The sequence below is a fragment of the Haemorhous mexicanus genome, chromosome 7 (assembly GCF_027477595.1).
Source record: "Haemorhous mexicanus isolate bHaeMex1 chromosome 7, bHaeMex1.pri, whole genome shotgun sequence".
Lineage (NCBI taxonomy): Eukaryota > Metazoa > Chordata > Aves > Passeriformes > Fringillidae > Haemorhous > Haemorhous mexicanus.
The window spans coordinates 14,303,638-14,591,995 of NC_082347.1; the positions used below are offsets into that span (position 1 = coordinate 14,303,638).

The following is a 288,358-nucleotide window of genomic DNA, read 5'->3' on the forward strand; positions in this document are numbered from 1 at the left end:
ATGGTCCATCACCTCCTTCCCACACCAGCTTTACGCTCCACTGACTAAAGCTGGTAGAAGGAACATGCCCAAATAAATGGTCCACAAAGGAAACTACCTTGCTTCAGACCCTCGTAGCTCGCTATAGGTCAGAGAACAGAAACCCTGTGCAAACTGCAAGCCCATCTGCCTGTAAATTTCCATGTAATTTATGTAAATGCCCGGTAAATTGGTGCTCAGCACCACACCCTTCAGTCGTCCTCAGCAGAACAGTTTGTTGATCTATTTCCTTCAGAGACTTGTTCCCACACCTGCACTTCTCAGAAGATACTCAGAAAAACAACTCTGAGTTTTGCAAGGTCAGTGAGCCAGGAAGAGCCATTGGAGAGCTGTGTCTATAAAACAGGAGAGCACGTCAGGCAGGGATAACGAGATGCCTGAGAGCACATGGAGAGGTAGAGCAATACTGAACCTGTACCAGCAGCTGTGGAGCAAACAACAGGACTGACTGTGCCTGCTGTGTGCATGTCACCTCAAAGTCACAGCTGTGCCTCTGGCCAGGCTGACTGGTCATGTCCCAGCAGCCTGAAGAAAAAATTCCCTTCCCCCTCCCCACCACTTACTGGAAGTGACAGTAGAATGACCATTGTGAAAACACACAACTCTCTGCTAACCTGACCAAAACAGTCATTAAAATGGGAGGACCAAAGGAAGAACAGAATTCATGAGCCAAACCACTAAAACCTGCTCAGAATTGAACCTGTCATAATTTAACTCCCCTTAGATTAAGGAGAGGCACCCCAAAAAAGCATTCTCACTTAAAAGCCAGACAAAGACACTATGTGATACAAAAAGAACAGTAAAACACATAAAGCATTAACATGTGAAAGAAACATGTTGCCGTTATGTCAAATAGTGCTTTTTATATTTTATTAACAAGCAAGCATCCCTGGAACTGGGTCTATATAAAATACTTAATGAACCAATCAGAAATACAAGGGAGTTATATAAATTTATTTTATGCAACACTGATTAGTTTTGAAAATCTCCATTTTTAATGTTTTAATTTCAACTTTCATTTTCTTAAAAAAATTACTAAAAGGACACAACCCACAAAAATACAATCTGTATCTGCTCTATATTTACAGATAACTGGTCACTGTTAAGGCACAGATTTAAAACTAACATTTTATGTAGCAAGTCAAATATTTGTGCACAATGTAACACTAACAATACGATACACTGTACTGTTTTATTCCCTTTGTGGAATCAAAGTAAGTGAGAATTTTCTTTACTTCCAGTGTGGTTTTTTTTTTTTTTTTTAATGTGAAGCCCTACTGAAAAATAATGTTGTGCATGGGAAATTCTTCACTTTGGTGTAGAGGAAATAAGCACTGCTCAGCAAAAGACCACATCAACTTAATACTGTAAGAAAATCAGTTTCTGAGTATAGTACCGTCTGGATAGATAGCATGTACCTACAAAAGGCTAAAAATCTGAGTGCAAAGCTTTAGGATGCTTTTAATTTTAGGCAAAATAAGCAAGAAGGGGTTGCAGAAAATTCTGTACAAAGTGTTGCTGAATCTTTAGTTCATTAAAAACATTTTATGAAATAAGGAGTCTGAATACAATTTGATTTGCAAGCACTGGGCTTGCAAATGCAAACATTTAAACAACAGCTTATCTGAAAGCACATAAATAGTCTGTGTGAATGGAACTATCTGCGGTGCTTAGAAGTAAGCACAAGTGTAAATAGCTTTAGAATGAGAAGTGGTGGCTTCCAAGAGGGTTTCCATGAAGTTGCTCTTGCCTGTGCAGCATACACACAGACACACACACAAATCTCTCCTAGACACGTGGATATTGACCCTTGGCATTGAGCAGAGGAAGTTGCTGTGAACAACTGTGTGAGTACCAGAAACAGCTTTAGCCAGTCACATCTGCAGTGCCATTTTAAAACCAGACAAAGCTGCTACTTGATCTACAGGGAAAGTCACCCAGGTATACACCATTAAGTAGATATGGCTGAAATGAGCACTGAGCAGCAATTTTTAGCTAACAAGACTTTATATTATTGCTTGATCATCTATGCCCTCAAGTAATAGTCTCTTAAAATTCCCTTTGTGTGTGCAATTTTTGCCATACATCATTTTGCATTCTCACCTTAAAAGAAAGAATTACCCATGGAAAGTGTCAAAACTCTCTCAACCCATTTTTTCATAAACCCCAACTACTGTAAATGTTATTCTAATGCCTTCTGTTAAGAGCACTTGACAGTGGTTTATGTCCATCTCAAAAGGCTTATACATTGAACATAAATAATACATTACAGTAGAGGTAAGGTAATTCACAATATTTCTCATGGGAATGCTTTTCAATTAATGCTTGGAAACTAGACATAGCATAAAGAGGCACTTTATGGATTCCTTCATTACATTGAAACCCTTCATAAACCCATAACACAACATCTGTAAAGACAGAGGAATAACATTGCCAAATCTTTCGGACTTTCACAGTATAAGAATGCGAAATTTAGCTCTAGCCACTTATAACATGGACTCTTTCTGTTGAACATAACTTGTTTCAGAAATAGTTCATCTCCAGAGTTTCAAGCACTTCTGCAGCTGACAATTACAAATCTAGATTGAACAAAACAGATGCTATTACACCTATTTTTTGTAGGTCGCTTCATTGCTGCATGCATAGTCATGTAAGTAATATGTGTCATTTATTAAATGGCAACAGTGCTGTCTTGTCAAATTAGATTAGTTGTCTGTTTAATCAAACTGACAGCCCAGAGCTCTAGTTTGATGAATGCCTTTTGGTCTCTACCATAAACCTGCAGTAGATCAGTTTAATCTGTTATGTATTGTAGGTGTATAGAATCTAAAAATAAAAGTCTGATATAAATAAGTGTCCTTTAGTGGCAGGGTACTAAAAATAGCCCTTTGCTTTGAGACAACCATTAAAAACAGTTCTAGCATAAAGGCAGCAGTTAAATATGTTGACTGAAAAGGGTTAATATTGCAAGGTCCATTTTGGTCTTTCATTGCATTTGTTACAGTGAGTATTATTGCAGGCAGCATTAGACTGCTTTATAAGAGCATAATAGGACTGGTCCACTACCAAGTGACTTGATTTTGGAACAATCTCTTCAGATAACTACCTGGGAGACAGAGAGAGAAAAATCAAAAATCTGCATAAGAACCAGTTTCTAGTACCATTATAGTGAGATGTGACTTAATGCAGGAACACCTGAAAAAATTTGATTAGTGCCAATATAAAAATTGATATGGAAATGAAAGAGAAATAAATTTCCACAGGACAAGAAATCAGAACATGTAAAGTGCAGAAAGACCTCAATAATTATTTTAAGCAGTACCAGAAAAATCCATCTTGATAAAGCCAAATCTATGCTCTCTGGCATCCCAGCTCTTCATTCTTCCTTCATTCAACAAAGTACAAAATTCAGTGCATACATTATAGTTATAGGTAATAAAATACTAAACAAAGAACCCTATATTATTATTATTATTGCAAATTCTGTCCAATCTACATGAGTAAAACGTAACCCACATTTGGTGTTTCGAAAGACAACTGACAATATGTGTTCTCTCTGATTTTTTGGCACAGTATTGTGCAGACAAAATGCTTTGGTCCTTGACACCCAAACTCCCAAAGTGCAGAGGGTGGCGTGCAGTGAAGGCTGTCCACAGGATTGCCATGTCCATCTTTCCAGCTGCTTTCTGAGCCCAGCCTCCTGCTACCAGCGCCCGCTGACACTGGCAATGTCCGAGTGATACTGGCGCGGCAGTCTCCCACTGGCTCCACCTTCCAGGAACGAGGCACGGATGTTGGATGGGTCAAAGAGCTTCCTTCGGTTTTTGTTCAGTTCTGGAGGGGGCAAGCACACCCACAGAAATCTCCCATCAGAAATTCATTTTAATGCTTCATGTCAACCAAATGCACAACTTCTCTTTGAACAAACAAAGTATTTCAGACAGATATGGTATGCACTGAAAATATCTGTGAGGTATTCATTGAATTAACAAACAGCCCAACAGGATAATTAAGAGCATCAGCTTAAGACTCAGGGGCTCTACTTGGGATAATTCTTATTTGGTACTGATACAGTGTGAAGTAGATAATTTTTTGCAATATTGATTTAGATCAAATTGACATAGCTGAAACTTTAAAAAGTTTCTCTTATAATACTCAAACACTGCAATCTTCCTGGAAGCCCAACCATGAAGTGCAGACTGAGATTGACAGAAAAGCTTGTTACCAACTTGATAATTTCTCAATTCACAATTCCTTATTTTAAACATAAAACTGAAGCAGTATTTTAACAAGGACTTTCAGAAAAAAACAGATGCTAATCTCTCATTTAAACATGAACCCTAATCTCATATTAGTAATAGCTCATCTAAAATATTTTTCTTTTTCCCTCTTTCCTGTTCCCTGTAAACAAACTCTCTGCTAGATACAAATTGCTGAGAGATTACACAGATTTTCAAGACTGCTACTGAGCTAAGCACATTTGCAAACCTAAAAAACAAAACAAACCGCAAAGTCCACTAAAAGTAGGCACTTTTCCCCAGTAGGATGACTGCTCAGCTAATCAATAAAATGGAGGACAGGGAACCAAAAGGCTGAAATGCCAGTTGTAACTGGTATGTAGTGCTGTTCAGATCCTGCAGTGCCTGTAATCCCAGAAATTCCTGGACCCACAATTCTGGGGCATCAAACTCAATGTGAGATGAACTTTCTACCAAGCTGCAGCTTCACAGAACTACTGCAAGTGAGCTCTTATTAGGTAAGGGGAAAGCTCTATAAAGCCTGGGTTTAAGCACCTCTGGTGAGGGGCAAGCTAATATTACCTCTGTAGACTATAGTCTTTTCAGTCTTTCCAAGATTTTTTTTTTTTCCTTTGGTGGCTATGAACACACAATTTGAGTAAGAAGAATACAAACAATGCTTAAAATCAATAAATGGTATTCTGTGTTTTTTACCTGAGATTGCAAGCAGCATTTTTCTTCTGGCACCAAAAGTGGTAATTCCCAACTCTTTCAAATCTTGATCAGTAAGAGTGAGGAATGTCTGCAGATCAATCTAGAATAAAAAAAATAGGAAAAGTATGCAAAACAAGTCTTTCTACAAAAGTATTAAGTAATAAATGTGGTTCAGAATAGCTTCATTTTTTTCCCTGCTCCTTTTTCCAGTTACTCATGTAAACAGCAATCATGGCTTTTCAATGGCTGCTTCACACAGTTGCTCAATTTGCTACGTTTGTGACAGAAAACGAGGAATTTAAAAGTAACCAGTTCAGGAAAAGCAGAGAAAATCAGTTGGTCTTATTTATGAGTCTTGAGGTTTTGAGTATTTACCACAATTGTAAGATGTATGACCCAGCTTTGAAAGAACAGCTCATGAAAATCCTGTCACAAAGTGAGCTCTAAGTGGTTTTTGGTGAAGAGACAGCACAGCTACTGCTGGAAAACATCCTACCAACACAAAGGTGCCTCTCAAAGGAACACCAACCTCTTGCTGCTGGAATACATCTGTGTATTTGCCCAAACCAAGCTTGCTGAAGAGCTCAGGCAGATCAGATCCCTTGAACAAACTGTTGAGGCTACAGCCATTGCTTCCTGTCAGCGAGGAAATGCAGTCCATGTAGTTACTGCTACTGAGATAGTGTTCAGCTGGAAGGGAACAAGTGCACTTTTCAGACACAATCACAGAAGGGCATGGTTTTCCACCAACATTGTATTCAGCTAGATCATTACATTTACAAAGCATTTAAATCTTTATTTTTCAGGAAGAAAAAGCCTCCCAATGGTCTGAGAGAATGAGCAACATAAAGCAATTTTTTTATTAATTAAGTACCGGTGTTTGTTTTCTATACACCTACTTTTGTCCATCCAACTCATCACTGTTTCTTTTACCCTTTATCCACACATTTTATTTTCTGGGAAATCTACAGCTGCCACAGAACACTGTCCTTCATTGCCAATGTATTTGTGTTTCTAATTTTCTTCTAACATACATGTAAACACATTTTTAATCCTTAATTATTTTAATTAACCTAGAACTTCCATTTTTGTCCAATTAGGTTGAAAACATCAATAGATTGATTTCAAATAAACTTGTCATCTCTTTAGTTCTTCAAGTACTTAGAATACGATGTGCAGCCATTCACAGCTCAACTAATGTGCTTTTTAAAACTGTTAATATTTTTTCTAATTGGAGCTATCCCTTCTTACCATATCCAAATTGTATTATGCGTGTACTTTGAGTTTGGGATTTAGGCTTATTCACTTTTAAAAGAAAAAGCAACAACAAAAAGTATAAACAGCCACAGTACTTATTTCCCCATAAAGCAGATAGGTAGTATGGACTTAGTATTCTCTGCCTCCAGTTTTCACTCTTTCAGAAAGGCATCTATTAACTTATGTAAAAAATAAAACTTTGAAGAGTTCAACTAAAGTAAAATTTCAATTTTTAAACTTCAAACAAATTTTAAAAAGTAATTGCAAAACATACAGCCTGTATCCACAGAAACCAGTATTTAAAATCATGCTAGGCCATGCCAAACACATAGGCAAGCTTCTTTTCATAGCATTGCCTGGGTTGGAAGGGACCTGAAAGATCATCTCTTTCCAACTCCCTGCCATGGGCAGGGATATCTACCACTATCCCAGGTTGATCCAAGTCCCATTCAGCCTGGCCTTGGACACTTCCAGGGATGCAGGGGCAGCCACAGCTTCTCTGGGCACCCTGTGCCAGGGTTTCAGCACCCTCACAGTGAAAATTTTTTCATAATATCTGACCTAAACCTACTCTCTTTGCAGCCACTCCCCCTTGTCCTGTCACTACACAGTGTCCTTGTAAATTTTATCCCCATGAGGAGACTCATGCTTTAAAATCCAGTTTCAGCAAGGATTATGACTTCACTAGTGAGCAAATAGCCCAATAAGGCCCTGGCTGCTGCTGCATCAGCAACAGAGCAGAATGAGAGTAGTCTAGAAATAAGCCTTTTTACAGGTTTGCTTTCAGTACACCTTGAAAAACCCACTCCCATGACAGCAAAGAGTTTTCAGCAAGGATGTCTGGCATTTAACAAATATCCTTAAAAGTTTTCCTTTTGGACCATTATTTGTATTATGTTACATAAGCTTACACTTCTCAATTTGTAAAAAAAAAGTAATTACAAGGTGTCAGTAATTTAAATCTGTAATGAAGTCAGGATACATTCATATCAAAATAAATACTGGCATCCAAATGATGATTTTCTTTTAAGCAGATAATAAGAGCTTATTAACCTGATTTGTTTTGTTTCCTTTTGGGGCTGCCAATTGAGGAGACAAAATCGTGAGCACTGGGTCCAAGCCCGTTCCGGTCTCTCCAGTTATCAGATTCACTGCCACTTCCCAAGTGCTCCCGACTGCTGGACCGGGAGAGAGACATGGATGAGCCCTGCAAACCACAGAAAGAAAATCTGGGCTGAAAACAGAGCTTTCATTGTGACTCAGATGTTTTCTTTGAAGCAGCTCGCTTAGAAAGCGGCTTTTAACACTCACAAACATTCTTCTGGCAGTTGATCAATAGGCAAGTAATTGCAAACCGGACACGAAAACAGCAGGTGTGCTTCAAACACATGCAGTTTACAGTTTTTAAGCAAAAGTTATTTAAAGAACATGATTCAAAATAAATTGCTTGGTATTTCCAAGTTTGTTTCCAAAACATTCCATGGTATCAAATTCCCACACAAATTCTAGACAAAGCAGTCTATTGACTACATCCCTTCACAGGGAAGAGAACATAACAGAACATTTATCTGAAGATAAGTGGATCAAGTACAGACTACTTGACCACAGTCTTGCACACTATACTACAATAACAATTCTGCAATGCCGTGTGAATTTGTAGTTGTTTTGTCTGGGGTCTTTTTAAATAGATTTTTGTATACACCTGTGAAATACTTATTATCAACTCTCATCACTGTGAGTCAGAATGTAGCAATACAAGTGAGCAATATTCCATAGAAACATACTCAAAAGAAATTGACCTTATCACATACTTACATGACCTAAAAACTATGGAAATTAACAATTTAATTCTATAAACTTGTACCAAATTGCAGTTGAAAAGTATTACTTAGGAGACAATCTTTTACACTATTTAGTAAAACTGGCATCCCTGAAGAAACACTGCTCTAGGTTAGACTCACAGACCTATCCAGAGATTTTAGACATCAAGGCCTGGGGGAAAACCCCACCCCAGCTCAACCAAGACAGGAAAGCATGCAAAAGTAAACTGGAGATTTTGGTTGCAGTTTTTTCTTTCCCCTAGTTACTACTGCATCTTGTGTAGCCAAGCCTACTACCTGTAGCTGAATGGCTCAGGAAGTTGATATGCCAAGTGCAGAACACCAAGGCACATTTTTATCCCAGCTGAATATTTCTTTTGCATTAACAGACAGTTATATCCTAGAGAACTATGAAGTCCCCTTCTTCAAGAAGCATACAAGCAGGAGAGAAAAAGGTGTCTTCATGGAAGCTGGGAAGGATTACAGCAAGGAAGCACAGTAAAAAACAACTTCAGCATGCCTTTGAGAAGAAAGGAACAAATTCCCTGCAAGATTTCCATGCTGGGACTCCGAAGAGAATTGCTGGACTCTGTCTGCCTTTGCCTGGGAAAATTCTGAGCCCAGTGAATAGTGCAAGTAGAGACAGCTGTTCCAGTTCTGTCCACAGAAGGAAAGATGAGCTGCTTATTCTGCTGTTCTCCTCCACCATGCAGTGATACACATTATATAGTTTATCTGTCATATATACTCTGTTTTCATTAGGTTACAAATTCCCTATTGCTGGTTTGCAACTGTAAGTTGTTTGGTCCTGCAAGTTGTTCAAAGCTCCTTTAAACAAATATATTTTAAGAAGCAGACATCTATGCTCTGTGACTTATCTGTGAAACAGATGTAACTTCGTGTGTTGGGCTGAATGTATTCCATATGCCTTAATATTTATGTAAGAAATATTTTTCACCATAAAAAATATTTAGAACAGTTATCTGCAAGGCTTTGTTTTTACAGAAGTTAGACATTTCTCAAGAGAAACAACTGTATCATTCACTAAAAGTAAACTTTCATTACAGTATACTTTTATATACCTCATATGTAGTTGTCATGGAAGGCTTGTATGATACATGATTTGCTCTCCTTAGTTCCTTGATAGTTTCTGCAGGCATTGATTTCGAGAACCCCAAACCACTCCATGTATTTGTTGGAGTTCTCACTTCTGTTACAACTGGCTTCTTTAACATAGCTGAAAATACAGAGACAAATCAGTAAATCTCAGCCTTAGTCAAGGTACTGGGAAGATAATTCTGAAATGATGTTTGCTAACAGCAAACCCTAAACATCTCCATTCAAGCTTGCTGCACAGCTTGAATCCTACCCTTCCTTAAAGCAATCTACTCTGCCAGAAGATAGCTAAATCCCAGAGGACTGCATTGAAGCCAAAAAAAATCATATCTGTTTCAAAGAGAGGACCTTCTGGTTTTCTTTTGGTGAACAGGTAATTTGGTTTATTTGATTAAAGGGTCAAAGATATGGTTAAGTCCCTTACCAATTCTACAACTTAATTTATCCCTGAAATAAGAGGACATTAAGCTGATATGGCAAACACCTTAAAGTTGAACTTGCATCCAAATAAAGTGACGTGTTAGAGCAATAAGCTCTCTAAAAACCATATTGATCACTTGCACGTGGATGTACTTACACATCCCATCTGCAAGTGGCTTATATTGTATTTTATACTAGGTCGGTATTAAGAAATTTTTTGGAACATAAAGCTAATATACAAATATTTCACTACCACTTTCAGATTTTATTAAAAATCACATTACAAAACTGAAACTTCAGGAAATCATTTCATCCATGTGCTAACAAACTTTTCAGAAGTCACTGTTCATCCACATACCTTTGGTTGCTAGTAGTTTCTTCTGTTCATAGTCAAATGCCTAAAAATTAAACATGCAGAAGATAATTTAATTGCAATTCTAACTAAATGTCACTCCAGTACTTATCTCTGTGAAAACAAATGTTTTCAAAGTGGCCAGAGAATATATCTAGGAGAAATCTGAAATACTGCACAATATTTTCATGGTAGCCCAGTTAGAGGCTTAGTTACTTAAAGTATTCACTCAAACATAGATAAAGATTTTTAATAACTATCTGATTTCCATATGTGTGAGGCTGCAGCAGTATTTACAAACTGCTTAGGAAGAATTTTTTCTTCATTTTTTAAATAAGGTATCTTTCAAGCATAGTTTCTCTTCCTTAACTATCTGTTCTTAGCATTTAAAACATTTCTTAGCAGTACAAAAAAGATAATATATTTTTGCAAATCTAGACACCACAGTTATTTTCAATAATCTTTCAGGTTTGGTTCTCCTCCATGCACTCATCTTGTGAAAGGAAAAGAAAGTAAATTTTGAGAGAATTTAAAGAACTTTTGCTTGTAGTCTACCTAGTGAAGAGGTAAAGTTTAAATACCCCTGGATTAAACAAGCTACACTTTGCTGAATTACAAATTAGGAAATCTAAACACAAAACTATGAAAACGTTATATTAGCCTGAAGTATTGCATTCTCTACTGAAAGTAACTAGAGGAATAACTGAAGAAAAGGGCTGCCAAGCACTAGTCTGCCTCTTGTTCCACTACTCCATAGAGTCTGGTTATGCCCACACTTCAACAGATCTCCTCTGAAAATAGCCCTGTTACTGCTTCCTGACAAACAGTCAAAGGGGTCTCCTCCCTCTTTGGGAAGATTTGCAGTAACATGGCAGTAGTTTATATTTGTAGGCTGTAATTAACCAAGCTGTCACTGCATATGAAAAGTTGTAATATGTATTTTGTAGCTATAATTTTCTCCAAGTGACAATGTAAGATTTCTAACAGGCAAATGATGCTTGTGGAGACAAATACAGCCACACAATTTTATGTACTTAAATTTTTCTTACTCAACAGAAGCATAAGAGCAGTCCTGTTTTCAAGACTTTTCATTGACAACCCACTCCTCAGCTGAAACATCTGATGTCTTGGCTGTAAATGCTTGTACTGAACTGGTAATGACAATTCAGTCTCCAGGGATAGCCACCTCTGCATTTTACAGTAACTTCACTCTGCAATTAGCAAGATTTGCAGAGTGAAGTTACTGTAATTTGCAGCAAGATTTTCTTGGCTTCATTCAGGGGACCTACCTGCATATTTACAAAGGAGGGCTGCGGAGCCAGACGTGCTCTCTCGGAGTTCTGCTGGGCGGCTGCCGCTCGCTCGGCCGCCCGCTCGCTGCCCGGCGCCTTCTTATCAGCCACGGGGCTCTCGGGGGCGCCCAGCTCGGCCTCGGCTAGCAGCCTGTCCGCGGCGCTGCGGGACAAAGGCACAGAGCTCGGGTTACCTCACTGCAGCTCTGCTAACTCAGCTTCACCCAGAGAAGCCTGGCAGCCAAGTTTGAGACATGTCTGTACACAGAGAACTCAGCATTTTTAGCAGTATTTCCAAATGTGTCAGCTCTCCTGTACCTTTTTCTGTCAGTGAAGGAAAACAAGTGTTTCTCCTTCCTGTATTACCAAACACAAGGTATAGCTTATAGATTCTGTTTTGAGCTGTCTGGTATCTGGGATTATTGCATGCAATCCCACACAGTGTGATTTCCTGTTTAGCCTTGCTCAGGCCAGCAGTTCTAACAGGTTCGTTGTTGTAAGATAAAAAAAGATTGCATAATAGGGACTAAGAAAGTTGACACAGGCTCTGCTTGCTTTCACAGCTTCAATAACTGCAGTCTTTCATGCCTACATTAACTCTTGGTGCAAATCTTTTTTTTTCCCCTAAACTCAGCCACATTTTAGGGCTACTCAAGAACAGTATAAACTCTTATTTAAAAAGTGTGGCATTCACATTTTCTGGAAAAATCCCTTTGCCCAGGATTTTTCTCTTGGGAAGCTGAGAAGCCTCAGAGAAAAAGGAAAACAATAATTATCTGATTTGCCTCTCCTGTGTTTTGCTTCTTTGGAATGTGTTTGGAGATTGGTTACCAACAGGTGATTGTTTCATTGGTTTCTGCTGTGAGTTGTTTTCACTCATTGGCCAACTGGGGCCAAGCTGTGTGAGGACTCTGGAAAGAGTCACAAGTTTTCATTATTATCTTTTTAGCTTTCTGTAAATATCCTTTTTGTATTCTTTAGTATAGTTTAGTATAGCATTCTTTAATATAATATAGTATCATAAAATAATAAATTAACCTTCTGAGAACATGGAGTCAAATTCATCATTCCTCCCTACCACAGGGGCACCCCGCAAATACAATAAAGTGATAATGTTTTAGAAGCTGTAAACTACTGTCCCCAAGGAAACTGTGAGCACTATGTCCTCAACAAAAAGAACAAGACACACAAACAACCAAATTTGGTTAGCAGGATTCCTTGGATTTTTAAACCGTGAAAGCAGAATGAAATACATATCATAGCCCTGACAGTGTAAATAAATGAAGCAAAAGAAAATATGTGTCTCAAAAGAGTGGTGATAAACAGTTCCCAAACAAACAGTGAGAACATGAGTACACTGGACAAAAACACAGCATTAAGAACAAAACCTGTGTTGCCAAGATGTATTATGACTCAAACAAGCCTTTCCCACTGCTGGGTCGTTAAAGAGCCAACCCAACCAAAATCAGCACTCAGACAAGTGTTTGAGAACAGGCTGCTATGCCCTGAACACAGCTTTCCTAAGAAGAAAACAGCCTCAGGTAGACACAAAAGGAAAAAGCTGTCATAAATTATTCTCTAAGCAATCAATAAAGAAGCAAAAGCATATACTTTAGAAACAGGTAATGAAAGTTCCTCTGACAAGGATCCTTCATTCTTTTGTGGAAGAGGAAAGACATTTTTGAACTCAAAGTCAAATAGGATGAACAAAAAGCACTCAAAGTCTGCAGTTACCAGACAGATGGGGGGCTATATGAATGCCTAAAGTGATGGAAAATCAAGGCCAAATTAAATCAGTTCTTTGAGTCTTATGACTGACTGAACCACCTCGTCTGTGTACAAAAACATGTGAAGTAATCTTATGTTGTGGAAGCTCTCCTAATCTGTGTTTATACACTCAGCTTACTGTAAGTGGGAGTTTTTGGTGCCTTGCAGTAATTCCACCGTTTGTCTCTTGGCACAGGCCTGCTTGGAAGAGCTCATCATCTGCTTCAGGTCACTGGTGTTCGCTGAGTGCGACGGACTCCGAGGCATGCCCACCTCCACAAAAGCATCATTGCAACCTACCAGGCCAATAAAGGAGATTTCAACAACCACCCTGCTGTGTTCTAGGGAGCTCTGTGAGGGAATGAATTATGGGAGAAAAACTCCTCTTCCTCCTTACAGGACTGTATTCAGGTCAAGGTTAAGAAGTCAAGATGTACAAGTTCAAATGCACAAAAAAGGGGTCAGTATTCACATAAACAGTAGTCACACTAAGTATTTTCTTTCTTAAAATATTTATTTTAAGTAATATTCATTAACAATGAATGTGAAGACTGACAATTCAAAGTGACTAAGTATTCTGAAGAAATTTGATTTTATACGAAGTTTTAATAGACTTTTCCAGGTGCTCAGGTAACTTCTGCTGAAATAAGAGCTCCCCCCACTTTATGTTCAAATGTCCTCTTCTGAAGACATTTGAATGTTTTTAGAAATATTTATCACCCTAAATTGGCAATGTACCTTTTATTCAAATTAGCATTTCAAACAACCACAACCCTAAATAAGAGATGATCTTTTTGATCAGCATTGACAAGAGAAACAAGGTCTTTACATGTATTTGCTCAAGTTGAAGTGCGGCTGGCTTTCCCCCCTCCAAGAATGATGGGGACAGTTAAGTACTTAAGCTTCTAAAGGGCAGCATAACTGAAATGCTGCTGCAAAACACACAAAATTGTTTCCCAGTGTCATCTAGGTTAGAGCTACACAATTTTCTGCAAAAAAACCTTTTTAGTAACATTATTTCCTCTTGTTAAAAAGCAAGAAATCAAACATCATTTAAATCAGCAGAGTTTAGTTAAGGCGCTGTAAAAAACCCTCATTGGTTATCTGCCTCTGCTCCTAGGGAATAAGTAAAATGCTGCAAGTGCATTCATGTTGATTTAAGGTGTTTCTATCAACAGTGCAGCTCAGTTACCACAGGCTCTATTTACTTTCCTTGACAATGAATCTGGGACATCCAGCAATATTTTCCTTAAACATGGTTGCAAAACCAATTCAGAGAGAATATCATTCCATTTTTGTATCATGAACTGTACACAGACTGTACAAACACTACCAGACAAAAGAATGCAATGTCAAAATCTCACCTTCTTCACTATTTGCCTTGGCAGTCACTGGTTCTGAGGCACCATGAGCACTTGTTTGCCTTACTCCATCACTGTGGTTTGTGCTCAACACGTTTTCTCCCAGCGATGTGGCAGACAGTGCAGCATACTTGATATTTGAGGCCTGAAAAGATTGTCACAAATCACTGAAGTGATTTTTATGCTTAAGGAAATATTGAAGCAATTTCTCCTTTCTATCTGTACAGGAGAATGAGAAATTCATTCCTGGTACAGCAGAACAGCATGTTTGAATGTTCTATTTCTCAATCTTTAAGTCACATTCAAGAACACTGTTGTGTATTTTTAAACTTAGAAGCTTTATAAATCTACTAATATAGCTAGTTTTCTCTCTCAGCTTTTCTTAGTAGGGGTCTAGCATAAAGAAATCGGATTCTCCAGTGTAGTATCACTTACCTTAATGTGACCATTTAAAGAAGGTGAACCTTTTTTACTTTCTGATTGCATGCCATTAACGTGGACTTCAACAGGAGTCAAGCCTGGTGGTGGAGATGGAGTGTTTTGACCATAATTAGGCACTCCAGAGAGCAGAATACTAGTTAAGGTTGCTTGGGCAGTAGATGGTATCATTAGGTGTGGAATAGCAGAAAAACCTGTAAAAACGTTTAGTTATGTTCTGATTAAGTGTCTCATTTAACTTCCTCAGGCATTACACTTTTTAATCTAAATTTTTATGTAGCTATGATACTTTACTAAAAAGTTTCCATTAGAATTGCATGCCAAAACCATAATGCTTTAACTGGGTAGGTTAACTTTGTTTTCTACATAAAACAGATGAAAATTCTGCCTGTGACAGCATATTAGGTTACAACCTTAAATTTGCATATTTATTCATCCGTGCTAAGGTAAAAGTGTAGGAATTAAGGATCCAAATAATTAATTAATCTCGACTTGTCAACTGCAATTCTAATAACTTGGTGTTGCACAGTTCATTTAATTCCCATTAAACTTCCACTGACCTGTGGTGTTTGTGTTAGCGAGAGATGTTGCCCACAGTGTGGGACTGGGCGTGCCTGAACTTGGACTCTGCAGAGGGCTCACAGAGCTATTAAGGGCATTCAACAGAGAGTTTGGAGTAGTTGAGGTGTTGACTGACAGGGCTGTTGGACCTAAAAGGCCTGCAAAACATTATGCAAGACAAATATTTAGTTTAGACTTACAGGAAAATATTTTTTACAGAAGTACCAATTGAAAAGAAACAAACAAGCCCCCTGGTAATTTGCATCAGCCTGTATTTCACAAACTAATTTTAACATTAAACCTGCTGCTCATTTGGTGCACATTAAGAGCACATTAAGAATTCTTGTTCTTAAACTGGGCAAGAAGAATTGGAGCATCTTTTATGTCCTTCTACTGGATTCTAACTCTTGTCATAACAGAGTCTGCACTGGCTGCTTCTCAGCCCCAGCATCCCTTTGCATCTCCTCCGCTGCTTCTGATGGCTTGTTTCAAAGCAGCATCACAGAGACAAGAAAGCAACTGTACTGCCCCACATCACTGCCACCTCACCTTTCTCTCAGAGCTCCTGTGAATCAACCACTTCTTGCACACTAACAACAATTCAATTTCTTTTTGCAGCTTCAATACAGGCTGCAAATGAGCCCCCAAATGCATTGATCAGTCCCAAAACTTTCCCCCAAACCAGCTCTTCATGCAAAAGCATTCACAAAGCAGTTCAGCATTACACACTGAAAAGGTAAAACCCCAAACCTACAAAGTGCATCATGACAAGAACAGTCACAGAAGCAGCATTAAAAATCACAGTCAAATGGCACAAACACTTTCTCCTGTGTGACCTGAGGGAAGCATGTGAGATGGAACTGCACAGCACTCCTGCATGGCAGGTCACAAGGGACAGTGCTGGTTACATGAGAACACAGACAATCCAAGTATTCCCAGAAGAATCTAGTGATAAATCTTGACACAGGTCCTAGAAACTCCATCTATACATCTCTGATACAAACGTATTTGCAGAGCTTGAAAAAAAAAATGGTAATTTCAGTCTGGACTATGAGCTGCTTCTTTAAAATTAAGCTAAGTAGTTTAGTCATTTTTGTCCTAAATTTCCTACTGGTAAGGTCTAAACTAGAAGCACATGGATCCCTCAATTACAGTGAGATACTGACCTGAAATGTGGTGTTTGCTATGTTACCTTTCCAGTACTGTTGCTAAGCTTAAGCACCCACCCAAATTCAGGACAGCCTGGGACATCACACAGCCAAAGAAGCTGTAAAAGCCATGCCCCACCTCACCTGTATTTCCCTCCCTTTCAGCTGACTGGTTTGTACAACTCCAGAGATTTTTCTACAGGGATGAGTCTCACACCTGATTACAAAAGCCTTGGAAAAGTTGTATAACAACAAGCCCTTGAGAGGCCATAGGCTGCTTTAATTCTCTGACACTTGAACACAATTCCTTACACAAAACACACCTCTGGTAATTTTTTCTAGTACGAGTGAATTAAGTTTAAAACAAAACTATATTAAAGAAAATATAAATATAAGGAATGCATACCAAGCCCAGTGAGTCCTAGTCCTGTTGAGGACAAAATATCCAAACCAGGACAAGACAGACCAACAGGGCAGGAGACAGTAGAGGGATTTGATACTACGGTGACTCCGCTGCTTTCAAGTCCCAAGAGACATTTCCGTGCCTCGTACATATTTAAGGCATTTCGTTCAACACTTTTTACAATCACAGACTGCAGGGAAAGAAAACAATGACAAAAAAAGGAAAACCAGTGAGTAACACTGCTCATAACACAGATCTGCAACACAGATAATTCTTCCTCATACCCTTGCATGGCTACCACAATCACAGCAGTGTGAGACAGCATGAGACAGCATCCATTAACAACTATTTAAATTCAGGGGTGTGAAGTTCAGGAGAGCAAGACTAGGGATTCACATGGATTTGCAAGGAGAATGATGGAACACCTCTCTAAGAAAATTAATTACTATAGTACATTGGTGCTACTTGGTAGACCAAATGTTAAGCACCTCAAGAGCTAGAAAACTGAATCAATAATTAATATCTTCTCTTTTACCTTTTACTTTTTGTCCACCTTGAAGTGGACAAAACCCCAATTATTTATTTAAATTTACCCATTAAATTCATAGCTGTCTGAGAATAAGGTAATAAGTTTCTGGAAAATTAAATTACAAAACCCAATTGCTTCTTGTACATTTTCTACAGGATGTTTCTTTGTATTGATTGAATATATCCCTACACAGGGAAGCTCACATACTGACACAATGGAATGAAAATTTGAAATTTTAACACTATTGCCTGCTTTGGCATTTTATACAACACAGAGTCCCCTATCTACACTGGCCTAATATTTTACAATGAACACCTCCTACTTTATCAATGTATTCTATACAAAAGCTAATTTCGTTATTATTAAGCATTTAATGACAGTCAAATCACCCCAAAGCAGAGCTACTGGATCATTTAAACTGGTATTTCAAGTAGAAAATACATATGGCTTTCACAAGTTTATGATCCATTAACTTGGGGGGGGGGGGGGGGGGAAGAGCACACATCAACTCATCTTGACTCATCATTTCACTTAAGCTTGAAAACTTTGTTATGAAAGCCTAAAAGGAAAATATTGGCTTTGCACGAACCTTGCTTGGTTGTTTTGGCTTAGGCTTAATGCTTATGAAGACATCTAACTGCTCCATTAGCTGAGTTATAAACTGTGGTTCTACTTCAATTTCTTCCTTCATATCAAACATGAGCACAAGGGGAAGGCAACCCTGAAAAGGAAGGCACAAAAAATTGCTAGCACTTGTAACTGGCCATTTTCCCATAAAAATGGTAGCAATAAACTGAACTACAGACATTGTAACATTTACACACCATGATGTATGGAAATTTCTGTAAGTTCAGAAAAACCAGGAAGAATGGCATTTTAGGGAAAGCCATTTCTTTGTATGCAAGAATACATGTGTATCTTCCTGTCCCAGGACTCTGAACAAAGAGATTGGGTGAAATGATTCACTGAATATTTGACATTCCAATCAGCACAGTCTTGTCAGGAAATGATGTCAGGACTGCCATACTAAAAGTCTCACGTTAAACTGTTTCAAATAAGGAAAAACACTTGTAAAAAAACTCTCTAATTCACCACTGTCTAAGTCTTAACTTTTACCTTTCTCTTCCCCATTCTAGATCAGCTATGCAGATATTTCCTAGAGATACAGACAACATCTGTAACACACATTTAAAATTCAAAAGCTTTAGAGTAAAAACCCCAAAAGGGAATGGTCCAGTGCTCACACGTTTTGTCCCTCAATAGTCACGTATATGAAAAATGTGTACATATGTTAGTACTAAAATGATGGCTAAAGGCTGTTGTGAAGTTTAAAGGCCAATATAACAAAAATCTCCAACAAATAATGATATTCACCACCAGAGCTCCGTTTATAAAAGGCCTTATAGAATTGTGGCTGTGGTACTATGTAGAATGTAAGACATCAAAATAAGTAATTATTTCCCATGGTTTCCCAATTTCATTGAACACTCGCCTACATGAGAACTAAGGAATTCCTGACATTTCCCTCAAAAGAAATCTAATTACCTGACAAACACAGAAAAGACAGGTTGGCAAAATAAAACACAACCCATCAACCAACACCCACAGAATATTTCAGAAAACTGCCTCTACTCAGATACTGTTGTAAATTTAAATTACTTATGTTGTATTTAAATTAAAAAGTTTATTTTTCAAGTCATGTTACCAGAGATTAAAAATATTTTCAGTAACTACAAACCCTGACAAAAACTGAATCAGCTGTTGGCAGTGTGAATAGCAATCTTTCCTCTCTAAAGCTAATTTACATGTGACCTGTAAATACAAGCAGAGCAAGCATATTTTCTATGATCTGGCAATTTTTTCACACAAGCTTCACTGAAAAGTATTTACCATGAGATATTGCCTGGCAAGACAGACAGACTCAATTGTGCCCTGGAGGTAGACAGTGGATTTCTTCTGTGGGTTACTGGGGTCAGGGAAGTGGATCTGAGCACCAGTCCTCTGCATGATATGTTTGATGTTGGTGCCGTTCCGGCCCATCATAAAGAGATGATGCTGCGCTGCGATGTCGAGCTGGGTGCTCACAGGGATTGCAGAGGCCAGGCTCCCAGCCAGGTGTTCCAAGAGCATGGCTGTTCCTTCCTGGGGGGAAATGGGAGAAACCAGTGAAACAGGGCCCACAGGCACACAAAAGGAGAACTCAGATGGCTTGCTTTCTTGTCATGCACTCCACAGGCAAAATACGAAAACGCTGTTGGTTTTAAAACCACGATCAATTTGTTAAAGGTAAAAAATTACACCTAACCCTGCCCACCAGTCCCATTTTATGGCCAAATGCAGCATTTAATTGCCACTCTGTAACAGGCAGTAAGATAATACCACATGGATTGGTCCCAACAGACATTTTGTGGCCACAACGGCAGTCAGAAAGTCAACAGAGATTTCTCTGGGTAGGTACACTTGCAAAACTTTCCTCTCGGTGTTGGGCTCAGATGTTCTTACTGGCTTGAGATCCACCCATCTGGGACTCTTATCAATCTCTCCTACTGCCAGCTCCTAACAAGAACACTTTTTTACTTTATTAAGATGAACAGGCTCCTGGCAGCTCCTTGCCTTGGCTGTTAAATTCACACCTCCAAGCACTGGATTCAGTTTTATAGAGTGATTGGGCAACTTTCAAGGTTATATATTTGTGTGCATGTTGAGAAGAGAGCAGCATGAATAATTCGAGATGGGAGGTGTATTTTGTGGTTTTTGTTTGCACTGTTTTTGAATTAAAAGATGGCTAAGACCAGCAAGTATTCCAGAATTGCTGAAAACCTGAGCAAGTGTGCAGGAGGCGAACACTGGATTAAAACCTCACCACCTACAATGCTAAATCCTAAACTTAAAACTATTTTCTATGCATTTTTACACTTCATCTGTAAAAGTGAAGTATACAAAAAAATTCAAACCCTCAGGGTTTACAAGTGATTACACAGCAACATGTGCTGACGAGGAAAGATATACCATCTTAGACATATCAATTATAAATATATGACATTCATTCAGAAACCTTCTTAGGAGCAGAATCACCTTCACAGCACTAGTGTTGTTTTGTGACCCTCTGACAATGACTGTAGCACCATACATTCGAGAGCGTTGTTTGAAGGAAACTGAAATGTTGTATGTCTGACACACGTGCTGAATGGTTGGAGAATTAGGATCTGGGATGGGTTGGAGAATTCCAGCAATAGGCAATTCAAACATGAGTACCAATGGAAGCAGCTCCTACAACAGCAATGAAGAAAAGATATTGAAAACCAGACCCATACTCAAACTACAGCAATGTTGTTCCTCAATCATAATGTACTGGTCAGTGATGATTTAACTGACAAAACACATCCTCTGCCCAGAGTTCATGGATGAAGATATACTGTCACTTGGAAAAAGGCATCTCTTTTTTCTAGGAATACTAGAGCAGGTTTTTTTTTTTTTTGAAGAAGCTTTTTGTTTAGTTGATTTTTTTTTTCTCCAAAATAGTGGGAGCATGTGGAATAAGGTTGTGTGACATGTCTGGCTCAAAAATTGCTGTAAGCTTCTGGTAATTTATTTGATTTTTCATTATCTATTCCAAAATACACATAAGAGTTGAAACTAAAAGGAAAAGATAGAAAATAGCTACAAGTGGAGAAAGACACTGAATTATTTACACAAATTATACATGAAAATGGTTAAAATGTGAGAAGCAGAAATTGCTTTTCCCAAGTCATAGATTCACACAGGATGCCTGAGCTTCCACAGGCCATCTGTGGTAGGTAAGTTAAGATATAATTTTCTACAGTATGGAATTAATTTACATCTTGCTTAGAGTGTAGACTTCATGTTCAAGACCCACTTTGGGCCAATTAAAAATTCAGCCAGAATGTGAATCACTGTTACAATATCCTTGGCATATTTCTCATCTGGATACTCACATTTGTTCCTACATTTCTGCTGTTACCAGACAGAGGCAGACAACCCTAGGGTTCTCCAAACTATGCATTTTTTCCCCTGACAAGTGTTTTTAGGGGTACACTACACTGAGCTAGAGCATTACCCGAATTCTGACTCTTGCAGACTCCACTCCAGCTGGCTGTCCTGCAATAGACACCTGGAAGAGCAAGAATGTGAAAAACATTGGATCATATTTTCAAGTGAGGCATGAAGAAGTTATTCAGATACCTGTGGTCTCCTTAAAATAAAAATAAAAAAAATCTAAGGAAAAAAATCAACACATTTCAAATTTGCTGACATCCTAATTGTTCTCTAAACACTAGCTGAGAACTATAGCCAATATTAACAAAATGTTTCAGCATCTTAGGTTATATATATTTAAGCAACTAAAAAAAAAATACATCAAAAAATACGGTGCTTTAGGTTAAATAATGGAATTATTACTGTATACATGTGCTCAATGCTAATATTCAGACAACAGTAGATTTTCTTGAATGTTTTGGAATTACTGCATTTTGCTCAGCAGCCATTAGGATGCACAAGTGGGAAATCTAAGTTCAAGGATGAGGAACTTGAAAGTAAACATTCCACCAATACTAGCACTAGAAAAGATGAACAAGCCAGGCTCAATGATTTATTCTAATGAATTTGAACTTTACAATAGGACATTCATTTCTGCTGGCTATTTGCTAAGTTTAGTCTTCAACAAAGTTACACCATAAGCAAAAAGCACCAAAAAAATCAATCAACATGCTGAATAAGTCATTGTGTTGAACAGGAAAAAAAAAATTACAAAAGCAGATTTTTTCATACCACTTCTCTACCATTCACACTAAGTTGCTGACTTCTGTAGGCGCAAAGTAATTTTAGCTTAAAAAAATTAAAATGATTCATGAGCCATCACAAATTGTTTCCATCTGTTTTTAAAGATTTGCTCACTTAGGAAGCTCTGTACTTTCCACACAGTGTAAAAACCAAAAATCTATTTCCCTGAATATGAACACACCATCCCCAAAAAACCCATACTGATGAGAGAAATTTAGAAATGTTTTATACTCTCAGGGATTACAGCACAAACGAGCTCAGTATTAAACAACACTTACTTGGTTGCTTTTCTCTGCTTGATTGTTCCTATTTGAGTCTGGAAAATGGATATGGCATCCCGTTTCCTCCATCACTTTTTTAATATTATTGCCACCTTTACCTATCACATGAGAATGTTCTGTATGTGAAACATCCATCTTCAAGGTTACTCGATTGCTCTGGAAATCAAGCAGCCACAGTTTGACTTGGTCACAGCAGAGTCCCAGTATCTGAGTTTTTAAGAATAATGTAACTTCAAGAATGACATCAAAATTGTATTCCTAAAGTATTTTTGCTATTACTTAACTTCTACTCAAGGATGATGTTTTTTATAGGAATCAGTTGGATGTTAATTTGGTCTTGTTTTCTTTCTAGTGAAGGAAGAAATAAATAGTGGAGATAAATACCCCAAAGATGCATCTTCAAAAACAACTAATGCTTTTAAAATACCCTTGAACTTTCATCAACTGTGACTTAAGTGTCCTTTTGCAATTGATGCTGATTTCTTTTAATTCCATGTTCTTTCAATTGAAATCACACACCCTTGTTTGATCTGAAAGGAATACATTATGAAGACTTTGCAAATCAAAGCCATGGGACCAAGTAACTGTTTTTTCTTCCTTAAACAGTTTGGGTTTTTTTTGGTACATAAATTTTTAAAACACACAAACACTGCCTACAGCTATTCTTAAAAGCTCTGTTGTTAACAGCTCACAATGTTGTTAATAGTTGTTAAAAAAGTGGTGCTTATCACTCGCGTGAGTGCTCCTCTTGGCCATCTGCTCAGAGAGCCAGGAAGGTGCCATACAAGTACACAGGAGCCATACACACTGCCCCAAAAGAGCTGCTGCTGAATTGAAATAATCTCTGATGAACAGAAGAGACCCCAGTCAAAATCTAGATGTTTTAGAAATTCTGGTCCTGATGTTTCAGAGTGTAAGAATAGAGTAACTGTTAAACATAAAACAGCATAAATATTCCTAAAATCAAATTTCAAACAGAAACAAAATTTTAGGTTCTCTGAAGTGGTTACATAATCTATTGCTTGCAGTAAAGCTGTATTTCACATTTTGAAGTAAAACCCCAATTCAATGAACAAATCACTTATGCTTGTAGAGCCATATGGCTGGAAATATTATTTCTATGTAATTCAGATCTGGAAAAGCTGCTTCAAGCAAGTATTTTTCTCTCAAAATGTTTAAATATGTGGGTATGCACCAATATCAACATATGCAAGGCATTTATTGAAGACTTTGCCTCAGAGCTTCCATAAATACCTTCTCTTGAAATGTGCCTATTAAAGAGATCAATGTCACCACAAAATTAGGGGCTAAGGTGTCATTCTAAGAAAGTTTTCTTACTTTTGTGTCCAAGACAGACATGATTTTCTCTTTTGCTTCCTTAACGTTCTCTTTTTTTCCAGAAACTTTAATATGGGGATCTATAAAAGAAATAAGCTTGTAAGAAAAATACAGTACAATATCTATAAAAAATTTCCTCACAGCTCAAATAAATTTGAGCCCATTATTTATAATTCACTGATAAACCATACCACCAGCCTTTAGGATTCAGCTGAAGGCCAAAATGTCTAATTCCATCCATTCTGCCCCACAATTCGGATTATCAGATGAATTTATTAAACATGAGAACCAATTTAAAATAAATAGAAATCAAATTCCAAATGTATATCACAGTATCATAGACATTGTCTGAAATGCAATTACATAGCTAAGCCACCATATCTCCTCAAACCAAAAGCAACAACAGACAACTCAAAGCTTTTTGGCAGCCCACCAAACTCAAACCGTCCCTCATCATCACTTTGATATATTTAAATGGTCTCTACAAATATTCTATGCAGTTTTAACCTGACACTAAAGGTGTCCCCACCCAAAGTTTTCTGACTGCAGTTATCAAATGATATTTAAATGACACTTTATTATAGCAAATTGCTAAAATTCAAGTACATAAATTAGCAGGAACACCAGCTGATGGTGGGTTTTGCCCGGTGAGATCTAAAATACTGCTTCTACAGCCCACTTGGTTTACATGACAATTTTCAGACCACTGCCCTTAAACAACACAAGGTGTCGGGCTGAGCTAGCAGGGGCAGTTCTGCACCCCATAATATACACCTGGCCAGAGAGTACAGCCCCGACTTTGGAACTAAATCAAGTACCAATTACTGCAAGTGTGAAAATGACACATCAGCCAGTTTAGCAGCACCATCTGGTGTCCAGGAGCACAAAGTGCCACAGTGCAAAATTACCACCAAAATATTAAATGTAAGGTCAGCTACAGCAAGCAGAGAAATGCCCAACTACCACCCACATTTCTGTGTGCTAGAAACAAGGGTATGATAGTGCACATGATGCCTCTTGCCCCTGTTCTTGAGCTCTCTGCCCTTCTGCAGAGCCTTTTTCTCCTGTAATACAATGAACTGCTCTTAAAACAAAAATTCTCCATCCTCTTCTGACTCTTGAATTAATGTAATTCATTATGCTAGGCAAATAGATACATCTTAGGGAATATAAAAATAAATATATTCTCAATGGCAGGAGAAAACAGCTGTAACACAACAGATCTGCCTTTTGCATCATCTGGATGATTGAAATCACTTCCCTGCTAAAGAAATGTGAAATAATAAAACTTTAGGCTGTAAACCTGTTCTATTCAATTGAAAATTGAAACTCTTTAAGTCATGCCTAGGTACTCTTTTCATTCCAACAGTAAAAATAAGCCTCTAGTCTTTACCACTGAGAACTTCTGAGCACATTCAGCTGGGGATACAAAAACACTGAAGGAACACAGGATTCACTGCCAAGTTTCATGAAAGTCAAGAAAAATGCAGCATTTTGAGTTCTGAGAAACAGATACATTTTATTTTTTAAAATGGAAAAACCGTAGTCACAAAAACATGGTACACACATAGAACCTACAGAGGCTTCAAAAATCTGCTGCTTCAACCTTTCACAATGGAGCAAACTCAAACAAAAACCCAACAAAATAGTCTTAAGGGCAAATTTTCTTTTCTTTTTAAAGTTGACAAGAAGCCATGTGGTTCTAATGCATTTAAGCTGTGAATGATATTTGAAGTGGATGTTGCAGTCAGAAATTCCCAGAAGCAGATTCTAGCACAACTGTGTGTGCTCCAAGTGCTCTTCATATGCAACCAGGAAAAACACAAGCCCAGACCATCACCACCACTGTGGAGCTGATTTACACATATTTGTAAACATTGTATTCAAATACACATTTGATTATATGTAGGAAAATCACCTGAAATCAAGCCTGGCATCCTATTACTACCAAAGGAGGTTACTATCATTTCATAATATTATTTGCTCACTCATTATGAGTGAAAATACAGTTTAGAATACCTATTTTTTCCATTTCTCATCTCAGCTGGACACCTCTTTTCTGTTGATACTGACAGCTTCAGCCAAACATCCTGTATTTCTATGCTTATTTGTTCTTTTAAGATGAAAAAATGCTCAATTGCTCAGTTTAAAAACAAAACCAAAGAAAACCCACAAAGCAAAAAAGAATCCACTGATGCCAGTGACAATTCCTAAAATATGCTACCAAGTCTTTTAAAGTTTGTCTTAAGTACCCTCTCCTTCTTCCCAAGGCCACAGTGGTTGGAAATGGACATGAAGCAGGTCAGTTTAAGTCAAAGAAGTTCTTTCTTTGAGAGTTGTTCACTCTTTCCTTCAGTGAAACACTATTTAAATACAACATCCTCATCAAATTGTGCCTGAAAAGAGTTACTTGCAATTGAAAGATTTTGAAGTGTTTGAATTGGCCTTGCATGAGTTGAAAGCACATTGAAACTAGGTATGATCTGCAGGAAAACTCACAGGTACCCAAATAACAATCAACAAACAGATTATTTCAGCAAACAATTAAGAATTTACATCATAATAACCCTATTTTCTATGTATTACAGAAACAAAATTTCTTAATACAGTATGGAATCAAACAGCTTGTTTGCTTTGCAGCTGATTCCATGGATTAAGTTACATTTAATTTAGAAAAAAAAAATCCTACCATGTCTTAGGCACTAAGATAATCTTGTCTGGATAAAACTCCATATTAATATTTGAGTTACCTACAGCAGCAACACACTGTTAAAGCCCCCCAAAATCTCCATGTCACTCTCAGAAGTGTGGGGAGGATTGTCAGGCACAAAACTGTGCCAAGTGTGATGATGTCTGGAAGTGACAATGCAGATCAGCACACAGCAGCCCTCCAGTCATTACTGCCACTGATCCACGTGGCCACGGCACCCAGCCCTGGCTGGAGGGAAAGCACCCACCCCCTGAACCAGCCCAAAAAACTGCCCTGGCTGGGGCCACAACCATGAACTTCTGTCCAGGTGATGCCAAGTCATCCCTCATGCCTAACGAACACAGGGCTTGATGTCTGTTTTTACTAGGGGAAAAAAATTCACCTTGTTTGTTAAGCTCCTTAATATAACTGGGAGTATGCTCCATATAAAACTAGAGAGAGCAAAGAGCAGGTGCCTACCATAAATAAAGACATGAGACACCAAAGCTTTGCAAGCTTTTTGCAGACACAGAACAAAGGTCCGTGCACTAGAAGCATATAAGGCTTTAACACTTTATTTAAAGTGTAGTATTGGACCCTGGCAAAGGTTTTAACTCATAAGAAACAACATGAGTAGTGTCATGCAAACTATTAAAAATGCCATTCTATAGTAATCCATCTTTCCCATCAATTTTGAGGGGCAGTATATTTTTCTTCAGGAATGGAAAAGAAAAAATTCATTTTAAGAGGCCTTCCCCCCCTCACTAAGAATGGAGGAATATTTACATAGAATAGAAAGCTGAAGTTACACAACAGACACTGCTGGAAATTTTTCTCAAGCCTTCATTTTGCCAGACTCCTGCCTTCAAGTGGTCTTTTATTGCTCCTATCCTCAAATTCCCCACTCCACACTTTGGCAGAGTTTCCTCTCCCCAGTCTTTGTCCACAGCTGTACCAGCAAGCCTCCAGCTTTATTGCTACTATTGTGTGTGACACTTCAGCAAACAAAACAAAATTCCTCCAAGCAAAAGTATATTTGGGCCAGTGCAAATGCATGTACACCAACTTCTCCCAGGCAAGAAATATTTCTAATAATGAAGCCATTTAACTGTGTAGGCCTCTCCTGAAATTCAAGTGTTACATTTAATGTCTGGGGCAGCTCTTCAGACTACAGCTATGCATTCAGCTTGTTTACAGGATGAACAGCCTTAAGTAACACAAATACCAAAATACCACTACTCTAAAAATAGCCAGACAACTGGGCAACACCAGGGCAGATGACAGTCATTCTTAACGAGTGCCTGATTAAGATCTGAATAGCCCAAGAGTATTACAGAACTTGAGCTATTCAAACAAAGAGACAAAAGAGACCCAGCATTTTTAGGGGACAAGTTATGAGAGTGTATGTCCCAAAAGTACCAACAAAAACACACTAAGCTATGTGAGAAGTTAAAAAGAAAAAAAAAAACCCAAAACCAAATTAACACGTAGAAATTGGTATGTTCTCATCTGAAAGGGCAAATACACTGATCACCCTACAATAATGTGAAAAAAATAACCTATAAAACAAGCAAATTAGGCAAAAAGGTCAAATAAGGCTTCCTATTAATACGGAACAAAGGGTAATTAAATTGAAACTATTTACTTAACGCCCATAAATTAGGAAATACTGTGTGTAAAGTTTTAGGAGTGGACATTCCCTTATCAAAGTAGATGATTGGTAATAGCCAAGAGAGACTTGAAAGAGGCTCAAACTATTGCCATGGAAAAGCAACATGAAGGCTAAAAGCATGGAGCAAATGCTCAGGAGTAAGGGCACAAGCAAAGGAGTTTGAATAATAAAGTAAATTCAGCACTTGGGCACTTGGTGCTGTTGGCTTACCAGTTTAAAGGAGTTCTTATCCCCTCTCCAATACAAATCAGGGCACTCACTTCTCCTCCCAGTGTCTAAACCACAGAAGGAAAAAGCTACTCATGTACTAAGGCAGAAAGCAATGAGCCACTTCCTACTGCAGGCTCCTGAGTACTCTCAGAGGTATCACTCAACAACAACATGTAGTATTTTTCATTTGGGGCTTGTCTTTTTTCTTGCTTTCTAGTTGAAGTTAGACTGCAGCATCATTTTGTCTGAACGAGATTTCACCCAGCTAACTTGGGCACGATCAAAAGCCTACTCAGAGCATCATAAACCTCAACATGGGCTGCAAGCAATTAATAGTGTCTTCAGAGGAGACATATCCTGAGGCTTTGGGCATTCTGGGGGATCTGTTTATTGTGGACAAACAACTGATTATGAAATGTCCCAGGGAGGAGCTAGAGCCACTGCCTATATGTGAGCACACATTGGAAAGACTTTTTGTCTTCTCAGCATTTTTTCACTCTCAACTTTCCCCATTACTGGCACCTACCTCCAAACCATCTTTAGAAGAATTTCTGTTCAACTCAGGACATGAGAAGGAAGCTGAGAAAGAGCAAACCCTTGTTGCACTGTTCTGCACACTGTTCCCTCCAGGGAAGGCAGTTTACTCACAGCCCTTCACTCGTGTCACAGTTTGGTTGCTGCCATGCTGTCACCTGAGGAGCATTAACCACCAGAGCACTGCTTTTCAACCCTGCCCTGTAACAGCTGCGTGATGGGCAGCCAGCAGTCCCCTCCTCACTTCTCTCCACCATTTATAGTGCCACACTTACACACACACATACACAGGCAGACATACAGATATTCACAAAGCAGAGACTGAGTAACACACCAACCTTCCACACACAGAAACCTGGAGAAATGCAGCACAGCATCTGGTAGAGCAAAGAACCTTATTTCTCAAAGATTTTAGTGTAGCTCAAAAGAAAACACCAATATCTGCAACAGGCTACTTAAAATGGCTCTTAGAGTGAAGTATCTATTTGATGCAAGCCTCACAAGTTAAAAGAAATGAGATGCACTTGTACATGAATCATAGCTGCATCCCACATTTGGATCTCCTAGCAGCTTTGAAACATTCCAGCAGAACACTGAAAATCCATGTTCAGAATGCCCAGAATTAAATGAAAATTACCAGAAACATCAGATAAGCTTTAAAAAATAGATTACCTGTACAACATTACGTTTGGAGAAATAAACTATTGATGACTGGATTTCGGACCACTGACAGAGGAAATGAAGTTGAAAAGACTTCTCTTAAAGCATAAGCAAAGAGGGAAGACAAGGAAGAGGTAACAGATCATATGGCAATTTAAACAGAAAAGTGACCAGATTTCAAGAGAGAAGGGAAAGGCCAAGTTGGAGAAGAAAACCTGAAAAGAAGAAATGAGAATGAATTAATTGTAATCACCAAGACACTCCATTTCAGTTACACAACTTTAGTTACCACCATGATCAGCTTAAATTCCTTCTTTTACTTCTAAAAAGAGCCTTCAGGGACATTTTGCAAATACAGTCAGCTACAAAAAAGCACATGCCATGCAGCCCTTCTGCTGCCTCTTGGGCAGCTGCTCCTCAGCCTTTAGCCCAAGCAGCCACCCAAAGCAAGGCAAATGTCTCAGCAGGACACAAAGCCTGTTATGGCTTATTTTTCTTTCAGCACGGACGCAACAAATTCACAGTTCATGACTTAAATGTCTGTTGCCTTTGTATCTCAAAGCACAAACACAGAATCACAATGCCTAGGAAAGAAAATGAGAAATAAAGAGAAGAAAAAAGCTATAGTATTCTAAGATCAGCTTAATAGAGGATCTAGAAAACAGCCACAACACTCCTATCAGAAATAACACCACCGTATCTTCACTGCACACAGACTCATACTCAGGGTTGCAATTCTGATGCAGAAGTCATGAGATAATTTTAGTTTCTCACACACACATTCTCAAACACGTCCTTGTGACTGCGTTTTTCTAAATAAAAAACATCATCTGACTCGTGAGCTGAAGTTCATGCCTGAGGCTCAGCCTTCCTTGCAGTGCTCCCACATCCAATCCTTGGCACTGCTGCACCTTTGAATGGCTGCTCTGACAGACTGCACCCACTGTGTGAGCTGGTCTGGACACAGCCACTGCAAGGAGGAATTCTGTGGCTGGACCACCAGTATAACAGGCAGTTTGCAGCTGATTTGGGAAGAGACCTTCATCTTCTGAAGAGCAGTGACTTAAAAACTTCAGCTCTTCTTTTCATGGAGGGGTTCAGAGCAAGCAAACACTGCCCACACTGTTCCTCTGCAAGGGCAATTTCTTTATGATATACTGAGAAATGAAAACACCAAACACCTGAATGATGCCCAGTGTTGCCTTTCAAATCAAGAAGTCATTCCTGAGCTGTTCGCAGATGAATTTTCTCTGCATCACTTCTGTCCATCTATCTCTCCCAGTATTACATTAATAGCAAAACTCACCTCTGGGAAATTAATCACCTGTTGAGCATCTCTGCAATGTCAATTTCAGCAGTCACTGATAAACTGCATTTGGTGTCCCAAAAATTGAGCTTAAATAGAAAGATGGACATCAGAGTGGAACATTCTCAGTCTCCAGTTTACCTGCAAATGCAGTGCAGAGCACATTGCAAGGTATCTGCTTGCTAGAAGCTCCTAAAAATCCAAAACTAACTAATTCCAATTTTCACTGAAAGATTGTGACAAATTTGTACTCTCAAGTAATTTAATTACAGCAATAAGTTTATGTAACTACATTCCAGGGCTTGAAATTTCAGTTTTACTACACTTACTGCCAAGCACACTCACTGGATGTTAAGTCCCTTGATAATTCCCTTCATATTACAACTGTGTTTGTATTCTACCCCTCCCTTGTCTGGCCAAATGTAAGCAAATCACTGCTCTTCACAAAATAACACAGCAAACCCTGATCAAAACCAGAAAAGCCCAAAATCTTCCTGCTTTTACAGGAATGACTAAAGTTCAAATCAGTCTTGTGTAAGTGTAGTTACAATACAATGGCCACCTGCTGGCTCCTTTGCTACCTAGTTTCCTTAAAACATTCACCAATGTGACCATAAATACATTTTACCTTCCTCTGAGCCAGTACAAATCCATGAGTTTAAGTTCTGGTGGCTGCAGGCACACAGAAATGAGATAAAGGGCTCAAGCAAATGTGACTTTCTTTAAAAGCCTCCATGCCTGTCACCTACCCTGCAGAATTGATGGCTGGGGCTGCTTTCTGAAGTGGCAGCAGTCTGGGATAAGTGACTCCAGCAAATGAGGGATTTGCTGCCAGCTGCTGGCACAAGGGATGCTGTGGGTCTGTGCGTGTCTAACTGCTCGGATCAGAGAGAACCAACACCAGCTCCTGTGGCTGAGTTTCAAATGGCCTGGGATGGTCTTTCTGTCCATTTATTTATTGCAAAACAGGGAGGAGTCATCTGTGCTTGAGTCAGCTGCTCCAGAAACAAAAGAAATAAACAAACTTGTGATCTAAACACAACAGTTCTTTAATTTTTAAAGTACACAGTTGGGGGGTTTGGGGGAATTTTTCTTCAGAATGTAAGAAACAGTCTGCACTGACAGTTTCTCATTTACAGAGAAAGTTAATAAAAAGCAGATGGAGGTCATAATACAGCAACTACAATACATGCTGTAATTAATCTGGCACTCCAAACAATCAACACAATGTCAGCAAGAGACTCACTTTAAGTCTCAAAGTCAATTACAGATTGATTACAGCAATGCATTACAGAAATTACTGACCATTTACAAAGTTGCACTGAGGTAAGAAATCCTTCAGCTGCAACAGGTACTCTGCAGGTTAATTAGGAAGCTCCACACTGAATACTTAAAGTGAATACTTGGGAGAAGTACTTAAACTAAAAAGACTTTTCCCCTCAAAATATTCACAAGCCAAACATCATAAACACAGAAAACAGTGGCATTTTTCCACCTTTACATCTCACCCTGAGGAGAGCAACCACCAGCCAAAGAAAAACTGGACAATTCACATGAAATTCACTCATTTCAAATAGCAAAATATGCAAACACTGTCACTCTTGGCAAGCTATAAAAAAACTACACTAGAAGAAAGTGAGGCATAGGAAGTTTGGGCCTCCAGACAGAGAGTATGTCTGCTCAGAAAAACGGTGGCAATGCTATTCCATTTGAAATGCTGTGTTCACCTGAAATGCTGTGAAAAATCAAAGAAAATCAGCCTTGTTTCAAGTTCTACATTCACACCTGGAAGAAAAAAAAAATTAAAAATCCCTGTGTTACTTTTCCAGTAACTGTTTCTCTAAAGAAAAAAATAATTACAGTCCCTTCCAGCCATCTTCTACAAATATTTAATGTCCCACCAATTTGCATCAGGAAAATGTAGTGACAGCTGTGGATGACCAACATAAGTCATCTGAAAACTGTCCCCACAGTTTAGCTGTCTAAATACTTGTGGGAGAACACAAGTTTTCTATTAATTGTAGAAAAATCAAATTCTAGCTCACAAGTATAGCAAAAACATCCCTAAAAACTGGTAATTCCATCAACAACAAACTTATGTTATATTCATAAAGTTGCCTGTAACTGATTTTATTTGGGTAAATTTCAACCAGCATTAAAACAAAGGAGTTCTGTAAACACTTGTGTATTGTGCCAGGCATGAGAGTTACTTCAAAAATTACCAGCAAACACAACACCTAAAAACCAGAGAATTGCTTGAGAGAAACCACAAAATAGGACCCAGCACTCCCCATACTCCACCATGAAGTCTAACTCCTGAATGGCAATGCTGGACATAGGTTTATGCCAATATTTTAGTTGGCAGCTAAGGCCTCATATACCTCACTCTCTGGATAACCTTTAGCCTGCCCATGAAAAAAAGAAAAAAAAAAAAAAAAGAAAAAAAAAAAAAAAAGAAAAAAAAAAAAAAAAAAAGCTTGTGTCATTAGGGTGATTAAGGCACAGGCAACTGAAAGAAGTCAGCAAGACAAAAATTCATACTATTATCAAGAGTAGAGAGCACCACCTCCCCCCACAGCTCTTGCCCACATCTTTTCCCTGCCAGCAGATGAGAGCAGAACAGCATAGGAAACCGCTTGCAGACACAGGTTTAGAAACTGCACTGTAGGCACTCAGGTCTGAGTTACCAGATGTTCATTTTCAGTTGCTGCTGATGCTGGCAATGAGTGAGGTTAAAGTTTTAGTTGTAAAAATAACAGAAGATGGAGCAGAAAATATGCAAAAAAAAAAAAAATCTGAATCTGTTAATGTATGTTAGGAAGAAAAGGAAGAACGAGTTAGCAGCCAAGAGTGTCTTACTTCTTGATAATTTCTTCTTTTGGGCTGATATGCTGCTTACACTGCTAAGAAGTAATTTTCAATATAATGAGTCAGCTGATTAAAAGCATAACCCATTTTGTAGTAGCTTTCTTATCTTTTTCTGGCATTCCATCAGTAATTCATGCTATAAAAGACCTTCGCTATAGTAGTTTATTTTGGTTTATTATTTTTCCAATCCCATCACTCTGGAACTAACTCCATCTTACTTCTGGAATCCAAAATCTGCTCCCCTCCCAAATGCACTCGTGTGCACTGTCATGGCATTCCTACAGGGAGTCCTTCTTGCAGCATCCTTCAGTAAGCAAATCCACAAGAAGAAAATTAAAAAAATTATGCACCCAAATAACCACTTCCAGTATTCCTTCCCCTCACAGAAAGCACACATTCAATCTGACAATTCAGATTTTTTGATGTTACCAAATGGGCGTCTATGAGCAAAGTCAATTCCCCTTTATAACTGCTCACTGCACTCAGGGCAGCAGGAACAGCAGAGGGGAGCTACACACAGGAATTTGCACACATATAGCTACAAATTTACTGCTGGAAATCTCAGCAGGAGCTGTTTGGCATTAGAGGATTTTAAGCCAACTCCACAAAAAAAGCTTGCATTTTCCTGAAGCCCAGTATTTTCACAGCTTACTTTCTTGGCTATTTTCTCCTCCAGCACTGCAAAAATAAGTTTACATTATTTGACATGGCACTGGACACAAATCCAATCAGCTGGATGAAAGCTGCACTCAAAATTAATCCTTTTTATTGCCATCTTGGTTTACTTGCACACATTCTAACTCTGTTTTGTGATTTTTTTTTTTAGTAGAAATTGCCAATATCCTCAGCTCCCATGGACTAGAAATTCATATTTTGCATTCCTGGTATTTTAAGTCATCCATATGTTTTGATGTAAGACAAGACATCTGGTAAATGTTTAACAAATTTAAAATGCAGCCATCAAAACTGCAACTTTATGGAAGTTGCACGAAGACATCAAATGGGAATAGTGACATGTTAGACACTGAATCACTGGTTTAGGACAGTAATTAAAGTACACATCAATACAGCAGCATTAAGCAGCTTTTCCCTAGAATATTAACTAAATAAGAACCTCAGAATTGTGTCTAATTTAATTTCCAAGACAAGGATATGTAATGGAAATCCATGCCAGACACCTAGGAACAGAAAGCTGTAATCCTCCCCTCCACCTTTTGGAATATGCATTTTCACCATCTTCCTCCTTTGCACCTCCCATCTGTATTCCCATTTACACCATCTTTGGCACTAACTCTTTATCATTCTATTCTTTCAAAACCTTCATTTCTTTAAGGCTCCCGCTCCAACCTCACATTTCCTGCCATCCCACCTACCTCTTTCCAACTGGCTTCAGTCTCCTCATCAGCCTCTCATTTCCTCTCCGTGTCTCTCTCCATTCCACTTCATTCCCAACTTTGTCCTTTCCCACAGCTTTGTTCTCACTAACAAGAGTTCATTTGCCTTTCCCTTTCACAGGAGTTAATACAAGGAGAAGATGTTGCCAACAGCCCTCTGAGATTGGCCATGGCTGGTGAACACTGCCAGATGGTTTTGGTTTCCCCAGCTAAATGAACCCAATTCCAAAGCCAAACCTACCAGGGTGCTTAACAAGCATTTACCATAAAACCACAATTTTTTTTTTTTTTAACATTAAAAATTTGGACAAAATAATCACCAGAACACTAGCTATGCCCGGGATTTTGTTCTCTTTAGATTTGACTTCCTTTACAGACAAAATAATCTTGCCAAGTAATCATGGAATTAAATGACCAACACAGTTTTATGCAAGGTTAAGTGTGTACAGATGAAAAGTCTAAAATTCTGAAAACTGCATTCCAGCTATTTTTCAGATAATTCCTCCTACTGCTACTTCAGAAAAATTGTATGATTCAAATTACAGTTTCCAGAGGAAGTCATTAAAGAGACTAGAATTTCTATCAATGATGGATTTGTAAGTTTGCACTTTGCCTTTGGCACAGACTCTGCCTATATTTAGAACGCACAGTATAAAGAATGCTTGAAATCAAAGCACACAAAAATAACAGAATTTTACTAGTAATACACCAAATTTGCAGGGAGAGGATGATACTCTTGTACCCTGTAATTTCAGAAGGTTTGTAGGACTTGATCAGGGTTTGAGCAGGGAATACAGCAGCCAGCCATACCTGCAAGTGCTCTGGTCCCCAGGAAAGCCTCTTTGGGGAAGGCACTGACAGAAACACTCTATCAAAACCTGGAAAGACTATAATTTTTTTGGTCAGCTACAGAATATCACACATTAGGTATAATTGCTTCAAAGTATCAAAATGTAGCATTCTCCGCATTAATATTCAAGGGCATATGATCTTTTTTTCCTTCAAACTGTGACAAGACTTTTAAGTAGATTTCTGTCACGCATCTTTGTTTCTCTAAGCTTTTGAGAGCTGGAGGGTTCTAGCCTCCTTCACTCAAGGCATTTTTTGTTCCAAATCAAAACAAGAATTCAAATCCTGTTTACTAACCTGACATATCATTGCCACTCACTGAATAATGCTAAATTGTGCTTAATGCAAAATTGGGATGTTGAAATTAGCACCTTCAGTTACTCATATTAGTGTCGGATATTTTCATTCAGTAATGCATTATTTTGGTAGCAAGAACTCAGCATCCCTTTATGCCTTCTCAACCATCAGGATTGAAACACATGGCAGCAGGAGTTATGTCATACATTAAAAAAATGAAACATGACACTTGGCCTTTTTTAACACTTCCCCAACCAAACCCAAGAAAAAGTACATGATGAAAAAAACCCAAAAATGTACTATGGACACACACTTAACACCAAGAGTTCATCTTCCATGAAAAATACTCGAGGATTAATAATCCCTTCTCTAAAGCAAAAAGTATTAGAGTAATACAAATAGCATTAGTTTTGCTGCAACAAGGTCAAACAAAAACAAGTTTAATGCCACTCTAAGGAACAGAAAAAACTTGTAATTTCCCAGACCCTTTACCAGATCTGACTGAAATTTTATTTTATGAAGCAACTGAATAGATAAGAAACCATGTTACTCCCCCCTCCCCAAACACTGCCTGCATTCTCAAGAAACATTGCAGAGCACCCTTTTTCTCCTGGCACGAGCAATTCCATTGCAGAATCGTATGTGCAATTCACCTACTTTGAGCAGAATTTTTTATTTTAAGAAATCTACTTATATACACAATTAATTGTGTATAATTGTCCTTAGCTGAACAATTGCATAACAGGGTGAATCTTTTTTCCTGTTCTTAGTGAGGTCAAAGAAGAGCTGCAAAGGAATTTTGCTGCACACAGAAAGAGCTGACGCAGAATACCCAAACCAACAGTTCTGTTGTCATAGGCACCGACAAGGAAAAGGCATTTAAATGCCAAGATTTTTGAGAAAACCTTTAATGAACTGGTATAAAGTTAGACCCAAAACTTTACACCTTGGGAACCAAAACTAAGCAGCTTTAGGAAAAATTCTGCTGACAAAAGAGCACTGGCCCCCATAACCCAGCGGCCCTGAATGCCCCCTGCGTCAGTGGGACTGGCACCAGGGCATGCCAGGCTGCAGGGCTGAGCTGCCTAGCAGGGAGCTATGGAGGCAGGGGACAGCCTGGAAGCATGCAGCAAGGCAGGAGAGAGAGGGAAGACCACAATTGTGCTGTTTGCCAGCTGTGAAAACAGTCATGTCTCCCCTGATTTTGTTTCTAGCAGAAGAGGTTACCAGTCTTGCCTTTCCAAGTGCTTGGAAAAGGCACAGGTGAGTGCACCTTTGTCATTATTCACAACACGTGGAATAAGGCTGTCCTGGGGTCTGGTGATCAAAAACCATTGTGCCTTCTGCTGTTATATGAAGGTGTCTCACACTGGTGCACTGGGATCCCCTTTCCAATTGCAGCTGGGAAAGATTCATGAAGTGAATTCCAAAGCCCATCCTGCAGCACCTTTCTGTTGCCCATTGTGTAACCAGGTGAAAAGCTCCTCTCCTGAGGGAACAGGTGCCCACAGCAGCCATCAAACCACCACCTCCCTCACCTCACTGCATCAGGTAGGGACAGGGGACTGGTTCCTTGACTTTGAGGGTGGGGAGCCACATGAGCAAAGGAAGGCACCAGAGCAGCAGCAGGTTTAAGAGGCTGGCAGAGCTCCAGCTGGGATCAAGTACATGACTTTCTCTGTAAGCTGTAGGATGACTTGGGGCAAGCTGAGCCAACACCTCAATTGATGTGCACACTGAAATCAGTGCTGAGACTAAATAAATTATATCTTGATAATAGACCAATACAAAAGTTACCCTTTTTTGCTTAAGCATCCAGGCACTTCAGAGGTTTAGATACTCTCTTCTCTCCATCTGTCTACATGCCTCCATCCCCAGCTAAAGACCAGGACCAGGAAGAGTCATCACCTCCATACATGTTTGGTTCCCAGCAAGAGTTAGGGTTACAGCCTTTCAGTTGGCACAGTTTTCAAAACTATCTTAGTGGGTGAGAAGCTCAAGTTTGTCAGAAAAACTCCACATATCACTGCAGGTCTCCAAGGGCGTGATTAATTCCCAGACCCCTTTTTTTTTAATTGGAGCCCAAGGCTCTAAACCAATTAAGTGGCTATTCATAGCACAGAATTTAAGGTAGGAAAATTAGTTGATTATATCCCACATTCACTTGATCAGGTTTGGTTTTGGGGTTTTATTGTAACTAGAAACAGCACACAGAGATATGAAAGTAGGTCAAGAGAAGGAGTTGACCCAACCTATGCAAAGCCACTGTTAGAGTCCTTGGTTCTTTAACAGGTCTGAAGCACTTGGTAGCCCTGGGTTGCCCTCCCAGGTGGGGCTGATTGACAATTTAAGACTCAGGTGCAAAGTAAAACTCAGTGCCTTGTTGCATTTAAAGAAACACAAAACATCAATTTCTTCTACAGTAAATTAAAGAGTGTTTAAAAAAATTAAAATTAAAAAATTAAAAGTGTTTTCCTTTAAGATTGATAAATCAGCAACAGAGGTAAGTAGTGGCAGGCAGACAAGCAATTCCGGCACATGAAGTTCTGTTTCATATTATTCACAACATTGTAATGCACTTTTAGAGGTTATAAATGGCTACAAATGAAAAAATTGCAATTTTAGAAGTGAATGAAAGTACAGGAGGGCTTTTAATCCTATTAAAATGAGTAGTTTTACCCCACAATTTACTTGGTCATAGTCTTAAAAAAAGTAGCAGTATTCACTTCTATATTGAAAGAATTAAGAACAAATCAACTGTAACTAAGAAAAGTAGCTACTGTAAGAAAATGTTTTCATGCAACTTAAACAATCTCTGAAATCCCCAATCTTTAATTTCTGTGGTTTTTCCACAATACAGCTACTTGCAAATCACTTTTTAACAAAATTAAAATCAGTCATAATATATATACACAATGTGAAAAAGGAAAAAAAATAACTAATGCCTCTTTGGCCCAGAAAAAGGAAGCCATTTACCACTAAAATCCTCTGTTATGGTTGCAACTATATTAAGAAAGAGTAACATGTATGTAAAGCCTTAAAGAAAAGGAAAACACCAAAGACCTAAAAAATAAGGCTATCCTAACAGTCATTATTTTATATGGAATCACAGGATCTTTAAGGTTGGAAAAGACCTCCAAGATCACGAAGTCCAGCTTTTGGCTGAAAACCACCTTGTCAGTTAAGCCATGGCAGTGAGTTCCATGACTGCTCGGGGATTTTTTGAACACTTGCAAGGATGGTAACTCCACCACTTCCCTGTTCCAATTTCCCAGTTCTTCACCACTCCTTCAGGGAAGATATGCATGCAACCATACAGAGAACAACATTATCTGCTTAGGAGTTGCATAAGACAAAGAAGCAAATAGCCTAAACTATTAGGCATTTTGTAGTTGCTTCTATGTTTATTTGACTGAACTAGGACTTGGCTAATTTCTTGGGGAAATTTCAGGTTATATAACTGCCCTTTGCAGACATGCCAGCATCTGAAGAACACCAAGACACCTGGTATTTAGAAAAGATGAGATATGTAATGTAAATCTAGCAGCCTAGACCAAAATCCTTTCAGTGTTTCAGCAATCCCAGTGATAACTGAAAGCAGAGAAATCTATTAATTCCACCAAACTTTGCCTTTCTACAAAACACATCAATGCAATGGGAATCTCCTGAAGCAAGGGTCCAAACCTCATTGATACCACACAAGTACTTTTCCCTCTACTCAAAGTTTCTCAACATCTGCCTCATTGAGCTCTCTGGTTTGCTTAGGGGTGTTTTGGTTTGGCGGAGGTTTTGGGGTTGTGGTTTTTGGTTGGCTGGGTGTTTCCTGGGGGGAAGGAAACTCTAGGGACTTCGAGACATGCCACAAGAGGTTACAGTGATGTTGAAAGTTCACAAGACTCCTAGATAATGATGCTGTGGAGGGTTATTAACTCTTCCATTGTCACTGATACTTAATAATAAAACACTGGGTTTGGACACAAGCGCTGACAAAGTCCTACTCACATCCATTAATCTGAGGTGGGTTTTTTGCAGTGAGGAATTCCTGCATGGCAGTCTCTCCTTTGTACAAATGTGGCATTCAGCTCAGCTGCAGCACAAAGAGCAATATTGCATAACTTATGATGCACTTGTGTTTTAAGCAGTGATGTAATCCCTCCATGGAACATGTGTGTAAATGATGAAGTGCTTGCAATGGGATGCTGAACTGGCAGGCACAACTCTGAACTACTCATAGATTAACCACTCCTGGGATATTTCACTGCTACAGGTTTAGCTTTAAAAGCAGTTCACATTCTTTTCAAAAAAGATTGTATTGACAAACTGAATTGAGAAAATTAGATATTTTTGAAAAGAAAAATAAATTATCTAAAAAGCTTAAAATCAGATTTATCAGAAAGCCTATGGCAAAAGAAGAAATAACCTGGCATTTTATCTGTACACTTTCCTAAGGCTGCACAGCCCCTGACACCGCAGTACTTTGTTCTCTCCCTCCCTGTTTCCTCTGAAAATATAAACTTCATCTTCCATCACAGTCCTGGGAAACAACTGAAGGTTGATTTAAAGGTCTGAAACGACAAACATTTTAGCTTACTCTAGATATCTAAGGCAGTAACTCAAAAGTTTGGCCTTGAGTTCACTAAGCAGTGACATTTGTTTTAACAAAAGAGGAGGCTTTACCTTTTATCACAATGCCTCCTGAAACAGGCAGAATGCTTCCCTTGCACCTAAACAACATTCCAATAAACCAGAGTGAGGTTTTACTGATTTGGCTGAAGTCTCTCTGGTTATTTGCCTCAAGTGTGGTATTACAGTTATTAATTTCACTGCGCATGTTACCTTCTCAGCTCAAGATGAAGAGAGGGAAACAGTTGCACTTGGCTTGCAAGATAATTTGCAAAAAGCAAAGTTTAATGAAAAATAATGAAACCAAACTGTCAGGCAATGAATGCCAGCAGTGTCCAATGCCAGTTATTGCTGCCTTCCTTCCAGTGCCTTCAGTACCACTATGTTTCTTGCTATTCTCCTTGGATATGAATTTAACACTCTCTGTGTTGGAAACCAGTGATGGAAATATGCTAATGAAAACCAGCATGTAGCAAATGCTTTGATTACAGAAGCTAGTTTAAATTTTTTGAAGTTATTAAAAAAGATGAAAGAATTGGTAAAAAGTAAAATCAAATGGAAAAAGTACAAACAGAACATGGACTAGATTTTTATCGACCAACTTAAAATGCATCACTGATAAGAGAGGAAAAACAGGAAAAAAGGCAAAACAAAAAGTCACAAAGCCAGAAACTGCAAATAAGAGAAGAAGTAAAATAAAGTAAAAGCAGCTCAAGAGAGAAAGATAAGAAACTGGTAATTTCAAGATATGCTACAGATAAAAAAAGAGCTGGAGACTACAGAAAATAGAAGAGGAATGAAAATATGGGAGTAAGAAGAAGAAAAAAGAGCAAGAGAAGTCCTTTTTAAAGTGAATGGTGGAAGAGACCCCAGAATTCTACCTGCTGCACAACTTCAATTTATCTTGCATTTCCCCTTACCATCTTTTTTAACATCCTAAAATATTCCCTGCTCCAACTCTCTGATCATCCTGCTGCTTAGAGCCACTAAGTTTCCAAGAGCTGAAGGGATTCTTATGGCGGCTGTTCCCCAAAAGCTATTCCAAGCTGCATTCTGAACACACACATCCCAGAACCTCTTTATGGCTGCTGGAATGCAAAGGGACACAGGGGTATGGAGGAGGGAGACTTCAGAAATAAAAAGGAGTAAGGAATATAGGTGAAATCTGAACTCCCATATATCCATTTCCTAAAGAACACCTTCAGTACCCATCCACAAGCACTGCTGCTGGTTAACATGACATTCACCTGCTTCCAAGGCATTAAGAATTCCAGTTCCATACAAACAGATGGGGAAACATATGAGCACGTATAGTTAGGGTTCAGACACCTAGCAAATGAACAAGAACTCCCTCTCTCCAAAAGTAAAAATTATCCATGGCTAGATTTTAGGAACAGCCACACTGGTCCCCCATGTGAGCACCAATGACAGCACAGCAGAAAGGGCTGGACAACAGGAACAAGACAGGTCAGGATTTCAGAAAGGGAGAGGGAAAATCCCATTATCTTATGCCTGCTTGGAAAGCGTTTGTGGAACTACAGCATCTCACCATTTAGGATCTGGCAATCTAGTCATGCTTTCATACCACTGAATAAATCTTTAAAAGACAATTAACAGCATTCTGAAGGAACAGTAACTACAACAGAGTGAAAAAGCATGTTGAGAGCCAAAGTTACTGTCTCTCAATTTGGTCTTTAATTCACCAGACTAGAGAAGATCCCAGACCCCCAGAACATGAGGCTTTGATACACCCTGAGCTCTACAGCACTATTGCAAAGCAGAGCAAACCGTGCCAGTGCCAATTCTTTCATTACTGGTGGAATCAGTCATGAAGAGCTTTAAATTGTTCACTTCCCTCCCTAAATCCCTAATGTTATGGGATCTCTTTGGCAACCTGAACAAATGGCTTGCTTTAAGATGCTGTGGAAGATTTATATGTTTGTGTGTTTTCTAAACATGTATTTCAAAATACTTTAACCCTCCTCATCACTAGAGTAAAGCTACAGCATCTGGTGTTCATTAAAACCAGGAAATTCCTGTTTTGCCCTTATGAAACCGTTGAGAGTTGATAATAGTTTTTTTAATTTAGCTTTGTGATGAGGTGTTTTAGAAAACACTTTAAATAATGAATTTGAATTAGCAAAAATTTATAATCTGCTTATGCTAAATGCAAACATTAGTCTTTTGCAATTCAAAAAAACCCATCAGAAAACATTTATCAAGTGAAAGTTAATGAATTACCATTATGATACTTAAAATATAGAATTTTGCGCTCATCAATTTAAAAGTTGTAATCCATGTAACAGAAATGATACAGAGGTTCACCCATCTACTCTTGGTGCTTCAGCTTCACTATAGCACATTTTTTTCTAAAAGATCACAAAAGGGTTCTGGATCTTGTAGAGAACTTAATCTTCATATCCTGGCTGAATCTTACTAAGCACACCTTGGCTGTAAATTTCAATACCTTTGCATTTCAATTCAAAACAAAACATGGTCTGCCCTTATTGATTTAGTATCAGTAGTGTCTAATCAAAACTATCACCAGCAGTGAGAAGAACGATACCATTGAGCCCTGAGTGCTTCATGACAGACTGACCAATACCACAGAAAGAAAAGCAATCTTTTCCTAATGACCTTTTCCCCCCATATTGGGAGGAAAGCTGTGAATTACCTAAGGCCACAACACACAGGATGTGAAGCTGCTGAAACCACAGGCAGATTATGTTGCAGAACTATACCAAAAATCTGGGAAGTCTGGGTGATGCCTGGGTCCAGCATGGGGCTGGGGTAAAGCTCTGTCCATCCATAGTTGCTGCTCCCTCATGAATCACTCAGACACTCAGCTCCAGCCAAGGAGGCAGGCAGAGAGAGCATGTTCTGAGTTCAAGTCCCTGGAGAGCCAGCCAGTTATTTGTTGCAGACTCTCCTCTCAATCACAAAAGTCATTAAGTGAAGCTAAGAGTATGTTAAACACTTGGAATATTTACCCCTATATAAACAGCTGCTGTAGCTGCAAATGGGAAGTTACAGAATTGCAAACAATTGGTATTAAGTGTAAACAGAACATATAAACTACACCTTATTTCACAAGAAATAGGAACCTCAGGGTTAAGGGGCTCTTTGTACCAAGGCTGTAATTTACTACCTTAGGTGTATATACACACAACCCAGCACACAGAGCTGGCCAGAGAGTACAAGTCTTAGCTCTAGAGCCACCCTGAAATCCACAGGCATTTGAAACACTTTTTTTTAATAGCTTAGCATATTGCTAAAATGTCTTGTTTACAGCCCATTACTATCTCACTATCTAAAGTTTCTTTTGGCACAAGAACTTCCCAGAATAATCATTCCCACTGCAGATACACTCAGTATGCCCAGCTGGAATATGTGTTCCCTTTCCTCAATTTTTACTTTTATCAGCCCATAACTCTTAGCTGTTCCATTTCCCATGGTACTCAAATTCATTCCATGTATTGATAGAGCTTCTCCACATTATCTTCTACATGAAGTCACTAACAAAGAGGTTAAATTAATTCAATTTAAAACTGCATCTCCAAATACCAATGCAGAAACCCAACCAACCACCTCTCTTACCCCTCTTTTTTTGCCTTTCATTAATGCTTTTCATCTTCAGAACTAAGCTCACTTAAATTAGGGGGGAAAAGTTACAGGCACCAATTTATTTCTTCTTTTCTGTCCTCAGAAGAAAAACAAACTCTTGTGCCTCAGCTTGCTGAGGAGCATTGGGTGTGCATCAATTCCCAGCAGCCCAAGGAGAGGGTACACAGAACTCCCCAGTTTTGCACAGAGACCTTGTCACTCTTGCAGTACAGTAAATGTTAGTTCCACCTACTAATGCCTACATACAGAACACCTGCATTTTTCCCAGTTTTAATTTCTTCCCCATTTTAGCAAGATTCTTTTTCCATGCAAGATTCTTTTTCTTTTTTCAAGTGGGGAAAAGAAAAAATGAAATCAATTTGGACTTTAACACCATGTGGGAAAGTACCTCAGAAACAGGCTCACTTTACACCATAAAAATTTTATTAATCCTGCACCTTTCTAAAAAGATCCTTTTTCTTCCCAAGAGATGTTATTCATTTACTAAGGTTAGTCCACACCTCCACCTATATCTTCTATATATAACATGGAGAGGAATGATCTGAAATTCATTTTCTTGGTTTTTAAATATGTATCAGCCTGACAGAAATGCATGAAGTGCTCCCAATTTCATTTTTATGCAAAAGAGAAATTAAGTGTTGCTTTCAATCAGTCACAGCTATGACTCCTTAAGAACAGAGCAAGAAGGTTTATTTCAAAGAGATGGCCAGACTGTATACTTAGTTCATGCTAATAGGCTGGACTTCCAAAAGCAACATAATTTAAAACATAATACTGGTCATTCCTAAGAAACAGCTCCACTTAGGTTTCTCAGAGAACCCAAAAAAGCATGCAGGCTGTCCCTGACAGGGACACAATGAGTATTTACTGTTCTGCTGGGCTTGGCCAGCACTCATCTTTGTACTCTACAGAAACAAACACAAAACCCCACAAAACACCCACTCGTGTAAAATGTTCCCAGAAACACTGGCTTTGGCTGCTGTAAAATAAAGAAACTGTTCTGATTAGATACAGAATCATACAGCAGAAGGCACACATGCTTAATACAACAGTTTCGATTAAATAAATACTCACAGAATTGCAAGCTCCTTAAAATGGCTTGGTGCATCAAATACCTATATAAAGCCAAGATAACTTCAACAAGGAATTTCTATAAGAAACAGCAGCCTGAAATGGAAATACTTCAGGTGACCAGTATTGATGTGTGACTCTAAAAATCCAATTCTTTATTCTGTGGTTTTTACTATGCTAACAAAGAATCCCACCCCATAATAAGATCAAAATAAAATACCTTTTTTCGATTTTGCTCCAATCTTCAACTTTGATGGCCAAGCAATCTGTGTATTTGTTTCTTCCATAATCTATTCAAAAAGAAAGCATTTTCAAAGAATTAAGTTTTTATTTTTCTCCTGCAAAAGCATACGTTCATTTTCTGAAAATATGATGTTTATCATTTTTAAAACAGTTAAATATTATTACTTTTAAATAGCACAAGCCATTATCTGCTTCTCTGGTTTTCTTGAGAACTTTTGCTTGTTAATAAGCATGGCTGAGTTCTGATCATTCAAGAGAATTCCACAGAGCAAAACCAAAATGCTCAACAGCTTCCAAGAAGTTCAAATGACCACTAATAGCTACAGCAGGAGCAAATTTGCATCCATCTCTGAGGGAATTTCAAACCTTTACAATTCAGCACAAATATTTCTTCAGTTACCTTAAAATGGTTTTTAAGTAAAGCCTATCAAATTGAAATGGAGCCTTTTTGAGTCTCCATAAGTCAAAATATATTGGTTTGCCTCACTTTTACCCAAAAGCAGCTTATAAACTTATCCAGACTCCAGAATTTTTACTTCTAAGTTTAGCAGATCAGAGCAGACATTTGACAGCATTTATTTATTATGACACAGTGTGTAACCTATCTGTACATCTCCAACCAGCCAAGAGGGAAAAACTACGCACACACTCTTACGCTGTGAAAACCATGCAGTCATTTAGCTCAGTGTCAGTTCTCATTCTGCTGCTGCCTTTGGCTCAGTGAAAATTCCATCAGCTTTATTACAGGCAGATTATACTGAAATTTCTTCCTGGCACAGAGCTACAGAGCTTCACCAACCCATTTAGTTGTAACACAGGAGAAGGAACTGCTTGACACCAAAGACTTGAGATAGATGAATGGAAATCCAGCTCCTAGAAATGCTGGGCATGTCTACTGAGACTAAAGGACTTCTTTATACCAAGGTTTCATCAACAAGCATGGTGAGCTCATACCTCTCATCATACTCATGATGGAATGAAAACAATTAAAGTGTCAAAATAACTAGCAAAGTCACTTCCAAGAAGAAGAGTAATGCATTAAGAAAACAGCTACAATACCAGTATATTTTCCATAACAATATAATTTGGAATTAAGGCAGATTTCTCTAACAGTTCCTAATTCTTATCTTCTACATCCAAATCCCAAGGCCACCACAACAACTTCCAGATTAGCATGCCATGTGGAAAAACAAAGCGTCAGCCAGACTTCATTATACTATATTTTTGGTTTCAGCACTATTGGATAATAAGTTACAGCTGAAATAAAACATTTCCAGGAGGGTGAAATTCTACCAGCAACATACATATACTTTTCACCATTTTCCAATCCAGATGTGAAAAAAGCTGTTTCAAAGAATTCACTTGTCTCTGATAAAAGGCTTTGGGTGAGGATTTTTTTTTTAATTGTGCTACAGGCAGTGAAATACACAGAAAATTGGAAGGCACTGGCTAAAGGAAAAGGGAGATGCTAAAACAAAGAACAGTGCAGGACTGAGTTATAGAAGATCCAACATGAAAGGAACCACAAGAGAGGAGACAGAAGAAGAATGCTCGTCATTCAAGGCAAGTGTTACATCCCATCAGTCCTTTACCCTCTCAATAAAGGTTGGAGACTTCAGTCTTGAAGAAATTAAATCCTCCCCTTTTCTTATGCTAAACTAAAATAAAAGGAAAGCCCACAACTTCACAGCTGCACATTCTAGGGACATATGAGAAAGATGCATGTAAGATCTTCAAAGGAAAAGCAGTCTGACTGCCAGCCACTGAGATTTGGCCAACTACTATCCTTAAGCTCTTTGTAATGTTAAAACTTGCCACATTAGACCAAAAAAGATAACTCAGTTTGATCCCTACAAAGACAAGTTTATCTCCTACCCTAGACAGTTAAGAAAAAAAAAAAAAAAAAAAAAGGATGCATTTAAATGAAGTACATTTACTAAAGTAACAAAATGCTCAGTCTGTGCTGGCTTTCAACTCCAGGATGTAATGTTACAATAAATCAGGACTTTGCTAAGAACACTTAAAAACATTAAGCTACACTGCTTACTTCTTAAACTATCACAGTATATAAGTAACTACTTATGTATTTTATTTTTTATAATAGCAGAGAGTTGCAAAGCTCTGGAAAATTTGGAACTGAGTTTTTATGAGAGCAGTTAAACTTGAAAGTAAAGATGATATTGAAGACTGCATAGATCACTGTTGCATCAACTTTTTGTTTCATCTTTACCATTCAAACCCAGGGAATTGAATGGTAAGTGCCAAGATTTTATTTTTTTTTCCCCAAAAAATCTGGAATAATTCCATGACAACCTCAAGTGCATGTTGCCATGGAACTGCTTCATTAGTGAAAACAGTATTAATCCCTGAGAACAGGGGTTCTGCTCTCACATGAAAAAGAGAACTCACAATTGCTCCAGCTATAACACATGCATTCCAATTGTATAAATACTTGAGTTACATAACATTCAGAGGAAATTCAGCCTAGGGATGACTCAGAGTTCATGATCTCTGCAGAACAGCACCTCTGCAGAGCTTCCCTTATGTCCATAAAAAATAAGAGAGAGTGAATACTAATCAGTGCTCTCCTTGCCTTGAGGGATCAACTGACCAAAGGGATCAGGCATATCTGTCAGCAAGGTTTAATCCCCAACAAATAACCTCATTCTTCTTCTCAAAATGAAGGAAAACCTAAGAAATTGTCTTTCTACAACTTTCCTTCCTCCCCTCTGTCCAAGTGTAATTGTAGTGTTTACAAGCCAAAATATGTAAGCTATTCTCAGTGGAGAAAAAACAGAAGAGGACAAGACACTGGAAGACACCAACAAAACAAATAAGACTGTACTCTGACCCTGAAAAAATTGGCTCTAGCTGCATATCATTGGGCCTTCAAGAAAAAAAAAAAAGTCTACTTGTAAGGCAGCTGGAAGACAAGCTTTTGGCTTCCTTGTATTCCAGCTTGAAAAGTTTATAGTTTAAGCACTTTGGGGAGTTTTTACATTAAGACAGTAGGAAATTATTTTTTCTTATGCTGTATTTTTTGTTTAGCTGATTTTGGATGGAAACTGGAATGTCCTGAATGCAAAAAAACCAACCAAACAAAACTCCCCCAAAGCCCACAAGTATTTCAGAATTCAAAGGAAGTATTTTACACACAGTGGATGAACAAGAACAACATATATAACAGACTTTCTTCATTTAAATCAGGCAGGCACATTAAATCAAAGTATTAGTCTTTATAGTTAGAGTTGGTAAGATACCTATATCTGACCTTCCCACCTTTGGGATTTGGGCATCTTGGCCTTTTCTGCTTCAGGTATTAATCACAGTGAAATGAAAAATGGGTCAGACAGGAATCTGCATCTACTAGTGGGTTTCTGTAGTTACCCAGTATGAATTCCTTCCCCACTTAAGTGAAATTCTTTTTCCAGGCAAGTGAGGAAAAGAACAAAATTAAATCAGTTTGGACTTCAACACCATGTGGAAAAGTAACTCTGAGACAATCTTACTTTACACCATGAAGATGTTATGCCTCGTCTTGGAATACTTGGGTTTCACAGACTTTCTTTCAGTGTTCATCTTGCATCTTCAGCTTTCAGAAAAGTTGTCTTAGTCCCCTAAGTTTGAATGCATTTACAGCTGTACAAACAAGTTCATTTTACGGTTTATTTGAATCATGGAATATAACTTAGATGAAAATTAAGGAAAATATATTTCCATAGGACAAGACCTGAAGAGTCACAGCAGACATGTGAAATTCTGCATGGGGTGATCCTTAGTTCTTCCTCTTGCAGTGCATAAGAGGTGATGCAGCACAATCTGAGAGGATGACTAAACCCTGAACATGACTTCTGGCAGCAAGAACACAGCAATGGGTGTAGCTGGAAGCAGAATTATTTTATTTAATGGTTTGTTGTTTTTTTGGTTCAGGGGGAGGAGAAAGCAAGGCAAGAACAAGGATGGGAAGGAAGAACGTGACTCAAAAGAGGGTTGTGTGATGTTACCCATTGGGAATTCAAACTCCAAAACTGGTGAGGTCAGAGAAAGCACTTGCATTGCCAGAGCACATCAGCAGGGCAGCATGAAGGGCTACTGACTTGGTGAGGAAATTTGAGGAATGTAAGGAGTTAAAGAAGAGATTACAAAACTTAGCCCAAAGCCTGGTGCAAGTACAGAGCTCTTGTGGAAGCCTGGCCAACATTTTGGGTACAGCAATGGATTTGCATCCCAAGCCCTGTTTTGGTTTCTTTCCCCCTGAGGTCATCGACATAAGCAATTCCAATCAAGAATTCACAGTTTGTCACAGCCACTACGCAAAGCTGGACAGTACAGCCTGACCCCCCCGTGTAAGCCCTAATTCTGCAGGTAAGGAGGAGGGGCTGTTCCTGAGAAGCAGCAATGGCACCCCACATCCCAGACTACACTGTCCAGAGCTTCCAGTTTGTGCTCCTGTGTGGCAAAAAAACCCATCTCTCCTATGCAGAGAACCAGAATTAAAACCATAAAATACAGAAAATGCTTTAGTAAGTTTGCTGTGACTGCAGTCTCTCAGACTGACAGCACACATGGTAAGTGCAATCTGTTTAAAATACACAACCAAAGGATACACAGGGAGGACAAGGATCAAGCTCCACTTGTGTGGCTGTACAGAAAAGAGCAGTGGGACAACAGAGCCTTCCCACACACAAGGACATGAATGCCTGTGTGTCATCAAAGGCAGGGCTCCTCATTTTCCCATTTTATAGACCTCTCAGAAACCCAGACATTTTCAGAAAAGGTGACTGCTTGGCTAGTAAAATTAGTCTTCCCTAATTTTACTTGTCTTGGAAAAAGGTAATATGTAAATTATTTTAGACATTACTCTCTGGAATAAGCAGCATGGATAAGGATCAGTACTCCCATATGGTTTTGTTCATGCTTCCACTGCAAGTCATTTGCTTCAATACTGCAGGAAATTGATCTTCACCTACTCACTTGTCCATCTCTGTTAAACTGATTTTTATTTCAGTTTTTATTAAATGCTAAAATAACTATCAAAAAACATTGATGTGTTTTCTGATTGATATATAAAAAGGGAACAGAAGGAAAACTCACCTGCATACTGCTATACAGTGTCATGCAAGCTAAGCAGTACACCAACCCTTCCCCTACAACTTCTCAGGGCCAATACTTGTGTGCAGAGTTTAAGGCTTCCCCAGAGCAGCACACAGGCTGTTTGCTATCAAGGACTAACCCTAGCCCATATTGATTCTAACAAATTTGCCATCTTCACAAAGTTTTCACAGCTATTCCTAAAGAACTTACCAAGAATTAAGGCAAGCATGTGCAGGATGAAGAGGTCCTGAGGCTAAAATTAGAGGTCAAAGTTAACATCATGGCCAATGTATTTATTCATAGTTTTGATCAATGTGTATCACAACTTTTATACTAAATACTAAAACTAATGAACAGGTTATGTATAAAAGCAATAAAGGCAGCAGAGTAAAATACATCAGTTTTACAAATGAAACTTTCAGACTACATAAAAGCTCTAAATCACTAAAGATGGAATTGGGAAAGCTGCCTATATGGATATGGCTTTGGAATTTTTATTGTTTCCATTTCCAGTAAGGGATTTTTAGCCTAGAAAGGATGAGAATAAATGCATGTATGCACATTCACACTGCATCTTTTTTTAACCTTTACTTCACCTGAAAAGAACAAAGATGATTCTTAAAACAAGGGTCTTGTTTAAGCAAATATTGCAGTATTGTTTCTGTATTCAAAAACTACATTAAGTGAATATCCTGCAACAAAAATGTTTCCACAACTTTTTACCTAATTTACAAATACAGCAAAAAAAGTTGAGAGTAAAAATCAATCAAATACCCTTACCTATGGAGAAACACAAAAGTCCTTCACTTGATGGAAAAGTTTATTTTACCCTCAATGGAAATACTAGTCAAGGGTCACAGGTAACACTTTTGTTTTAAAGACATGACAAAGCATAGTTGAAAAGAAAAGAAATATTTAAGCATGCAAAAAAAATTATCTATAGAACTATCTGTCTCTACAGCATTAATGAATTACACAAGTAATATTAAAAAAATCCTAAGAAAAGTATCACTGAAAAAGGAAGCCCCACAGAACACTGTTCAAAACACCAGTATGCATCCAGATCTCCTCTCTGAAACCAAAATCAGCAATTCTCCTCCTTACAAGCCAAAACCCTGAGTATATTCTTGAGTTGTATCATTCTCATACTTGTCTCCTTTATAATATTTTTTCCCTCTGAGGTAAAAGTACAAACATTCCTGAGAAGGAAATCCCTCCTCTATTCTGAGGAAGGGTTTAACTCTCAGAATGAAAGGCACTGAGCACCTCAGTTGAGATGGTGGTGACAAACCACTCCTCCTCTACTGCTTTACAATGCAAGAGATCTTGCACAAAGTGTTAAGTACAGCAATAAAGTGACATAAAGCTGAACTTTATCAACTAAGACTTCATATTACAGGTAAAGTCTCAAGATAGTACCCATTGTATCAGAAGCAACACAGGAGAAACTGGAGATGAAATGAAAAAAACCAAAAATCCTTGGAATTATTCCACTGCCTGAGCAGAATGGTCACTATACTACAGATGGGATGAGTGCCATTTTCCACAAAAATGAAGCCTTCCCACCACTCAGCTCTGCCTGAACTAAGCAAGAAGTTAAGTAAGCATTCTTGATTTACCTTTTTAGAGAAACTGATCCAACCTAAATAGCCTCCTTTCCACTGGGTGGGGTTTTGCCAAAAAGGAGACAAATGTCTCAATCCCAAGACTTCCTGCAAATGTTACCTTGCACTGACATTCTTTCAGCCCCCTAAATCCATGCTGCCCTCTCCAAGCAGTCACTTCCTCTTCCCAGGAAGCTAAATGAGAGGAAGCTCAGGGTAAACTGGATGCCAGCATTCCCATCCCAGCCAGGCACTTGAAGCAAGCTGTAGAAACGTATGGCCTTAATAAATCCTTGTCACATGCTATGAGCCAAGCTCTACATCAAGAGGTTATTTTAATGCTAGTGCAGATCCTGATTTCTACCCAGAAAAACTGAAATGTGTGGAACCAGCTCCTGCAGCTCCAAGCTGCTGTTGTGGTTGAACCAGAGACAAGACCCATGATAATGTCTGATCACAAGGTCTCACCACCAGATAAATAACACTGCAAGAAATGGAGAGCTCAGTGGTTGCCATCAGAAATGGAAACACAGCCCTGGGGGAAACAGAGCTATTAATAGGCAGCTGGGGAATAGCCATGGCTGAAGACACATGAAAAGCCCTTCAGAAGTTAGTCCTGAATGTGGATAATAATTAGCTTGAGACATCTTATTCTCAGGTCAATGATTAATATTTTTAATGCCTGAAAATGCCCCAAGGCACTTGCATTTGAAGCTCTAGATATGCTTCACATTCAGAGATTAAAAAGTCAGACTAATCCACTTCCAGCCTGACCTACTGCAAAGAGAAAATTAAATTTATTTTGTATCAGAATATACTGCCTATACTTACAAAAGGCATACATCAACACTACATTAATATACTCACAAGTAAGAATATTGCAACAGTTAGAAGGTCTGTCCCAGAATAACATAAAAGACATTTTTCAAAGATACAAGAGAAAATACAGGATGTTGCAAACCAAGCTCTTTTACTGTCTTAGATAAGCAAACAGGGCTTGAGGAAGACTCCTTGCTGCCTTTGCTGCCAGAACCTCCTAAACAAATAAAAATGCACAGTCATTAATAACTACTGCATAGAGGATTTTAACAGAAATATGATTAAAGATGCAGTTAGATATAGCCATTTTTCACATTTTCAAATAATCACAGGGGTTTTTTTTTTGGTTTTGGCTGGGCATTTGTTTGTTTGTTTTCTTTTTTAGTCTCTTGCTACTACTGTTTCCAAATACCTGGACTGAAAGATCACCTGTTTTTAAAGGATGGTTTCACCACATCAGGCTTCCAAAATGGCCTCAGTAATTTCTATAGCGCTAATTATTTAATAAAATTAGAAGCTACAGTTTAAACATGCTACATGTAAGCACAGGAAGGAAAATTAAAAGAAACCACTAGTATTCTTTACACTCCTAAACCCCTAATAATTAACAGAAGAGATTTTGGTACACACGTGAAACTTTTGCCCAGTTGCAACTTCACAACTCCAAGCACACTTATGCCTCCCTCAGGGAATAAATACACTTAAATACACTTTTTGCCTAAATCCAGAGAATTCTTAAAACCCCTAAGTACCTGCAACTGGGCAAATGCATGCAAACACCACTTCTGTTTACTTAAAAAAGGTACAGAAGAAACCCTAAACACAAAACATAAAAGAAGGTCAAACACTCAGGAGCAGTAAAACACACAAGTTACTGCACAAATACTGGTAGTATTTCATGCTTCCTAAAAAACCAAGCTCTGCAAATGAACTCTAAAAGGCAGCAAAGCCAGAGCTGAGGAGTCCCTTCAGGCATCCCCCCAAAGCCCACACTAACACATGCACACTGGATAATACTGAAATAAAGAGCTTGGATGTGACCTGTGCAGGCAGAGCACCATGAGTGCATCATTCCAGTCACCACCTTCTGCACGTGCAGTCAAAAGAACTCCACCCAAATTCCACTAAAGCCACAGTCTTCACCTATCACCCACCCTACTGCTCACAGGCCCTTGAGAAGGCTACAGATACACTCCTGTCCAAAGAAATTTCAGAATGAAAGATTACCATCAGCACTAAGATTCCCAAGTGTTTAAAAAGAAAAGAAACCAAGTTGATGATGACAGAGCTAAAAGCAAACCAAAATGATGCATGAAATTCCTCTTGGTCCACAGGGCCAACCCTCACCTGTTTTGGATTACGAACTCTTCAGGACAGAGAACCACCACCTTCTTACATTTTATATAAGAGTGCCACACACCTCTATAGGGTTACATAAATTATCTGTTCCCTGGAACAATGTCCTGGAGGCTTTGCTGGGGAAAGGGCCTTGCTTCCTATGAGGCATGAACCAGATGTTGTGGAACTTGGTGGAAAAAAATCTACTGAAAAGGGGCTCTGGATCATGGACATGTAATAACTTCATATTATGTATTCCCCTCAGAGAATAAATAAGAAAAACCATTTAGAGAGCAAGGATCTTTTACATAAACAGTATGTAACACAACAGCAGAGCAATCCATGTTTATTTAGGATTACCTGTTACTGAACTGCAGATCCAAGAGCTCTACAGAGAAAACTATCCCATTATTTACTTATTTCTTGCTAAATTATTAGTAGCTCCCAGTGGTTTTGAAAAATCCTCATTAGATAATGTTAGATTTTCCCTCTACAATTTAGAAATATTAGAAGAAAGTATGATAAAGTCTTCAGACTTTTAAAAGTGATACTACCAAAAGACTTTTAACTACTTTTCACTTGAATTCAGGACCAGAGGAAGGGGCACTTCTTCCTGCCACAGCAGGACAGAAAAATTACCTGAATTTCACCAAGAATTGGGGCTCATTCTGTAACTCCACAAGCAGCTGCATTGCATGTGCTTGTTTCTGCTAAAATGCTGAGGGAAATTATGCCACTTAAATTGTTATGAAACTCTGGAACTTGAAAGTTGGTAGGAACAGTTCACATCCATTGAGATCCTGTTTCATTATGAAAATCCAAGAAATTCTGCTTTCTCACATGTTTGAAGACTGCTTATCACCAAACCCTTGTATTAACTTTCTTTGAAAGCCACTCTGCAGCTTAACAATGCAGGTTGAGTCTCTGCCAAACCCCCAGGCACAGCCTCCTCTCCCCTCCCTCTTGGTCTGCATGCCTTGACATACAGAATCACCTTCCTGAATATTTGCCTTGTCATTTGCCATTTCAGCATCCCTATGAAAACTTCTTCCATCTCACAAGCCACTTCCAGCCAACCTCAGCAAAATTGAGGGCAGTTCATCAGAACACACCAAACAAGGCATTAGTTATGCAAATAAAGCCCTCATGTTCTAGATGTGGCCTTTCAAGGATGCACTTCTCCCTCCCTGTTCTACTCAAAATCCTGCCAACAATGTCCTGAAGTCTCATTATCTGAATTGCTTTACAAAAACGCCTTTGCTGCAGCTTTGAGTTCATACTGAGTTTCTGGAAGTGCCCTGCTGCCTCAGTTTGCAATGTCTTTCTAATGCCACAAATCACTTTTTTCCTCACTGCACCAACCTGAAACACATGAAATGAGTCTTCATTTTACCTCCACATACTCTGCCTTATTCATTTCACATGAGAGAGGAAAAATTTAACTCTGATTAAAGGAAATTGCACAGACAGAGACGGTGAGTAAGCTATGAGCAACTGTCCAGAGATTTCTTCCAACAAAAGAGAACTCAAAGGAGATAGTTTCCATCTGGTTTTATTAGCTGTAGCATTGTGTGTATGTGCTCAGAAACTTCAGAAATCTACACTGTGGAGTAGATGATATTTTAAGAAGAATGCCAGTTGTAATGAAGCAGCTTTAACCTCCTGCAGCACCCACACTGTGCCTAGATAATAATTTTGCACAAATATGACAAGATCTAAATGCCAGGATAGCCACTGTATCATCAGTGTAAGTAAGGAGTGCACTCATTGACATACTTGAAGTTTAGCATATTTTGCTTTCCTCTTAAATTTAACACAGAATTTTCTGCTATTACACTACTGACTACATAACTGTAAGGTACATCATATCTACAGTAAATAATCAAGCAACCAAATACACATGTTAAACAGATAAGCCACTCAAGAAGAAATACTTTAGCCACATTTTTAAGAATTATGAGCAGATTTATCTAAAAGAGAGAAAACACTGTGGTAAAATTAATAATGTATAGAATAAAGCACAGGCTTCTATGGCTTAGCTTTGTTTCAGCAAGCAAAAAAAAAGCATTTTGATAAAATCCTAAGGAGGCACTATTGACACATTCTCCTCTGTGCACAATAATATCAGACTGTTAAGCACCACATTTGGAAAAATAACTCTCACTGTCAGTTAAGAGCAACATAAATCTGAAAATCCAAACATTTTGGCAGCATATATACTCCTCCTCACCAGCCTTTATCAAGGCATCCCACAGTCACATGCAGGGTAAAGCAACCTTTCACATCTTCCTTTCTGGAACAACCACTTAAAATTATAGCAAAATACAGCAAATTACTTCAATGGAGAATGAGTCAAAAAGGAGTGTCAAGGCATTTCAGCATACAGCAAAGTTTGTACTGTCTTCTCTGTACTAAAGAAATAACAGCTCATTTTTATTAGCCTGCAACATGCAGATTTTCATTAAAAATAACTCATAAATAATGTTCTTCACACTATTCTTGAAAAAAAAACCCCAAAAACAAAAAGACAAAAAAAACCTCAATACTATGCTGCTTTGTAAAAATAATTTCCAAGTCATTACTCTTGACCATGTTTCACTTTGTAGTTCAGTTGCTGCAGGACTCCTTTTCCCAGTCCTTCCGTGCCTCTGTCCAACCACAAACTTTGTTGAATCATTTTGTGGATTGTGCATTTCTTTCTTAAAAGCCCACTGCATTTCTCAACCAAATATTTATGCTTTCAACAATATCACAGTAAGTTGCAAGGCAGTATTTTAATAACAGGATGCAGCATTTATCCACAGACAACATCCTTAAGACTACCTTACAACATCTTCTGGGTTAACAACTAAGCATAACAAATGTTCATCATGCATATTTTAACATTTTCAGTGAAAGAACTGGTAAAACTGTTAAACTGGTTTTGTGCAGGTATGACAGGAGCATACACCAAAGAACCTGTTTCTCATCTCATTCCATGCATGGCTGTTAGCAAGGAGACACTTCAAATGACAAAATTTTTTAAAATTTGATCAATATGGTGGGAACTGTGCATAAAGTTTAATTAGTTGATCACATGCATGAATAATTGGTATCCTTTTTTCCTCTAGTCAGGTGCTGTTATAGAATTGAAATATCTTTCTTACCTTTTGAAAAAAGTCTTCCCCACTTTTCCCTTTGCCCTCTGCAGCAGCTGTAAAACAAAAGTGGGATCTGGTTACTAAATACACAGGAGACAATTTGCAGGCTTACATATAGAAACTCTCAGTGAGTACATGCTGCTGTAAAATAACAACTCTGGGTGTTTTTTCTCATGCAATAAACATTTGTCAACAGCTGAGTAATGCCCAGATTAACCTTTCACAAGTCACTTGCCGAGGAGAGAGTCTGAGGTCTTAGTATTTGGGTACTTGAGCTGAAACACACTGATAGTTACAAAACACACATGGTCTAAGTGTAACAATTTAGTCACACTCCATACTTTGCCCTGCAATTCTACCAACAGCAGGATCAAAAGAAAGCTAGGAGAGCCCAAGATTTTCTGCATCAAATATCACATTATTCAGTGATCTCAAGACCACGACGTGGATTATCTCCCACTTGTATTTAAACTCATAACTGCAAGTTTAGTTAATGCAAATTATTGTACTTAAAATGATAGCACTCTTTACACATAGCTTATGCTGTAGTTCATCTGTGTTGAACTAGTAACCAGTTCAAAACACAGTACCTCAAACTGATTACAAAGAGGGTAATTTCCTTTTCTCTGGAGAAAGGGATGCCTTCAAAAGGAACTCCAAGGGTGGAAAAGAGTTTCCTGAATGGTACAGGATTACTGAAGCAACTTTGTATTTCTCATGCACAAAACAGACCCCTTGAGCTCACCCCACCACCCTGGCTTCAAAGCTATGTTTCAACTACTTGGTTCTGCCCTCCTCCTCCAATTACACAACCAATTCCAAACTTTTAAGGACCTCTAACTCAGCTAATGCAATGTGATAGCAAAATGCAAGTGAGCAGATACAGGCTGGAGGCATGAGATGACTTCTACCCCAGAGGAAGAAGTGCCCCTGCATTTGAAATAAGCTTCTCAAAATCTCAATAACAACACTTAAATACCACACAGAAGAGCTCACTAGCAAGTTTTATCTAATACAGTTTAGAAGTTCATGATTCAACTCCAGTGCAGCCAGAACAGAGGCAGCAAATGAAGCCTGTCAAGCATTCATCTTGCTGCAGAGCAATTCCAGACTCCTCAGTTCCACAAGTCTGAGAAAAAAAAAGCCCTCCCCACCTTCAAAACCCACAGGTGTCTTTATAAGAAGAGCAAACTGGTTCATATTTCACCAGAACAAGGTTTTCTGGAAGCAGAGAAAACAACTGGGGAAGGTTTATTTCCCAGATTTACAAGCTACTGATACAAGCAGAAAAAGACAACTTCCTTGAAGCAGCCCCTTGATAGGTGCACATTGCTTGACATGTTTTCCATTAACTCAGGAATAGATAGGAAATGCTTTTGGGAAGGAAGGAGCACCACTACTCTATTTCAAGTGAAACATGGGACCAACATGCTTTTAATCAGAGGGTACATGAGATAAATTGGAGATGAGAATGTGACAGATGTGTGGCTGAAGCTGCAGTTTTGAGAAGAGACAGATTTTGTTCCAGCTGCAAATGCATAATTTCCAAACTGAATACAAACAAGAGATGGCTTAAGATAATAGCAGTGATGCTCTGCAGGGCATTAAGTAGAATGCTGACAAAGAGGATTCCAAGCTTTTTATTGTAGGTTTATTTTTAATATGAATCATTCTGGTGACCTGATTTACAGCTTGGCCCCACCAACAACTGATGGCACAACAGACAGAATTCAGCAAGCACGAAAAAAGTGGGAAAGAAGAGGGAATGAAAACATCCCAAAATGTGTTCACAGGAAAAAAAACACAACTGTAGAGACAATGGGAAAGTTGGAGCAAATGGCACTTTATAAAAACCTTTAGTTAGTAACTAGTAGGTTTAGTTATTCCAACATATTATAAAGATAGGATCTTTCATTAGAGCTTTTCAGCACATAAGATGCTGTATGATAACCCATTTGTCAGGTCTCTTGATAGCTGTGAAAAGGCAGGGCAGACTGAAGCATCTCTTAACATGTGTTTTAAGGTACCAGAAATTTAACTTCAGTGTCTTTAAAAACCCACCCTACAGTCTGCTGAAATTTTGTCACTTCATGTCCAAGATGCAGCACTATTTAACCCAGGAACAGGTAATGCCTCTGATCATACCTCTTTTCTATATTAAGGTGATCTACCAACTCCATTATGCATTGAATTAATAAGGGAAAGATGCTCAGAATTGTGGCTTAAAGTATTTTGTTACACTTAGAAAGATATATTTCACTATAAAAGCAAAAAAAAAAAAAAAAAGCTTAAAAACTTGAAGACAAACTACATGAATAAATGTATTATGCTACTTTTGAGGTCAGCTATTTTCCAGCTATTGTCTCCCTTTTCCCTCCTTCCTCAAATCATTTAACTCTTTGTACCAATTACGTACTCTTTCATTTTACTTCCTAAATTTCCTCTGTTTTTTATGAGGAGCAATTGCAGTTAAAGAAATTTAAGTTCTATCAGTAGTTTATGAAATTTGTGATGTTACCCACAATTACCTACGTTGGTATGTATATTTATTCCCAAACTAAGCACCTATGTTTAAGAAAGCTTTCAACACGTGTCTGAAATGTTTATGATTCATGTGAAATTATCTTGAAGCCTTTCTGCTCTCTAAAGTAGGTAAAGGCAGTATTGAAAATTCTGAAAAGAGTAGGAATAGCCAAAACCAAGGGCAAATTTATCCACTTCTCTTATAATTGAAAAGTTAAACAGATTTTGTTACAGCAAGACAAACCCAGAATCTTTTGCAGGGAAATGAGCAAGAGAAACATTCCAGAGTTATGAAATTTATGCAGAAGCCATTAAAATGCAAATCATTTACAGTGTTCTCCACAAGCAGATGCAATTTAGTAAGGCATTGAGGTTTACCTCAAATCAGATAAACTGAGATAAAAGCAAACTTGAATTCATGTTTAGGAAAAAAATCTCCTAGGTCATCACATGCCAAGACCATATTTTCTAAACAAATCTTGAGAGTATTAACCCTGACTCTCAAAATAAACTTCAGCTTTGAAATATCATATTAAGAAGCTCACAATATTTACATCTTACAATGCACTCTGGCAAATTATTTTTGTAATTTTAATAATAATAATAATAATTAGATTTTCAAACCAAGCTTTATCCAGAAAAGCAGGAAGTTTTCAAGTTACCAAACACAACAGACAACAAGCCTTTTGTGGGAGGCTGAGGGGGGACAGCAATGCTGTACCTGAGCTGCATGGAAGGTACAATAGAGCCCATCTCTACTAAATTTGAAATAAGCTTTCAGATTTTAATGAACAAAGTTTCACATTTTCTGAAATTATGGAATTCAAAATACCACACCAGTAACAAACAACATAAAGAAGTGACATTATTGCCTGGCATGTGCCATAGGAGACCACTCCACCCTTCTGCCAGTGGTCCCTGTCCCCAAAGCAGGCTTGAGAGAAATCACAAACCAGATGCTAATTAATCCAGCTGTACCTGACTTCTCACTGACAAACTGCTTCATTTCTGCCAACTCAGGAAATACTGTTTTCTTAGAAAACAGTATTTACTTTATGGTATTGAATAATCACTTAAACTTAACCAACCCTCCAAAAACTAGGATTACTTTTACACAAGGTGGCTACATTGGTTTCAGAAATACAGATGAAACCTATGTAAATGTGCATAACAAGCATTTTATATTTTAGGCTGTACTCTGTTTATTGTAATTTCTTCCATACCATGAAATATTTTATATTAGATTTTTGCTTTTCAAGACATATTGGATTGCTGAGGTTCCATCCAATACAAATATGAAACAGTTGAAACAGGTGTTAACTGTTATGGTACCCAAGAAGTGCACCATTTGTCTACTCAATCACCAAATCATAAAAAGGCCCAATTGTAATTTCTAGGTTCACATGGAAAAAATGAATTTGAGCTTTCACTTCACATGTTATTTCAGTTATTAAAAAAGTTATTACAATACAGGTTATATTTTACAGGAAGGGAACCCAAGAAACACTGATTAAGTCAAATGAATTACCGTAACTTTGCTGATCTCACACATCAGTTTTGTGTCTTTCTTTCCCAACTCTTGAAGTTATCAAAAACCCAGGGTAACTGAGTGTGACTGAGTTGGTGACTTTGCCTTTACATTGATTAGTGTCCAAACTTTCTCCTCTTTCTGCACTCAAAGATTACATTTTTAAGAGAACAAAAAAGCATGTTCTGCTCTTCAGCTCTCAAGTATGCTGAAAAAAAAAAAAAATCATTCCTTGCATCAAAATACTCTTTAACCCGAGAGATAACCAGGTATTATTTTCATTGTATCAAGACAAATCAACCTAACAGGATTTCAAGAAGCTGTAGAATAATATAGGTAAGAAGGTAAGTGCTCAATTCTCCTTTACCTTTCCTATCCATTGCATGAGAAAGATTTCATAACATTTATGCCAAGAGTATCCTCATGTTATTTAGATTTGAGTTTTTTCCTCAAACTGCCATGGAAACATGCTAGCTATATAAGAACGTTGATTTTTATTTACTCCTAACTTTTTAAATGGAATGGACAGTTATTTATTGAAAGCCTGAGCTACTTCTCCAAAGTTAAGCTGCTATCATACACAAAGAAACCCAACCAAAAACTTCTTTCATTGAACCAGAAACCACCTGATAAAGAGATTGTGTTTTCCTGTGCACCAAGTCAGACACTAACCCACACATGCTCTGAAAGCTTGCTTATATCAAGCCAAGATAAAGAATTCCACCCCCATGACCACAGAGTTAAGCCAAATTGCTGAAAATATGCCTTTAGGAATAAAAAGATAGAGCGTACATTGTTAAAGAAAAAAATCTGACCTTAAATTGAATTTACTGAAATCCAAACAAAACAATTTTCCATTTTTCTTGTAATTGCAAAGCCAGTCTCACTTCCAGTTTTCAGCTTAGGAATGAAGAAGTCTCAGAGACAACTCAACTAAAATATACAGTCTGGCAAGAGAAGTAACAAGGCTTAAACAAGCAAGAAATCTGCTTGTTTCTGAAAAACTTACATAATTGAGACTGTTAACTGGCTTTTCAATAAGATTATGTATTCTTTTTACTTTCTTAATAATAATAAACTTCATAAAATAACCTGTTACACATAGCAATTCCACTATTTTGGAGTCTTAGTTGGCTTCATGGAGTCTTCCAGAGTTGGTGAATGAAAATCAGACATTCAAATGTTTTTAAACTTATACACAGAGCAATCTTCAGGTTTTGAGGATGCTCACCATAGACAGATCAGAGCAGATGGTACCAGCAAAGAAGACTGAGCAAAGGGAGAAAAGCTCTAAAATTCTTGAGAAATTACTGGAACATTCAACAAAAGAGAAAAAAGCAAACTATACCTCTCCATAGAGCATGATGACAAAAAAGTAATGACAAAGTCAGGACCCACAAAGTATCTGTAATATTACAGAGACTATCCAGAATCTACATATTTTGTGACAAAAGGACTCTTGGAATGAGGGTGAAAGTGTCACCTTTTATTAAGAAGTCGGACAAAAAAATTTTAGAAGTCCAAACAAAACCATCCATGCTACAAACTTATAATGTTTATAAGGGAGCATTCTTCCTCTGTTAGAACAGCCAAAGAAGAACTGGAAGAATTTCAGCATGTTCAGTAAATGACAATAAGTAGCCTGTCAAATATCTGGACAATTTTGGGTGGGTTGCAGTGTATCTCCTCCTGTTAGCAGGAACTCAATACACAACTGCTGAGCTATCCACAGAGAGGCCAGCTGTGCTCCAGCATCTGACAGACCAAAGCAGTGCTGGGAACTAAGCAGGCTGAGTCTGGGGTGCTTTTTCCCTGCTGCTCTAGTACAGGGTCAATGAGCCCCCTTGGCCATCCAAGGTCCACGGGCTCTTTCTGGACCCTCTGCCAGCTGGAGGAGGCTCACTGGATCAAGGCTGGCATCATCAGAATGTGACTGTAAACACAGACAGGTGACACATCCAACATCTTCATTCTCCCCTTAATACTAGTCATATTCACTTAGAAGAATATTAACTTTTCAATTCCCCTGAATACTATATTAAAATTAAATTGTTGATACTAAAATTAAGATTGTTGGCAAATAACTGAAACCAGCTCTACAATCAAAAGTCAGGAAGCTTCACCCATCATTTGTGATGAATAAAGGGAACAACAACACAGAGAAAAAGAAAAAGCTTAAAATACACTACACTTGCTTCCACTAGCTCTGCATGCATTGCCAAGAAAGAATGCAAGAAAAAAAACCCCAACACACATACTCCGAGGACCAAAAGGACATTGATTTTCCACAAATATTCCTAGAGATTTCCTCATAGTATTTGTAGGGAACTGACAGATTTAGTGACTGAAAGCTAAGGGGAAAAACAAATAGAAAGGGGGAAAAAAGGAAAAAATAATTGGGTTATACAGAAAGCAACTTGCCTAGTCTATTCCACCATCAATATTTTTGGAGTTGCATAACTACAAAACTCTATCTAAAACCAATAATTTAATACACAACAACTGTAAATTTAAGATATCTAACAGATTTTTCTAATTTTGCAAAACAAATTTATCCCTAGGGAAAAAGCCGTCTTGCCAAGACTCTGCATAAAAATAAGTCAGCTTGTTTATTTATTTTTAGAGACAAGTCACAGCTTGAAGGCAGGCAGTGAAGCTGGGGTTGCTCTTTTTCCTTGGTGGATTTCTTTTTCCAGAGGCACACATGGGTGCAGCTCACACCCAGTGCCTGGTGGGATGTGGAGCACAGCGAGTGGTGGCACGGCATTGAGGAGTTAATGAGGATAATGAAGTGACTGCTCTGCCCCCTGCCAGCCACTCCGGAACAAAGCCAGGGAAACTGAGGAGCTGTCAGCACTGTATTACCTGATTAAAACTGCTCTACTGGCTGCCACTTGTTCACTGTTAGAGCCACAAATGCTCCATCATCTCTCTAACCGGGTAAAGTATTCCTGGAGGTCTCCTACATCACCCTTCAGATGCACTCAAGGACTTCTGCTGTTTCCTACAGAAGACAGGCCAGCTAAGGCTTCCAAACAGATTTTCAAAGCTCTGCTGAAGTCTTCATTCCAATGACTGACAGAGAGTAAATCAATGCCCCTGCTTCCGGGATCAGCAGAGGGCTTCTTGGAAATTGCTAAACTAATAAAATTCAACTGAAGTTAACAAGAAAACAACTTCACAACAACTTTGTAACAACTACACTTAGGATTTCCTGAAAGTGTAAGGAGTCTGAAAATGAACACAAGTTTTCCATTTCAAGTTTGTAACCACTTTATTGGTACTGTGAAAGGAGAATATCCACGCAAACAGTCTACCTAGTTGCCAGGTTGTGGGAAAGAAGATGAGAATTCCAAGGAAGAAAGACTTACTGATTTTTCATCAAATAATTCCGCTATAATCCTCAGATTTTAAATTACAAGCTACATTTTTCTTCCATTTTAATCAATGGATGAAGATGGTTTTTGACACCTAAATAACAGCCAAGTTGAACACCCTATTATTAGGTCCTGCTAAGAGAGAAAACTTCCATCTGTGCTACTGATAATCACTTTTTTACAAGTGAGCCTATCAAAAAGTGAATTATGAGACAGCTTTGTTAAGATCCATTGCTATGAGCAAGAGTGCAACCTGATTGAAATCTTACATTTAGTACATTCAAGCATTATAGCTCCTCAAGTTCTGTGAAAAACATCCTTGAAATACTACTGGAGGCAGTAATAAAAAGGGAATAGAACAATTCTATGACTTTCATGTTTATAAAGCATTTTTGCTGCCTACATATACAAAAATAAAGCATCTGTGACCTCAGTCTTCCTTTGCTCTTTGCCAAGCAGCTCCCTGAGAGATGCAAAGTGGAATCAGTCACATCCAAAAAGCAGCACCTATACTGAGATGTAAAGGAAAGGTGATGTGGTTTAGCTTCTATTATTTTCATCAAGGAGTTAGTTAATTGCCTCTCTACCTTCAAACAGGCCTTTCAGCATTTCAATTTTCCAGGAAATTTGGAACTTTGTAGCCAAAATGATAGACTGGCCAGAAAAAAAATTCACATTGTATTAAATTGTTCCAAATCCTTTGTAGTGAAAAACTGACAGCAGCATGTGCAGCCAGCCTTGAGAGCACTCTCCCACTTCAAACACAGCTTAGATGTTATCAGTTCTCTCGACCTGTTACCCAAGGAAAGGCAGTTTGGGAGGAGACAGCTGGAGATGGGCAGCTCTAGCAGCTGCAGGAAAAAGTCACCAACTCACCATATCATACCATGCTGCTGTTATAAAATATTTCTCTGCACAGCGATAAAAATTATGAATATTTATGCCAGTAACTCACTTGTCCATTACTCCAGGCTTCCTGTCTAACCCAAGGGAAGAGACCACAACACTGTGACAGGATGAAGCCATTCCAGCCCTTCTCCCACCTTGCCTGCCTCAGTTGGCACCCCCATTATTATTAGTGCATGAGCTGCCATGCACATAACCTGCTCTAAATATGGGGGCTGTGGTTCCCTAGGAATGTATTCAAAATAAAAATATGGAAGACAAGGACCAAGGGTGTAGCATTTTGCCCTTTCCCTCCAGTGTGGCCACTGTAAACACTGCAGAAGGGACAGGACAGCGGAGTGAGCCGCCCCTGTGCTGTCACACATCTGGAAATGGGCCAAAGCATTCATGGCAGGGCAGGAGAAACAAGACACAAAGTTTGACATTTTTCTAAAAAGTTCTGCAGTGGGACTGCCTAGAGTCTCTGGATGAGACAGCTCAGAAAAAAAAAAAGCCTTTGAGTGCCTCAGGAGGCAGAACCTCCCTTGCTGCCAGTGCCTGACAGATCCAACTCTGCCCCAAGCCACATTATCCATTTAACAGGGCTCGCTGTTTACAGGAGGAAAGAAAATCATAATATCAGCAGTGCCCCGGGGGCTGACTGAGGATACCTGCCAAATACAAAAGCTCTGCTCTCAGCAGATTGATGGCTGGGGCTATTCTTTCTATTTGTCTAGCATTCAACTTTCCCTCAATGCACATGCACTTTTCTTGTCAGGTATGAGTACAGATACTGCATGATTCATTGCATGGGAGGGGAGAACGCAGCAAGGCTGTAAAAAAAATTAGAAACAAAAACCCTACAGAATTGGATAAAAATGTACACAATATTTTTCTGATGGTCCTGCTTGTTATGAGTCATTCACAGATGTGGAGTTGAAGGAGAGAAGCCAAGATTAAGTCAAAGACAAAGTTTTATACAGGAAACCAGTTTGAGTCTGTTGCAATGCAGGTTAAACACTGAGCTCCAAGGCCTTTTCCAACAGTAAGGAGACACTGCCTGTATCTGGACCCATTATGCTGAACAAGATTCTGGAATACATTTGACAGGAACAAAAAACTCCCATTATTTGGAATTACAAAGTCTCCTGCTTTCCTAAAATTCAACCAGCCCCACAATTCCCAGCTTCCTGGATGAAACTGGAATATTTAGAGAACAAAACAAGAGTTTAATTTTCCTGTCCAAACCCAATTTGCTCTTAATTTCTGTCTCTATCAGAAGAAAAAAACCCAACAGCCTCAGTTTTTAAATGACACATGTTGTGAACCCACTTCTAGGTATCCCTTCTCCTGCTCCTGCACATCCATACAGCTAGTAACACTTGCAAATCCACACACCAGGCTGCCTGGCATCTCCTTTTCCCTTAATGCGAGAATTTTGAATGCCTGCTGTCTTCTATTTTGCATTCATCAGTTTCAAAATATACTGACCACCTTGGATGTAAATTCTTTCCCAGACAAAAATCCAATTCAGGTTTCTTGCTATATTTTAATTCCAGATTCTAAGGCATGTGGCGATAGAGGAATTCTAACAGAGGGCTGTTCAGTTTAGAACAGTCAATTTCCCCTTCAGGGTAAAATTGAGAGTCACTCCTGTACACTAAATTTGTAATATGTTAGACTACTGACAGTACTACTGAAGCAGTGCCCACTTGATATCAACTGTTGACTTGAGTATTTGCAAAAAGTGAATTGGATCTTTTTTCCATCTCTTACTCCCTTTAAATGAAAAACACCAGTTTAAATATACATACAGAAAAATGTAAACCCACTTAAACGCTTCATGAGAAGGATAATTGAGCTATAAAACAACATTAAGTAGCAAAGGACAAAAAGTTTAAAAAGCCAAGAAGAAAAGCATAAAATAAACAAATGTAAGTAAGTGCAGGCATAAGCTCTGGGGCAAGGCATTGATGCATTCAGTTACTTAAAAATAAAAGAAGACAAAGGTAAAAATCACACACAACCCCACTTTCAGGAATACACCCTATGTCTCAATTCATAGCTTTAAAGACGGGAAGAAAGGGTGCCAGCCTAATCTTGGATACCATCATAATCCACGTAACATTTGAAGAAGGCAAGCACATCAGTTTGACACAAGAACCAAAACAATTTGTTCAAGTGACATCACTGAGGAAATTGCAAAGCAGATTTGTAGAGAGAGTGGGATGGATCCCCCCAAAGGGTGGAAGCAGACAAAGTAAATTCACCCATCCATCCAGTCTAGAGCTGTTTATCACCACAACAAAATGTGCACCAACTTGTCACCCGTTTTTCCATGTACTTGCAGGGCATGAAATCTAAATTAAGTATCAGCACAAAAATACAGTGATAAAACTTGCCAAACTCAAGTTTACTCACAACACCAAGATCTTTCTGCTTTTAAGAAACTAAGGAAATGAAGTAATTGTTTAGGTAAGAAGATCAAAGCACAACAGAAGTCTAGACCCTTCTGGTAAAGGTGAACAAGTCTTATTTTCACAGCTGGTTTTATGTCCACATTTTCATCATCTACATGAATTTTTCTTATGAACAGTTCTCATATTAAAAAACAGAACTGCTATATACAGCTGCCAAAGCATTAAACTATTCCATTTATGTGCATGCATGTAAACAAAAACATACACATTCATAGTGAATCAAGAAGGTCAAGCTGTATAACTAGGATTTCTAGACCCAGTTTACAGTAAGATAAAAGCCTGCACTGTTTTACATTACACTGGTAAAATTTGGCCAGAAGTTTGGCATCCATACCAGCTCCAGTCATGCCACATTAGATGTGGACTGCATAAGGTGTTAAGAATAATTCATTGGTTTTTAATTTAGAATTGTGGACTGTTTAGCAAAAAAGAGGATAGCTACCTTAAGAAAAGCAAAAGCATTCTGATTTTAGGGTGTTAAACAAAAAGAAATTAAACAAATTATGTTAGTTTTAATCTCCTAAGTGAAATTAATCCACCTGGGAAACCCTACCTGTTTTTTCACTGAGGCAGCACTACAGATATAAACAGTTCAGGACTGAGACTTAGCAGATGAATGTATCCAGAAAAACACTTCTCTAAGCTGGCTCCAGGAGAAAGCCCCTTTTGGGCAAAAAGATTCAACTCCACAAGAAATTCTGCACTTCTACTGGTCTCCTTTCTTTTTATTACCAATAAGTTTTTCAAACTAAATCATCTTCTAGGAAAAGTTTGCTGAATGGTAGCAAATCCTTGTGAAATTCAGATAGACAATAATTACATTCTTTCACCATCTATTTTTCCTTAATTTTCATTGACAACTACAGAATACGTATAACAATTTTCACTACAGTGGAAGAAGCTGAACCACAAGGAGATAAATCATGCTAACACTGTATTTAGTTTGCCATATACTCCTTCAGAAAACCTGAGCATTCTTGCCAAACCACAGGTTAGGTGGCATAGACAAGTGGAATTTCAAGCTACACAAGCAAGCAGCCAAGTCACAGATTCATTACTGTTTCATGGAGAAGTGCTCTACACTCCAAAGAATGCACCATGGCTCAAGTATTACAAAATTGAGCTCAGGCTGTGTATGAGAGTAAAGGAAAGAGACCACAAGTCAGTCATCTAAAGGTTAAAATAAACCCAAACCAAAATCTTATCTGGCAGAACACACAGTGATATTTATTCAAATACCTCAATGCTACTGAGATTTGTCCCTCAAAGATCCCAAAGCTCTTTCTGAAATTGAACACAGACATGCTGGAAGCACACATCACTAGAGGCTACACACACAGAGAAGTTTTAACTGCCCCTTCACCTTAAAGCACTGATCTAGGCTGTTAGCCCTCTTCACATGGTGACTCCTTCCAAATATGGGCTTATCTTAAGAAAACAAAGTTAGACAAGGATGCAAATTTTGCAGTACTTTAATAAAAATAAATTAACGTCTTATAGACAAACTTTATAGCTCAGCTGTCAAAACCTGTATGTATTTTTGGGCCATGCTTTCATATAAATTAACATGCTCAAGTTATTTTTTCTTGGTTTCCAAGCTGTGTCTTCTGGCTACAGGGGAGATGCATAGAAATGCAAAGCTCCCTCCACCCAAAGGCTCTAAAGAGATGAGTCTTTAGAAATCCAGCTGCATTAACCACTGGATTGCTTGTGATTGCCACCTCCTGGAGGCAAGGTCCTGCCATAGGGGAGCTGAAACTCTCCCAAGGGACTGCAAAGTCCTGGCAACACCTTTTTGCTGCTACCCTTGTGAGTCTTCATCTGCACTTTTCAGTCCTCAGGAAGCAACCCCACAGAGGAGTGAAACCCCCAGCAGAGACCTGGACTGCTCAAACCTACCCCAACACTGCTGTGGGCATCAGACTAACCCTAAATAAACATCACTGGGGAGTGTGTGCCCCAAGACTTGAAAGCCAGCCTTTGTGGGCTGCTGAACCCTTTATTCAAACCTTATGAAACCGAGCGAGGCATTTAAGGACCGGGCAGGAAGTGGAGAGCTGAAGTTATGTTGCCTACACAAACAGGCCCCAAATATGTTCCTCAAATCCTAAGATTCCTTTCTTCTCAAGCACAAGCAAATCACTGACTGCAGTGTACAATCTCAAAGACCTGCATCTGGCCCCCTGCTATCTAATTTGTATTTTTATGGACTCAAAGCTATTTCTACAACTGCTGTTTACAAGAAATATATAAGTCAGGAAAACTCTACAAAGCTGCATTTACACAACCTTGTGATACAGTGCAGGAAATGCTTAAGCTAAATTAATGACCATAAGTAAACAAGAAAGCATTGTTTTGTGGTTAGACAACTGTAATTCCGAGTTACACAACTCATTTATCTAGAAACCTTGACTATTTCTGATATTAAATTCCCCTTTTTTATGTTCAAGAATCAGGAAAGTCCTGCTTAGAAGAGCTGATACAATACAAAACCCTTTAAGTCCATGCAAAATAAACTGGAAAGAAACTTGTAAACTTAAAGGATATAAAATGTCAAGTGTGGGGAAGTGAAAAATTAAAACAAAGAATGTGCAATTTCTGCCAAAATCTAGAAAAACAAACAATAACAAGTAAGGAACTATGATTTGGCCCACTTCTGCCTCCAGTTCCTGCGTGGGGGCTTTAGCTGAAGAAATATCATATTTTTGCAAACAAAAAGAGGCTTAAGTAGCAAGATGTTAGTAAAGCTGATTTAATGCAATGCTGCTTTCAGGACTAACTGTTTTACCATTTTTGCTCAGCATTACTCAATTTCAATCTTTTCCGTAAAAGTTTTTGTCAATTTTTTTTCCCCTGCATTACATCAAAAATCGGCTCCTTTTCCAGTAGCAAATACAAACCCAATTCTTTATCAGCAAACACAGAATGCCATTACCACCTATTCATAAAAACCACTATGGGCTGGGCATTGTGTAACATCCCTCAACATGGCACACTTGCAAAATATCCCAGTTTTTATAAATATTGCCCATGTGTTTCATGCTTTCATAAAGCTTTTGCCAAAACACTCACTTTTTAAGTGACATGGAAAGCTTAGTAATGTGGAAGGAATGTCAGTGAACCAAAGAGAAAAATCAAGTCTACTTTCAAACCTTGCTATTTGCCCTGTTACCTGGCAATTGGTGTTCTTTAGAGAAGCCATAATTAACCAACATAATTAATGCACACATCCAGATCTGCTGAGGCTGAGCTGACATGGTACACTTAGCAATTTTATACTGCCTTTTATAAGAAAGGTATGTCACTCTCAGGACTTGATAGTGAATAAAACCAAAACCACAGCCAGTTTTTGGACAAAAAAACCTAGCAGAGTGTCATCTGATAATTAGATAGCTATGGTAGCAGATTAGTTAGACTGGAAACCACAGGAAAGCAAGCTTTTATTGGAGAGGTACAAAAGTACTGATGAGGTTCTTTTCAAAAAGACCAGGAAATAAGTAGCATAAAACATCAACTTACATATCAAGGAAGCCTGGCAAAAGGAAAAATACTATCCAAAGGTCTTTAAAATAATCTCAGGCAAGACCCATACACAGGGAACTCTAGAAGGGATTGCTCTTGAGAATAATTCTAGCTAGGAATGACAAAGACAGCCAATATAGGAAAAAGGGCTCTTTTATTTATTTATGGAGCCACGTTTGCTCCTGAGAAATCCCTGTGTGTGACTCACATGATGTAAAGCACAAGCAGGCACATACATTAAGGTACTTCCAATTCAGCTCTACAAACAGGGTATTTTTAATTTACAATAACCACATCTGTATGCTGGCATGTGAGAAAACAAGGACGCCGTGCAAACGCGTGATTTCTAACTCAAACAACAGCTTTGTTTCCAACAGGCAAGGGGGCTCTGAACTGCAAACCTTCCTAAGGAAATACAGTCCACTTGAGAGCAGGGGGAAGTAGCTCAAAGTCAGCATTCCCAGACATAAATAAGCACGTCCTGGGGTCAGCTTTCTGTGAAACAAACTTATTACCCATCAACGAAAAAATGAATATTTGTGTGCTTGCAATAGCCATCAGTAGTTTCTGCAACCAAAATCGAACCACGTGAGTGCTTTATGTTCAACAGAATTAACAATAAAGCAAGCCTCAAGCACTCAGTTTTGCTGCAGAGTAAAAATATAATGGCACTGCTGCCACTTGACAGCCAAGGGGATCTTAGCTTTGTATTTCAGTGAAAACAATCACCATCCTGGAGCACAGACTGGCCAATGGCCCTTATGTGCCCACATTTGGCTACTGCTTCCAGTAAACACCAGCTAGTAGTTCATTTAAAAACAAAAATAAAGCATCCAACAAAGTCCTAAAAAGTCCCAGTTACGAAATATTAAAAAGATTGCTTTAGGTTTTCATTCTCTATCAAAATGTGTAATAGGAGTAGATGATGGACAATGAACAGCAGCAACAAAACAGCCTCAATAAAAATCACACAGTTTATGTAAGAGGTGAACACTCTGTAACTCAGCCTCACTTTCTCTCTGATGACTATTTCAAGTCATGTAATTTTACAACACCAAATTGCAAAGCATGCAGGCAAGTATCACAATCACAGAAAAACCTATCATTTCCCAAGTCCTCCATTACCTAAAGCTTTATCAAGCCCTTAGGAATGAAGTCTTTCACATACTGGGTGAGATTTAGACGTCTTGGAAATTCTCCAAGTTAACTCGTAAGTTTTACAAAAAGTAAACATAAAATATATAACAAACACAAAATAACATCTAATGCTTCTTCCTCTTGTAATTTAACAAAAAACCTCTCCACAGAACAACCTCTTTAACTGTGTTGTTCTCAGTGTATTGAGCCTCTGACATTAATTTCAGCTTTTTTTTTATCACACAGAGCAACTCAGGATCCAAAAAGCCAGGTCAGCAGTCCCACAGGTTTTCAAGAACTATGCAAAGCCTGGAATAATGCTGAATAAGCCAAAAAGCCATCCAGGAGAAAAATAAAAACAAAGCTGTACCACCAGCTGAAAACTGAAAATTTAAGGCTAAGTATTCTACTCAAAATTGACAACCCCACAATTATTTTCCTGAGAAAAGAGGGAGAAGATATATCATGGAGCCCTTGAACATGAAAATGCCTGCTACTGAGGAACAGAAAAGTTAAAAAAGCCATGACAACCTTTGCTCTTTGCCATGCAGAAAGCTCTGCTTTAAAAAAAAAAAAAAGTCCACAAAAGATTCCAAACATTCTTCTTCCATTACAATTATATAGATTTCAAGATGTTCCGCAATGTGAACCAAAGCTTTGTGCAGTGCAAAGCAGCCAACAGAAAAATTACATTTTTCCTGCAGTTAAAATGGATTAGCTTTAAAACCAAGCAGAAAAGGAAAAAATGGAGGACTTGCTGCTCTAGTTCCCCTGCTGAATGTTTGGAAAGTTCATGTTTCAGGAGTTTTCAAGCAGAGTAAACTGCACTGGAAGAGGAAGGAGGTTAAACACTATGCTATACTGGTAGAGTTGGGGATCTTAAATCACAAATGCATTGAGAAAGGGTAAGAATTAATCCCCACAGAGGGATCTGCAGCCGTGCTCAGCCCTGCTGTCACACACAGCACACACAAACACCACCAGGGAAAATGGGCATTTCCAGGTCAGGAAAATCCTCCCCACAGTGCAAGTGCCCACTCAGAATAAACTGCATTATGCCTCCTGCAGAAAAATGGCAAACACAGCCCTACCCACACATGATAAGTATTAAGCAAAGCCTCCTACTATTGACTTTATTTAACTGGGTCTTCCTAGAGTTGCAATTAATCCCTAGGAATTTTCCAAGTTCCTAAGTTTGCAGAGACTGTGGGTCATTTTTATAACAAGCCTGTTTTTGCAGTTGAAAAAAGTCCATATACTCAGAGAAATGCAAGCCCAAGATTCAAACGCCACCTCCCGATACTGAAATCGAGATACTCTAAAAAACCATAAAAATATAAATACACAGACCTTATTTACTCTAAAGACAGTACATACCATCAATAGCACTTAATCATGAGCTCAAAAATAATACAGAATTATCAACTGCATGTAGTTTATTGCATAGATTCCATAGCAAAAGCATGACCCATCAGATGTGGCTCCAATCTTCACAATTCATGCTGTTCTTGAAATAAACATGACAGTATTGTGCTTCCTACTGTGCCAACTGTGACTTTATCCCTTAATTTATGCTTCTTCCTTCATGCTGTTTTTTACCAGTGCTATTTCAACTATTTGAGCTGCTCCTTTAAAACAAATTTGGCTATTGTTTGCTTTTTTTGGCACATTACTAGAAACAATGAGGCATTGCATAAAATTAGCACTAATTAAAAGGTATGGAGACCACTAGATTGTTCTGTAAGGACAAGCAGGTAAGTTTATAAACTACTCTTGTGGAGGAAAGGACATTTTAACAGCCAGAAGTTACAGTCAAAGAAGCTCACTAGACTCTGAAAGTCACTGCCTATCACAACCATACATAATTTAGAAAAAAAAAACCAAACCCAAACTACCTAGGATTAACAGAGGTGAAAGTCTGGAGGGTGTACGCCATCTCTGGAGTTCATAAGCCATTATTATTAAGACTGCCAAAAAAAGCAACGTTTCCTGTTTGCATTTTTTTCTTCTGTTTTGATTTTGGTTGAATTTAGGTATTCTGTTACAGCTCAACTGGATTTCACCATAAAATACTTTTCAGCTCTAAGTTTCTCCCTTGAAATCATGAGACACTGCTTGGCTACCACAAACCCACAGCTTTGGCAAAACCCATTTGCAGAAACTGATACAAATCCTCTCTGAAACGTAATGAAAAATAATCACCAAATTTAAGATCAGAGAGGTTTGTCCAGAAAAGAAAACTATTCTTCCATTGCTGAAGAAACAGCACCAGGGAGCTGAGACAGCTCAAGCACCAGTCCCCCAAGGCGTTCAGCTCACTTCAATCTCCATATTGCAGTAATTAACCAGCTCCTGCCAGAAACATCCCAAACCAGTCTGTATTTGAGCAAAAGGAGCTGACCTGGGCTCCACCTGCAGCAGTAACCACCACTTACAGAAGAACAAACAAGTGTCATTAGAGCACATTAAAAAAATTGAATTAAGAGTTATTTAACTTACCAGAAAAGGTGCTTTCCTCCTAAACACCTTCTTCACCTCTACTTAGGTCCTTAAAAATGTTGAGATATTCTCCCTTCAAATTCAGTAAGATTTAAATCATGGACTACCTCAAAAGAGAAATTGACTTTGTATTTCTGAAGAAAAAGAAATACAGCCCAAGAGCAGAATGTTTGAGAAGACAACATCACTTGGGACTCACAAGAGACCACAAAGATAATTATATTTTATAATTAGAGAACCATGTTTTCACTTGGGCTGATGTTAAACCCTTTTATGGATATAAAATTACTCAGGCATTACTAAGAGCACATTCTTACTCCTTTGATTGTTTAAATGGTGGAAGAAAGGTTAAATGACAACAAAATGCTAAACACTAAAGACTTTCAAGTGTTTCAGAATGAGAAGCTCCATTATAAGTTTACCATTATCTTCACACTACCAGGTAAAATCATCTACTTTACAAATATGTATATTCCCCCAATTATTTTTGAATCATTTGCAAGTAATTAAGATGAGTAAAACAGCACAACACCAATCCCTTACAAAGTGACTACACTCCTAAAGTCTCTACTGTTATCCAGAAGATTGAAAAATTCTTTTATGGCTGTGGCTCTTCTCTTCAGAAAAATGCAAATCCATGCAGACCAGCAACTCCACACCACGGTCCTCCAGATCACATCTTTAATGTGGAAGTCAACATGCACTGCAGCATCTAACTTTGCCTTAGTGCGGCAAACAAAATGTACCCAAATGCCAAACATCCCACCCATTCTGACACTGCCTCCATTCCAGTGAAGCAGGCCTGATGAGCAGGAGCAGCTGTTTGGGACACATATCACACAGAAAGAACCCATCCTGGGTAGGGACATAGCAAAACATCTACACCAAAGCCTACACTCAAATGTAATGCTCACCAACCATCTGTACTCTATCAGAAGGGGCAGTTAGCAGAGGATGGAAAAAGGCTGTGTTCAACCACCCCTGCAGGCTCCGAGCTCTCCCTGCCTGCCCCTGGCCTGCTCTCCCTCACATGAAGAGGAGCAGCCCAGAGTCTGGGCACCAGGTGCAGAAATGCTGAACGTGCTCCAAGTGATCTCGATCCATCACGCTGCTGGGAGAGGGGAGAACAGAGCTGGTGAGTGGTTCCTCCTCCTCTCCTCCCAAAAAACACTACAAACAGAAGGAGAGCAGGAGAGAGGCTGAACAGAAGCACTGAGCAGCTCCTCTCCCAAAAGCATGCCTGGCTGCTGTGCAATGTATGGGGAGATCCTTCCTGTGTACATCCAAAGCTACTGGACTTTAAAAATCCTCTCAGTCACGTCTCCCTTTGTCTCTTGGGTCCTGAGACTTCCCACTCTGAAATTTCCTATCTGTCTGAAAGACTTGGCTGTGCTGCCCTGCTCTACCCTCTGCTCTGGCCAGCCTGCAGGGGCAGTTGTGTCACTCTTTCCTTGAACTCAGCCACTGGCTGCTCCCACGCCTCACTCAGTCCTGAACTGGCCAGACCCTGCCACTGCTTGGGCAGGGAGGATGAACATTCCTTTAACTCACGCAATGCAGAAAGCAGGAGCAGGGGAGAGAGACACCACAAGCAGCCTCAGGCAGCACAGAGCTGTAGCATGAAGCTGACAGCACTTAATTCTTTTAACACATTATTAAAACCAGTCTTAAATTCTCTGCTGGCTACTCAAGCCTGGAGGGAAGGCAGTGCCAACAGAAGCTCTGCAGTAATACTGGAGAGACACCCAATGAAAAGATTCCTGTAAATATGCAGCTGATATCCTCTAAGAAAAAAAAAGTGTACTAGCATTTTACATTTTAATTGATTTGTATTATATTCTCAAGTCAAAACACCACTAATCCTCAGCTCTCTACATAAACACGGAAAAAATAATTCCAATGACATGTAAGCCAATTTAAAAAAACTTCAGTTGAAGGAACATGAGACTTGGTATCCCTTTTTCAGGATGAGTAGGCATATCCATGGGTGAGAAGTGCTATAGAGTGATGAAATATTAAATTAAATTAAATTAGATGGCCTTTGTAAAGGTAAAATTCATCTGTTGTCTAAGTTTGCATCTTTCAGGTGATAAATACCTAAAACTATACTTAAAATCCAGCAGAATAATCTTCTAACACTCACTTGCCCCAAACATTTACAGGAACACAGAATATAAAGTTTTGTAAATGTTTAAATACATACAAAACTTTGCAATACCCTACACTCTTTTTTTTTTCCACAGCTTAAATGATTCCTCATGTCTCAAACACTGGAATGACTTTTTTCATTTCTGCCAAGTCTCTGAACAATCTAAAGATGTCACTGAAGACCACTTAAAGTAAAAAACCTGAGTGCTGCTAAGCAACCCAGAAAACATCATTACATGTTCAATTGTTTAGTGCATTGAATAATTTTACACATATTGAGAGTCCATGTATTCTGCACTCTAATGATGGTAATGTCTTTCACACAGAGGAAGAAAAGACAATTCTGTAAAATATGTTCTTATTTCAAAAAGAAACTGCTTATAAAGAACTAAAGATTTGATCAAATTTATTCACTGTTTCTGCACATGGAACAGATTAGAAACAGATTCTCTCTTATCCACTATTTTATACACACTCCGGAAGCAAATTTACTAAGCAAAAACAGCACTTGTGTTTGTTTAACTAAAAAACTAAAGACATACCAGGATTCTTTTCCACTATATAAAACAGTATTTTAAAAGTGTATTCCACATCCAGACTCTTTAAATCACTGCTATTTTAACTGCTCCAGCAGCATATAAACAAAGGCCATCTAATGTAATTTAATATTTCACAACTCTATAGCACTTCTCACCCATGGAAGTGCTCACACATCCTGAAACAGGGACACCAAGTCTCATATTCCTTCAATGAAAAGGATTTCCATATCCCAGCAAGGGTGACATGCACGTTGTGTCATTGAAAAAAAAAAAAATCCACGTGTGTTTTTTCATTTAAATCTAAGTATTACATACACAGAAACATAGTTTTGAATACAGGTGATCTTAACCCCTTTCTGATCAGCACATGGCTCATCGTTCACTCATCATGGCTCTGCTCCACAGTGTAATGCTCTGCTCAAGAACTCCTTTACAACAAAGCTCCTGGTTTAATTACACTGCATTTTATACACCCTCATGGAACACAATCTCACCATAAAGAACATGGGGAAGATCCTAAGAAGACATCAATGTAACTAAACATAAAAATGTTTCACTGCATCACTGATAATAGACTTAATATTTATTTTGGAATTATGAATTTCAGTTTTCCATCTCTCAAGATACTTGGTTGTAAGTTAACAATCTTGCATATTCAACTGCCATAAATTTATTGCAGGCACCAACTGAACAGAACAGAGCCAATCAAAACAGACATAATCAAAGCCCTCCATTCACACAAAGTGATTTGCAGTAAGGTAAAAGGCATACTTGAAGGTTAAACCACTAATTCAGAGTGGTAACACAGATTCCCCAAACCAAAGTTTGCTTAAAATATATATAAAAAAAAAAAAATCACCTCTACATAGAATTAAAATATGTTTTATAAACAAAAAAGAAAGAGATGAAAATCTATTTAAAAATTTATTATATGTGGCAACCTTACCATGGAAATTTAGACTATCAAAACAATAAAAAAATTTAAAGGTTTGTATAGCAAGGTAGAACTAGAGACAATGTCAGAAGCTGATGCCCAGGACGTTCCATCTGCACACAAGGCAAAACTTCCTTACAGCGCAGTGACGGAGCACTGGGACAGCCTGCCCAGAGAGGGTGTGGAGCCTCCCTCCCTGGAGATGTTCCAGACCCAGCTGGACACAGTTCTGTGCCATGTGCTCCAGGATGAACAGGGAGGCAGGACCAGTGACCCCCTGTGCTCCTTTCCTGACCCACTCTGTGATGTGTGAGCTAAGAACAGCACAGAGACGTGTACATGTTCCAGAAAACAAAAGCAGAACTTCAAAACAACAGGATAAATCATTAGTGTTACTAACTTCCCTCTCCAGTTATCTTTTAACATTGCTTCCTTCAGACCAGATTTACTTGGTTTAATACTGATTTTCAGATATGTTGTACTGGAGACCATTTAGCTCAGCTTGATTATAAAAATGTTGCAAGTTAACCTCACAAGGAAATCTAGCCTAATTCCTTTTCAAGAACCTAGTTTAAACAGATGAAGCCCATGATCTGAGCTGTTCCACAAGCAGCAGAATGGTATTTTGGGTTTGTTCTGCTTGTCATCTCATCACTAGCATGGACAATCATTCAAGCTTTTACACAGACTTTCTGCCAAGTAAGTGAGAAAACACACAGCTCAATATTTTTAAGTACATAACTTGAACTTGCAGATATATTTCACTTGAATGATCTGGAATGAGGCTTTTTTCTTTCCTTGGCACTCTTTTTTTATAGTTTTTTGCTTTCAAAACCTCTGTAATATCTCAGCAGCCAAATCAAAATCCTGTGCCATTATAACTCTAACAAATAGAAGTTACTTTTGCAAGATAAAAAGCTGTAGAGAAGGGTTGAAAGTCGTAAGAGAATTATCAACCCATAGCTTCTTAACATGTTGGGCAGGCACACAGGAAAACAAACCAACCAACCAGAAAAACTCTTCTATGAGATGAGGGAGAATCATCTATAAAACCCCAGTATAATAAACATTCCTCAGCATCTACATACTGCAAGCCTGACCATCACCACAAAAGCACAATGATTGCTGCTTATATTTCCTCTAAAACCATTCTTACAGACTTGATTCATATCACATTGTTTTAGGGGAAAATGGAACCAAGATTTTGCAAAGCCTCCCAGACCTGGCTTGCAGAGAAGTTTAGTAAATGGAAAATGGATGGCTCATGCCTCACTTGCAGCTAGACATGTTCCCAACAAGTAAAAAACCAAAAGAGGAATAGGAAATCACTGTTTTCACACATTAATATTTGAGAAAAGGCTTCTCCATACAAGTTTATCAAGTTTTATACATAAGGAGTATTTTTCACAAGTTTCATTGCAACCTTTACACACCAGGCAAGGCCTGGAATTGCAACTGAATAGGGAATGCAGCTGCCTTGTGGCTGGCACCAGCTACACTGACCAGCTTCCTACCTCTGGGAAAAGGCTCAGCAGTCAAATCAGATGGGGCAAAGGAAAGCAAATTTTTAAAAGTCTCAAAGCAGTAAACCAGAGGATATTCCTTCCAGTCCAGTAAAATTTTTACCAGGTTACATTGGAGCCCTTCTAGAAACGGCAACAGCTAAAACACTTCGCTGCACACAAAACCATCACTTATCAAGGGCTAACTACATCTTCAGATGGCAGATTGTGTGGGTGTCCTGGAAAGCACCTCCTCAAGCCACCAGTGTGCCCCAGAAGTTCCCAGCCCTATAGGAATGGGACAAAATCTAATCTTTAAAGGTCTAGGATACATCAACCTGGGCAATTATTTAAAAAAAAAAAAAAAAATCTAAGCAATAAAAAAGGAGCTTTACTCTACAGCATTTATAAACTGTTGATTTCAAGATGCCAAATTCAAGACACAGCTCCTGGCAGCTGGCCATTTGGGAGGTAGTCAGAATGACTGGAAGTCTCATGCCTTTTAAATGCATCATCTATTATTGTCTTTCTCACCACAAGTGATACATTTATAAATACATTTTGTTAAAAACCTTTCACCCTTGAAGGAAAAGAAACTTAAAGAAAAAGTTATTTCCTGTTTGTTGTCACTCACATGTGCAAGGAAGACACTTCCAGGAAGGATAAATTGAGCAACATGTCCTTCTGTGGTTTACACAACAGAATCCAAGCAGTAGAGATAACAGGACTCTGCTCCAACCCCAGCTGCACTCCCAGGTCCTGTTTTCACAGCTTGCTCACATACCACCAGTAAGAACACAAAGCTCAGGAGGATGTGGTGTAACCCAAGGCACAGCATCCCTGAACTGCACCCTTGGGGCCAGCCAGGCCATGCAGCCCACGGGCAGCTCCCACTGCTCAGCCCTTGAGCACCCCATTAGTTTATCCCATCCACAGAGCAAACACTGAGAGAGCCCCAGCAAACCCCCCAGCAGGTGGGAGGCTCACAGAGACAACCACAGCTACATCCTTGTAGGACTATCATCTCAAAAGCTGCCTGAAGGCAGCAAAGCAGCAGCACTCACACGCTGCCACAGCAGATCTATGTCCTGGCCAGGCTGCAGGGACCCTCCAGCTGTGCTCCTGTGGGCCAGAGCACCCCAACACCACGATGTGCAGCCAGACACAGCCCCCAGCACCCCTCGTGTGCATGAGAATCAAGAGCTGCCCTGGCAGCTGCTGCCTGACCCAGCCATCATCTCGCCTTACTGCAGGGATCTTCTTGGGGGCCAGCACAACCAAATCCTACCAGGACTGCCAAAGGTGGGGTCTACAGACCAGTTTTCCCAGCAGATGTTTCTCAATGCCCTGAGGGAGGTGAACTGACCCCTAACTCAAACACAATTTTATCAACTATGGAGAATGCTTCAGGCTGCAAACTGCTACTTTTAATACTGGTATCTGATCAAGGATTTACCTAAAAATGTATTTTTAGTTATCTCCAATATCTAACATTAATAAACACTGTGCTTTAATGTTACAGTCCAATCTCAGATTTAGTATTTTTACTCAACTGAAATTGTAGTTAAGAATTCTTTAACTCCTTTGCTGTCCAAAAAAAGACAGCAGTGACCTCACTTTAGCACTGAACACTGCAAAAACTGGAAAGCCTCCAGATTTTATGGATTATTTCCTTTTCAGAAAAAGAAGAAAAGTCATAAGATGACATTTTTTTTCTGCTTGTCCCATCATTAGGCACCACTGAGAAGACTCTGGCTCCATCTGCTTATATCCTCTGACACACACAATTCATACGGTGTTCCCTGTGCCTTCTCAAGATTAAAGCTAAACAATCCCAGATGTCTCCGCCTCCCCTCCTGTGTCAGCTCTCCAGTCCCTCAGTAGCACTGTGGCCCTTTGCTGGATTTGTTCCAGAATGCTCATGCCTCTCTGCCTCTGGGGAACCAGGGCTGGACCCTGCACTCCTGATGTGTCTCACCAGGGCTGCACAGCGTGTCTGGCCTCAACCTCTGACAGTCTTCTCCCCTGGTCCAGCACTTTATGTTCCCTTTTGCTGAACTTCATGGAATTCCTTGGGCCACTTCTTCAGCTTGCCAGGGTCCCTCTCAATGGCTGTCCTCCATCTTCACATTCATGATTAATTTCTCCTTGCAAGCAAGGAAAAAGCCCAGCAAACCTGCTGTCAGTTCCTTGATCACCTGTCTGGAAGCTGTCACAAAAGCATTCCAGAAACCTCCTACATGGCTTGCGTGCTGCCAGGCTCTTGTCCCAGCAGAGAACAGAGGGGTTAAACTCCTCCATGGGGATCAACTGCGAACAGGAACCTCCCTCCAGCTGTTTGAAGGCCTCATGTGCTACTTCTTCCCACCCAGATGGTCTGTAGCAGCCTGTAAAACCACCCAGCACTCCTGAGCCTGCACTCTCAAATGGCTGGTGGTGTGCTCCAAGGCAGAGCTCCCTGCAATCCTGCCACTCCCACACATAAAAGGGCAACACCTCCTCCTCAGCATGCCACTGTGAGCACCCTACAGACCCTGTTGCTGAAGGACTCCAGTCCCCAGAGCTATCCCATCACACCTCTCCAGCCTCAGGGAGATTGCAGCCCTGCAGCTCCACCTGTCTGCTACCCACGCATCACCAGCAGGAGTTTCAGGGATGTACCACGCTCATGGGTTCCCAGTAAAGGTTCTCCTGGAACAGTCCTGCAGGCACACACCTATGGTGTGCCCTCCCAATTCCTGTGCCCTGATGTCTGTTACTTCATCAGAGCTGCACAGCAGGAAAAGAGCTAGGACAGAACAGTGTTGCTACATGCCCATCAACCTCTCCATGAAACTTGGCTTGCAGCAGAAAAATTACATGGAGTTATGCTACCAGGCAAGTGACTTATCCAGACACAGTATTATGGATAGATTCAGATTTGTTTTCAATCCCCTATCCATCACACCCATCTTTTTCTGTAGAGACATCATGAGTTTTTCCACCCAATATCCAAACCCTGCTCTCACACATGAGAGAACTCATTGATTACTCAGATTCCTTAGACTGTACTATCCAGTGAGATAACACTCTCACTCCGGAATGGTACTTCAAAGCATCAATAGAACTCCAACATGAAACTATTTATTCCAGTAAAGAGGATATCTCTGCAGATATCTTTACATAAATCAGCTATAAAAGTCACCGAAACATGAAGAGCTCCTTTGCCTCATGCAATACACTCATACTGCTCTGAGCCAGAGGCAAGAAACAAAAACAAAGACTGAACAGGAGCTAAGGTTATGTTCAAAGAATTGTATAAATTGCTAAAGTCAAAATTATTTTAGAAATTACCAGTGACTAATAGGTAGCATCTTAAAGAATAAAACCTTAAATCAAGTGCTTGTTCCTTCAGATAGCTTATTTGGTGTGGGCATTTTCTGCAGCTGAACTCCAGCTTGCGTAGTCGTACCAGTTTTTAAGCTCAAAGTTCATGGAAGTCACCAAAGAGTCTTCACAGCAAAAGTCACTACTGTAAAAATATTTTTTAAAAAGCTATTAGTTCTTGGACACAGAGGTTTGAAATTAAAGAAAACTAGCATGTTTCATTGTTTGAGAGGCATAAAGCCAAGAGCCTGAAATGAGTACTCAAAATAGGACATATTTTCCAGTGGAGGTAAAGATTACAATATAACCAACAGGAATGTGCAAGCCAGCAATACTTAACTCAGCAGCTCATGCCAAACCATGATAGTCCCTTGTACTACTTGAACACTGAAACTTGAGAAAGTGGTATTATTACAATTGTTAATAGTGGAATGCAAGAACTACAAGTCACACAAATTCATTTCATGTATTTATTTTTTGTAGAAATAGACTATTCAGCACTTTGGGGATTTGAAAACCTGACAAAGAACTTGGATTCTTTTTTCCTGCTACATATAAGTTAAAAACCAAATGTAAATGCTATTAGGAAGGTTCCAATTTCCCCACAACTATGTCCTTGTATAGGTTATGCTGACACATTACAAGGAACAAAATATAATAAAAACCACCAACAGAAATCTCACAATTTACTAAGAAAACCCAACATTTTCTTCCTCTAGGAAAAGCAACTGTGGTTAGGACCTACTAAAATAAAGAGTAAGATATTTCAGTACAAATCTGGTCATAGATAAGACATAGTTCACAACCCTTGGAGCTCCAAGAGGGACATGGGAACTGTAAACAGGAGTATAAATCACCAGCACTGAGTATTTTTAACTTCAGCTGCAAGCAAGGTGCACTAATTATTTGAAGCACCACAGTACACTAAATTTTGTTGTGCAGATTTCTACCACCATCACAAACACACAAAAAAATCCAGGGGAATATTAGTAATTGCTGCTTAGCCATTTAAACATAAAACCCCAAAAGAAGTTTAACATGGAACTTGCCCTCCCTGCACAGGCACCATCACAAGAACATTACAATTGCCTGTTAAGCAGCCAACTTGCTCAAAATTTCTATCTTCAGGATCCAGCCTCTAATAAAACCATTGTTTGTAGCACTCAGCAGAAGCCTGGGTTTCTTAGAATATCTGTCTTCTTTAGCACATTCCAATAAAAGTGCTTTTCCTTCCCCCCCACTCCACTTCCCCCAAACTTTGCCTGCCACACGTATCGATTTCTCATTCTCTGTAGATGAAACAAACCAGTGCAGAAGACTATGAAAAGTACTGAAGTAAAGTTTCCAACAGTTATGCATTAAGCAAGGAAAATATACTTGTTTAAACACAAGTTTCACCTGATGGATCAGCAAACAAAAGCTGGTTATCATTCAGACATCAGAAAGAGGCATTGCATAAGTACAATCAAGATCTGACAATGGTCTCTGGCTGACCTTTGGGCAAAGGAATGAACAATTTACAGTAAGTTTCATGTGGATTAAACCATGCAAAAAATGTCTGCTAAGTATTCGTGTCACCTCCCCCTAAGAAAATGAGGGGTTGTTTTGGGGAGAAAATGACTAGCTGAGCATTTTTCTAGCTCCCCATGACAGGCAAAGAGCACCAAAACAGGGAGTAGGATGGGGGAGAGCTCTCTCAATGCTGCAATGGCAGGACAGAGCTACACAAGAGCACCTCAGTGAGCAGCTTGCACTGACTGCTCATGCTGAATTACTGACAGCATTTTTGTCCTTCCTGCCTAGAAAGGAACCAGTGAGCCACCAGTGTCGTTAGAATTTACATGATTCCTCTAATTCTGGCCTACTCCAGCTGACCTGTGACACAACCAATACAGACAGCACCACACCACACAGTGCTATTTTCCAAGGTGCCCACCTGGTCTCAACACAACCTGCTCTGTGGATGAGCTTGAGAGCAAACTGGGTGCTTTTCAGGGTTTGCTGGACATGCAGGTCTGTGCTTTTCTTCATGTGTTTATCAATAAATAGGCAAATACTGAATTACCTCATATAGGAAAAAAAATCCCAAAAAACCAATAAAAACACAGAACAAAAAAAACCACCACCCATAAAGTTTTAGATCCCTGATTAAAATTACCCTGAGGAGTTCTCAAAATGAAAGATGATGTACTAAAAAATACAAAACAAAGTGAATAAATACAGAATTTTAACTAGCTCAGGTTTGTACTTTAATGAAAGAACCATATATAATATGGGCCCACACACCATTGCTAGATTTAGATTCTTATTAAAAACATCATGGATTTGTTTTTTTAGCAAACTACTATCGTGTGATAGTACATTATAAAGTCAAAAAGTATTTAACTGTGAGTGATTAAACCACACATACCACATAAAAAACCCTACATCTGCTAAAGAACATGACACAGAAAAAGGATTATTTGAAATGTAAGATTGGCATAACATTTTGTAACCAAGAATGAGACACACCACGTAAGCAAAAAAAGGTGATGCTTTCTTTGGTTTGGGGTTTTTTTAATGTTCATGGCCAACTTGTCTAAGCCTACTGATTGCTGCAACATCAGCTGATAGATTATACTTTTTAGACAGCTTTTCTAAGTTTACTGTTCTGCCTCTTTACAATAATATTCAGCTCCTATGGTAACAGGTACTCACACGCTAAGTAAACCATCCCACAATATGAAGTCACCTGAGCATTAATCAGAATTTGTGCAGAGCAGCTGTAATTAATTGGGCTACTAGGAAATACCATCTTCTGTCACTGCTGAAAAGTTGATCTGTTCTACTCATATTGGCCTCCTAGAAAAAAAAAAAATTATTCTAGAAGTATCTGTTCACCAAGAAACTGATGAAGACATAAGGCATAAGAGAACTTACACCCCACTGTAAAGACTGAGATTTGTTTATGGGACACAATTCCAGTCATCTAGGTTCAAGTAATGAAACAGTCAAACAAAGAAGATGGACACAAGGAAAAAACTGTTCTTATTTGCAAGGGGTTTATCACAGCTTTTGCAGTTTCTGATATTCCAAACAGAACCATTCAGGAAATACCAATACAATTATTTTAAAGTGGGGAGAGGAAAAACAACAACAACAAAAAAAAGGTAGCAGAAGCATCCTCAAATCTATCAAAAATTTTTGACACCAAGTCAGATTTGATTTCTGCTTCAGATACAACTGGTAGCAAACTACCTGCACCTCCTCTTTTTTTAAGGACAGCTATGGAATTCTTGCTACAACACTTACTGCAGTTACTCTGTATCTCACAGGGAGGTGCCCCAGTCCCCCCAGGAGCTGCAGAGGCTGATATTCCCAGGTGAGCCTTGCTGGGATCAGCCCTGGCCCTCAGGAAACTGCCCACAAACTGTGGGAAAGATGAAAATAACCACAGCACATCTAAAACTCAGCAATGCAAGAAGTAACAGAAGCACTGAGCTGAACATAGAGCTGCTGTATATTCTTTCTCCCAGGTAGTTTTTCTTACATTTCACAATTAGTACAGTAAACAGCAGATGTTGATGAGCAAAAAAAAAACCACCAAGGCACCCCCAAGCAAGAATGAGAACATTTCCTGATAAGTTCCTTCAACAGATGCTCCTCCAAACTTGGCTGTAAAGATAACTGAACTGAAGATGATACATTTTCACTCTTCCATAATATAAGAAAGGTGTGATGATTACTAGACAATATTCTAAGTTTTTTAATAATTTAAAAAGTAACTTTCCCAAATGTAAACAAGCTATCTAGTAAAAGGAAAAGAGGAGCCTTTAAGCATCTAATATGAACAAAATGCTGTATTTATACCAGCCTGAAATTTTAAAAAAGGCGTCAAAATTGGCTAACTTTTGGAAACAAGAAATCTGCTCATCATCACTTGGATTGAAAATATGTTTCTTTTCCATGATGCAATTTCTGCATATTTTAAGAACTTCCAGTAAAGGATCTTGTATTAGAAACCACAGGGAACACAATCCTATGAATTATCTAACTGGAGTTTGTTCCTGGAGATGATTCACACTGCTTCCTTTCAATTGTCCCTTTCTTAATAGGGCAAGTCAAAGCTTCACTCCCAAAAGATAGACACAAACAAAAGGTGAGGAGGGTAGGAGAAGTCAAAAAATGAAATCAAGTTTGGCTTGTAACCAGCAGCATAGCTGACTGAATTTCTGGGTACCAGGTACAGATCTGGCTTCACAATGCTTTCCCTGGCAAAGCTGCTTGGTGCTTGAGGTTCTTGTAAGTCAAGAGATGAGACAAACACTTGTAAAGCACAGAGAGGAAACTGAGAGGGCAGGGATAGAAACCGACAAAATGTTTACCAAACAGTTTGGTTTTCTCGCAGAAATAACTATGTTTGCTTCTTGCTTCCTAATAAACAGTTTTTCATTAACAGTAAGCCAGACAGCTCAGATTTTCACATAAAGCCACTTATTTCCAAGTCCAATATAAGCTTTCTATCAGAAAAAGGATAACTTTCCTTTCTGTGGATAGTTATACCCACAAAGGATATACCTCTCCACAAAGGAAAGGCTAACAAATCCTCCTCAAACCATCACCTGAATGTTCTAGACAAGGCACAACAGCAACCCCACATCAAAAACCAGGTAGTATTCTGCTTGTATTTACTCACTGTGCTCTATCATTCATATACTTTTTACTACTTTATTCTTCTTACAAAGGTAAGAAGAAATAAATAAAAATAGAAAAAGGAGCAAAGAAAAATCTTACATATTGACACTGTCTACTACTGGGTCACACAACCTATAGAGTATTTGTTTTCTGCTTGGGAGCTTTGTTTACCCCTTCATGCTTACTACCTCAAGCAGCAGAGGAAAGGACTGTGTGAGAGATGAGAAAATGAAAGTTTATTTGGCTACTAGAGGAAAAAGGTAAGGCAATCTTCATCCTCTTACAGAACCCGAATTTCTGACCCTTCTCTACCACTTCTTACACAGAAATACCCATGTGGTTTTGGTTTTCAGACACTTTTGATGAGCACATCTTTAAAAATAGTTGTTGCTGCTCTGTTTCTCCAAATTCCTTTCTCTTTACTGCATTACATAATGAGATTTTTCTACTAGCTCTAAAGTATTAACTGATTAAAGATTAACTCACCCCCAGGAGAGACCATCTCAATTAAAAAAATTCCAATCATTGTAGTCACCAAGTCAAACCGCAGCTCTTCAGTGACCAACCCAACTCACCAGCTGCTGCTCTCCTGCTTGCTCCCACAGCCTCCCACTGCTGCAAGGAGGAAGGCAGGTGCCCTGACAAGGGATGCTCATGTAGGGAGCACCTAAATCTTCCAGTAAGTGACCAAAACGCCTTCTTTGTGACATGTCAGGTAAAACATTTGTCAAGGGTTTGTTCTGAAAATGTACACAAATAAGTGAGTTACCATGTTAGTGTAACATTAAATGTTTACAAAACAGTAGATCCAAAGGAAAAAGAGCCCTCTTGACACCAGCACCGTCTCTTCTTGTTGATCCAGACACACCCTTAGATTTGACACTGTAAGGCCTGAAACTCACCTCGGTTCTCACGGGCTCCTCAGACCAGACAGCTGGGAACACCCCGGGGGAATGATATCCCGCTCAGCAGCATCCTCAACTGGTTCAAACCCACTCATGTGCTCTTTAGCAACAAAACCAGCAATTACTACTCCTGTTTGGTCAAAAGCTGCCTATGTAACTTCCACTGAGAGCAGATAATTCAAAACATACTGGATAAAATATGTAGCCTCAAGGAAAGAAGAAACCTTAAAAAAAAAAACCAAAAAAAAAACCCCAGACAGCGGAGCCAAGGGCCGAGCGGGTCCCACGGCAGCGGCGGCCGCTGTCAGCCCTGCGGAGCCATCCCCGCTCCTCCGGCCGGGACGCCCGGCTCCGGCGGCTCCCTGAGAGCTGGGCTGTTCCTCGAAAGCCGAGAGCCCGCAGCGCCCTGCCCGGGCGGGATGTCACCTTCTCACCGACGGAGGGAACTCCGAGGGACAGGGACCCTCCGAACCACAGAGCGCGGGACGAGCCCCGGCGGGGCCGGGCAGCGGCACCACCCGGCCCGGCCCCAAGCGGCATCTGGCCGCCCGGGCTGGGGGCCGGGGAGCTCAGCTCCGCTCCGGGGACACAGGGAGCCGCTTCCCCGGCAGAGAGGGAGCAGCGCCGGCCCGAGAGGCCACGACAGCGCCCGGAGCAGGGACCGGCCCACGGGGCTCCCGCCGACCCGGGCCCGCGTCCAGCGCCCGGGAAAGGGACTGACAGGACGGGGCTCCCGTTCCGGCGGGGAAGGGGGAGCCAGGACACGGCACGGCGGGGACCGGGGCCCCTCTCGCGCCTCCCGGCCGCCGCCACCGCCCCGCGCCCCCCGGGCACCGCCGCCGCTCCCGCCCTCACCTTGGAGCATGGCCTCCAGTTTCTTCCTGTCCACCCGGAATCGCTCTTCGCCCCACTCGGGGCTGTGCAAGGGCCGCGGCGGCCCGGCCGAGTCCTCCTCGGAGCCGGGCGCGGGCGAGTCGGCGCTGCGCTCGCTGTTGGAGCCCGGGTCGGAGAGCGGCTGGGGCAGGTACCCGCTCAGCGGGTCGCACTGCGCCGCCATGGCGCTGCCCGGCGGCCGCCGCCCCGCGCCCCACTCGGCCGCCTCCCCGCGGGACGCTATCTGCCCCCAGAGCCGCCCGGCCGGCGCATCCCAGCCGCCGCCGCACCGAGCCCCGGCGCCGCCCGCCTCTGCCCGCGGCTCCCCGCCGAGTGAGCGCGGCCCCGGCCCGGCGGCGTCCGCGGCTCGGCGGCGCCCCCAGCCCGCCCGCAGCCCGCACAGCATCCCCACCTCCATTGGGCCGCCGCCCGCCGGGGAGGGGCCGGGGATATCCCCGGCGGGAGGGGGCAGCGCCGCGGCCCCGGAGGAGGGCGGGGAGGCACGGGGGGAGGGCAGGGGAGGAGAGGGGAGATGCCACCGCCCCCAGCGGCACCGCCCTCTCCTCCGGGTGCTGGGCCGGGGTCTGTGCCAGCCGGGGTCCCCTGCCAACCGGGATGACCCTGCCAGCCGGGATCCCGCCGCATCCGGCGACCCCCGTTCCTGAGAGCGGGTCGGCAGCGACCGTGCGGTGCTGGGCGACACACAGGACAGGCGGGTGGCGGTCCTGAGCCGCGCCGTGCCCGGAGCCGATCCCGAATCGCGCCGGTGAAGGCGGCAGGGACCAGCTGGCCGAAAGTCCTGCAGTCCCTGCGTGGTGCCACGGCTGGCACATCCCCTCCCGCCGGGCAGGGCCCCGAATCCCCGCTCGGACGTTTCGCTGCACGAAGCCTCGGGACGGAGAAGTGCCTTGTGCTGCTGTACCTCAAGAGACTGGGTTACGCATCCCTCACCTTCCAGCAGAACTGCATTTACCCACACCCAGAATCCCAGCTGGATGTACCCCGGCACAGTTCACACCACTTTGCACACAGTTGGAGCCCAGAAGCACGCAGTGGTGTAGAGGAAACATCAGCATGAGCTGCCTGGTGGCCGTGGTGGCATTTTGCTGTTCCCTCAGCCGGACACTGCCCGGGAGGCCCATCACTGCCCAAGTGTGACTGTCCAAATCACCTGGACAAAGAGTGAAGCACGAACACCCCACTCTCTTTGGGTCTGTCTTGTTTCTTCTGAATCAGAGAAATCATTTCTGACACAAAATGTTACATACCACACACTCCAACAAAAGCTTTCTGCTTCAACTGATCAGTTTTCTGCTGTTTTCCAGTCTGCTAGATAGAAGATGATCCAGCAGCACTGGGTCTGGAATCCCACAAGATATCCTACGCTGCAGAGCTGCAGCATCCATGCATTTCTGGTGGCCAAACCAGGTTACTGGATGCACTCTGGATGCCAATACAAAAATTACAGCTGATGTGACAGTGACCTCACCTCATTGATAACATCAGCCTGAAGGACCATGCTAACATTTGTGAGGAGATTTGCTGGTACTCCAGGTAGATCCAGGGACCTGCACTGTGCCCAGTCTCAACATGCGCTCGGTTTTACAAAGTTCCAGTTTGGGATTACTGAGTCTTCATATATTTCCCATGTAGTTCCATGACAGTATGAATTCTACAACACCCAGGATTCCAGTTGTGCCTTATGTGCATGGAGTGAGGCCTCTGTGAAGGCTAGCCAGCAGCTTGCAGGTAACAACATACTGCTCACAAGGTCCTCTAATACTTCCCATGGCCCCAAGAAATAAAGAGTCTAAAGTCAAAAACACTAGAACAAGATATGAATGTAGGTCTTGAAAACAGTGCAATCTCCCTTTCTCTTAATATTTTCTTGTAGTGTGATCTCGCTACAGTTATGTGGGGCAGTCTCAGGAAAGACTGAAAGTTTTTTCCTTCCCAGTTGAGAAGCTTGCAGTCATCAAACACTTTTTTTTTTCTTTTTTTTGGTAGATGGGAACCTGAAATTCAGCGAAGTGTGCTTGTGCTGCCTCTCCCCAGAGCAACACCAGCTGGAGTTGTGTGTCTTCTAGATGCCTGTGTGTCTTCTAGATGCCAGGACCTGTCAGTTGCACAATCCAAATGTTCACAAGTGATGAGTGTTGACAGCACCAGTTACAATCCACCACGGCTACGGGTGCTTAGCTCCCCTAAGCAAAACAATTATTTGGGTATTTTCCACTCATAAATTAGTGAGATTTACAGTCAGAGATTCTCAGTGTAGGAAGTCCAGGAGGTGCCTTTCCTTGTGCTTTATCCATTCCTGCAATACAGCACAGAACAGAAACCTTCTTTCTCATCAGTTAGTTGAACCCAAAAGCAATCCTTTTTTCAGTAGCCATAAAAATAATATAATCAATCAAAGACCTCTTAAAAATAATTTTGTCCGCAGTTTAGTTTTTATTCGCTGAAAAGAACCCTTTCTTAATGTGCTTTTAGATTAAAAAAATAAGAAGTAAAATCTTTGATTTCCTACTGAAATCCATATAAATGCTTTTAAAAGGATACAGTCATTAGGCATTATTATTGGTAGTTAAATTCATACTCTACCACTTCAATTGAACAAATGACATTTTATTTTCCTAGTATATTGCAGGGGAAGAATAAAATTCCTGTTACACAGAAAACTTGAACTAAGTAGAAAAACACATTTTTAATGGCTACATACTATTACATGTGGATAAAATTGGGGAAATGGGTGGAAGTTGGCAGATACAAGATCAAGTGGCTAGAAAGAACATCAGCTGAAGTTGACTTTGGCATATATAATTTATGTTGGACATTTTTTCTGGGCCCAATAGCTTGATCAAAGAAAAGAATAACAGGATCTTTCTCATTCTGGTGTACCATGTCTATTTTGCTACATTCTCTGCCTTCTTTTTTCATCCTGGTCTCTTTCCCTCACCTCACACTCACACACACACACACACACACACACTCACACACACATATAATATCTGCAAATCTCAGAAAAAGCATGACTGAATAGGAGAAAGTTTCACTGACACACTCAGCCTCTGCACAGAGTCCACCTTCACTGGGGTGAAATAGATCCTGGAATTTAAAGGAACTTCATGAACTGGGTGATCCACTGTAATAAGTCTCACATGTTAGGGGCTGCACAAAGTCCCCAGACCAAGAGCAGTGCAGGATCTCTCCTGGGAAGGGTGTGGATCTGCCCTTGGCTGGGGGATGAGAAATTAGAGTCACCATGCAGAGAGCATCACTGGATGTGCTCAGGTCTGCTTTGGGGCTGCTCCTGGTGCATGGGGCTGATGGCTGGGTGTGTCTGCACTGCACGGGCCCAGGAGGGAGAAATTAAATATAAACAAAGAGTCAGACAGTGTAACTTACCCTGAATACAGCCCAGTCTGTATTGCAGAGCTTGCATTTATTTATTGTTCTTGATCTCAAATTTCTCTACCTCACAGTACCAGGATGAAGGAAATTGCTCTTTTCTGTAGTTCCCTGAGGTGGGTGCAAAAAGAGTGGTTTGGAAAGCTGCAAAGTGAGGGTGGGGAAAGAGAAGGTGGCACACAGATTCTTTCATCATCTGTATCTAGAAATGCTTTTCTAGAAGGAGTGCTAAAGCTGGGGTTTGTTATTTGGGATAGTTTTGTTGCTGGTGGAAATTAATGCTGGTGGTGTTTTGAAAGGACTTATTGCATTCACTTACAGAAGCAAGAGCCTATAATATTTTGTCTTTCATAATGTTATGCCATATTCCCCATTTGAGTCCAAATAACTTAAATTTATCAGAATAATATAATGTGGCCTACTGTGTTCTAAAGTATTGTGCAGCCACCAGCAAATAAATAAAACATCTTCCATTACAAAAATGTTTCTACCCCTAGAAATTCCACAGATAAATTATTTTTCTTAAAAAGGGCAGAGAGATTCTGACGCATCTTTTTAGTGATACAGATTTATGGAACCATAACACAAAAAGATTGAAAGAGATAACAAAAAAGGTTATCTCGTTCATCTCCTAACTATGCTGAGTTCATTTCTGATAGATATTTGTTTATTCACTCCTTTACAATTTCTAACGATGAGGTCTTGATGACCTATCCAGGAAATTCCTGTGTTTCACTTACCATCAAGAAGTATTTTCTCCCTTTAATAAGTAACTTGGATTTTTCTGCCTGCAACTTAAAGCTTTTGTTTTTTTTATAAAGTTTTTAGCTATTCATTCAATGTGTCCACCGTGGACACATTGAATGAATAATTTCTTCTTTCTATCAGACTTTGGTGCTTATAAATACATTTATCAAGCATTGATTAATCTTTAATAGTTACCTTCATTAAGCAAGATACTCCTAAGTCTTTCAGCTCCTTCTCAGAGATCGTATTTTGTGTTGGTCTGCAACAAAATCTTTCCATTGTGAGCTACATCCTTCTTGAAATACAATCACAAAACTGGAGGGAGTACCCCAGCTGAAGCCTGACAAGTGCTGGGCAGGACTGCATGATCTTACCAGCTGCCTCACAACTTGTACTCCTGAATATTCATTTTTATGTACTGCTTATCCTGTCTGCGTGGCTTGTGTTGATGTACTGTAACCCCCAGGTCCTTTTCTGAAAATACCATCATCCAGCTAATAGTTCTTTGGTGCATTTTGCTCTTGAGTACTGCTGCTCAGAATGTTCTCCTGGTCTTGTCCCAAATGAGTTTGATCCTGGTTTTTCTTAAAGATTGTGTTCCCCGGTTTTTTGACATCTATTTACACTAATGCTGTACTTCTGCAGCTTCAGTTTTTTCACCCCTCAGAGCATACTTTCAGTTTTCTCATAGATGAAACACAGAACAGATGTGGGCCCAGGATAGAATATCTGTCTGTTTTGATACATCCTTCCATCCTAATGGTCACAACTGTCCTGTGTGGGGATGCTTATTGCGCATTTTTATGTCATTGACAACTTTTGCTGGTTTTTATGGGAATGTTACAGGAAATGAGATTTAACTCTGCTGAAGTCCTGAGTTATGGAAGCAGCTGCAGACATTCCTGGTTTGTTACAGTAGCACATTAGTCTAGTAGGATTTATTCTTGTCACAGCTATACTTGCTGTGCGTGACTCTTGTTATTAGGTTACCTATTCCAGTTACCTGTTCCAATTACTTCTTTTACTCTAGAGTATTTCTGGGAGAAGAAGTTAAACTGACTAGTCTAGAATTTATTGGTTCCTTTCCTGCCTTTTTTTACAGACAGTCACTATATTTGACCTTTTTCTGTTTTCTGGTACCTCACCCATCACCAAAGAGAGTCATTAATGGTTGTGAGAATGAGCAGAGAAATAAATATAGCCTTGGTGAACCTTGCAGAAAACCACTGGATCTCAGCTTAAAAGTCTCAGTGATCACATATGAGGTGTTAACATTTGGTAACATCCAATGTGCTGTATAACCTTATATATACACAGTTATTTATTAGAACCATGCAGTTTTAAACATCTTAATCTCTGGAAGATTTTTCAACAGATGGATTATGTGGACCTTGTCTTTTCGGAAATGTTAGGAGAATTGGAAACAAATGTACAAGGCTCAGAAGCCCAGGAATTTTCACTCTTGGAAATGGCATGGGTGCTTCCTGGCAAGAGCAAAACCTGTCTCTTTTGGCTCTCAGAAGCAAAGCCATAGTTCACATTCTAAATCTAATTAGAAAACACTATAATGAGAGATTTAAATATTACCAATTAGAAAAAGAACACTGATATTGCCTAATTTGTAAGAAGAGTAATTGATGAATAAGAACAGGAATTAGAATTGAATATGGCACTCTAAAGAACCAAAAAGGATGGGAGCAATGATCCTGCACTGGGAATCTCCTTGTCATGTCAGATGTCAACATCATACATTGCTGTCAAAGGAACTGCATTACTAATCTATAAATAAGGAAAAATTGGTTTCTAATCTAAATCCTGAACTTGTTAACCATGTTCTTTCCTTTATTAAGAACAAGAAAGGCTCTCTCGTCTTTAGAAGCCCCTGAAAAAAAGCTTTCCTGGATTAAGAAAAAATATTCCTGTTTTGAAAGTTGCCTCTTTAGACTGTAATATTCACAGGTGATTTTAAAGTGTTTTACACAGTTTCTATTCCACTCACATCAAATGTCAAACAGGAAAAAGTGGTTTCATTGAAGGAGAGGGTATCTGAACTAAATTCTGATAAAAGTTTAGAAATGGAATAAATACTTTGATTTAAAATAAATATATACTGAATTAGTTTTTCTCTGTTTCTTCCAAAACTAATGGAAATAAAATTACAGAGAGGTAAAAGTGTTTTCTGGATTCATATTCCAAATGGATCAACTTTCTTTATTAGAAATATTCTGGTTATTTTTCTTTCCTATTACTGGGGTATGATGTAGTGTACATCTTTCTTAGCATCCTGCATAGCTAAAATGCTGCATTTAACAATGATGCATTTCAAAAAAATCTATTCTTCTTTTTGTCTCAATAGATAAGATTTACTCAATTATTGTAGCAGTCCCTCAACTAAGAAAAATCTCCTTTACACTGCAGAGGTTCCTTCAGTTTCTCAAGACTTTCATATTGTATATAATGGCTGAAGTTATTAATGTACTTCCCCTTCAGCAGTGAAGGCTGATAACTGCTGAGATTAGCTCTGGGGTCTCTATCAGAAACTGAACGAAAAATGGGATGGAGGATTTCTTGTTTTGCTTTGTTTCTTTCATGCAGGTTTAATATGTGGCTTCATTATTATAAAATTGCTTGCTCTTGGTAAGTCACTAGTCTGTAAAAAGCACCTGGATTTATTTAGTACTTAGAACATGGTTGTTTTTATTTCTCACAACTATTCATCCTTGAGCCCCGGGAAGCCCCTCTCCTGCAGCTCCAGGGCTCTGGGTGTAACAGGCTTTAATTGCCCTGATCAGCCCCACCTGGGCTGGGTCCCACCCACACCCTCTACCCATGGCCACAGAGCTCCATTTAAGCTTGGCCCTGAGCTCCTATCCTGGTTTGAGTTTCCCTGGTTCTTAGCCTCTTGCTCTGTCTTGGTTGGATGTTGGTTCTGGGTTGTAGGTAGGTGGTTCCCTGTCCTGCCTTATGTTGTTATCACAGGGGCTCCCTGGATGGGTCTTTCACTTATTGAGTTTTCTTCTTCCTTTTTGTGTGTGTGTGTGCTTTCCTCTGCCCAAGGCCCAAGAATACACTGGGGAGTATTTGAGCCATTAGAATGCATTGGTAGGTTTTATATAATTGGGTGTAGAGACTTCTTTCCATTTGCTCTGTTTAAATGAAGGCATGAAAGGCTACAGTGGTACAGCCATGTTCCTAAAGGCTTGCTGCTCATCTGTAGGGGTTTTATCAGAATAGCCACAAAACATTGGGCTCACACCTGGAGCCTTATATGGCTTTGAAGAACTTAGGATGACAACTGAACTTCAATGGTTTCTGTTAGGCAAAAATGTAGTTGTTTCAATGAAACAGATAAATCTACTCTAATAGAGCCATGGTTTCTTCACACAGCACAATTAAAACCAGGAGTAGAAGAGGAGCACTGGCAGTTCCTACTATCCTGAAGACTGCAGCCAAACCAGCAAAGATTTAAGGAAATGACTCACAGTACTCACAAGAAAGAAAAATATCATAGTAATGGCAAGGAAAGCTAGGTTAATGTAACCAAACTGTTCAAGTCAAGTTTACTAGCCCACAGAGGCAGAGGCAGGAAGCACTGAAAGGAGTGAATAACATTCCTAAAACAAGTCTGTAATAGTGTTTTGTCAGGTCAGTGACTGTAAATGTCCAAGAACTCCAGTGGACATGTAGGAATACATTTTGCTCTTGGATGCTTTTACACCAATATGTTGTAGTAAATGATTTTGGACATGAAACAGATAAAGATTTGATCCAAAGATCTCAGAATGCCTTTTGATAATGCCATCAAGCATGTGCTTCAGTTTGCCTAATTAATAGCTGAGTCTCAAAATACTGGTATGCTAATTCTTAAAGAGTTGCTGTCAAAAAAAAAAAATCCTGTGCTTTAGGGGTTTTTTTTGGGCAAATGTTTATACTGCCCTTAAAAAAAAAAGGGTTCCTCTAAATGTGCTTATTAGCAAGATGAATCATGTAGGAATGCTCTCTATCCTATGCATGAATAGGCTACAAAGAGTAAAGAAAAGCCTGAGATTCCAGAAGATTCTGTGACATTTCAGAATCATCTGAAATGCTATATTGTAGTGTTTATGTCTAAAGTTAAGCACTTATTTTAATGATGCTCTTCTGGAATAATTGTTCTTGCCTTCAGCAGGCTCTCCAGTGTGCCAAGATAGCAGGGCTGCCTGACTGAGAGCCTTTTTTTTTTTTCCTAAAAAGGCAGTCAGCTGATGACAGGATGATGGTAATGGGCACAGGATAGCACACAGTCCTGAATGGAGTTTATTCACAACATGATCCCTTAAGGGTGGTCATTTACTGTAGCACTTATACAGGTAGAGTGTTACCTTTTCCTATGGTTTAGTCTTCCTGCAAAGCTGGGACAAACACTAGGATTAAAGTAAATTGGCTTTTTTAAAAGCATTGTTTGGAAAAGTGTCTGGCTGGAACTGTCAGTCACAAGTCCCATAGGTGTAAGGTATAAAGGTGTCTCTACAGCAGGTGTGAAGTGGAAGTAATGCTGTAAATTCATTATTGAATGTACAGCTTGCCTACATTCTGTGTGAATGCCATGCTGTTTAAGCTGGGGCAGTCACCAGAGCAGTTTCAGGTATGTTTTCTATAGCAGTCTGAGAGGCTTGGATGGCTTCAAGGTATGTGGCTTGCTGCACTGTCACAAATGCCAAAGTATGGAGCAATATTGTGCTTTTCTGGAAGCATATTGTACTTCTGTATGTGGTTTTAATGCACAGCTCTGCATGGACGAAATGCAAATCCAACAGTCTTCATTTTGGTCCTAGTACATGCACTTTAAATGAGAAGAATAACTAACTTGACTTGGTTAACCCTAGGGGAAGGCCTTTTAATTATTAACTTGAGTAGTTGTGGGAGTTTTGCACATTTTGCTCTAAGAATGTTTTGCTGAAATGGGCCGAGTGTGTCTTATCTGACTCTGTTGGGATATTTAAAATAAATCTTTTGAATCTAGTAGAAAAGCACTGGCTGAGAACATTGAGGTAAATCAATCCAAACAGGTGCAGCAGGGATTTCAACTGACAAGAGCAATGCTCTTCCACACAGCCCTCGTGCCTGAGAAGGAGCTGCTGGAGTTAGGGAAGAGCATTGTGATTTTTGCAGAGTGATGTAAGAGCAGGGAGCTGAGGGATCTCAGTTATGAGGTGTAACTAAGAATATTGCAGCCCAAGGGATTCTGCACAGGTGCTGTGTTCCAAATGATGCTCCCTTAACTAATCTGTACCTTTCCTGAACCCATTTTCTGTAACCAGCTGCACAGTGCTGGAGTGGCAAAGGGCATACAGGGCTTGAGGTGAGGGAAGATGAAAGGTACTTGATCATGGTGTAGGGAAACAAAATCAAAAAATACTATACAACAGACAATCCTCCCCCAGTGGTTGAACAGCTAATGCAGTGATGCTGAGCACTGATGTAGAGAGGAGACTTCCTGAACCTCCTTGCAGAGTGTAGTGGTCAAGAGACAAACCTGTCCTGTCCTGTGCCTCAGGAGGTGAGGGAGGGCAGGGTTCAGACACCTAAGGATACCACAGCACCAATTTTTGGCCAATACCACCAAGCCATGGACACATATATTTATTGGTATTTTATATATATTATATAAATATATTATATTTGTATATTTTTATATTTATATATCATTATAAAAATATTTTTATTCGTATTTTTCTATGGACAAAACTGTTGTGAAGTAGCTCAGGCTGGCTGATTGTGTATGCATACCTTGATGTTAGGATAGCTGGATGGTTGTGGACAGTGTGTGGGATGATAAAGAAAGGCTTTGTTCACTGGGGTGCTTAAGCCTGGCTTCATGTGTACAAACAAAATCACCAGAATCAATGGGCTTAATTGACTGAATTCATGTGTCTGCTTGATTCCTGCTGGAAGGGAGTGCTCCTTCCAGCTGTGGCATGTGCAAAATGCACTTCAGGAGGAGAAAGCAGGTTCCCCTACAGCATGGCATGAGAAGGAGATTAAAACTTGTATTTGTCTGTTATACACAAGCCTGAAAGAGACAAAGCATGACAAGTGGAACATAACATGCAGTGAGGAATAGGGTTTTGGAAGGTGGATTGTTTCCCAGTTAAAAATAGGTGTTTTAATTGGGGTACAGTCATTTCAACACTTTTCCCACACTTTAGCAGGAAAAAGCTGTATAAGGATACTTAGGAAAATCTGTTGGCTACTAATACTATTAATCAGTATTTTTCCCTGTATTAATTAGTATTTTTCTCTGTATTAATTAGTATTTTTCCCTACTTTTATTAGTATTTTTTCCTATATTTATTATGGTTTTGAGGCAGCTTTGTCAGTTAGATATCATTACCATCCTGGTGAAAACTCATTTTTCTCTCATGGAGCTGATAAAACAATAGCTAATCATTGAAAAGCTTCCATGTGCTCACACCAGGTTAAGTTTCACAAGCAGCATTCCTAGGCCTTAGAAATGAGCTGCTGTGGCACTGTGATTCCTGAGCTATGAGAAAATGTTTTCTTTGGTTTACAGGTGGGTTAATATTGGAAATGCCAATGAATAGTGCCAGGTATTATTTGCTATGATAAGGAACAACAGTTTAGTTTTTATCTTGTGTTTGGGGGTAATACATCAGTCATGGACACTCAGATAGCATGGACAGAACAAATTTTCAGAATTACGTTTTGGATTTTTTGGGATCTTTCTACTATAGTAATAGAAATTTAGGCAGGTCCAAAATGTGATTTTTCACTTGTTTTCTTTCTTACAGTGCATTAACTAGATTGGGTTTGTGTTTTGTAAAAAATGCCTATTTTTACACTTGTAGCTCAGATACTACTCTTAAAAGCAGTATAATAGAGGAAGGATTAGTTAAATTGGTGATTTCTTTCAGTTTCATGCAAGTGAAACTTGAGCCATAAGGAAAAGATTGCATTTCTAGACTCTTACACATCTTTTGCCCGTGCAGTTACTTTAATGTTTAGTCTGTTCTAAGTATTTGGGGATCACTTTCCATAGATTTTGCTTACTTTTGTTGGAATGGACCAGTCTCCCTCGCAATCATTGTCTGGCTGGAAATCCTGAGGAAGAGGAGGTGGTTCTGGGGCTTTGTAGGGTTTTTACTCTCCCTTCACCAGTGTCGTGGTTTCTTTCAGGTTTTTTTTGCTCAGCCAGTGGCCTGTTAGGGATTCTCCAGCAGCCTCTACTCAGGCTCTACTCCCCCTAGAGCAAGCCAGAGCTCTGCAGTGTAGTGAATGGAATCTGCTCTGGCTTGAGCAACTCAACCCAAGAGGACCCAGGTCTGAGAAGTGCCTGCAGGGCTGTAAAGAGGAAAGCATCCCAGTCATTGGCTTGTCTATGCATAATTGGCATTTTGTATGTTTATTACCATAAACCTTGAACAGTCAGTCACTAGAAGCTAAATATAAAAGGACCTAAGCAGTGACTTTCAACATGCTGAATTCAAACATAAACACAGCATGAAATGACCTGTGGACCTTCACCTTCCTTGCAAGATGTGTGATTAAAACAAAAATTAACCCAGTAACATTCTTAACTTAGTGAGGAATATGCTGTTGTTGGCCTGGATTGACACACTGACCCAGTACAGTGAGAATAATCCCTGACAGTTTATATGGCTCTTAAGATGATGTCATAAATTTTAGTATGAATATGAAATATTGTTTAGTGTACAAATGGGTTCCTCATGTTTTTCCCTTAGAGGTTTTATGAATTCTGGTCCACTGTTGTGAATATATCATTGCTTTTCCATCTTGCTGTCAAGTAGAATGGCTGGAGATTCTATGATGCAGGCCTGGTATGAAAACACATTGTGTCCAGGGGTTTGGGGCTAAGGATTCCTGTGAGTAAGAGCATGGCACTGGACTCAGTTGCTTAGTCAGATGCATCAGCAATATGCATAATGTACCAGTGTCCTGGTGTTTATCCAGCTGGATCAGGATGTTGTCCTAAAAAGCAATCTGCATTTAATAGTTTAAGAAATTTCAACTGTTTGGTATATTTTTGTTTTGTTATATAAGAAAGATACATTTCTTTTCCTCTCTGACAAACGAAATAAGCTGTTGCTGGAGTTTTCTGTAGAGCTGGAAAGTAAATGTACCTCTAATAGTTTATGGTGGCTCGAAATCAGCGTTGGTAGAATGCCTAAAAATTCCTGCTTCCTGTTGAAAGTACATTCAGCACACTGGGACACATTTGTCTGGATGTGATCTCTGGGTCTAGTTTTTTTTATTTACACTAAATTTGCAGTGATTCCTGTTATTTCAAACCACATACACCCACACAGCTATGGTTACTTGGAATCTGTCTTTGACTGGAATATATCAGGAGTAATTAGGTTGGTATGCCATCTTTTGTTGATAATTAGAAACTCTTGGATCTGACACAAGAAGTTAACAAATTCCCTGTACTTAGCCATATGCTTTAGAAGTTCTTGCAACAGCAATTTTCAGGTCATTTGTCTGGCTAGAACTTGAGAAGAAACATATGGCTACTGCTTATGTCCTGCCTTATTATTCTTAAGAGTATTATTTCATAAACAGAAAAGAGCTCATTAGCTAGTAAATTATTCATAGACCTTGCTGGATTTGTACCAGATATGCACAGGGACTCTTGAAAGGGTCTTTTTTAACAGCCCACATTTGGAATTGTCTGGGCAGAGATATATTTTTCTTTTCAGTAAGACAAATAAAACCCCACAAAGCCATTCATCTCCGTTAAATCCAACTGTATGGCAATTTCATGTTAAATACTTCTCATGTAAGATTAAAAAACACTTGCAAAATCACGGCTGTAGCTGCAACTTGCATTCTGATGAATTGTGTATCACTTCTAGTAAGTAATTAAAGAGCTCATATGCATAGCAAAGAGGACTATATTTAATTAAGACTATCCCAGATCCGAGTTCCAATGGTCCTTCCTGGTAATGTTCAAATATTCTCTGGTGCCACCTAATGGTAAAATTTTCCACTTACTCTGGAGTGAGAATAAACAATGAGTGCCCACCACATTTATTGCTGCACTTAGGCCCATTGGGATCAGTGTTGTGGCCTGAATAAGCATGTCATAAAAAAGAGGCTCCTGACCCTAATTGCTTCCAGTCAAAACATTTCACTGCTAAAGGAAAAAGTGCAGTAAACCCTATAGTACTTCCTCTAACTGTTATAACTGAACTGGTTTTTAAAAGGTTTGGACACAAGCCTGAACCAAACCAACTAGAGCTTAAATCAAAGCTGTGTTCTGACAGTAACCCATAATTTCCTAAAAGCCAAATGCTGTTCACCCTTATTTTACTGGGAATCCAACGTTCAGGTTTGTGATATAGCTTTGTGTTTTGTATTTTTTTTCCCTGCATTTTTGCCAAAATGCTGCAGTTTCCAGGAAAGGGAGAGATGCCTCTCTGACTGTGGGAAATGCAGTAAGGATAGCAGTGAACAGTGCCCCTCACTTTCACCCTTTCCATAGCCCCTGGGTGTTGTGGATGGCTGCAGTGAGCACACCCCCAAGGGAAGGCAGGGTGCAGAAGGCCAGTCTCTTTACCTGCCCAAAGTAACCTTTAAGGCAGGTGGATCTGGCTCCTTTCTGTCTGCTGTAGGTAGATTTCTAGTTTCCCTTTTCAAATTTAATCTTTCTATTATTTTTTTTTTTTTCCATTTGCCTACCTTTAAATATGCTCTAGCAGTGGGAAGTGAGCATGCTTACAGTTCTACCTGGGGCCTTGCTATGACAGTTTACTTTCTTGTCTTGGAGTGGGTGAGGAACAGTTCTGTAAGGGAAGAAGTAGTAGCTTCCTGCTCCAAATAAAGTAAAAATGCACGTGAATAGTTAGCTCAGTTGGTTTGAGCCTGCTGCTAATGATGGCAAGGCTGTGTGTTCAATCTCTGTATGGGCCATTCACTTAAGGGTTGGACTCAATGATCCTTGTGGGTGTTTTCAGAATACTCTGTGGTAATTTATCTCAAGTCAGTAGGGAAAGAAACTGTAGTGAGGCAATAATAGATGTAATTCTATGATTCTTATAAGAAGCTGGTGGGAGGGACAGTGTACCCAAAAGATGTTGCAAAAGAACTACTTAAATGAGCTATTTCACAATCCTCTGGAAAAGAATGTTCGGTATGTTTTGACTGATCAATTCTGCTATCACACATATTCTGAATACCTGGTTTAGATGGAATTAATAGAGTTGAGGCAAATAAACAGCAATACCCTAGAGACAAGGAACATTTTTCTCCAAATAGCTGAAATATTAGGTTTGCTGCCAATTTCTGAGACTCAAAAGGCTATTGAATAACATAATTGTCAGTTATTCTAGTCAGAACTGTCTGTGCCCAACACAATGTGAGCTGCAGATTTCTACTCTCATGTCCTTTCTAGCACCAGACTTACAGTTCTGAATCACCTTTCCATTCCAATGTGGAGTCCTTTCTTCAAGAACAACCACCCTTGCAAATGAAAACCACTTAGTGGCTGGTAGTTGTGGTACTGCTTTTGGAGAAGTTTCATTTCCAAGTGAGCTGTTCTGCTTCTTAGCTATAGAATAGCTGTATTTTGGAGTTAGAATTGACTGTTTCTTTGTGGAAATTCCCTTTTGGGAGGAATAAAATAAAACACCTTTCTGCTTTCTCCTGGGTACTCTAGAAAACAATGCTATTGGGAATAAGTACATGTGAATAACATGGATGAAGTAGTCACTATGAAAGTGGCATTTTTTTCCCTTTGCATAAGCATGACTAGAGAGGAAAATATTGTGGGCCAAATTGTTTGCAGATGTAACTGTTGTGGTTTCATTGAGTTACAGGCAGATTTGAAAAGATTTTGTCCCAATAGGAGATAATATGTGCAAAACACTGCTGATGGTCTGGCCAATTTGTGGGTTCTCAGTCTGAGCTGAGAAACTGGCACACTGTTTTTGAAAATCTGGCTTTGAGGACTGTGCCATGTTACAAAAGCAGAGGGTTTGGCCCACATATGAAACTAACTGCCTGAATAGAAGTACTTTCTTTTTATTTTTTAGGCCAACCCAATAATAAAATTGTGTTTCCTTCCTTGAGTTGTAGATAAAGAAAAGAATCCTTTTCTGTGGGTGGATGGCTCTTGTCCTCAAAGGCACTTGTCACTGACTGTAGTGCTTAATATTGGCTCCCACTTTGGCTGGGATTCTTCTAGAGGGAAAAAAGGCCAAAGAATTCAAGTTAAAGCTTTCCACCATGTACAAAAAACATCTTAATCCTTCCTGTTTGTCATTGTAAGCAAACTGCTCTTGCTTTCAGGGTCTCTCATGATCTGCAGCTCCTAAGCCCCAGTCATGGGCAACTGTCAACTCCAAATGCTTTAAAGTCATGAACCTGGCCCCAAGTCATGACACTGAGGTACTGTTAAGCCAAGTAGCTCATGCTTAGGATCACTTTCTGTGTGTCAGGAATGGAGAAAGAAAAGAAAGAATTAACTCCCTAGTTGTGGGAGTTCAGTGGGTAGAAGCCTCAGGAGATGAGGCTTGTCAGCACTGCAGTCAATAGCAACAGTTCTGCTCTAACTCTCTGGTTGTGTTTGCAGCCTTGGGTGAGACAGATCATGCCCTAAGCTCAGAGTGGAGCTGCATTTAATCTCTTTAAAACTATCACCTGCCTTGACAAAAGGTGTGGGACCCTGCACTGGTATTTGCTATCTTTAAAACTGAAGTTTTTCTTATCCCTAGTACCACCTCAGCATTGCTGGCTAGTACCACTTTGGGTGTTGCTGGGCTGATTTTTGAACTATATTTCACAGAGGAAAATGAAAAGCAGGGAAGCTAGATTTTGACTATTTGCTTTGAGGCCATGTTTGGGTTTTGTGGTATTTTTCATGTAGCAGATATGTCAGATGTGAGATCCAGGTCTAACAGCACATTACCTTGACAGTGGACTCTGTGTGGTTATTTTCAGAGGCCTCTAAAGGAGACTCAGATTGAGTATTTCCTTAGGATCATAGTCTTGGGGCAGAAAACACACTGCATGCTGGGCTCTCCTATGAGTCACAGGCTAAAGGAATACTAGGGGCTTAGTGGGTTTATGTGCTGGCAGAGAACCCTGGAGACAGAAATTAATCAGTAGTGAAGCTCAATCAAATGTAATCTTCTTGCTGCTGGAAGGAGAATGAAAAAATTGCTGGTATCAGTTACCACCATGGTGCTGGTGCCTGGAAAATGCTGTGGGAAGAGCCAGGACTGATGTATCTCACTGGCAGCCCTTATCAAGGCTCCTGCAGAGTCCTTCTGAAAATGAAAGTCATTCCAGACAAATCTGTCCAGGCAAATAGGCTTCCTGTCCATAGTAGGCAACTTATAAAAATATGAGCTGGATGTAAAATGTGGAGCCAGGTTTGGCCCTTTGCTTCATTAGAAGCTTCTAACAAATTCAAATTTTACCTCGTTGCTCTCCGATTCTTTATGGTTTTCTTCTGCTTTCACCCTGACTCCTGGAGGTCTCCCTTCCTACTGAGTTCTGCTTTCAGAGCCAAATTCCATGGGAGAAACAATCTTTTTGAACCTGAGCTTCTGGGCCACCTTCTCAAAGCCCCTGTTGTGTCACTGATAGCAACATCTGCAAAAAGAAACAGCATCTCTGGCTCTTTGACTTGGTCCCTTCTGCTGTCAGCCCTGTCCTTGTTCACATGCTTTTGTAAACTGGAGGTGGAGAAGTAGAATTTCAGAGAGTTTTCCTCAATGCAAAAGCAGTATAGATCAGGGTCTGCAGGTTTTTTGAGGATGACTCCTGGCCCCTGTAAGCAAATCCTTAGTCTCTTATAGAAGCTACAAGGCTAGTGACCTAATTCCTCCCCCCAAAAAGGGCCCTGACAAACTGCAGTCTGTTTCCTGTGTGATGGGACATCCAGCTCCAGTGGGAGGTCAAGTCTCTAAATTTTGATGAGTCAGGGAAGTAATATTCCAGAGAAAGTCCCTCAGTACGAGGGCACTACAGGAGAAGAGATGGGGTGCCTGGGATGGGAACTTGCTGAGCAGATTGCACTTGAACTAAGGCTCCCCACCTGAATATGATGAAATCTGACTGTCCTCAGTACCACAGTGTTTGTTTTATATGAGCTTTAGCCCGTTAGTGATTGGTTTGACATCTCAGAAGCAGTGGGAGTACTGGTGTTTCGGTCCTTTTAGCAAGTGCTTGTCTCTTACTGTTCCTCGTCTGTTAGATTTTACACACTTTATTTTAACAAAAATCCCTCAAGCTTAGATGTAAAAGTCTAAAAGAAAATAAACTGTGAGCTCTTTGGATTTTTTTATTCTATCTGTTCCTCTTAGTAATCTTACCAGAAAGATGCTTGACTTGTTAAATTTGCTGAAATATTTGTTGCCGATAAGCCTTATCGAGCACACTCTGTGCTCCTTCTGCAGCCGGGGAGTGCCCTCTGGTGTTTGCAGTTCTGGTGGCAGCGCGGTGCTCCGTGCGCTGCCCGGGATGCGCTGCCCGGGATGCCCCGGGCCCATCCTCGACTTACATCACGTTTCTGGGGAGAGGAATGCATTGCAGCATTGAGACACATTCGTTGTTTGCCTCTTCTGGTAAATTGATCTACTTTTTTACAATGCTGTTGTTTAATATCCCTTGGCAGGCTTGTCCAGGAAATCCCTGTTGCTGTGCAAGGGAAGAACACTGGCCTGGCTTTGTTACACTGTTGGTGTCTCAGTCCTGCATGGGCAGAAGAGAGAACACTGATGAGCAGCCACACATTGTTTGTTCCCCTTCTGCCCCCAAACCCACCATCTATTTTGTTTTGCCTGGCTGGTTGTTTTGCTGAATGACTACTCAGCTGCCAAGCCATCCATTTTTCTCTAAATGCCAGAGAGCTTCAGCTGCTCTAACAGCACCTGAAAGCCTTTGGCATTTTGAGGTCACTGGTCTGTACTTGCTGTCAATGCTAATACTGTTTGATTTTCAATATTAGATTTTATGCCTTGTGCAAAGCTGCATGTGGCCAGGATGTTTAACTGCAGTGTCCATGGCTCATAAATTCTTAACCCACAAAACCCAACAGGGAATAGTAAGGAAGCCCAAAATGAGGGTGGTGTGTGTGCATGTAAACCAACACTTCAGCTCTGTGTCTTTCAAAGCAAATAGTGAGCAGAATTTTGCCTCTGCACCATACGCCAAAGCAGGAAGAATGTTTTAACATGTTGTTTAAGTTAGAAGGCTTCCAACTGGGAAAGCATCAGCCAGAAAAAGAAATTGCGAGAGACAAAGTTGAAATTAAGCTATTTTTATTTTTCTTTTAAAGCTGTGAATGCATCCCTGAATGTGAGCAGATAGGGAATAATTTATTAAACTACCAGGTCCAAATTTATTGGCAAACTCAAAGTAACATGGAATGAATAAATGGGCTGTTACATACAGGAAAGAAGAAAGGAATGAACAATATAGATGATTTTTGCTGTCAGTTAAATATTAACTCATAAATGTCATTAGTCCATGAACCCAGTGTCTAAACCTCTACACTGCTTTTGGACAGCAGTATCTTGCCAAGTGTATAAATTAAACAAGCAGTTGTTGCTGACTTGGGTCACATTTCTAAGTCCCTATCAGTAGCAGTTCTGTGAAGCACTGAAAGGTGATGCTGAAGAGCCCCTCATTGTTCTGGTTTGTGCCCAGCAGCAACACATAGTGGTAAACTTAGTGCTTAAATGTTTAAACTTAAATGCTCTGTTATTTCACTGTTTCACATACCAGCACTTCATTTTGCCAGTTCTAGTTTTCATTTGTGAGACTGAGCCCACTGGAAAAGTGGATGTGGAGTTAAACCTGTTTTCTCTTATTTTCCTGCTCTGCTTTTGGTACCCTGACCCTCACTTCCCATGTGCAGGGGATGTCATGGCAGTGGGAGCAATTCTGTAAAAATTGGGAGGAGAAGCATGGCCTTTGGTCTCAGCTGTGACAGGACTTGACATACATTATCCAGGGAAAATACTTTGGCCTGATAATCATGTTGATAACTTACTTTAAATGATACACAAGACCAAGACATTGCTCTAAAATCTTTTCCATTAAGAGATCTGTCTGCACTTCTGGCATGACTCAGATTGAGCAGGGATGGGAAGCACATGGGAAGAGCTGATGGCTGCTTAGGACAGGCTGAGCTGAAGGCATTGAGCCTCTCTAAAAAATTGAGCAGAAAGGACTGCAGAAAGCGTGGAGAAAGGAGAAAAGGATTGGGAAATGCTTTTGGTCAGACATGGCCTAGCAGGCCAGGACTAGTCAAAATGGAAGGAGGGGAAAAGGAAAGATGGAAGATGAAAGTTGGAAGTAAAAGGACTTGTGGGTGCTGAAGAAGGGGAGCTGTGCACATAAGCAGCTGCCTGTGTAGGGGAGGAAAGGGCACCAAGTGTGTAATGCAGCACCTTTGGTTTTGCCTTTGAAAATTTCAGGGCAGCACTGAGCCCCAGCTCAAACCTCAGGAGCAGGGTCAGGGCATGAGTGAGTTGAGTACAGGTTTGCAGCCTGGTGCACACAGGCACAATCACAGTGGAAAGATCAGTGGAGAGGAATATTCCCTGCTGCTCCTGGGCTCTGTTACAGAGCATGGCTGGCTGCCCACATGAGCAAAGTGGGCTGCTGCCTGGAGGGCAGGTACCTGCTCTGCTTGTGTCAGAGGTGATGGGGTTTGACAGGACAGCATGTTCCTCTCTACAGCCGAGCTCTCTGCTGAGTGCATGGTCCTTGGCTGATGGAGGGCCTGGTGTGTGTGGGGGAGAGCTCCTCCTGTGGGTGAGGGACTGGCATCAGCCCCCCCAGCAGCACCAGTGGTCCCTGGGCTGCAGGACCAGTGAGTTGTGCTCTTCAGAGCTCCCACTGGGCTCTGCCTCAGCCAGTCCTCTGCATGGGGAAATGGCCAGGGGAGTAAAGAGCAGCTGGTGAATCTGGGAAGAAGAGACTCTCCTGGCTCTTTTCCAAGTCCCTCTGAAATAGCTGCTGTCCTCCAAACCTGGACTCCTTCCTTACAGGTTCTTAACTGTCAGTTATCTTGGTGCAACACTGAGCCTTTACCTCTGTGCCACCTTTGACTGCTCAGCTCTCTGCCCTCTTTCAGACACTCTTTCTACCCCTTCCTCACCTCTCTTAACTACAACCTTAAACCAGGATGCTACTGAGAAGCCCAAGGCCAGTTCCATTGTAAAAAACCTACTTTAGTAGAAACACTGGTGCTGGTCAAGGTGCCAATGTATCTTCTTCCAAAAGAATTTTTTTGTGGCATTTCTGCATAGAGGGCAAAAGCAAGGGTTCATGCTCTGCCAGACTGAGGGCAGGGATTAAGAATATATTGTATCTGCAGTTAGACAGATCTTCCTGTTCCTCTATTATAGTTATGGTTGTTATTACAGTCAGTTGTAGGGCATTTGAGTGAAATTCATCCACAATATAAGTGCCTGAAATTGAGAAGGAAGGCAGAAAACATTGAGATTTCCAAGCAGAGATGACCTCTGTTGCTCTCTGAGCTCAGACTATTTTTGGCAGGAGGCAGATGAAGCGAGGGCCTGCCTTGGAATGAAGGCAGAGCAGCTGCCAGCCCCTGTAATTAGCCAAAAGGCTGTGGAGTGTGGACAGGAGGCTGCAGAGCACGTGGCTCCTGCTGTGGCACTGCTCAGTCCGGAGCAGTGCCTGCAGGAATGCAAAGCCCAGCCAAGCCCAGCCACTGCAGCTGATCCCTGGGGAGGCCTGAGCCCCTCATCTGGGGCTGAGCAGTCACAGAGTGCCTTGGACAGCGAGCACAGGGCTGAGAGTCTTTGGAGCAGGAAGCACAACCCCCATCCAGCACACAGGACTGATTCTGTCCTTACCAAGGGCCTCCAAACATGCTTGGATGGAATAATTGCTCAGAGTAAACTGGGACTTTGATGACCCTGAATTGCAAGAGAATGACTCAAATACACAATAATGGATTTATTAATTTATGTGTTTAGTGTAATTGTAGAAGAAAAAGAATTACTACAGGCAAGATTTCTCTGGCACCCTCTTGCTTAGTGAAGCTATTGTGTCTCTTTATCTGTAAATTCCAGGCCTGCCAAGAGCCTACACACAAAATATTTTCTACTGATAATTGAAAATGAACCTAGGGGAGTTTATGAAGATTTAATTTTCTTTTTTTTTTTTTTACACTGTCTCGTATCATGTATGGAAGGTAATCAAGGAAACAAGACAACTGAAATATGTTTGTCAGATTTTTTTACTACAAATATTTTCCTTCCATAATATTTAGTAGGAAAGCCACATTTAATTTTTCTCAAAGCAATGCAGTAATTGATATAGGCTGGCTTAAGGATGCAAAGAATGGATATATTACAGTCAGAAATCACAGACTCATAGACATGTGCTCGATATCAGGGGCTATAGATGATAAATTTTTCCATGGCAAGATTCCTCAATTGCTGCTTTCCTCCGTGGGCAGTAGCACAGCAGTGTATTTATACCCTGCTGAGAAAAGCCAGATCCAGGGCCAGTTCCTGGCTTGAATTTTGTCTGTTTCTAACCAAGCACAGTATCTCTGTAGGAATGAAACCAAGCAAGCATGCAGGTAATAGGGGAAGATGTAGTTGAGCCTGCTCTACTCAATGTGTGGAGCTATATATCAGTTCCACTGCTTTTTCAATTTCTTTTTGTTTCCTTTCTTGTTCAAGCAGTGAGGAATCTGTTTCTCAAGAGCAGTCTGATTTGTGAGGTCTCTCAGTTCCTCGTTAGCTGTACGAGTTACAGAAAGTGGAAAACTCTCCAGGACTTGGGAATTGATGTGTGCTTCGTGTGAGGCATTTCCCCACCACTTCTGTGCTGGATTTCAGCAACATTTTAGGTAACCAGTCTATTTCCCATGGGTGCTCTTGGGCTATTTTATTTCCATGTGTATGAGTGCTTCACAACTCTATTTTTCATGTTTGAATGAGACAAGGAAAGAAAAAACACACCCACCTTACACAGGAGAGAAGATGTGTAATCATCTAAGATGTGTTTTGCTGTAGAATCATATAGTTTTACATTTTTTGTCAGCACAGTTCAAACTGCAGGGGCTCTGACTTGGATTGGGGTAGATTTCGATACTACCTGCATTCACTCACTTCAAAACTTTCATTCAAAACTTTCAACATTTTTTCCTGGTCTTCACAACTTTGCTGTGATATCTGACAGGGATGCCAGATGGCCCAAAGAGATAAACATCAAACAAGTAGAGTGTCCCTGCCTCCAGCCCTTTGATGGTCTCTGTGGTGACGGCTCGCTGGAGGTTTAGGTCATAGAAGTACTTGCACAGCACTTTCTCTGATTTGTGCCGAGATTCAGGCCCAGAGCACCTGTCTGCACTCTGCAGCTCCCTCCAGATCTGATCCTCCTCAATCCTTTTTCTGTACACACAGTACTTGCTCTCCTCTTGTGTTCCCAGCCAGGCAATGGTCACAGACCTGCATGTTCTCAGTTTACTGAAGGATTTGATTTTTAAGCTCTCTGGAAGAAGTGGGAATAAGGGCTTGTGGAAATGGGGGGATGCCAGTACCTTCACAGAAGAGTTAGATTCCTCTGTGGACCTCAGCTGCACCGAATAGGTGTCCAGCAGCTTTCCCTTCAGGGAGAAATACCTCAGCCCAGAGAGGTTTTCTGATGCCACTGTTTTGCCGTTCCTTGTTATGTGAACCCGTATTTGACCCCGACACAACTGAAAGGTGAAGTGGATTTTCTTATGCCTTGCCTGGTACTGCAGACTGTAGAATTTCTGCTTTTTCCCATCCAGGACCACATGAATCACTTTGCCATCTTTCAGCTCTGTCACCTTGGGCTCAGGTTCTTCCAGGGTCCGGGCGAATGTCCCGGTGTATGCGGCGCTGGCGTTTGTGAGGAGGTTGACAATAAAAACATCAAAGTAATACTGAGTGCTGGGGCTGAGGTTGGGCACTGTGTAGGTGTTCTTGGTGCCCATGCACACCTGCCTGACTTCCCCACTGCTCACTTTGTTGATGATGCTCAGTTCACTATTGGACAATATCATCACCTGCTGTGGCTCCAGAAGGTATGGGGAGAGGGACAGAGCTACCGTGGCTGGCAGCTTCATTCCAGAAGATCTGATGGCTGTCTCAGCAGCACACAAGCTCTTGTAGTTGTGCTTTTCATTAACTAGGAGGCAGTACTGGATGCCCTCCCTGTGCTGCAGGACAGAAGGGCTGTGCTTCCAGGCCAGAGTCACCGTTGTGTGGCCGATGCCAATGACATCGATGCGTGGATCCCCCGGGAGCTCCGGGTAGAGGTGCCCAGACGTGGTGTCAGTTGTGAGGTACACGGTGATGTGTGTGTCCCTCTCCGTGGACAGGAACTCCAGCAGGTAAAGGGCAGAATGGGAAGACATTCCCATGTAAGTCTCTACAGAATTTCCCTTGTAGTTGAAGATAGTGGACACCATGCTTGAAGCCTTGTGAGATTTGGAGACCTCTTGTGCATCATGGTCTCCTGCAGGCAAAAGGCAGACTTGTGAAATAAAGCACATCATGCAAGTTTTACTGTTAGTGAACATTATATTTTCTTCTTGAAAGCAGCAATTATAACTAAAAATATGTTTTAGTAAAAATATGTTGTTACTGGCAATTTATTAAATTAAAATTTGAGGAGCTTTTATTTTAGCCGTGCAGCTGTAGAATTATGTTTTCAAAAATACTGTAATTATGAAACCACAACTTGCAAAAGCTTGGCTTGTATCGTGCCTGATGCCCTTACAATTTTCTTCTTTTATTTGCTCTCTCTAAGGGTACTTTAAGGAGACTCATTATTTCTATGAGAGGTTTTTTCCTTTGGATTAGTTTTAGCCCATTGTCTCATGAAGAGGCAAAACTTATCAATTCAAAGGTGTGTTATTTAAACTCCTCAGTCAGGTGTACCTGCTTGACAGGTCAGAACTTGTTAATGGCAGCTTTTAGATTTTTACTTTGAAAAATGATTTTAAAAAATCATGCAAGAGAAAGGAATTGTCTTTAAGGCAATACAGTAGCCACTGCCATGGTAGATGTGGCAAGAATAAATGGCTAAATCTTCTCTGCTTCATGTGGGGAACAAATAGTTGTCTCAAGTGACCTAAGCCACAGAAAAATAACTGAGGCAGCAGAGGGAAATTTGGCCCAGTCAAAGAGTTTATGAAGTTGGTCTGTTTGTGCAGCCTGGAAGACCTGCTGTTGTTCACAAATATCAACCTTAGATAGAGATATTTTAGTATCTAATCCTTAATTTACTTGTGTTGAGGGCAAGATCTGATGGGTTTCCATGTTTTACCCATGGAGGCAGGTTCAGTCCGTGGCAGTGTTGTTCCCTCCTTTAAAAAAGGAGGGAACCACAAAATGTTTAGGCTTGTGGGAAATCTCCTGTAACACAGTTATCCATGAGTAACTTGTGCTTTCTTTGCCTCTGCTTAGGCAGCCTGAAGGCCTTACCTGGTGCTGCTTTTCCAGGTGGAGACTTGTACACAAGTATGCTCCACTCAATGGGAACATCACAGGGAGTCACTGTTAGTGAGAAAGGGGCAAGGGCCCTGCCCTCTTCCAAAACAAAGTAGTACCTGCAAATGTGAATAGAAATAGAGGCAATGCATCAGGGAATTCAGGTTTGCCCAAAACTCCCTGTAATCAGCCATTCTGGCATGGGTCACTTTGCTCTGGGTAGAAATGACTGTTCTCTGAGGTGCAGCCACACAAAGGGATGATGAGTGTCTGCAGTTTTCAGCTGTGGGAAGAAAACAGGCTGTGGGGTATTTTTTTTTTTTTTTGATCCACATGTATTTGCTGAAAGATTTGTCCACTTAAGGCAATATTTTTCCCTCTGAATTTTTTTTCCACGCTTTAGGTGAACATTGTATCTCACCCTTAGCTGGTTGTTTTGGATGATGGATGTGATTTAGCTGACTGCCTTCTCCATAACCACCTGCTGCTAGTTCTGCCTTGATTGCCTTTGTGTCAGAGGCTGCTATGCATGAGCACCACAAAGTGAAATCAGTCTCTTTGGTCAGGTTTTGATTCCTGTCTTGGAAAAGCCCAACCTGCTGTCTTGCTCTGTTTTATTTCTGTTGGTTTTATACAGGCTGTATAACGTTTGGACTTGGTCATACAAATGTTTGGATTTGGGTGCCTCTCTCTGCACTTCAATGAAGGCAATTGGCAATCCAAGGGTTGGTTTGTTGTTCACCACTGAGACAAGCAGTCACTATGGATAGACCCTGTCAGCCTGGAGGTGTGGCTTACTTTCAGGGTATGGCTCCTAGGCCAAAGTGGAGCTTCCCCGGAATCAGTTCCACATTCTTGAGTCTTTTACTCTCAGCCAAAACTTGTCCTCGCTTGTCTTCCTCTTTGGATGACTGTGGTTCAGAAGAACCTTCCTGACCATGCTAAACTACTTCCTAATTGCAGTTTTAGTGTTGTGCCACAAGAGCATAGAAAACTCCCTTTTCAGTGCTTCAATACCCCTGCTCTTTCTTGTGAGCATGGCCACATTATGTAACATGTGCCATGTTCCAGTTTTTCTGTGCCATGCACATCAAGGCTGAGCAGTCTGGCTCACCCTCTGCTCCATGACCACTCGAGTATGTGTCAAAATCTGTATTTGCTGGGCTCTGTCCAAAGTGCATCTCTTCCCAAACAAGCAGATTGATCTTTGCTACCCACATGCAGTGCCAGTTGTAATATCTAGATCACCTACATACCTGGGTATGGCAGAAGGCTTTGCAGATATTTTGGGAAGGTGAAGAATGTGGTATTTTCACATGCAAAGCACTTCTGATCTTAGCAATTTGTAGTGCCATTCAGCAAAACCACTTTTAGTGTGCAAGACAGTGGCAGATTTCCTGATAAGATGTCTGTGCAGCTATTCTATTGATTTTTGGGGTAGTGAATTTGCTAGGTAAAATGTTTGTATCTCACCATGAATGTAGGATAGCTGCTGTCTGCAGAGTTGAAGCTGGGCTGTTTGTGACAGAGCTGTTTGCTGCTGGAGCCCACCCATCCTGTATCAGTTCTGCTGCTCCTCTGGCAGCACAGAAAGCTGCTGAAATGTGTACAGGAATCTAAATTTCATCTCAGGGGTTCATTCCAGATTCTGGCCCGTGTAATGACCCTTGAGGAATGGGGCATTTTTCTGGCATTTCAGTGTGCACTGATAGAGCCCTGCAGGTGCACAGGGATTCTTGGCTTATCCTGGTAGTGTGCAATTCCCTGTGACACGGGGATGTATCTGAGAATAGGATTTGCTCTTACCTTTTGGGTATATCCTTCAGCAGGTGAATGGTAGTTTCCTTACCATCTGCAAGTATCAGGGAGTGGTAGAAGTTGAAGAGATGGCTCTTGAAGCTCTGTTGGGAGGTGGTGGTGGGTGCTTTCATAGAATAGCACAAGCAAGTTGCCGTGAAAAGATGGAGAGGAAGATAAAACCAGAACGAGGACATCCTCAGTCCTGCAAAGTGGGGTGACAAAAGTGAACAGAAATGGCTGTCATAGGGAAGAAAGTAATGTGACTCCTTCTGTCCCTTTCCTGGTATTTGTTAAAATCCCAGCCAGCCAGGCATTCAAATAGTGCAAGTCTCCATTTTGCTGGATTCTTTAAAGTTCACAGAAATATTCCTCTGAAAATCCCTCAGCAAAGATTTAATTGCAGAAACTGCTATGAAGTCTTTGATTAGAGGAAAAAAAAAAGTAGCCAATGCAGCACAAGTGTGACATTACAATTATGCAAAAAATCTTTTTACTGCTATCAGAATGAGTGGAAAATTACATTTAAAAGACTTTTTCTAGTTTGTGAAGTTCACTTAGTAAATTACAGGGCTGAGTTATTTGTAATGGAACTGTCCCTTTAAAACTTTCAGGAGGTCTTTGTGTCCCAAACTGTGCTTCTGCTGCTCTGTCAGAGATCACTGAATTTTTATTTTGTCCACTGGGACAGTAGGCATGTGTAGATAAGAGGATCATTGTAACTCATCCAGAGCTGTGTAAGATACTGTTTGGTCAAAGGTGGAGAATCTTGGATAAGAATCCCTGAACTGGTGCTTCGATTTTAAGCTCTGTGGATCTCATTTGGAAGAAGGCTTTATCACTGTAGGGCAGTAATCTTGTTCTTAGATTTTTGTGTTGCTTATCATTCTCACACATGCATCACTTCCAGCCTGTCTCAGCATTTGCTGCTCACTGGAACTGTAACAACTGTCGTGTATTCACTCTGGCAAGAGATTTTTAAAAAAAATCACTTATGTCCTATTTTTCAGCAGGCCTTATTATCAGCTTGGAATCTATGAAAGAAAAGTACAAAACCAGTCCCCAGCAAATACTGATATTACTTAAACTGCTGTGTGCATTGCCCAGAGCTACACAGAGAAGGAGGCTCCAGTAAGGACAGGAAACTTTGGCAGTGCACTTTGTGCAGTTATTGATTATAACTTATGGCTCCTTTGTCTGCCACGTTCAGTTTCAGAAAGTATGAAAGTGGAAGGGGCAGAGACCTTCAATACAGGTGCCAGCTGTAGCTCAGGGATTTGGAAAGCAGAGGGAGCTCTGTGTGCAAGATCCCTTTTTGGAGGAAGAAGTCGCCTATTGCATCTTACAAGAGGCAAGGAACAAAGATCCTGGTTAAATCTAATTATTGGCTAGTGAGGGGAGAAAGCATGCAAGACAAAGGCTCAGTTCTTTGTCATTTTCATTTCTTTCTGAGATCAGCTCTTTCCCCATAGTGCCTGTAAAAGTGTGGAAGATTTTAGGCAGTCAAATGTCTAGTTCAGCACACCCACTGTCAATTGCAGTTAAAGTGACTTTATAAAAGGACCCCTTCCTTTTTAAATCCATTTCAAACATAAATTTAAATACAGCACTGAAGACATCTGTAGGTTTTATGTACAAAATCTCTGATTCCCATAGTCAAGCACATCCTTAGTATCAATGAGATGATTATGGAAATTATGGTTACCAGGTCATCTGAATGTCCCTCTCAACAGCCAGAAAAAGTTGATTTATCTCTGCCTGCTTGTACTATTTTGGCACTTCGTTGAATGCAGGCTTAAACAACCATCTGAACAAGTTGAAAGAATAGATAAGATTTCCATATCAATTCCATTTTAATGCTCTTATAATAGAGCTTTTCCTTATGACTCTGAGCCACTTTGCCACTTGGTTATTCCTCTAGTCTAATTATAGCTTTCAGATTTAAAATAGAACCCCAAATATTTTGCTTTACCTTCGACAGTGGAATCTGAGTTGCTCTGTGCTTTGGAGAGGATTTTAAAAAAGTCTTTCTGCTGCTTAAATGACAGGATCTTGCAAACCACACTGATACCACAGCAGCTCAGCTTTTCTTGTCCAGGAAAACAAACAAACCAAGTGATCAACAAACCTATAATCAGCTTATCCCAAAGAGAGCATCATCCCAAAGGCTATTTTCACTCAATTACACAAACAAGATATTCTCAGACTATTGGAAATATGTTACACAAAAAAACCCTGTACTTACCTATTTTGTTCCTGGCTAGATGATCCTCAGACCACTTGCTTTCTTTGCCAAAAAAGCAGAAAAGAACAGAGACTTTTCAGATCTCTGTAGGCAGATGAAAATCAAAACTGTGCAACCAGTTTAACAGGACAGAACTGATTTTTCCATATGGCTCCTGAACAGACATAGCAACTGAAATGCTTGCGGTCCTTCACGAAAAGTAAAAAAAAAGAAACCCAAAAGCCACCATGGGATTTTGGTGCTTTCTTCAGTTGGGTGTTTTCAGAGGTTGTTTTAAACTTGCCCAGCTGTGCAATCTCCCAAGTGCTGATTGCTGTCCCCTCAGTTCCTGGGGCTGTGCTGCCTGCAGAGCCCAGGAGCTGCTCCTGCACCGAGTGTCAGCCAGGCTGCTCCTGCAGCCTAATCCAGCACTGCCTGCCCGGGGAGCAGCTCTGTGAGCAGGGGGGGTGATGGAGAGAGGAGCAAACACTGTTAACCCTTGTCAGCCCTTAATCCAAGCCAGCCAGGGGTGCCCCAGTCTGCTCTAGAGATCTGCTTTTGTGTTAGCAGAGTGATAGCCCTCCCAAGGAGTGAGTGATCTCCTTGCCCTCAGCTCTGCAGGAGCTCCAGGTAATTCCAGGTGTGCTGAGTTTCTGCTGGGGTGCTTTATGGGCCCAACAAGTGCTGACCTAAAGCAGGGAAGGCAAAAAAAAAAAAAAAAAAAAGCTGCTAGGGAGACAATGCTCTGTGTTTTTAAAGCAGACTGGAATTAGCAATCCTTTGAAGGCTGTCAGAAATCTACTGAATAGAGCTGAGCAGTTTTCTTGGCTTAGGGAGGCTGTGTAAGAAAGAAACTCCAAAAGTGTCTGGGCTGGGGGAGTGTTTCTGTGGCTGAGGGAGGAGGGAGCAAAAGGGTGCGTGGCAAGAGGCTCACAGCAAGCCAAGCACTTGCTTGTTGGGGCTACAAAGCAGTTGTAGCAAAGCCATGGTTCTTTTCAGGCCACTCCTGCTGAGTGAGAGCAGTGTATAGCCAGGATTCACAGGCTGCTTGTACTTCTTGGCCTGGGCTGTCAGCAAAGATGCCCTGGGATTGGTCCTGTGGAGATGCCTGCTCAGAAAGGCAAGCCCCAGGAAGCTGCATGAGCTTCCAGGCAGGGCACAAAGGCAGAATATGGTAGGGAGGGTCTATTTTTCAGTAAAGTCTCTTGTCCAGTGTTTGAAGAGTGGCTTGCAGTAACCCTTTATTATTGTCTCCCTGGATTCACAGTTAGGTTGTTTAAACCTTCCCAAGACTAAAAGTTTGCTAAGAAGGGAGGAGATAAGGGAGAAGTAGAAAGAGGTTGCAACAGATTTTGCATAGCAGATCCTTCTGAAAATGTAAACTTGTTCATGAGCTGATGTAAGAGACATATTTACAGTGCAGAAGATGGCAGGAATAATTAAGGTGGTCATGAATTATTTTTTGCTGAACAAATGGGCTTTTAAAATGGGACAGCACGTGGGAGCCTTGATACAGGCACTGTAGGATCAGGGTGTTGGTTTGACATAGGCCCTGTATGATCAGGGTGTTGGTTTGATCAGTGTATCATCAGGGTATTGATTTGATACAGGCCCTGCATGATCAGGGTGTTGGTATGACACAGGCACTGTGTGATCAGGGTATTGGCACCCTGGAGCCGTGAGGGGACACTGCTGGACATATGCTAGAAAAGTGGCACAAGCAGGGTAAATGGTCAACAGGGTCTGCCAGACAAACCATCATTCTGGTGTGAAATCCAGCTCAGGTCAAGTCTGAGTAACAGATCTAGGAACTAATGAAAATGTAAGCACCTAGCCAGAGCCAAAGTGTTTCCTTAAGGGAAGAGTTACAGGAGAGAAAGGTGTTGGTGCGAAGTCCAGGAAGGTCCCAGGGCAGGCCTGGAAGAGGGACATGTAGGTCAGATGAAGTGCATCAAAAATGAGCCCTGAAAACAGGACATGAACTTTATTTTATACTTTTTTTTTTTTTCAGGACATTAAGTTTATTTTCATGTTAAAAAAATGGTTACAATATTAGTGCAGGGTCTACAGTCTGTTTTGTGGTGGGGATTTGGAGGGACTCATGGGTGGAAGTCAGCAGGAAGAACTGGGCCAGCAACCAGTGCTAAGTAGGGACATCTCTGGGCAAATCTCAGAAGCAGATGTCACTCATGTCTAGTAAAATCCCTAAATCTGGACAGAGTGAACGTGTTTGTTGTAAAAAGGATGGGCTCTCTGTCTTGGCCTCTCCAAACCTCCCCACTGCCATCAAAGCAACCATTACCCTCTGCAAAACTCAGCTTCCAGGGAAGGCAATGGGAGTCTTTTCTTTGGCCATCGTTTCAGAGTTAGAAGCCAAATACTTGAAGGAGCCCTCTGCCTCCCACTGAATAAAACATGAGCAAGGATGTCAGGTGGAAAAGGCTGGGGATGGTGTAAGTATGGAAATAATCCACTTCCTCTCTGGACAATTTCTCATGTACTTCCCATGTGTGTCTCCTTACATGCTTTGCTGGAGCAGAATCTGTGCTCATAAATTTTCTGAGAGGTTCACTGAAGCACTATCAAAAGGGAAAATGTATTCTCTATGGAGAAAGTTAAATTCATGAGCTAAATTCATGACTTGTATAGCTTGACTGAACTCAGTGAAGTTACAACAGGGATAAATCAGTCCTTGATTTGGCAAAAAATTGGTACAATGGTCTTTTCAGTAGAAAAAAGTCTGTAGTGAGCAGGCTCTGCTCCCTTCAGAGCTGAGCCAGTGATTTCAGGAGAGCTGTTTAGAGATCCTACTCCTGTTCCAACCCTGCTGCCCATCCACACCTTTCACAAAGGTGAGAGATGGAGCACCTTTGACACCAGAGACTTGATTTATACACAGTCATGTAGAGGCTGTGCTAAAAGACCAGTAATGCTGAAACCAAGGAGCTGCTTTCAAATGGGAGCAAAAAGCCAGACTCTGGGATTTAGCTTGAAGCTCTCAAAGACACTTCAGGTGTTCATTTCCTGGACCTGCAGCCCAAAGTTGTGTACTCAGGTGAGGGATTCTGCAGGCCAGGGGAGTGTCCTGCAGTTTTGGCAGCCCTGTCCCGCTGCAGGCCTTGCCTGCAGCATTTGGTTGCTGTTTCATGGCATGCCTTGCACAGGGATGCTCAGAGGTTCACCCTGGCTCACCCCACAGAGCACAGCTCTGAGAATTGTGTCACACTGCTGTGCTTGGCAAGGAGATGCAAAAAATGGACCACAGGTATTTCGGATGAAGAACTTCCCTGCCTGGCAATGTGTCTTTGGGCTGGTTTGGTCACCTCCATCAGGGACCTGTCTGTGGGAAGGGCAAGGAGAGCTCCAGTCCTCCCTGTGCTACAGGGGAGAGTGGGAACAGGGCTGCACTGTCTTGCATCTATCACCCAGCTGCATCAGCCCCTGGCTGTTAATTCTGGCAGTTCCCAAGCACAGACAGCTTCCCTGTGCCCCCAGCCCAGCCTCAGGAGCTCTGTTTCATGGAGCTCTGTAAGCAAATTAAAAATGCATGGGGAAAGGGAAATCTAATCTGTCAGTTATGAGATGAGCAGTATTCTCCCTTACTGTCTTTTACACATGCACATATGTATTCTATCAACAGCTGAGGCAGAATTGTTAGTCTTTGGCTCCCAGCTACCTGTCTGCCTGCAAAATGCCTTTTGAACTAATCTTCCTGTATAAACTACCTTCATAGCCCTGAGCAGAAGTAGTTATGGATGTCTAATAGGGGGAATTATAGCATCCAAACATGTTCTGCCTTTTCAACAGCTTCAGGTTGCAGTCTATTCTCCTCAGCAAAAGAATCTGACTTGCCCTTATGGCTATGGTTTGGGGGATGCAAATTTCTGTAAAAATCCCCTCCCAAGTGGAAAGTTTGTCCAAATCATTGCTTGGTAGCTTCTGGAGCCAGTATGTCCTTGATGAGTTCATGTACTTCTGGTTAGTATTATTGCTCAAAAAATATCATTCTAGACACACAGCTGGGCTCCAGAAAGAATCACACTTTCCTTTGAAGCTGTGAAAGTCAATCCTAAGCAAAAGTCTGGCACTTAAAACCTATTGAGAGCATTTTAGAGGGGCAGCTGCTTTTATTTATTTCAAGTTTTGTCAGATCCTGACAACGCAAAGGACTGTCGAATGAGAAAATCCCTAAGTCTCTTCCTATTCAGAGGCATTAATAAGCAGGAGAAACAGGGAATTGGTGAGTCAAAAGCAATTGAACTTTTCCTTCAACTTTTCCTGCAGCCTGTACCCAGGTGAGAATATAGGAATATAGGTTGTTTAGGGTGGCTTGTTCTGGCAGCACATAATGGGTTTGTAGGATAAAAAGCCAGTGATCTACACTTAGGACCTGTAGCTCCTATCATGGCATGTCTGTGTTGCAAAGTTCTCCAGGGAATGATGCAGTAATAATTATCCACTAACATTACTTGAGATTTTCTTCAACAGTCTCTCTCCAGGATAGGATGCTGGCACTTGAAAGTTATCTTTTTTCTTGCTGTTGAAACTAAACAGGGTCTTAAAAGGGTCTTTTAGTGACTAGCAAAATAAATATTACAGACACCTGATTGCTCCTCACTGTTCTCATATTCTGTGTTTTCAAGAATGGTTGTAATTGCTCAGATGAGTCTATCAAAAAATGATAGATATGATGTAGGGGATATATCTTGTGCAAAGCTGATTTTGCAGGATGTCTGAGATTGCTTCTGAGGTTAGTATATTCAACTTTATGGGAAAATTACTTATTTTTGGGGTAAATTTGTTCTTCCACAAGTGTAAATTCAGTGCAACAGGAAGATCTTTGAGTACTCAGCTAGGAGTCACTGACAGCTTCTCTATTAATTAAAGAGAAACATATTGAAAGTCCAGAGCTGCTACTTTCCTTTTCATTTTACCATAGCCCCTAGTCTTCCAGGATTGTAGGTTAAGTCCTGTTAAATATTTTCTTAGAAAACACCTACAGAATTCCCTAGAAGTCATCAAACACCATAACAGTTTGGGCAGGTATGGAAAAATTAGGTGAAGTTTGCAGCCTAGCTGAAAACCAGCTGGTTATCTCAGCTAAGGGAGTCACAGGCAGAATGGAGTCGTGGTGTCTGTAATCAGTACACTGTTCTAATAGAGCAATCCTGTATTTTGTTTGTAGCTGCAATGTTGTTTGCTTCATATGACAAAGGTTTAAATTTGTATAAACAGAACTAATCCAGCCTGGTAGACAAGGAGCATCCAAGTGTTTGCTGTGCTGGAAGTTCTGAAGTGTTGGGTCACTCCTTTTGGTGTCAGGTGAGAGAGAGGCAGGGAATGCTGAGCAGCCAGGCTGTTCTTAAAACAAGCAGGGGCCTGCTGACTTTCATGCATCTTTCAGTGCTCTCTGATCCTGTGCAACTCCATAAGATATTTAAAAACACCTTCAGTCTGACCAAGAGGCCTTTCATCTCCTAGGTGCTGGTTTCATTTACAGCATTTCACTTTCCTCTTGGGCTGCTGGGAGCCCTCCCTCCATTTCATAGCCAGGGGAGCTTGGAAACAGCTCCAGTTTCCACCTACGGCACTGGAGAGTTTTTCAGAAGGATGTGATTATTGGTCCTTGCTTTGTTTGTCCCCATGGGCTACACCAGTTTGCTCCTGAGAGCTTTGAAACAAAACCTGCCTTTTGCAGCATGGGAGGGCAGCCTGCATTGATCTCCCTGTGCAGACCTCCTCTCTGGTGGCTGGCAGAGGAGGAGTTAAGCACTGTCCTCTTTTCCGCTTTGCTGGCTTGAGTCACTGCCATCCCATCTGGTCCAGGCTGTCCCATGCTCTTCCCAGCGTCCTCTGGGGAAGGCACTACAATATCCAGGAGTTTTAACAATCCTCAACAGATTGGGGACCACATATGGATGAAAATGATTAGATTATAAGGAATCCAATCACATTTGCTGCCCTAGCTGTATATTTTTAAGCATTCGAGACCAGGCTTTTTGCTCAATTACAAATATTTTACATGCAGCATAGATAAAGTCATTATGTTTGTCTCTCCATCTTGTCCCCGGGGGAATAGTATTGATTTTAATGTTTGATTGGAGGAATTTGATGAATAAAATCTGCCACTTTTGTCATAAATCATCATTCTGTTTATCATAGTCAGACTGCAGAGAAGGAACACTAAACATGATCATACTTAGGTCTATAGGAGGGGAAATGTACTCTCCTTTTTTCTACCTTGTTTAATCCATTTAGTGGGTTTTTTTCTCTTCATTTAAAAAGAGATGGATATTTAATGGCAGGCTTTAGCAATAAGAGTTAATTTCTCTGAAACAATTTTTTTATTTAGCCATGTCCTCAGCTGCATGGAAAGCACCTTCTCACCCATGTGTGCACCTCCAGGCCAGGCTGCTTCCTGTTCTTTGTACTCATTCCTTGTGGTCCTCCATGACTCCAGCTCCTGGGAATGCTGTGCTTGCCCCATCTGCTCCTCAGCTTACCTGGCTCCTTTTCCTCCCTGGCTGTCACCTGCTCCTTTCTGATCTTTGCATGGGGTTGGTCAATGCACACACCAAGGGGCAGGAATACAGGTCCTCCCAAATTTGTAGAGGGCTTTGCAAAATGCCCAATGCAGCTTTTTGTGCAAAGGGAAGCTTAAAAGGTCACCAAACAACAGAAGAACCTATGGGGAATCCTCATAGTGGAAAAAGGGAGCTAGCTGGTCTGGTTCTGCTTGTTTGCCTTCCCACAGACCAAAAGTTTTGCCTGGGGTAAATTTTCCACTTAGTTTTATTTTAAGAATTATCTTGCTAATTCTTATTCTGATGTCTTGGGTAAGATGTCAAGTCCTCAAGCACCCCCTGAAGGAAGCAGCCTGCCAGGCTGTGGAAAGTGGGGAATGCTCTCCTAGGACAGCCAAAAAGCTCAGAGAGCTTTATCTGGCTCCTGACACTGGTCTGCACCAGAAATCTTAGCAGGAGGTTTTCCTTTGGCATAGTAGCATACCTAAGACCAGTGATTAACAGCAGTGGCTACAGCCAGTTAATGCTTCAGGGCCTCTGTGAAAATCACACAGTTGATTTAAAAAAAAAAATAAAAAAAAATTACTGCTTTAAATTTACAAGCTACTTTATAGACTTGTTAATTTTTCATGGGGGAAGGATAAATGAGTGGCTGGGGAGGAGGTCAGAATATGCTATTTACTCTTAATTTATGAATTATGAACTTGAAAGCTGACACTTTATGGTGCTTGTATTATTTCATAATGAAATGGAGTGAATCTCTCTGCCTCTGTGCTGGATCTGGCATAACATGAACATTTCTGCTTGTGGGCAGTTCCTAGCAGCAGTGACTGAGCACAGCTCAGCCCTTTGGTGGAAGAGGGATTTCCTTTGCATTTTCCTGGTGCTCCCTCTTCCCTAGGGCAGGTGTTTGACCCTCACATTGTGCAGATTGCAGGTTATCCATCAGAGTCCCAGCACGGCCTGGGTAGCAAAGGTGACTCTGTCTGACTCCAGAACCCTGTGGCTCCATCTCCACCCCCATGGAAAGACCCCACTAAATCAGCCCATGAGGGATCTGCAGCTCAAAGGGAAAACTAGGATGGCTCCAGTGGCACATTCTGAGCTGTCCAGGGCAGGGATAATAGAGATTGCCCTTCCTGCACCCCTGCTGCATTCAAGTGCCCCCCTGTCCCCATGGCCAGGGTCCTCTGACAGGAGGTAATGGCACTGCAAAGGCAGGACCACAGAGGATTTGGGGAGCCCCCACCCTTCACATGATGCTTCCTGGGGCTGGGTTTGCACTGAAGCAGAGCTCTGTGTGCAGAGAAGGTGCAGCCACAAGCTCAGGGGGGACTCACTCAGTGCTCTCCCTTTGACACAGCCACTCGTGTGTCAGACTGGGTCTGTGTTAAAATACTGTCCCTGACATTGGGGTGGCTCTGGTGGTGTTCTGCTTTTCAGATTTATTCTTAGCAGTGGCCTCATTTATCTTACCACTTGGCCAGTGGCTGTTTTTGCTGAGACTCTTCTTCAGCTTTCAGAGTGAAATTAAATTTTTACCACCTTGTTAGTGCTCCGTATGAGTGTACAGCTTTCCAGGGAGCTGCTTGGAGTAGGACTCAGGGGCTGGATTTGGTGATCCAATTCAGGATATCCTGGGCTTCTGTGGCTGCTTCAGCACAGAGTGGTTTGAAAAGCCTGTCCTTTAATTGATGTCCTGCACTGGCAGCCCCTTGGCTTCTTGCTCCCATGCCCAGTTTCCTCTTGGGGGTTCAGAAAATGTAATGCCAAACCATTTCAGGAAGAAGTTTCCTTAAAGTTTTGAAGAGGAGTTTGTCAAAGAGGAGTGATCATCAGAAATCCTTGAGCTTTCCTTCTCTACCTGCGAATTTAATTTAGTGCCTTGTCACTTCCCTACATGCAACTGTTCTTGGCTTGGGTCAGACTTGATTGTAATTTATGTCTAACATTAGGATGGATGCTAGAATAAGGTACCTAACATTGTGACATTGCCAGAATGTTGGCATCTGTAAGCACATCTGGAATATGTGTCAATTGACATGCAGCTGTATTTTCTTTGAGCGATGATGAGAGATTTCTTGTCACTGGATTTTACCAGCCATAAAACAGCTTATCCATAAGCATGGCTCTCCCTGGGCCATAGGCAACAAACCCATTTTGCCTTTCCCTGCATCTTTCATGAGGAGGGCTGTTGCTGTTTAGGTGCTGTTTGTCCTCCAGGCTGTTGGGATGTTATTTTTGTGTTACAGCTCAGGGTGAGAGGGGAGCTGGAGGGCTGTGTCTGACCATTCCACATGGGGAAAAATCAGATTTCATGGTTCTGAAGGCACAGGACTGGGCCCAGGCTGATGGTGGGATGTTCCTGTCACAGAAGGGGCTCCTCTGTGGAAGATAACATGGAAGCCACCTGGAGGAAAATGGCATGTGAACCAAGATGTGCTGGTCCACAGGGTAAATAGCAGGCAATCCCTGGGCTTGCAGAGGGGGAAAAGGAACAGAGCTTCAGGAGGTGTTTAATTTTCCAAGCAGACATTGCACTAGGAAGAGTCAGGGTCATAAGGCAGGCTCAGGAAATGTCTCTCCTCAGGAGCAGCTCCCTGCTTCTTTTCCAATTCATTTAGTCTTGGAACAACAAAAGTGCTGCCCCAGATGGCAGGGGTAGCACTCCCTGTGACATGGAGAGGGGCTGCTCTCTGAGGGCCAGAGGGATGAGGGGGTGAATAGGGAGCCAGGAGGTCAGGCAGAGAGGAGGGAGTGGGAACAGCCACACCATTTTAGCTCCAGGTCACTGCCTCCAAAGGCTGGGGCTGGCAGGTGGAGGAGCATTTTGACAACCAGATTCTCTTGGCTGGAACAACGTGCACAACTGTGTGATCTGTTCTGTTGTTTCCACAGCCTGGCATTACAAAGGCCAAAGAATAAAAATGTGTCCCCTCTCACCTGGTTTCTCGGGTGAGCTTTTCTGGCATATGGTATCCCAGATTTATAGTTCTGAGTTATGGTAATAAGTCCCCCTTTCCCAGGGGATGAGAGGAAGGGTCAGAGAAGTAGAATTAGCAACTGCTGGGAAAGCAGTGATCAATGTCCACTCTGGGAGAAAACGTTGCTGACCAAAACTGCTCCCAGCAGTATTGTCAGGGAAGCCACAGCCAATTCCTAGAGGAATAAATTTCTTCATAATCATCTTTAATGAGCATTTTTATCATACTAGCTGAGTGATAGTACTGCTTCCAGCAGGGAACTTCTGCTAATAGATGAAAAATGTTTTTTCAGTTCCTTATGCACCTGACTTTATCTGATGGAGGAGAAGAAAATTTGACAATCTTTGCTCAGAGAAAAATGCTAAAAGAAAGTTGGAGGAGAAAGGTGGGGAAATGAAAGTGGATTTTCTCAAAGGATCTACTTGGAAATACAAAGGAGGCTGTCAGTGAAATGCATTCAAGGGATAATGTCTCTCTGCCATCATATTTCAAGTACAAGACCACAAGGAAATGAAATTCACCTTCACACTCCAACATGCCAATCTGATCCAGCCTTGGATGGAAGCAAAGCCAGGGAATGCATGCTGCAGCCATATGAAGACATGAAAACCAACAGGCAGCTGAGGAAAGTCAGCAGTCTAAATGGTCAAGACAAATGAGCTGTTGCTTGGGCCAAGTTGGCTTTGTTCCTGCCTTTCAGAAGCCCACACATGAGCTCTCTGAACTTGGGAGCAGATGATCAGGTTAGCTCCATTGTGCTCTTATGAACCAATTCAACAAAGTATTTTCCAAGTGCTGTTGGCTTTTTTTTTTTTTTTAATATAAATGTCACACCTTTGCAGAGAGACCCCATTTTCCTTTCTTCCCAACAACAGTAAAAGTGCTGGAGGGCCTCAATCTGCAAGTACTGCTCATGAATTATTAACAAGGCTTTTCCTGCCAGGGAAGTATGCACAGGGTGAGTGGTTATGGAGCTGAGCCTTTGGCCCAGGGAGCCCATTCTGCCTTAGAAAGGTGCTGAGAATGTGCTGGTAATTGCACATTTTAAAAAGCCAATTAAAAAATGATTAGTGCCACAAACAGCCCAGCCTGACCAGAGGTGGGCCCCTCACCTGAGACAGAACCCCCCCAATAACACACATTCTCATCATCTCTATGTCACTGCTAAACTCACAAAAGGGGCTGAGAAATCTGGCAGTCTGACCACATATTTTCCACTGATGAAAATGAAACGTGTGTGACCATTTCTCCAAGCTGCCTTGAGAGTATCCTACCTATTAACTTTGCACATAAGAGATTTCCCTGAGATTTTCCACTTCTCTGAAAAACCTTTCCCACGTTGGCAGCTCTCACAGGAGGATCTGAGGCTGCAGCTCCCTTCATTATTTGGAAAGCCTGAGGGGGAGGTAAGTCAGTACTGCTGTGCAGGGAGAGCACAGGTGCACATTATATTAATGCTCAGGGAAAGAGATTGCTTTGATACCTCGGTGAAAAACCTGCTCCCTCTCAGCTCCCCAGCTGTAACACTGCAAAGACCTTTTTGGGGATAAAGAGAGGCTCAGTAGTTGTGACTTCTTTCCCTGACTGTTCCTGCTGGCAAGCAGCCTGCACTCCACTGCCATGTCCATGATCCTTCCAGATAAACAGCCAGGAACAAGGCTGGAAGCTGCTTTTTCCTTGTAGCTGAATGTCAAATGTGGCTTGCAAGACATGAGAGCCTTCTTTGAAAGTGGAGGGTAAAGCTCTCCCTCCTCCTGGAGGTGCTCTGTAAAGTCATCAGCTCCTGCCAAGCTGCTGTGGGTGCAGAGCTCAGTTTGTGTCAGGATCTTTTGGCTGCTGTAGTCCAGGCTCTTGTGAGGGATGTGCACTCATTTTATTGCACAAACATCAGTGTACACCGGTATTTAAATATACAGATGCAAATGCCTCAAGCTGTGCATGGCTTTGAAGTCCTGTCACAGAGGTCTGCTGTACAATTTAGATCTATTTTGCCTCTTTTGCTGATCCTGTTTTATTTGATTAAAAGAGAGAGCCTGCTTTCTCCTAGATGCCTTTCTTAGGCTTCTCCTTCCATGGGTAACAGGGTATGAAAACTGGAATGGCATGATATTAGCAGGCCAAAACAGAGGAAGACAAGTACTTTGGTTCCATTTCCTTTGAGCCCTGCCTCTTACTTTTCCATTTTACTATTTTCTCTACATATTCCCACCTCAGTTAATCTCATTCTATTTTCCTTCTATTCCTAATTTTGTCTCCACTGTTTGGGCAATTTATAATTCTGGGCTGGTGTTGGTCTTTAGTCTGTCCTTTGTGTTCGGTGAGAAGTACAATACTTTTACCTTCTTACTAAACCCCATGTCAGGAAGATTTAAGAAATATTTATGAACCCTGGCAAAACCACAAACTGTTCTAGGTGCCAAAAATTAAAACAACTGAACAACCATCTGGAAATAATAACAATAGCTTCACAGTTAACTTATAATAGTCATAGTATGGCTGAAGCTGCTTATATTTTACCTAGAGTAAAATACCAATTTCTGAACCAAATGTAGAGAAGGTCAGACTGCAGTTTGTCACTTTGTGCTGCCCTTGAAATTTCTGCCATCCAGCATATTTTAAAAAGCCAATTGATGATGCCCGGTGTGGTGACAATACCTCTATTTCTGTCTGTCAGTAATGGGCAGCCTGTGAGAGGTGGGATATCAACTTCTCAATTGCACTGTGGTGTCTCTGGTTTCTTCAGGCTGGATTAGGTCTGTGCCTTTGACCTTGAGAGCCCTGAGGCAGCAGGTTTCCCTGCTGCTCTGGCAGGAGGTGATGCAGTGAGCCCTGGCTCTAACACTGTGCACCACTGGGGTTGGAAGGCACGCAGGCAGTGATGAGGGTGTGACTGACTGACTGACAGACAAACCCTGGGTGTGACACTGGCCTGAAGCAGCTCAAGGAGTTTTGGGACAAGGCCCAAGCTTTGGTGGCTTTGGTCCCTCTCTAGGGCGAGCCCACAAAAAGGACTCTCAATATTTTCTGGGGAGCCTGCCTTTGTATTGAATGTGCATTTAGAGAACTGCAGCATCCAATAAAGACTGATCAGATCTGCTCACTGGGTCACTTCGAATGATTTTTTTTACCCAGTGCCATGCATGTTCATGCACAACCCTTTTCCCCCTCCCATGGAGAGAGCCATTCCCAGTGTGAACATTTCCAGCAGGATCATTTCCAGCAGGATCATTCCCTCAGCTCCCAGCACAGCTTTCCAAGCACCTCCTTTGTGTGAGAGTGGGACATGCAGCGTGTTGGTGTGAGTACAGGTGGTGGGGACAGTGTCAGGTGTGGGACTTATCTCAGAGGGGCAGCAGGCATGGAGATACTCCTCATGAGAAATCCCTGTGAGACAGAGGGGTGACCCTTGCTGTGTGGCAAATCTTTGCCAACTCTTTGAACTAAAGCAGCTTTTTAAGCTAAAATAGAAGAGCACTTAGGTTCTTTGAACACTGGCAGTGCTACTTGGTGACAAATTTGGTACTTTCCCTGCTAGCCTGTCATTCAAAAGATTTTAGCCTGCATTCTTGCCTCACCTGCTGTGTCTCTGTATTTTAGAAAGAAGATATTCCTTCCTTACAGAGTTGTTGCTATCCAAAGGACAAAACACCAGCCAGCAGGTCTCTTGTCTCCTCTGTCACAGGTATGAGGAAAGAGGGAACCTTAATTAATGGAAATTTAATTTGTCATATGTGGTTTTGCAGACTGATGAACAGGCTTATTTATAATGCTGTAAAGGAGCTGTGCTAGGGATGGGGGTACAAGAATAAATTTAGTAAGATGAAATAATGGTACCTCCAGTTTAAACAGGGATCTCAGCCCCATCTAGTTAGCCCTAAGAAAATGCAAAACATGTAACACCTAATTCTGTACTAAGGAGTTTGGGGAGGAATTCCTCATACTTGTGTGTCCAACCACAGAGCCTTTGGGAAGCATTCTCTTTACTACACTAAAGGGGAAAAAATTCCACTCTGTAGACAGGGATGAGAACTTGCACGGTTAGTGACTCCACTTGTGTCACAGAGTGGACATCAATGAGAGCTCAGGTTGCCTGTGTCCCTCATCAGCTGGTCTGGAGACTTTAACTGTGTGACTGAGCTCCTGCCACACTGCAGTCGAGTCTGCTTGCAGACCATGTCCCTCTTGTCCTTCTGCTCCTGGGCCAGGGTGGGGATCCAGCTGGGGCCCAGACACTGAGCTGACCTCCTCTGTGGGGAGGCACAGCTGGGAAAAGCTGAGTCACTGATCTGCTCTTCAGGAGAGAGAAGATCAAGTAGGAGGCAAGAGTGCTTCCTTAAGGCTTTCCTTTGGATGCATTGTGAAATGAATGATAATCACTTAATCTGCTGCTGCCTGTGGTCTGTCTCAGGACATTTATCAGTGTTATCTGAGAAGGACTGGTGGGCAGGTTTGTACAGCACAGCTTGATGTTAAGAGTCCATTAGATTTTCATCATTTATTCTCTTTATTGATTCACTGTTACTCCACACTGCTGCTTCTCAGAAGTCAGGTAGTGCCCTAAAAAAAAAAAAAATAGTTCCTCAATTTCCTGACCTCCACTGAAGTCCTAAATTTCTGTGCTGTGTTTCCAAACAGGTCCTCAGCCCTTTGATCTTTTTTCTGACATCAGGTAAGCATCTTGATCACAAGGCAGATCTCTATTTTGGACATGCCTGAGTGCACAGTGCACTTCAAGTCTTAAATCCAGGCCTTGGGTTCCCAATACTGCATTCTTCCCTCCCATTCACTTTCTTCTTCACTTCTCTGGCTGAGAGATCTCTGTGTTTCTGTTCTCCTCCCAATACACCTCTCACTCCAGTCAGGTGTTTTTGATAAGGATAGCAACAAATGCCCATCAGCACAGTCACAGGCTGGGCAGAACCTGCTGCCACAGAGGAAAAGGGCACAAGGAGGTTATTGCCAACTGGATGGAAGTACCCTGAGGACTCTGAAAGGATCACCTTGTATAAACAGTTTAAATAGTTTTGAAAGAAGTTTTTAGACAGTGAGGCTATGCAGTCTCCTTGCATTCAGTAAAACCTAAGCAACACACTTGGCTCCTGGCAGCCCAGGGGAAGGATGGGCACAGTCTTGCTACATCTGATGCCATTGTATTTGTCATGTCTTTCTGTGCAGTGTCTGCTCTGGGGGTGGATATAGGATGCCTATCTGCAGAGCTGCCAATCAATAACTTTCAGTGATATCCACCAAATTTTTAGGCTAGAGAACAATCACAGTGCAGCAGGAGATAAGGTCAGGGGATTAGCTTGGTGTGTTTAGCTGTTATTTCTCTATCCACACTGTTCCAAGACTCAGGCACAAAGTCTCTGGAGAGCTCACTTTTCTTTCTGCTGGATACCTAACTGCTAAGTTTTGTAGGGAAACTAGTCCTTGCCAGTCCCACTAATGGCCCTGATGAGCTCACCCACAGCCCCTGCCATGCCCATGAGCTCTATTTAGGCTCAGACTTGGGCTGGCACTTGTGGTCAGAGAGCTGGTGCAGGAATGCTGGTCTCTGGCTCATTTCTGCTTGTGCCTGGATGTTTGGGTTTCTGCACTCCACAAGGTGAATTTTGCTCTGCTTTGTCTCAGTGCTGCTAGGAAGGCTTGTGGAGCAGAACCAGGTTTGCAAAAGCAGCACCCTTTGTGTTTGCAGTCAGCCAGGCACTGTCCAGGAGTGCTGCATGCCACTTTGGAGAGCTGTTGACATGGAGCCTGGAAGGATGAGGCTCTATAATGTACTCATTGTACCCATATCTCAGCAGTTGTAGTTCACTTTTGGTCTGACTCCTTAAAGGTAAAGAGAAATTGGATTGTGCTTCTGTGGATTCACAACTTCTTATTGCTGGCTGCATGTTACCTGGCAGACTGCTGGGTCCCAGTTTGACAGCCGAGAAAAATGAGGAATTTAACCATTCTTTAAATGAAACAAGAAAACGAAAATCAAATTTTATATCAACCCTCACAACTACAACTGTGCTGGGCTCCCTTTCAGCTCAGACGTGGAAAACGTGTCCACATGCAAATGTCTGGAAGTAGTGGAGACCCTTATTGTGCATCTGTCTTTACAGCTAATTCCTGAAAGTCTTTCTGTTCATCAGCATCCCTGCATGTGCCTTGTGAGCCAGCCCAGCAGGTGTGTGAATGCTGCTTGTTTGCTCTGTCACCAAAACTTGGCACACGCACACACAGAGCGGGCAGGGAGAGCTGCTCTGGAGCCTGCTGCTCGCCCTCTGCGTGTCAGTGTGCCCTGTCAGGCTGTCACAGCACACAAATAACAGGCAGAAGGGAGCAGACAGGGGCACTGACCTTGGCAGGCTGTTTTCCCAAAAGGCCTGGGGCCAGCCTCTGCTCTTAGACACTCATCATTTCCAGTGGGATTGACAGGGAAAACCGACAGTGAGCAGAGGTTCCACGAGCAGATGCACTGCTATGGTCAGAGCAAAGTAGCAGTTAAATTTGATATTCAACTTGCCAAATTAGCTCAGCTGAAAGTAATTTTGCAGCAACTGTGCACAAACTCAGCAGGCAGTGGTCCTGGAGGTGAATTTGAATTACTTGATAAGTGCTCAGCAAGTCTGTCTGCCTTTTATGTTTAGGGAATCTTATTCCTAAATTGCTTTACTCTGTATGCTTCTTATTTAGGGTATGTACTTTGTAATTGGGAGTGAAGGGCCAGAGTCTTGGCTCTTAACTGGAGACAGATTTTGGTTGCTGTCTTTGAAATTTTCTCAAAGTGGGATAGTGTTCCTCCATGGAGCTATTAATATTGTTTGGAAGGGAGGAGAATACTGCACCGTATCAGCTGTGAATGTAATAACACCTCTGAGAAGGGACCAGGTTCTTAAGTTAATTTCTCCTTCCTTTTAGGTTTGTTCAGACAGGTCCAGGACTTCTTCTATAAGCTTGTCATTGTTCTTTCTAGAAAACTGTTTTAAACTAAAAAATATCAGTCACACTTAAATGTCTGCAGTTCAAACGCCACAGGGATGGATATACTCATGTTAAAAGTCTTTGTGCATTTATCCCTCATGAGATCTAATGTCATGTGGTCGATTTGAATCATCCCAAACAACCAAATTGGTTTAATCAGTAAAAAATTGCGTAATTATCCAGTGTGCTTTGTAATTAAGGGTAAATGCTTGGAAGCTCCTGTGAAGCCTGTGCAGAGGAAGGGTAGGAGAGGATGTGTGTGCTGGGTGGAGAGCCTAGACTCCCTGCTGCAGCCTGAGCCACTGTATGGAGGTGGGAGCAGGCTGCTGAAACAGGGAATGTTTTATTTACTGTGCCATGCTGTGCATCACACTGAGCGTTTTGCTTCCTTTCAATTGCCTTCTGCAGCAAGTCAGATGTGATGTAAATGATTCATTAGCTTCAAGTGTTATCACTTGGCCTGGCTTCGTCCTGGATGGCCCAGGCTGGGTCTGTGCATGCAGCTGTGTCATGGTGCCTCCTCAGGGAGCCTTGATTTCCAAACAAAGTTCAGGCAGGATGCAAAAAGTATAATTCAGGATGGGCCAAGAAAAATAATCAAGGGAGGTTAGGTATTTATGCCAAAAAGCAGCCTTCCCACAGATAGGCTTGAAGGAGGGTGTGGAGTGAGGCTGCCCTGCCTGGCCCTTTCCCTTCAGCCTTCCTCAATGTGCAAAGGTGGAATGTGCTGGGAGAGCTTACAAACTGGAGTTGAAAGTCTCTCTGCCTTTTTTGAAAGCACTGAGCCCCACTCTCAGCTAAAGGTGAGCAGAAAGCTGCCAGGGCAGTCAGACTGTACAGTCCCATCCCCACACTTGGTTCAGTGTCTGGTTTGCTGCCTCTGGTGCATGCTGTCTGTCTGACAGCCTTCCTCCACTCACTGCACTGGCCACTCCTTTTTCTAGACCCAGCCTGTTGAAAGGGCAAAGGGGATTAAAAGGAAAGCCTTGTGGTTCCTTCAGAGCCTGGCAGCCAGCTGGCTCTGCACTCCTGAGAGCCATGAAATGGTGCACTAGGTCTGCCCCAAGCCTTGAGCACTAATTCCCTTTCCCCAGTGACAGCATCATGCCCATTTCCTAAAAGCTTCTTAGGGCCAAGAGGCACCAGAGGGCTCAGGCTCTGCTCTCTCCCAGTCCTCCCAGCTCTTGCACAGGCACTTGGGAGCCAGAGCTGGTGCCAGGGGTTTGAACAGCAGCACAGGGAACAGGCTTGCCTTTACTGCTGAGCTTGGATGGGCAGGGAGAGCTGGAGGGCACTTGGGTGGGGGAAGGCTGCTCCCAGAAGTGGAGATGGGGACTTGGGGACGGGGCAGGGACATATCTCTCTTTCTCTGTCTGTCCTGTGTTACCCCTTTCTGTAGGATGGATGGGCAGCAAGGCATTTTGAAGTGTCTTCCCCTTTGCCTTCCCCATTGGGTAGCAGTGCAGCTCCTTCAGGGGGTGGGATACCCAAAGGCTGCCCCAAATGCACAGAAATGAGTATTGGCAGGTCCAGCTCCACTGGAACCCTGGGTCTCACTTCTGTGAAGCTTTCACTTAACCCCATTTGGACATGGAGACATTGCAGGCACAGGCAGAAAAGAGCTTTTTGAGATGTGCCACTGGTATCATCCTGTGTCTCTACCAAACACAAAGCTCTCCTAAGCCCTCCTGACCTAATTTGATTTTTAGTTCACTATATCAGCTTAGTTGCAGACAGGGTAGAGAGCAGTTTGGGTTTTTTTGAGTTCTTCAGATTTTCTAGTCAGACATTCACAGAGGAAACTCATACCTGAGCCATTGGCATTGCTTGTTACCTCCTGTTACTCTCCACTCCCTGGCAGCTCATCCACACAGATTAATTCCTGTGGGCCTCTCTTCCTCCCTCTTTGGGGTTCATACCTGTTCCCATGTCTCTGCTGTGAGCAGGTCTCCATGGGGGTTTCAGCTCCAGCAGTATATTTATAGATAAAAAAGCCAAATTACAAGTGAGAGATGGGGCTCATTCTCCTGAAATGCTGTAAGGAATTTGCTGAAGCTGTGTGTCACTGGGGCCAGGCAGGGAGCTGTGCTGATGGCCATGCATGTCACCTGCTAGCTCTGTGCTCTGTGCTCACAGATGACCTGCAGAGAAATGTTGTGTGTTCATGGCCAACCTGGGAGATCCAAGGGATGTGCTGTACCAGAAGATCCCTCTTGAATCCCTTGCCTGGCACTGATGGGAGCACAGCAGCCATGAATGAATAAATGTGCCCTCTCCAGTAAAAATTGGGTTCCTTAATGGAGATGCAAGGGAATTCCATCAATCTTCTCAATGTTTAAAACAAAATCTGCCTGCTTGTTAGCTGTCATTTGTTGGTTTTGCTTGGGTCCTACAAGTGGAATGGATTCAGAGGGTTAAGCCCAGATGAGCTGCTGCTGTTCAGCTGCATGATATTAGGACTTAATCCCTTTGCATGGTCCTGTGTTCTGTAATACCTCTCAAGCCTGATGATTGCAGCTGTATTTTAAAAGCTTTGTTTTTTAATGATAATCTGGTGGATGCGTGAAACTGGTAGGAATAAATATTCTCTTCTTCCCATAGAAAAGACACAGTATTTGTTTCCATATTTACACTTTGAACTGGCTTGCAAAACAAATGCAAGATTGACTGGAGCCTTCCAGTGATGACTTGTAAAATTCAAATCTGTGATGGTGATGCAGCTGGTAATGTTTCCCACAACTGCTACAAGTAATTAGAAGTCTCCTTCACATGTTTAATGACCCTTTTGTTTCGTGGCTACTCAATAACTCTTTTGCTCCCTGTGGTTTGTCTTTGTGCTGCTGGCAGTTAGCAAGGCTGGTTTCTGGGAGCCCATGAACTGCTAGGTGTTTTAAACAGCTCATCAGCCAGGTAATTCTGTTGCCTTCTGGCTGTGAGATAATTAAATGAACGTGTAACAAATCTACCCTATAGAGAGTGAAACTCCAAGCATGTGCTTGGTTGACCCAGGGGTCCCTCAAGGGTTATTTATTCAATTCCCCTGAGAACAGAAGGTTTTGGGGATTTGCTGCTGATGGGAAATCCTGGTCCCAGGGTTCTGAGCCATCTACCAAACAGCTGATCCACTCATCCTGGCTAACCTCCTTGTTGCCATCTGTGTCACAGGACTCAGAGGGTGGAAAGCAACAGGAAAATAACAGACTTGCTCTCTTTGAAGAGTTGTGGGAACACTGCAATGCCCTGAGTGTTTGCAACATGCCTCTGGGCTAAATATCAATTAAAGTAAGCTTACTTTTGAAAGAAAGCCAGAGGATTGCTAACTCTGGCTTCCTTTGGAATTCTCATGGTTTTTATTTACAGCTTCTGTGTTGATTAAAAAAAATGAGACAGAATTCCATATGGTTGCAGAGAAACATGATCTGAGCAAATCCTAATAACTGCAAAGTCAGAAAGCAGAGTAAAGGGTTTAGTATAGGTGAGCAGGCCTGTCTTTTAAGGTCTGAGCTAAAATGCAAAAGTCTCTAGAACACTGTGGCCTTGGTGTGGTCTGTCAGGAGGTGCGAGGGTACCGAGGAGCTCTCTCTCCCCCCTGACAGTATTTATCAGGAGATAAATTGTATTTAACAGCATCAGCTGTTACTCTGAGCTCTTTGTGGGCACATGCTCTGTGTGGAGGGTTGAACTCTGCAGGCACAGGGCAGTGGGGCTGGTTTCAAGATCTCTGTGGTCTGTAAGTCACTCCAGCAATTCTGGTGTCCTGGCTTTCAGTTTAGGAGTTCTTAGGGCTACCAGTGCCAGGAATGAAGCAGAAAGTAATAGAAATGGTGTTTTGAAGGGAAGTGAGTGACAGAGGAGAAACAGATGGGAGGGGAGAAAATCACCTTCTTCCTGTGTCATTCATATGTTTCAATTGGTATTTTTTTCATGTGTTTCCTTGATTCTTTTTCCATTCCTTCCTCTGCTCTCCTTTTCTACTTCTCACCTGCTTAGGTTCGAATATTTGATAGAAAACATTTGTTCCTACTTTTTATCTGCAGAAATGCATGGAAGAGATTAGAGTTTAAGGCACCTCTTGTCCAGGTTGGAATTTGTGTAACTAGAATAGATTAACAGCATGGAAATTTCGCCAAGAATATATTGGCTCTTCTGTAGCAGGAGAATAGTTGGTCTTAGAGTTCATGAATTTGACTTGACTGGGCCAAATGGGAGGTAATTGGTGCTAAACATGAGACTTTGGACTTTTTTTTAAATTGGAATAGCTGTAACCAGAATCCAGTCCCCAGCACCTCCCTGGGTGGCTGTGTAAGAGCCTTTAGGGAGTAAATGTGTTGCTGAAAGGTCCCTGCTGCTGTACTTTGCCAGACTTGGAGCTCCAGGATGTGCTGCTGCCTGCTGAGCACTCAGCACAGCAGCTCTTTGTGTCAGATTTGAACTCTTCTGGGAGAAGCATGGGGGGAAATCTCCAGAGATTTCACCTGCAGGAGGTGACTTCCCATCCCTGGGCCTCAGGTAACACATCTGGAAATGAAAGGCATTGCACTGACGAGGAGAGAAGCACATCTGGAAAAGGAAGCAGAATTTCTGCCAGCCTAATTTATCCAAATGATGTGTTTATTTAACAGGAGAGGATCTTCACTGTAACATTTAGTGGAGAAGTGCTTCAGCATGCTGTGCCAGGGGAAGGTGTTAATAATGAGGCTTTTTGAGCTCTTGTTGGCCACATGTGTGGTTTCTCTTCTGCTCTGAGGTGTGGACTCTCCACTGTAATATTTCCAGAAGGGAGGAAAGGAATAAACTTAGGCAATCAAAGCACTAACAGTGGCAGTTCAGGCATACTCTGTGTATTTTTAAGAATGTGACAAAGCAAGAGTGATATAAAGGTTCAGAGCTGTAAGTCTGACTTCAACCACCATTTGTTTTGCCTGAAGGAGTGGTTGAATATTTTTTATTTATTTTTATTTATTTAACCATATCCTGGGGTGCATCAGGAGGTCAAAGGAGGGATTGTCCTGCTCTGCTCTGCACTGGGGTGGTCTCACCTCAAGAGCTGGGCACAGTTTATGGCACAACAACATAAGAAGGGTAGAAAGCTGTTAAAGAGTGTCCAAAGGAGGCCATGAGGATGGTGAAGGGTCTTGAGAGGAAGCTGTGTGAGGAGAGGCTGAGGTTCCTTGGTCAGTTCAGCCTGGAGAGGAGGAGGCTGAGGGAAGACCTCATTGCAGTCACAGCTTCCTCATGAGGGTCAGGCACCGATCTCTGCTCTGTGGTGACAGTGACAGGAGTCAAGGGGGCGGCCTGAAGTTGTGTCAGGGGAGGTTGAGGTTGGATATTGGGAAAAGGTTCTTCATCCAGAGGGGGTTGGGCAGTGGAACAGGCTCTCCAGGGCAGTGGTCACAGCTTCAAGGCTGGCTGAGTTCAAAAAGTGTTTGGACAACACTCTCAGACACCTGGTGTGACCCTTGGCATTGTCCTGTGCAGGGCCAGGAGCTGGACTTGGTGATCCTTGAAGGTCCTTTCCAGCTCACCTTATTCAGTGATTCTACAACCTTGGTTGAATAATGGCTACTTCAAAGGAAATTATGATCCTCTAATTTGCTGATCTTCAAGTACACCATTGAAACAGTGGACAAAGGCATGCTTTACTTGTGATCTCAAAAAAAAAAAAAAAAAAATCTGTTGCCAAAACCACTTCTAAGAACTTATCAAAGTACTAAGCTATTATGGATTAAAGCAATGTCCTGGTTTACCTACAGGTTAAAAGATAAATGATGAAAAGCTTTTTAGTTAAATTTCATCACAAAGCTGCATTAACTATGACATACCTCAGGATCTTAAGATTCCTGCTCAATTGCATAGTATGCAAGGAACTGGTTTTTTTGAGGTTAAGGGAGATGGACGTGAAAGGAACTCCAAGGAGATTTCAGATCTCAGTGCTTTCCAATGGCAAATTAAACACAGAATCAATAGATGCTGTTAATGCCAAAGGAAAGAATTAATTAATTTAAAACATGAGCATTGAAGAGTTGTTAACTGATTAATGAAAGGCTTAGGAAAAGGCTTGAATGTGTCTGTGCATTGCTCAGCAAACTGTGTGACAGGTCAAAACAGACAGGTAACTAACATAGGCAGGACAGAAAAGGGGGCTGGATATGTGCCATAGCATGGGAGAGCTCTTATCTGATGCCACATTTGATGCTCAGCAACCTGGAAAATGCATTAGAAAATGAAAATAACTTACATATCATAGAGCAGACAGAGCTTTTTGGGATCCTTGCACAGTGTCCCCAGAGTGTTTGGATTGTGTCACACCCTGGCCTGGGGCAAGCTTGGGAAAGCACACATTCACTTCAGACTTGTGCTTGTCTGTCTTTATTCGACATGACTGTCCAACAGCTTGGCTGCTTTTTCTGAGCCTGCACAGAAATGGGAGAGAGAATGCAAGGGGAGCAGTCTGCTTTTACCTTCACCCACTCGTGCCAGGGATGGATATTTCAAGGGCAAGCAGACACTTCTGCATCATCACCTGCCAGGGCCAGCAGGGAGGGTGCACTGGAGCCCTGGATCAGGAGCTGAGCCTGGTAAATGTTTTGCTCTGCTTGCCTGAAGACTCTCTCATGAGTCAAGCCAGCTGTCCTGGCAGTTTGAAGGGACAGGTAAAGTCGAGGACAGAGGGCAACAGCTTGGACTTCACCTTGATCATAAGTTTGTGGCACATTGAATTAGGGCCAGCCCTTGGGTCTGCTCAGTCAGTGTGGACAGAGGTGCCTGTCACCTAATCCAAACCCTGCAGGGGTGGGGAGGTGCTTCCTGCCTGCTCACTCATCTTCTGCTCTACGAGTACAGCTCATGGCAAGAAATCTTCATATACAACAGCTACTGAGCATTTTCTCACTTAGAAGGTTTTGCTGTGGAGAAGGGGAAGAAGGGAAGATGAGGTTATGATGTGATTCATGAACGTTTCTCCCTGGGAAGGAGGAGGAAGGAGCAAACGCCTCAGGCTTTCACCATTCTTTCCAGGTGACTAAGCAGCAATTTTATTTTTAACAAAAGCTAATGCTAGGCAAGTGAACAGAGCTGTTGGTACATCTGAGAGCTCCTGTGTCACTTCCTGCATAGTGAAAATCTGCTTAGGCTGTGGGAGATGCATTGCACTGCGTTGTATTGATTTTTCTCCTTCGGGATCAGTGTGCCTGTGAGCTTTCTCCCCCGTGACAGATTAGGTCATCCCTGCTGAAGGTCACCGATGCCTTTCTAGCATCTTTTTCCTTGCTGGAGATTAGGGTTTTGGCTTCCCTGTCTGTGCTTGTTTTGGCCAGCAGAGGGTACTAAATGAAAGGTTAATAAATGAAAAAGTTTTCTTGTGCTGTCAGGCTGGGCTCAAAGTTTAGAACAAAAGCTGTGCTTCTGATAGTGGAGAGGCTTCTAACAGACAAAACCCAATTAGAAATGCTGACATCCTCAAATTGACTTTCTATGCAAATTTGCTTTGGTTTATGATTAAAACATTTGAATTAAAAAATTTCTAGTAATGTAAATGACTGCTGGTTTTATTCAGTATTCCATTACCAATGTGTGTTGTTTCATGCCCTTGATGGCATCTTTTGTAGAAATTAATAAATGATAATAAGAAGGCTTTTTGTAAAAACGAAGCTTTAAAAGCAGTCATTAAGTGATTTCATTCAGGGGAAAGAAAAAAGAATTTACTTTAAAGAAGGCATATTTCAAGCTAGTGCTTGAAAGCATCAATCTGAAGTGTTTATCCTGTAAGATTAACATGGAATTTTCACTCGCTATTTTTAGCCTCTGGCCACTTCACTTCCTCTTAGGTCAGAGCTGGTGTAATCCATCTCTCATTGCCAGATGTCGCCTGTCCTGCACTGGGAGGGGCATTAGACCCCCCCTACTCTGCCTCTTTCCAGCCGGGCTTTTTGCACAAGCTTGGACCAAGATCAGGCTCTGCCTTTCCCTGCCCACTTCTGGGAGCCCCAGGCACTGTCAGTCCCTGTTCCAGCATGCAGCTTCCTCCTGGCTGGAGGAAATGCCGACTGGAGCTGCTGGGAGGATGCTCTGTGCCAGCAGCACCTTGTCCCCTCTGTGTCCCCTCAGCTGATGCAGCCCGGGTGGCATCTGGAGCATGGTGACACAGGGATGCAGACAACAAGTCTCCCTGCTTTAGCTCATTCTGTGGCATCTCCATGGGTTTGAGTTCCCCCTGCCCTGTAAAACCTCTGCCAAACAAAGGTTAATGCTGTATTTTAATAGTTCACTACAAAGTTGTGACCTGCATTAATTTATTTTTTTAAATGTGTTATTGCTGTTTTGTTAACTTCTCCAGTCTAACCTTTTATTCCCATTTGGGGGTAACTACATGTGGAAGAGTGAAATGTAACATTTGCCAGGAAAAGACAGGGCTTTCAGGATACATGGTTAGAGCAACAGGCTAGAAAGAAATGATGGTGGCATTTTTCTGCTTGAATTCTAGTACAAGTTTATATTGCATCTGGGAAATTCTTTCATCTAGCATTAGAATGGTATTTTTTAGGTATATTTCATATATAAATGTGTTTATCCTTTTGTCTTCCTGTTTTGTATGTGTAATAATATGAATAGTAAAAGTGACAACCAAGTATTTATCAGGAAATGCAATTTAAGGTTGAAATCAAATGGGAGTAAAATAGAGAACTGAGGTTTAAAAATCCCAGGTGAGATTCAAATCCCACTTCTCCCCTGACTTATGACACCAGCTCCCTATTGGATGTTAATTGTCAAACAAATACTGCCAGCAGCATATGGTAAATCATGGTAAATATGGTAAATCTTGGCTGTGTGGGGGCAGAAATGCAGCACAGTGGGTGGAACAACCACAGTCCTTTGCTGGGTCTCAGAACTCTGCACCTTTCACCCCCTAAGCTGCAAAAAAACCATGGAAAGGCACAACCTTTAAGGATTTTGTATCAGAAAGTGAGAGGGTGTGAAAGAGGTGTTAGGATAGAAGCTGGAACTGGACCTGGATGATGGGAAGCATGTGTCTGCTGGCAAAATAAAATGGGAAAGAATGTTCAGAAACCTTCCCATGATTTCTTCCTGCTTCTCCAATTTCTCTCTGCTCTCCTCCTTAGTGCTGTGATGTGGCTGCTGTCTGTCCCTGCTGTCTGGAGTCCCTTTCCTCCCAGCCTGCTCCTGGGGCTTGGCTTTTTCTCTAGTGATTCTCCCCATGCCACCAAAGCCTCTTGAACACCACAGAGCTCATACCAAGCACAGCCTCTTCATCCTTCTGGGCCAGGCAGCTGCCTTCAACATCCCTCCCTGTGCTCTTCCTCCCCTGGTCTGTCCTTTGCCCTGTGTGACCCTGTCACTGCCTAGCACTTTGTCAGCCCTTCAGAAAAGTCTGCTGGAAGCTTCTTCTGGAATGGTCTGAGAGGCTGCTGGCAAGATTACAGGAGTTTTGATCCCATTTTCTTCCTCCTCTGCAGCTTGGCTGCTGGAAATGTTGCCTGCAAAGCCCCCAAACCACTGCCTGATGTGTAGACTTTAGTATCCTTTTCTTCTGAGATCCCTTCCCTTGGCCAGTCCTGCTGGCTCCACCTCAGTGTCCACCGTAGCACAGCTTTTGAGTTTTCCTTCCTGACTGCTGTGGGCACCATCACATCCTGGTGTGACTCAGGGTGGTGTCTGCTGTGTGTAGATGACCTTATGTACAAAAGGGACCTCTATTCAACAAGCTGACCTGGAGGGAAAGCTGTAAGGATCCAGTCCTTCCTTTCCCTATCTCTGTTAGTGCACCATGCTCCTCTCCATCTTAGCAAACCTTCCTGCACACTCATGGCAGGCTGAGGCAAGGACTTGGTCTTGATTTAAGTCTGGTTTGAGTTTCCTGCCTTCCCCCCTGCTCTGTTCTAGCCCATGGGATGTTATTGATCTCTCCTTTGGCTGTTTTTACAGTCTAGGGCAGTGAGATGCCAAACCTTGCTTCTGACTGGCCCACAACAGCTGTCACCAGCCCTTTGGCTATGGAAAAGTTCTTGTTATGTTTGATTTCAGTGCAACAAATTTGTTTAATGCCTCTGGGCTTTCCATAACAAATATTAGCAAAAATTCTACTGAAAAAATCTATGTGTATTTCCATCTGAATATTTTCCCAGCTGTTCTGTGTCTCAACTACAAACTGAGAGGTTTGAGAATCAGACAGTGCTGGGATTGCTGCCTGTCACAATGACCTGTGCTGTTTTATTGAGTTTGCACTCTTGTGCTTTCCCCTGCCATTCTTGTCTTGTTCTGTACTAGATATGGGCCTCTAGCAAACAGACAGCTTCAGGTTTTCTCTCTGTGTTGTATCTCATTCTAACTGATAGAAAACAAAAGATTAATGGACAAAATGAACACCTAAACAAAAACTAGAGTAGTTTAACTTATAAGCCTAGATTGCCATAACTGCCTTTGTTTGTTTGCAGCATGAACTCCCTGGAGAGACTCCATCATGGTGTGAGCTGGGAAGATTATCTCCACTGCAGGGCTAGAACAGCCCTGCTGTGTTGGAAAGGTGATTGGCAATGGGAAAAGTAAAAGTGGGGTGCTTGATTTAGGAAACAAGCATCTGGAAATACCTCTAACCTCTATTTTTGCCATGATTTTTCAGTTTGAAACACACTATCAGATTTTAAATGCCACCTTGTGCCTCTGAGGTAAGATGCTCAGCAGGTGCACAAACCTGCTTCCAGAGGGGGCTTTTGAGTCGTTGAGGGTGCATAGGTATCACCTAATAGTATTTCTGTATTGTATATTAAGCTGTGGCATAATCCTTACTGATATTACCTCCTTGTACTGCTAGACTAATTCTTGAATTTCCTGGTTTTATTTGCCTCTTTCAGAGGTTTGTCTGGAGCTCTCTATACAGCTCAAATCTTCAAGTGAAGTTTAGGAATGTCAATAATTTTCAATCCTGTTTTCCCTCAGTTATTTGCACTAAATGTTCACTTCTGCTCTTGGATGCTCAGCATGCTGAGCAAATCAGATGGATTTTTCTAATTCCTAGATTTTTTCAAAGCCTTGTAGCATTTAAGCCACACAATTCTCTCTAAAGTCAGTAAAAGCTGTGTGTCTTCAATTCTGTGTAACTGCCCTGAAAGAGTAACTGTAGCTGTCATTTAATACTTCAACAGTATTTTTCTGCCTTTGATTCTTGTGAACAGCTGTAGGTTTAATTGAACTATAAACTAAGCTTTCAGTGAGTGATTATCATCATTATTTATTCAGGATTAATAAGGCTGGTGACCACAACTCCTTGTGCTGGGACAGAAATTGCTCGTGTGTGTGTGTGCGCTCAGGACAGAGCCCCACTAAGCTGTGCACACAGCCTGCCATAAATCCTGCCAGCTGCACCCTTCATTCATATTTTGAGTGGAACACAGCTACACACAAAATAAAGATTCATTGTAAACCCCTCCCAGGGCCCTTCTGTGGGCCTGGTAGGTCAGCAAAGTTCAGCTCCCAACACTGGGAGCTTTCGTGTGCCAGGAGCACAGGAGGAGAAGGGAATCGTGTTGTACAGTGCCACATAATCACAGAGAGCCCTGAAACTGATCCTGCTGCTCCAGGCTTGTTTTTTCACTTTGGGCTAGACTTTACAGCTAGTCTGCTGGCTGAGGAGGAGCTGAAACATGAAGCAACCTTGTCCTGCTCACATCAGAATGAAACAGAATGCTGGCCAAGACAGCAATTAGTGAGTTTGCCTCAGCTGTGATTTCACATCCTGAGCTCATGTGAGGAAAAGCACAAGGAGTGCTTACTGTGGTGAGGTTTATAGAGCATCTCTGCCAGGCACTGCAAAACATTTTTCAGTCTCTTAAAGGGCTTTGCACTGGTAATTAGAGTAACTAATGCCTCACAACTGCAGTGCAGCCAGGAGGAACTCCTGCTCTGAGCGGGTGCCCGTGCCTGCAGTAGTGCCTGGAGTCTGGAGGAGAGGCTCCATCCATTTACACTGGTCTGAGAATACAAACCCATTTAGCCAGCTGTCAGGGCCTCTGGTTACTTTCAATTCCCATCTGGGCAGATCTGAACTAGTGTCATGAAGGTAAAAAGCATGTCTCCTGTTAAAAATCCCCTGAAGCTCCTGTTTCACCAGCTCTCTGTACTGGGAAAGCTTTTTCTGTGATGGCTACTTTCACATCCTGGCTGGATGGGGACTTCTCCCCATCCCTGGCCTTAAAATCTAGGCAGCCTCACAACTAAATTACAGTTCCAGACCATCAGTAATGTTTCTAAAAATGCCTGACTGTCTTGAGCATCCAGGAAGGGATTAGCCCAGAGGCATCTCTTAGTCTAATTGGATAATCACCCTGTGCTGTAAAGGCAGCTAAGTATGTGCCCCCCCCACCATTTTTCATATTACTTGCATGTATTTGGATGACATAATTACCAAAATGCTCTGAGTAGCTGTTGATGCTAATTACAAGGCTGCATCTGGAAATACTTCTAACCTCTATTTTTGCCATGATTTTTCCAGTTTGAAAAACACTATCAGATTTTAAAGCTATGGATTGCAGCACAGAGAAGAGAATGTGTGAACAGTCCCTTGGGATTTTGTGATTAAAAGAAGCTTTCACAGTTTATGCATCAACTTTTGATTGTAAGGCATTGTTCAATATTCTGAAATATCATTAATTCAGCAGATAGGAGAAAGAAAACTCCTCCAACTGTATTTTCATTTTTCTTGTGTAAAATTCCACATCTTACAAAGTATTTTTTGTATTATTAGGGTAACCTTATTCCTGTTGAGGATGTAGTGTCAGGTGCACTGCAGATTCTGTAAAACCTCATCCCGGTGCATGCTGTTAAACAGCTCCCTTCATTAGGCAGAAATTGCCATGACTCCACAACAGTCACTTCCACATTTTATTTCTTTTCTGTACACCTCCCTAGGAAACTCTCAGAAACAATTGAAGATTTGGCTATCCAATAAAGTATCTCATTTAACAAAAACTGGAAAGCAATTTATGTGAGACATGGGAGATGACTGTGTAAATTATATTTCGAAAACATTTTTCTTATGTCTAAAAAGATTTTATTTAGCATAAAGAAATGCAAACTGTTCTGGACACTTTTTGTTTTGCAGCTGGAATATTTTGCTTATTTCTTTCAATATGTGAGTGCTAGAAGTAACATTTTGCATTTTATTCTGTTGGTGCAATGCTTAAAAGTCTAAAATAACTTATGCTGGAGTTTTAGTTGCTTCTGCAGTATCAAGCCATGGTCCTTTTCCATCAGACCCCATGTCTGGCTCTGTTGATGCAAGGCTTCTGTGGGGACAGCCCCTCTCTGTCTTGCACCCATCCTTTGATTCTTTGTCCTGTGCTCCATGGCTGAGGGATCCCACTCTGGGATAAGCTGGCAGGTCATGCTCCCTTCTTCCAGCCCCCCAGCACACCCTGGGGGCTCTCAGCATGTGCAGAGGAGGAAGCTATGCAACTTCTGGTGATTTAGGGTCTTGTTTATGTGGCTAGAGGCATTTGATGGAGGAAACAGTCCTCTCCCCTGAAGGGACAGTACAGCATTTTTACAGGGTTAAACCCCATAGATGGTCTGGATTTAGCTGGGAGAGAAGAGGGAGCAGCTCCTGTTTATGCCATGCAGCTGCTGAAATGAGCACATTGCTGGCTGGAGGCAGCAGCACAGCTGCTTTAAGTAGCTTACTCACTCTGAAGCTTTGCTGCTTACTGCTGCCCTTTTATTTCTTCTCAAAACACAGACAAAAAAGATTGTTTGTTCTTACAGAATAAATACCTGATCTACTCTTTCTCTAGGAAAAAAAAAATTGCTTGCTTCTGAAAAGCAACACAGGAAGTTAAATAGTGAGCACTAAGATTTATCCCAGTTTCCCATGCTCCTTAGGAATGGGCCCCTTTTCCTCTGCTCCATACCTTACGGCAGAGTTCTCTTTCTCCCCCTCTCTCTTTCTCCCCCTTATCTCTCCTTGTTTCTCTTTCTTTCTCCCTCTCATCTCTTTCTTTCTCTCTCTCTTCCTTTCCCTTTCCTCTCCCTCTCCTATGGCTTGCTCTCATTGATCTCATGGGAGGTAGCAGAGGATTTGGGGAGAACAGAGAAAGCCTGGACCTGCAATTAAGGCACTGAGTGAGCATCTCTGAGCCTGGCCCTGGGCAGGCAGGTGGAAGTCAGCACATTGAGCTACCGCTCTTCTTCACCCCCTCGGAGCACATCAGGAGCAGAGGATGCTGAGAGGCCCCAAGCTTGTTCCAGTTTGTAGTGGCTGTGCAGAGTCTGGATTAAGACCAGGTTTGTTAAAACAACTTCAAAGCACAGAAGTTTTACAGTGCAACCTCTTTTCCCTGCTCCTGTCCCCGTGTGGAGCCTGGAGAATTGGGATCTCACACGCTGGTTTTTCACAGCCTTTGATACGTATGCATAAAATGCTGTAGGGCTGGTCAGTGCCTCATAGGCACATAAAAAGGAGAAAAAAGATTTCAATTCTCTATAAAACTCAACAGGATAATTAAATCCCATGCTGCTGAGGCAATATAAAAAAAAATCCAAAAAACGTTGGCACTCACTCTTACTTTGTTTATTTTAAAATGTGAAGTTATTAAGTAGAGCCTACCAGTTTGTTAAATTATTTTGTTATAGATGTCTGCAATATAGTGTGCAATGTGAATTCAAATCAAAACAACTGGCTACTAAGGAGCCAGCAATAAACTGTTTCTGTATGAGCTTGTGAAAGGAGTCAGTCTTCATTTTATTTTTAGATATGGGCCTGGAAACATCATAAAACTTAAATTGAATAGTATAGAGTGAGTAATTGCAATCACACTGTAACTTTATCTAAAATTGAGGAACCATTTAAATATCTTCCCAGAGAACACCCCATTCTTTTGTAGAAATAAGGTTTCAACAATAGAAATACTTTAATGAAAGCCCTTACTGAGCATCGAAATTAATTACTGAACTTCATAAAAGGACTTAAATGATTAAATTAATACAGTAGAAAATTCATAACATTAATTAAAATATAAATGGACTATGAGGAGAAAACCCTTCAAAGTTACTGCTTCAATGGGAATCTTCCATTGACTTCAGGAGCGCTGGGTAGGGCTTTGATTTCAGCAGAGCTGGAAGGAAGGGCTAAAGCAAGGCAAGCAGGGAAGGAGTAGATCAGTGAGGAGTGAAGGAGTAGATCAGTGAGCAGGTCTCAGTTTCCTGGAGATGGTTTTGGAATGGGCCCCAGCTGTTGCTGTCCCTGTGCAGGGGCTGCACCACCAGCTCTGCAAGCCTCCAGCACAGGGGTTACACCAGGCTTGGCTCTGCACAGCCCCCAGCAGCTCCCAGCACAGGGAATTGGGGTTCATCACAGCTGCAGGGGACTGACTGGACCTGGACAGCAGCAGGTATCAATTACAGGTCTCAGCAGTGTCAGCATAGGGTTGGGTTGAGCAGGGACTTGTCAGGCACTGAGCTGTTCCAGCTGGCCTGACCCCAGGGCTTCCCCAGCTCCTGTGGGGCAAAACTGCCCTCCCTGTGAAGTGTCCAGCAGTTGTAGCCCAGGTTGTGTCCCCTCTGCTGCAGGTGCAGTCTCTGTCTCAGATATGCAGATTATAGGAGCTCTTTTTGGTGCTCTGATGTCTCTGAGTGCCAAGGATTTATACATCCTAGCATCCCTCTGTACATAAACCCCACCACAGCACCAGGTATTGGTGCAGCTTATCTGTCAGCTGAGGAAAAACTCTCTGTCCTTGAGGTGCCTGTGACTGGAATAGAAAGAAGTGACTCATTCAGAAATCTCCAAAACCTGCACATTCCACCAGTACCCCATGCTGGTGGGGCACTCCATAAAAATGTCCTGCACTGATTCCTGCTGTTTGTGATCAGGATGGTCATTAAAGACTGCCTGTGTACAAGAGAAAAGGGCTTGGGTGCAGTGGGGAGTATTAACCTCCCATGCCCTGGTACTTGCCATGAGCAGACCTATGAGCTGGGTTAGATAAATGGACGTACCAACAGGAACATGTGGCAAGGATACTTTAAAATTAAACTTTTTTTACTCACCTAATTAAAAATGGCTATGCTGTTCATTTAGCATTTCTGGGCTAGAACCTACACGATCTACTTCAGGCTATTGTACAGCTTGAGACAGAAAAGGAAGAAAATGGCTATTCTGAATAGAATAACTCCTAAACTATAATTACTGCATCACCATTTAGATCTGGAAATTTAGCTACAAATGTCATTGCAGTAACTCAAGAGCAGATGGACAGCATGCTCTATTCATGGGCTAACTGCTGAAACTTTTTTCCTTTTCTCCTTGAGTTTTCTCTCCCCTTTTGTTTAGGCTGGATTTGGTGTTTGGGTATTTTCAAGCAGCTGCCATGAGCTGTCATACACCCAGAAGAGTTAACCTGCAATGTGTTCCTCGTACTGCATGTAGGCTTAAACTAATAAAGGGTGCTTTGGAGAAACAGAGGGAGCTTTAATCTGCTTTGTAGCCTGGGGTGAGCAGCACTAATGCTCTGCTCTCCTCCAGAGCTGCGCCGTGCCCTTGGGAAGTGACCTTTGGGAGGATGAGTGCCTTCACAGGGTAACAACATATTCACTATACACACAGCTCCCAAGGCTGCTGGGCACAAACTGCCCTCCTTGCTCTTTCTTTGGGTGGTCAGGAGGGAACTTCAGCATCCACTGTGTTCTTCCTGAATATGGTGTCTCAGGAAGGACAGCCCCCATGGCCAGATGAAGAAAGTAACGCATGTAATATTCTGGAGTGGCTAGGGTCAGGCTTCTAGCACAAGAAGCCTGTTTCTCTGCTGGCTCAGAAGATCCCAGGCTGATGACAAATGACTAAGACAAAAAAACAAATGACCCTCATGCAGCTGGCCAGGTCCCTGGAAGATGGCTGTGTCCTTGCCTTTCTACAGCCAGCCTTGTGAGCACTCCCATTTGAGACCACAGCGATTTTAGGATGCCACAAGGTAAATGCTTTGCAGAAATGACTGTTATTACTGTTCTGATTGTTGTTATTACTGCCATAATTATGGTGATGGTAAGAGCCAAAAGCCCAGGAGATTAGTCCATTGATCCAATTTGAGATAGCTTCTCGAATTTTCAAGCTATTTACATATAATGGACAAAAGAGAAAAAAAGAGAAGCTGGTTTATGAAATTGGATCAGGCAGTGTTTGAGCTGAATGCATTCCAGCCTGCAGCCAGTGGAGTTGTTACAGACTGGGGTGGGGGGGAACTTTAATTACTTTTCTATCAATGTCCTGTAGCTGTTGTCCCTTGAAACTATAAAGAAAATTCTGTAGCATTTGCAAGTTAAACTTCTGTGTGATAAACATTTGTTGATGCAGAATTTGCTGGATGCCCTTATACAGGTCCATTTCAGTCTCATAAGCACATTAAAATCTATTTTAGATAGTTATCTAGAGTGCTCAGATACCAGAAAAATTCCTCTTGGATCCCTTGGGGTGCAACTCCCTCATTCTGCAGTGTCATCCTGTGGTGCATCGTTCTGCTGTATCACTGCAGACAAATCAATTCCCTGGCCCATTCCATTAACCCATGGGGCTCTGGTACGTCCTTAGCACATGGAGAAGCTTTTCCTGTCCTTGTGATGGTACAAGAGGAGCTCCCTGCTAAGGACAGACTGTACCAATGGTGAGCAACACACAGGCAGCACTGCAGAGCTTGACTTGGTGTACTTAAACTCTGTTTTCACATTCATAAGCAAATACTCCTGTAAATAATAGTTTAGACCTTCCATAAACATTCATTACCCTGGCCTAGAAAGAAAAGTTTGTGTTCTGCACTTTATTATGCCATTATGGTAATTGAAAAGTGTGAAAACAAAGAGTCTTACTGGAATTGGCATTGTGGGAAGCATCAGGAGTATTCCTGAAGCTGATGGGAGGTAAAAGCTTTTGCAGTATAAGTGTGCCCTTGGGTTTGTTTGCAAAATGTTTGTCAGTGATCCTACTGGAAGTAACTGCTAACACTTGCAGCTCCACAGCATTCTAATTGTGAGGTTATATATCAAGCTGCCTGGAAATTGGTGGGGGAAGAGCTGGGATAGGATTTCTTGCTTTTGCAGGAGGGTTTTCCTGATCTTATTTGTTATCTGAAGCTTTGGCTTTGCAAGAGATTTCAGCAAGTTTCCATAGGTGTGTTCTACTATGCTTTGTTTTCACAGGCTCCTTTGAAAACTGTAGCTCAGCAGCTTTAGATAAAACATGGAGCAACTCCTCTTACTGCCATTCTAACACCAGATAGACCCCGAGAGCTATTCCAGTTGTGCTTGGGCAGCTTGAAGCAATATATTATGCAAATCTGTACTGTACCTCCAGACCACACTGAATTTGTTCTGTCTCATCACTGGTGCCACAATATTTGCCAGGAGCCACCTGAAGCTTTTTCTCCAGTGACTGGCTGAATTGGATTTACTCCATGCAACCTGGCTTTGCTGACAAGCACCCCATTGACTGAAAAGTGTTTAGTGATTACAAGCTCCAGGTTAATAAGGTAATGCAAAAAAATATTAAGTTAGTATCTATGTATCTGACAAAGTGAAGCAGAAATGTTATAAGCATAGGTGAGTTATCACTGATAAACAAGGGAGAATAATATGTGTAATAATAGCAATAACAGTTGTGGTGAAATTAATCATTAATATTTTTCAGATAAGGGCTTTGGTGGGCACCTCATCTCCAGACTTGGCCAACCCACCAGAGAGACTCAGGTCTTGGGTTTTTTGGTTAGTTTCTCCTTCAGGTTCGTTTGTTTGTTTGTTTTAGAGGGTACAGTGTGGTAATTCCCTGTCTGAATTTGTCCCAGTTATGGTATCAAATAGTCAATATGTAAAATAGTTCAGTCCTACAAAAATTTTGATTTTATGTAGATGTTTGAGAAGTACAAATACATGATGTACAAGTACAATGAGATTTCCATTATATGATTAACTAAGTATAGGTCAAGCTTTATTTTAAGTCATATGATAATTATTCTGTGAACATGAATGGATTTCCTTACAGTACAGTTAATAGAACTGGATTTTATTATAAGTAATAGTTCAGCACAGCTTTTGAGTTTTAAAATCTCAGAGAAGGCAGGAAATGAAAAAGTGTAACACAGCATTCAAGTCCCAGGCAAACCCTGCTGTTCAGTTCAGAGAAGCACAGAATACCCTGAGCTGGAAGGGGGCCACAGAGACCAACAAACCCAACTCCTGGCCTGCACAGGGCAGCCCCAAGAGTCACACCCTGTGCCTTAGATCATTGTGCATACACTTCCTGAGCTCTGGCTGCTTGGTGCAGTTGTATAAGCAGCCAACAGACCTCACCAAATCCTGTCCTGAGGTTGTATTGGAGCTGGCAGCTGCCATCCATTCCTTTTCTAACTCTACATTAGAAAGATTAGAAAGAAAAATAGTATATCAAGCTGTTAGAAAGCAATTTGTTATTTTCATAATTAATACTAATGGGATATTGGTGTTCCTGCTGCCATTGGGCTTGTGGGACCAAGGAGAGGCTCAGGCCAGCTGGACAGCACTTATCTAATATCCCTCCCTATAAAAATGCATCTCCCTTCTGGAGAACTGGGTGTGGAATCTGTCACTTGAGAATTCCAGTTGTTCATCAGTCTGATCCTGACAAAATATCTGGGGGTTGTTGCTGCATTTGTATTTTCTTGGCAGATCACTGATTGCTAGTGGAGAAATCCAGAAACAAGCCTTTTGTTCTTCGTGCTCCAGAACCAAATATCTGGACCTGGAAATGAAGTTTGAGTTTCTTGCCAAGATCTAGCAGTCCAGAGTTGGCTGGAAAACGTCTCATATGTCAAGCTGAATTCCTAAGCCTTTTCCTTGGGAAACTCATTTAGGGTGAATTTTGATGAACTTAAAAAGCTAGAAGCATCTCTTTTCACTCTTGAGCTGCACAACAAGTCAGTCCAACTGTGTTTTAGCCAAAAGAATGTTGCAATTTAATAAATTCTCCCTCTCAGCTACCGGTGTAATTGCAGGCCAGAGCAGAACAGCCAGTCTCGAGACTTCAAATCTTCCTGCCAGCATAACTAGGCTGTGTGTCACAGAACACCCTCATGAGGAAAGAGGTATTCCCATAAAGGTCTTGTGAGGCTGATCAAAGCAGATTTTTTCTGGCATTGCTGATATGCACAAGTAAGCAACTTCTGTGCAGCTCTGCAGTGCTGTTGTAACTCATTCAGGCACCTGGGATCTTCCCTGAGTTAAGGGATAAGGATATTTTTCTGACCTAATGGATAATGTGAAGGATAAGTATTATTTCTAAATTTTCCCAATCTATCAATCATTTTCTCAGTTCAAGCTGCCTCCCTGCTCTACTACAGCTGTTGTACTGTTTTACAGTAAGAGAGTGTAATGGGGAAAAATACTAGTAATGGGGGAAAAATTTAAAAGCATCATTTAGAAAGGTGCATGGGCTTTCTTTGCCATCCTTTCAGGAGGCAGTGGCTTGGGTTCAAGAAACATGGCCATGGTCTCCAGATTCACTAAAACTCTCTTGTTGTGGCTGCTGATAATGTTCTATTGCAAAACAATGGGGATGAGCAGACCTCTTCCAGAAAAATGCAGCCTCCTGTGCTGTTGTCAGTGCAGGTATCAAATACATAATGGTTTCTGGAATTTTTAAATCCGTTTGGTTAATTCATGAGCCTTTTTTTAACACAGGAAGAAACAGCAAGTTGGTCCTGAAAGCAAAAAGAAAAGCATGAAGGGAGAAATTGTAAGGCAATAAAGTACATTGAATATGCACAATTACAAGGGGAAAAAATACAGCAAATCTCTTCTTCCCAAAAATGTAGATCTGTGAAAACTGTTTTTAAACTGGATGCCATATTAGTAATCTAACTGCTGTTGTCCTCTTTATCCTGCAAAACACCCCTGTCTATGGCAGAATGAGCTGGAATCAGTAGTTAAATCCTCTTTAAATAAGCAGCAGTTTGCAAATTGTTTTTGAGCTTAACACATGGCACGTGGGCCTTCCACAGCTTTCCTGCCTGGAAGGCATCTTTGGTAGGATAAAATGAACTATTCCAGCAGCATTCCAGGACATGATTGCACTGTGAGGGCTCTGAACATCTCTGTGTGGGAGCTGCCAGGATCACATCTGTTACCTGTTGCGTGATGCTCAGATGCCTCTGATCTAACCCAGGTGTCAAAGCTGGGAGAATCCAGCTGTAATGTATGAACTGACTGGAGTTTAAAGTTTGGGGTTAGATGGACTGCAGCTCTTGGGTGCCCTTCACCTCTCTCCTTCACACAAGACCATCAATTCTCAGCCGAAGAACAGCGCCTGTGCTTTGGTATTTCGTGTTTAGCTTTGCAGACTGTCAAAGGTTCTCACAGGAATGACCTTAAAAACCCTCCAGTAATAAAATCCTGCAGAAAATCACAGCTCAACCCAGGATAACTGCTCCATTTATATCCCAAGACAAGGAGCAGCACTTGTGCTTGCTGGCTTGTGTGCCACGATGAATTCTTTTGGTTCTGAGCAGGGAAATGGCCGAGGATATGCACAGCAAGGCAGATGGGATTGAATCATTAGAGTTCAGTAGGTTATCATTGCTGTAGGAATAGGTAATGATGGATATTCTAATTAGAAAAAAGGACTCAGTGGTTAGGGTAAATTACAGGCTAGAGCTGATTTGACCCCAATCAGTACAAATGAGGGTACAGTGCTCCATCATGCCGACAGCACCAATAGCATCAGGGTTCAAAAGCCATCTGTTCCTTCCAGCCTTTTAAAAAGTGTGCTCAAGGGTGTTTCTAGGACTCTGGTGTTTCAAACTTCAGTCTATCACACAAATGGGAGTAAGCTAGGCTTCTGCAGGGCAATCATTTTACTTCTCATTTAGGTCACTGTAACATTAGAGTAAATTTTTGCTCAGAATTATCATGAATGCATTAGCTGGAAACTTTAGCTAAGTATTATTTCATATTCACTTGAAAGTAATAGATAGAGCTAACAGTTCATTCAGATGAAAACACTAGTCTTCATTGCTCAAACTCATGGATTGGTTTGGGTAGTCTTGGGTTTGAACAAGTATTGACATAATAGCTTCCCCTCTGACCTCATATTTCTGGTCATTTTTGCAGGTCAAAGGGCTGAAAAAGAGTGTTTAATCCATTTCAAAGGAGATGATAACCTTGGGGCATCACTGCAAGGGAATGGAAAAGTGAATGGAAGCTTTTCACATCAACTACAGCGGATGCAGAAAGGGGATAAGAATGTTTAAAGCAGCTGGGTAAATAAGTGCAAGGGTTCACAGCAAACCTGAGAAAACAGGGGATTTCAAGTTTTACTCACCTCTGTATTCAGCCCCTTCCCAGCTTTCAGGGAACACTGTCCCACTGCACTCAGAGCTCTTAGCAAGGACTAAAGCAGCCTGGGTTCCTTTGGGCCTGGCTGTGGGGGACATGAAATCAGGGCTGTGATGAAGAACTGTCACCAGGTATTCCCAGCTGGAGTCCCATGGGTCCTGAAAAAATGAAAGCAAGGAAGTGTTGCAGTCTTGCAGTGGCTTTTGCAAGTCAACCTTGGAATGTTTCACTTTTATGAAATTGTGTGATTAGAAGTCAAGGTCTTGGTGATAATCAGAGACTTCATGTTTAAGTATTCCCCTTATGGATGAAGTCTTTAATTGCTAATGAGAGCTCTTTAAGGAAGAACATATGTTGAAAAGTCTGACAAACTCACAGTAAATTATTTGATAATGAAAATCTACTGCCATATAAGCTGAAATATGGGGTTTTTTGGGATCTATATGCTATTTTGGAGTATCAAGAATTTTAGAAGTGGTATATATTATTATCCATATCCCACTTCTGTTGAAATAGGAAAATAAATCAGTTAAGACTTTTTCATACAGTCCAAATGTGGAAGAAAATTACTTGGATAATGTACCATATGACTTAGCAGAATGTTAAATAATGATAATAGGATATTGCTAATGGGACCTTGTATGTTAGAATATAATGTTTAACTGAGAATAAGAATAAATTTTTAATTAAAGAATAAGAAATAATATCCTTTTTTGAAATATTAGTTTGTAAATGTTTGTATTTTTTGTCTTAAGAAACCTTACAGAAATACAAATAAGTTAAAAATACAATCAATGCTTTGTTAAAGAAGGGACAAGGTCCAAAATACAAACTGAGCAATATTTGCTTATTTTGTGTAAGAGAAACCTCACACTGGTAGAACACTTGTGTGATTTTGATTCTAAAAATAAGGAAATAACCTTGGATTCAGCTTTCCATATTAAAGCAGCTTTTTTCAGTTGATAAATATTGGCAAAAAGTCTTATGCAAAAAAAACAGCTTTAAAATGAAATAATGTATAGCAATGTTTAATGTAGCCAACTTTAAAGTACATTGTAAAACCAGTTTGGGAAGACAGAGGCTTGTCTTCCCCCCCCCCCCCCCCCCCCCTTTTATTTTTCTCTATGTAGTTCTACACTGTTCATCAATATTTTCCTAAGAGGATTAGCTAAAGTGGAGTTTAGATTGCCTACCTCACTTAGTTCAGTTGTTTCAATTTATGGATTGCTGATGCTTACCTCTTTGGTAGAGAGGTCTCTATTCCTCAGACAATTATTTTTCACACCCTTGGACCCTGCTCTGCCTAGGCAGCTCTACAGGAACTCTTAAGCATCTCCAAATGGTGCTGAAGTTCAACCTGGATCCCTTCCAGTGAGGAAAAAACATTCAATTCAACTAGTTCTGTTTACTACAGCTCTATCCAAGGTCAAAACGCTCAAGAGAAAGGATGTTTCAGTCACAGCCACAGTTTAAAAAAGATCAGAAATAAATAATACAGTCCTATGTTTAGTAACTGTTTAAACCCCACTGGCTTACAGTGATGTGGGGGACTGAAAGCCTGGTGGAGCAGTGGCAGGTTTCCCCTTGGCTGCCTGGTTTCACTCCTTCAAGTGTCACTTCTAACCTGTGAAATACTTTGATGAAATTAAATTTAAAAGTCCCTTTCTGCTTTGGGCTGTGGTAGTTCAGCTTTTACATCACATTTCACTTTGTATTATTGACAGCTCAATACCAACAGTTTTTGTAACACCAACAAGCAGGGCCCAAACAGTGGGGAATCAAGCCCACCCCCTCTGAGACATGGGACAGGAGATTTGTATTGCCAAGAGCTCCTTCAGTGCTGGGCACCCCCATTTCTGGGGGAGCAGCTTGGCAGACCTGGGTCTAAAGGGCCTCCTGGGTGCAAGCCTCTCCCATGTTCCTGTCACTTCTGCAAGACAAATCTGCAGTCTGAAGTGAACATCCAGAAATGTTGCACACTTCTGAAGGTTTCACTTTGTGCCTTATTCAAGTTCACAATGCAAATTTTGCAGCAGAAGCAGGATGCAAAATTTGGGTGCCCAACTCTGTGGCCTTAAGTCCAGTGCATCACAGACCATCAATTTTAGTTTGACAAAGGGTTCTTTGTCAGAATGTCAAGAAAAAGATGCAACCAAACAGCAGCATCCTGTCTACTGTTAGGCTGTAATTTTTTCTTGGAGTTTTATGTTGACACAACACCTTTTATCCAGGATAGAAATCACCATATCACATTACTGGAGGTGTGACCTGCAGTGCAGGGAGTTTAATTCTGAATAATTCTCTCTCTCTGCCCTGAGGTGAAGAATCAGACTTTTAGCCTTACTTTAAGGATTTCTTGAACTGCTTGGACTAAAGGCTTTCTGTTCTGCTCTTAGAAGCATTAAAGTCACACATGAAAGGGAACCACAGATTAATTTCTCTTTTCTGCTCTTTAAAGACTACTGTGAGAGCACAGAAGCATTAGTTTACAAAGCTTTAGGATCATGTTTCCTCTTGTCATGGCTGCTTTTTGATCATAAACTCCATCTTGGTATTCCACCAATGGATTTGAACACATTGGGAATAGGTTTATTGGCAGTTAAACATGTGCTCATGCAATCTCCATGTATTAAAATTGGGAGGGAGGGCAGGAGCAAGGCAGGGAGAAGAATTCTGTTGCTTTAAAAAGGCAACAGGGATTTAAACCTTGTGGGATAAGAAGGACAACAAAAGAGCTCAGTTTCAGAGGGTTTTTTTGATCAGATTAAAAGGTTGTGTAGGAATCTTTGCAAATATAGTTAAAGAGTAGAAACTCCATGGAAGAAGAATTCACTTAGAAGGAATATCAGTTAAATTACAACTAATTAATTAAATAGGTCTTCAACAGCAGATGTCACTGAAGCCTTAAGATTTAAGAGAGGATTTCAGAAGGCAGAGGAACTGAAACAAATGAGCCTTGCTGTCACTTTAACCTTGATCATACTTAGCATGTACATTACTTTTATTACTCTGAGACTCTCATCTCCAGAAGATGCAACAAATTGGTATTTTTTAAATTGCACTCATTACTGTTACAGTTGACTCCAGCTTCGCTAATTTACAACTGTGCTTTAAGTTTTTCTCCTTAAAATTGCCTTTCATATTCACAGCTCAATTTTATCAGCAAAAATGCTGATAGGAGTCTGGAATCTGCTGTGGAGGAGCCATTGGGATAAAGATTGTTCATATTTGCCTTCAGTCTTCAGCCCCTGATCAGTCTTACCCTGTTCTGTGTAGCTCTCAGTGAGGAAGGTGCTGTTGTAGCCTATTGAATGCAGATCCTAGTGACACATGGTGCTTAAAAATCTGTCTGCCCTCACTGAGCTGAGCATCAGTGAGAAGCTCTGTGGCCTTGGGGCATCCTTTGGGATGTGTGGCTCAGCTGGGAGCCCTTGTGGCTGTCCCTGTGTCCCTGTGCCCGTGTGGTTGTGTCAGCAGCAGGGTCAGGTGCCTGTGGTTTACAGCCTGGTGCTTGAGTGGCTGCCCCAGTGACCTCAATCACTGCGGGACCCAGATCTTCCCTGGCCCAGACAGGGAGAAGTGTCAGCAGAGACCCTGAGAAGGAGCATCCTGAATAAACAGAGGAGAGATTAGCCTCCACATGGTGAGAGTGATATTAAGCTGCTCAGTTGTCCCACTTTTTCAGGCCTTAATAATGCTGCTTAAAGTGGAAGGAAGCTTAGAATCTGTGTTTGTAGTAGTGCTGAGTGGTACAGCTTGGGACAGCAGAGTTGGGTGTAAGCAGGGTCAGACTGATTTTTCTGTACCAGATTTTAACTTTTCCTTATATCCAGCCTGTTTTGTCAGCCTGTGTTAATATAATGCAGATGCAATTCAATTTTCAAGAAATTGACCCAGCCTATCTGACTGCTCTAAAATAAAGTGAGTGGACAGTCACAATCAATTAGGGCTGGTGTGGATAAGCCCAAAAAATCCCTATGGATGAAGTTATAAAACATCTATATCTGTTCATGTATGTTAGACACTTCCCTTTTTAAACAGCTTTTGATTAGGGTGGGAGACTATGGGTTATCCAAGCTGAAACTTTCATGGAGGAAGCTTAGGAGAATGAATCTACAACTCTTCATTTCACACCCTGTTGAGATGATTTACATAAGAAAATTTAGATCATGGTACAAACATCACATGCTTTCCTGTTAAAATGTATGATGTGAAAAAGGTTATTTTTTCCTGTTTTCATCTGCTTCTATTAAGCCACTGAAAACAAGTCAGCTTCTCAAGGTCTTCTGAATAGCTTCCCAACCCAAAATATCTGAAAGCACCATTATTCACAACAGTAATTCATTCCTGGTGTGTAAAAATAATCTGAGGCAAGGTCAGAAAAACACCTCATGTTAAAATCCTAACCTTAAAGTGTAGGAATTTCAATGACATGGTCTGAACCCACAGGTAAATGTGCTGAATTTAGGTGGGCTGAAGACGAAAGAAAAAATCCTAAGGGAGGTCTACACCTGCTGGTCTCCCATGTGAGCACAGTGGGATGTGGCAGAAGAGCTCCCACATCCTGGGCTGTGTTTGGCACCATGTGGTTGAGCAGAGCTGCCCTTCCCTCTCCCTGTTCTCACCACCTCACGTGGCAGGGCTGGCTCTGCCTTTCTGGATCATTACATGCTGCTTTCCTGCCCTGTGCAGCACAGGGAAAGCTGAGCACTGCTCAACTTACACAGATGGATAATGAAGAGCTGGAAAGGTTCAGGCTCAGCTCCTGCACACCTTGTAAATGTTGAAAGCATTAGTAATGCTTCTCAATTTATTGTAAAAATTCACCAAAGGACACTCTTGATGATTCACCTTAGAAATTTCTGAGCTGTTCTGCATTGTGGAGGAAAATCTCGCTGCACTGAGCCTACAAGATTTCCTGGCATACACACAGGCTGTATTTCATACCTTTGGTTTTGGCTAAGTGATTGCAAATAATGAAATCTGTAGATACTTTCGCCTGTTGCTTGTGAACAGCCACAGGTCAAGAAGCCTTCCAATTTTTAGCTGTGCTCTCCAGGGATCACTGGGAATACTCTTAGACAGACTCCATATTAAAAAACAAGCGAAAAATATTTCAATTTATACTGTAATATTGTCACAGATCCTATAAGGCATGGTTGAAGCGTCTCATCATGTCAATCTTAGCTATTTGCTTAATTGTTCAGGTCCAACTTGCTCCAAAGGAAAGAGAACTCTCAGGCACAGAAATAAATGGGATGGCATAGAGATGCTGACAAGCTATTTAAACATGTCTGTGGGGTAAAACACAACTTCTGCAAAGAAATTAGAGTCAAAGAAGAGGCAGTAGGTCACAGTGACAGAAGAATTACTGAGGGGAATAAAGACACATCACAGGCTATACTGTAGTCATTGTATAGGGCAGCAATAAAAAAATCACAACTCTATTGCCAGCACACGATGATAAGTAAGCAGAGACTGGAGCACAATGTATGTGCACCCAGAGGAAGGGATGTGCACTCATGCTTGGAGCTCCTGAATAATGAAAACTGAACCATTTAACTAGAGAATTTCTCCAAAGCATTTTTTTTAATGCAGTCCTTGTTAACTGAAGATAACACTGGCAGACACAGAATCAGAATACACTCTTTTCTCTCACTGCTGTTATTCTGCATCTATTTCAGTCAAAAGGCAATTTCAGGAAACCGTTGATGTTTTTTTCAAATAAATAAACAATAGCCAAAGCAGAGTATGAAATGAAGCACATACTAAAAAATAAGTACTGATTATTGAGAATGTGCATTTCAGAACTGATCTGAGTGCTGCTATGTCCAGCTGTGACAGCTGTGCCATAAAGAGAGATTGTACCGAGCTGCCAGTTGCCAAGCAGAGACGCCGAGGTGGCCAGGACAGCAACAGGGGCTTCTATGTTTATTTGGAGACTTGCTTCAGTTCCCAGCACTGCAGAACACTTCTCCAAAGCAAGGATGCTTTGCCTGTCTTAAATTTAATCTAGTGGAAGAAATCTTTTAGATTATAGCTGTGTCCTTTACTGACCCTCAGCTCTTACCAGTGGGTCGTGGTGCCAATATCTTAATTTTTCATTTTATGTTGCTTGCTTTAACAATGTGTTCTTTGGCAGGCAGCCATGTCTACAGCACTCTGCTATTAAAATGTCTGCTCTCTGCTGCAGCTGTCCATTTACTTTATGAACTGATCAGCCAGTCGAATGTAATTTAAGAGAATAGGGATAAGTCATAGCTGAGGGCACAAAGTATCAGCTGATGTGCTGTATGCAGGTCTGTCCTTCAGAGATTTCTGAACCTAACTTGTCATGCTACATGCTTATTTTTTAATTAGTTCAAAATGTGAAAAGAGTGACTTGGCATGCTGCACATAGTGGGTGAATAAAACTAATCCTGCCCTTGTGGAAATGCTTTTGGTACCAGGAGCACTCAGGAGTTGACAGAGTGAACACAGAGCATAATACTTTTCCTATTTAAATGTTATTACAGGTCTAGAGGGCAGACTAATTTGACTTTGCAATGGCATTAGATTTAACATTTAAATAAAGATGGCCAGTTCATGGGGGACACTCTAATACTAGAACCAGACTGTAAGCTGGATTTTTAAATGAGATACATTTCACAGACTGTCCTATTTGCCTCTAAGAATGGTCTGTGAGAGAGGGTGGACAGGGTGCCTGCTGAAGGCCAGAGAACAAAACCAGCTACTGGTACAACCCAAGCACTGGGTTGACATCATGTCTGGTAAACAAGGGAGGAATGGAACCAGAAATTAATGCATCGTAATTGATGTGCTGGCAATTAAAACTAACTGGCAGGCAGGGCAATGGGGGAGGTGACTCTTCTCCTTATGTTTTCTGAAGTGATTAAAAACTGTGGGAAGTGGCTGTTGAGAAAGGCTGGGAGGATGGAAGGAATTCTGCTGTCATCTCTGCCATCTTTAGTATCCCTGGGATTTGGAGAAGCACACCTGCTTCCCCCACACCCTCCTCAAAACTGCATCCTCATTGGGCCTGACCCAGAGATGTGCATCGATGAGATAAGGCAGAGATAAGGAATGTTCAGATTGCAGCTCATTCTTCTTTGTTCTCTGCCTTATTTTACATCTCCCAGCTCTTTCGCTTAAAAACTAGGCATTAGCAAGCCATGGGAGACTCTGTCTCAGTATTTCCATGAACTGCTGGCCTGAGAAGCATCTGAGAGCAATGCCTGAAATGGCTCAGCAATGGTGTGCCTTTGCCAAGTCTCTTAGCAGCCAGTGGGACTGAGTGCTTGAGTTCATTCCTCCGAGAACAAGCTGGCAAGGCTATCATATAGATACACATATATGATGTATATTCTTACAGATATAAATAGATGTGCAAAATGGAGACAGGAAAATGAATGCTAAAAATAAGCACAAAATATGTATTTAGTTTTTATTCTGAAGTAAAACAAGGAAGCACCAGATGTATCATAATGATGGTTTTTGCCCCTTCAGTAAGAAAAGAAACACTTTTGTAGACAGGTCTCTAGTATATTCCTTCCTTCTTATCCTTCCCCCAGTTTATCTGTAAGCTAAGCAATACAGAATTTACTATGCTGTTTAAAATACAGTCTCCTGCTGTTGTCTGCATTTTGATACAGAAATGTATTCTCACTTGTATGTATTATTGTACAGAACTCTGTTGCAGAGCAAATATAAACCCCATTCTCACTAAGGTGGTTTTACTCTTTCTGTTTGCTATGAACATGGATGAACTTTCAGTGCCAGCTTCATTCCTTCTTGGCAGTGACTAAGATCATCTAATACAGAGCTTTAAACATATTATTAGCCTTTAAATGGTAAATTTCATATGAAATTACGTGCTCTACAAAGACAAAGGTAATGGATAATAAGATCTTTATCTCAAAGGAGCTGTAAAGGGAACATAGTGAGATTTAATTCTCTGTCACCAACTGGGTCACATCTCAGTGTAGGCAGTGTATTATTTCTGACAGACAATATGGTCTGATGGCTATTAAAAGAGCAACAGAGTAAGTTTTAGTCCTAGGCTAGTCCTCAGAGATCAAAGTGCCACTGAAGGATGGTTTTCTCAGTGGTTATCAGCATTTCAGTCTTGTGACCATGTGCTGTTCATTCTCTAAGATTGACTGTTATGCATTTTGGCAAAAAGGCCACAGACTAATTAGACATGGGTTCCAAAATGTCCTTTCCTCTGAAGAGGATTTCCTAGCTTTGAAGAGAGTTATGTTGGCAGTGGAACATATATTCCCTAAAGCTGTTTCAAAGTCATGTAGAAATAGAGAATTATGGTTTTCCAGTTCCTTAACCTGGTACATTTATCATCACAGCTTTCTAAATTTGTAAGAAGCTGAAATCATCCTCTGTTGAATTATTAATCATGGAAATATCTGAAAAGATCCATCAACATATCTGTGGGTTGCTTTTTTTCCAAATTAACTTTTACTGTAAGAGCTGACATTTGTCATCAGCTGTGGACCCCTGTAGTAAGTCTTGGTGACAGTAAGCTGGAATAAACATAATTTTGGACAACATCTTGGGGAGGAAAGCAGAACAGCTCAGTGATTTTCATGATCCCTAACAGTAGCGAGAGATTAGGTATACATATCTTTTAAAATAAAGACCTGTTGAGATGCAGAAAAAATGGTTGTGTCTTCCAATATACCCTTAATTAAAATACTAATGTTTAAAATTAATTCATGAGGGCACATTAATTTAAACAGTAATTCTGTATGTTCATCGTGCCTAAGTCAAAAGCTTAGGAGGAAATGCTTGCATATCCATTATGTACCTACAGGAAATACATATTTGGAATAAATTAATTTTAAAAATGTTTGAAAATAAAATATTTGAAATAAAATACTATCCAAGGTGATATTGGATCTACAGTTTGTACCTGGAGGAGCAGGACAGAACTAGAAGTGTCAGAGAACTGCAGATTCTTGCTTGAGCTTTTTTAAAAAGTCAATAACCTTGGTTACTGACATACCAACATTGCAAGGTAAGCATTTCTGCATTTAGAACTACAATGGCCTCCCAGGACTCATGGAATGGCATCTCTTCCTTCAGTGACAAAGGAAAAGTCACATAAACACTGATTCAGAAAGCAGATCTAAGGATGATGGTTTTATCCCATGCTTACATTTTAATTCTCTCAATGAATATGCAAAATGTATATTTAGCTAAGAACTTGAAATTGGCCTCAAATGTAAAATTTTACAGATTGTACTTGTATCTCCCCAGTGATATCCTTGTGTATCTCTCTCATTAGGGGGTGCCCCTGTAGGAGCATCAGGAATTAAAAGCAAATGGAGCAAGTGCAAAGTAGGGGCTTCCAGCACTGCAGGGGAAAATGAAAGGACTGGTTTTTTCACTTCTCTTCAACATTTCATGAGACCTGATCTCTTATTAGCAAGGTCATCTTCTCCTTCTGAGTTGAAACAGTATTTTGTGACTCATTTTGTAATCTTCTGATTCCCCTTCTTCCTAATCTCTTATTTCCCTCTGTCTTCTCCCATCTTTGGACCACTCTGGGCCATCTGCATCTGGAGAAATGACACTTCATATTCCTATCTGTAGCTCTGCAGCTGTTTTGATACTTTCCAAAGCAAAATTCTTTCACTGGGACTACAGAAGAAGCTCAGCTCCAGGGAAAACTAAGGCTCATTTTTCTTAACTAGAGCCTGCAATACTGTTTATGATTTAGAGGCATCAGCAGCACAGGCTACTATTTCCTTAATATTGAAATAAGTCACTTTAAATGCACACTGTCACACTGTCTCTGCCAGGATGAAGGGTGCAGTTACTTATTTAGGAGATTATACCTGTAAAGAATTCTTTCCTAAGGAAAATTACCATAAACCCTTCCCCCCCCCCCCCCCCCATCCAGTTTCTCTCTAGTGACATATTTTGGAATCAGTAGGAGAACTTTAGTCGCTGAAGTTTCACATCAGTGAGGGTTGTCATCCTGGCACATTTTCACAGGGCTAATAAGGTATCTCTTTTATAATGAAAATGGCTCCAAACCCCTTTTCCCTCTGGACACCACAGTGCATCTTCAGCTAATTATGGTTAGACATTCTGGCTCCAAAAAGAGGTTTTTTCCTAAACTGCTTTCTGATGAGCACAAGTAGATTATGTTCTAATGCAAAGGTGTGTAACACTGAGTGTCACTCACACAGCAACAAAATCACGAGTCTTAGCAGAAATTACATACTCCAGGCATCCAGTGATGGGTGTCACTGCGTGCACTGGGAAAGCCCCGATTCAGTAGTTCCATTCTCACTGTGGTAAGTGAATGATGCAGAAGAACATTCTCCTTTCACCAAGGTCCTTCTTTCCCTATAGATGCTGTATTCAAACCCAGCAGCTGTCATTGTACTACTGATTTAATTCTCTAAAATATTTGTCCTCACTTTTTCCTGCAACTTAGAGTCAGGTTGCCAGAGTATCATCCTGGTCTTGAGAAAGGATGGAGATGGATTATAAAAATGCAGCACAAAAAAAACCTCAGCAGGCATATAAAACATGTTTGCAATCAAATAAACAGCTTAGAATGATATTAAATGGAAGAAAGCCAGGCATTCCCTAGAAGTTTATCCACTTATCTGGGCATCCTACGTAGGTTTTTAATTTTCTACGTCCTTATCTACTAATACTTTCAATATGTCCATCATTGCAGTCTGAGTGAGTTCTGTACTTCAGCTGCCCTCTCAGTAAGGAGATAACCCCCAGCTTCTTTGAATTGGCCTCTCCTTCTGGGAGCATCCCTGGGACTTCTGGAACCTTGGATTTAACCATCAACATTTAGGCAACTATCCACAAATACTACTTCTCTTTACTCACAGCTGTTCCTGTTAAAGCTGTTTTGCACTCAGTGTATCAGGTTTGGTTTTCTTTCTCTGCACCAGTTTGGTACAGGATAGTTCCACAGAGGGTCTGGATGGGTCAGTTCCAAATGTATGGATCTGACAGGCAGGAATGGTGGATTTTGCCTCTTTCTCTGCCATGAGCTTACCAACTTGATCCTGGCACTTTTCTACACCTCACTTTATTTATGGTTTACTAGAAGTAGCCCTAACTGTGTCAAAGCAAATTCTGAGGGTGTATTCAAGTTTGTAGTACACCAGGAATTCCTTGATTTCAAAAGATCTTGAGTGAAAAATATTTCTCACAACTGTCTTGATAGTGAGACTGAAAGAACAGCAACTCTTCTCATGATTTTGCATTTAACTTTTTGCCTGCCAGCATTTTCTATTTCCAAGCATAAAATAAAATGTATTTTTATTAATCCTAAACCATGTTTTTAGCCATTAAAATGCCAGAGTCGTGCTGTTAAGAATTTGTCCTTGAGCCTTGTGACAACCATGGAAAGCATTATTATTTATTGCATGCATTTGTAAAATAGTTCAGTCTCTTTCCAACTTGCCACTATCTACAGTTAGAAATTATCAACTCAGAGAAAAACACCTTCCACACCTCCTGATTTAAAAGCACAGCAGAACCTTGCTATGTGCCTTCCTAGACAGAGTAGTGACTGATTCTCTGGTGCCTGTATTTCAGGAAGCTGTCAGAATCTTTGGGGATAAAGTCCTTCAGAAGTCCAGGTACCAGAGGCAGGTATAATAATAAAATTTCTGGTTTGTCTTTATGAGAACCCAGCTTTCTTAACAGGAAAGCAAGCACTTATCACTCACTGCAACTTAACTATGTCAGACATTGAAAACAGTGTCCAGAAAGATTCAGTGTTTAGGAAGGACTTTGGAGGGAGACTGAGGGCTCATCCTCTGGCCCATGCTTAGCTGGGTTTCCCAACCCAGCTGGAGAAAGAGCCACTAATGATCCAGTAAATTGTATCTCCAGCTGCCCAGGATCCATATTTATCAATCATCTAAACATCCCCTACCATTCTCCAGATGATTCCCAATACCTAAAATAATTTTTATATTTTTATATCTCTATATAGATACACACAAAGATGTATATATATACATGCATATAAACATACATGTAAATGAAGGTATTTGTAAAAGTTAAGTTTTATAGAAATTTATTTTTATTTGTATACATGTTCATATATAAGCTCTATTTTCCTGAGTAACCAGGGTTAATAAAATAGAAGGGATGGAGTAAACATCAAAGAAGAAGAAAATTTTTACAAAACATTTTGTGGGTTAATATCTCATGACTTTCCAAGCTGTGATGATTTTGGGCATGCAGCGTTATGTTGTTGATGTTCCCGCAGAGCTCTGAAACACTGTTATTCAGTTAATTACTGCTTGGTCACACATGATTTGGGCTAAGGTCAGCTCACTCCTCAGTGCACATGCTACTGCCACGTGCCCAGAGGAAAAGCAATTGCATCTTTTAATCTGATCTTTGGTTTTCGTTGCCATTTAATACTGCAAACGTAATGGAATTTCAGCTTTCATTTTTTATCTTCTGATGCTTTGACATGTTCAGACAAGAAAGATTAGGATCAAATATATACATGGAATAAAACTATTTTTAAAGTCCTGACCTGTATTTTGAAACCTCTGTGTGCTGCTGGAGCAGTCCACTTGCATTTTTCCTTAAGTTAATTGAAACTAATTAGTTTCATATAAAAAATAAAATAGCATGACTGGAGTAGTACTCATGGAAACAACATCACTTAGAGTCAACCCCCTTCTGCAGTCTGATTCAGCTATGAATCAAGACTTGAAAAATATATGAATCCTCTTGAAACATCTTCATGTTTCATCTGAGCTGGCAGGAAGTATTCCCTGTGCCAGCTCCTGGTAAGCTGGAATCCTGTTCTGCACAGGGCCTGACTGCTCACAGACCAAGGGCTCAGCCAAGGACTGCCCTGGGTGCACAGGCAGCAGGGGCTCCTTAGTGGCATGAGAGAGGAGCCAGGCTTAGGGAGGTGGAACATGATCTGCATCTGTCAGGCCAGAGACTGAGCTGTGACTTTGCTCTCCAGGAGGATTTGTACCCACGTAATTTCAGGTTGCTGTGGCCAGAATCCCTGTGAAATACAGCATCAGTGCAGGATCTGTTTTCTTCCCTGTGATCTCTCTTATCTATCTGCAATGAGAAATAGATAATTAAACTGACAGAGGATATATTGCCTCCTTACAATATGCAAAAGCATCTCATGTAATAGTTTTCTCATATAATTCCCTAATCAGTGAGTAGGAATTTTCCCTAAGAAAGGAGGGTGGGGCTAATCTATAAATCAATCAGGTTTAGGATTCTTAAACTGAAAGAGAGCAGGTTGAGATTAGACATAAGGAAGAAGTTCTTTTCTGTGAGAGTGGTAAGGCACTGAACCGGCTGCCCAAGGAATGCTCCAGAGACTGAGACTGTTCTTGGCCAGGCTGGATGGTGCTTGGAGTAACCTTGTCTAGTGGAAAGTGTTCCTGCCCATGGCAGGGGGGCTGGAATGAGATGATCTTTAAGGTCTCTTCCCATCCAAACCATTCTGTGATATCATTCTGTCATTCTTATGCAGTCTCTCACTGACTACAGAATATCTGTCACTGGTACAGTATCTAAAGGAACAAAATTATAGCTCATAAAGGTAATTCTGGGCACTCCTTAAACCTTTGTAGCTAAATAGCAAATGTTACAGTGAAACAGATATGGAGACAATGCAGGTATCTTATTTTAAAAAAAGATTTGAGATGTAATTTGAGATACAATCAAGCTATTGTTAGGGCTGGTGAGATGACTGGCATTCCTAGAAGAGAGGGTGACACTGAGTTTGCCCAGAATCAAACTTCTCTCTGTATATCACATTTAACTGTGTGCTTTGGTCACCACACCACCCAGGTGTCTTGTCCTTTCTAAATATTTTTTGAGCAGGACCCAGAAGAATGTTTAGTTCACTTCCAGCTGTGAGTCTTCCCGGTGGACACATGTCAACAGGAATGCTGTTCTTTGCCCAGTCAAATGAAAACACATAGATATGATTCTCTTGCTCTGTTCTTCTCCTAGAGGCTTTCTTTCCACTTACATTTCCTAATGTTTACAGCTCTCTTGGTCCATTATGCACTGTGTTGTGTGCTGATTGTAAACAGATTACAGCTTCTGCAAGTCTCAGGATTAAAAACTGTAGTGATATTGCAAAATGGAGGACACTGCCTATACAAACAAAAAAGCTATCATTTCATCTTCATTAAACATTTTAAGGATTGTAGAATTTAAAATGTTATTACACTACAAAATTAGCAAACCCACAAATTATCCACATCAATCAGTTCAGGATTAGCATTAATTTAAAGCAGGCTCCTTTGTAACGGTGCTTACATAAAGATAAGCCATACAACTGCAAATAAATTTTCATCTTTATTACTGATTTCTACTGAGATTTCATTGAATTCCAGTTAACTTTTCTCATTCTGTTAAATTTGAAGGCCATTATTAGAAACATGACTGTTGTCTTTTCTCTTGTGTAACTGAATGCCTTGAGAGATAAAGGAAGAATCCCAAACACACAAGAAAAAGTCCCCTAACAATGCCACTAGTTAAAGGCTATTTTTTGAGTTCTGAGATTATCAGTCAACCTTTCCATTATAAAATGCAACAAAAACGTTAATCTGTCCTGATTTAGAAAAAAAAAATAATTACACAAAAGGAAATAATTTCCATAGCTGTACATCAAGCTGAAATAAGAAGTTTTATTTATGTTCCAGAATCCTCAAAAATCCCACAGAATAATGGAAACAACAGTCACTTGGATTCCTTTGGCCTTTCAGCCTACATGAATACAAATTAAGTTGCAATGAAAAATAAGGAGGAAACTGTATCAGACTTAAATGAAATACATTATGCACTAATGTGTTTTAGCATTCAGACATTGAGAAGAAGTATCTTCTGTAAGAGGAAATGAAAGACAACACAATTGGATTTTAGAAATGTGCCACACCATTTTAATGACTGCCCAGAAAAGCTTCCCTGTATTTGTAAAAGTGGTATGGATGTGTGGATGGTTGGAATGTGGCTGCCAAAGACAGTGCAGAAAACAAAGACTGTATTTTAGAAGCAGCTTTAACCAGGCTTCTTAGATTGCTTAACTAGTCTGCTTAAATAATTTAGATCTAAGTAGGTCTAAATTATTTAGACTAATGTAGTGTTTTGAAACATCATGCAAGGTCAGCCCTTAGAAGAAAGAGCACAGCAGCAGCAAAGTGTAAAGATTCCTGAGGTGGGTTTCATTGGCAGATTTTACTGAACTGGTCCAGGCTACTTCTACTTCAGCACCACTGAAAAACAAGAGTTGTTTAAGCCTGTGTAAATTCACTGCTTTTCACAGCATGAACAGACAGTGTAATGCATCCTGAGCATCTCTGAACACCAGCAGGGCTGGCCACAAAATAACACATCACAGAGTTTTAAAAACACATCCTGGACTGATATTTGAGTATTCTTTCAGCAATGTTCAGAAGAAGAGTTTGAACAAAAAAAACTTTTCTGAGAGAAGGGTATGAAAGCTCACCAAACCCATAAATACATCAACACTGTCTTTGCAGAGAAGTTATCTGAGACAATTATTTAAATAACAAAGCAGCTGAAACTGCACTGAACAGGTCTTCATTTAAATATTGCCTATTAACTATAACATTACTTAGAAAGTGTAGAAAGCACTAAGGCCTGAAAAGATATCAAATCTTCAATTACTTGATTTGGATTCTTTATTAAAGCTAAGAAAAACAAAGGACTTAGTCTTAAATGTGACAAGGTAAATGTGTATTTCAGCAGAATGAGTTTGAGCTCACCTCTGTGTTTCCCCTTAAGTACAAAGGGAAGAAGATGCATTGATGGGGAACCACTATAAAGACCTCAGCTTGCACCAAATTGAATTCTTTTATTCTTATACAATTATTTATTGCAGAATGGTATGAAGTTTCATTACTTGTGGATACTATAAATGGAAATAATACATATATACATATATGACCACACCACTGCTTTCCTTATTAACTCAGTAAACAAGTTCATAAACGTGAAATATCTGTTTTAGTACATATTTTTAAGGTAGTACAAAAATGAAATGACCTGTAGAGTTTAAAAAGTACAAGTTGAAATAGGTAATTTTGGAGACAGTGACTCCTTAATGTCAAATGTGGAAAATATAAGGGATATATTCCTTAATTAAAAAAAAAAAAAAAATTGTTGAGATTCAGATTCTGAAGACAGCTGAAAGTTTATTTTTGATGCCTGTTGATGAATGCACTTACCAGAATCATGAGACATTTTGAAATTAAGAATTACAACCCCTAACCATCCAACTGCACTCACTGTCATATATTTAATCAAAAGTGCACCTAGACCCTAAGAAGCATGTGGTTTCTAATTTTAACATCTGTTTTCCTTTTCTTCAATATTGGTGAGCTAGGGAGAATCCATGCTGCAGTACTTTGTAAAAGTAAAATGCCCACAATGAATACATTATTACTTATATATGGGGGGGAAAAATGGTGGCACCTGTGTGCTTAGCCCTTTTGAACTTGAAAGAATGCAAACCAAGAAAATATGGCTCATCTGTCAGACAGCATAAAATCTGAGTTCAAGCAGAATGTGCTTGAATGCAGTAACAGAAAGTGGATGCACAAAGTAGAAGTGAAATTAGTATGAACAGATTACTTTGCAGCAGTCACAGCATGTGAGCTACAGAGCAAGGATTTTTTTTTATGGATATCATGGCAAAGATAATTTTTATGAAGTGATGCAGGGAGCAGTCCTTGCTTTGAGGGTAATTTTAACTCAAGCAGACTCACTCAGCTTCATTGTAATGAAGAGAATTAGGAGTATCTAGCTCATATTTTCTAGAGTGTAGGGCTCTGTTACATGTCAAATTTGAGAAATCCTTCTCTCCTTTTCCACTAGAGTGGAGTCCCTGGCATGTGAACTCTTGGGGCTGGGAGAATATTTGTGTGAATATCACTGACTGCACATCCAGCTCTTCTCGGGGTGGTTGGTGTCACCCACTGCTGTGTCTCTGGCTTTGGAGGCAGCACACTGCCAGGTCAGTGAGCAAAGGGGATAATAACAAGCTTTTAGTCCATCTCCCAGTGTAATATAATGTCCATTTAAATCAATTTAATAGAAAATCAATTCAAGGTGAAGACCTCAAGCTGAGAACATCTGATAATAAACTCATAGGAAAAGATACTGCAGCTGATCATAGCTGGCCCTCAGTCTGCGGTAGGAGGGTTAACACCAATTCCTGAGGCAAACAGTCAGAAGCAGGAGTTTTGTATATAATGCTTCCTTTTTCAAAAACTCTGAATTCTGCCTCAAGATTGGATCTTAATCTTTAGCCTATATAAGCATATGGAAATCTGTTAAATGCCTAAACAGATAGTGTAGGTTCTCAAATCTGTCCTAAAATATCTCTAGGTTGCTTTCTTCTTTTACATGTGTAGTTTTCTTTCAGAGCTCTGTTTCGTAATTATTTTCAGATTATAAAAGCATGAGCTGGAGTTAAAAAATGTGGTTATACCACCACTTCCAGGTCAGCACACACAGCATATGTGCCTCCTTTGTGCTGGCTACAAGTGTTCCTGGTTCTCTGATCTTTATTCCTTGATCTTGCCCACTGTGCCTCAGAGATGCACCAGGGGAGCTCCACAATTGCTTTGTGAGAGAGATCTTCAAGTATTGACGTGGAAGAAACACCCGCCAGTGCCTGCAGAAAGGCAGTGGGAAATATAACTCTCTCGGTGAGGCTCTAATAGAATTTCTTTAATTTTTGGGAAGGAAATGGAGAAGAAAGTTGTTAGGAAGAAATTTCATGGGGAATGGGGAAGTGTTGATGAACAAAGTACAGAAAAATCAAATCTATGCTAATGCAGTTGATGCTCAGAAGCTGAGAATGACTGGCAAGAAAGGATGATTGTGTGGTTAAAGCACCCATGCCTGACTGAGGAAACCTGAGTTCATTTCCTGGCTTTGCTATCTCTTCAGCTTTGAGCAAGAGATTTAATCTCTCTGCTTGCCTTTTTTTTTTTTTTTTTTTTTAATCCCCTTCCTGTACCACAGGAGAGTCATTTTACTTCAGATTGTTCTAAGAATAAATGCATTAATGTGGCCAGTATGTTTAAGTTTAAGCAGGGAAAAAAAAAAAAAACATATAAAAGCTTCAGTTTTCATTCCTTCTTTTTCTAAAAAGGCCTTTGCCTATGGGGCAAATGTACCAAGTCTTCATGCCCTGACTCTAGAAAGATGAGGAGGTGCTTGCAGTGCCTGGCTGACATCTGGGCACACCCAGCTTCTAGTTAAGAGGTGAAGAAGGTTTATCAATTACAGGGTGTTGGTGTTATTTCTACACAAACATAGCCTGAGGTGACTGCACAGCTTCCTCCCTCTGGGAGGCCTGACAAAGCAGGCAGGCAAAAGCTTAGAAAAATTGGCTATTGAAACTTTTGAGAGAAAAGAAACTCAGAACACCCAATGTTGAAGCACAGCAGTATGAGATGGTAAAATGCTGTGACAATGAAGGCCCTGAAACAGGAGAGATGCAGAAACTCAAGCCCCAAGGCAGAACACTGAGGTATAAATAATGACTCAGTGATTCACCTCACTGGCAAGGAACTTCCTGAACCTTCTGTCCGTGCCTTCTAATTCCTAGCACGGACAGAAAATTTGAGGAAATTAAACTCTCAATTAGTACTGTGAGCACTGGCATGGAGAATGCCTGGTCTCCCATGGATGACTGCAAGAGTCCTTCAGGATTTTTGTACAGCTGGGTCACCACCTCTCTCCTTTGAGTGCCTCTGCTGTAGTGTGGGCAGCAGGACCAAGGCAGGGACCCTCCCAATCCCTGTGCTGGGCACTGCTGGGGCTGCACCTCGAGTGCTGTCTTCAGTTCTGGGCCCCGACTTTACAAAGGACATTGAGGGGCTGCAGTGTGTCCAGAGAGGGGCAACGAGGCTTGTGAAAGGTTTAGAAAATGTGTCTTGTGAGGAACAGCTGGGGGAGCTGGGGTGGTTTAGTTTTGAGGAGGCTCGGGGTGGGGGACATCATTGCTCTCTGCAGCTTGCTGAAAGCAGGTTGTACTGAGGTGGAGCCGGCCTCTTCTGCCGTGGCTGCAGAGAGGACAAGAGGAAATGGCCTTAAACAGGAGAGGTTCCAATTAGATCCTAGAAGACAATTTTTTCACTATTTGGGTGGTTGGGCACTGGAGTAGGTTGTGGAGAGAGGTGGCATGGGTTTGTCATGGGGATCTGGAGCTGGGTGATGGCTCCGGGCTTACACTGCAGTGTTGGGCGGATGGCCGCACTGGCTGATGTGAAAGGTCTCTTCCAAACCTGACGGTGCCATGATTCCACCCTCCCATGCCGCAGGGCCGGGACACCCGCAGGCCCATTCCTGCAATGCTTTTAACAACTCCCATTTGCCCTTGGTTCTGCCAGCCAGCTCGACGATTGCTGGGACAGGCTGGCAGAGGCGGCCCGCGGGCCTTGCCCGCCCGGCGGCAGCATCACCCGGCCGAGCTGCAGCGGCCGTGCAGGGCCAGGGGCCCGGTGGCTCCCGGGGCACGGCTGAGGGGCGGTGGGGGCGATGAGGGACACCGGGCGATGCCTCCCGGCCGCGCCGCCGCCATGGGCAGGGCGGGCCGGCCGCGCTGACGTCAGGGCGGGCGGTGGGGCGCGGGGCGGCTGCGTGTTCCCGCCCTCCGCCCCTCCCTGCGCGGGCCGGGCCGGCCGGCGGGACCCGAGGGCGCGGAGCGGGCCTGCCCCGGGAGGCGACGCGGCCCGGCCGTCCGGCGGTGAGTGCGGGGCGGCCGCGCCTTCATCCCCGCGCCCTCATCGGGGGCTCTGTGCCGGCGGGGAGCGGCCGCTGTCCTCCTCCCAGCGCCGCCGCCCTGCGCCGGGGCGGGGGTCGCGGCTCGGCCGGGGATGCTGCGGCAGCGGGGGCCGCGCGGGCCGCGGGAGGCCGGGACCGGGCGGGCGGGGCGGCCTCAGCGCTCAGCTCCGGGCCGGCTGAATGTCACGGGGGAGCCGCCCGCCGTGCCCGGGCTCGGGGGCAGACGGGCACGGCGGGCCCGGCGCCGGGAGCGCCCCGGTGCCGGCTCTGCGGTGCTTGGCGCGTCCTGTAATTCGGTGTGCGGGGAGACGCACCTGCAGGTGCCTTGGGAACAGCTGCTGCGAGCTCCCCGGCCGCAGAGGTCTTGTAGCGTGAGGTTTCGTATCTCGGGGATTTTAATCTCCGAAAAGGGGAAGAAGAAAAAGCACCCAGTGTGTGTTCAAAGATAACAGTTTAAAAAAAAATAGTGACGGTCAAAAGAATTAAAATGGTGGCATTTCTGCTTTAGCAATGATCTGTTGAGATTTATACCAAGGGGATGTTCTGTACGTTGTAGTGATTTCGCTTTAATGACACTGAGACTTTGCTTTCGTCACTCAGAGCCTGCTGTTCACTTCGTGTTCTGTCAAATGTACTTTGGCACACAATGAAACGTAGGCAACCTCAGCCTTTAACTTTGAGCTGGAGGAGGTCGAGCTGTTTATCTTCAGTTTAAGAAAGCAAAACTGCATGGGAACTTTATGCTCTAGCAGAGCGTTAGTGTCCAGGCCAGACATCAAATTAAGGTAAGGATTGTCGATCTGGTACTCCATCTGGTATGCTGTGTAAAGATGTAAAGCACTTTTCAGGTGCATCTTGCAGGGTTAGAGCTTCATGTCTACAGCAGGTTTGTTCTTGGTGTCTGCGGACTTTGAGCCTTGATTTGGAACAGAATAGAATTTTTTGATATGAAGGTGTTAAAAGTGAAATGAAGTTGAATCTAAGTTTTTGTTTTGTTAAATTTTTATAATTGAGAGCCACTTCACTCTCTTCTGGAGAAATATACAAAACTCTTGTGTTAGCCTGAGGCAGTAAATATTTACATTGTTTGCTGATAATGAATTAAAGTGACAAGACTTTTTATTGTATTTGTAATGATCACATGCCTCTAAATTCTGTGGGCCCATTTTGAATTACATGCCTCCAAGCTGAAGAGGTAATGGCCTAACAAATGGGACATGAGTAACCTAAATGTCAACCAAGGATCTATGTCAATATAGAACTTAGAGCAGAAAAGTTGTTTTTGAAGTTGAGGTTTAATTTCTGCCCATGGATAGTATTTTTCATTATAAAAGTATCAATGCTTGGGTTCCAAAAACTGCCCAGTATTGTCTTTTAACTGTAAAGCTGTTGAAAGGGTAGAAATAGCCTCAATTAACATAATGATCTCATTTAATGTATTGTTATACTAATGAGTAATCCTGTTTAATGGAACTGTTCCTGTAAAAGCTCATTGTAGTAAAATCCATTACTTTTGGACCTGATCATCTTTTAAGAGGGATTGGTTATTTGGAATAAACCAGTTAGTAGGAAATGTTGGCGCAGGCTCTTTAGATAAAAAACCATCATGCCATCAGTCTTGAGATGAACATTGCTTGCCTGGCATCCTTAGAAAGTGTGGATCTCTCAAAATGGAAAGGAGATGAAGGAATATAAGATTGCAGAAAGTAATATGATAAAATATATCAACAGTGGTTGTAGTGTTCTCTTTCAGCCACTATTCACTGTAAACAGCAGCACCATCTTCTTAATTAGAAGCTTTCAGGCCGGGTTAAGTCCCGTGCCACAGGGATGCTAAGGAGATCAAAATACTAATGGTGCTTTTGATAATTAGGTTGAAAATCCTGTATTGTGTTTCAATTGGAGCAATAAAAACAGATTATGTAAATCTCTGGATACCTGCACACATGTATGTTACAGCAAAATCCCAAGAGCATTAAATAGTTATCTCAAATTTGAAGTTTGGCTGGTCAGGAAAGGTCTTTGCATTTCTTCCCAGCTCTTGGACACACACCCCAGCTCACTCTTAAACTGCTACCAGGTAGGTGCATTTTGGAAGATATTCTGAGAATGTTGTTTCCTCCTTAATCAAAAGTAGCTGGATTTGCAGAGTTCTGGACTTTGCTCAGTAGTCATTCTCTGTTCTAAAAGGAGGATTCAGCTGGGGCAGTTCTGCTGACAATATCCTATGGGAATTGAAGAAAGTCTCCTCAGGGTGGGGGTTTTGCTTATCTCTGGTCACATGGGGAGCTGGTGTGGCAAGTTCTTGCTAAAATCCCTGATTCACTGCAGATTGTTGGGTTTTCATGAGCACTTAGTCTGTGCTGAGCTGAGATCCTGCTCTGCAGAGAGCATTTTCATGGCCTTTATTGAGGAGGTAGTGGCACTGCTGGCAATGTCCTCACTGCAAGGAGGCTTGGCTTCTTAGCCAGAGGAAATGGCTGATAAGGATTTACTTTGATGAGGTGGCTGAACAACTTATGGATCAGGAATAACCCTTAAATTGTACATAATTTCTGCAATTATTCCCTGAAGCCTAAGAAATTCTGTGCTTTTAGGCTAATCAGCCCAGATGGCTTGTGACACACACAGCACAAGGGAGGCATCCAGGGAGAACTGAATGTCCCAACTTCTCTTGACTCAATAATATGCCTACTTTAAGCTGGAGATTCAAAAATCTTTTCTAGATGGATGCAGAGTTTATCATTACAACGTGGATTTAGTTGATAATTCCATTCACACTCTTTTTGTCAGTTGTTTTAAAAATTGGCTTTACTTAAATGCTATTTTTTTTCTGATCTTATATGTTAAAATTATTACCTAGTCATGTGGATTTATATTTTTGATGAGTTGAGGGTTGCTGTGGCTTTTGAGTAACCTTCATCTCAGTAAGACAATCTTGCATAGGTAGAAACTTGGCAAGGCCCAGGCTGCTGCTGTTAGTAGCAGGAGACTTGAGGGGAGGAGCACAATCTGTCAGCCTGCATAGCCTTATCCATCAGTAAACAGAGTTGAAAACAGAAAAAATAAATCTCTGTGTAAATCTTTTAATCATGGAAGCTTTCTGAAATTGTAATTTGGATATGGAAAGCTTTACTATGGCTCCATTGAGCTCTGATTAAGCAAAACAAGCAATATGTATTGCCTTCCTGTAAATTTGAATAAAACACAACATAGATGACTAGCTCTGAAACTGATCCTGTGACAAACTGTCACTCCTAACTGAAGTTACGTCTCAGTTTCTCTGAGAATCTGTTTGGTTTTTTTTTTTTTTTTCACCTTCTGTTTCAAACCTCTGAGGACATAACAAATATCTGTGTCTTCCACGTTGTAGGAAGCTGACCTTGAGAAGTACATTCCGGTATAGCTGTTGGTGTATCAGAAATCTGGAAGGAAAACACAAAACACACATTAAAATCCTGGAGGCTCCCAGTCTGTTGTCAAAAACATCTTGGTATTTGTTATGCTGTGGGAAACTTGCAAAGTTGTTTGGTACTCAGGCATTTTCACGGAGGCTGGTTTTGAGACTGGAAACTGATTTATATCAGGGGAATTGTAGACAGAAGCTGTATTGAGTCCAGCACTAATGAAATGAAACTCAATAGCAAGAAAATGATATTTTGAAGATGTGTTTTACAAATAAGCAAGTTTCAGCTGAAAGCTGTAATACACAGGTGTGTGGCTGCGTTTTTTTTGATGAAGGGTGGATGTTAAGGAGAAGTCAAACTTCAAATAATACAGTATCTTCAGGAAAACACATAAATGTGAAACAAACAGGTGTGTTTGGTAGCAAGGAGAGCAAGTATCAGGTACTGATACATTGCCTCTTCTGGCCATGTAGGTGTTTTAGAAGCAGTTTTAGTAGTTTCCTTGGCAATCTATGCAAGACAATGAAATAACCTTAAAAGAATTTTTACTGGGGCTCTGGAGCTCCTTGCTTAAGGCAGTCAAGGGTGCAGAAGGTTTGGGGGCTCAAGGGCAGGTTACATGAAATAGTGGACAAGAGATCTGTGGAGGGTTCCTGAACAAACTGCATCAAATCTAAGAAATTCTATGAATTGAGAACAGTTGAAGGTTGAGGAAGTCACATTCTGTCTTTGCCCTAATCATCCCTTCCCTGATGCATTTTTATTTTAAGGCAACCACAGGAGTTAATGGGATTTTTGTGTTCCTTACCTCTAAAATAGAATTGACTGGAGGAACTATACGGAGAATCAAACTGGGCATTGAAGTTTGGCCAGTTTGAAACTGGCCATGATCCACACACAGTGAATTTCCATGATTTATATAATATTTCCAGCTTATGCAGGATTCACTGTCTATCTTTCATGATAGCAGTGTTAAGGATTTTCTCTGTCAGTCCTTTTTCTAGTATTTTTTTTAATCCAGCAGTGGCTGACTTAACAATATGATTTTTTTAGATACGTTGCAATGTGCTGATATGTTCTTGTCTCAAGATCATGATCTTCTGTGAAAAACAGAACTATGCTGAAATAGCATTGCAGTATGTAGGAAAGAAAATATCAAAACTATTTCTTTCTATCTTCTTTCTGCTTCATCTTGTCTAATCTTGCTCAATTATCACGTGTGAACCTCTTCAGGCTTATTGAAGATATCCCAGTGCCAGTGAGTCTATGAATTACATGCAGCCTCTTCCAATTATCTCTGCTTGCCATTCAGCTTAACCTATAACTAGAATTCTTACTCAGGCAGCAGGAGAAAAAGAAAGAATGAGTGTATGTGGCTGGAGGGGGAAAAAAACCAACTTACATACTGGTTGAAAGCTCAGCCTCATTGAATATTTAAACCCATTGGAAATTCTTGATCTTGAGATACCCACATAGAAAAACTGTTAAGCAGCAGTTCAGACAGGAAGTATTGTTTCTGTTATTAGTCATTATTTAATTATTACAAAATATATATTGAAAAATTTGTTAGTACCAGTGTGAGAGGCTTCGAGCACAAGACAGCTCAGTGTTTTTACATGGAGAACATGAATCAGTTGAATAAACAAACCAGAGGAGTAGGATGGACAACATGGCAGTCTAAAAAGGGGTATTTCCAGTTATAATTAGCTGTATACCAAGTTTCACTTGGCTTTCAGCCTGCCTGTTCTTATCAACAAGAAAATCCTGCTCCAGCTGACATGATTGTATGTAAGAAGTAGAAAACAGTAACTGGTAACCAGCTCTTAGAGTTTGTTACTGAATAAATGGTGGAGTAAATCTTTGCTAGAAGAGTTAGAGATGGGAATAGTGTGTTGAATCACTAGGTAACAGTGGGTAGTGCTGAGGAAAAAAAGGTTATTCCTCTGTTCTTAAGTGAAATATTTGCTAGAGAGTAGTAGGTAATTCCTACTGGTTTGCAGTAGGACATTGCTTTTGAGACAGATGCATTCTTTCTGGATTTGTTCTTACAAGACAGAATAAATTACCCATGTGAAATGCTGTTGCTGAAGGACTAATACCATCAGCAAAAGCAGTTGCTTTGATGCTGACATAATCACAAAATGTTTTAAGGAGAGATCAGGATCTGACATTTCACTGGTAGAAAGCTTCAATTCTAGACTGCAATTGATGTTTGGGATTTTTCAGTCAATCTAAGCCACAGCATAACTTTTAAATTGGCTTTATGATGGTGATGCCACCTTTAAAACTCTTTTGAAAGGCAGGTTTCTGATTGCCTGCTGCCTTATTCGTCATGTAAGAATGCCAAAAATGTTTGAGAAACCTTGGAAAAGAGACTCTGATGGGAAAGAGGAGAGTCTTTCCAAAATCTAAGTACTTGCACACAAGCATATACACAATTATGGCTTATCTTCCAGGACAGAAATCTTGCTAGATGCAGGGAAGTATTAAGACAGCATAGGAACCTAGATATAACTGTGCTTTATAGTCGCAGTATATTTGTTTGGGGTTGTTTTTGGAAGGGCTTGGGAGGTGGTGCTCGTGAATGATTAACAGGTTTTGGCTTCTTTGTAGCTGTGTGATTTTATCTTCAGGTTGGAGGACGTTGGATCTCTAAGGCAGGCAGACAGTGTCTGTGTTTTCTTACTTCAGTTTTTTCCCTTTCTGTTTGTTATCCCTGCAAATTTGGCAACAACAAAGATAAACAAGTAAAGGCTTTTTTTTTCCTTCAACAAAGATGTTGAAAACATCTGCGTCTTTTGCTATTTAAGAGCTATTAAGCAACCCAGATGAAGAAGCTTGACTTGCTCCCTGGGGTTGAATCTCCTGCATTGGTTCAGTCCACAGGAGGCTGTTCCTTGCATACATAAGGAGTGAAGTAATCCACATAATTTAATTCCTTCTAGCTGGGGTGTTTCTGGCACTGGAGCCAGATGTATTGGCCATAATTATGATCATTTTCTGATATATGGCAATATATCCCTCCCACCTCTTGCAGCATTCTTGGGGTCAGCACACCTAATGCCATGCTGTTATCATCTGGGCCTTGTGTTCCTTGGATGCCAGTGAAAGCCACTGTGCTCTGGTCTTGTGTTTTGGAGTAGGTTATGCAAGGGCTGCCTGGTGTTTATAGCTGCAGGTACAGGCATGACATTGCTCGTCCAGGTTGAACAAGGTCTGCTGAAGAAAGGAACTGATGACTTCCTGCAAGAGGATGCATCAGATGATGAGCAGGTTCAGAGAGAAGTTGTGCATCTCCAATGCTTTATTCCAATTTCTAGCTGGCCTGTCCCTGACAGCAGTTAGGCTGTCAGCACTAAGGCAGGAAAGAGTAACTGTCATTGCCCTTCATGTCTCATTTATCAGCAAACCATAATAACCTGCATTAACACTTAAGAGGAACTTGAAATTGCACTGTCAAGGCTTTCTTCTTGTTCACAGACCCTGATAGTCTCTTTTACTGGGAGTAATTTGTCTGTACCCTCAGGTATCCTCTTCCATCTTCTTTGTGTTGCAGCTGTTCCTTGCTGCAGCTGGCTAAACATCTGGACCTTGACTGCCTTCCACCTTGTTAGTTGTGTAAGAATGCCAAAAATCAGTGCAACTTACTTGTTTGAGAAACAGGTTTTTAGCAAAAGTTTATCTTGTAGTTAAAATTTGCATGACTTTTTCAATAAAACTTCAAAGGACTTATGATAACTTATACCCTGTTTTGTTTCACTGTTTTGGTTAGGTTTGATGTAAAAATTTGGATACTCCAAATTTCATGGTTTCTGTTTGACTAATATGAAAAGCACAAGTGGGCAATAATTACAAAGTATCCTTGTCTGTTCAGTAACACTTAGCCCTTTTTTGCTTCCTTGAGGTGCCTGATGTTCCTGTAAACAGCATTAATGGCACAGTGAGCTGACAGTGTGGCCCTGAGGGATGCAGAGCGAGTTTTTGATTCTGGAAGTATTGTGGTAGCTTTCTTCTACAAAACAGAGCTGCATTTCCCTATTTCTTTTTCTCCAGTAAGTGCTTATGTCCTTTTGCCTTATCAAACATAAAGAATTCTGATGAATAGCAAGAATGCTTTTAGAGTTGACAAGGGATGTCACATTTTCTGCTGTATTGACCAAAGATATTGCTCAATGTTAGAAATACTGGAGCTCCAGTCTCTTTATGATGTATTTCTTGCTTCCTTCTCCCTTTATTCATTATCATATTCTGCTCCTGTTTTTTGACCCTAGTGTATTTGGACAGTAAATTGAGCCCAAGAGCAGTTTGGATAACTGGTTGTTTGGTGTTGGCTAGATCAGCCCTTCAAAGTGGGTAGAACCTCGTTAGTATGAGGGAGGAAAAACAGAAAAGGGTGCATCTCTAAGCTGTCTTGAGAACTGAAAACAGAATCTCACAATTTGGGACACAGAAAAGCAAGGTAATTTCAGAGAAATAGAACAAGAAGCCCTCCCTGTCTTGGAATTTCTTGCTATACTTCCTAGCTATGGTAACTTCTGAAAGCAGTGTCAGAGAAACTGATGTTAATCACCGTAATTTGGACATGGGAATGGGAGAGTGGCTGAAATTCAGGGATGCCTTTATAAAGCATTGAGAATTGAGTCAAGAACAGGTGTTTTGGAGAAATGGAAGACAGGAGAAGGAAGGCAGGCTTGGAGGATTTTACTGCAGAGCTGATAAATCTTACTGGATCTTGGAATGAAGGTGGCACTTTGGACTGAACTGAAACCACTCTGTGCAGAGTAAACACAAAAGGTTGTAAATACTCCAAGTTCAGTCTTGAAGCCATCAGAATTTCTGGTTGCATTCTAATTCATTTTAATTCATACAGCATGCATGATTTCCTCAGGATTCATGATCTTGAATTCCCCAGGGCTTGTCATGCTCAGAGCAGGTGTTTGCCAGCTGGATCTCTTGCCAGTTTCTTCCATTCTATTAGGCTCCTATGGTCCTCTTAAAGCTGAAAGTTGACTTGCAGTCATGCTGCCCATCTTGCAATGTCCTTAAGTGAGTGCTAAGGAAGGCTTTTGCTGTTCCTGTTGCAGGGACCTCCCAGACTTTTCCCTGATGACATTCAGTACCTCCCTACATTGGTGGAAATAAGCTCTTTTCACGTAACTGATATAATGCATTTTTAATAACCCAGAGGTGTAAGAGGTGGTTTTATAAGCTGTGCATAGGACCCAGCTGAAGTACACATACACTTAAATTTCTGTGAGTGAAACATAGGTCTGAAACTGCTGCCATGGCAATAGGACTGCAGAGGGGAATTGCTCTGGCCTGTCACCAGTCTGTCACATGTGTTCCCTCCCTCAGCTGGGTATTCCACTCCGCTGTGACAAGAGGAGGGAAATTCAGTCCTATTCAGGAATCTGGAACTGGAAAATGCTGTTATCTTCCTGGTGGCAGGGATCCTAGGGATTTTAAGGTGCTTAAGCTTTCAAATGTATGCATCTTTGAGCTGTCTTCTTCTGTAGGGCAGTGTCTCAGATGCAAAGCTGGACTTTGCTGAGAAGCTAATGTATAGGAAACTGCCTTCTGGTGGTGCTGAAACAAACTGTGAATGAAATTACAGCGAATGTTGTGCTTGCCAGTTGAAACTAAGAGTGCAGGATTTTATTGAGGTGTAAATAATCCTATAGAGGAAGTACCAAGGAGGGTGAGAATTAGTATCCTTTTGCTTATCACCAGGATCTTGAATATCCTTGAAGGTAAGGATGTAGCAGCTTTTCAGTTAATTCAGATTATACTTCAGAGGGGGTCTGTGGATTTTAACTCCTTTTCCCTGGATCATTATGTAAGGCTAGGCTCTTTATAATTAGCTTAATTCCTGATTAGGCTTGTGTGCACTACTTAATGTATTTCCCAAGGCAAAGAATATAAAACTTGTTTGCCCAAATGTCAGTTTTTAAAAAATCCATAGATTACTTAAGTCTAAAAATACTTTGAATTTCTTTATAGTACAGTAGGCTGCAATTTAAATTGTATTGAACTTGAATCTTCTGGGATGCAGAAATCATACTCTAACTGGTAACAGTGCTGCTTGATAAGGGAGTTTAATTGTGAGGCTGGTGTAATCTTTCCTAGTAAACATAGCTAAAGATTAAGGAAGTTTTAGAGAACTTTATAAGAAAATTCCTCATTTTCTGGAAAACACCAGACACTATGCTATTAAGTTTTAGTGGTTTTTTTGATGACATTGTGTTTCAATGAAGCAAATGATACTTGGACTTGAGGAGGTGGCAGAGTAGTTACAGTTATGTAGCTAATAAAATAAAGAGGTGTATTGTTTGTTTTTTAATTTAATTATCTGAAGTGTTCTGGGCTATCAGTATGGTTTTGTTGAAGATAATGTGTTGTCTTTGCCTAATCAAGGAAAAATGAGCAAGAGCCCTTCCTAGAGAACTGAAAGGTCTCCTTTTCAAGTTTAATTTGCAGCACTTGGTGGAGGATTAAAGTAATCTAATTAAATGGCCTCATTTAAATTTTGCAGTCACCTAAGAGATGGTAGACAGATGTGAAAAGGGAATTATCCATAAAGCATGCAAGTTAAATTAGCAGCTTTCTAATTTAACTTTTTCAATTTGGAAGATTTCTTCACAAGACTTGCCTTTTCTTTAGAGTTAGGTTATCTTCTGAGGGATCTGCACTATGATGCTTGCTGGGAATGAATTCATCAGCATATTAAAGGCCATTTTTTATTCATGGAGTTATTAAAAAAAAAGGTGTACTTTATTGTATGTAGTTGACATGAAGTAAAGATCTTTGATGTTGCTATTAAAGCCTGATTATATTATTTTCCTGTGCAAGGTATGCAGGTAGGCAAGAAGTCTGACATTAGACCCTTCAATCCGCATACAGGCAGGTGTCATACATGTGAATAAAGTGTTTTGGTTGTCCCAGGGGGAAATACTTGTGTCCTCCTTTGCACACCTAGGTGAGGGCAGTGTCTCTAGTGTGCAAGAGCTCGCTGAGCCTTTGAAAAGTCAGGATTTGTGTATTTCAAAATGGAAATGCACGCACCAGTTGCAGAATGTGGATTCTGGTGTTTTAACAAGTTAGGAGCCCCTAAATGCCCTGTCTGCAGTGCCTTTCTCTTTCTAACTTTGTAATGTAGATCTGCTTCCAGAAATACTGCTCTGGGGCATCCTATTCACTGAGAAATCCTCAGGGTATTTCAGTTTGCATGAATTTAATGCCACTTCGATCTTATCTTTGATTTTATCTTCAACTGTGTCACTAAGAAATTAAGTGTTTCTTAATGAGTCTTGCAGATTGGGGAGTGATTCACTTTAGGGTAACGCTGTGGTTACACAATATATTCTGTGGACTGTGAATAAGTAGAACTTTAGAATCGCTTACTAACACTGACCTTATGCAACTGTTGCACTGTACTTCAGGTTTATGTGTGAACAAGATGATTTCCAAAATAGACTACAGTCTCCATACAAAGAGAAAACAATTACTAGGAATGTGAATCTTGATTTGGGGAGATCCATAAGGTCTGGGAAGAAAAAATGTTGTGATGCGATGCATGATGAGTGATTATTTCCTGAATTTTAGGCACTGGGGAAAGGGAAAACAATCTTAAAAAATTAGCCTTTAGTCAGATTTTACATTATAGTTTTTTACAGGCTTTTACCGTGTCATATTTGTGGCTTTTTAAAAAATACTAAATCATAAGTTTATCACTTAATAATTGTAACAGTTGAAAGTTCAGATTGTTGCTGAGAATGGGTTAAAAAAATCCAACAAAAAATCATCCAACCTCTTCTCAAGTTTATTTTATAGATTACAAAAGGAAAACAAAAAAATATGGTTTATGTGGAGAATGAAAGTTGGGAGAAGGAGCTGTCATCTGAAGAACATATTATTGCCAGATAAATGCTGGAACTCTGGAGTTCACAAAATGTGTCTGGGTTGCTCTTTATCAGCATGGTGGAGTTAGGCACAGAAATCTTGGAAGCAAATAGCTGCAAATGTATAGAAAACTGTGTTAAATGTATGGTTGATACAGGTTTAATGTTGTTTAATTCTTCTTTCTTAGATTCAAGTACCCTTTAAGGACCAATGTACCCAATAGCTCATGGAAGAAAAAAATCAAAACAGGACATCCTTGGTTTCCAGGCTACCGAAATATGGAACGAAAACTTTAGGGGCTGTTTTGCAACCGATGCCAAACGGGACGGCCGTGAACTTAGCAGGGAGTAACGGTGGCAAAAATTTCAGCAAGCACAATGGCACTGTTGGAATGTCTTCCTTTGCTTTCAACTGGAAAAAATCAAATAAATATCAGCTTAATGATCAGAATGGGAGAGAGGCCAATGCCAGACGCAACTCTAATGAAAAATTAATCGATTCTGAGAAGTACTCTCAATCTCAAGGAGCATTGGGCAATGATGAGCTCAGGGTGGGTTTGAACAGTAATGCTTCAGTTGTATCAAAAGCAGCAAAGCAAACCAATATGTTTGTATCTTCTACTGAGGAATTAAATCCAAAGTCTATACCTGGACTCTCTAGTTCAGCTAAATTCACCAAAGGTACCCTGTCAGGAAGGACATACTCTGGACTCAATGCTCCAAGATCAAATTTAAATGGATTTTATGGAAATCGGCCGGTGGTAGGTTTGCAGAGGCCCAGAGCTAATTCTTGTGCCACAAGGACAAGTTCAGGAGAAAGCCTGGCACAGTCTACAGACAATGCCAGCAAGGCTTTTTCCTGTGACAAAATGGTAAGATCACAAAGTTTTTCACATTCCATTCAGAATTCTTTCCTTCCCACTGCATCTCTAACCAGGTCACATTCCTTTAATAAAGCTGTGGATCTTACAAGGCCTTATCATAGTCAAAATCTCTCTGCCAGGATGTCTCAGAGGTCTGCTCTGCTGTCAAGAAACGCGTGTCAGTTGGATGTACCCAATGGAAACGAGCCGCTGAAGTATGGATTTACCAGACCGTACTCGGCTGTGTCAGCTCCCTGTTCCAAGAAACCCCCACTGTCAAATGGATCTGGGTCAGCACCTTCCTATGGATACAGATTAAGTCGGCCTTCTCTGCTGAAGCCTACCAGGCAGCGCTTTGCTGGGAACGCCGTTGTGGATGGCAGCAAAAGCGCGGCTCCGGATACGCGCCTGGTGGAGAGCGCGGAGGTTTCAGCAAACATCAACAGAGCCGTTGATAAAAACAGCATTCTGGAGAGCAGGGCTCAAAGAACAGAACCTGCGGAGGCCCTGCATGAAAGTCTGGGAAAACATGGGTCAAAAGTGATGTGTATGAGCGATGATGGAGATGAAATATCAATATCTTCTTTGTCATCTTCTGAGAAAAATGATTTGAGTGAAGACTTCAGTGACGATTTCATAGATATAGAAGAGGCAAACAGAACTGTACTAATCCAGCAGAAGGAGAGCTGCCTTCAGGAATTAGAGCATGGGAGCAGAACGTCCATTGAGCCCTTCACCTCTCTCAAGGGAGGTGGAGGATCTCACTGTAATGCTGACGACTGGCTTGATATAAATGTGTCTGGTAAATACCTTTTTTATGTTCTGTGTGAAATTTTACATGCTAAATCAAAATTCTGTAATGATAATTAAGTTATTTAATGGAATTACCCATTGCTTATGATTTGTTTCAGAATGGAGCTGCTCTATGCTGACATGTGTTTGCTTGTGCCTTTTCTGCATTATAGTTTTTTCCCAAGCATTACTTTGAAGAGTTCTTTGTGATAAAAATGGAGGTGACCTCCTTTAAACACATTTGTGTTGTGGTTGTGGGATTCCTCATATCCTTGCTATGCCATTCATTTTCTGGGTTGATGATATTTTAAGAAAATTTCACCTCGTGCTCTCTCTACCTCTGTAGGTAGATAACAGCTGTAACTGCTTCTAAGTAGTGGAAATAAGTGTAGGATGTGTAATTGAATTAGTTCAGTTATAAGCAGGATTGTTACTGGGTCTTTTTTGTTTTTTTCTGATGCATATTCTTTAAAAATGAGTTGAAGACACAAGAAGATGCTTTTCAAAGTCACATTTTCAAATCGTTGATGGGCTTCTCATGATAAAATCTTGTTTGAGAGATGTTGCAATTGAAAGACTAGATCCAAAGGATATATTTTTGGACCCACCTTCTAATATGTTAAAGAGACGCAGATTTCTAGAAGGTAGCTTCCACAGTGGGTGAAGTAGGGCAGTCTAAAAGGTTAGCAAAGATGTACATTGGAAGATTCTTTGCTTGTAGCTACCAAACCAGCTTGAGCTTTTCCCCCTTCTGGGATGAGGGAATAATACTATAGAAAGCTTTCAGTGTTTCTGCTGCAGGACAGCTCCAGCAAAGTTAGCACACCAGTAAGAGGCATTTTAATGTTTATTGTTTGAATATTGGATTGTTTTTGTAATCTTAACTGATGCTGTTCTCTTTAAGCAGTGGATGACAACAGTGAAAGCACAAAACACACTACTGAGAATGTCATCTCTTCAGAGATGAACTACAGAGCTGGCTCCTCCTTTGAGCTTTCTCCATCTGACAGCTCTGATGGCACATACATGTGGGATGAAGAAGGGCTGGAACCCATAGGAAGTGTCCATCCGTGTGGAAGTTACGACTCTTCAGAAATGAACAGCATAGTATGTATCTGTATTCATAACTTGCATTGCTACAGTGCGTTGAGTTTATTGCTTATTAAGTATATTTTTTTAATATTAGTTACTTTTAAAAAAAATATAATTGTTTCCTCTTTCCGCTGTAGTTTATTGCTTTGTGAAACTTCTTGTTTAGGAACTCCTGTTTCTAGACCAGGTGACCTTGATCAGGCTGTTTGCACACATTTTTTCCTTTCCTGATTCTACAGTCAGGAAAAAACATGTCCTTTCTTATGCAGTCTCATAGCAGTGCTCAGAAAGAGTAAAGGAATTTGATTTCTGCAAAGTACAGGTTCAACACCTCCTAGAAATCTCTAAACATAGGAGTGAAAAAGCCAGAAAATAGCTGTTGCCTCTGTGGCTTCTTGCATTTGTTGTTCTGTACTGTGTGCTCATAGGGCCCTTGTGACCTGAAGCAGACATTTGATTTCTCTCTTCATTCAGTCATAGCATCTTTGAGGTAGAGACCTGGCTGTAGCTCACTGTAGCAGGGCTCTTTGTGCATCTCCAGTGGGATACACAAATGCAGCACCACCTTTTTCTTACTGCTAAACTCAAACTGATGTGCAAGAAGCATCATGGAAATATGAGGAGAGTGGATGGAGAGTTGTTGCTGTGCTGTGATCCTCCATCTGAGATCAGGGAGCCAGCCTTGGAATTTTAGTGGGCCTGAAGAATATTCTGTCTGTCTGCCCTGTTTGTACTCCTTTATCTGCACAGACTTCTGAATCAAGCAACTTGGATTTTATTAAGATGATGTTAACAATCAGAAGGTTTGACAAAACCATTTTGGTTTAATTGATGTGTCATGCTTCGTGAGTTTCAGGCGTGTTGGGTACTGTGTCACCACTGCCAATTTAGTAATGTAAATAGCACTTTCAGACTTGGGCACAGATAGGTAATTACATTCTTTGTGTGTAACTAAATGTCAATTCCTGATATATTTTCAGCTGCTTGTGGTATTGTTAGCTCTCCGTCTTAAATTATGATGTTGGGATCTAGTTCTTGAAAGAGTTTAGCAGTGGTTATTAAATTTTGTGGCAATTGTGACCAGCTTGAAAAAGCTGTTAGAGATTTTTGTAGTGTGAGTTTTGTAGCTTTTTTGGTGTTTATGGGGAAAAGTTTCATGGAGACCACTGCAAAAACAAACACCCTTGTCTCCAGACACAGGCATGCACATGCCAAGAAAAGAGGGAAGTTTTTAAACTTTGTCCTTGGTAAGTTTTAAACATAGGTGTTTTGATACATACTCTGAAAAGTACCAAACAAATGGAAGACTCTTCTTTACTGTGCTTTCAGAGTATATATGTAGGCTTTGATATGTGTAGCACCTATGAATTAATTTGTGCATGGGTATGAGTTCCTATTGAATCAATGTGCTGATTAACAGAAGCTGTTGTAAGCAGATGAGAGGTACATTAGAAGCCTTCGATATTCTTGTTCACTATTTTGGATTATTTCTTTGTTTATTGAAAGTAAACAGTTTTTAGAGAGGGCTTAAGAATGGAAGAATGTATTTACTAGTTTTGGAGGAAGTGGAGAAAGGAGATTTTAAGACTTGATGTTGAGTATAGAAGATCATGTATTGTTGCTACCCGTTTCAATTTTTTATCCTGTTACCACTTCTCCTGAATTCAGTGCTTACTATACTGTGACATTCATCTAAATGAGAAAAGCATCAATAGCATGTTTTATTTTTGCAAGGCAGAAATATATTTTCAGTAACTTGGATTTTGAGGGGGAAAAATGAAGCTCTGAAATGTTGAATTGTCTCTTAGTAGTTGGATTTTTTTTAGGTTTTTTTTTTTTTTTTTGTCCTGTACTTGTGAATTTTGGTAGAAATTCTGATAGATTTGATGTCTTTAGCCTAAAGATTAAACAGTGATCTTTTCTAATCTGAAGATTCAGAAGAATTTGATGCAGTTTTTAATTCCTTCTGAAAAATAGTTCTCTTGAGTAGGTTACTGTAAGCTTTTGTTCCATGTTTTTCCTTTTCTCTGCAAGCAGGGTTTATAAAGACAAAAAAGTGAAGTCATTGAGAATAATTATTGTGATTAGTCAACATGTCAGATGTTTTGATTGCTGGGAGATACGTGATCAAATTATGCAGTTTCTATCCTCTAGTGTGGTGAGTTGAAAGCAGTTCATATCTGTGTGTCAAAATCCAGTTGATGAGAGTAAGATTTAAGAATTTGGAGTGCCTGGGCTAATGCCAGCTTGCCTGCCCCTTGGATTTAGTATTTCCAGGGCAGTCGCTAAAGCAGTTGTTCTGGAGTTCCTGTGGCACCAGGCTGGGGTGAGTAGAGGCAATGTGGCTGAGTGACAGTTCAGGGAGCTGTGTGCTGAGTAATTGGTCATGTTTACTGCACAATTTCCCTTTTTCTTCCTCATTTCCATCCTGCTGTTGTTTTGGTAGTCTTTTAAGCTGTGTCCTTCTCAGTATCAACAAATACTAAATGCTAAATGCTTTTCCTAAGTGTTTCCATAGATGGCAGTGCAGCCCCCACTAGGGTGATCTTAGTTTAGGAGTGTTTGGAGCATCTTTGGAAGGGCAGCTTTTGCAAAGGGGATTTTAACTGGGCTTTTGAAATGAGAACCAGCATAGGAAGGCGACAGCTGGAACTTGCTGGCCTCTGAAGCTCATTGTTCCTTTCTGGGGAGCAGAGAAGCCAAAATCTTTGCTATTCTCAGTGCATCTTGGTTTTAAAGGCATGGGGATGAAGAATAAAAGAAAATTTGGCCTCTTTTAGTACAGTCCTCCTGTTCTTTACTGAGTGAACAGCTGTGGAAAAAGTGTGTAATCCAGTGTTGGAGGTTTAAGAGTCATACAGATCTAAATAATATCACAGGGAGGACTTAGAGCTTGGTAGGAATGTGTGGGGCTTTTTGTAAGGAAGAAAATATTTTTATTTTCTAATTGCATAACAGAAAATAACTAATTCCACTATCCTTGTTGTTGTTCCATTTCTACTTTTGAATGGAAATTTTGGTTATTTTGGATAACTTTCTTAGTGCTGAACTGCTTTCAGATTTCTAAGCACTGAAATGCCTTTATAGTCTTTCCAACAGCTGGTCTTTGCTGCTGAGCACCAAGTTCAGTGCTGTGTGAGCAGACTAATGCTTAGCAGAGCAGTTGATGGCTCTGTAGCTTAGCAGGAAGGGAAGTATTTATCCATAGGTGCTCTCACTTGATTTTAGCTGTGCTGTTAGCTCCTGTCCTGGGTTTTAGTCACTGACAGCAGTGCCTAGTTCCTTTGCTGCTTCATGGCAGAAAGCTGCTCAGCAGTGCCGGGTACAATTCCTGGTTGTAGTTTAGTTTTGCTAGATTTTTGTTTTCATTAATTTTTGTCTGAAAATACTGTTCACCATGTGTGTAAGCAATGTGTTCTCAAACAGGTATCCTGACTGGAGTCTCATGGCTCCTTTGCTTGCCCTCTCTTGCTGTAGCAAGGTTTGAGGTGTTTTCTCATCTCCAGCACATTAAGTAGACACATGAGAAACAGAAACTTTAATGTGTGTTTGTTCAGAGTGAAGCTTTGCATGTTTTTGGCAAGTGCAAGTCCTTATTTACATGGAGAAGGATCGGTAGTACAGCTGTTCTTGTTCTGAGGTATCTGCTTGTTTTAAAGATGCTACAATATTCTAGTGCTCAAAGTCTGCATGAAGTAAAAGTTTAAACTGAAAACATTCCAATCATTTTGGCTCCTTTCTGTAATGTTCTCAAGAGAGGTTTTTGCAATGTGATTTGGGTTTTTTTTTCCATTTCTTTTCAAGCAATTTGATTTGGGCCAATAGGTTTGGATAGGAAGCTTTCAGAACGCTCCTTGTACTGTCAGATTGACCCTTTTCCCTGTAGGCTCCAGTAGCAATGTGAGTCTTTGCACTGTGTTCATTTTTCCTGAAGTAAATAAAGCCAGTATTTTTGGGTATGTGCAGAGTGAACATCAGTGTAATTATAAGGCATAGGATTATGGAATAATAATTGAAATCTGGCTTGAGGAGACAGATGGGTTTTAACTGCTTTGCTGAGAATTTAATTGCTCTTGGGATGAAATCTGGATCTCACTGGAATGAATCAGTTTGACACATGGCCAGAATTTTAGCCTCACTATAAAATAGTTACATTTTTTCTTCTTCCAGGCAATTTTTGAAATCTTGTAAGATTTTTGTTGTTGTTCTTTGTTATATTTTTTCCCCTTTGTGACTGTAACTTGGGCAAGGGCAATTATGAATTAGTTTTTGAGACTGGGCAAAGTGCTTTCTGGTTCCTGAAGCACTGGTACTCAGTGGAATATGCTCTACTTCTTAGAAAAAATGAACTTGCTAAAATAGAATTGTTTGGTTCAGTTATTAATTTCTTTCAGTAGTTATTTGCAAGTAATGTTAATTACCTTAATTTTTTAAATAATTAACTTCTCAAAATGACTCTGTAGTAGTGTTTAAATTGCCAGACAGATTTCTCAAATGAGTAATTTATTAACATGAATTCAGACTTGTAATGTGTGTAGTTCTAATACATTTATTTCCTTTATTATTTTATTTTACTTATTTCCATTTATTATGCTTTCTTGATATCGCCTTCTACCCATCTTCCTTTCTTTTGTTGAACTTTCTTTTCAGGAGGTTAATGCCAAAACACTAATTCTTTTTCTGTGAGAAGCTGGGCTTTTTAAACTTTGTGATGTTTGGTTACAGCTGTAATGAAAGTAAAACTGCAAGTAAGCTTAAGGCAATGTAAAAAGTATGTAATCTTTTCTCAACACAAACTTTTGTTTTTTTGCTATAACTTTCTAAAAGAGTAGTCATGAAATGCGTCCTTCAGGTGCAAGGTAGTTACAAGAAGCACACATTAAAAGCCTTTCATCTAATGAGCCAGTTGAAATTTAGTTCTTTTTTCTCTTTACATCTTTCAAAGAACAATGAAGATCTTACTCAAAGCAGAGAAGAGCATTAAAATGTTTCTTGACAGGCTGTACTCAAATGAACAGTGTTGACTTACTGCATTTCCTCCTCTCTTAGAATACAAAAGGTGAGGTTAATAAAGAGAATTAATTGCATTTTGTGCTCCCATGATGCTTCCTCAAAGTAATTTGTGTACTTCAGTTGAGCACTTCTTTAAGAAGTGTCTGAATTTGTTCTGTACCTGAAAGCAAAGGATGATTTCACCTCAGTGCCTTTTGACTAAAATTCATTATGGCATTCATAAATACACACTTCCAATTTTGTATATGGTTAGAGATTTTTTAATTTTTCTTTTGCTAGTGAATGTGATACAGTGAGAACTGATAACACTATTAGATGCCCAATACTCTAGTGAGGTTGTGAGGTTGGAAAGAGAGAGGACATTATTTTTGTGGTATAATTATTTAATGAAGTATAATTGTTCTAGTCTTAGGGAATCTGTGTTGGGGTGATTTGGATTTTGAAGTAGCTGTTGTCTTTTTTGCTGCCTACCAAGCCTGTAAAGCATCAGAGATTTTAGTTTTCTTGCAGCTGCCAGGTTTTATTTGGCCATTGTTGTGGCAGAACCATGGAGGAGGAAACTGGGCAACCTCTCCCTTCAGGTGTGTGAGGGGATACCAGGATTCATCAGTGTGTCAGAGGAATGAGAGAATGTACATATGGCTGTAGTGCCAGTGAAAGGGGGGGGTGATTTTATCTGCCCAGGAGGTATTCAAACAAACCATGGTAAATGCACTTGAAAAGTCACCTCGTGGAGGTGTGTATGGGCAGTGACAGAAATCCTCAGTGGCAGATACTCCTCACTGGGTGTGGGTACACTACAGTGTACAAAGTGTCTGTGAACCTCCTGGGAGTGACTGAGAGCAAACCCAGAGAGAACCCTGCAACTTGTGTTGTCCCTCTTTCAACATTGCCCTCCATGCCCACCATAGTGGAAGACACCTTTTATGGATACAGAACACATAGCACCACTAATGTGGAATGGTAGCATGGAGCTCTGTCTTCTGCTTCTGCTCAGAGAATTTTCATTATTTACCTCCACCACCAAAGAAATTCTGTCCTGTAGGAAAAACTGAATTCATTGGTCCTTCACACTCCTTCACCTGAAAGCCTGACTTTTGGGTCAGGCCAATATATCTCTTGGCAAGAGATATCACAGTGGCACATGAGGTTTTAGCTTTTACTGATGCATTCTAGAAAATGGCAAACAATGTGTGAATTTTTACTTGGCATACAGAAAGATTTCTTGGAAATACATTATCTGGGAAGCTGCCATTTCTGTGGTCAAACTTCCTGCTCAGGTGTATATATATAGTGATTCTGGGATTGGTATCTAATACATGTGTCAGCCTTGAAAGTTGTTTTTCATTGGAAGCTGTTTATTGGAAGTTGCTGTAGTTGGTAACTTCTGTTTAAGCTTCTAAATTCATGTCTAAGTTCCAAGTTCTTTTGTCCCAATGTCTTCATGTCATGTTCCAGAATCTGATAAAAATTATTCAGATTTACTTAAATTGTACTGTTCTAACTTCATAGTTTTCTTTTTTCCAATAATGCAATTATTGAAATCTGTGGCATTTGTTTCTCATCTTCTTAATTTCTAAGAAGCCTGTGCCTAAAAATGTATGTTTGGAAAACTGCTAGACTGCTTGGTTCTGATTTCAAAGCCTCAAAAGTCAGTGTCATCTTTTTGCCTTTAATCTTTCTTATGAACAGATAATATTTGTGAATATACTGAAGTAGTGGGAGAACATCCTTGAGTAAGATTTCCACCATTAAGTTTTTAGTAGAAAACTGCAACTGCTATGAAAACTTCAGTCTATATTGTTGCTTGTCAATACAGAACTAAGGGCACAAACTCATTTCAGTGTGTTCTATCAGCTCCTCAACCATTCCTGTGGTGGAGTTTGCTGGCAGGCAGTTTTCTGCTCATGGCAGAGAAAGGAAATGTCATTATGTTAGAGACTGATTTTAGAGTGAAAACAGCCACCATCTACTGTCCTACCTTTGCTCCAGTCGAACTTCTGAGTTTAACTGTAGCAGCAAGGAGAGGTGGTGAGAAACAGAATTACTTAATGAGATGGCACTTCTGTGTGTCCTGTGTTCTCTAGGTGTCCCTTCTGTCAAACATTATTAGGAGGTAATATGACTGTATTACAGTGCACAAACCTCTTGTGATACTGGTCTGAGAGACGTGACATTTGGTGAACATCCTTTGATGGCAAATTACCTTTTTTCCTTTGGGAAAGCTTATATGCCTTGGAGAGCTGCTTCCTTCAGAACTGACACAGTAGATCTTCTCAGGCTGTTTTGGCTGGAAAAGCCAAGGAAGGCAATTTCACTTTTACTGATGTGTTCTGTTCATGGTATCCATTAATTACACCTTTGGGTTCGTGCTGTGGAGAGAATGTGGCAGCTGATGTGGTGGTGTGTGAAATATGAGAGCAAACACTGGTAGAAGTTAGCACTAGGTTCATTTCCTAGGCTTGTAAGGGATGTTTTTTGTATGAGCTGGTAACTCTGCATGTCCAGATGTGAGCTGGTTCTGAGCTTTTGTGCCTTTGGCTGACACTGTGGAAATGTATCAGGGTGATGTAGCATAAACACACTTTTGCAGTAGTGCAGTAAGTGAGGGAATGCTTCCTGTGTTGTTAGCAGCTCATGGAGAGATTGGTCAAAATAGAATCACCCCAAAGTAGCTTGCAGATATTTGAGGATTGTTTGGTTTTAGTTGGAAACAAGTATATTAAGCTGGCTGTGTAAGAATAGAACAAATTAATGCTGTGTAATGTGTCATGGTCAGGTTACTCCAAAAGTCTCTTAGGGTAGAATTAAAACTCTTGCACAGAGGAAACAGCTGAGCCCCTGGTACAGCCATGCCCATGCTGTTCCTCTGAGGTTGTTTGGTTCCTTTCTCAGCTGAGAATTATTTGAAGCATCTGTATTTTCCTTAAACCAAACATTGTACATTTAATACAAGTGCGAGTCAGTGGAGTGAGAGTCATTCACGATCATTTCTGCTACTCTTAAGAGTAGCTGTAGCAATTACACATTGCTTAATAGGGTAAAATGCTCCATTGTTGGTTAGATAAACTGTAAAAGCAATGCTGAACCAATGTTGGTAGCCTTTTTGTGCAAACAGACTGGAAGCAGTGAGTAGGAAGAACTGCTTTTCCTCTTCCACTGCTCTTCCTCTGTCACTATTTATGCTCACTGCTGACTGCTTTCTGTGATTGTGTTTAAAAGTAAACAGAAACCTCTCTATTTAAAAGCACCAGCCTATTAAAATAAAAACAAAACAAAAATAGAAAATATTTTTTTAAATTTTGCTGGAATTCTGTAGAAGGATGGTTACAATGCTTCCCCCTTTCAGCTTTCCTCATTGCTGGAGGCTAGATGGCAGTCAAGGAATGCTGCATGTGGCAATGGGTGTAGCTTGGGCTGTGTGTTTGAAAGGGCTGTTGCTTAAGAATTGATCAAGTCTCAGCAAAATGGCTAATATTTCTGGTTTTCCTCTTTCTCTTCTTTCTTTGTGTTATTGAATTTCAGATTTTTTACACGGTCTGACATCTGATTGTATATATAAAAAAAATAAATTAAAACCCCAGCAAGTATAGATGCTTTAGTTACAGCATATTAAACTAGTAATTAATCCCTCTGTACCTTCAGTAAACCTAGGTGGAACATACAATGCCTCTATAAAAATGTTTTCAAGAACAGTAAATCTTTAAGACTGCTCTACTTAACAGTTAAACCAAAAATGTTTCAGATTTTCCAAACCAAGTTGTTGTTACATGTGTTGCCCCAGCAACCTTCAGTTACAGAACATGGGCAAAATTACAGAGTACTTGTTTGGCTGCTTGGCCTAATTATCTTCAATGTGACTCGTACAGAGTACTCCTTTCCTGTCCTGTCTTTGGTAACCTGCAGAGTTCTATCCTGCCTTTTCCCTGGGTGCTTTTCTCTGTTTTAAGAACTTCATTTGCAGTGGATTTTTCTCTTCAGCCTAATAGTACACTATGTGCTTTTCCTCTGTGTTTTCTGCCTTCACTTAAGAGTTCTGTTCAGTTGCTATATAACATTGCCTTTTTGGAGACTTCCTATTTCATTTTTTTATCTCAGATGTTGTCAAATGCTGAAAATAGCATTGAAAAAGACCCTGAAGGTTTCCCTCTTTTCTTCTGTCAGCCTTGCCTTTTGTTTGACTTTGGCAGTTATTCTTTAGATGCCCTTCAGATGACTGATTTACCCAGTCTGTTTTCTGTTTGTTTTTAAAAACCACTTCCTTTTTTTTCATTCCTCAAGCATCTGAAATGATGGTTTCTTAGTTTCAGTGCTGCTCTCAAATGCTTCACTTGAGTTTTTTGACCTGATTCTCCTGTAGTTCTTTCCCTTTACTCACACTTATCTTCTACTGTGGTCTTTTTTCAGCATCAGCAAAAGCAAGACCTAAGTCACTAAATCAGTAATAAAAACAATTAGTTATTTTCCTTTAGCTGTCTGCTTCCTAAAGGTGGATCAAACAAGGGAGGTCTGAGATGGTGAGTTATGGAAACAGGTAAAATGTTGCTCCTAATGGTCACCACCAATTCATGACTCCCTCAAAGCAATTGCTTTTCTGCAGAATATCCTAACCTGGCATAGGTACTTGGAGCTCTGACTCTTCTCAATTCTGGTAGCACTCTCTGAAATTACCTGAGGGCTTTGCATTTCTGCACTAACCTCTATGCCTGACTTCATTTTTTTTAAATTCCGCAGTAATATACATTGTGTTATAAACTTTCATTGGTCAACATTTTTTATTTTTAGTGGGGAGAAAATGCAGATATCTATCTGTCTTCTATTTTGGGTACTTTATGCTTTACTGTGGTTGCATTGTAACCTTTCAATACTTAGTGCAAGAAGTGGGAAAGCTGAGAATCAGGCCTCTTGCCTAGGTTCAACTAAATTGAACTCAGATTGGTTGGTGGACTGTAAAATAGCACTCTTCAGTTTAAGAAAAAGCTTATGATGCATGTTGCATGAGGAATTTTTGGAAACTGAACTTTTTGAAAAGAATATTTTGCACTCCAGTTCATTACGGTGAACATTACTTTATAATGAAATCTGAAGTTTTTCTTCAGCAAAAGCAGCTCCTCTGCACAGAGTTCCCCAATTTTCAAAGCAGTGGTCTTGATGTTGTATGCCTCTCTAGAGAGGGGTGCTGAGCTCCATGCCTCCAACAAATTGGGTTAAATCCCAGGCTGCTGTGGGTGAGCTGTTGTGTGTGCTTGCTGAACCTGTGGTAAAACACAGCATCTGAGGACAATCACTCCAGAAAGGATTTGCAGAACCTTGAAGGGAACTTGCTGAAAGTGGTATGTCACATGTGGTGTGCCTTGCCCTTTTAGCCTTTTCCCTTCTCCTTATGCAGTATGAGGGCTCCCTGCACTGGGGTGCTCGAGTTCCTCAGTTCTTACAGCAGGACTCACAGCTGATCTGTCTCACCTCATGCTTTCCCTGTTCTATTGCAGGAAGCCAGCAAAGCACTGCTGCCTGTGTCCAGTGGAAAAGCTTTGTGCAGAGAGAGCTTGGGGACAGCACTGTAGTTGGACCTGGGATTTCACAGTCCCAAACTCAATCTCTTCCTAGGTTGTACCAGCTTGAAAATCTAGTGCTGAATCAGCCTTGTGAGAATGATACCCCTTTTAATATACATTGCTCATTTCACCTATACAAATGGAATGGGATTCTTCTTTTTCTGTAACTTGTAATAATTGCTGGAACATGGAATATTCTCTAAGGTTGGAGCTGATACACTTGGAAAGAATTTCTTTATTTCCTGTTCTTTTTGAGCTCATTGGCCTGAATCACTTCATGATGCTAATTGCTGTTAAGCACACATTATTAACTATGTTATTTCCATGTAATTACCTGCAGTTCCTTATGCAGTAGTAAGATCAGCAATGGAAGTAGCTAAATTTTATTTTTTTACATGCACTAATGTGCTGATGAAACTCGTACTTTATCTTATGGCTATTTCAGGATGACATTGCTGACACCTCTTTGTATATTGTGTTTCTCAGGTAGCTCACGGGGGAAATGCTCAAAGTGCATTCACACATGGCCCAGTGATTACAAAGTCTTGGTATTTGCAGTTGTGGGGTTTTTTTGTAGCATGGAGTTTCCTTTCCTCAGCGTGGTGAAGAATGTGTAATTAGGGAAGCATAATGAAGTGTGCTGTTGACAGGAAAGTATGTCTGGAATCTCAAATACTGACCTTCTGTGACACCATTACGCTTCCAAAGTTCTCATTCAGAGATAGTAAGCTGGCTTATCTAGGTTTATTAGTAAAAATTCTGCCATATTGTGCTTTTATATTGTGCATTTTTTACTGCATTTGCACAGTGATGGCAAAGCTTTTCCACTTTTTGTGTTTGTGGCCACTGTTTCCATTTTATTTGTCATGCTCATTAAAGTTCTCGCAGTAGGAGAAAATAATGCTTGTTCACACTCATTTGGAAGATGAAAGCACAGCATAGAAATAATTTATCAACTAGCAAACCAAAACTGCCTCTCAAGCATGCCTGTATTTTCCAGAATTGTTTGAAAAAATATGCATTAGAATAAAAACTCCTGGTTCCTGAATGAATGGAAGCAAAAGTAGCAAAAATATACAGGCATTTTGTTGTCCCAGATATTAAATCCATGTTTCAGTTAAATGGCTTCCATTTTTTTGTGAAGCTTTTTCATAGTTAGTTTTATTATTATTTCCAATGCCTTGCTGTGTGGGTTTTCCATTTTTCCTGTAAATGCATAGAATGCTTTTTGTGGACAAAGCAATTCAGATAGGACTTTGAAATATGACAAAAACAGGTGGTTTTGTCTCAAGTATTCTATCTTTCTTTTGTATTGCTCATGTTTTGCAAAGTACATAGTAACTGTTTTCATATCACACTTTCCCTCCTAAGTCAATAAATAACTTACCCTGCAGAAATGCAAAATGTTTAATGTCCTGTGTCACAACCCAAATCCCCCCCAAAAATCTTAAAATACACTTAGCTCTTGTCACCATTTATAATAAAATACAATAGTGTTTTGTGAGTGCTGTAGGAAAGCTGCTGAAGAACAGCTGGACCAACATTTCAAACAAATGCCTGTTAATGTTCTTCCTTTTCACCTGTGCATCTGTGACAAAGCAAATCTAACAAATGATAGCCAGCAAAGGGGTGGCTTTGCAAGTGAATATTGTTGTGCAGTGTGTTCATAGCTTGTATGCCAGTATTCATTTAAGTATTTAATGATAAATTTACTATGAGAAATAATTATAAAACACTTATTTAATTGTGGCATTGTTCACAGGGGTCTTGGGATGAGGGAAGAGATGAGAAAGTTGACTCCATGTTTCAGAAGGCTTGGTTTATTATTTTATGATATATAATATATTAAAACTATATTAAAAGAATAGAAGAAAGGATTTCATCAGAAGGCAAAGCTAAGACTAGGAAAGGAATGAATAACAAAGGCTTGTCTCTGACCGAGACAGTCTGGACAGTTGAACTGTGATTGACCCTTAATTAGAAACAACCAGATGAGACCAATCACAGATCCCCCTGTTGCATTCCACAGCAGCAGATAAGAATTGTTTACAGTTTGTTCTGAGGCCTCTCAGCTTCTCAGGAGGGAAAAATCCTAAGGAAAGGATTTTTCATAGAACATGTCGGTGACATGTAATATTTGATAAATTATACAATATTGGTATCAGGTATCACTTCTAGGAGTAGCCAGTAAACCTAAGAAAAATCTGTATTTCTGCTATTAGGAAAGAGGCCAGTGTGTGGTGCCTGAGTCTAGTCTCAGGCCTTAAAGGCATGACTTTCACTGGGAACGCTGGAGCTGGATATCCCTAGGAGTTTCCTTAGGCCTGTTGTGTGTGATAGTCACTTGGTATTAATGGGTTTAGTTTCCTTGGAGTGATGGAGTGAAAGGGTGTCTGGGCTCTTTGCCCAGGCTGCTGTTGTTTCCAGCAACACTGGCAGTGTCAGACTGAGCCGTGAGCTGGATGTTCCACAGCCTTGACCTCCTCAGTTCCTCCTCCTCTTGGTATTCTTAAACCAAGAGGGATCAGTCTCTGTCTTTTTAACACTGACTGGGCTTGCCCTCATTGCAGTCCTTTAATATACCTGGCTATATTTAATATGTATAATTCATGTAGCACTAAATAGCATTTTTCTTGTGCCATTAGCATACCCATGCAATGTGATGGTTTATTAGTCCCTTCAGGAACAGCTTTATATAAACCACAATCTGAAAGGCAAAAAGAAGCATATTTGCTTTGTTGTCCAAAAAAGTCAAGATAGCATAGGTTTCCCTCACTTCCTTTGAATGATTTCATGCTAATATGAGAGCTGAAATACAAGGACTTAACATCATCTCTTCAGAAAGCTGTTTTTGAATTCCAAGTAAGCAAAGGAGTTGAGTTTCAAAATGCTCCCAACTGCTGAGAAGGCAGGATATTAATGAATAAAAAAGTCTTTGGAGTGTTCCATAGGCATCAGGCAGAAAAATGTTTTAATCCATCTTTATTTCATCTAGCACTGTGTCATATTAGCAGAGGTGTGATGATGTTTGTATAGATGGTCTCAAATAAGGCTGATCTTCCCTGAGGAGAGGAGGCTGCTGGTAACACTGGATGTTTGCACAATAAAAATATAACCAAGCTTTTCATGACAGTAGGGTATATGAAGTATCATGGAACCAGCTGTATCTCACTTTTCCTTTCTTGCAGGATATCTTGAATAATCTTGATTCATGTGATCTTGAAGATGATGATCTCATGCTTGATGTGGACCTGCCTGAGGACCCACCTCGTGACAAAGGTGAGTAAGGCAGCCAAGCAATGTCTCTGTGAAACTGCTTCATGGGCTTAAGAGACTTTTGATTTGCTTTCTTCTGACTCTTGACTTAACTCAATGCACTCTTCAAATTGGGTTGTTTTTTTTTTTTTAAGTAACAACTCTTTCTTTTGTGAAATACTGGAAGGGAGATATTTCATTTTTTCCAAATACAACTCTTACATTTGAAGAATTCTTAATAGAGAAGTGTGCTGCCTTGAATAAAAGTTCAACCTTGTCTCATACTATATTTTTCTTAAGATTATTTCTATAGAATAAATTTCAAAGTTTTAAGTTAGTCTTCTAGTCTCATGTTTTCAGCTATATTTGGAAATGCTGGGACAGTATTTTCTTTCAGCTTTGCTGAATGGCAGCAAAATTCTTTGAGATAAATAATTTTCTTCAACAAAATGACAATATCTTCTAATAGAAATACATACACTTCAGAGTAGCAGAAGATGCAAAATTTAAGATATGTGTTTTCAAATTGTGTTTTATGCACTCTTGCTTTCAGTGAAGGTGCTGGCAGACTTTTCACAGAGAAGGTAGAGATACCTAGATGCCCCTGAAATAGAACAAATTCGGGATAGAATGAACCTGGTAAAGGAAATTATGGCTGCACTTTCTCAAATCTCAGATTGGAAAAGTTTGAGGCTACTCAAATTCCTGAGCTACTCATGGGACTGATGGGTATTATTATTATGAGCTGTTGTTATGTGAACATGGGTATTAGTTTTACCTGCAAGAAGGGCAGTCTGTCTTCAAATACAGAAACACTGAATGTGGAGCACTGTCAGGCCCTACCCAGTGCAAACAGGCACTGAAAGGAAGAGAACTTTACTTGTTTTATGTAACATTCAGCTGCTTGCTGAAGTAAATTCAGGGGTTTTTGGGAGCACCTCTGAGTTATCTGGGTGAAGACTGCTGTGTGTATGTTAGATATGAAGCCAAATTTGCAGTAAATGAAGCACAATTTTCAATCTGTCATGATGGTGGCACTTTGTGTTTCAATGTTATGCGTGTGTGAAGTGCAATACTTAATCTCTTACATCTCAGAATGAGTTTTTCAAAGTGCTCGTGTGAAATGATTGAGAAGTATGATTGCAAGTATGCAACTTTTCAACCCTGACAGGTATGAGTGTTTTTGGTTTTTTACTCATTTTCCAGAATGGGTAACAATGCAAGCCTAAGGCATATTCTTGCAGTAGGAGTAATTTAATTCTGTTGGGGAAAAATGAAAGAAACAATTTTAAAGGGCAGATCAATTTCTCCTAAGTTTACTTGTTTATATGAAACATGCACTGCATTTGCATCAGTAATTCCATTACAAATTATTAATTTGAAAACGGCTAGAAGGGCATGTTTTAGAGGTAAATGTTTACTACAAAAACATTAAAAGCTAATTACTGTTACTTTTGACATTTTTTTTTAGAGTTTGGGTTTCCTTATAAAATTAGCCGGGCATAAACAGGATATCTCTGTTTCTTATATTGAAAATTGTGTATTTTCAGCAAAGAGGATCTGAAAAAAAGAATTCAAAAGCCACTTCCAGGTTTTCCCTTATAAGCATGACCACTTGAAAAAGCAAAACTTCTTCTTGGTTAATCTCCACCTGTCTTTACTCAGTGTCTCAATATTTACTTTTCCAAAGCTGAAAATCATAATTCTTGTAAACTTACTGAGCACTTATGTTGTTATCATTTTTCATGTGTTATGAGCTGTAGAAAGACGCTGCTAAAGGAAAATAAGTCTTGTTAGTTAAGGTGAATAAGTTTATTTTATTATGCAATTTTTTCGTTATTTGCTAGGTGATAAAAACTGAATTGTAGGTGAGAGTGCTTGTTCTAGTAATGTTTAACAGCACTTTTTGCCAACACTTTTTCCATAATTATGTGCGACTTCACTGACGTCAGCCTCTTAAGACTTTCCAGGTCCTCAGAAACTCTCCTGGTTTCACTTTGGAGCCTGGGATGCTGCTTGGCCACTATTTATAGCAGCAGTGGTAGCTGCACAAGCATGCAGGGAGTGAGGAGGGCCGTGTAAATCACAGGGTGACGCCGGGCTGGCTCGCAGCCCCACGCAGGCTGGGAACCCAGCAGGAAGGAGGGCCTGTTCGGAGCCGTGTGCGCAGCGGGGCTTGGGGGGCAAACACTGCTCCCCTGGCTGGAGCTGCTCCCAGGAAAGCACTGACAATGTGAGGGAAAGCTCCTTGGGTAAGTGAAGGACCAGGTGTGGTGGCAGAATAGCAGTTCAGGTCTGTTTTTGCTGGGTCTGACTCCTGGGTAGAAGTTGTTTTGGCTTTTCCTCAGTCATTTCCGGGCTGTTGCCAAATTTAGCATTTGTTCCCTTAAGACGTTTGTGGAATTTCTGTGGCTTTGCAGAAGTTGGTGTTTTAAAGAGCTTGTTTGGTTTCCTTGTTTTAAATCATGCTAGTTGTCCAGTTAAATACAGATTAAATGTCTCTGAATCTGAAAACCAAGTCATGTGAATAGGATGAGGTAAATCCATATTTTAAGTAGCGAAGCTGTTTTCTTTTTGCAATGCAATACTGGCCTATTTTTACAATGTTTGTAAAAATTTGTGTGTTTGTGTATTGTTAGAACTTCTTAAAGGCCCGGAGATACCATCAGTAAAAGAGAGAAAGACAGGAAGTTGTTATTTTGAATTTATTTTCTTCTATAATTTCTACCTCCTTCAAATGATTTTCTGTTACAAGTGGAAATACTGTTAAAGCTGGATTCTTCAGTTTGCTACAGGTTGTTCTTATTCTTGTAACAAGTGTATGTTTTAATAAAAATGTGACATTGTTGCAGAAGTCCACTTCTAAATGCATACTGTTTTGGATCAGTTAAAAAAAAAAACCAAAACAAACCCCACAGGCTTTACTCTGCATCTGTTACCAGCACATAGTTAATATTTTATTTGCAAGGTCTTGGGAACAAATCTTATGATTTTTTTTTAACATTATGCTCTCTGTAGAGGAATGTGAGAATATGAGCCGCTATGAGAGACAAGACAGAAATGCGAGACAGCATCAAGAGGGATTCTGGAAAAGAGCCCCACAACAGCGATGGAATACACAGGAGCACTATCATCTTGGCCATACTGACCATTATATCCACGGTAAAAATGATTTGAACAGGTAAAGCACTTTTCTGTATCCTCACAATCATTTAAAGTACCAGTGAGCAATTCCTTTTTGGCTTTAAGGGATCTCAAGTGATATTGAATACAAGTACAGCATTTTCAGAATAGTTGTATGTCTGAGTGGAAGCGCCACGGAGGGTTGTAACAATTTCTTTTTAAAACTTATGATTCTGTTTTAGTCCAAGTACTTGTTGCTCATGTTGATACAATATTATACATGTAAATTAAAGTAGCGCATGTGTTCCATGGAAAACCATTGCAATGTCTTACTACTTGCATTTTGTAAATTTGGGCAGCTTTTTGCAGTTTAATTTGTTGGTAAAGTAAATCTTACTTCATAGTAAGATTTATAGTAACCTTATAGTCCTTAAAGGGTTGAATGACAGTTTATAGAAATTCTGCTGAACTAACTAGTTTTAGGGCACTGTAGTTTATAGTCTGAGAGGCGTCTCTGGGAGTGGAAAGGAAAACTCTGTATTTTAGTGAAATAGCAATGACATTTTCTGATTTATTAATTTATTTTCTGCTGTGTGCCACAGTGTGTAAGTATAGCCCACATTGCATAACACTTTCCTTTTTACCAGCCGCTGTCTAGCCCCAGTTTGTCATCTCTGTGTGTTTGTTTTGGGTTTTTTAGGGGTTCAAACTACCTGGAGCCTGCCGTGGGTGCCCTGGAGAGCTGCGGGGCGGGCGGTGGCTGCGCGGCGCCGCGGGCGCTGGCGGAGAACACAGTGATGCTGGACGAGATGACCCTGCGGCACATGGTGCAGGACTGCACCGCCGTCAAAACCCAGCTCCTCAGGCTCAAGAGGCTGCTGCACCAGGTGAGCTCTCCACAGGTGTTGGGAAGGATGAAAGTTTGACAAGAAAGTCTCACTGATATGTGTGCTTAGCAGAAAGATTTTTGAATGTAGAATCAGAATAAAGAATAGAGATAGAAGCAAGTTTTAATATAGAAGAAAAAAAGTGTTGAGCTAGTCTTACTGGATAACTAAAGAGGCAAAGAGTATGTTAGTTAGAAGGGGTTTTTACGACTTAGAGCAAAAGATAAACTCACTTCAAACAGGAAGATGTTTTTACTAAGCAGAAAGCACAGGCAAACAAGTCAGCAAATGTTGCAAGTAGAAAAAGTCTCAATTTTCTACTGCAAGAAAACTGAAAAATGACTTCTAGCTTAAATTGTAACATACTAACTTTTAGTGATTAAACAATAATAACATGAATATAGTAATTCTAGTAGTTATGATAGGCTATAAATAAAAGTTAAAGTATAGATTAGTTCTACTGTATTAAGATGCTCAGCAGAGAAAAGTATATAATACATTTGTAACTTAAACTAAAAGTCTCTAAGCTTGCCTGCAACTGGAGCTGACAGCTGTAGGCACAAACTCTGTCACCCACAACCCTAGACTGCTGTAACATCGTAGATGTAATAGACTGCATTTTGAAGAACCTCCTAGAATCCCACATCTCTCATTAAGACTCTTACACACAGGGACTAAAGCACTAAAATAAACTAGGGACTGGGCCTAGTTGGGCTTATTTTCTGTTTGGCCTTATTAGGATATTGTATTTGATTTGTACATTGAGCTACAGCTTTCCAGAAAGTGGCTGTGACTTTTGTTGCTGTTTCCAGTAGTGCCTTTTCTGCCTTGGCAGTACTTTACTGACTACAAAACATGCTAAATACTAAATTTTTAATATTTATTCACTATTATTGTAATAGTTAATTTTTAATATTTAATTTTTAATATTTACTCACTATTAAAATTTACTTCTCTGAGGAAATGTCAAATTTTAAAAAAATCAGCACATGTGAAAACCAGCTTTTATCCACTAAGATTCAAAAAAGCTGGGAGCTAAAAAGAAAAAAGAAGTATTAAAATCTATCCCATTGATCAAACTTGCATTCAGCAAGTCAGTGCTATTTGCTTTTTCTTAAAGCTTTGTTTTCCTCATTCTTTTTATCTATTCTTTGTGTTTTGTCAAAAAGCTTAGCAAATCTTGCTGGGTCATCTCTATTGCAAGTGCTCAAATTTAACCTTCCTATGTTATGAAATTGTCATAAGCTTTTAAGGAGCTTTTTTAACGTGCCTCAAAACTTGGCAAGTTGTGGGAGTTGGTAAACTGCTGGATGACTCAGCAGAAGTACGGCATTTCAGCTACAAAAATTTCTTTGTTACCGTACTAAGGAGCAGTCCATGAGGCTTTCTTTGGAGACATACACAGATAAGCATTGAAAAGTGTGTGATGTTGTCTTTTAATTCCAGATTCTTTGCAGTTCTTTTCTGATAGGAAAATGTAATAAAAATAACTTTGCGCCTTAAAAGTAAGGCACTAAAGCAAAAAACAACAAAACAAAAAGCAAATCAATCTTGAGGCTAATTCAAGGGTGTAACTGTGCCTTTTAGAAATGAGAGAATTTGCTTCCTGTGGTGAGATGTATTCCTGATTTTGTCAGGGGGAAAAAAATTGTAACAAAAATAATGCAGTGCCAGAAGGGGAAGGTGTGTTCTTAGAACCTATTGTCTGAGTGGCGGGCTACATAAAGTGTGCCCCCAAACAGCCCCAGGCATTAATACAGCGGTGGCAGGGAACCTTTATCTAGGACTTTTAATGCCTTCAACATAAGGACAGTTTGGCAGCTTGATGGATGATCTGTGTGTGGTTCAGGGTGTAAAGGCTTGCACATTATAGCCAAGTAATGTGTGGCCCTGTAGAGTATCATGTGTAAAATCTTGATCTAGTTTATAATAGCCAGGTTACAGAATAAAAACCTTGCCTCAAGTGGCTCACATAAACTTTTTTTTTAAAAGAACTTAAATGCACAGAATGAAGCAGTTGTTCTTAATATGTCCATTTTTCAAATTTTGTTCCTGGTCCTGACAAATGCCTGATCCTTCTTCCCTGTAACAGTGAGTTTAGTAATAACAGGCATTATTCTTCCCTTCACACTTTGCCAGGCATACTTGACTGTATTTTCCTGACCTAAACCAACCCTGTTTTGACTCACTGCTTCCAAAACTCATCACTGGACTTCTGAATATTTATTCTTCTCTCCTGTGTATAATCCAGTCTTTTAATCAAGAGCATGAATAGAAATGTCAAAGTAAATTAGCCTGCTACAGAGGGGGAAACTTCAGACCTGTACTACCTAAATTGCTAAATAATTAGGGCAGAACTTTCATGAAATATTTTTTCATTACATAAAGGGGTTAAGCCTTTACTGTAAACATCATGCTTCATACCAGCAGGAATGAGTAAGAAAACCACAATTCTTCTTTACTTCTTGAACAGAAATACAGTTTTGAAAACAAATAGTTGAACTTTAACATTCTGAACTCTGAACTAACACTGGATCACAAGCAGCTTCTTGCAAAATATAAAAAATCAAGGTACAAAGTCAATTACTTTCAAACTATGGTTTTATTATGGAATCAGAAGTTCTTCTATTACCTCCACCAATATTACACATTTAAATTTATGTGTTGCCTTTCTCCAGTTGTGACATTCAGCAATAATATTTAATTTGGATAGGTAGAAATAGTCAGGACTTAGGCTCGAGGTCCCTGAGGAACAGTTATAGTAAAATAGGAAGAGATAGTAATTAAATTCAGTTTTATACAATTATCTAATCAGCTGTAGTGTGACTTAGTGTAGAGCACAGCACATAATGAATGTATACCTAGCAGATTCCTGGGGAGACTTAATGTGCTGTATGGATTCATTGCTGTGAGTAGAGCTCACATAACTGCATATAAATTAGCTGGAGTTTTGCTAGCAACATAGCTGCAGCAGCGTGGGGTTGGTGCTGCATTCCCAGTTCAGCTTGGAAAAAGAAATAATTCTTTGAGTAACAGAGCCTTGGCTGAGCTCTGTGTGAGCAGGAGCATGTGCTGGCTGCTTACTCCTCACTCACTGTCATCTTCCTGTGCCTTCAGACAGTGAAGTCAGCAAGAGGAGTCTCTCTCATACAGAGCTTAGGAAATTTTCACAGTAGTGAGTCTAACCTTCTCTGACTTCTCAGTAATGTAATGTAAAATAACCTATATGGAGTAAAAAATGTGGCTTGTTCTTGTACTAAATGCAGCCATATTTGCAGAGAGGTGTACTGCTGGAGAGTGTTCTCTCTTTAATGCTTAACTGGAGTACTAACTTTGTATTGTAAGTAGAAAATGTTTTGGAAGTCTAATTCTAGTAATAATTGACATGTAAATGTTAATGCCTCTTAAACATTGACTAAGGTACTTCATTTACATGCTTATTAAGAAATAAGTTTTCTTCTGATCTTAACTATTTCTTTCTCCTCCTCAATTAATTTCATAAACTTGCTGCTCTGGGTGGAGACTAATGTCTTAATACAATTTTAAATAAAGTGTGTCTGTTTCTGTTGCCCTTGAGCCTTTGATCTTTGCAAGGATTGACCATCCTCTGTAGTAACCCAGCAAAGACTTGCAACCACGTCATTGGTTGCATTGATTGCACTTGCTGTTCCTGTAGGGAGGACTGAAACATGAGGCAGTTCACAGAGGCAGTTCTCAGAGCTGTGAGATCTGCAAAGCTCTTTTTTTCTGTGGGAGGCAAGTTTTATAAAAAATGTTTTATTTTAAATTATCTTTCATGAATGAAAATGAAATTCTATTTCTCAAGCACAGCTCTTCACTGTAACTTATCAGATATGGCCCATTTGTATGAAGAGGTGTGAATGAAAATGTGAACCATGTAGTGCAGATTTGTTAAATGCATCAGTACGTTTTGTTGAGGCTTTAGATCAGTAAGTCACTTGTGTACCTTTGAAATACATATTCATTGTGTTCTTTTCTTTTTGCATCTGGTGAGATGCACAAGAGAGATTCATCTTTGTTTATGAGAAGCCTGAAGTTGAGAAAGAAACAGTTACAAAACAAAAAGATGTTTTTGTGTCATGCATTAAGTTGTATAAATTGCCTCTACCTTTATTATTTTTAACTAGCCACAAAATAGTTCACCTCAGTGACTTAATTGTGCTTGAAAGAAACAGTACCAAAAGAGATGAACAAAAAGTAGCAAATCAAATTGCCAAATTGTAGGTTTAAGCTGTTGTTTAACTGTCAGACTGTCACTGTGACAGTGTTTGACAGTGGGCAGTGAGATTGACATGGTCTGGATGAAACTGCACTCTGAATGCCAAGCAGGCAGCAGATGACTAGCACCCTCTGCTTAATGGCCACTTAACACAGCTTCTGCTTGCATCCTTATGGAAATGCCATTCGCAAAGGAGTTTATTTAGATCAGTGATTTGTACTGAATAAACCTTGGAATTGGGAATTAAAACCTAGACCTTGGTAAAAATTCAGTAGACCTGGTAAACTTGCCACTGCTCTGGATAAGTGATTATACCAAAATAAATAATGAGTTCTGCTACTGTAAAAATGATAGCAGTAGCAGTTCACTATGCTGTCTGTTGTAGTGTGATTTGCAATGTGGTGATACCTTTATAAAGTTTATTGTTTCTTTACCAAAAGACTGAAAGCAGATATTCTCTCCAAGTTTCCAAATTTGATGGTATCTTGGTATACTTCTTAGTATTATTTCTAGCCTACCAAAAATAGCATATGCATATAACTAGGTGCATTTTCTTTGCTAATTCTATCATCTTTTTGGTAATTTTAATATCTTTTTTTGTACAGGGATGACTCTATTTTGCTGATTTTACCTGTTTCATATTAGCAGTATAATGAGAAAGAAACAAAAAGCATAAAAAGGCAGATTTCATAGATTAATCCTAGCATGTGTTCAAATGGAGGCTTGACTTCCTACTGAGAGAGTTAGAACTGTTTCTTTTCAGTGTGCTGCGTTCTCTACATGTGTACTGAGGTAATTGCAGCAGTGGTGAGGGAATTGCTGCAGATGACCTTTGTCCCTGCTTTGCTGGTGAATGAGTCAGGTGTAGCACAGGCCTGGAGTACTGATTTAAATCACCAGGGTGTATGTGACATACTAACCTTCTTTGCAATCAGGTCTTAATCTGCTCTTGTGGAATGTCTTATTGCTCCACTTCCCTGCATTTTAATAGCAGTAAAAGGTATATTGGAGGTACAGAGCTTTGAAAAGCCATATGAGATACTTTTGCTTGAAATTGTTTGTCTTGAATTTTTTCCCATTCCCATGGTGACTCTTTCACAGTTGTAACTGTGACCATCTGTGGCTTCACTTCTGAGTGTGTGTATTTGTTTGCATCATTGCTTAAAATAAAATTTTGGTGAATTTTTTAATTGGGAATATAAGATAAATATAAAATGCAATAGAAATATGCAAAAAATAATTTGTTAATTGCAAGTAATTCTAGGATTCTAATTGGTGCACTTTTTCTCTAGCATTTTAGAAATGTTTTGAACTAACTAATGTTTGTGTTTTTATGGTATTACTGTGCAAATTATTTCAAAGCACTCTGGTAGAACTTCTCTATAACATGGTGTGTAAAGTGCTGCTCCATCAGTCTTTCTCTTGCTGGCTATGGGCCCACAAGGGACAAGCAGCTGTTTGAGAACTGATGACAACTGAGTGCTGGACAGTGAAACTTGACAGTTCTCAAAATTAACAGTTGGTTCACATAAAAGCCCAAGAAATAAAAAAACCCCAAAAGCATCCAAACCAGAACACCACCAAAAACCTGTGAGATTTAAAGTTCTATCAAGTTATAGAAATGAAATATAAGTGTCTGTAGCATGGGCATTAGCTGAGCATTGTACACAGGCTGCAGCAAGCATGGCTTTCCTGTGGGGGGAAGAAGGAAACTTGCTGTTTCAACAAGTGGTTCAAACTTGTATTCTTGTCTTTGTCCCTTGGTAGAATGATGAAAATGTGTCTCTCCAGGACATCACAGTCTCAGTTCCATCGAGTCCAGAACCACAAGAACCTGAGTCAACTTTTAAGGTAAATGACATTGATTGGCTCTAAGGAATAAAAGATGCAAACCTGTTTATGTTTAGAAAACACACCCAGAGCTTGTGGGTTACTGAAGTTCTGCTTCTTGCTTCTTCCTTTGTTTAAATGCTAACCTGGGTGAACCCCACAAATTCAGTGGCAAGTTTATTGTTTTTTAGAATGGGTATTTAAGGCAGAAGAAGTCACAATAGGTATTGCAAAAGGAATCATCTTTTATAGTTGCAGTCTTGTAACATTGTGTTTTCTGTGGTGGTGAGGTTTTGTAGCATTACTTGGTTCTTACTGCAAAATAGTATACAAAGATCACTATTTCTGTATTTATGGGAGGGAAACATTGCTAACTGGAAATATAAAAAAGCTATAAATACTTAATGAAGTTGAAGAACACTTAGAATCTAATGTTTGTTCTGAGTTCAGTAATTTCTCTTGTTGATAAAGAGGACTGTAGGTAGTGTTTGCTGACCTGGTCTTTTCACCTGCGTAATGTCACTTTTTGCACAACAGATGAGTTACTGCTTCAAAAATGCAGCTGATCTACTTACCCTGGAAATTTAGTGGGTCAGCTGAATTTGGCCTCTTAAAGGGACTTTTAGCCAAGTTTCTTCACTCTTTAAGTAGTGTGTCTGCAGCCCCTCTCTCTGTGTGAATAGGAGGAGGAAAGCATGTGCTGTGTCACTGCCATCCCTCCAGGCATGTCTGATCTCATGTCCTGTAGAGGTGTTCCTTAGATCATGCAGTCCTTACACAAAACCACTATTCTGTTGCAGATGGATGATCTGCTGAATGAGATCAGGCAGCTTAAAGATGAACTGAGGAAAAAGGATGAAACAATCAGCCAACTAGAGCAGCAGCTTGTAAGTATAATCTAAAATGTTTAGCAAAATCCCAGGCGTGCACTGCAGAGTGCAACTTCAATAGGCAGTACTGATGAAGGCTTTAAGAGACCTTAGACAGCTGTTTTTTTCTTCCTGCACTTTTCGCTGTAATAAAGGTAGGCTTGGGTTCCCAGTTGTGCTCCTGGGATCTTTAATTCCATAATCTGATCATGCTTTTGTGTAGCACTAAGCAAGGATGTTTATAATGCTGTTGAAAGTATTTATTTTCAAAACAGTGTTGAACATAAAATTCTAGAACCTGCTCAGAAAAAGCAGTGAGGAAAAGATAAGGCTACACTTACAGTATTTTAAAAATGGATGAGGATTGGGCCAATCATTCTGTTTAAAGTTTTTTATTATTTTTTTTTCTCCCTCTCCTTTCCTCTACTGTCCATTATCTTAATAAAGAATTACACCATAAAATTTAAAGCTGAGCAAAATAGCATTCTAAGTTGATTGTTTTTATAGGAAACAATACAAAACAAGTTGAATATTCAGATTACATCTGCCTACTAGGAACAAATTACGAGTCACTTCATCATGAATAAGGTTCAGGGAAGCACAAAGCCTCAAGCAAAAGTCACATGTGCTTTTAACCTTTTTGCTCTTGTTCTGAGTTTGGATTTGCCATGCATATCTTTGCATTTGGTTTTGTTAAATTCACCTGCTGTGACAATTCTTGTAAAACAGCCCTAGATTTTCAAGCCACAGCAAGATCCTACAGGCAGGGTAGGAGAGATGCCAAGAGGTGCACACCACACATGTTTGTCATAGCTGGAGACAGTACCTGTGTGACCATAATCTCTAATGAAATGTTAAACATGTGCTTTTGTAGGTGTGTGCAGTGAAACTGAGCTGAGGCCTTCATCCTCCTCCTCTCTTCCTTGGGAACATTCCCTCTAAAACAAAACTGAAAGATGAAGATTTGGCCTTTGCTCTGCTGTTTAAACAGCAGAATCCCAGATCACAGAATACCAAATCAAATTACCTTGTTTGTTAGCATTTAGCAGTAAATGTTGGCTTTTGGGTACACTTGGTCTCATTCTTAACAATCAGCCAAAATTCCTTTAAGGAAGTTTCTCTTTCCCTGCTCAGTCATGTACCTGATTGCTGGAGCAACCTGTAACTGCTGCAGCTGAGGAACTCTGCTGTAGAGATGGGTAAAACTTACATTTGTAATGACTGAAAGATGACTTGAAGAACTCGGTGGTTCAGAAATTTAAGTGGAAAAACTCTTTCCAAAAGTCAGTATTTATTTTGGATTACTTCTCAGTATCCTTTGGGAAAAGCAGCAGTTGTGCAGCACTGTAAATAGTGGTTTCTATAGTTTAATCATATTGTGGTCTACAGTCAAGTCATGCTTGATGTTTGAACACTGGGCCTTGACTGTACTTTTCAACAGGCTCACTTGGTTAATTTCTAACTAATTCCTGTTTGTTTTTCTCTTTTTGGGGGTGATTAAGGCCACTAGATGTAACTGCCAGAAGGACAGTCAAAAGCCTCCAGGGGCAGTGCGCGCACGTGCTGATAAATTCACTCAAACCTCCTGGAGGAGGAGTTCTGTGAGTAAAGTGGGCCCTTCATGCTCAAGTACCCCTTTCTGCCTTTCGCTCCCCACTTCTATAACCTTGGCTCTCACACAACTCAGCCCTGTTTAAGATGTTCTATACTGTGTGTGAGTAGTGTCCTTCGCACTGTGCAACCCTTGCATTCTTTTGCAACCCTGTTATGTAAACAAATATTGCAAACATTTATTTCAAAATAAATAATTAAACTCTAGAAATTTCTCGTAAAATAATCACCTTTTGCAGTATTTAAGTTACAGTCAATTCAAGTCAATCAGATATATCTAGTCATACTTAAGAGATTTTCTTATATCCTGACTTCAAGGTATCTCTTTGGGTTTTTTCCTGGTCAAATTTTCATTGTTGATGTTTTCATATTTGTTGAGGAAAAAAAGCAGTGTATTCTAAGTTTCAGTGCATAAGTGTAAAAGCAAAAGTTAATATTGTTTAATTTTTTTTATCATTCATTTTAATAACTTGAATAATTAAAAAAATAATTGTGTGAAAATCACTTTGACAAAAGACATCTTCATTCCCATATGTTGTTGCATGGATCACATTTGTTTTCACTATGTAAAATTTACATACTTCATAAAACACCAATAGAATTTTTAAGATGGGGGAGGGACAACACGTTTGATATTCTATACTAAGAAGAAATTACCTTTGCTAAACAAATTTTTGTTAGTCACCAGCAAATAGCATTTGGATCTTGAAGCTACTGCTGTAGCTAGAAAACCTAGGACATTTTATTAAAAGGTTAAAAATGGTTTTGATTTTTTTTGTTTCTTTGTTTTTATCCTGCCTTGAGTTACTTGAGTGAGCTTGAAATAAAGATTAATCACCCCTGTTATCCTTCTAAAATTGCTGTTTTAAATATATAGCACTATAGGGCAGAAGCACCATCATGCTGTGTGTTCACCATTTACTGGCAAACAGCCATGTTTTCCAACCTCCTTCTTTCTGTCATAATAGGCTGTCAGAAGGTTATAACCTTAAGTAGCTTTTGGTTTGCTTTGACACCTCTGCTCCCCCATGTACATATAACCTCTTGGTTCATCCCATGTGTTTCTTCTCCTTTTACTTTGGAGCTTCTGAGCCCCTTGCATCGTTTCTTTTTCCCAATTTAATTTCATGTGTGTGCTGTTCATGGGATGTGTTTGTGCATTGATACTGTAGTGGCTATTGTTTCCATCTTCCTTTTTTTCTAGCTCATTTATCACATGGCTTCAGAGTCAAGATTAATAGTCATGGAAAGTTAGTTGCTAGCTGTAGGAGTTTTAGTTTGTGCAACTTGTAGTGTTACTTGATAACACAAAGATACCAGAGAAGATGGGGAATTTGAGTTGCTGTCTCAAGCACAAGGAGTTACTCAGCACAATTGTCTGGTTTGGATCAGGTTGGCCAGTATATTTTTTTCAAGTTATATGGTAGTTTTGTTCAAAAAGACGTGTTTTTTTTTTTTGTTTTTTTTTTTTTTTTTTTTTTTCGTCAGGAGGAAGTTTGGGTTAAGGGACAGTATCTTTAAGAAGAGCTAAAGGAGCCTCTGCTGTATTCATGGTTGGGTGTGTGGATCTATGTATATGATACCCATACATATTTCTAGGCATATGATCATTGCATGCACAGTCCAAACATCTTGGTATTTTATCCCTGTACAAAGTTTCTCATGAAATTGATAAAGGACTTAGGAAAATTCATGAAGTGTTAACAAATTTTGCAACTATGCTGCTTTTCAGGACCTTTTAATAGCTGGGAAGTTTTGGGCAGAATATTTTGGGCATGTTTTTTGTTTTTTTCAATGTCTTCATGTGCATATTTGTAAGTTACAGCCTTTCTCTCAGCCAACAGAAACAAGAACTCTCTAATGTGGGATTTCTCCAAGGAGGACAATGGTCTGGCTGGTGCAGCCAAATTTCAGTTCTAATGGTCAGACCTCAACTTTCTGGTTTCATGCTTCCTCTGCTAACATGCGCTTGCATGCTTCCTTGGCTTAATAGACATATAAATGTATAAAATAATTTTTGATCTGGAACCCAATAACAAAAAGTTTCTTGCAAAGGAGCCACAATCAGCTCTTCTTTTCTTGAGGTAAGAGTACAATAAATAGAAGGAGACACCTAAGTAAAGAGTATTCTCACTACTCAAATCCCAAAAATCTCTTAAAGAAATTCTTGTGCTTTATTAACATTCCTGTTCAGTTTAGTTTAATGGCCTAAGAATGAAGACTAAGAAAAATCATCTTTCTTGGTGCTATATGCAGTATAAGTCTTGAAATATTGTTAATGTTTATGAAATTACAAGGTTTTTATGTAGATTAGCTTTTTTTTTTTTAACCAATTGTAATTGAAGTCATGGCTGTGACAGTGTGGCTCCTTTGAGGCATCTTAGCTTTTTGCTTTTTTGAGCTTATTAATTGTTTTCAATTTTGACAAATATTTAACTGCATCAGTTTTTCTTATTAGTGCTGACCTGCCAGTCATTTTAAGTTATGGTGGATATTAGGTACTTAAGGTATCAAAATTTTAAAAATTATTGTGACTGTTTATAAATTCTATATATTCTATACAAATCAGAACTGATACAATGTGTTTATTCCTGAGGAGTTTGGACCAGTCTGGGAACACAGTGAATTAGTGTTCCAAGGAATACTTTAAATGCTTAGTGAAACGTGGCTAACAAACATTGTTAATGTAGTGTGTCATAAAGAATAGATGCTAATAAACTAGGAAACAGTGAGAGTGGAAAGCAGCTATTTCAGTTAGGAATTTTGGACCATATGAATTGCAGCAATTCATCTGGCCATTTGAAATAGCTGGTATTTCTGATCACTTCATGGTTCTGCCACTAAATAAATAAATGAATATCATTAAACATATAAATTTTTAAATGTCGTGTTCACATAGTTTCTTCGTTCTGAAATTCTTCTAGAAAATGGCCCATTCTGATGTGATTATAAACTTGTCTGGTGTTCTCTTCAGGGACCACAGCTTTTCCAAGTACTTTTAGGTTTTTTCATATTTATAGGTAAATATGTACATAAGTGGAAGTTTATAACTTTAACTTAATCCTTGGAGCTTAGTGCTCACATAATAAAAACTAGGGGCTGGAAAGAAATCTTTGGGAAACTTGGCTTCTTAAAAATTGATAGGTAGCTACCTACTGCCTATCTACTGTGTCTCTGACATGGTATTTCTTTTAAGTGTCCTGGCAGAATGTGCAAAATTTAGGTAACTTCTAGGTTAGGTTTGTGTTTTATTCTTGGTTAGCCATCCTTGGGATAAAGGCTTGTAAAAATATTTGCTGGCAGGATAGACCATGACATTTCTGAAAGGATCTCTTACACATCTCTTATACAGAATTCATTCCAGTTAGTGTGTCTTAGGATTTTACTATCACAGAAGAAAACAGCTAAACCCTAGAAGAAGATAAAAATTAGCTGAAGAAATTAATGCTAATGGACAAATTACAAGAAAGAAAAATGTCAACATCCATTGCCACACTTGCAGGATTGTTTCTCTAATAGTAAATACTGATGTTTTTAAGACTTTGAGGATAAAGGGGTTAGAAGTTGAGTTTTTGTGGATAAATCATTTGGTTTCTTGGGCTAGAAAGGATGTTGGCAGATGCTGAGAAGTAAATTACAAGCAAGCAAACTGCAAAGCCCTGAATTTGTTCCAAGATACCTGCAAAAGATTCTGGCCTGTGAGGACCAGTTCCTCCTAATTGCTGGTTGCTCTTCCACTCCCTGCAAGAGTAGATAGTGTGTACAGTAAAAGCTGGGTATTTCCCCTTGGTAACAGCTCATAGTGGTGAAATGAGCTTTGATGTCTAAATTTGCATACAAGTTCATTCTTGTCTCTGCTGAAATGACAACAGAACCTCTCTCACTTTGCATGGGAGCGTGCATGGTCTTGTTCTTTGCTCCATCTTTTCTCTACTTTTGCACTGAGGTATTCCTTGCCTTTCTTTTGAATTTTGTTCCACTTTGTCATTCCAAAGCCTTCCATGTCAATTGTTTTGATGAACCTTTGTAATCCTTTGTCTGTTTTTGTGTATTGTTGGCCTTCTGGTTTTAGTATCTTCCTTCTTCTTAGCCTTAGACATCCTGTATGTGTCAGCTTCACGCCCATTAATTTAAGCTTGCAGCTTTTGAGATCCAGTCACTCTATGTGTTCATCTTCACAGCCAGCCTTTGTTTCTGTCACTGTCCAATGTTCTGCTGTTTGCTTCATGTTCTTATATGTGTACTTGGTGAAACAAAACCATAGCTGGACTAGGTGGTTATATTGTGCACCTGTCTCTTGTGCTGTGACTGTGCATGACATGTAGGGACTGCAGAGAAGAGAGGTCCTTGGACCTTTCACAAGCAATTCTTGTTGGTTTTGTGTAAACCAGCACATAAAACTGGGCTAGTGAAGTTTTTCATCTGAATACTTTCAGAAAGACTATTGCATGCCAGAACTGCTTATTCATGATCTCTTTCTGGATGCTAGGCCAATAAGAGAAGACTGCTGCAAAAACATGTTTGCCTCAGTAGTGAAATCTGTCATTCTAGGTTTGTTTATGATGTGGAGCTCTGAGTGTGTATGAGACAACTGGCAGCGCTTGGTGAGAGGCAGCAAAAATCACCTCCTCATTGAAGTGCTCAGAGGCTCCAGTTGTAAGGATTAAAAAAGGGATCCTTGCTGTATTTGTATTTGTTTCTGCAGCAGAAAAGACTTTCTAAAGCAGTAGCAGTTTTGCATGTTGGTGTATCCTTGGGAAAAGAACTGGACTATCTGGCAGTTGGGCTAAAACAACTGTGTGGCAATAGCTTAGAAATATTTAGCTTCTCCTTTTCTGGAAGAAGCAATTGCTTTTGTTCATGTGATTTCTTATTCTAAGCTTGAAGTTTGCTCATAACTAGCAATGGAAACCTCTGGCCTTAGTCTTCATAGTAGCATTTAAAAGAAGAAACAGCCTCCAGGTTTTCCCAGTGCAGTTAGAGTCAGAACTTCATAAAGCATTTAATACAACATAAAACAATAGTACAATTCATCAGGATCTCAGAAGAACATTTGTCCTTCTGGTTTATAGTCTGCTCTATCTCAGCTACTCTTATTTTTCCACTCCTGAATCTCATGTTGTTTTAAAGTCCTGATTCACTTCTCTTTGGGGATGCCTTTGCTATTTCACAAATCCAGTGTCTGGAAAATAAGAGGAATGGGATTTAAGAGTAGTGGCTGGATGCACATAATAGCTGTGGGGAGGGCTGTTCAAACTGCTGTCTAACATTAAAGTCTTAGAGGAAAAAGTTGCTTCAGAATCCAGAAGAATCCCATCAGATATTTTTGTTTGGGTTTGTTTTTTTTAATAGGGGTTGAGGTAAGTCATGTTCTCATCTTTCAATTCTAGAATTCCTTGCTTATAAGTTTTAACAACATTGTAATAAATCAGTGGTGATTCAGGTTTTTCTTCTTTCTTAGTTTTAGTAGAAAACTGCCACATTATCTGTGCATTTTGAATATGTAGTATCATCTGAGATGTGGTTTTTAGTGTGTTTATTTTTCCCCCCTCTTTCGATTTCTTGGGAACCTTAGTGCACATTCGAGTAATAGGAGATGAATATGAGTGGATGTTTAAAGCAGAAAGCTTGGTAAATTTGCTGGAATTTTGTACAATAATTACTATTAAAAGAAAATTAATCTTTTTGTAGGCCGGCATATTTGCAGATACTTGAATCTTAATGTCTGTATCAATGGGATTACTAAATTCTTTATAATTCTTATAATCAGTTTAAGTCATAACACTCATCTTAATACATTCCCAGAGCTCTATCTGCTGATTCTTACTTTTTCAATTTATGTTGATTTTATTACCTTATTTGTTGTACAATTAAACAACCCTGGTTTGGGGTATTTTTAGGAAAAAAAAATTATATATTCATTTATTACAAAAAAAGAAGTCTAGCATTTATTTGAAACTTACCTATATGGAACAATTTCAACTGCAGCATTTGGGAGAAGGGGATTAAAATATGCCTGGAGACCAGTTCAGTTCAGCTGGCAAAAGATTCAAGGAAGTTACCTGCACTTTATTTATTTGCCTCTCTAGTCAGAGCAATGATGAAGTAGCATGAAGAATTATTGAGATGACTGTACTTATGCAGGGCTTTGAAGTGCTAATATGGATGCTTAAAAATTTCTGGAACGTATCAAGACATGTAAATATTTCATTGCCTTTACAATAGTGTCTTAACTGTTATGTAGCTCAGAAAGCTTGTGCTTCTTTTAATCTGTTTTCAGAGAGTAAAAGGGAGAGGATATAAAATTTTCACCTCCCTTCTTAATGTGTTAAGGATTTCAAAGAAAAAAGACCATTGCCAACTCAGATGAGTCTCTGCAAAATCAGACTTGTGCCTCGTGATAATGTGCTTTCTGCTGTGTGGAGATTCAGTTATATTTAGGGAATGGAAAGAGTTTTTCTTGGTGTTCCAATACCCTGACACAATTTTGGATGAAATATGACCAAACCTGTAAAACGTAGTGTTCTTTTGTACCGTGCTATCAAAATCCAGAGTGTTTGATAATTTTCTCATCAGTCATTGAGTGATAATTTATGGGACTATTTATGTATTTAATGTATGTACCTATTCAGCTGATGTAGCAGATTATTTTGTCACATTGCTTGACTGAAGCTAGTACTGTTCCAAGTACTTTCATGCAGCAGTCTAAAAATTGTGATCTTAATGACTGCTGATGGAGGACTGTAAGAACCCATTAGGTAATCAATACCTCCATCTAGAGAAAATCAGACTGAAGAACTTGTTTCATTTTCCCCCTTAGATTTTGCTGCAATAATTGTTTTATCTCAGCTTCTGAAGAACAATAAAGGAGTCTTGTCAGACTTTTTTTTTTAATTTCCTGTTCTAGAAGAAAAGTGTTCTGACTAGCAGATTCTAAGACTTGGTTAAATGCATGTTAAGTTTCATCTTAGCAGTACTGAAACCTGGAATAGTGCTGGATAAAATCTGATTAGGTAAGGATAACTGGAAGATCAGGGAGGTTTTTAAAACTGTCCTAAGACAAATAAAAGCATAATATTTATTTATAGAAATAATGTGACGTTTAATATTGTTTTAAAAGAAGAATGGAAATCAAATACTTTATTATTTGTCCAGTTGTGGCAGTATGGTCCACAGAAGAAAATCTGGAGGCAGGGGCAAGCTGGGTTCCTGTTTTCTGTGATGGGGGTGCTGTTTAGATACCTTCAGCCTGCTTGCTCACAGGGTAGCCACTGTTAGTTGCTGTTGATCAGGAGGCAGTGGGGCAGTCATTGTTGTAGTACCAGTGTTCCAGGACTTAGAAAATCAGTTTTCAGCGGCTTAAATAGCAAAAGTATTGTAAATACTTAAACCTGCCCTGCTGAAATAGGAAATCAGGGTTGTATTTTTTAAGAGGGTAATTGCAGCTTGGATTTGCAAAGGTAAGGATGTGAGAAAAAAGAAAAGTAATAAGAAAATTACTTTTTCTTCTTTTGAGAACGTAGCAACCACAGTGTGTCACACTTGTGGTGATTTGAGAGCTCTGTCAGGCAAAGCCTGTGCTTCATGGGTCTGCACAGTTCCCTCATCCTTTCATGGAAGACTCAAGGTCTTAAGAGCAAGGTGCAAGGAAAAGAGCTCTATGTCAGCTCTTCTCTTCCACAATAAATAATACTGATCAAATTGGAGTAAAGTGGTCTCTAAAGCATCAGGACTTGCTGGAAAATTTGTTTCTATGCATTAGAAATTTTTGTTGAAAACTGAAGTTGACTGGTTTTCCAGTAGATTAGAACTGAGCAAGGTAATACTTGGTGAGACATTTCTGAAATACTTTTGAAAGCTGTATAAATACAATTTTATCATGTATTTTGAATCACAAAAAGCCCAGTTTCTGTACTCTTCCCCTAAAACTAACTAGGACAGAAATGTGTGCTTATATATTGAAAAAACTTGGAGGTATTTCGTAAGATTTCTAACTAGTTTAGGACATCTGGGCTCTGATAGTGTGTAACATTTGATTTTACAAATTAGAACACCTGGAAATATAACGATACCTTTCTGGGGGAAAAAAAGAAAAAGAATGGTGTGGCTTTTTGGTGTCTTGTTTTTCCCTGTTCTCTTTTTTTATTATACTTCTCCCCCTCTCTCTTTCTGCACAGGGTGGGTATTCTGCTCCCTCCTTCTCTCCCTGGCAGGGCTCATTCCAGGGCATCCCTCGGAGTGTTCCACCGCACCGCAGACAGAGTGAGTCTGTACCTCTCACTCATCTCCCTCACCGTGTTCCAGTAGCAGCTTCCCCTTTGCACGCACCGTTCATCTCGTAGTCTCCTCCTCTCTCAGGCAGATCTCCAGGCATACACCATAGTCTGTGCCTAACAAAGCGCTTCCTCCGGCCAGCCTACCAGCAGCTACGACTTATAGCTTTATAACAGTCATTAAATGCCAATAGACCTCAGCAGTTCTTCAGGCAAACCCGAGTAGGCCCTTGTTTCCAGTCTTGTCTTAACATCAGTCTTGCTTGCTGCATTTCCCTGTTTTCCATGGCTGTGATGCACTCTCCTGTCCGTGTGTGTGTTCCGTTTGCTCACGCGCATCTGTGGGCGCCTTCTCGTCAACGCGTCATGGTTGTACAGAAAAGTGTTGGTGGGAAAGTGTCACTTGCATTGTCTCTCACAAAACGTTTTAACTTTTCAGAATGGCTTCCCTCAAACTAATTATTTCTCCCCCCCATCTCTCGGTATTTGTTGTGAAAAGGCTTCTCTTACGTTGAAGTGGCTGTTGCACAACTTGCATGATTTATTAACATTCCTTATGTGCTAGCTACAGTGTGGGCTGATATAAGATGCATTTGTTCACTTGGCTTGGATCTGCAAAACAAAAGACAATTGCTGATTTTAAAACTGTATGCTTACATAGACATAGAGAAATGGTAAGTCTTATTTTGTGCTTTGGTATTGCATTTTGAACAGATAAGTGTTTGAAGAAATATAACTACTTCATAATGCTAAAGTTATATTTTTTAAATGTACTGTAATTTGCAAATTACAGTGTTTGCCTAACAAAGCTCAAGAGTGTATTTGGACAAGAAATAAAGGCAAAGTAAAATTATGGGAACAAAGTAAGATTTCCAGGGCCAGTGCAGATCTGAAGAGTAAGCTGCACCTTGGAGAGCTAAGCTTATATATATTTCACACTGCAATAATCTTTACTTATATCAATCACCAGGAAGAAAATCTAATATTCTGTAAACTGTGCTTCAGATACTCTCTTGATGCTTCTGTGACAATGTTCATGTAAACAACTCATCAGGAATGCACAGCCTGTTTCATGGGCTTTTCTCTGTGCAATAAGGGATGTGCTTCATTTTTCTGTGGTGTTTGATGTGGGACTCTGTGTGTGTAATGAACATACAACCCCAAAATCTGATGATTGTGCCTTCTGTTGCTGAGTGGAGGGGCCAGCAGTAGCGCAGCCTGGGTGATTCACTGTCCTGTCAACAGAGACTGATTTCAAGGAGATCAGTTTTAGACCTGAGGATCATATAAATGTTATGGTTTTGGGGCTTGGAGACTGGCTGGAGAGTCAGAATGGGGAGGATGGTGTCCCAGCTGCCCCATGAGCCTCTGGTGTCACATCATTCACAGTGGCTGCTTAGCTGAAGAAGAAAACTTTGGTTGCTAATCTTGCTGGTTTTCTGAGCCTCCACCTACCTCATCCCTCACTAACAAGGGTGGTCTCTTATTTGGGATTCCCTAGTAAACTTTTATTACTAAAGCAGGTTGGATTTTTTAGTATGCATCTTATATATTGCATCCAATGAATTGCTAGTAAAGGAAGCGAAGTAAATGAAGATGGGCCCTTGACTAGTTAACCAAATAACTAATGTATTGTTTAGGAAAGTAAGTTTCCACTGGTGGAGTGTTCTTAGCTTTTTTCTTAAAGCCTTAGAGCAACACTAGGAATAAAGATAAATTAGGAGGTTCCTTAGACATTTTTAATGAAATTCTTGAAAATTCAATGATTTATCACTGTGTAAACAGTTCTGTAAAGTAAAACATTACTGGAACAGTCACTAATTCTTTCTTTCTATCCCACTTGGTTCAGTGGTTTCAGTGTTCAGTGATCTGGTATGAAATGCCAAATATGGGATTTTAAGACAAATGCTGAGCTGAGCATCACCACTGAGTGTAGGACAGCCTGAAACACCAATGTCAGTGTTCTTTCGCACTAATACAGAGAAGATGATGGAAACATGAAGTGTAGTCTCAGGTTTTGTCTGGTTGTGTTTTCAGTATAGACTTGGAAGTCAAGCACTTCTGGATCCTGAACCTAAAATATCATCTCTGCATGTGAATTCTGCAGGTTTCTTCACTGTGCTGTTGATAGCTGATGGATACATAGATCACTTCCAGACACTGTAGATTATGAGGGTGTAAATCTGTAAACTGTTCATATTACAGTGTGTAAACAACTAAAAATAATTTCCCTCCTGCTGTACAGGACAGGAAATATATCCCTGCTAGGTAATATTACACTAGTGTAGGTTTATGGCTCTCTCTAAGCACCAGTCGCAATGTCAGCACACTTGCTGCTGAACTTGCCTTAGCATATCACTGCACTGCAACACACTTCAGCATTGGATGTATGTTTTCCACTTTTAATGACAATTAATTTTTAATACTTCCACATTTATTAATTTAATGTTTTTTCACCAGCCTTGGAAACAATTCAGCAGTTTGCATTTCATAAACACCTTGATAACAGTACATTAATTTTGTCATTTTAGGAATAAAAACCAAATAATTTTGTTCCTGTAATTCCCACATGTCTTGGACTAAACTCCTGTGTAAAAGTCATTTATTTTTCTTTTGATTGTGGGTTTTATTTTGATGACATCTCAAACTTTGTTCAATACAGTTAAACCCTGTCAGTTTGTGTTCTGGAAATGAACCAGTTATGTGGCTCTAGAAATAAAGATTTAGAGTACACATTGTTAAGGAAGCAATCATGAGTTTGTGTTCTAATACAAGAATATTACACCACCTTCTTTAGGCCCCTTACCCCAAGTGCTTCTCCACACAGAAATGCTGATCAAAACCACTTTGTTATTCAAGCATTGCAGTTGTTGCATTTCCACTTACTGTGCACGTCCTCAAAGAAGTATTTAGACTTTTTGTGTGTAAGTATTACAGAGATAATCTAAGCAATGCTAGCAGATGACACACAGCTTGTTATCACCAGGAAGAAAGCTGCTCTATGCCCAGTGACTAAATCAGATCCAGGCTGAGCTTTTTCACACATTTTCTTTTAAACAAAGTCGCATTGCTGAAATGTTTCCAAAGCTCTATGGACTGCTGCAGCTTTGTAGGGTGTACAAAGTTTTGTGTTAGCAGAAACAAGTTGCTCCAGAGCATTAGCTGGGAAGTTCTGTGACAAATTATTAAAATCATCATGGAATCCTTATATTACTGCCTTTTTTATGCAATTATTTTTGCTTCAAGAGTATTCAGCTATATGAAGAAGAGTTATTTAGGAAAAACTCCTTTCCTCCCAACTTCAGTACTTGCAGAGACAACTACAAGAGAATGTACCAAACTAAATTTATGTTTGCAAAAAAACCCCTTGATTTTGTATATGGTCATACTTATCTGCTTGCTGCACATATATCCATATTTGTGGATGAAATACCTGCCTTGATGTAGTTGTATATTACTTGAAGTAATTTTTCTTTGAAAAAATAAAATTTTCCAAGTTGGGATTTCTGTACAGACTATGCAGAAAGAATAATAATGCTTTGCCACATTACCAATTATTTTACTAGCCTCATGACTGTGGTGAATGATGCTTAAAAAAATACAGTTGTGTTGTGTCATTATTTGAAGTCATTCTCCATACTGCAGAATCCTATATTTTAATGCTGAAATATGGATATAATACAGCTAGATCAAAGGGAAAGAAGAAAAAAAAGTTCAAAAATTAGGTATTAAAGAAGGTATTACCATGCTACAGACTTAAGGTGTGAAATGGTGATGTTTTCCAGAGGTGGAAAATGAGGGCTGTCTGGTGCAGCCTTTCAGCAGGGCTGTGTCTGCACAGGCCATGGTTTGAAATGACAGCTTATCCTGTGAGAGGAGGGATGCCAGAACTAATGAGGAAATGAAAGAATTATATAGTTTGTGAGTTTGTGATCCTTCCCTTCTAACCCTTTCCAAAAAGAAGCTGTGGTAGTCTCTTCCAACTTGTGAGTTGCTAGGAAGATTGAGTTATGAAAAATGAGGGCAATATGATCCAAGGATGGAATGCTCTGCCGTTAATGACCTTGCTGTTCAGGGTTAGATATTGAACATGCTTATACATGGATGCAAAGATTTATCTTTTATACACTTTTAATAATACACACAAATTCTAGTTGCAGGATTTGGAGTATAAGAGATTAACTGCTAAAAACCTTGAAGTTGTAAGAGCAAAGGTATTCCATGCAGGTCTTGCTGTAAATGTTTTTGTACTGCATTACTTAAATACTGTTGCTTCCTTTGTTTCTTGAAGGAGGATTAAAAACCAATGGGGGACACGGTAATTGCAATTGAAATGGTGAAAAGTTGCAGTTTGTCATGGCAATTGCTCATTGTTTTGTCTTGGTCCTCTGACATCATTGTCCTTGTCTTTTTCTTGTCTCTGCTTTCCATTATGCCATTGGCAAGGAGTTGAGAAGTTAGTCCATTACTTCTGTGATAAAGCGTGGTACAGTACAACTTCAGATTTATTCCCATCTCTCCCTCATGCATTTTCACTGTTGGGTTTTTTCTTTGCCCTGTGCATGATGCATGTCTGTGGGAGATGTGCATGCAGTTCTCAGATTTTCCATTGCATCGCTTCCCTCCTTCCTCAAGACACTGCAGGGAGAAAATTATTTCTTTCTACAGAGTTGTAAAGGGAATCGAGATGGGGATCAAGAAAACCAAAGCAAAACTGAAGGGAATTTTCAGCTAATGAATGAATATCACGGTCATAACCACATTTTTAACTTCTTTAATAGTCCATTTAACTTCTTTAACAGTACAACATGATGTTTCAGTTTTCCAGCACAAAGCTAATACAAGCTCAGTAGTTTGATAACTGTACAATACTGGTAATCCTTGCCATGGATGTCATCTTTCTCTGGATGACAAAACAGCCAAATTTACTTGAGAGAAATAATAAAAAAATCTCTTAGGCTAACGAAGTAGGGAGTGAAAAATCTTTATTTCTTGAGTAATTTTGATTCATAGATCGTTATTTGGAAGGCTTTGAAGCTCTAGCTGGTACAGAAAAATCACTTTCTTTGTGCAGAAAGGAGCATGTGCACAAGGCACTTTGTCAAGTGTACTTTCAGTTTGAGGCAGACTGAGTGTCTTCAGTTCCATTATACGTGAAATGTTTGAGTCCAACTTTGCATTTTAGGAATGTCCCGAAGGAGTGCAGGTGTTTGTCTATCTGCACGTTTTCTTCATGGGACATAAGGAGACATCTGGGTAGCATAGCAGTCAATTCCAAATCATGGTGTGTCCCACCCCAGAAATATTACCAGAAGTGCACTCAAAACAATGCAGATGAAACGCTATTTTAGCACTGGTGTGAAATAAAATACTGTGCCTGGAAGGCCGAATGCTTCTTTATCTATTTCTCCTCCTTCGTGTGATGGAATTCACCAAGTACTTCAGTTCTTCAGCTGGCTTATGGTTTTTACCAATAACATGGTCAGAATTTCTAGCCTTTCTTTGTAAAAGGAGAACTTGTATTTAGTACAAAGATAGGAGCTGTGGGTGACAATAATGTCAGTGTTGGATACCTTGTGAAATGTTACATGCTTGTTTTGCAAGTGGCATTTTGCTGCTTTTAGTGTCATTTTGAATGTTAATGAATTTAGATATTCGATGATATCAAAATCTGCCATTGTGATAATTGAACAGATCTTGAGTAGAAATACACAATTACAAAGCAGTACAGTATTTAAAACAAGAGGGCAAAGATGATACCAGAGCTTCAGTGTCCTCATAATTCTGAGCATGTAGCCATTTTTTACCTTAGTTTCACCAACTTTCTGGGTAATAAGCTGCCTAGACCTTTTAAGGTTATGAAGAATAATGAAGAAAACATGTATTTGGCTATTTTTATATGTAAAATGCAAAATGGCCTGAAGGGAAGAGCTCAAATACTACCTAGCCTTTGTCAGAAGAATTCAAACCAGTGTTATTGAAACCTTGATGGCTTTGTTGTACTTCAGACGTGTTTGTGTTTAACTCAACTTTCCATATAAATTTACCTTCTTCTGTACATTATCAATTTTTGAGTTTTGCTGATTAGTATTGCTAGAATTATTTGATATTAAGTGAGAATTTTTATTGATTAGATTTGATATTTACCTGTGGTTTTGAAGAGTAGCATTTAAAAACCTTTTCTAGCTCCTAGAGGGAGAAAAATTTTCTGACAAATAATTTTTCCACATTTGGCACAATACTGTGGGCTATAAATGTTTTAATCTTTGGTATTTCAAGTAGAATTAGAAAATAGGATTTATTTGTTGTAGTATTTGCATAGGAATTGGGTGCATATTGGTTTAGTTTCTGCATTCATTAGCAGTTTTGGTTTTGCAGGTGAGATCTCAAATCTGTAAATCGTTTTGGCTAACATCTGGCTGTCAGCTCTTAGACTGGAAGGATAGTAACTTCTGTCATAAACACTGGAAAATGGAAAAAGTATCTGGAGGACTAATTTTATTTAAGGTGTAATTCTCTCAGTGTATGCAATTACTCCTTGTGTTTAGAATTTCCTTCCTGTAGGATTGTATGGTTAAGAAGGATTTACAAAGTTAAGCTAGTTTTGGGTAACATAAGGAATGTTTTTGTACTCATTTCACACCATTTTGGAGGCTTTCTTCCCTTTTTTTTAATCTTTTCCCTCTTTCCAAAACAACCACGTTCAGACTGCTCAGGATATTTGCCTTACATGTCTGTCAGTGATAGTGGATGTCACTGGTCCAGATTTTGCCTTTCCTTAAGAGATGACTGTTATATTCTAAAGGGAAAAACTGTTCATAAATAAAAAATAGACTGAGAAACCTTTATTTTCCTCTCATTAACCTTGATTTTTTTTTTTCTTGATGAGGAATTTTGAGGATTCAGTTTTCAGTAATAATCCTGCCAGGGAAAAGATGAAAAGCCTAAAGAGTCCTGAGATGGGCTATGGCCCTAAATGTGTAACAGGAATCTGGCATGCACAGCAGTCATTGTATTCTTCCTGCTGATTCAAAGAAGAGCTAAAAAGACCAGACAAATAATGGGATTTCTCTTTAGAACTTTTGAATAATTCAGGAGAGAAACATTGCTTCTTTTTTGTTTACTCCATTTCAGTAGTAAACAGAATGAGCCTGTGTACATGCAACCTATCAGCTGGTAAGAATCCAGGTAGTTGAGTGATGGCTAGTTGGCAGGAGTTCAGTTCCCCTCCTTTGTAAAGAAAATGAGAAAAATAATCCAAACCTGCTAAAACTGGGGCTTAGGTTTTAATAGATTTTGGGGTTTGCCACAAATTGCAGAATTTTTAGTAATGCTTTGAAGATCTGTATCTGAGTTGCAGGTCTAGGATGTATTGTGAAGCTAGTACACCATTAATCTTTTAAGTCTCTTTACAGGGCAGAGCAAAGAGAATAGAAATTACCCAGGAGAGGTACTGGCAATTCTCTTGTCTGATATGTGTCTGATAAGATTGTATCTTCTGATAAAATGTAAAATCTTCTACAGTTCTCTTTATCCCATGGCTATTGGTGTGGTAGAGTGTGGTCTCTACTTTACATGAACTCTGCTTCTTTATCAGCCCATTTAAAATCAGTTCAAGATAAAACAGTTACCTAAGCTTAGTCACTAACCTGATTAGCACATACTTCCACCAGACTTTCTGGCCTCAGTAAGGCAAGGAAAGAGCCTGTAAGTCCCTGTGGTCCATCCAACTTCTTTTCCTGCCTGTGCACTCAAAGGGTTGGGGCAGTTGAGGTCAGTATGCAGTGAGCAGAAATTGAAGCTGGACACAGCTGTTGTGTTGGGTTAAGCACTTGGTTAGAACTGATCTGCACCGACGTTGATTCTCGCTCTGTCCTGCAGATTTGGGTGAAACCATCAACCATGCCTTCTTCATCTTTCCTTTTTAAGCCGGCCGGTTTCCTTTTTGTCTTTATGTTGTTGTTTATTTCAGTGCTGGTAAATTTTTTTCCACTTCAGTTACGAGTTCCATTTGTGTACGTCCCATGACTCATCCTGTTTTACCGAAGTCAAAGTTTTGATTTAAAAACCCAGATATACAGCCCTTATCAAGCATCCAGTCAGCTCACGTTGGATTCTGAATGTATCTGGTGTCTTCTATGCCTAATATATTCTTGTATTATTTTTTCTTTAACAGCCTCAAGTACTACAGCCTTCCAGCAGCCTTCCCAATTCCACAGACCTCGCCCAGGGAAAACTAATAAAAACTCCACATATCGAGGCCCACAGTGAATATCCTAAACCAGATCTGCATGACAATAGAAATCATCAGAATCGAAATGCTGCAAATGTATCTCTCCCAAATAGCCTGAATGACGTAAAATCTTCAAGTGTACAGTTAAACACAAAAGATGAAAATACATCATATTTGGACAATTTGAAAAACAAAACCACTGAAGACCCTGGAGAGGTGGTTAGTAATAAGAAAGGTACATTACCACCTTGTTCCCACTATCAGACCTCTACACGAGCTGATGCTCCAGAGGTGCAGACTGGATTACCTGTGAAAGATCAACCCTCATTCACAAACCAGGCTTCCCAGCCAAAGACTTCGAGAATCGTGAAACCCCCAACTGCTTTAGTGCCTCCTACCATGGCCGTTCCCGTACGATCTGCAGATCACTCCGCTGCTTCCAAGGAACGTGAGCTTCTACCACTGAGAAGTTCGACTCAGCCACAGCCAACATCTGGGCAGGATAACCTAAAGGGTAAACAGAGTCAGAAAGTGTCTAAACTTCGCCCACCAACTACATCCTTCGTCAAATCCAAGCAAGTGAGCAGTCAGAAATCCACACCAGTACCTCCAGAGCCTCAGAACACCTCCCTAAAGTCCAACATCCCAAGGCCACCAGTCCAGAGAAAGGAGAGCGTGCCGACGTACTCTGCTGGTGCGCATTCCGGGGACAGCACGCCCTCTGTTCGGCATTCCCGCCTCCCGAAACCAAAGACACACTGAGGCTGTCCCACACCTCACCCGCTGCCACGCCGTGTCCCACTTCCCCTGTTGTGACTGCCTTGGAGCCTGCTGTACCTGCAGCCTGCAAATCCTGACTCGCTGTTCAAATTGCATCTTCTTTAGGGTTTGCATTCTCCGTTCTGTCGTGTTCTGAGGCTGATGTTACAAGCTGTGCAGTTTCTCTTGAGAATGCTTTATTTTATCGTTGGTCTGTAATAAAGATGGTATTGCAATCTTTGTAATTAAGCAAATACTTAAGTCTGTGATGACCACAAATGCCAGAATGCTGCACTATTTATTTCAGGATGGCAGAAATTATTTCTTACCTCTGAGTTATTAGACAATGAAATTGCTGTTCTGTTGAACTTCTTGGTTCTGAGTACTCGTTAGGTCAGAGTGGTAGAAAATTAGACTGACTAGCAGATGTTTTATTGGCCATAATTCTGACTCTGTATTCCAGAGGCCTATGCAAAAATCCTTGTATTTATCATTCTCTCAAGACTGACATATTTAATGTTATTTAATCTCATGGGTTGGGTGGGTTGTGTTGTTTTGTTTTGCTGTAATCTGAAGTAGCTCTGTTCTTTATTTATCCTGTTTTCACTGTTCACAGACGTTAGGCAGATTTCACAGGGTGAAATGAATCTTCTTGCTTAAACATCCTCATTTGTTAAATGATTGTGGTATGTTTTTATTGTGTTGAATAGACACATTACTGGGTAGATTCTTGAAATGCAGTGCTAAGGATGTTTGTCCAAACTTTCCAATGCAGGCTTTTAGGAATTGGTAAGTAGGGAGCCTCTGGGAAAAAGGGGTCCAGAACACCTATGTTGAGGTTGCACAACATGCATTTTAATTAATATTTTAAACTTTTATTGTTCTGCTTGTATTTATTGATTTCTGCTTAATATTGAAAGGCTCTGAAGTACCTGACTTGAAATTTTGCACAAACTTTGCCATATGTGTAAGAATTTGAAACTATTTTACAGAATAAAACTTATATTAAAAATGCAACTATTTTTTAAAAAGGAAAAAAATTAACCCCACTTATTTGCTTTGAGCAATCCTGTTATGTCCTAATCCAGAGCTGGTACTCTTAAGAGTTTTTCAAAAATGTGTTACTTTGGGGTTTTTGTATTTTTTCTTTCTTTGGTTTTTTTTTTTTTTTTAAGGAGCTTCTTGGGGAAATTAGGCATAAAAAAAAAAATCTACATTTTTGTGCTCTCTAGAAGTATTTTTTCTGAAAGTAGTCTTGGTGCACTCTGGGAGCATGACACAAATGATGCAAGCTACATGTGCCCATATCCAGTGAAGCTTTCCAGAAATTTGATGTTATGTCCCATGTCCAATTCTTCTCATCTTTCCAATGACTCTCTTGGATGCTACTGGTTTTGTTTGTTTTTTTTTCCTGTTCTCGAGTTGGTTTTAAAATCAGCAGCAGAAGGCTGCTGCAATTTGACCCAAAATCTGTTCCTGAAGAGCACATAATGTCAGTAAAATGCAACACAGTGTTAGTTTGTTCTAGGCTCTGGCTGTAGGACATTGACATATTACAGTATTTTCTTTGAGAGAATTAAAGTGAGTAGGTGTAGACATTTCATAAATGAATTCAATATTCAGCTTCTATAATATAAGCCTTTTAACTGAGGGTATCCTGGTGGATACCTCAGTTGGGTGAAGGAAAAAAGAGTCATCTCACCTGAGTTTTCAGTACATCATTTATATTCAAGAATTATTTTGCATTTCTTACACTGTAATTTTATTTAACTAAAGATGAAGTTTAAAAATTAAAAGCTTGGGGCGGGAAATGGGTAGGGGGAGATTCTTTTTCTGAACTACTTAGATCAGTGAAATAAGGGACCTGCAGGACCTTCTGTGAACTGAGGTGATGACAATGTAAGCAAGACATAGCAAGACAAATAATGTTAATTGTTATAGTTGGTGTAGGATCAGAAACCACAACTTGAGATTGCAGTAACGATCATGCTCTGCTAATAATTTATTTCCATGAAAAGCATTGAATTAGTGGTATTTAGTGTACATATTTACTTTCAATAAGAAAATAAAACTCACTTTTTATGTTCCCCAAAACTAGCTCCTGGCAGCTAACTGTGTTTCTCAGGAGTTTAAAGACTGCTGAGGGAATGATCAGATTCCTGGTTCATTTTCTGGTCCATATAGATTTCTATGGAAGGTGTGTTTTTTACGTTTACTTTCCTTGAAGAGAAGCTGATTTTATTGTTAGTTGTATATGAGTTTGGGTTAAAATACAGTTTTCACCTAATGTTATTGACAGAAATTCATAATCCTCTGCTTCATTTTCTGGAGGTATCACCAGCCTGATTTAGTGATGTTTCAATTTTTATGTTTACATTTACAAGTATAGATATCTGTACCTATATTCATATCTGCACCTTTACTGAAAATTACAGAGGTGATCAAAGTAAATTAAGCAAAGAATACTGAGATGATAAAGGTTTTCATTAAAAGACAGTTCCTAATTTTTTCTTTCCAGAAGAAAATCTTATATTTTTATGAGCATGTATATATGTATTAATGGAACATAAGTAGATTTTGTCCTTTTTTATAGCATTTCCCCATTTTGTTCTGACAGGTTAGTGAGACACTGAGCTGGAGCCAGCAGGATTTGATCATGGATGAGACAGATTCTAGCCTGGCTTGTGTTTGTGTTCAGCTGCTAACCTGGCATCCCTCTAGGACAACTGCATGTTTGGGCTCTTCAGACTTTACCAGGGAAGGCTCTGTTGCACGTATAGTAAGTCCAGAGTATGGCAAAGCCTGTCACGAGATGGGCAGCTGGGAGAGAAGTGGTGAAGTGAGGCTTGAAGCTTCACCTCAGTGAAAGATGGGGTTTGGGCAGTGATGGATGAGAGGGCACTGAGAGTGCTTGTCAAATGGGATTAAGTGAGTATTTTCAGCTGTCATATCTACCTTATGGAAGGTGCAGATAAATCATCAGTACTGGTGCAGATTATCCAAAATGTGTACATTTAAGTATTTGATATCTTCAGGGTTCTTTTTTTTTTAGGTTTATGGAACTGATTTATTGCCATTTTTTTTTTGTTTTGATTTCTCATTCTTTTGTGCAATATTCACAAAAGTATTAAACTACTGTTCAGTATGTGTGTACAGAGGCAATTACGCATTTTAACAAGTGAATAAACACAAAAGAAAAGAACAGAATTGCACTTTAAATGAGCTTTATTGCTTGGAGTTGTGCCTAAAATAATCTAGATGCCTCCTGCTGTGTGTGGCTTTTGTTTGAAACAAATTTCCTTGGTAGTGTTGCTGTTTCCAAGGTATTTTCACATCACTTTCACAGGATCGATATGCACTCTAGCATGTTTAAAAGCATTCATATAGTGTACTGAGTTTTTGTTGTGCAATGACTTTAATTTAACCATGGAATTCTAACACTGTTGTTACAGCCAGATCATTATTACCCTCCCCTTCCCTGAAGCTAGCACTTCCTACTGCCAATCAAAGCCAGTGGCAAAATTTCCCTAGGACTAGCATAGCTCTTAAAGAATAATGATCCCAGAATATGGTTGTGAGAAAAGAAGTGCAATATTATCTCTCCAACTTTCTTGAAATAATTACCAAGGCCCTGAAAATCCAAAACGACACAATTTTGATACCGTTTGGAAAAAAACCAAGGGGTTCCTCAACTTTCCATTTTACAGCAGTGAGAGTAGGCATAGCAACTAGACTGCATTATAGGTCAGTACAGTTCATTTCAGTCTTGATCTACATGCTGATTTGTTGTAACGATGCCTGAAAACTGAATACCATTTGCGTGATTTCCTTTGTTTGCATGTCACAGCCATATGCACATTCTAAAGTGTCATACTGGGGTAGGTTGCATGTTGGGGGGGGAAGTATTTCTGGTTTTGCACAGCACATAATCCTCTTAATATGGACATTTTCTTGCCGTACAAATGGAAATCAGTTCTTGAATTGGGCTTCCGTAGCTGTTCCTTATCTCCTTACTGAGGCTTTTTCTGAGCAGAGTGGATTTAATGTGACCCTGGTGGTAGGGCTCAGTGTAGTCATTTTACAACTGTGCTTTTAAGGAAATTCAGTCACTGTTGTGGTAAAGTTGCTCACTGCCTACTAATTGTAAAAGCACCACCATAAAACCAACATAATTCCTGTGTAGCAAAATCTTCAATTCAATACTAGCTAAAACAAGAGGTACCCTTACTATCTGCTTTGTTGTTTTTGGTTTTTTAACCCAGGCCAGAGTAAATACTGTATATTGGAATTTGCTTGTAAAGTTGATTAAAAAACCTGTATGTAAAAATTCTTTCCTCAATGTTGCTCTAGTGAATAAAAATAAAAGTCATAATTCTAATAAGTATCTCTTTCTCTTGACTATTCATGTATATTTTTTTTCAAGTCATTGTGCAAAATGCAGGCAGGACTGTAGGCAGAAAATCTGGGAGGACAGGGAGATTAGGCTTACACTTACAATGGATTTTTTTCTTGAAATTGTCTTTCTCCCAACAGAAATGGCAGGCTTTTAGTGTGAGACTGTTATTAAAAGGAGAAAGAAAAGGAGGGGAAAAAAGTCTTAGAAAAGTTAAACATTTTAATGTGTTGATTGCAGATGAACATGGACTGACATGGTTAATTCTTAAAGGTATGTTATGGCACCTATAGTGCAGTTAAGACACTATTAAATACTCTTCCTAAGTATTTAACGAGTTAAAATCTTTATCATAGGATACTTTGAGAGAGTTATTTCCCCACAGAAGTCCAAATGAATACAATGTGGGCAAATATGCAAGTCCTAATTGTGTGTCAGTGTTTTGCCCATGGTTTGAATGGTTTGCTGTTCTTGAGATGAAAAGAAATCTGCTCCATTAATTAACCTGACCTATTTCAGTGGATGGAAGTTCAAGTTTGAAATTATGATCAAAAAGGGAAGAAAATCCTGTAGTTTGAAGTAAGAGCATTTAAAATGTACTGCAGGCAGGCACTTGTAATCTTTCACCTAATGTTAGCTTCAAGATGGCCTTTGAAAACTTGCATGGGTTTTGGGGGTGGAAAGAGCTGCACAGGGTTTCCAAGTTCAAACCAAGAAGGCAGGAAGGTACTGTGAATGAATCTTCCTCCTGTAGTCCTCCTGGGTAAGTGTGCTCTTTGTTTCTTGTGGCCCAGACTGTGTTACTGTGATGTCTAATCCTTATCAATGTGATCATTAGGTTGTTACACAGCTGATGCAATGACTATGGAAATAGTGTCCCTAAAAGCTGTGATTGACAGCTTCCCTGTCTTCCTCCTCCAGAGACAAAGGCTTCCTCAGTCTGCTGCTGTCCAAAGTGAGAACAGTGGTTTCCTGACTCTGGAGCAGAGCTGCTTTATTGCTGTTGGGCAGAATGTTACATGTGGGGAGAAGGTGAGAGAGGGTGAGACATTTCAGACCTTTCCCTTCCTTTGCAACCCAGACTGAACACCCCTAGCACCTTCCCTTTGACAGAAATATCTGGAGGTTTTATGAGCACTATTGAATACAGCTGAACCACAAGACAAGTTAATATCAAACTATTTGTAACATCAACCAGATTTGTGCAGTTGCTGCTTTCCCTTATGGGTACTAGCTGTTGTTTCAGCAATAATTTTCTTGTAGTAGAAGGCACTGAAGATAAACGCTCCAGCTCTAAAAATTAGTTGTTCAGATATTTAATGCTAATCCATTAATCTGAAAGTTAAAAGGGTGGGTTTCTGTTAGGATTTCTGATAGTTTTCTCTGAAGCCCCAGGCAGTAAGAGCCCTAGGGTCTCATACAATATGTGGGGTGCACTGCAGGCTTGCTCCAAGTCCTCACTGAAAACACAGTATGAGTTCTTTGTAAGATGCTGAGGGCGAAAGTAATTGACCAGCAACTATGTTTTAAGAAGGATTTTGAATTTGATTATTCCAAAGCAGAGCACAATCTGAAAACTTCTGAGCTGTTTAAAATGGTTCCCTCCATCACAGGCTCTGAGAATCTCTTCAGTTGCATGAAGTGTTTCATGACACAGGTTGGCTTTAAAGCCTGTTACAGTGCAAGCCCCTGAAACAGTCCAAGATGAGAGGTGTTTAAAACCACTTGTAGACATGTGGTATTCCAACAGTTACTTTACTTTGGTTTGGGTTTTTTCCTGAAAATTCCATAGAAAAGCAGCAATTTGGGAGAAGCATTTAGATTTCAGTGGAGCTTCACATTCTGACAACATGGGGTTCTCAGCACCTCTCCAGTCAAAACAATTATTTTGATTTTATTTTGAAGAGACCTGATAATATCATTATCTTGGCTGCTGTGGTTAGAGGCACCCTTGAAAAGCAGCCTGTGCATTCCCTCATTTGCTCATGATATCAGAGCACTCATTGTGTACACAGTGGTCATCTAGGGGTGGTAAATGGACTAATTTAGTTATGTCAGAAGCATATGTATATAAAACCTATGAGCCTTTAAAGACTTGGATCATTTGGTGTGATAGGTTTCAATGCTTAGTAATACAAAAATCCAGCTATTCCCACAATTCCATTTTAATTGCTACTCAGTTTGACGAACTGTACTAATTATCCCACACTACCTTTAATCTCTCTGCCTTAGTGTCCTCATAAATAAAATTTTACTGGTGTTAGCAAAGTCAATGCTTGCAAGATTCTATGCTGACAGCACAAAAAAAATTCCCTGAGGAAACAAATCCACCCTTATTTTCTTGAACACTTTATTAATCTTCCTGCATTTGCCTGCTCAGGAGTCTTTAATTTTTATTTTTTTAAAGTAATTCCTTTCGTACAAATTTTGTGGACCTTGTTGAGACTCTTTTATTGAATCCAGTAAATTTCCATCTTTTAGGAGTTCCATGGCAGTTATTTGCAGGAATTCATGAAGTGTACATGAGAGGGAATGGTCTCTCTGTGTGAGTTACATGCAGCACAGCAAAGTTCTCTTAAGCTCTGTAAGGAAGTCCTCATGGAAATCTGTATCCCAAACAGCACTGGCAGTCTCAGGGAGTGGTAGGAACCTGTGGCCCCATCTTCCAGGAGGATCCCTAAGGTGTTCCTCATGTTTATGCAAACAGCTGTGAGTTTGTGGGATCCTTCCTTTTTCATTCCACTCACCTTTGGCCAAATGATTCCACGTCACTGAGACTGCTGCGGGCTGCTCTGAGCACAGCCCTGGTTTATAGTTCTCTGCTGTGCAGTTTCTGTGGGTCGTTGCTGTGTTTTCCTGTCCCCCAGTGGTGAGGCAGCAGCCCCCAGTCACAGGGGACAGCCCCTTGTGAGAGCTGCTGGATCAGACAGGAGGAGGGAAGCAGTTATTGCAAGACACAGCAGAAGGGTGTCAGGCTGCGCTGATCTGCCAGCATCTGAGCTTATGTTTCTACAAAGTCTGATGTTCAAACCATATGCTTATAAGCTGTTGCAGATCTGGTATTCCCATGCAGGAAGCCTAATGATGCACAAGCTCTCTGCCAATCGTGCTCCTGTGCTTTTCATCCCAGCATTCAATTCCCGACTTCAAAGGAATTAGTTAAGATCTGTGCATGAGCATTATATTAACAGCTGTTAAAAGCTCTGTGTGTGGCATTTCTGGCACATACAGGGCACTGAAAAAATACTCTATGTTTGGAGTTTGTATTTGGGCATGAAAAATACATATTTCCTTTAAAATATGCTTCTAATGACACTTTTTTGAGCTGCTTTGAGGTTGTTCATTTTCTCAAGGGATTATCTTGGTGAGTTATAATTCTGCCAAGTAATATTGTCTGATTTCATAGAAATTTATTTGTTTTATAGGCAAAAAAGGGTAATGGAAGTTATTTTGCAGTATTACACTTCTTATGTTACTGACACAGAAGAACACTGCATCTTTTTTTCTATATGGTTTCTTGTGTCCCATCCTGCAATGTGCTAGTGCAGGAATAAATTAGCAAATTTGAGGAGCGGTGTTAGAAACACACTTATGGCTACATGATGAATGTTATAGAAGGGCTTTTCATCTGTTACTGTAGGTAGGAGCACGGGTCTCTGTGTGTGTTAAGTGCCCTAAGCTCAGTACCAACTGCCCAGGCCTTAGCAAACGTGTTTTAGGCGGTGTCTGAAGGGTTAACCCCAAAAGCTGGTAGTATACGGGGTTTTTTTCGTAAAGCACTTGGAGCTCACTAACAGAAGACAATAATTATGATTATTACTTTAATTGTAAATTCATAGCAGGCAGGTGGATAACAGTGAACAAGATGAAAAGCTTTGTGTGGGAAAAACCCCTTGGAGAAATCTTCCCGTGCATTCCCTTTCCCGTTTGGGCAGTCCAAAGCCAGCGGGTGTTTGCAGCAGTCGGTTCCTGCCAGGCTGCTGGGACAGCAGAGGGCAGTGCAATGCAAGCAGCCGGCCCTGCCAGCTCCTGTCCCCGTGTGTCGCACGCCTTCCCAGCCACAGCTGGGGCTCTGGCCATGTGACGATCCTCAGCCTCTCCTCCGTGCTCTGATGGGCCAGCCCCAAAGTAAGCACTACTGATTTATTGTTTGGTGCTCAGTGCAGAGAAGCAATCCACTGTCAGGAGGTGGAGGGGTAAAGCAGACATTGGAAACCTCCCTGAAGAATCTGTGTAATTTGAATGAGAATAAATTGGTTGTTTTCCCTGCTTGGTCTCTGTGACAGGCTTGTCTTGTTCCAGCCTGCTGTATTTATCATTCAGCTCACTGACTGCTCAGGTGGGAAGTCCACAAGAGAGATGGGAGATAAAGACTAAATGTTCAAATGTGTTGGCAACTCCAAGTCCCTGTTGAAATCTTTGACTGCTCTTTCAGTGCACAAACCCTGCAGAGCAAATCCTGCTGGGAAGAAATGATCATTTCACTACACCAACACAATTTGTTGTGCTGATGGTCACTGTTAAAAAATTACTCAAGGAGAACCTCTGTGTATTTACTTTCCTGTTTAATTGTGTATAAACTTTCCCGTACATAAAACAGATGAAATAAGTAGAAATCAGTCTCACTATTGGATCCTGTTTTCATTGTGTTTTAAATGAGCCTGATTTCTTGAGCATACTTCTGTTGCATCTTTAAAAAGAAAAAATTACTTGCTCATATGGTTCCTTGAATTTTTTGTCCAGTAGGTAAAACCTCCTCCTCAGACCTTGGAAGTGATCACTTGTGCTTGGGGTCAAAACTTTATTCAAATTTTATTCATATAAAAGATGAAGCCTGTTGTGATGAGATTTAATTTAAAGAAAAGATTTCTTTAAGTAGAACAAGTCTGAACTAAGGTTAGAAGAACTTACCAATTACACATTACTGACCTGAAATGAGATAGATATAAGCAAGCAATTTTCAGGGAATTTAATTAGTGATGTATTAGACCTGGGTCTTTTCATTGAGAGTCGTTTTGTTTGATCTGTCACACTGTGAAACCTCGGACTCAACCTCTTTTATTTTTCTAGCTGTTCTGTTCCAGTAAGCAATGAAAAGAGTCTTAACTCTTAACATGCTGCTGCTGGATCTGTGTCATCTTTCAGGGCAGTTGTGCTTTGTAACATTCTGTAAAATAATTCATTTTTTGCAGACTGAATCCACCAGAGGGAGTTTTTTGGCTTTTGGTGGGATTTTTTTAAGAAGTGATGGCTTTTTCTCCTACGTTCCACAGATACTATAGTATGAGTTATTGTTGGTATCTCCCACCAGTCTGAAGAGCAGGAAGGTGCTGCTGCCTTATGGCAGTGTAGGCTTGGCAGTGGCTGTTGAGGGGCAGGAGGATGCATTAGTGGAGGTGTGGGTGAAAGTTGTAACATCAAATCCTGTAAAATCTCCTGGAGGAAGAACAGGGCAGCAGGATCCAGTGCAGACTTACTTGAGACTGCAGTAACTTTTAGACCAGTAGCAGAGCAACTATGTTAATAACTATCCCTGTCCCAGCTCAATGACAATGCATAGTAGCTGAACCCAAACACACCATTTTCTTTTTATTTCCCTGGAGTATTTTCATACATGTCCACACTGTCTCCTGTCATGCAACTGCACAGTGTTCTAGCTGCTTACATGTGTGGATTCCTTTTATTTGTAGTTGTAAGTGTAATCAGCCCAGTGACTTCAGTAATTCTGAATTTTTTCCCTTCCTCTGTGTTTTAAATCAATCTGCAGCTAATTTAATCAGGCCAGCTTTTGATCTCCATGTCACCTTGCCTGCTTTTCCTGTCAGTTGTAGATTGCATTTGGTCTTTGTACTTTGTGATTGGATTATTGGTAGCTACTTCATTGTTCCTCTCTTCCCCAGTGAGCCATGGGCATTACTGAGTTTGTCTTTTCATTGCCTAACTACAGAGGACACAAACCTTTCAACAGCAAAGAGCAGACTGACAGGGAATTAACCTCTTACTTGTGGAACCAAGGAAGTGTCCAGAGTCTGCTCCTCAGAGATGTTTCCTTGCTGTCCAAAGCCCTACTGTCAGCCTCTGTGCTATCAAAGGTGTGGGAATAATTAATTCTCAGCTTTGAGGTTTGGGTGGCTTTGTGTAAAAACGAAGCAGACACTGTATGGATTCATTTTAAGTATGCTATTTATAAGCCTTTTTGAAGCTGCACCTTTATTTTCTTCCTTTAATTTGCTCCATTAGGACATGCCTGACCTCTCAGCACACCTTTGGCACCTGCCTGTGTTCTGACTGGCTGCAGCTGAGCCTGCTGCCATGGCAGGGCACCTGAGTGAGATCTGATGGAAATGCACAGCCCTTACTCCCAGAGCAGCTGGCCCAGCTGCTGGCAGCTCTGTACAGAGCTGTGCCTTGTCTTTTTCTTTTGTTTTGGAAGTTAATGGCCATGGCTCAAACAAGACCATTTCCCAGAATGGACCATTTATTCTGACATGGTCTCTGGGGTTCCTTGGCTTCTTTTGTTGTTTTGTTTGGATTTTTAGCTGCACAATGCTAAGGTGCCTTCCTGGCATGCTGGAAGGAATGGAAATCTCTGGCCACTTGCCCAGTGTTGGATGTCCTGCAGACTTTGTCACCTGCCTGTTCAGCAGTTTTAAAGTCTGGGTTGGATGTGCACTGGTGCCTTGGCTCTCTGGTGACCACAGTGACCACTTGTCATGACTGACCTGATGAGTCTCAATGCTCAATGTGGCCAGCAGTACCAGTGCCAGGGATTAAAGAATCCCTCACTTCCTCAGCCCAGGATCTCTCTTAATTTTGTGCTTTTCTGCCACATTTTGTAGTCTGGGGGCTGATGCTTTGCAGAGGCTGTGGCTTTGCTGAAGGCAGCCCTGAGATTTCTGTGAAGCCTGGGAGTGTGTAGACCAGGAGGGAAGTGCACATTGCAGCCATGTCAAGGCAGCATTGTTCTGGTGCAAAGATCCACATCTCTGGAGACTTCTGGAAGGGGAATTGCCATTGGTAGGTGTCATGCTGGTGGGTGACAGGCTCAAACTCCTTCCTCTTTGGCCATTTCACATGTGTGACACAGAACACCCCCAGGGGCAGGAGCCAGGATTCTCAAGTGCATGGGAGAACTCCTGGCACTGCACTGCAGACAAGGCTGTGAATAACCAGCTGCTGGGGAAATTTCTGGAAGAGGTGCTGTAGCCCTGTGGTCTTGAGGTTCATGGTGCTCTGTGCAGAGGTTTTTAGCTAAAGAGTTGCAGCTGGAGCACCTGGTGTTGGACCAGATTCATGGAAAGGATTAGCAATGTGTGATACTGTATGTGGGTGTGATTCATGAGGGGTTTGAAAGGTACAGAGGGTTTCCTGGCACTTTGAAATGGCTGTTACTTTTTCCCTCTTAATAGGGGTATTGAAGAAAAGAGTTGCTCAGTTTGAAAAAAGGAATTGCTTTACCTTTTTTTGTCTTGGTGCCTCAGGTGCTCCATGGAAGCCGGTTTAGTCTCTGTTTACTTTGCACAGCATCAGTCATTCAGGTGACATTTCCATTTGTCCCACTGCCAGCTGAACAGCACCTTATGGCTCTCAAGGAGCTCACTGATGTGAGTGCCCTGACTACAAGATGCTCCTTTTCCCTCTTTGGGTGCCAGCACTTTGAGCCAAGCAGCTGCTGGATGTCAGACTCGGTGGTAGACCTGGAGTTTAGCTGGTGTACTCCTGAGGATGAAGCTGGGGACAAAATTCTGACCTGACATCACCACTTGTGCTTTAGTGGATTTAATTCTGCAGGCAAGTGATCTGCTCTGTGCATATAGCTGATACTGGGTGTCCTAAACCAAAGTGGAATGATTCCTGCCTAACGTGAGCAGTGGGTTTGCTGTCTGTATTTGTGTAAATGCTTTTGCATCATGTTAATGAGTCATGAATGGCCACAGTTTTTCCTCTTTTTCCAGAAGGTTCTGCCACAGAAAAAAACTGCATTTTATTTCTCAGGTACAATGAGCTAGCTCACTGCTCTCTGGTATCTTTCATTGAGTTGTGACTGTGAAAATTAGGGATGCAGCCACTTTTGGGCAGGTTCATGAGCTGTGGTGCTTTGCTAAAGCCCAAAAAGATGTTATTTTTGGCAGTGCTAGAGATGTTATGAAAGAACATCAAAGATCATTAATGCATCTTTTGTAAACACTGTCTCTTACTAATCTCTGTGCTTCTGCTACTGGCTGGATAAAAGCTGCCCACTGAGATTCCTGCTTCAGCTGCTGCCCCTTTGGGGTCTGGTAAGTGTGAGGCTTCTGAGCTGGAACTCATTACTATTAATTAAGGAGCAGCTCTGTTCTTGGCAACCTGAGGCACAGTTTCATGAATCAAATGCAAACTGTTCTGAGCTGATCAATAAGAGTCTGTTGCTTTCTAAAACTGGAACCACTGGTTTATAATATAGTGATACTGTGTTACTTTATTTGTAAGTTAATTGCTATACAATCAGCCATAAAAGGTGGTCCAGCAAGATCTACTTTCTCTTGACAATCATTGCCCTATAATAGTCCTTCACTTTCCATTTGACTGATTTGGAGGCAGATGTGTAGTTTTTAATTGGTTTTTAATTCTCCTCAGCTCTGGGAGGTGGTGACTGAACAATCTCCAATTTATTTATTGATTTGAGTTCACAGCTCTAAATTATTCTTTTATCAGCCTTTATTGCTGGTTCTTCTCCTAGCTCAGGCAGGAAGCTAACACTTTTATTTCTTTTTTAAAGAATGAATTAATAGAAAACAGTTAAGTAAAGCAGCAGCTGAAAGTTTTGAGCTGGTGCTCAGCTGAGTTCCTGTCTGTCTTTTCCAGAAGTCACACTCAGGAATGAGCACAGCTTGTATGAAGGAGCCAAGGCTGAGTCACTTCTGGAGCCAAGAACTGAAGGATCAGATCATAAATTCAACCTAAGTGTGTGCTGATGTTCTTTACCAGAAGGTCTCAATATCCTTCCTGATAGTCTTTGGTGGCTTCTGTACGTGCTGTTTATCATGCTGCAGTTTGGGACCCATAAAGCTGCTACCTGAAGCTCACTTGGAGCCCTTGCACAGCAGAGTTTTCTCAGCACAAGCTCAGCTGGGCTGGAGGCACTGTTCAGAGGGGCTTAGCAGTGCTGGGTCCCTGTTTCAATCCATCCTGCCTTTTGTTTGGGGGTTGTTACTGCTGACTGGTCTGGCAGAGTGCAGGGTGTGCACTTGCATGTGTAAAGGTGAAAATAACACTGTTTGCATTGTTTCTGGTTTCTACATGCCTTGCTATGTTTGATGTGGACTGAGATGGTCCCTCTCCCACACTATTTAATACTTACAGGTTGTTTTGAGTCAGGGCAGGTGAGCCCACCAGGGCTATTCATTCTTCTTCAGGGCTCTGGGCATGATCCCCTACAGTGAAATGGCTGGAGATGTGTGGGTCCCTTTCTGCCCCCCTCCCAAGTATAACTGCTTCCAGGGTGCTCAGCTCCCAGCAGGGTCTCTGGTCTTGCCCAAGTCCACTTCAGACAGCAGCCATGGGTGTGTTTCAGGAGGGGAAAAGCACAGTCCTGGAACATTTGAACTTCCTACCCCCCCCTTTTGGGGAGTAAGGAGAAGAGAGTATCAATATGGACATTGCCCATCTGGAAAGCTGCAAGGATTGTCCTTGCCATCAGCATTGTTCCAGCTGTGGGGTGACCAGCTGTGCCACCCCTTTGCTTGAACAGGAAGAGGAACAGGCAGAAAAGAGATCTCTCTGCTTCCAGCAGCAGCTGCATTCCTGGGTTGAGTGCCAGAGGATGATGCTGCCGTGCTGGAGACCTGCCCTGTCATTGAGCAGCATTTTGTGAGAGCTCCTGCTGCAGTGCCCAAGCTGGGTCACTCTTGGTGGGAGCTTGGTAATTAAATCGTGTTGTTTCCACCCCTTGCATGCATGTAGTAATTAAAAGAGCTTGTAATTAATGGGGACTGGGGAGGGAAATCAGCTGGAACCTGTCAATTGGAGCTCTGTTCTGATGGTGAAGATTTACTCAGCCAAGTAGCTGGTTTTCTTTTACAGCTTTCATGGGTCACAGCTGTACCTGGCCCTGTGAATAGCCAGTGGGGCTTGGCATACCAGGGGGAAAACCTGAACTCATCAAGGATTTTAACTATCCCAGACATTTCATATTACCTGTAAGTATCTGAGACTGCCACTCTAGTGATATAAGAACAAATAGTTTGTGGGAGGGAATCCTTGATTTAAACACATGGATATTTCCTTTAGCAATGAAAAAAGCTACTAAAATAGTAATTCAAATAAAATCCATTTGTATTCTCAAAGGGGTACTTATATGTGACCCTAAGCCAAGGGTCTTTAGAAATCACTGTAAAAAACCACCCAAAAGCTGTAAAATAACCATGAAAATTATGCCTAATTTTTCACATTTTGGTGGTTTTCTTCCTTTTTTGCAACAGACACAAACAAATTCAATATATTTGTAGGAGCCATAGCTTGTAGGTTCAAATGGCTCCTGTGTTGGGAATCATTCCTGGCCTTCTCAGTAGTCCTTGAACAACTGAGAGAGTAACCAGCCCTTTCAGCAGGAGTGGCCATTGTGGGGCCTCTGCTGTGATCTTTCCAAGAACCTGCTGCTGCAACAACAACCTGAATTTGTACTTCAATGTAAATTTTACAGCGTTGTTCCCAGCATCCAGAACTCTGCATCAATCAGGAGAATTGATCTACAAATAGGTTTAGTAAATAATTGAGCTGTATTGGCCAGAGACAAATCAGGCCCCAGTGCAGTGGCAGGAGGAATGTAGTTACTGTATGGGAGTGGATAGACTTGTCTATAACTGAGATAATTACCCCACTGAAATGACATGCCACCTCTCTAGGATATAGGAAGTGTGACATTGGAAGGCATCCTCCTTGCTCTAAGTGGCCCTGACCCAGCTCACAGGATGGCCTTAGCCATGCCATGCATTGCAGCCCTTCCAGCTGCTGCTTTCCTGCCAGAGATGCCTGGAGGATCCAGCCTGTCCTGGAAGCTGCTTAGGCAGTTGTACAGGCTCAGTGTCAAATTGCAGGGTGCAGTGGGCAAAAGGCCCAAGCCAAACTGCAAAAAGCCCAAATCAAACTGCTTTGGAAGAGCAGAATAAACTGCTGCTTTGGAAGCCTCAGTAACTTTTCCCACATCTGGGAAGCCCTGCAGAAGAGTAGTGCCCTGTGTAATGAGGCATGAAGGGGGACCTGCCAGACTCTTCCTCAATGTCTTTTTAGAGCTGCTGGTTTTACAACAGCCAAACTTAGCTCATATATTCCCCCTGTCCCTTTTCCTACAGTAACTGCTCCCTCGTTCCTCAGCCTGCCTTCCCCCCTGCAGCTGCTGAATTGCAGAGAGACACCTGAACATTTAGCAGGTAGCTTTCAAAGCCTTTTTAGGGGTTTTAACTGCTCGCTTCCTGCTGTTCCTAATGGAGCCAAGCAGTTAAATCCTGAACTTGAAAACCTGAAAAGGTCAAAGGCAGTTAAATTCCAGGTGTGTGGTGTTCTGAGGTAGTCCCCATGCCTGTAGGAGCAGTGGTGACAGTGTTTAGTACACAAACTGCCTCTGCTGAGCCCTTCCTTATTAAGCCTGTGTGACACTGATCTATTAGCAGGGCCATCAGTCATCCTGCTGCTCAAAGTACCAACCTCACCCTGATTGCTGTGGGCAGAGAATGCTCAACACAATTTTATCCGGATGGGGTGCTCCTAGCCAGGACCACCCTCTGAAAACAACTGAATATGGACTTGCTTTCAGTTAGTTTTCTAATTGAAAATTGTCTTAACCAAATATGAGGTGAACTGGAGAGATCTCAGCTGCTGGATGAATGGCAGAGAGGCTGTTTTGTGGTATAAGCTGGAAAGCAACTTTACTAGGGGAAGAATATTAACAGGCTAAATCTGTACCTTATTAGCATGGAGTGACTTGATTGCAGAAGCACTTGAATAAATCCCTTAGGAATTTATGTGAAAGGGTCAAGTAAGAGGTCAAGTAAGACAGATGACTTTAGTGAAGAATTTATGTCTTTAAGTTTTTTAATTTGCTAAGTGTTTTTTTAAAAATAATTGCCTTTAAATTCTACTCTTCCTATGGAATTTCTCTCCAAGGTTTTTACAAGTAGTAATTTTATCTCAATTTCAGACAGCTACTGCTTTTAACTGGCTGAAATGTGTATTGCCTTGTGATGTATTCCTTGTTTTGCAGTCCTAATTAGACTATTAAAAGAGTTAATAGATGCCCATTTCAGAGGCTGCTTTCGGCATCTTAATTGCAGTATAACTAATTCAAGCCTGTGTGAGGTGTACTTATCAATGTAGGGTAATAAAAGCAGCCTGAAAAGTGCCAGTATGTGTTTAAAGGATTCTCCCTCTGATTGATATTATGAATCTTTTCAGTTTGTGTAGGAGTCATCAGTGGCCAGTTCTGTATTGGCAGGTCAAATCTTGTGATTGACACTGTGGGACCTTCCTATCCCCAAAAGCTACTCCATTTCCTTTTGGATTTTAAATACTTGGGTACTTCCAGTGAAGCCTTTGTTTGATTTTGTTATTATTCTCAGTTCTGGAATAAAAATAAGTGCTAGAATCTTATTCCATCTTATTTGGTGTTATTTTTATGTGTATACAGTTTGTTCTATTCATGGACTTCACAGAATTCAGTGGAAGATGATACATCCCCTCATAGATGGGGATATTTAAATGAGGAGGATGCTGAAGCACTTTAGTTACTACCAGTATTTCAGACATTTTCAGATATTTTATCACTGGATTTCATTGCATATTTCTTGCCATTTTGAAATCATACACATAAAGAATTATAAGACAGGAGATAGCAGCTTTCTTTAGCCTTTCAATCATGCACATTTCTTAAAAGAAAAAATTGCTGCTGGTTTTAGCTTTTACAAGTTTGATGGTGAGCACAAATAAGATTTGATATTGTGTCAAAGTAATATGACTGAACAAGGTTGAAGGGTCAAAAGGAGAAATGTTAATTTTCAGTATTCAGTTAATCACCCCTTAACAGCAAGCTGATGATACTCTCTTTCATTCACAAGAAGCAATTGTTATTCAGCTTGAGGGACTCAGAGCTGAGCATCCAACCAAACAAGAGGATAGGACTTTTCAACTCTGCCACTCTGTGCAACAACTGAGTATACCTTATTCTAAGTGAGCTACTACATATGCTTCCCTCTGCTTTTAGTCCTGGATTTGGTTCAACGTACCAATAAACAATACATTGGTTGTTCTCTGCTCTGGGAAGTAGCTGTTTCTGTGCTTTTAGCTGCTGCCACTGTTGGCATGTCTGAACTGTGTCTCAGGGCTGACAGCATTGTCAGACCCAAGTCTGAAATGGCTTTAATTGTGTGGGTCTACTTTCCCTTTTCCTTTCACCAGCCCTCAGCCAGTGCTCCCTATTTCCCCCGAGTTTTGTTTCTGCAAACTAAATTGACCAAATTATGCTCAGGGACCCAGGCTTGTGAATTAGCTTTAGATTGTGAAAAGCTGCCAACTGAATAGAAGCCTTAACAGCATTTTGGGCCGTTCCCCTGAATTTAAATCTTAACTGTGGATTAGCTGCCTTAAAGGATTAGGACTGTGATACTCCAAACTTGCCACCTTTAGATTCCTACCTTAAGTGGTTATGAACTGAGCCTGGGTCACTAATGAATGTGTTTTGCTGCATGAGGCCTGGGTCCACATGCTGATCTATCACCTGTGCCAGTCCTGTCATGGACAGGTGTTTGCAGTTTAAACCTGTCTTTCTGATCAGTCCTATCTGATTGCTGTCTAATGCACAATTGCTGTCTAATGCACAACATCTCTCAGTCTGTAGCATTTATGCTGCTGTGATGAACAACATCCTTAATTCCAAGTTAATTAATCAATGTTAATGAGCACTCATTGTCCACAGACACCCACACTCCTTCAGAGGGTGAAGACAACTGTCACTTAACATCCCAGCAGCCACAGGAGGCATGAGGGAGTTCTGCTTGTCTACAGTTTTTTGCTGGAAGCTTCTCAAAGTATTCTTTCTCCTTGCCTTGAGCTGACTCTCAGCATTTCTTTGTTGTGCCTTCCTTGAAGCACTTTCAGCTGGCATGGGCACGTGGGTGTCTAACACATATCCAGCAATGGTCTCTGTGCTTGTGAGGTGCTTTGTGAGACTCTGAAGCTGCTCTGTGCCTAGGGTTGCTCTCTGACTCCTGCTGTAGGCTGATGATCCTGGTGAGGAGCTCTGCAGGGCAGTTCCCAGTTTGCTGGGGAGCTTTGTGCAGGAGCTTAAAGCTGCTTTCTTTCATAGCTTTGGGAATGGGACTCTGTGGGAGGCACTGCCAAAAGAGATGAGAAATCTGTGGCCAGGGCTATGGCTGGAGGACTGGAGGGAGTGCCCTGGGAGAGCACTGCACTTGTGGAGTGAAGGTTCAGGTACAATGTGCAGAAGGGAGTCACCCTCAGCATGTCTGAAACTATCTCCTACAGCCTAATATGTTACAGAGGAGAGCACTTGGGGGGAGTTGGAAGTGCAGTATAAGAACCAGAGCTCTCTGTTTCTGGGTAGTATGAAACAGCTTTCACAACATGTCAAACAGCTTGTCTCATGCTTTGCATGAAGGTTTAGAGCACATATTAACCTGTGCTAGGACTGACACTGCTGACAGTGTTTTAGACACTTGCATCTCCTTGTTTTGGCAGTGAGCACTTCCTGGAGTAAGGGGGCATTTTTTTCTCCACAGGAAAAACTCTTTGTCCAACAAAAGGGTTCTGGATGCATGTTTATAAAAGGTGAATCTCCCTGGGTTTTATTCTGAAATATTTTTGGATTTATGCTTTTCTGTCCTAATATCGTGAGCTGGGTTTGAAGTATGAAAGTTCATGAGCCAGTTGCATTGACTTGCAAAGAAAGAACTCTTCCCTATACCAATATACATGTGTAAAGAAAAAAAAAAAAAATCTGTGAAACGTTTTTTCTCCTTACTGGGCTCTGTTAGTCTCTGAGTAATTCTACAGGTTTTGCCCCATTTTCTGTACCCCCGGATCTTTGCAAATCAGCTTAGAGGAGACTTCAGAGAGGCAAGGTTAAGAACTGCCTGGTCAGTGAAAGTGTGTAGTCAAAGGCTGCCTCAGTCTGTTCCCTTTTTCTTCTCTTCTGGGGAAAGAGAATGGAGCTGAGCTCCAGCAGTGATCGAAACGAACACTTTTAAATGAGGGACCATTATGAACATCAGTGCTTAAAGGAAGATGGACAGTGAGACTTGACTACCTCTTATAGACCACAATTTTGTTGGTTATTCAAAATGTATTGATTGCCAAGAAGTAGTCTCTGAGCCAAGTGGCTTTCTTTTTCCTTCTTATTTTCAGTTCCCATATTTATTGTTGCACAAAGATTGTGAGAACAGCTAATAATCTTGTTGCTGCAGAGTGAAGCTAGAGGGGGTTATTATTACTCTGTTTTTCTGCTTGTTAAAGTGGCAGGGAGGCTGTTTCCAACAGGGCATATCCATATTTGTCTATTTTCTCACTTAATGTTTAGTGCAGTTATTAATTTTTAAGTTGCAATGTCAGGTAGGTCATGTATATCTTTATATATATATAACATGTATGCATATATATATATATATATACACACATAACATGTATACACACACACACATATGTACACATCACATGTACAGCTGTAGCTCTACTGGTTAAACCTGAAGATCTGAGGTTGTCTGAGCTGTCAAAAGGACCTGGCCTTGCCTATGTGTGCAGTGGAAAAGAGATGCATTAGAGACAAGATGATGGTGGCAGGATGGCAGTTTCACTGTAAAGATGGAAGTGGCACTGAGGGTTTTTTCAGTCTGCCTTGCTGTGGGCTCAGTTTTAAAAAGACCATTTTGCAATATAATGGCTGGGAGAGTGTACAAAGGACAGAGCCAACATCTTCCTGGAGGTGTTTAAGGAAAGGATGAAAGGCATGGAGACAAAGTACAGCAAGGGAAATTCTCATTAGTTATTAGGAAAGAAAAATGGATCATGAGGGTGGGGAAATGTTGAAATAGGTTATCCTGAGAGCAAGCTCAACTGCTAACCTGATCTCAGAGCACCTTGCATTGAGGGGGACATTGCACCTAGACAAACTCAAGATTCTTCTTGTAGTTAACTTCTTTTACATTTTTTTCCTTCTAATTTTGAGAGTTCTTGCGCCTTTTGGAGAAGTAATGTGAAAGCCCAGTTGAAAAAAAAAATCATCTATCTTTAATGAGGGCTGCTTGTGCCTTCTGAGCAATCCTGAGGGAACAGCCAGTGTGGAGAGTGAGGCCAGATGCTGAGTCTGGTGTGAGCAGGCCCCAGCTGTTTGTTCTGTAAGTATTTCAGTGATATTCCAAATTTGGCTGATATAAATCACAGTGCTCCTTGAATCCAGCAAATAACAAATCCCAGTGTATTTTTAGCCCCTACCAGCAAGAGACAATCACCTCCATAGTTAAACACATCCCTGAGGCAACTTTCCTGGCATTAAACACAGCCCTGTGGTGCCTGTGCCTCACTCCCTGCACGCTGCAAATCCAGGAGAGGGGAGCTTTCTGTTGTTTGCAGATGTGCAGTAAAATATGTCAGGACTATCATGGAAACCATGCAAAAAGAAAATGGTGGCACTGAAACAATCACATACTTTCTGGATCTGCTAAAACTAGCCTGGGCTGGTTGACATCAACCAGAGCAGGATGGTGTGGGTGAGTTGACATTGCTGTCCCACAGTACTGCCTTGAGCATTCCTATTGGGAAATGAGTTTTATATGACTGTTTTCTTTGTTTCCACAGTGAAGGTAAGATGGAAGTTGTCCCTTTGAACAAAGCTCCTCAGTAGCAGTTGAGAGTCTCACTTGTGGGGCTGGAAGGAGGTGTGCTGTCTCTGTGTCAGAAAGCAGCAGGACTTGAGGTAATACTGCCACATCGAAGAGAAAGATTTGTGGAAACAAAACAAGTAGGGAGAGGGGAAAAGTGAAAATCAATAATTATGAACCAGAACCTAAATCCAAGTGGGAAAGAAAGAAGTGGGTTAGTTGTGGACAAGTTCAGGTCTGGAATTTCTTTTCTAGACATGCTGGTATGGGTGGGGCAGTGGATCATAAGGCAGAAACCGTAACTTTGATATGGTTTCTATGTTGCTGATTCTGAATTCAAATCACAGAGCACCTAATCATTGTCACCTATAGAGGACTATTGACTTCTAGGCCGTTAACAAAATGATATAATGTCCCAGACAGGAAATAAACATCCTTTGGAACTTGCCAGGTTGGGTTGAACAGCTGAGGCTGCCTCTCCTGAAGGCTCCCTGCAGCTGTGAGGTAGCTGGCACTGGATTCAGTGTCCTCAGCTTCTAAATCAGCCATGTGTATACATGACTGGCCCTGTCACTGTGTGCCTGGCAGGGGCTGCAAGGCTCTGCCCACCTCTGGTGGCACAGAGGGCTGACAGTAGGAGCAAAGCAGCCAAAACCAGCGTTGCTGCTGGCAGTCTGCAAACTAACACAGACTGGCTGAAACAGTCTTTTCCTACACACTGCTCTTCCAATGTTTTCAACAAGTTCATTTACTTGTTTTGGCCTACAAAGCATAAAAACCAGGATCATCTTCCAGAAAGAAATGCTTCTGTCCTGTTTTCAGCTGGAATAGAGTGAATTTCTTCTCAGTAGCTGACACAGTGCTGTGTTTTGGACAATTGCTGTTTTAGACTTTATCTACCTGTGATGTTTTACTCACTGTGGGAGTTGGAATGAGAACCAAACATAAAACTTTTCTTGACACATTTTAACCACAGCTGCAGTTTATCATCAGGCAGAAGTAAATAAATAGTCTGGGGCAGCAGGGGTGAGTGTGTAGTGTGGTGATTTTCATCCATTTTTCAGTTTCTCAGCATTTCAGAAAGCTGCTCAGTATTGTTACTGGGTTTTTCTCCATTGTTTTAATAATAGCACCTTATCTTCAAGCATCCTTTTTCCCATCATTGTACTGATAGTTTCAAACCATGTGAAGACCCCTCTGCTAATATTAATGGCAGGTTTCAGTTCTGTGGAGCTGCTCTGCATGCTGGAAGAAAAGAGGGTGGAAAAGAGCAAAATTGACTTTGCCAGCTACGTTTTGCAGTGATGTGCCCAAATTTCTTCTGTGGCACTTGGAATCAGGACTCAGCAGCAAAGAAAAGGAGCAGAAAGGTGTGTGCACACATGTGGGTTATAAGGGTGGGCCAAAATCTGAGGACACCTGGAGCTAAACATTATATTCTAGTTTGATATAGTCTATATTCTATTCTATTAGAATTTGGTCAGGTTTTGCTTTTAGATGCACCTGTTTTGCTGCCTGTTTTTGCCTTTGCCTCAGGGAGCAATGGAAGACAGAATCATTGCTACTTGAGAGAATGAATGTTTTGTCTTAATTTTGTCATTTAACATAATAAAATGCAGCTAGAGACAGTAGATGTGATACAGCTTTCTGGGAATGAATAAATAATTAGCAGAAATATGTGGGCTGTGCTTCTACAAAGCTTATTTATATTTCAGACCACGATAGGAGCAAGTTCACAATTGTTCTTGCACCACAGCTGTCTTGTCTCCTTGTCAACAAAATTCCCATGTATTTTCTTGACCCTTCCTCTATTGTGTGCCTACAACAGTTCCTCTGCTGGGGAAAAGAGAAGCCTTGGACTTGTGTTTGCATTAAAGATTTTGTTTTACATTTGCACCAGCTTTTCTGTACAGAATTCTTTACTCCCTCTGCTCTAAAGTGCCAACATTTCCCTTTCCTTGGACTTGCTTCTTTTGAAGAGCATTTTGCAATGTTACATAGAAGAATCCCACCCAAAATTTAACAGTGTGGAATTGCCTCAGTGTATTGCTCATCTTGCAGCTCAGACCAGGTTATCTTCTGGCCAGGAACAAGGCAATGACATGAGAACCTAGAGCTGACTGTACAGTGCTATTTTTTATTATAGACAGAATAATAGGCTCAACCTTCTGCCAAATGCCCTTTCTTTGCCACACCCTTCTTACCTTCTTCTGTTTGTGTAAGATTAGTGAAGTATAGAGAATGTTTAATTAAGTTTAATTGCATGACAGCTTAAAAGTGGGAAGGTAATTACTCATTTAATTATTGTGCTGCTTCGTGCTTAAGGTGTGTGTATAATTGCTCTTTTTATAAGGACAGTCAACTTTGCAAGCTTGCATGAAATTGTAACAGCCCCACACCTTTTGAAAATGAAATGAAGCAAGGGGAGAGGTGCATTCTGTTACCCCAGGCATTCTCCCTTCTCCTGTCAGGTTTGAACAGTGTTGCCCTCCCTCCATGACACTTTTGCACTGGGAAGAACTGTAACATTAATCACATAACCCATTCTCTTTTGCCTACATTTCATTAGCAGTTGTAGAACATGCTGAGAACTTGGAATTGCAGACATGCCAGTGCAAATTATTATTTCCTGCACTGTCTTCCTTAATTATTTCTACAGTAGCAACCCGATATATCATGGAATTTGACTGTGTTGTACAGTCAAAGGTTAAGTGACTCCTAGTTATGAGTGCTAATAAGGAGAGACTTTTCCAGTGTGCATAAAGATTCTCAGAGGTGTCTAAACAACTGCCCTTCTTTGCAACAGCTCAATTCTCTTCTGGCCTGACTAGTGCTAGCAGAGAGGCTGAGACACTGAGGTTTCGGCAATCCAATAATGCCTGGAGCATCTATCCATGATGTCCAAAGAAATAATTCCCTGTAGAAGTCACCAGAGTGGAGAGAAGTGGAGCAGTGAAGGAGAAAGCCAGCTATTCAAACACAATCACTTTTGTAATTGCAAGGGGACTCAGTCTGAGGTAGCTGCAGGCTCTAAAAGATTATTTTTTGTTTAAATAGCAAACACTTAGATTACATGAAATCCCAGTGCAAAAAGTCCCTCTGTAGCCATTAGGCAAGCCACAGAACTCCCCAAACTCTCTCAAGGTTACTGTCAAATTAATTTCTGTGTTGATGAGTTCTTTTCCCTTTCCCAAGTGAGAGGCTGTGTATGGCAGGGGGTCTTTAGGGTGAGTCAGTGCTTTTCTGTGGTGGCTGATGTGACACAGCTGTCACAAAGCCAGCACTGTGTGAAAGCTCCTGCCAGAGAACCAAAGGGCTGGAGCTGCAGACACCCAAAGGACTGTGAATGTCTGGACTGAGGCCCTCTCCACCCTGCAGCTGCCCTGGTCACTGCCCCTGTGCCTCCAGGCACTTTTCCTGCTCTTGAAGGTGGGTTGATCTATGGCAGCTCAGGTTTGTCCCCTTGGTGCAGTCCAGAGCCCATGTGGGATCTCTCCTGTGCAAAGAAGATTATTCCTGGTCACTGGCAGCAGCTTTCAGCCTTTCCAGGCTCTCAGTCTGTATCCCTCACACATCTGCCATCCTTTGATACCCAGAGCTTCACCACTGTTCCAGCGTTCCTCCTGCAGCTTTTGTTTCTGAGTCAGTACCTGAAGGAGGTGATTTGGCCTTTCAGTAGCTCTTTGGGAGCTGCTGGCATTCAGACCATGTACTTCCCACTGTGAATCCTATGGCTGTTATGGAAACTTTTGTCAGCAAGATAAAGTTTAGTGATGAGGCAGTAAGTACATTTATGGCATAAGCACTATGGTAAGAACAATTTAGTGAAAATAACGTGACATCCTTTCTTGCCTCGTCTTTTTATTGCTGTCAGAGGGGGAAAATACATGATGTTTCCTTGCAAGAGAACAAGAGAGCACCAAACTTGATGTGTGGATATTTCAGCTTTTTTCAGATATTTGAAAGACCTGTAGGTACATATTGCCCAGTGATAAGTAGTTGCTACTAGTCTGTCTGCTAGGGGAGAGGAGAGGCAGGATTTGGAGGGTGGTGACCTGAGAAAGCAAGTTTCTTTGCATGGTCTGGAAAAGAGAGTGGGATTAAAAGTGGCATTAAAAGTGGGATAGGGGAAGAGGAGGAATACAGAATCAGTAGGACTCCTGATGTAGTCATAGAGACAAGGAAATTACTGCTTTGCACAGGGCTGTGCCAGCCTCTGGTGAGGCCCAGAGCTGCTGGGAGAAGCATTCTTGGTAACACAGCTCCATTTAAGCACTGAGTGCTGGCACCACAGGATTCAGCCAGTTCTCTGCTGCCTGCAAGCCAACATCTCCCAGCTCCTGATGGATCTGGAGAGAGCTGTTTTGGGAAATGTCCTCTCTAAGACATTAGGCTTCTGAGCCAGCAGAGCCAGAGCAGAAATATAATGCCTGGCAGAGCATGTTTACAGCCTAATAATGCCATTAAATCCATGTTAAAGTTTTTTATTTTTTTTTTTTCCCTAGGAGCAACTGTGAGGAGGAATAGAGACACTCTGCAGTGTAAAAATGATTTTTTAAATTTTATTTTTAATTACCTGGAATAAAAGCATAGCCATGGGTTGTGCACAGGTGTGGGAACAAGAGAAGTTGTGCTTAGTGAATGGTGAGGTGATGAGGTAACTTTGGGCCAAAATGAGTGGTATGTGAATGTCATTAATGCCATTAATGTCAAATTAACCTCACATGAAGACTGTTTGGGTAATTAGCTGCTTCATTTGATGAGCATCAGGTGATCTTGATTTTCTCCCACCTGCCACCCAAACCTCATCTGCTGATTTGGAACACCAGGTAATCAAGTGCTAATTTCATCAGCTGTGTGGCCTGGGCATTTATAATCTGGAAAGTGCTGTTGGCCATTCAAGGGCTGTGGTTCTCCAGATTTGGATGTTTTATTTGTACTTAAGAGCTGTCTTCTGTGTTTAAAAGGTTCATTTCTCTACGGTGCAGCCATTTATCTAAAAGTGCCTGTCTAAAAGTGGAAACATCCATTGCCTGGTGTGGTGGATACAGCATGACTGCATAGACAATTACAGGTAAGGAACAGGAGCTGGAAATGTGCTGGAATGCTTTGCCAGAATCCTCAATTTGACTTATTTGAATAAATGGGGTTTATTTTTTTCCAGAGGAAAAATAATTAAAATCTTTCTTAATGGGTGTTTTGCAAATAATAATAGTATCACAGAGTCAAGAAAGTTCATATGATTTTTAGATAAACTCTGCTAATCCTACAGACTTTTTCTCCCCCCCCTTTTTTTTTAATTTGGTGCAAAGAAGAAATCCTTACCTCAACTGAAGCAGTAAAATGGCAACTAATATTTTTTTTTTTTTAAACTCCAGGAAAGGAAGACTTTCTCTTATGCTTCATGTTGAAAGTATGAAAAGAAGTTGATAAATTCAATGACAGTAATTTGCTTTCTTGAAAATGTCACACAGACTTACTATAAAATCTTGACTTGAAAGACTTATAGAAAGAAGTCTTTATGGATGTTTTTATCATTATTATACATGGTTTCTTCAAAAAATGTAGAAATAACATGTTGGAAAAGGAAAGGTCAAGCAAAAGCAGTTCCATGTAATTTTCCTCTTGGAAAGCACAAAGCATAACTGGAATTTCTAGCACTCCTCTGGAGGTGGGTCCAGTTATGTAGGGGTCTGAAAGGGTGTAAGAGATGGGATGTGTGATGACAAGCCTACTTTCTGGGAGAAAATGGATTAACCTTGCACTATGATTTCTGAGAAGTGGATTCACTTTATAATTTCTGTTCTTATCTGACTTTTTATTCTGAAAGATTTCAGGAACTCCTGAAATTTTCTGCTGAAAAGCTCTTGCATATGGGAGAACCACACAAACATAAGAAGCTGAAAGCAAATCAATTTACACTACAAGTTATTGGATGCAGTAGCTTGGCAGATTTAGGTGTTAGGTTTCTCAGATGCTGCTGGCCTGAAGGGTAAACATTGCTCCAGTGTGGTCATTGGTGCTGCCAATGATGAAGTGTGGGTTTGTTGGCTGAGGTGGTGCAAATGTTGCCTTTATCTAGGAACAAAGCAGTTCTAGATCTCCTGAAGTAGCTCTTGTGCTTATAGGCTGGCCCGGGTGTTCTGATCTCAACAGCTCCTAAAGTGAGCTTGCTTTGTCTTTGATGGCAGCCCTGCAGTTCTGCCGGGCCAGTTCTGGTTCCTGTTCCAGGCACACAGTGCCCACCTCCAGGAATGTGCCCAGGAGTGCCTTGAGCTCCCGGGGTTTTAATTTGTAAAGCTGGTATTCCCCTCCCAGGAAGGAAAAGCTTCAGAGCTGAGAGAGGGGCTTGGAAGGAAGGCTGCCGAGGCAGGGAATAGCCAGGAACAGGAGGTGATTTTTTGGGGGAAGGATGAGGGAAGGAGAGGTTTTCAAAGGGCAAGTACTTACAAAGATTAAATGTTACAGAGCTTGATCTGCAACTGGTAAACAGGAAAATGCCAGGGTGATATTTCTGATATGAATGTCTCTGCAGATTAACAGTAATTAAAGCTGGTTTTAGTCTGCTTGGGGCTTTCTTTTCCCTCAGTGTCCACATGCTTAGCCATTAATGCTAAGAATCAAGTCTATTAATACCATTTTAAAATGTCTATATATTTTTTTTTCATATGAAAGCTCTAGTAAATGATGGATCAAATCTGTACTGTGTAAATCTAACTGCCCCAGTGACACTTCCTCTGTATTCATACCTCTTTTTAACCACATCTCTCATTTATAATCCCATATATTTATGACATATGATGCCTAAAGTTCCCCAACAAACCATTCAGAAATCAATAATATTACCTAGACTGGTAACACAGTTACCAGTTGCAGACAACCGGTGTCTTGACCAAATTCTCCTTTGCTGTTAACATGCTTAGATATTTTTTTTTTGTTTGGTTTGTTGCCTTTTTTTCCTCCTTTTCCCTTCTTTTGCTTCTTTTTTTCCTTTTTCCATGAATATTTTCATTGAGAAAGAACACAGTATTCTCTGGAAGATCCTCTTTTACTGCAGGATACCTTGTTTTTGGGAATACAGAATCCATAGAGCTGCATGTTTGTTAAATAAGTGCAGAATTGTGCCCTTTCTCACTGAGCAGAGTGGGGATGAGTCAATCTCCTTGACCTGGGCTCTCATGTGAGTCCAGCTGCATGTTGCTCTATGTTCACTTCCTGCAAAGCATGAGAAACCAATATTCTGCCATCCTGGGCACAGCTCTCTGTTCTTATACAACAAGCAGTCACAAGGCAGTTGCATCAAAAGCTAATTCCAGGGGCCAGGATTGCAGTTTAAACCCCTGTATTAGCATAGTATTGCATATGTATATATTCTAGCACCATCTAGCAGTTTCCTAAGGTAATGTCTGAAATAATAAAACATAAAATAATAAAACAGTGCTTAATCAAAGTTCATATGTAGTCTGGAAAGAAAACCCACTGAGTTATCTTTCGTGCTCAAGCTTATGTACAGATGTAATCTTAGTGCTAGGCTGGGACTGTTGGATCCCATTTGTTTCCCCTTCAGGTGGCATTTGGAATCAAGCAGGCACAATCTGCCTAAGCAGTTCTGCTGATAAGCAAGGTCACACCACCACAGAATTTGTACTTCTCTGAATATCTGATTGGTCACTTTGGTGTCTTCCACCTGAGGGCTGTGGGCACATCAAATGGAAGATAAAGGTCTGTTGTGATCCATAGCAGGGGGAAGCTGGAGTTCCAGTGACTGAGTCCTTCCAGGAGGTGCAGTGGAGCATTTCTGAAGCCCGGTGTCTCTGATAAAGCTGTTGTGAGAGCTGCAGATTGATGACACTTGGTCTGATGCACAGCTTTTTCCCCCTTCCCTCAGGTGGTAATCCTGTCCTACATGTGCAGTGGGGCTCACTTCCAAGAGCTGAACTGGCAGGATTTAACCTCATATAAAGAGTTTTAGCCTGTGAAGAATGTCAGTGTGCTCAGCAGCCACGCTCTGTGGATCAGAACCATTGGACCATAATTACCTGGTGGTGGGTAATGGGTGGGTGGGGAGCAAAGTCAGTGGGTTATTCACTTTAGGCAGTTTTGTATCAAAAAATAAGAAATGCACAAATGATTGCATGTGATGTGAAATGACATCCATGGCAGATTAAAATGTGTGATTTTTATTTTTTTTTTACTGAGCATATAATACCTCTGGGATCCACCCTGTTCTCACTGTGTGTAATAAAGTCAAGTAAAGGGCAGAGAGATAACTCAACAGTTGCTGGTATAAAAGGTTAGGATGCAAATGCTATAAATACTAGGTTGCAAGGTAAGGCTGTGTAAAGCATAAAGTATGGCTGGCTTTTTTTTTTTTGAGGCAAGATAAACCAAATCAATAAACAGGCCAAAAAAAAAGTGGCTGCAACTATCAGATTTTTTTGAAAAGCTCAAAACATAATTTTAAAATAACTAATGAAATTAAATTCCTACTGTCTTGAAACAAACAACTCACAACCAAACAAACAGAGCAAATCACCAAAACAATAAAACAAAGCCCATCCAGGAGAGTTTTGGGATATTTGTAAATTGCAGCTTCTTCCAGTTATTTCTAACAGGTAATTCAAAACCTCAGTAGTTGTCCTTCTGATGAGCCTTAAATCACCAAGCCCTTATCAGTGCAGAGTAGAATAACTTTTCCTCCAGCAGGTTTTTCCTGCCATTTCATTTGGATGCAGCAAGGCACAGCACAGTGTCACTCCCCTGAGTCAGTGCAGCTGTTTTATATTTGTGTCTCTCTGTGGGGTGGGGCAGGCTTTACTCTTCTCCTCATGCTCTTGTCTGCAATGTTGCCCTCATCCTTCTGGGTTTATCCAAGAAAGAAAGCACATTACAGGTGCTGTGCTCTGATCTGGGCTGTCTGTTGGCCATTGTGGTTTATGTTAACAGGATTTTTTGTTTTGAAGGAAGCTCTTTGGGTGTTTTCCTGCATTCCCCCAGTCAGTGTCTTCGGTGAGGGTGCAAGCTCGGATAAAATATGGCAATGTGTGTTTTGACAAAGGGTGGGAGTTATGTAGAGAGCATGAAGTTTTACTTAGCTTGAAGTGGGATCAGCAGACAGAGGAACTTTGTTCAGCTTTGTCCTTTGGGCCGGGGTTGAAGCATCTGAGTGATGTCTCTGAACTTTTTCTCAGGCTGAATTGTGGTTATGTGTTGAGGTATGGACCTTAGGGATTTAGAACCTTGAGCCTATTTCAAAATACAGGTTGTGATCCTGTTCATCACTCCAGAAGGGAGAAAACTTCTCACGCTTGACCTTGTTATGCTGCTCTGTGTCCCTGTATTCCCAACAGGTATCCAAGAGTTCCCTTTCCTAATGCATTGTCTCTCCTAAAGCAGTATCTTCTCAGCAGTGGGAAGTGAGAGTCAAAACCTGCTGCTTCAAAGACATGATCTTTGTTGTGCTTCCAAAGATCTTCCTTACCTCTAACTGCATCTTCCAAAATTGCTCAAACCCACTAGATTTTATCTTGCTGTTTCTTCTCTCAATGCAAATGAAAATGTGGCAGGCTTCCAATTCCTAAATTCAAATAGTGTGGGAGACAGATGTCTTTTTTTTCCTGTGGCGTCTTACATAGGAAAATAAAAAGAGTGTGTGTTAAATCTGAACAGGAACTGGAAACAGATTGTCACCTAAAGGTGCTCTGCCTTTGAGACCAGCTGTTTTTGTTACACCTGTGGTTAAATACTGACATCAGGTTTACTTAGTTGCTGGGAATTAACAGGATTTCAAGAGGAGAAAAATCTATTTCTTTCCATGGACTATGAAATGACATAATGAAGCCTCTCTAGATATTCTTCACTGGAAAGGGAATAGATTCAAGGATCCTCTGGTAACCAGGAGAACCTGGTGTTGGCCAATAAACCTGCACCCAGCTATCAGTTTTACCTGGGGTCTACAAACAGCTCTGTGTATTTCTCTTCTGCCTTAGTCTGAGGAAAAGAAATGAAACTTCTCTGACACATTGTGTGCACACACTTGTTACACTGCACTATTTTACCTCCTGTCCTCATGAACTTTTGTGTTGAGGAGAGTCCTTTATGTGTCTCCTGTACAAGTTAAGGAATTGCTCAATTGTTTTGTCAGAAGGCTTTGGGCTTCATCTACAGAGGGAGTTCCTTGGAATCCTTTGAAAGAAAGTCTCCTGAGGCTCCCTGTGCTCAGTCTGACCCTTACCTCATCTGCCTTTCAGGTTGTGCATTGTCCTATGGTTGCTCCTCTCTGCCCTGAAAATAACTTCTGTTGTTGGAGCTGTCACAGTGGCTGTTTCTGAGTGCCATGAGCTGTTGGTGAACAGCTGTTGGTGAACATCAAATAGATGAGCTAAATGCTTCCTGGAGGTTTTTCACATGCCACTGAGCTCCACAAACTTGCTATTCCTCATACTCCTCTAGCCCAGTTTTCTTCGTTTTACTGCCAACTTCTCTGAACTATTCCTCTACTGCCTTCCTAGACAAAGAAGAAAGTCTGAAATTAGATATAACATTTTGCTGTTGCTTCAACTGCAGATTTCAAGTGTTCAGGTAGATAACCTGTTTATCTCTAGTAGCACAGACAGTGTACCACTTTCTCACCTTCTACTTTGCAATTAACAGGAAAACCATTGAGGCAGAGCAAACTGAGGTTTTAAGCAGGAGCAGTGAGTAGAGTGAACACAAAAGAAGGAGATTTTTCATGACACAGAGTCTCTTTGTGTGACCAATCACCTCTTTGTGTTGATGTAAAACCACTTTGTCAGCCTTCCCAGCTGTTTCTGCTCTCTGTAGGTCCTGTTTTGGGTGCTGCCTGGTTTGCTCTCCTCCAGCTTAACCGGGTGAGTTTCTAACAAATGGCTCAGTGAAGAGGAGGTGAGTCACTGACCCATGTCAGTGGAGTAATTTTGAAAGCATGGCAATTGGCATTATTACACTTGCATTAACCACTTAGACACACAATTACATGCAATAGGAAGCTAAGTGTGCAAATGAGGATAAAATCGTTTGGGCAATATCAGGAGAGATGCCTGTTAGTGAAGCAGTGACTTCCTCTGAGAGCTTTCTGATTTGGATAGCATGTTAAAGTCAGCTTTGGAAGCTTGGAGGGAGAGAGAAAGTGTGAAGAGAGGATGGCATGAATCTGTACACGCCTTTTCCTATGAGGACAGAAAATTTACTCTTAAAATGGGCAAAATAGATTTTTTTTCAAGATTTATGAATGACCTTGTGGTAGCTTAGTGTTGAGAAGTGACTGGAAGGAGCCACAGAGGAAATCCTGTGGCAGATGAGTGAGCTGATCCATTGCAAATAGCAGTGCTTATTAATTTTCATTCTAAAATGAAAACAAAACAGAAGTAATGCATTTAGTGTCCAATACATCTGGGCCACAGCTTGGGGTAAAATGCTCTCTTATCACCTACTGAGCAGAAGTGAAAAGGCTCATCAGTGCTGCATTCTGAAGACATTTAGATGAACAGTTGCTTCGAGACTGCACAGATGGCTGCACAGTATCCGAGTGTTGCAGCTGCACTCCAGCCACCTGGGCTCCAGGGGAGCCAGAACCTGCCAGTGAAGGACAGGCACCAGCCTGGCCAGAGAGGAGGGATGGTTAAAAGTTTAGGAATTCAGGCTGGTTGGACACCTGGGCACCAGAAGATCCATTAGAGTTCTACCACGTGCCACAGGACTGTGACTTCTGGTAGGGTTGAGACAGGTTGATTTCTCTTCCATTAAAAAATTGATCTTAGCATTTAGAAAGTTTTTTTTTTTCCTGGGTTAATGCTCCTCACAGGGTAAATACATTTTAAAGATATGGATATTTGACACACTTTTCTCTCAAGCTCTGTAAAAGCAAAAGGAGCCGATGATGTTTTGGAACTCAGAATTTCATCTTGCACAAGATGCAGATTTCTTCCTTTTGTTTCTAAGAGATTTTATTAATGGAAGAATTTAAAGAAAGGCTTTATTCTTACTCTAGTACAGCAGCTGTTTGGCTGGTTATTGAAACTTGTGATTAAAACAATAACTGTTTTCCAGTGGTTTCCTGGAGGTGTGAGGCTGGAAGGAAAGGCTGCAAGGGTGTGATTCAGACCTCCCTCACAGCATGGACCAAAGGCTATCTCCCAATAATCTCTGCAGGAAACCAAAATTCCTCTTTTGACTATGGCATTTCTCTTAAAAAACCAGACTTTTGAGTGTGCTGGTAATAATACAAGATAGGAATTGTGTTCCCTAGAGTGGAACACTCAAATAGAGAGCTCTGGTTCCTCTGAATACTAATGCAGAAGTTCTTGTGAAATGGGGGAGAGAAAAGTATGCTAAATAAGCATAAGGCCTAATTTAGTTCAGTTAGAGGTGAGCACCTTTAAGAACATAGGTGGGGTTGTTGGAATGGGTGGAAATATTGAGTTTCTAAATCACATATTTTTCCAGGTTTAGCGAGTGGGGTTTGGGTGGTTGATTTAGAAATAGCTTCTTCATGTGGGGAGGACACGAGCAAAAGGGAATAATCTGAATTGTGTTTTGGAGAGGAATAGTTACTTCACACTAATCCTTCTGCTGATGCTCTCAAACTTAATTAACTGGAATTTAATTTGGTTGGTGTCGATTCACTTCCAAAGCCAGCTAGACTAAGCTGGAGACACACTTTCACTGATGGCTGTAGCTCAGATAATTTTGTTTAGCAATGTGCTGTTGCCAAAAGCATTCCTGTCTAGCAGAAAGACAAGTGCAGCTCTGTCAGTCCAGCAGCTCAAAGATGGGGTGATCACTGGATGGGGTGATTTGCCCAGCCTGATAAGATCTGCTGAAAGCTCAGCCTCAACTAAAAGCCATCAAGATAAGACCACTGTCAGTGGCCCACTTGCTCTCCAGCATCTATTTCACAAAGGCTCTTCTGCAGTAGTTGATATGGATCTTTCAGGTGGTGGTGTTAAAATGATGACTCATTTATTTTAAACATTGCATTCAGAACTGGAAATAAAAGGGAGATTTCAGATGTTCTCTCTCATATTTTGGGAAAAGAACAATAATCAATTTTTCAAAGCTTTCCTTCTCTGACTGCTACTGCACCCCAGAAAAACCAAACTACATATCCTTGTCTGGGACTAATTCTCTGAATTTTGATATGCTGACATGAATATTCTGAGTTAGGTATTGATTTTGAAATCTTAACAATAATTAAATGGGGACACAGACAATCTGTTCTCTGCTTTTTCTGTTGCAACTTGAAGTGAGTACTTCTAATTTTATTTAATCTTTGGAGTTGTACTGCTTGGGAGAGGTAATGTGAGTAGTTTTTAAACTAATGACAATAAATAAAATTAACTAATTGCACAATTCCAGTTCCATTCTACTACAGTAGTTAGGAGAAAAATAGCATATTTCAACATTCTTTAAAAGGTTTTTCATCAAAGATTGATGAGCAAGTACTAGCAAAATGATGCTGCTTAATCACATCATAAAAATACAGAGATAGTTTCTAGATGTGTACAATAAACATACATTTCCGGATAAATCCATAATTTTTACATTAAAGTACCAGTCTAGAAGGAGTAAATTTCTTCAATCTCTTGTTCCTGTGAAATGTTCCAGACTGATGTTCATTGTCAGATATTTTGCAAACAGAGCCCACAGTGTATTTAAGTGTGATACTTCTTGCAAGTACTATGGTTGTTGTCTCAGTTTCTGTGGAAACAGAGGGGCAAATGTCATCACCATTGCTACAGGGAAGGCAACTGGATTCTTTAAAATTCTGCTGTTCTGCATTGGTCTATTACTAAGGACCAAAGATTTGTCGTGGCTAATGAATGTCTAGTACACGAAACTGGAGCTGGGTAAAAGCTATAGAGTAAAAGAAAACATTAATGATTTGCTTTTTTTATTCCTGGTATGGTGTATGGAATACTCTGTAATTCCTGTTTGGTTTTTTCCCTTTAAGTGCTTGCAGTGTTTTCTGTTTCCTGGTTTTGTGGCTCTTTAGCTGGGGTTTCAGGTGCAAACTGAACCTCATCAGAGCACATGCACCATTGACCCTGAGACCAGAACCACTGACAAGGCTCTAAAGGAGATCACAGTGCAGAAATGGGCTCAATAGGAGGCAGAAATAGCATTTTTTCTGATAAGGATAAGCCTCAAAGATTTGTCAATTTTAATTTTTTTTTAAGCCTCACAGATTTTCCAATTTTAATTTTTTTAGTAGCTGGAAAAGAAATGGATAAAGGCATTCCCAATAATGCAGGTTACATTAATATTGAAGATTTATCTTCACTAAGCTTGTATTTGAGTCAGTGCTGATTAACATATGATCTTCAAGATAATCATGGTCAAAATAATTCTGAAAGTGGATTGAATAGACAGGAGATGGTTTGTTGACAGGCCTAAGAATGTCAGTACATTAATGACCAAGGGCAACCTGAAATAAATAGAGAAATTATTGGAGCTGAAGTCATTGAGTGAAAAAAATGGCAGTTGTAACTTTGTGTAGATAAATGCAAAGTGATGAACATAAGAGAAAAATAATCCCATCTGTATATATTTAAAAAAATGGATTCTGAGCTGTTGCTTTCAGTTAGGAATCAGATTTTAGCACCCTGATGGATGTTGTGGCAAAAATATTAGCTCAATTCTCATTGCTCTCCTAAAATTTATATAATGTATTAGATATATTTTGGAAAGACTAGAAAAAATCAAACTCATCCAGAATCCTTTGCATACCCTTAGTTCCTTCTGCTTCTGGGTATAGATGGAAAAGTTACTTAGGAAGGTGTAAAGGAGCTCCTGAAACCTCAGCACAATCATTGATACAGAGGAAGAGCCTTTAGGGTAGAAAAGAGGTTGCTGAGAGGGAATATAACAGAGAGGCAGAAAGAGGAAAGAGTTTGTTCTTTTTTAATTTCCTTCTCAGATAGAAAAATTAAGAGATAGCAAATGAAACCAGCAGGTGGTCAGTTCAGCACTGTTAAAAAGCAATAGTTGATTACAGAGCTTGCAAAATGCTCCCCATGCTAAAAGTTGACATGAGTTCAGAAAAGCAGTGGGGCAATTCCTCTGAAGACTTGGAAATATCAAGGCATTGTTTCTGGCTCCAGAACTCTCCTAACTGCAGTTTTCTGGAGATTAAAGGGATGCTTGGGGGAAATAACACAACATCTTTCCTGAACATGTAGTGTGCCACATCCCACTGTCAGACAGGTTGGGCTGGCTGCTGGACATGAGGGCTGTTTGATCTGTTCTATGGTTATATCTGGATGTATATGAAAAAAAAAAAGAAAAAGAAACAAAAGATCCCTGTCTTCTGCTTTGTCCCTTCCCTTTGCAAAGCGTCCCTATATATCAAAGATGAAGGAAAAAAAGCAAAATCTTTGGCTTGTTTAAGGAGAACAGATTGTACAGCTTCTTATGCCAGTTCCTTTTTGAAGTGTTGCCAAACAGAGAGCTGTGAGAACAATGGAAAAGGCTGAGTCCAATGCTTTTTCTCCTTTAAAATATACACTTCTTAAAGCTTGAAAGCATTCCTGCTTTGCTGGCTACACTGGCAAATGCTATCTTCAATGGATCGTGGATTAGTGTTTCATAAATTTAAGCTTAAAATTAAAACCTGAAAAGGTAATTTCTCCTATCTAACCCACAAGGGAATGGTGTTTTGTTCAGCCTGCTGGAGTAGTCTTTTTGTGAAAGCATAGCTAATCTGAAATACAATAAACTGTATTATTTCCCATTCCCTCTGCTAACCATTTTGTAAGGCTGCCCATCCTTTTACATTTCTTAGCAGGCTAAGAAAAAAGAGTTTAATTGTACAAAGGAGATCATTTGCACACAATTGCTTCTCTCAAGAAAATAAATTATTTCTAGTCTTCCTGATCATTTCTTCAAGCTTTTCTCCTCTGTGCCTCAAGACTTGTGCACATGTTGGTTTTGAGCTCCAGAGGTACCAGCCCTCTTGGCCAGTGACCTTGGGTATGAGTAGGGTGTGTTTGTCCTTGCTGCCACCTGATCCTCTGGGGAGCAAGCAGCAATTTCTTGTGGTGTGTCAGCATTAAGCAGGGACTTTTTGCTCATGTGGCAGGGTGGTTCCTCTTCATCCTCAGCCAAGAAGGTATTCTGGGTCAGCTGGGGAAAATTCTCTTCAGAGAGAGGTGCTGCCTGAACAGCAGTTTTGCAGTGGCAGGAGAAGCCTGGTTTTCCATTAGATTTCAGCAGTACTTCCCTAATTCCCTTTGCTTGTTGGCATTTCTCTGAGACAGCTGTTCTCTAGCTCTCAGTTTATATTTTGTGATTTGGCTGGAGGAATCACTGCAAATGAAATAATGAAGAGCTAAACATTTGTCTTTGCTATTTCTAAGTTTGCAGAGCAAAGGAATGAGCTCAAGAAAGGCTGGGAATGGCTATAATTTATTGCTATTGTTATTATCTTTGCTTTTCAGACTCTGCAAACGTTTGTCCTTCTACAGGGACAGCCTCTCCCTGCCTTCTCCAAGCTGCTCCGTGGGATTTATGAATTTCATTAGAATTGATTCCACTTTCAAGGGGATTTCTTGTTTCTGTGACAAGCAGGAATGCTTTCCAAGCTACCCAGCAACCAAGAGTTTTATGTGTGAAGGGGCTTTTTCTGAAGCCCCTTCACACATATACTCTTTCAGGTTTCCTCCATTTTCTCAGTTTTTCTAGCTTCCTTTTGTGTTTTCCTTTACCTGTCTCTGATTCCCAGAGCACACAAGAGAGGCAGCTTTTGAAATACCTCTATGTGCTTAAAAGGCCTTACTTTTATACAGAATTTTTAGCTGTATTTCAGCAATGAGTTAATAGAATGAAAAAAAAGGAGTGAGAAAAAAGGTTGTCAGGTCTTGATGCTGAAGCTGATTATACCTTAAGTCTGGGTAATTTGTTGCAGTCTCAGAAGGCTGGAATGGACACTTTTTTCCTAGTGTTTGGTTTTTGATTTTTTTTTTATCATGTGCACATAGTTTATTTCAATGACTGCAAGGGTAATTATTTCTTTGTTTGCCAGGAACATTCAAATTGCCATGGTTTCCACAGAAAATGTGCTCAGACTCCCTGAAAGTAAGTACACAATAGGCTGTTACAGCTGCCTTTTCTACTGGAATTATTTTAAGCAAGAGTGATGCACAGCAATTAACCCTTTGTGCTTGATGCACATCATAACCTCAATCAATGGGCACTTAACATAATAAAAGGACAGGATGAGAAATTTCAAGATTCACTTCTGAAAAGTATCTAGTTGAACTTCTGGGAACTTCAATAATAGTAATCTTTCAATAGCATATTGAATTTCTCAGAGGGTTATCTCATGGATTACATCAATAAAGATACTTTATTTTAAACTCACTTTGAAAAATGTGGAGGTCAAGTTCTAACTTGGAAGATTGAGGTGCCACATGTGTTGCTGGAGACAATTCTCTTGTACATGAAGACTTTGCTGTCTTGCCTGAAACCTGGCCAACTCACAGGCCTCCACCTAACTCTGCTAAAATCAATTCACCCTCTTCATTTGTCACACAGATAATTTCTGTTCCCTGGGAAAAGGACTTGAACTCCCACTTGAACAAATACCTTTCAATTGTTGTTTTTCACTTGGGGGAAAAAAAAAAAAAAAAGACTGATATGTTTCAATCCAAAGCTGAAAATAGTTTTGAAAATTTCCAAGTGAGTGTATTAGTGAGCAGTCCTGAATGGGAGAGCATGAAAAACAGATGCTGAAATGCTGCTCCTCTTCAGGGTTTTGAGGCAGGCAGGAAATCCTGTGCTCTGTACAGAATTACATCTGACATTGGTTAAATTTTAAGCCCAGGTTAACTTGAGGTAATGGAGAGATTTCCATTATTGGGTTCATGGGGATGGATGCAGTATTTCAGGTACTGGTAAATAAACAAGTGCCTGAAAGGCAGCAGAGCTCCCTGGAAAATCCATTTATCTTCAGTGCAGAAGTACCCTGATTTAAGGGATCCTAACTGAAAAATAATAAAGAATTTTAAAAAGATGGTTTCCATTACATTTTAATCAAACTCATAAACCTGCAAAATTTTCTGGTTTGTTTGTTTTTTAACCATTTTATGATGCAAGCATCTGTAAAGAAACCTCCCTGCTCTCTTAGGATCACAACAGATTTCTTCTTATTTGGTTAATTTGCTGAATGCAAAGAGAGAAGGTCTCATTTTTCCTATTTATTGGAAATCACTCAGGGTGTTGGTAGTTCACATTCCTGTTTACACTTCAGTTTTCTAGAGCACATTTTTTACAGAGAAAGACTGAGTAAAGAAACACAAAGCCTGATGCTTGGCTGGAGTTTCTGCATTGTGTACACACATGTTTAATATATTGACATTTTCACATCTGGTAACTGTAGACTTTAGGACTATGTTTGCTGTGACAGAATTTCTATTTTGATAAAAGAAGAGCAGTAAGTTTAATGAATAGGGGAGGAAACAATGGGCAGGAAATGCAGTTGCTTTTGACAGGCATTTATCTTTTTAAGCTGAGCACATTTTCCTCTGTGCATCTCAGTGCCTCAGAAAGCTCTGCAGTGAAATTTGGTGCTGCTTTGACTGGTGAGGGAGAGAATGGGAGCTGTACATTCATGGGCCCTGTCAAAATTAAACTACTAAATGACTTGATTGAATGTAGTGCAATGAAAAAAAAATCCTTGAAATCTCTCTGTGCTATTAAATGACTGGAAAATAGGGTTCTCTGCATTCAGTATTCCTGCCTCTTCAAATTTAACTAATTGTTGGCAAAATGTTTACTTGATATCTGAGATTGTTCTGTGTTGAGATTTAAATTGTGAGGCTGCTCCTGCTGCTGCTGTTTTCCTAAAGACCTGAAATTCTGCTCGATAAACAAATCCCTTTTACAGATCAGATGCCTCTTGCACTTGACTGCATCAGTGACTCAGATAATGACTTTGATAGGGGATTTATTGTGTTTTAACTTACAGCTGGGGATTCTTTTCCCTTCACAAGGTAACTCATGCAGTGTAGTTATGGTAACTAATGTTGATTAGCTGTCAGACAGGATCTTTGGTGATGATGGTGAGAGTGGGTTAGGAGAGAGCTTCTGTAAGACTGTCTTGGGTTTCATGCTCCTTTGAGAGGGTTTGTGGTGTTTGGTTCAGTTTGCAGCAGTGATTAAGGTTTTCACCTGGGCAGTAAGAGATCCAAAAGGCCAAAAAGCCTGTGGTAAGGACTGGAGAGGTTTGCAACTGGATCCTAAATAATACTACCTGTTCTTATCCACTCTACTACAGTTTATATGCTCTCTAATTAGGAAAGTCAAGGAAAGGGCTTGGGTTTACATGGCAAATTCAGTTTGTGCAGAAAAGCACTAAAAATATTAAACCTTTCTCATCAGATCTAATACTCAGCACTCAAAAAGTGACTTGAATTGTAAGCAATAATAACTCCAGGCAAATCCTGGGAAAAGACAGCTCGGGGGACCTCCTAAAGGTGTGCAGGCAGGAAATCAAGAAGATGGAGCCAGGCCATTTGTGCCTGGAAAGATGGAGGCTGGAGCCATGGGAAAAAGAAAGGCATGCAAGAGACTGCAGGTCCTGCTTGTCAGTAGAAGTGTCCCTGCTCTGGGGTCAGAGCTTGTGGGGAGCAGCAGTGGAGGCACATCCATCCTTTGTGGAGACAGGAGGAGAGCAGGCAGGTGCTGAAGTCCAGGTCTTGTCCCTGTGTACCATCTATGTCTTGGTGAAGAAGATAAAACCCACCAGGAGCTCACCAAGGTAACTTACTGCAGGAGGAGTTTTGAGAAATGTTCCTGATAAGGCTTTGTTTGTATTGGGTTTCTACCTGGGGCAGAATCCAAGTGTGATGTGTTGGTGCAGCACAGAGATAGGGTAGTTCATGTGCTTGGTGAGCTAGAGTTAGATTGCTCTTGGCATGATTTGTTACCTGGCATGTATTTTGCCAGACAGTCAGTGTTTTCCATGTGTATTTACCTGAATTTCTACATTTTAGCTCACCTCCATTTTATTATCACAAACTGATTATAAAAATGAGGCTTTTCTGAATATTTTACTAACCCTGAATTGCTCATTTCTTTGCCAATTTTCCTTTGCTATATTCCTCTTTTCCATCCTCTTTAGATTATTTGCTAATAATTTAGGTATTATGTTGCTACTTCATCTTCTAATTTCTAATTTTAGATCTCATTAGATCCTGTCTGGTTTTCTATTATTACTTTCCCTCTTCTCAAATAACCTTTTGCATTTTAGGCCCCTTCCTTTCTTTTGAAAGCAGCCTTAAAACCAATTCTATCTAATTGGGAGCATCTCAAAATGCATCACTATTCTTTCAGTGCTCTCAAAGTTGTGGCTGCTTTTCTCAAAGAAAAAAATGCTGCTCTAAGCACCACTGGTGCTTAGACATGTTGGTAAGGATTCTTTTTTTTTTTCCTCCTCACAATTCTCATAAGAGGTTTGGATCTCACTGGCCATCACTGTTAGATGGGGGAAAGACAACTAGAGCAGTGCAGCTGAGCATGGCTCTTTGCAGGAAGGTTAATACCCTGAGAATTGGTCATCCAGCAGTAACATAACAGCCCAAGTACACTCATGAGACCTGGATATTCTGAAAGAGCTCTGCAAGCACCATGTTGTGAGTCATGCCTGCTGTAAAGCCCTAGGACAAGGTAAAGGATTGAGCTACTGATTCATTCTGTCTGGGGCTGACACTTGCCAGTGTGAGAATCTGAATAATCTCTGTCATTAGGCTTTGCAAAATGTAGTTGATGGTTGTTGTAGCCTTGATAGTTTAAAGATATAAAGGAGAAGCAGCATAGAGTGAGTGTCCTTTATCAGCCAAATGGGCAGAGTGGCACTGGCTGTGCCAGCTGTGTCCAAGGCTCTTGTTTGGATAGGTATTTGGACCTTGTGATGGTATTTGATATCAAAAGGTAGGGTAAAACAGGAATTCTGAGCTCCTCTGAAGTTCTGCTACAACGTTGTGCAGGGTCCTCCATGAGTCATTTTGCTTTAATTACTTCTGTTGTGCTTGTCTCTCTGCACTAACTCATCTCTCCCTGTGTTTGCTGGTTAATGAAGAACAGACACCAAACCTCCCAGCCCAGTGGATTTGGTTTTACAGGAACAGTTGTACCCTATAAACCTTCCTAATATTTGTGTGTCTGCCTTGCAGGGATTTACTGCAGGATAAAAATCTCTGTGGAGCAATAGCACTAGACAAATCTTGAAATTAATTTTATATATATAAAGATGCAGTGCTTTGATCCCCTGAATCAGCACTATCATGCAATAGCAGCCTTGCAGACAATGACCAGTGAATGAGCAAAACCAGCAAAAACAGACAAGTCATTAATGGCTGCATTTAATCTTTGATTCTGCAAATATGGCTCCACTTAATCCCAATGGAAACTGTTTATACATGCAAACCTGATTAGAGACTGAGACTGCAGTAAGTTATCAAAGAAAGAGAGAATGTTTATTAGAAAGACAAATTAAGGTTTGTGATTTGTTTAGGGCTGTATAAATCAACTTAAACAAGATTTTAAACCAAACAAGAAAAAACCACAACCCAAAAATACCCCACAAAACCCCAAATCAAGCATGACAACAAAATCCCAGCAAAATAAGGAAGCAAATAATCTTCCCAGGTCTAAAATGGCTAGAACTGACCGTGAGTTGTTGCTGAACATTGTAAAAGCTCAGTTTTTAATTCATCATTTATGTAGCTGCCTGCCCAGACTGGAATGGAAGTGAAGAAACAGACTGACCCTCTGGAGAGAAGCAGAGCTGGGCTTGAGAGATGGAAACCAAGGGACTTTTCTGACAAATAAATTCAGCAAAATACCTGAAGGCATTGAAAGGCCAGAGAGATGCCCCAATGATGCTGCTCATCAGACTCCTATTTTATCTCTGTGCTCAATGTCCCCTGCTGGGGGGGGTCATTGCAGTCAGACACCTTTCTTTCCTTGCATGGCTTTTTGCACAGCAGCCACTTAACCATGCCAGGTAGATAAGAAAAGTCACTTTAAATGATCTGTTCTATGCCTGAGGTATGAGAACAACTCCCAGCACCCCACAAGTAGATGCATTCAGTTTGTAGGCCATATGAAACTCATTATGGGCTGGCAGGAAGGCTAGCTTCCATCTCCCCTCTCTGTGGATTAATCTCTGTGAAGACTCACCACTTCTACACATTTTTCTGGTGGTTTTTTTTTTTTTTTTTAATTTAGGGATCTGGAACTTCCTATGCAAAACGCTCTAATTGTATTTTATGAATTAATAAGTTTTCACCTTGAAACCAACAAATGAAGAAAAAAACAGCCCAGGTGTACATTTTGAGTTGACAACATAGCTGATTGTTTAATCTCCCACGAGTCCATGTCTATTAAAGGACTTGTGTTTTGCTGTTCTTCTTTCAATTACAGAAATAATTCTCTCTCCCAGGCACTGAGTTTGAATCTTTTCCAGGGGTTTTTAATGACTGGAAAGCTGATAGAAATTACTTAACATTTTAAACTCTCTTTCCAAAGCCAAGAGGGTCTTTTAAGAGCCTATAATATTTTTTATGGTCATGCTATATTGCCTCTTGATTGAAAAATTCTCTGGAAACGGAAGAGGTAGGGAAAGAAGATGTAGGTAGCAAAGGAGACATAATTTTTTTTTATTTTCCTTGACTATAGAAGGGTTTTTCCACTTTGGTACCTGAATAATTGAAGGAGAGTGGAACTGTGGGGAGGTGGAGGATCAGGACAAAACCTGCTGCAGTAGGCTGTGAATGTCAGTGAATACAAACTGTTCTTTGCTTGCTTTCTATGATTTTATTGACAGTGGGCTGGAACTTTGTCCTTGCAAAATGTGTTAGGATATATGTAGCTACCCATTCTTTTTTTCCAAGGACTTTTGGGGCTTTTTTGGCACCTGTGTGCAGAGGTTTTAGAATGAGAAAAGAGTTCATATGCTTAAGTCACTGTGAAAGAGCAAGGAAATAGGACATGAAGTACTGATGTAAGGTTGTGTGCCTGCCCTGTTTCAGAGCAATTCTAGGTTGTAATAACTAAAGGAGGCCTTTTCTCTGGAGATTTGATGGTGTTTTTGTGCTTTCTTGGGTATCTCAAGCTAATGGGCACTCAACATCAGTCTGAGCTGGTTAATCTGTGCTGATATCACCACACTCTCCTGACTTTTCCTGCTGCCTTTCTTCCAGAGGTCCCAGTTTATTCCTGTAGCCAGATTGTCTAGGATAGGAGTTGAGCTTGAGCTGGTGTTGATCAAGAGTCCTCTACCAACCTGGGTTACATTTTTGTACTTCCAAGGCTCCCTGCAGAAGAGAGTGAATTTTTGCATGTCTTGAACATTTCTGTGTCTTGTATGAATATTTTATAAACTCACTGAAATGTGATGAGAAATAGCTTTGGGTGGTAATCTCTGCTGAATGGCATTTAAATATATAGATGCTTTGTTGATATGGAGATTTATTCTATAAAGCATTGTTTTGTGTGGTTTTTTTTTTTTGGTTTTTTTTTTTGTTTTGTTTTTTTTTGCTGATGATATGAGTGGAAGGATACTGAGTGCTTAATCTGCTTTTGTTACTAGAAATTAAGTTGTATTCTGAGATATCAAAGAGTTTTATCCCTGAAGTGTAAAATTCTGGATATGGCTCTTGCAATATGGAGATGTTTTTCAGGACTGATTCTTTGTGTGCTCAAGAAAGTGCTAGCAACAACAACAAAAAAATCTTGCTTTGAGACAAAACCATCAGAGACTGTTTTTATGCTCATAGATTTTTTTCCTGTTTGCTTTGCCTACTTTAAGAGATAAGAAACTTTTTTCCAGTTTTGATATTGGAGAATTATTCAACCCTCTACACAGATACTAAAAGAAAAAAAATAAAAATAAAGCCTGAGCTGTAACATTTAAAAAGTGATGCCAGAGGAATGGCTTTATTTTGTTACCTCAGTGAGTATCATTTGTTTTTCCCTTATTGTCTCAGTGATGCTTAGATTAGTAAATAATAATGATACTTTGCTCTTGTGCAAAGTGCTTTTGTCCATACATCTCAGAGAAGGTTATAAAAGAAGAAGTTGATGTTATTGCTCTGTTTCAAGATGGAGAAACACAGAGGTGAATTGAGTTTCTGAAGGTTATCCAGTGTGAGAGAGCTGGCAGAGAAATTTCTGTCAGTGTCATTTTTCATTAGGAAAAGCTGATTCACTGAAACTGAAACCTTTCATGGAAATTCATTAGTGTCCAGGAAACTCTGCATCTCCAGAAGCTGAGGGAAATGTCACCTGCTGCAGCAAGGAGCAGCTAGGAGCCTGCTGGCAAGGACATCTGGTGTGGACAGGGGAGACCTGTGAGGTTTCCCTTTTGGAACTGTAGTGGAAAGAGGTTTGAATCTGTCTCTCTCAAGGGAATATCCCTGTCTGTAGATGTGGAATACTGCTTGGTCATCCCCCCTGGGTCACAGCACAGCCTTTCTCAGACTGCTCAGCCAACACTGGGTCTGCTGAAGGGTTTCAGTCTTCCCAAATCTGCTTCCATGGTTGATCCTTGGTGGGGATTGGATTTTCTGTGTGTTAAGGAGTGAGTGGATTTTACACCTTTCATGTCTCTAGTACGTAAGGAAGACAAAAAAAATTACAGCCATGAAAACTCTCTTCTATGTGGCTGCCATTTTTGAATGTGTTTCTATTTCTAATATGGTAACAGAAAGTTTTGGAGTAAAGGAGGGTGTGAGAACAAGATAGATGGGCACAAACATGCTGTAAGGTCACATATGACAGTATGATATTTTCCTCAGAAAAGAACCCCAGGCAGAGTCATCAGAGGGTATTGATTTTACCATGACTCTTCTAAAAAACTTTGGAAACAACAACCAACCAAATGTTCCACTTTTCAGTCCACTAACTCCACTGATGGTCTTGGACAAGGGATCATGTTTACAAGCAGAGAGGCTGGTGGCTTTTTGCCAAGGAAAAGCTGAAAATAAAAATCCAGACTGAACCTCTCAGGTTGAGTGTTTCACATGGCAAATTCAGTCAGACTAGAAAATACCAAGTTCACACTGTTGCATTTCATGTGTGTAAGCCTGAAAAGAAAACTGTTTTGCTCAAAAATGCTGGAGCAGCCATTGAGCATTGGGATAGACAGCTGGAGGCAGCTCGACTTGACAAAGAACAACAAGATAAAAAATAGCTACTAATTTTCAATAATTTAGATTTAAATACTGAAGAAGGGTTTTATTTTTGTGCAAGTCTTTTGAAAAGGTGTTGGCAGGCTCACATAAGAGAATTCTCCTCCAAGAATTTTTAGCAACAGGTGCCCATCACCAGAAAGTGCTGCTGACCCCTCTCTGCCTTTAAAGAGATCCTTGCCATTACCTAAGCCAGTAACAAACTGCCCAAGATTCAGTATAACAGCCTCCCTGACTGTGAACCTCATTATGACTTTTTTCCCCCATGTTGAAAGTCCACCTCTTTCTCATATTTGTCTTATATTTGTAAATCAGTTCCTGTCATGGGAGGATATTACACAAATTTTCACAAAAAACTAATTGTGCAGCTGCATTAATCAAAGGAGTAGCGTGCTGAAGGAAATGTCAGGCCTATTAGCTTGTCAGTGATCAGTGGCAGAAAAGCTGCTTTCAGCTAGTTTGCATTGTTTCTTTGACACTAATTAAGATATTTGCTACATTTTAAAATATGATAAAAGGGAGAGGGGGCAAGACCTCAGGATGTGTGTTGCTGTGGTGGGAGTGGAACAACAGGTCTTGCACATGTGAGGATCTTTAACATGGTTGTCCTGTTTTTGTTTTTTTTTTTTTTTTTTGTTTGTTTGTTTTGTTTGCAGTATGGGTGATCCTTAGGAAGTCAAAATGTTAAGCAGGTTATGAGACAGGTGTCTCTCTTTTGTTCAAGGAGGAGTTTTGGGCTGCCTGGACAGATGGGGACAGCAGCAAGGGTTCAGAACAGGCTGTGGTTAAGCTGTGTGGTGGCATCTGACTGTGCTGTCCAAGTGGACCCTGCCACAGGTCTGACTCAGCTGTGCCTGAGCAGCAGACAGGAGAATGCTCTTTCATTCATCTCAGCCAGCCTCAGCCCTGTGTGAATGGCCTGTTCAGTGTGTGCAAAATTCAGTGTGTGAGTGGCCTGTACAATGTGTGCAAAAGTCACCTTGAATAAGGAGACCAGGAACCTTTCTGTGATCCTGGGCATTCTCTACACTTCTTTTATCAGAAAACACCTGAGAGAAAGGCAAAATTTCCACCCTTTATCCACCCTTGCAGTGCTTCATTCTCTAAGCAGCTGAAAGAAAGAATCCTGCCTGGATTTCTGAGCCCGGTGAGGAAAGAGAAATTCATGAGCTGTTTGGGTTTAGTGAGTTATTAGGGAAGCTAGTCCACTGAGCACCTCATCCATCACAGGGCTCTTCCCTCAGCCACTGTTTAAACAAGATATCCACACACCATCTTCCCAGTACTTCATCCAGGAATTCTCTCCCAGCAAAGCAGAAGAGGTGCTTGGTGCTTCACTTGGCTGTGGGAAAAGGCAGGGGCTGTTGCAAACCACAGCTGAACAGGAGCTTGTGCTGACAGACAAAACAGCTGCTTGCCAGAGGGCTGCTGGATGAGAAAAGTCCAAGGCACTGGACTTAAAGGTGGTTTAGAATCAGAATTAAGAATGGAGTTGAAAAAGATAGTACAAAATACTTTCACCACTCATTTTGTGGCTATTCAGAAGTATGTTGTAATTCATGCTTCCCTTTCCAGAACTCTGGTGTTTTTAACATATGGGCAAATGGGTTCCAGAACAGAGACAGGGTATTTTTTGTTCTCTTTCATGGAGATATATACACGTATATTGAAAATAATAGTTCAGGGTTGAGACAAATGATTTCAACAGTGAGAAAGTCACAATGAAATTCTTCTTTTGCCTCAGTTAGGACATTGTTTTATAAATATCCTTTCAAAGTGAGGAGTAACAATTTTGTTCATCATTACTGCTTGCTTTTTAGATATTGTGGATTCCTGTGGGATTACTTAAAGGTAAGCATATATTTAATTGCTTTTGCTGGATAAGGATATTCTCAGCTCTGAAGCTGCACCAGAGCTATGACATGTATACAATGGCTGTTATATTTTCCCATTAAGTTACTGCATTTATTCTTCACTCTGACAACTCATAAACCTACCATGGGTCACAAGAAGTTTCTGCCATTACATTCCCCATGTTTCTGATACATCTCAGGGTGGAAATACAAGTTGCATTACAAATTACATATCTTGTAGTCGTTGTAAAGGTAATTATGAGTTGAAAATTGATGAAAAATGAATAAATTTTTTCTTTATGAGTTCCTAATTAAAGACAGTACAAGCTGATACACATTTAAAGCTATTTAGCACTTTTGGTAAAGATTGTACCATATCAAAGGGTGTTGAAATGAATCCTTCCCACCTTTTAGTGGTCTTTTTGTGCCAGGCATTGTGAAGGCTATTGAAAATGTACCCTTCTGCTCATGAGAACAACATACTGCTCATAAAAAATGCTTCACCTCCTGGGCTGGCAATTTGGCACTTCTAACTAGTTATTTTCAAATGGGATTTTTATGCTAATAGACTGGGCTTGATTGAATTCAATTATTAAAAAATCAGGAAAACTTCAAACCCCAAAATGTTCCATAGGAAGATACTGAAATATCTTGATTTAAGGGACTTAATTTAAGGAAGCCTTTCTCCTCCCCCTGGTTCCTCAGTGGGGATAAAAGGGCTTTATCAGAAGTGGTACTCTGAGGGCCTGGTTACAGGTCCTGCCCTGAAGTACTCTCCAGGAGAACTCCTCTCTTTCCTTTTTCTGCAGGGATTTTAGTCTCTTCACAGAAGTTTTTGACATTGTAAATCCATGGCAGCAGAAATACCTCCCAAGGATGGGGAATACAGTTGGGCAGGTAGGCCTGCTGGCCTGAAAATAAAGAGAAGATGAATGTCCACATCTGCTTCTGGCTTGCACCTGGGCTTGAAGGGATGCCATGTGAAAGTAATCAGTAATGTTATATTTAGTCCATATTGGTGGCCACAGTAGTTCAGATTGGGAGTTACATTAAAACAAACACACGAGAAAGTTTGTGTGGACTTTGTTCTAGATACCAAAATGAGAAAATAGAGCTGGCAAATCTTATTTTGCTCCACATGGTGCATTCCATGTGACCTTTCATTTTGGACATTCACAAAAAGCAGGAGTAGATTCATTGCAAGTTTTTCACCAGCACAGGGAAATGTGGAGTGTGTTCCCTCTTGAGAAGGCTGGGCTAAAGAAGACCAGTCTACAAATTCACCTTAAGCCCCTGATGCCAGCACCAGTTTGGGAGCAGGCAGGGGTTGTTTTTGAAGGTGGAAGGGTTTGTGTGAGCAACAAACATGCACCTTGTCAGGAGCACCTAAATGAGTCTCACGTAGAAGGTGGCAGATCAAGCATTGCCATATTTATCTCCTGGAATTAACATCTTTTCCCCAGCTTAATGGCTGCTAAAGTTTTAATTTCCACTCAGCAGCAGACTTTTCCAGTGTCTCCCTCTAAACCATGAAGAGAAGTTTGTGTCCTGCTGCAAGGAGCAGTATGAGCCTAAAGTAGGTAAAGTAGGTAGTAGAAAAGAAAGACCAGTGACTCTTGATGTGTAGATAGAAAATGGCTGTAATTTGGGTATGTTGTATTCTGGACAGTGGCTGCTACCACTGCCCAGTAAAGGCTGAGGCAAGTGCTGCTCGTTGTCCAGCAAGTGCTGCTCCTAATGGCTGGCAGGGCTTGGGAGTGCAATCCAATTGATGCTGCACTTCCAGCTCAGCAGTTTCAGCCATGTTCTCTCAGGGTCAGTTCTGTGATGGCCAAGGCATGGAGCCTCAGTGGCAGAAAAGCAGCTTTGACAGCTTCTTCTGCTCCTGCCCCAGCAGGGGATTACCTGGTGACCCAGTGCCCTGCTCCTGTAGCTCTGGCTTTTCAGGTGGATAAAGGCTGATTCCTGGTAATCCTTGGTGAGCCTGCTGGGGGCACAGGTTAGTCCCTTGATCTCAAGGGGAATTTCAGATTTTCCTCAAGTACAGGGAGTTAAATCCACTGGCCATGACTGAAGCCAGCTCTTTGGGATAATGCACTAAAATAAAACCAATCAGCTTCTGCTTCCTAAAATTCCAAACAGCGCAGGATGTCTCCAGACCCAACCTGCCACCACCACCAACTCAGGCTGCCCTGGCAGTGCCAGGCACCTCCTGCAAACTGACATCAGGGAACTGGGCTGGTAGCTTTTTCTTCCCCTGGAGAAGGGCTTGTGTCCAGGGGCCTGTGGCCTCCCCCATCCCAGGGAGTTCTTGGGTTGCTGCCCATGCTCACATATATCTCCTATAATGGGTGTCATTTCAGCAAACAGGCAGAGAAAACTTTTGGCTGACTGCTGCATGGAATTAAGGGGCAGATAAGGCACTTTCTTGCAGAGCAGCTCTGAAAATCTGTTTTGTAAATTATGGCTTAATGTTTTGCTGAAAAAACCAAACATTTATTGCTTTTTTATTTGTTGGCCTTGCAGATTCAGCCCAGCTGTGGACCTGTGAGCTGGAGTCTGCTTGCAGATAGCTCCCAGGATGTTTAACTCTTTGTGCTCTTCATTAAGAATCATTGACTATTTCCTTGTCTTTATTGTTACTGAGACATCACGTACTCAGAGTCTCATAAAACTCAAGTTTTCAGGGCTGGCAATTAGGAAAAACATCTTTACTTCTAAATTAGCAAGGTTGATTTGGGAGGCAGAGAAAGTAAACATATCCCTGCTTTTTCACACGGTCACCCTAGAGAGTCTAATCATGTTTTAATTTGGAGCAGTGCCTTTGCAAGGTGGCAGGCCAACACCTCATGGTACAGCAAAGGGTGATTCCCTGTCATCAGTGGCTTTGACTTTTAAAAAAATCAATGAATGCTTTTGTGAAGTCAAGAAATGAAAGAAAAGTGAATAAATATTGAAATTTCTCTATACCACAGCAATAATCTGCATTCCTTTCCCTTTTATGGTAGGGAAGAATGCTTGTGGAAGTAGCATTTTCTCTCACCAACAGGTGCTGTGTTGCTGAATGGAATGAGAGCAGCTTTCAGAAAGTCTGTGTTTTGTTCCAGAGTGCTAAACTGCTTGGCAAAGGATAAATCGAAGACAAGATCTCCTATACAACTGGAATAAATGTAAACTGCCCTTTAGCAGTTTATCTGTAATTCTAATTATCTGATGGAGCAGGGAAGGCTCTTCTCAGTTGCCATGTGTGTGCACACAGGAGAACTCAGTGCTCAGCTATAACCTGGAAGTTGCCATTCATAAAACCCCTGCTGGGCTGCTGTCACACATGGACATGACTCTCAAACAAGGCTTTTTTTCATTCTCTGTGTTGCCAGCCTCATGCTCTCATCAGTCAGTCTCTTCTGAGAGTGAAAATATTTCAAAAGAGTTTTCATCTCCAAGTTCTCATGGAATAGGGAGAGAACTGTATGTGTGAAAATCCATATGAACAACTGGGGCCACTGGAGGAAATTATACTTCTGAAATTAGGAGTCTTTGGGAAAGAGAACAATTGGCTTACAGCATATTATTGCAAAAAAATGTGTTTTTCAAGAAATATAAGGACTTTTGTTATGTTGCAGAGCATTTCTGTCTGTTCTGAATGGTGTCAGTGGTGTTCTGTTCCCCTGTGCTTGTCACTTGAGCACTGAACTCATTCTGATATTTTGCTCATTATCAGGGTGTGCTTAGAGTTTTGTTTCCAAAGTGGATGGGAGTTGCAGGTCTTTACAGCAAAGCATTTTGACTAGAGGAAGTAATGCCTCTCTAGAGAGAGAGATTGAAGACTTCCTTTTTTTTTAAATTTCAGTTATGATTTTTGTGGGGTTTATCTCAATTTTGTTACCCCACACCTTTGATGTGGTAATAGAGACAATTAGCAAATAGCGTTAAAAACTGTAAAGAATTAATGTATTTGGCTTTGCCAAATTTCTTTCTTAGTCAGAAGAGCCATCTGTGTAAAGGAATGAAATGGCTAGGGCCAGACCTTGGGATCACAATTTTGGACAAATATTGACTGATTTTCAAAGTCAATTAAGTCCTTTTATGTCTTTGCAGGCATTTTCTGTGGTGGACATCTTCACTGAGTGTATTCCTTTTGAAGTTATTGAGCATTCTAGCTGTCAGATGTCTCTCCTTAAATGCCTAGTTAGTATTTCTGTAGATCTGTGAGTTT

At 40.6% G+C, this 288,358-nt stretch overlaps 3 protein-coding genes and 1 long non-coding RNA gene across 11 annotated transcripts; 1 reads left to right on the forward strand and 3 right to left on the reverse strand.

Moving 5' to 3' along the window:
* Positions 1–972: 972 nt before the first annotated feature.
* On the reverse strand, positions 973–91,028 carry BICC1 (BicC family RNA binding protein 1). 3 transcript variants are annotated; one of them, XM_059851162.1, is made up of 21 exons: positions 90,784–91,028; positions 57,916–57,962; positions 45,892–45,961; positions 23,875–23,954; positions 22,534–22,692; positions 21,534–21,587; positions 20,531–20,725; positions 19,346–19,597; positions 18,045–18,176; positions 16,930–17,116; positions 15,375–15,533; positions 14,812–15,008; positions 14,380–14,521; positions 13,155–13,311; positions 11,246–11,411; positions 9,963–10,002; positions 9,151–9,305; positions 7,302–7,455; positions 5,521–5,681; positions 4,992–5,091; positions 973–3,873 (listed from the first exon to the last, which is right to left on the reverse strand). In XM_059851162.1, exons 1-21 carry the CDS (start codon positions 90,983–90,985, stop codon positions 3,743–3,745), a joined length of 2,940 nt encoding a protein of 979 aa, XP_059707145.1. In that variant the 5' UTR covers positions 90,986–91,028; the 3' UTR covers positions 973–3,742. The 3 variants fall into 3 exon arrangements, with proteins under 3 accessions (XP_059707145.1, XP_059707146.1, XP_059707147.1); XM_059851163.1 differs by lacking the exon at positions 90,784–91,028 and adding an exon at positions 89,926–90,053; XM_059851164.1 differs by lacking the exons at positions 45,892–45,961; positions 57,916–57,962; positions 90,784–91,028 and adding an exon at positions 29,652–29,775.
* A 21,848-nt stretch (positions 91,029–112,876) lies between these two features.
* On the reverse strand, positions 112,877–119,871 carry LOC132329557 (protein NDNF-like). Its single transcript, XM_059850763.1, has 4 exons — positions 119,482–119,871; positions 117,246–117,441; positions 115,434–115,558; positions 112,877–114,462 (listed from the first exon to the last, which is right to left on the reverse strand). The coding sequence occupies exons 2-4, from the start codon at positions 117,431–117,433 to the stop codon at positions 113,111–113,113; spliced, it is 1,665 nt and encodes a 554-aa protein (XP_059706746.1). The 5' UTR covers positions 117,434–117,441; positions 119,482–119,871; the 3' UTR covers positions 112,877–113,110.
* Positions 119,872–154,940: 35,069 nt separating this feature from the next.
* Positions 154,941–159,651, reverse strand: LOC132329558 (uncharacterized). Its single transcript, XR_009487099.1, has 3 exons — positions 159,538–159,651; positions 158,286–158,457; positions 154,941–156,666 (listed from the first exon to the last, which is right to left on the reverse strand). It is a non-coding gene; the product is annotated as an uncharacterized LOC132329558 (long non-coding RNA).
* Positions 159,652–177,997: 18,346 nt separating this feature from the next.
* CCSER2 (coiled-coil serine rich protein 2) lies at positions 177,998–240,207 on the forward strand. 6 transcript variants are annotated; one of them, XM_059851168.1, is made up of 12 exons: positions 178,008–178,085; positions 178,724–178,908; positions 189,617–191,093; positions 191,988–192,190; positions 205,932–206,022; positions 209,017–209,179; positions 209,822–210,008; positions 216,016–216,099; positions 216,879–216,965; positions 218,450–218,548; positions 226,736–226,820; positions 235,008–235,235. In XM_059851168.1, the coding sequence occupies exons 3-12, from the start codon at positions 189,656–189,658 to the stop codon at positions 235,100–235,102; spliced, it is 2,532 nt and encodes an 843-aa protein (XP_059707151.1). In that variant the 5' UTR covers positions 178,008–178,085; positions 178,724–178,908; positions 189,617–189,655; the 3' UTR covers positions 235,103–235,235. The 6 variants fall into 6 exon arrangements, with proteins under 6 accessions (XP_059707149.1, XP_059707151.1, XP_059707155.1 ...); XM_059851172.1 differs by having other exon boundaries at positions 191,991–192,190; XM_059851165.1 differs by lacking the exon at positions 226,736–226,820 and having other exon boundaries at positions 235,008–240,207.
* The last annotated feature ends 48,151 nt before the right edge of the window (positions 240,208–288,358 follow it).

Excerpts from the sequence above, each read along its gene's own strand:
- BICC1 (XM_059851162.1), bottom strand. The coding sequence starts at position 90,985 with ATGGCGGCGCAGTGCGACCCGCTGAGCGGGTACCTGCCCCAGCCGCTC. Across the intron at positions 45,962-57,915 it reads GGGAAGACTTTTTTCAAAAG|ATTATGGAAGAAACAAATAC; the intron begins GTAAGAAAGATA and ends CTTTTTGAATAG. Across the intron at positions 9,306-9,962 it reads GAAACTACTAGCAACCAAAG|CTATGTTAAAGAAGCCAGTT; the intron begins GTATGTGGATGA and ends CTGTATTTTCAG.
- LOC132329557 (XM_059850763.1), bottom strand. The coding sequence starts at position 117,433 with ATGTCCTCGTTCTGGTTTTATCTTCCTCTCCATCTTTTCACGGCAACT. Across the intron at positions 115,559-117,245 it reads CTGAAGGATATACCCAAAAG|GTACTACTTTGTTTTGGAAG; the intron begins GTAAGAGCAAAT and ends TCACATTTGCAG. Across the intron at positions 114,463-115,433 it reads ACCTGGAAAAGCAGCACCAG|GAGACCATGATGCACAAGAG; the intron begins GTAAGGCCTTCA and ends TTTTGCCTGCAG.
- CCSER2 (XM_059851166.1), top strand. The coding sequence starts at position 189,656 with ATGGAAGAAAAAAATCAAAACAGGACATCCTTGGTTTCCAGGCTACCG. Across the intron at positions 192,191-205,931 it reads CTTCAGAAATGAACAGCATA|GATATCTTGAATAATCTTGA; the intron begins GTATGTATCTGT and ends CCTTTCTTGCAG. Across the intron at positions 210,009-216,015 it reads TCAAGAGGCTGCTGCACCAG|AATGATGAAAATGTGTCTCT; the intron begins GTGAGCTCTCCA and ends GTCCCTTGGTAG.